Source organism: Narcine bancroftii, chromosome 2 (genome assembly GCF_036971445.1).
Source record: "Narcine bancroftii isolate sNarBan1 chromosome 2, sNarBan1.hap1, whole genome shotgun sequence".
NCBI classification, from domain to species: Eukaryota; Metazoa; Chordata; class Chondrichthyes; order Torpediniformes; family Narcinidae; genus Narcine; species Narcine bancroftii.
The window spans coordinates 278,707,131-278,990,608 of NC_091470.1; the positions used below are offsets into that span (position 1 = coordinate 278,707,131).

At 40.5% G+C, this 283,478-nt stretch overlaps 3 protein-coding genes and 2 long non-coding RNA genes across 10 annotated transcripts; 3 read left to right on the plus strand and 2 right to left on the minus strand.

The window, feature by feature from the left end:
- The first annotated feature begins 936 nt into the window (after positions 1-936).
- On the plus strand, positions 937-9,314 carry LOC138752692 (uncharacterized). The gene is made up of 2 exons (XR_011350843.1): positions 937-1,058; positions 8,651-9,314. It is a non-coding gene; the product is annotated as an uncharacterized lncRNA (long non-coding RNA).
- Positions 9,315-13,297: 3,983 nt separating this feature from the next.
- Positions 13,298-43,803, plus strand: LOC138755312 (uncharacterized). Its single transcript, XM_069921081.1, has 8 exons — positions 13,298-13,459; positions 18,479-18,593; positions 27,794-27,938; positions 29,079-29,183; positions 32,564-32,708; positions 36,097-36,245; positions 37,307-37,446; positions 40,431-43,803. The coding sequence occupies exons 2-8, from the start codon at positions 18,488-18,490 to the stop codon at positions 40,526-40,528; spliced, it is 888 nt and encodes a 295-aa protein (XP_069777182.1). The 5' UTR covers positions 13,298-13,459; positions 18,479-18,487; the 3' UTR covers positions 40,529-43,803.
- LOC138755313 (uncharacterized) lies at positions 39,116-56,602 on the minus strand. Its single transcript, XR_011352180.1, has 2 exons — positions 40,716-56,602; positions 39,116-40,528 (listed from the first exon to the last, which is right to left on the minus strand). It is a non-coding gene; the product is annotated as an uncharacterized lncRNA (long non-coding RNA).
- A 1,334-nt stretch (positions 56,603-57,936) lies between these two features.
- Positions 57,937-103,222, minus strand: cyb5a (cytochrome b5 type A (microsomal)). 3 transcript variants are annotated; one of them, XM_069921083.1, is made up of 7 exons: positions 103,061-103,173; positions 102,608-102,650; positions 65,258-65,386; positions 64,153-64,182; positions 63,381-63,412; positions 62,609-62,702; positions 57,937-60,143 (listed from the first exon to the last, which is right to left on the minus strand). In XM_069921083.1, exons 1-7 carry the CDS (start codon positions 103,084-103,086, stop codon positions 60,021-60,023), a joined length of 477 nt encoding a protein of 158 aa, XP_069777184.1. In that variant the 5' UTR covers positions 103,087-103,173; the 3' UTR covers positions 57,937-60,020. The 3 variants fall into 3 exon arrangements, with proteins under 3 accessions (XP_069777184.1, XP_069777183.1, XP_069777185.1); XM_069921082.1 differs by lacking the exon at positions 102,608-102,650 and having other exon boundaries at positions 103,061-103,222; XM_069921084.1 differs by lacking the exons at positions 62,609-62,702; positions 102,608-102,650 and having other exon boundaries at positions 103,061-103,218.
- Positions 103,223-167,583: 64,361 nt separating this feature from the next.
- Positions 167,584-269,481, plus strand: sybu (syntabulin (syntaxin-interacting)). 4 transcript variants are annotated; one of them, XM_069921089.1, is made up of 8 exons: positions 167,584-167,689; positions 201,323-201,370; positions 201,920-202,115; positions 211,807-211,995; positions 235,857-235,959; positions 237,983-238,180; positions 247,076-247,228; positions 267,311-269,481. In XM_069921089.1, the coding sequence occupies exons 2-8, from the start codon at positions 201,344-201,346 to the stop codon at positions 268,500-268,502; spliced, it is 2,058 nt and encodes a 685-aa protein (XP_069777190.1). In that variant the 5' UTR covers positions 167,584-167,689; positions 201,323-201,343; the 3' UTR covers positions 268,503-269,481. The 4 variants fall into 4 exon arrangements, with proteins under 4 accessions (XP_069777190.1, XP_069777186.1, XP_069777188.1 ...); XM_069921085.1 differs by lacking the exon at positions 167,584-167,689 and adding an exon at positions 189,208-189,590; XM_069921087.1 differs by lacking the exon at positions 167,584-167,689 and adding an exon at positions 189,208-189,590 and having other exon boundaries at positions 247,076-247,225.
- Positions 269,482-283,478: the final 13,997 nt, after the last annotated feature.

Sequence of the window (283,478 nt, forward strand, 5' to 3'; positions counted from 1 at the left end):
CATTTGTAATTTAAAAAGACATGAATTATGACAATACCAAACTAAGTCCTTTATTATGTTGGATTTAATTTTATATTTCTTTTGTTTTATTTGTTGACAATTTGCACCAGTCAAAAACTTTCTTGTTGATTTTTTTTAAAGAGAAGTCATGCAGAATAGCAGAAGTAGAGAAAATACAAAATATCTCTGTTAGATCACATCATGTTAGATATCTAATGGTACAATATAATTTTTTACACAATTATACTACACTCCATATAAATTACATGAACTTGATTCAAATGATTCTGTAACAAAGAAACAAGAACCTATTACATGCAGTTTGGTCTTATAAAAAGGTGGGAAAATTTTAGGAAGATTTGAATTTATTATTCAAACAAATTATGAAGATACAGATACCAAAAGATCCCAGAATATTTTTGCTTGGTGATTTATATGACACTGATACCAAATTGAAGATGGACAAAAATCAACAAAAATTTTTGTGTGGCAATAGCAGTGGCACGGAAATGTATGGACTAACATGGAAGTCACATAATTTTATAAGGTTGGATAGATGGCATACGGAAATTCAAAATTGTATACCATTGGAAAAGATTACTTATAATTTAAGGAATCAACCTGAGAATTTTTATATGATTTGGGAACTATATATGGATTTCATCAGTAAGAGTCTATCCACATCGTCCATGACACCCAATCCTCCCAACTAATACGTACAGGATAGAATATGTTAGGAATAAATGAATAGGGAATGATAAATAAATGCAGGTGTTTTCTCTTTTTTCTCTTTTTCTTTTTGGGGCGAGGGAGGGGGATAAAAAGAAAAATTTATATATAATTTTATTGTATTATATATGATGAAGAATTTATATGTACATATTGATCCAAATGAAAAATAAATTTTAAAAAATCTCCGTCTTTTCCACAGTATTGCACAAATGTTCCTGAATGTAAAAAGATTTATACAGTGAGCCTACCCCCTTCTGGAGATGTCGTGTGTGCCATTGGACCAAATGAGCAGTGTGAATCTCAAGACTCAAGTGAAGAATTGGAAGGTAGAAATAGCATCAGTTTTTCCCCAAAAATTAGGTTAAAATAATGATTGCAATATTTAATTGCATGCTTCAAGGATGATGACCCAATCTTTTGCAGTATATTATTGTTTCTTTGATTAGTCTGCCATCAATTATACAGTACTTCCTTGGAACCTGTCTGACTGTTGGTTGATATTGTGTAAAGAAGTTTCCATTGATGTTAAAATGGTTTTTCAAAAATTTCGAAGCTACTTTCAATCCTAGTATACATCTTGTGTACTACTGTTAAATTATATTGGATATTAATTTTTATTGATAATCCAGCTTGTTGGTGTTACTGATTGTAACCAAATCTGCCTCTGGGAAGTGAAATGGTTCATCTCTAAGATGTGCATCCTGTGAATTAATGTTACACTGGTCTAGGTTTAGTACCATGCTGAAGGTGAATCACTGTATCAATTAGTAAAAATACTGAGGAGGAGGAGGAATTCCTTGAATGTTTACGGGACGGTTATCTAAACCAATATGTCAAGGAACCAACTCGGGAGCAGGCCATTTTAGATTGGGTATTATGCAATGATAAGGGGCTAATCAACAATCTTGTTGTACGAGGCCCTTTGGGTAGGAGCGATCACAATATGATCAAATTCTCACTCGACATGGAGAGTGATGAAATTAAAACCAAGACTAAGGTCCTGAATTTAAATAAAGGGAATTATGATGGTATGAGACGGGAGTTGAGTAAGATTGATTGGGTGGTGTTTATGGGGAGTTGACTGTGGATAGACAATGGAAAGCATTCACAGATCTAATGGAGAAATTGCAAAAATCGTTTATACCGGTTTGGCATAAAAATAAACCAAAAAAGGTGACTCAACCGTGGATAACAAGGGAAATTAGAGATAGCATTAGGTCCAAAGAGAGAGCATATCAATTGGCCAAAAAAAGTACCACAACCGAAGGCTGGGAGCAGTTCAAGATGCACCAAAGGAGGACGAAGGGATTAATCAAGAGAGCAAAAATAAATTACAAAAGTAAGCTTGCGGCAAATATAAAAACCGACTGCAAAAGCTTTTATAAATATGTCAAGAGGATTCCATCCATACTGCTGCTGCTTTGCCACTTTTCAGTTGTTCGATTGCCTTATATGTCTCATCCAGGGTGGGAACCTCATCCAGCTCTAGCCTTAGGGCTGTTGAGGGAGCTGGAGCAGGGCGGAATCTTGGACTGAGCGGTTGGTACTGAAAAGAGATTGGAAGTGTTCTGACCATCGGTTGAGGATGGAGATCTTGTCGCTGAGGAGGACTTTGCCGTCTGAGCTGCGCAGCGGGCTTTGGACTTGGGGTGAGGAGCCGTACACAGCCTTTAGAGCCTCGTAGAAACCCCTGAAGTCGCCAATGTCCGCGCTGAGCTGTGTTCGTTTGGCGAGGCTAGTCCACCACTCATTTGAACAATCGAACAACTGAAAAGTGGGCAAAGCAGCAGGTATGGATGGAATCCCCCCAGAAGTCTGGAAGGCTGGCGGCAAAACTCTGCATGCCAAACTGCATGAGTTTTTCAAGCTTTGTTGGGACCAAGGTAAACTGCCTCAGGATCTTCGTGATGCCACCATCATCACCTTGTACAAAAACAAAGGCGAGAAATCAGACTGCTCAAACTACAGGGGAATCACGTTGCTCTCCATTGCAGGCAAAATCTTCGCTAGGATTCTACTAAATAGAATAATACCTAGTGTCGCTGAGAATATTCTCCCAGAATCACAGTGCGGCTTTCGCGCAAACAGAGGAACCACTGACATGGTCTTTGCCCTCAGACAGCTCCAAGAAAAGTGCAGAGAACAAAACAAAGGACTCTACATCACCTTTGTTGACCTCACCAAAGCCTTCGACACCCGTGAGCAGGAAAGGGCTTTGGCAAATACTAGAGCGCATCGGATGTCCCCCCAAAGTTCCTCAACATGATTATCCAACTGCACGAAAACCAACAAGGTCGGGTCAGATACAGCAATGAGCTCTCTGAACCCTTCTCCATTAACAATGGCGTGAAGCAAGGCTGTGTTCTCGCACCAACCCTCTTTTCAATCTTCTTCAGCATGATGCTGAACCAAGCCATGAAAGACCCCAACAATGAAGACGCTGGTTTACATCCGGTACCGCACGGATGGCAGTCTCTTCAATCTGAGGCGCCTGCAAGCTCACACCAAGACACAAGAGAAACTTGTCCGTGAACTACTCTTTGCAGATGATGCCGCTTTAGTTGCCCATTCAGAGCCAGCTCTTCAGCGCTTGACGTCCTGCTTTGCGGAAACTGCCAAAATGTTTGGCCTGGAAGTCAGCCTGAAGAAAACTGAGGTCCTCCATCAGCCAGCTCCCCACCATGACTACCAGCCCCCCCACATCTCATCGGGCACACAAAACTCAAAACGGTCAACCAGTTTACCTATCTCGGCTGCACCATTTCATCAGATGCAAGGATCGACAATGAGATAGACAACAGACTCGCCAAGGCAAATAGCGCCTTTGGAAGACTACACAAAAGAGTCTGGAAAAACAACCAACTGAAAAACCTCACAAAGATAAGCGTATACAGAGCCGTTGTCATACCCACACTCCTGTTCGGCTCCGAAACATGGGTCCTCTACCGGCACCACCTACGGCTCCTAGAACGCTTCCACCAGCGTTGTCTCCGCTCCATCCTCAACATCCATTGGAGCGCTCACACCCTAACGTCGAGGTACTCGAGAGGGCAGAGGTCGACAGCATCGAGTCCACGCTGCTGAAGATCCAGCTGCGCTGGATGGGTCACGTCTCCAGAATGGAGGACATCGCCTCCAGTAGCTCAAGTATTATATGGCGAGCTTTCCACTGGCCACCGTGACAGAGGTGCACCAAAGAAAAGGTACAAGGACTGCCTAAAGAAATCTCTTGGTGCCTGCCACATTGACCACCGCCAGTGGGCTGATAACGCCTCAAAACGTGTGCATCTTGGCGCCTCACAGTTTGGCGGGCAGCAGCCTCCTTTGAAGAAGACCGCAGAGCCCACCTCACTGACAAAAGGCAAAGGAGGAAAAACCAACCAACACCCAACCCCAACCAACCAATTTTCCCTTGCAACCGCTGCAATCGTGTCTGCCTGTCCCGCATCGGACTGGTCAGCCACAAACGAGCCTGCAGCTGACGTGGACTTTTTACCCCCTCCATAAATCTTCGTCCGCGAAGCCAAGCCAAAGATGCTTGTTATTATGAGCAAGAGGAAAAGATTGGGGAAATCCAGAGTAGGTCCCTTACAGTCGGAATCAGGGGAATATCTAATGGGGAATAAGGAAATGGCAGACCAATTAAATTCTTACTTTAGTTCTGTTTTTTACGATACAAATAACCTCCCAAGGATGTTTGGAAACATAGAGACTAATGCAAGGAGGAACTGAAAGAAATCAGTATATCTAAGGACATGGTCTTGGGGAAATTGATGGGAAATTGAAGGCAGATAAATCCCAAGGGCCTGATAATCTACATCCTAGGGTACTCAAGGAAGTGGCCATTCAGATAGCAGATGCTTTAAGAATTATTTTCCAGAACTCGATAGACTCAGGATCAGTACCCAGGGTAGCTAATGTTACCCCACTATTTAAAAAGGGGGGTAGAGAAAAAGCGGGGAATTATAGGCCGGTGAGCTTTACATTAGTAGTGGGCAAAATGATGGAATCCATTATTAAGGATGTAATAGCAGAGCATATGACTAGCCAGAGAAGGGATCGGACGAGTCAACATGGATTTACAAAAGGTAAATCGTGCTTGACAAATCTATTGGAATTCTTTGAGATGGTGACAGGTAAAATAGATGGGGGAGAGCAGTGGATGTGGTGTACCTGGACTTCCAAAAGGCCTTCGATAAGGTCCCGCATAAACAACTGGCTTTCAAAATCAAGGCTCATGGGATGGGGGCAAAGTATTGATGTGGATTGAGAACTGGCTGGCAGGTAGATGACAGAGAGTTGGGATAAATGGCTCGTTTTCTGAGTGGCCAGGCGGTGACCAGTGGGGTGCCACAGGGATCTGTACTGGGACCCCAGCTGTTCACAATTTACATTAATGATCTGGATGAGGGGATTGGATGTAATATCTCCAAATTTGCAGATGACACTAGCTAGGAGGGGTTGTGTGCACGGAAGAGGGGGGTCAGGAAACTCCAGTGTGATTTGGATAAATTGAGGGACTGGGCAGATACATGGCAAATGCACTACAATGTGGATAAATGTGAGGTTATCCACTTTGGTAATACAAACCGGAGGGCAGATTACTATTTGAATGGCAAAAGATTAAGATGTGGGAAGTGCAGAGAGACCTAGGGGTACTTGTACACCAGTCTCTGAAGGCGAGCATGCAGGTACAGCAGGCGGTTAAAAAGGCAAATGGTATGTTGGCCTTCATATCAAGAGGGTTTGACTACAGGAACAAGGATACCTTACTGCAGCTGTACAAGGCCTTGGTGAGACCCCACCTGGAGTATTGTGTGCAGTTTTGGTCACCTTATCTAAGGAAGGATGCTCTTGCAATGGAGGGAGTGCAAAGGCGATTCGCCAGGCTGATACCTGGAATGGCAGAATGACTTATGAGGAAAGATTGCGCAAATTGGGATTGTACTTGCTGGAGTTTAGAAGATTGAGAGGGGATCTCATAGAGACATATAAAATTCTGGCAGGACTGGACAGAATGGATGCAGATGGGATGTTTCAATGATGGGAAAATCTAGAACCCGGGGCCATGGTTGAGGATAATAGGTAAACCATTTAGGACCGAGATGAGGAGGAATTTCTTTACCCAGAGGGTGGTGAATCTGTGGAATTCATTGCCACAGAGGGCAGTAGAGGCAGGTTCATTAAATATATTAAGAGGGAATTAGATATATTTCTTCAGTGTAAGGGTATTAAAGGTTACGGAGAGAAGGCGGGGATGGGGTACTGAACTTTAAGATCAGCCATGATCTCGGTGAATGGCGGAGCAGGCTCGAAGGGTCGAATGACCTGCTCCTATCTTCTATGTTTCTATGTAATATTGATGTGGATTGTAGTCATTCAGACTACTTCTGCAATGGAAGATTAAAAATCTTTTCATCTGTCCTTATTTACCATTTGTATTTACTTCAAAAATAAAAACACAGACAGGTTTTTGATAGATACATCAATCAGCAATGCATCCTAATTTTGTTTCTTGATAGTTTGACTGCAGGGAAGGCTTGTTTAAATGGAGTCCAAACACAAAACTGCAAATTCTGGAATAATGAAGCAAAAAAAAAAAAAATTTTGAGGAACACAGTATCTGTGGGTGAAAACCCCTACTGATCCTGCTCGACTTGCTGAGTTCCTCCAGCAGATCATTTTTTTGCTCCTGAGTTGAGGTGGATTTTGCTTGGATTGATTCATTTTGTTATTGTGTATGAAGAGAAGTAGGACTTATTTCACTGTAAAGACAAACATTTGCCTAATTCGTTAGGAGTTCATAACCTGGAAACTTTAAAATAAACTTCATTTGGAGTATAATTGTTTACAGAAAAACATTCCACAGATGGATCTGGATTTTCTGGTCATAGATCAAGGGATGGAAGTTGCAGTCCAAATTCAAAGATCCCTGCTGACAAAGATTAGCCAACCTAACAGTGATAGGACTTTTATTTTTATTGCGATGATCTTAAATTAGATGTGAACTCTAGCAGAGTTGGTGTATAACAACAGTGTAAATCGTAGAGCTGCATTAATATTAAGTGGATTGTCAGAATCAGAAAGAACACTGTAAAAGGCCAAAAATTGTCATGCTTGAATTTTTTTGCTTAATTGGAAGATTTACCGAAACAGAGACCAAAATATTGAGGAAAAATGTTGAGAAGATGAAACGTTGTGAACAAACAAAGTAATTTTAAATTATAAAAATAACATGCAAGTGATCTGAATGAATGCAGGAACAACAAAATTTTGGAGTTTCTTTAATATTCATTATATATTGAATGTGATAATATGTTATCTAATTTAATAAAGCTTGATAGGTTTGGGATTTTGCTCACTGGACAAATCCATTAAAATAATTGAGCTTTGTGTCAAGTCGCTGATGCTTTGAATGAACCTACAGGATTAGAGACTTAATGCCACTGGCAGTGTTAAATTTCTGCATTCAACAAATGTCACGCTTACTGATCATTTTATAATAATAGAGCTGGATGACAATTTTGCGGTTTAGAACTGAAAATTCCAGGGTAATATTTTTGTTAATGTTGGGTTAATTTTGAAATGTTTTCAAATTAAATGATCATCACCATATGTGTTACTGAAATAAAAAATCAAACAGTCTTTGTGGGCCCTTGTTGGATTTGTCACTCTCTAGACTAAATAAATCTCTACCACCCCCTTCCCCCTCTTCCCCCTTTCCCCTTCCCCTTGCCCCTTCCCCTTACTCATTTACTGTGTAATAATGCTGTAGTGGAATTATTGAGATCAGTTTTCATTTGAAAACAGAGCTCTTAGAACATGACAGCACAGAAACAGGCTCATCAGCCCTTCTAGCCTGTGCTGAACTATTTTGCCTAGTCCCACTGACCTGCTCCCAGTGTATAGCCCTTTATACCTCTCCCATCCACATATCTGTTCAAATTTTCTTTAAATGTTAAAATGGGGCTTGCATTTACCACTTCAGCTGGGAGCTCATTCCACACTCACACCACTCTGTGTGAAGAAGTTACCCCTAATATTTTCCCATTCACCCTTAGGCCATGTCCTCTGGTTTATAACTCACCTTATCTCAATAGAAAAAGGCTACTTTCATTTACTCAATCTATACCCCTCATAATTTTAAATATCTCTATCAAATTCCCCTCATTCTTCTCTGCTCCAGGGCAGACCTGTGTAACTTTTCCCTGTAACTCAGTTCCTGAAGATTGGGCAACATCCTAGCAACAGTTCTCTGCACTCTTTTAATCTTATTGATGTCTTTCCTGTAGTTAGGTGACTGAAACTGCACATAATATTCCAAATTTGGCCTCACCAATTCTTGTACAACTTTATAACATCCCAAATCCAATACTCAATACTTTGATTTATGAAGGCCAATATGGCACAAGCTCTCTTTACAACCCTATTTACCTGTGTGCCACTTTCAGGAAATTATCTATCTGTATTCCTAGATCCCTCTCTTCTACCACACTCCTAAGTGCCCTACCATTTTGTGTGTATGTCCTTTCTTTGTTTGTCCTTCCAAAATGCAACACCTCACTTTTGTCTGCATTAAATTTCATCTGCCATTTTTCATCCCATTTTTCCAGCTGGCCCAGATCCCTCTGCAAGCTTTGAAAACCTTCCTCACTATCCATAACTCCTCAATCTTTGTGTCATCTGCAAACTTGCTAATTCAATTTACCACATTATCTTAAAAAAAACTCGTCTCCTGTTTTTCCTGTATTTTGGTACAATTTTAAATTCGGTTTATTTCTCAAATGTAATTGGTGTTTGTAGATTGTAGTTCACAAATAGGTAGATTATAGTTTTCACGCTGTGCTATTATCACATTGATAATTTTAAAAATGCATAAATTGCCAAGTATTAAACACAAATATCTGCTCAATTATAGGAAGACATTCTGCAGAAAAATTCCAAAGAAAATGTAAGCGGAAAAGGAACTCAAGAGCTCAGTGCATGAAGACTTCAATGAAAAGACACACAACAGAATTTCAGCAGTCAGGGGTGTTAAAAACTGACACCTTACAAACACTGATATTACATTCTGCAAAACCTGAAGCAGAAATATTAACCAAAAACAGGAGAAGAAAACTTAAAAAGAAACGACATAAAGAAAAGCTGAAGGCAGCTGGCCAGGTATCCAAAGCCACAGCTGTGGAATTAATTTATCAACCAGGGGAGGAGAGCAATGATGAAGCAATTGAGATGTTTGGCTTCAATGCAACCTAGGATTTTCTCCTTGCTGCTGTACATTTTTACCTTTTGCTATCTTGGATAATTCTTTTCCCAGCATTGATTTCCAATCCCTAACCCCTACCATGAAGATGTCATGGTCCTAGAATTAGTAAACTTAATCTGTTACTCGTATTAGTCAGCAATTTTCAGGGCGTAAAACATCTTTTTCCAGTGTACAACTTTAAACGAAGAACATGGTTTGCCTTTCCACCCATTTACTTGAGATGACCATCTTGCCATATTTCCCTGCCGTGTAACTACTCATCTGAAGTCTGTTTCCTTGTTGTTTGGCTTAAATAAAAGTTTTTTTCTACTATTAATTTGTATCAAGTAGTTAGGGTGTCTTCTAAATCAACTAATTCAGTAACAAAGGAATATAAATTAAGTTTACATGACAATAAACGAATCTTGAATCTTTTTGTCTGTTTAGCTGAATAGGAATATAAATTAAGTTTACATGACAATAAACGAATCTTGAATCTTTTTGTCTGTTTAGCTGAATAGTTAATTTAATTAACTATAATTAATTAACTATAATTAATTAATCATATAGTTAATATGATCACAAGAGCTGGTAGACAAGAAAATCTGCAGATGCTGAAAAATTTGGTGGGAGCACAGATTAATGTTTAATAAGAAGATGCAGGTGGGTTGGCAAAGAAAGAACCTGAGAAATGATGGGGAGAGGATCAAGAAAGATTGCTCCAATAGAAGGGGAAAGAGAAAGGTTGGGGACTGGAGGAAGGGAGACAGAGGGATAAGGGAAAGAGTCAGGGTGGTAACTGAAATTGAAGATCAGTATTGATTTTTTAAAAAATATTTAATATTCCATACATGAAGTAACTACAATTATTATAATAGATACAAAAAACAAATTGATTATGTACATAATGGTTTCACTCCATCCCAAAAACCCTCTCTCCTACCCAACGCCCCCCCCCCCCCGAAAAATATATACAAATTGAATTTTTTTAAAAAAATTTATAGGTATAAAAATATGAAAAATAGAAGAGAAAGTAAAAAAAAAGATCTTTGGATTGCAGAGAGAGATGTCATGCAGCACAGGTCATCAGTTCTAACAAAGATACATAGGAGAATTCTGCAGGGCTAGAGGGATAGAAAGAATATCACTACAAATTTAAGCCCATTATTTGAGTGTATGGGCACCAGATTGGTGAAAACATAAGAGTATTTATTTATGAACTTGTATGTAAATTTTTTCCAAAGGAATACAATTTTGAATTGGCATAGTTAAAGATGTATCTGATTTCCAAGTAATTGCAATACCTTTTGCTACTGCTAATGCTAATTTAACAAATTTTAATTGATAAATTGACCATTTCAACTTGGGATTTGTACCTTCAATATTTCCTAGTAAAAATAAATCAGGATGTTAACAGAAAAAAAACTCCTGTAACTTGTTCCAAAAAGTTACCCATTTCATTTTTATTCAATTTATTTTGTATCCTGAAACTTTTCCATATTCTTCCAATGAAGCATACAATCTTCGTAAAGATGACTCAGGATCAGTCAAATATATTAAAACATCATCTGCAAATAAACTCATTTTATGTTCCTTCTTACCCACTGTAAAACACTTAATTTGTAAATCAGAACAAATTACCTGTGCAAGTGCTTCTATGGCTAAACAAATAAAGCTGGTGACAAAGGACAACTTTGTTGACTTGATCTCATTAACTTAACATAGACACGCCCATTTGTTACTACTTTAGCTTTAGAATTATGTAATGCTCTAACCCAACTTTAAAAATTAAATCCAAATCCAAACTTTTCTAATATCTTAAATAAAAAGTCCCACTCTAATCTATCTTTTTGCCTCTAAAGCCACTACAACACTGAAATCACTTTTTTGGGCTAAATTAATTATGCTAAGCAATCTAGCTACATTTTCCAAAGATTGTCTTTTTTTTAAAAAAAGAAATCCTGTCCGATCCATATTAATTAATTCAAGAAACAAATGGATCTAAACAAAAATTAAAGTCCCCTCCTATTAAAATATTTTCCAAAAAAAGTATCCTGAATAAATTTTTCATCATCAATATTTGGAACATACAAACACAAAAAAAGTTCACATTTCTAAAAATATCTTCCTGCAGAGTCTGTAACAATATTCTGAACCTTAATCGGAAGATTCTTTTTAATCAAAATTGCTACCCATCTCGCTTAAGGATTGAATGAAGATGACATTACATTTCCCAACCATCTCTTTTTAATTTCAAATGCTCTTTTCAGTTACATGTGTTTCTTGAAGAAAAGTGACATCCACTCCCAATTCCTTAATATATGTTAAGACTTTTTATTGTCTCATTTAGCCTGTTAATATTAAAATTTACAAACTTAATTACTTTACTCATTTAAAGCAAATATTCATCAATCCCTCTCCCTCACTCAAGCCCTCTCCTTCGCCCCGTCCAGCAGATCTCCAGATCTCACAAAAAGCAATCTAGCTACATTTTCCAAAGATTGTCTTTTTTTAAAAGAAATCCTGTCTGATCCATATTAATTAATTTAGGAAACAAATTATCCACACGCACCCCCCTCGAGCAATCCAAAAAAAGAGAAAAGAAAAAAAGCAAGATGACAAAATAATAGAGGCACAAAAGTTTATAACTTTAACAATATTGGAAAAAACCCCTTCCAATAAGTGTGTCTAATACAACACTAACTCCCTCCATTTTACAGGTTGTGACCAAAGTCACAAACACACACTTCCTACTCCTCCCAACTCACTTGGTCTATTCAATATGCAAGCTTTTAATGAAAATTAATCATCTAATGTATTCTTTCTTTGGCTTGGCTTCGCGGACGAAGATTTATGGAGGGGGTAAAAAGTCCACGTCAGCTGCAGGCTCGTTTGTGGCTGACAAGTCCGATGCGGGACAGGCAGACACGATTGCAGCGGTTGCAGGGGAAAATTGGTTGGTTGGGGTTGGGTGTTGGGTTTTTCCTCCTTTGCCTTTTGTCAGTGAGGTGGGCTCTGCGGTCTTCTTCAAAGGAGGTTGCTGCCCGTCAAACTGTGAGGCGCCAAGATGCACGGTTTGAGGCGTTATCAGCCCACTGGCGGTGGTCAATGTGGCAGGCACCAAGAGATTTCTTTAGGCAGTCCTTGTACCTTTTCTTTGGTGCACCTCTGTCACGGTGGCCAGTGGAGAGCTCGCCATATAACACGATCTTGGGAAGGCGATGGTCCTCCATTCTGGAGACGTGACCCATCCAGCGCAGCTGGATCTTCAGCAGCGTGGACTCGATGCTGTCGACCTCTGCCATCTCGAGTACTTCGACGTTAGGGATGTAAGCGCTCCAATGGATGTTGAGGATGGAGCGGAGACAACGCTGGTGGAAGCGTTCTAGGAGCCTACGGCTCTAATGTATTAATTATGATTAAAATAACATTTCAAAAGTCAAGAAAATGACTAATAAAAAATACATTGTCAAATTTTTCCATCTCAGTTATGAAATTAAAATAAAGAAAGAAAAAAAGATAGCTCATTGCATCAAGTCTGTTGAAACCACTAAAGGTTGAGCTTCAGGAAGACTCCGAGCACCTCCTTCCACTTAAACGAAATTTATCAAGAACCTGTTCTATTGTCCCAGGCGGAAAATCTTCAAAGTTGCAGGGTCTGGAGGACATGGTCTCCAGCAGACAGGCGTGATTCAGAGACGAGCAGCTGGGACTTCGATCACCCACAGTGGGGAATGCCCAGCTCCTTGTGGTTTCTCGGGGAGCGCCCAGGCCAGCCGTCCAACAGCTGGCCAGCGAAAATTCCTCATGGACACTGGTTCTGAGGTTAGCATCCTTCAGGGATGGACCCTGACCTGGCGGCTGGAAATTCCAGCACGGGACACGAACCGTGGCTGTGAAATTCAACAAGTTTCTGTGCCTGCTGCGTGACCTGCTGACTTCCTCCAGCACTTTTGTGAAAGGCACTGATCGCGAGCAGAAACTTGGTTAAATTACCAGTTAACTAGCAATGACCCCTTTTCTACAAAACGAAGACTAGAATTACATTTGATTGTCTCACCTCTGAGCGAGAGAGGAGAAACAGCGAAGGGATTGAAAGTTGAAAATGGGAGGGTCCTGGACAAGTTGCTAGTGAATGAGAGGAGCTGGAGGTCTTGGCTATGCTTTGCGCGCCGAAGAGCCACTGCACGCACCCGTGTCCGAGTCAGATCGCCGCCGAGGACCTTTGCCGCCCGGTGCCCCGCCGACTGCGGGAGTGGCTTGGTTTGGGGCCATGAGCTCGGCATCAGGATCCGCCCCTCCGCTCACGGTTATGTAAGCGCCGGGCCGCTTCTCGTGTTATGAAACCTCGTCCTGATTTCAGAGTTCGGCTGCAACGCCTTCAGTGATTTGTATTCGGTGCTCGTTCTCCGGTGGATTTTTTTTTGGGGGGGGACGCGACGCGGCAGCGCCTCTTTCCAAAGGACGGGAGAGTTCGCTCCAGTAAGTGCTGATGCTCCGAGCCGCGAAACGTGCTAATGTGGCCAAGTGTCGATGGCTCGTTTCGTTTGTCCAGTTCTGGGTGGGTCCTTGTTAAGTTGCCGGACGCAGAGTAAGCCCAGGACATACGGTAAACGCGTCGTCAAAACAAACTCGTCCTTCCACCCTTCCATTGGCAAAGTTTTCTTCCTCCAGTCTTTCCTTTCCCAACACGCCAACTTCATTTCTGCCTTTAAAAATGTCTTTTCAAGAAATTCCCTTGGAGAAGATATAGCACATCAATCAGAACCAAGACCATAAGTAACTCTGATGGAGAGAAGGCCATTGGCCATAAAGCTGCCTTCTTTGTGGAGGAACTGGGAGTCGGGGGTTCGGAGGTGTAGTCCAGGTAACTAACTGATAGACTGTCTCCCAAGATGGAGAAAGGAACGGCTGAGTTCCTGTAACATTTCGTTTTTCTTGACTATGACTGAAATAATCTTTGAAAGGCCAATATCAACCGACGATGCGGATTCTTGTCCATCTCTGCACCACCACCAGCTCTGAGGGCAGTACTCTCTGGTGGTGAAAACGACTGCATTTCCAGATGAAGTTAATAGTTTTATGCATGCCATAGCAGCCACATTGACATCAGCTTGTGTGGAGCTGACATTTTCTGCTTGCCTTTGTTGTCTCTGGATTGTGACCAGGCTTCAACCTACACCTATGTGCTCACCTTCAACACTGCTGCTCACATCTGGACTGGCACTATCTGTGCTCCTCACCCCCATGCCTGCTTTCCTTCTTGCTTTGAGTCTGGTAATAGTGCGTGTTTAAAATTGCCATCCTTGTTTTCCAAACCTTTTTATGGGTGTGTCCTCTTCGGTCTCTGTAACAGTGGGAGTTTCACAGAGCCAGAGTGCACATAAAAAGATCCCACGCCATATAACGAAGAGGAAGGGTTCTTTCTGAAATCTGGCCACTATCATTTGCCGTTTGTGGGTATTGTCTGTGCTTTTCTATTTATTTATTGAGTCAGTTTTCCCACCATAGAAACCGACCCTTCAGTCTCACTCATTCATTTCGACCAAGTCACTTACCTGCAATTTGGCCTACATCGTTCTATACCTTTCTTATCTATGTACCCGTCTAAATGTCACTTAGGCTTCATTGGTACTTACCGCTACCACTTCCAGCATAATTGTTCCACATTCTTGTCTCTGCGTGAAAAAGCTGCCCATCAGGACACTTTAAATTCTTTCCCATCTCATCTTCAGATTGTGCTCTCTCATTTTAGTCTTATCCCTGCTTTTACTAATTCCTCTGACAGCTCCTTCCACCCTCTGTGGAAAGTTCTCCCTCAGGTCCCTTTTAAATCTTTCCCCACTCACCTTCCACCTACAATATGCTTGTAGTTTTGGACTTTCCCAACCTAGGGAAAAAACTGTGACTATTTACCTTTTCTATACTCTATTATAAAGTTCTATAAGGGTCACATCTCAGCCTGCTACGCTCCAGGGAAAATAGTCCCTATCCTACTAGCTTCTCCTTTACAATTCAAGCCTTCCAGTTCCTGTAACATCCAGGTTATATTTCTCTTTATTGCCAGAGAAAAATAATGTTCAGTCTGAGTGATTTGTATGCTTGCATTAAAGATTTTTTTGACACTATGGTAATCTGATAGCAAACTAATAATTAACAGAACAAATTTGGATTTTGTGCTGGTGTTGCATTATTAAGACCCCAAAGCTGTGAGGAAGGGAGGGGTTGAGAACATTCCAGGAAAACACTTGCCACAAAGCAAAAATCAATGCTGAAACTTGGAATTTTGTGAAACACCTTTCTACCTACTTTATTGAGAATTTTACACTATTGGAATATTAACAACAGGACAAACAATAAGTCAGAGCAAATATAAACCACACTTGGCTGACTTTTCTTTTCCCAAAATTGCCATTGTATCATGTTGTCTAGATCATGGTGCTGTGCTTTTAAATAATATTCAAACAAGATGTTGTACTGGAGTCCATCTGTATCTTGAATGGCTACAAAAGAATCCATAATCCAAATTGAAGAGCAAGCTCTCATCAACGTGATCTGCCAATCATTGGACCACATGATTCTCTTGCCCTTCTAGCAGGTCCATGCTTCTTCCACATTTGTGTGCTAAAACATGGAAGTTAGTGAAGCACTGAAGGTGGACACGGACCCTCAGTTTTAATTGCTAACTTGAACTCCTGAAATTCCATTGATGATCAAAGACATTTAATAAAAACACTCAAATGGTCTTTGACAGTGGTGAGTTGACAAAATGCCAGTAGTGTTCTGGAGACAAAGTTTTGAGATTCAGCCATCCCTTGCATCTCATCGGGGGTGGGTGGGGGGGGGGGGGTGGGTGGTGGTGTTAGGTGGTTTAGCAGTTTTTGGGTTTGGTAGGCAAATTTGGCCAGCCCTTGGCTAAGTTTGTTGAGGGTGGGAGCTGCCTCGTGGTCAGGATTCAGTACAATCCAGTTACGTCATTTTCTTGGACATTTTTACACAAATTGAGTGTGGGGTATTGACTTCACCTTGGCTGCAAAGCAGATTGGATTGTCTGAGAACTGCTATATAAATGCATATCTTTCTGCCTTTCATGCTATGCTTGTCAGGTCAACATAAGAACATCTGAATGCACATGATAAATCTCACTGTGGCAATATCACAGATAAACAATTACTTCAATGTGGCATGCAAAAGCATGTTTTGGGTTTGATAGACAGATTCAAAGCTAGAAACTCCTTGACCAGGCAAAAATAATTATCTGAAAATTGGCCTTAACCTGTATTGATAAATATAAATTAACGTACAGGTTTTAAAAGTCAGAGTTATAATATGGAAACTCCAGCCAAATTTATCCATGCTGATCAAGGCATCTTCCTGAACTTAATCCATTTGCTTGTAATTGCCTCATAACCCTCTGGATCTTGAAAATTCCCCATCCATGTACCTGTCCAAATGTAGCTTCAGAAATGTCTGATACATTAATTAGCATGGTACTGGAATTTTTTTGAACAGGCCCCATATGTTCACTTTTTATGAAATAATTAATGTAGTAATGCTGAGTGGTTTCAATGTAAATATTTGGAATAGATTCAAACTAGTGAACATAATAACTACATTGGAATTCCATGTGCTTAGATATTAAAGACACGCTTCTTGTTCCTTGAGTCTTGTTCCCCACCCCATCCAGTCCTTTCCCACTGTGATACCTTATAAGCTCTCCAACACTTTAATCACTTCTAGTTTCCTGCATGTCATTTTTGCCATGGCCCTGTCTCTGTGCATGTCCATTCCCCACCGGGAATACTTGGGGCCATGACAAAGATGAGATATGGGGGCACAGATCCAATTAATTCTCCTCACCTGCACTCCCCTATGTCTTGCGGGACTTGCTCTTACCCATAACAATTTATCTTTTGATTCCTCTCATTTTCTCAAAATTGAAGTTGAGAACAGGGATGCGTGCATGGGCCCCAGTTATGCCTGCCATTTCAATGGTTACATAGAGGGGTCTTTATTTTGAACCTACTCTGGTACCAATTCCCAACTTTTTCTGTGCTACATTGACAACTCCATTGATGCTGCCTCCTGCACCCTTATGGAACTCCTCAATTTCATCAACAGCCACTAACTTATACCTGCCTTCAAATTCACTTGAACTATTTCTGACTCCCTTTCCCCCCCCCCCCCATTTCTGAATTTCCCTATCTATTTCTCAGGAGTCTATCCGTCCACTCGAAACCCATTGACACTCACAGCTACCAAAGCTACAACTCCTCCCACACTGTCTCCTGTAGGGTCACTATCCCTATCGCTCAACATTTTGGTCTTCACCGCATCTTTTCTCAAGATGAAGGTTTCCACATCAGAACTTCTGAAATGTCCTTTTTGGGGAAAATAACTTCTCCCTCCCTCCTGCACCAGAAGCTTTGCTTAAATAGGGTTAAAAGAATTAATGAGGATCCCTAAAATCCTCCATCATACTGGATCCACTACCATCAGGAAGGAGGTACAGGAGCATCAGGTCTGCCAGGCTGAGAAATATCTTCTTCCTGCAGGCTGTGAGACTGATGAACAGAATCCTGTAACCTTGGGTCTCTCCAAATGAAACCAGTAAATTATTCCAAAATATTTATGCATATTTTGTATCTTTCTGAATGTGTGTATTGTGTGCATATATATGTGCACTGTGGTCCAGAAAAACACTGTTTTGTATGGTTGTACATGTAAAGTCAGATGATAATCAACTTTGGGTCAGGACAAAACCAAGCACAGAAGCTGGGTGATACTTTCAATACATACACATGAATAACAACCATGAGATGTGAATAATCAAGGTGAAATTTTACAGACTTGAACTCAATTAGCTTCCCCAGGGAAGAACAATGACCAAGCCGGCAACTTCCTGACAGGAAGTGTTATGGATTACTGTCACTGCTTAACACGGGGGTCTGCCACTGTCATCCCTTACACTACCGCAGTTTCTTTTTGGCTTGGCTTCGCGGACGAAGATTTATGGAGGGGGTAAAAATGTCCACGTCAGCTGCAGTCTCATTTGTGGCTGACAAGTCCGATGTGGGATAGGCAGACACGGCTGCAGCGGTTGCAGGGGAAAATTGGTTGGTTGGGGTTGGGTGTTGGGTTTTTCCTCCTTTGTCTTTTGTCAGTGAGGTGGGCTCTGCGGTCTTCTTCAAAGGAGGTTGCTGCCCGCCGAACTGTGAGGCGCCAAGATGCATGGTTTGAGGCGATATCAGCCCATTGGCGGTGGTACTAATTAACATGGGAATCCTAGCAAAGGAGTTTGTAGAAAATTATGAATAAAAGCGGTTATTAATAATAGATTGGATTCTTGGTACCCTACACCATTGTAATCTAGGTATTCATGTAATTTGATGCTTGGCAATTTTTTTTAGGTAATCTAAAAAGCTCAAAATAATGTCATAGATCACTTGTTTTATTGTTTTTTTTTTCTTTTGCTCACATTAAATGAAATCGATAAATTAGGATTTCCCAATGGCTGAGATAAATCTGTGGAAGATTTGTCTCTTGGTCCTTGCCTCAGTGGTCTACATCATCACTTTGGTTCTGAATGGCCTTGCAGGATCAGGACTGGAATCAGGTGAGTAGGACAATGATCCTGCTGCTAAAACCTAGGGATTATCTGAGAGTATGGTTTGGATGCAGTTAAAGTCACTTAAAACATTTAAGCAATACTTTTTTCTTTTTTGTGTTTTTATTATTTATTGGTTTTTGAAGGGTGTGGGGGAGGGGGTAGGGATGAAGGGGGCGGGGAAAAAAGTAAATGTCACTGTGTATATTTTAATGATGAAGACTTGTATATATTGTTACTGATATGTTTATGGTGCAATAAACAAAAACATTACAAAATAACATTTAAGCAGTGTAAGGTAAAACATCATGAGATGGGAATGTGTAGGGAGTTACCCTGTACAGGGCAGTAACAAGAAGGGGAGGTGTCCTTGTACTCCTGTTAGGTAAAACATCATGAGATGGGAATGTACAGGGCTGTAACAAGATGTAAATGCATCCTTGTACTTACAAGATAAGAGAGACATTGATGGATTGAGAGGCAGGAAGCTAGCAGGGAAAGGATAGCAACAGTTTTAGTCATTGGACAAGTAATGATATGATGATGTTCTAAGCATGTATCCAAGGGTATAAAAAATCACTATTTTGCTGATAACGGCAGAATGCATTCTCCGACTAACCTGGTTGGTCGCAAGTGTTACAATCCGGTAATAAAGAACAAAGAACCCTGATTTCGACTCAGCCTGGTGTTTGTCTCACTCATTCATGAACAAAGCAGACCTAACAGCAGTCAGAATTAAAGTTTAATGCTCAGGAAATTGGATTGTTCAATGCTGCCATGCACTGATTTGGATGGAATTTCAATTGGAAATTTCAAAGACAATTGGCATTCTTTTCAAGTCACAAATCATCCTACTTGGAAAATCTGTGTCCATTCATGTGTTGGTGAACAAGAAAATCTGCAGGCACTGGGGTTGAGAGCAATGCACAAATGTGCTGGATAAATTCTGCAGGTCATGCAGCATCCCTAGGAAGTAAAAGTTGGTCAACATTTCAGGCCTGAGCCTGTCATCAGGAAATGTGGAAAAACAGGAAGATGCCTGAATTAAAAAGGATGGTGGTGGTGGGGGGGGGGTGGGGGGGGGGGAGTGCAATAGAGGAGAAGAGGGAGGAAGAGTAAAAGAAGGAGCACAGGCTAACAGGATATCGGGGGAGGGAAGAAAAGAGAAGCTGACAAGTGATGAGGGCGAAGGCAGAGGGCTAAGAAAGGTAACTCACTGATAGGAGAAGGGGGTGGGGAGCTGGAGGAAGGGAGACAAGGGTAGGGAAAGAGAAAGACCGGGGAAGGGAGAGTTAATAGAATTTGGAGGTCGACATTAATGCCATTTGGTTGGAGAACGCCGAGATGGAATATTAGTTTTGGTCCTCCAATTTGCAGGTGGCTCCTGTTTGAGACCATGGACAGACATGCCAGTCAGTGTGGCAGTGGTGTGTGAAATTAAAGTACCCCCTTTTTTTGCCTTCCTTATGTTCCTCGACTGTACTCCTACATGCCCTATACTTTTCAATGGCCCTCCAGCATATGCCTCCTTGACCTGACCAGAGTCTCAGTATCTCTGTCAGCCAGGATTCCTTTTTTCTGTTAGTATTGCCCCTCACTCCAACAGGAACTTGCTGTCCCTGAACTCTTACGATCTTGCCAGGTGTCCCTTTACATGCAAACTTGCCAATCAATTTAGATTGGCACGGTTAGCATAGCAGTTAGCTAGTTTGAATCCACCACTGTCTGTAAGGAATTTATACGTTCTCCCCGTGACCATGTGGGTTTCCTCCGGGTGCTCCAGTTTCCTCCCGCATCCCAGAGATGTACAGGGTTAGTAGGTTAATTGGTCCCATGGGTGTATTTGGGTGGAGTGGGCTCTTTACTGTACTGAATCTCTAAATTAAAAAATATAAAACTTCTGTAAGTACCTGCCTAATACCATCGAAATTAGGCTTGTCCTAATTTCTTATCCTTTTCCATCACAATTTTAATGCTCATACAATTATCATTCTCTGGTTCCAAAGTGCTGCCCCACACACACATACTCCAATCACTTACCCTGGCTCATTGTACAAAAGGAGATTAAGTGTTGCCACATCTCCGGTCGGGGCATAACAGTTTTCATGAAGGGCTGATGCCTGGCCAGGAATACTCATGATACATGGGCTGATGCAAATGATACATTGGGCGACATGGTTGGCATAGCGATTAGTGCAACGCCTTTATAGCACCAGCGATCAGGACTAGTGTTCGAATCCCGCATTGTCTGTAAGGAGTTTGTTCGTTCTCCTTACATCTGCATGGGGTTTCCCCAGGGGCTCCGGTTTCCCCAGGGGCTCCAGTTTCCTCCCATTCCTCAAAACGTACTAGGGGTGTAAGTTAATTGGGTGTAAATTTGGCAGCTCGGGTTCATGGGCTGAAATGGCCTGTTACCATGATGTATGTCTAAAAAATAAATACAAAGCGTTGAAATGCCAGACAGCAATAATCTCCAACAAGAAACGTTCAATAATATTATAGCAATCATCTCAAATAAGAGACTTTCAATGGCATTAGCACGATCACCACCAATAAGAAAGGATCCTTGATGTTCCTGTCCATTGGCAAACTCCCCACTATCAATATTCTGGGTCTGTCACTGATTAGATACTCACCAGGGTTGGTGACAGATCCTGTTGCTGTATGAACAGGAAAACAAGGTGGGGAAGTCACGTGATGGAGTAGTGACCAGTAAGAAAATACCAGCCCTCTCCAGAAAAGTAAAAAAAAGGTAGAGAAAAAACAAAGTCACTAACACAGAAACCATAACAAATTGAAAGTGAAAGTGTGGAGAAAATGGCAGCAAAGAAAGAAAAACCAAAAACAACGGGAAGAAAAGAAGAAGGAAGGACGTTGGAAGAGGAAGGTGAAGGCCTTACCGGTACAAGAAAGCCCGCCGTGGAGAGAGAAGCCCGGTCCCTGAGGTCAGTGGAAACCCCGAACTCAGGACTACAAAGATGGCTCACAGAACCAAACAAAAGTGCGCAACCGCGCATGTGCGAATCCTCGCGCATGCACGATGCACAAGACAAAAACAACAACGACGGGAGGGGGGACCAGCTGAGGAGTAAATCTCCACAGCAGAAACAGACAAGTATAACAGGACAGCAAGACTCTCAACAGGAAAACATAGAAAATAACGGGAACAAGAAGGAAGAGAATAAAAATAGGAAATCAAAGAAACAACAGATGACCAACTCAGACCAACACCAAGACACTTTTAATAAAAATAAGAAGAACAAAAATACCCAACAAAATAAAATAAACAACCCAACAAGTAAATCAGAAGAGACAGAGGTAAGGACACAGATCCTGGACTCAGAAGAAGAGGAGGAAGAACACAGAGAAATGGAAGATGAAGGGAAGGGCAAGTACATGGATTTTTTTTTAAAGAATATATGGAAACAGTAAAAGAATGGCAGACACAAGAATTCAGTGAAATAAAAAGTACAGAAGAAAGAGTGAATAGATTAGAGATGATCATGACAGATATAGGAAAAAGAGTAGACAAGGTGGAAGAACGAGAAACAGCCATAGAAATGGAAGTAGATGACTTAAAAAAGAAATTAGAAGAATCTGATTTAAAAAAAGTTAAAGAAACACAGGAGCTGTTAGCTCAAAAGATAGACATAATGGAAAATTATAATAGAAGAAACAATATAAAGATAGTGGGCCTTAAGGAAGATGAAGAAGGCAAAAATATGAAAGAATTGATAAAAGAATGGATCCCCAGGGTCCTAGGAAGACCAGAATTACAGGAAGAAATGGAAATAGAAAGGGCACACAGAAGATTAGCCCCTAAACCACAACCACAACAAAAACCAAGATCCATTCTAGTAAAATTCACAAGATATACAACAAGAGAAAATATATTGGAGAAGGCAATGAAAAAAATAAGAGAAGACAAAAAACCACTGGAATACAAGGGTCAAAAATTTTTTTTATATCCAGATATAAGTTTTGAACTGCTGAAGAAGAGGAAGGAGTTTAATGCAGCAAAAACGACCCTATGGAAAAAAGGTTATAAATTTATGTTAAAATACCCAGCAGTACTTAAAATAGTTATCCAGGGGCAGCAAAGCAAACTATTCTCGGATCCAGAAGAAGCATAAAAATTTGCAGAACAACTACAAAACAGACAGAGAGATGAAGAGATGTAACAAGAACAAAAATGACAACAAACTATATATATATATATATATATATATATGTGTGTGTATATATATATATATATATATAAATAGAGTATAAGTAAGAACTAAGAAGGGGAAGAAAGGAAGTAAGGAGGGAATTAAGAGAGTGACCTTTGTTATATATGAAGATTAAAATCTTTTCTGTGGGGTCTGGGTGGGGAAGAATAACAGTCACTGCAAAATCAGTTGACGCTTGCGAGCGGATTCGCAAATCCAAATGGAGAGGGGAGATGTGGTTGCCCGACAAGGGACAAAGGGCAACTCAGAAAGGGGAGGGACTATTGGGGTTAAAGGAATTTTAGATATGAGAATAGTGGAAATATTATGTTTTAGAAATTTTGTCTTATAATGTGTTCAAAAAAAGAAAGCAGAAATGGATAAGAAGGGAAGGTGGTGATGAGGAAACAGAAAGGAAAGATAAAGTATGAAATGACTATGTTGAACTATATAACTTTAAATATTAGTGGAATACATAACCAAATCAAAAGGAAGAAACTGTTAAATTTACTGAAAAAAGAAAAAATTGATATAGCATTCGTACAAGAAACACATCTAACTGAAGTGGAACACAAGAAATTAAAGAGAGATTGGATAGGACATGTAACAGCAGCATCATATTTTAATTCAAAAGCCAGAGGAGTAGCTATATTAATCAATAAAAATGTACCAATCAAAATAGAAGAGGAAATGATAGATCCAGCAGGGAGATATGTAATGATAAAACTTCAGATATATTCAGAATTTTGGAATTTACTCAATGTATACTCACCTAATGAAGAAGATCAAAAATTTATGCAAGATATCTTTTTGAAGATAGCAGATACGCAAGGGAACATACTAATAGGAGGGGATTTTAACCTTAATTTGGACTCAAACATGGATAAAACTGGAAAAAAAACTAACAGAAAGAACAAAGTAACCAAATTTATAATTAAATTGATGCAAGAAATGCAACTTTTGGATATATGGAGGAAACAACACCTAAAGGAAAAGGAATATTCATATTATTCGGGTAGACACAAAACATACTCAGGGATAGACCTATTCCTGTTATCAGCCCACATTCAAGGGAGAGTTAGGAAAACGGAATATAAAGCTAGACTATTACCGGATCACTCACCCCTGTTATTGGCAATAGAGCTAGAGGACATCTCAGCAAGAATGTATAGATGGAGATTAAACTCCATGCTACTTAAAAGACAGGATTTTAGAGAATTCATTGAACGACAAATTAAAATGTACTTTGAAATAAATACGGAATCAGTGAAAGATAAGTTTATACTATGGGATGCAATGAAAGTGTTCATCAGAGGGCAAATAATAAGTTATGTAACTAAGATGAAGAAGGACTACAATCGGGAAACAGAACAGTTGGAAAGGGAAATAACAAATACAGAAAAAGAATTAGCAATAAAGGAAGATACAACTAAAAGAAGAGAATTGGCAGACAAAAAAATAAAATATGAAACACTACAAACATATAAGGTGGAAAAGAACATAATGAAGACAAAACAGAAATATTATGAGCTAGGAGAAAAAATGCACAAAATTCTAGCGTGGCAGCTTAAGACAGAACAAACTAAAAGAATGGTATTGGCATTAAGGAAAAAGGACAAACAAATTACATATAATCCAACGGAGATCAATGAAAACTTCAGGGAATTCTACGAACAACTATATCAAACTGAAAACGAAGGGAAAGAAAACAAAATAGATGAATTTCTAACTAAAATTGAACTACCGAAATTACAAACAGAGGAGCAAAATAAATTAATAAAACCATTTGAAATAGAAGAATTACAGGAGATATTAAAAAAACTACCGAACAATAAAACACCAGGAGAGGATGGACTCCCAATAGAATTCTATAAAACATTTAAAGACCTATTAATTCCTCCCCTCCTGGAAGTAATCAACCAGATTGATAAAACACAAAACATACCAGATTCATGCAAAACAGCAATAATTACAGTAATACCAAAGACAGGGAAAGATCCACTAGCACCAGCATCACATAGACCAATATCTCTACTTAACACAGATTATAAGATAATAGCTAAACTATTAGCAAACAGATTGGCCAACTATGTACCAAAAATAGTAAATCTAGACCAAACTGGATTTATTAAAAAAAAAGACGAACAATGGACAATATCTGTAAATTTATTAACTTAATTCATGCAGTAGAAGGAAATAAAGCTTCAACAGTAGCGGTTGCTTTAGACGCAGAGAAGGCCTTTGACAGAGTAGAATGGAATTGTTTATTCAAAGTACTACAAAAATTCAGCCTACCAGAGAAATATATTAATTGGATTAAAGCATTATATAAGGGGCCATTGGCGAAAGTGACAGTAAATGGATATATATCAAAGCAATTTAAATTAAGCAGGTCAACTAGGCAGGGATGTCCACTATCTCCCTCACTGTTCGCGTTAGCTATAGAACCACTAGCAGAACTGATAAGAACAGAAGATAAAATAAGAGGGATAAAAATAAAAGAGAAGGAATATAATATTAGTCTATTTGCAGATGACATTATAATATACTTAACAGAACCAGAAATATCAATAAAAGTATTACATAGGAAATTGAAGGAATATGGAGAAGTATTGGGGTACAAGATCAACACAAATAAAAGTGAAGCAATGCCAATGAATAATGTGGATTTCACAAAGTTTAAGAAAGAATCACCATTTAGATGGCAAACACAAGCAATGCGATACCTAGGTATACAACTAAATAAAAATCTCGGCCATCTATATAAACTAAATTATCATCCATTAATGAAAAAATTACAAGATGACTTAGAGCATTGGAAAGACTTACCACTAACACTGATAGGAAGGATAAACTGTATTAAAATGAACATTTTCCCAAGGATACAATACCTATTTCAGTCATTACCAATTCACCTAACAGAGAAATTCTTCAAGGAGTTAAAGAAAATAATAAGGAAATTCTTATGGAAAGGGGGGAAACCGAGGATAGCACTAGATAAATTAACAGAATAGTACAAACAAGGAGGCTTACAACTACCAAACTTTAAGAATTATTATAGAGCCGCACAATTAAGATACCTATCAGATTTTTATCAAACAGGGGAAAAACCAGATTAGAACTAGATAAAATAGGGGAGAAGATACCTGAACATATACTATATAAATGGGATGAAAAATTGGTGCAATGTAGGAATTCACCGGTATTGCATCATCTGCTCAACATTTGGAAGAAGATTCACGTAGAAAGGAATAAAACAAATTACCAACTACCAAAACTAATATTGACGCAAAATCAACTAATCCCTTTCACAATAGATAACCTTTCCTTCAGAGAATGGGAGAGAAAAGGGATCAAAAGAATAGCAAATTGTTTTTCGGGAAATAAATTATTATCCTTTGAACAAATGAAGGATAAATATAATATAACTCATGATACAATGTTTGCATACCACCAACTGAAAACCTACTTGAAGGACAAATTGGGAAACAGTCTGAGGTTACCAGAAGGAAGCAATTTTGAATATGTGATTACAGACACAATGATAATTAAAAAATTTATAACAAACATGTACATCAAACTGCAAGAAAAGGAGAACGAGGAAACAAATGGTAAACCTAAACAAAAATGGGAACAAGATCTAAACATAAAGATAAAGAATGAAACATGGGAAAAGCTATGCTCCGGAACTATGAGAAATACAATAAACACGAGGTTACGCATGATACAATATAACTGGATACACAGGCTATACATCACACCTCAAAAGTTAAATAAATGGGACCCAACAGTATCAGACAGATGTTTTCGCTGTAAAAAGGAAACGGGAACAACAATTCATGCAATTTGGACATGTGAGAAAGTGAAAAAATTTTGGGAAGATCTAAACCAGATATTAAATAAAATCACAAAAAGCAATATACCAAAAAACCCAGAGATCTTCCTCCTAAGTAATATAAGAAATAAAGAATTTGGACTCGATTTGGATGGAGCACAAAAAAGATTTGTTATGATAGCCCTAGCTGTAGCCAAAAAATGTATTATGTCAACCTGGAAATTAGAAGACAACTTGAGAATACAACAATGGTATATAGAAATGAATAAATGTATTCCATTAGAAAAAATAACATATAATTTAAGAAATAACATCACAATATTCGAACAAATACAATAGAGAAATCCTACCGTGGACTTCCACCACCTAAAATGACAGAAGGAGAAGACAACGAAAAGAACTGACTCAGTAAAATTTCTTGTTTATTTTTATTAAGTGACAACATTGTTTAACGGGTTTAATGTATCTTATAGATTGAACTTCAAATAAATGGGAAAGGTGGTGAGGGAGGGAGGGAAGGGAGGGGGGAAAAAGGGGGTGAAAATGACACTGTATATATTCAAGAGAAAAAATGTCTGTATGTATCTTGGTCAATATGGTTTATAGTGTGAAAAATAAAAAAAAATTAAAAAACCAGGAAAGCAAGGTATTCTGCAATGACTGGCTCACATTCTGACTGAATCTCCAAAGAATCTCAGCATCATCCAGGGCAAAGCACCCTACATGATCGGAATCCCATGGTTTACCATAATTATTCACTCCCTTCATCATAGCAGCTGATCAGTCAGGAGGAGATATAAATAGGAGATGAGGACAGGGCAAGGGACGGGGGTAGGCAGGGAGTCCTGAAGTTTTGAGATCCAAGTATTGTATCACTGAAAATCTGCAATGAAAGGCACAGAAAGCATCTGTGGAGAGGCAAAAAAACAAGTCAGTTTTATAAGTTGATCTTTAATCAGAACTGACCAGTTCCAGTGGAAACTGAAAAGGCTGATTCCCTGAAGATGCTGTGGGTTTAATATTGAGTTTGGAGGGTTGTCCTGCAAGATGGGCATCCCTGGAGGTGAAGTGGTGATGAATTAAACAGCAATGGAAAGTCTTGAATAAACATTGTTCTTTTCTCTGTTTCAAGCATGTACTAACATTATTTGTCAACACATTAGGTATATTTCTTCAGGCAGTCGGGAATGTATCAAACAAGTTCAGCACTGAATTCACTCCTGCAGGATGGACCTTTTCTATTTGGGGAGTCATTTATACTTGGCAGGCTGTGTGGCTTGTCTATGTCTGCATTGGATTATGTCGAAGGTAAGGCCTTTTCCCTTGTAAAGTTGATGCTGTGGTGGAACTAAAATAATATTTTGAGCACCGTTCAGTTTTTTTTCAATATACACTCAATAAAATGATTGTAGGAAGCCAGCTATAAAATCAGATTAAATAAATTAACTGTTACTTAACTTTAACTAGATATAGATTGTAAACTTTAGTCTGACTTGCTTCCTACTCCCATTATAAGGAAGGAGAAAATAAAATCAAGGAAGGATCAAGCAAGGGTGCATAACTGGAATTGAGCAGAAACATTGTATGGGATTGATTTTCAAATGACAGGCATAAATGAAGACGATGACAGCAGAATTTTTGTAGTGGTCAGCTCTATTGCATCTACAGACAGCAGCCTATAAGCTTCTATAAGGTTGGGTAGCTGGTATTTAAATGCATAGTTGTTAGGCAGTTAGGAACCGTTCAAGTCTAGGAATTACCTTGGTGCATTTGGAGTACATTAGCCAGTTAAGATGCAGTTGATGATACTATATTCCAGGCAATTGTTTTTTAAAATGATCCACAAATTCTCAAAATAAAAAAAATGTTTATGAATAAGGCTTCATCAATTGGTGGAAACTACAGTATTAAAAAACCCAGATTCCCCATTTTGCTGTGTAATATGGATTATACTAGTAAGGCTTGCATGATGCTGCTTTTAAAATAAAACAACAGATGGAAATAATAACCATAATGAGTTTATTGTAATCCAATAACGACTTTGGGAGCTTAGAATAAAAGGATGTACCTTCAGCTGTGATGAACTGGAAGTTAAAACAGAATTATAAAGGAACTTGAAGCCTTGTAGATTGATTTTGAATCTGTAGATTATTTCAGAAAGGAAGCGGCTAGACCTCTGTGCAGACTGTTGTGGCTGTAGATGACTGGTTATTGTTGATGGTCTTCCTATACCACTAAATCACTGATTGGAATCGAGTGATTAGGTTAGGCATACTATACTACAGATTTTGGGATGATGTACTTCCAATAATTGTTTACACTAAAAATAAAACATTTGTCTTCATTGTAAAACGGTTTAACCTCTCTTCTCAATAGTTAGGCAGATTATTTCAGTACACATACCAAACCACCATTGTAATAGCATATATTTCTTTTTTGTTCACACAGTGATACCTTTACATGGATGTCTTCTGTGTTGCCTTGTTCACTTTACGTGACTTGGATTATAAACAACCTTTTGAACATTGGCTGGCTTTTTCTTTGGGATAGAGAGTAAGTAATGGGAAATAATTTTCCTACCATCTAATGAGATTGCATCATGATTCTGGAAAAAACATAGGGGTGTTCATTCTCTACCAAAATGCTTGAGCTTTCATAACAGAATCATTTGATCTATGTGAAACAGCTGTATGTTCTAGAACCATTCTCCATTTGCAGAGGAAAACCTATTTCTCGATCCCCTGTCAAACTACTTAGACCTGTGCTCTCTTATTTTGATATGATTACTGTGGGAAAATGAACTTGATGATCTCCCCTATCTATACATGCTTCGCAGCCTCTTTTGTTCCAGGGAAAACAAGTACAGCCTCTCCAATCTTTCCCCATAATTAAAACCCTCTAATCCAGGTAACACCATGGTGAATCTTCACCTCAATCAAAGTTCACAGTTAGCTCAGTACCTTCATCTAAGTCCTTTATATAAAATTGTAAAGAGATTGAGGCCCTAATACCAATCTTAGCCATCCAGTTTTTTTTCTTGACAAAATTTTCTCCTCCACACCATGATATTTACTGTCCTTAATAATACAGTAAAACCTCTCTTATCCGGAATTCAAGCAACCAGCAAAAAAAATTGAGGAAAATAGATTTTAAAAATTAAAATATCTAAATAATAGGTTGTAGCATGCGTGCTATGCGAAGTGTGGAGTAAGAAACACACACACACACACAGAGTCAAGTCGAGGTCAAAGATTGATTTATTACTCCTGCCAACGACAGGAGTGATGTCATCACAGTGCTAGCCTATGACTGGCTGGCGTTTCCTGCTGTTCCCCACCATGCAGGAGGTCGTGTGGGGTGACAGCCATTGGTCCCTGCAGGGCCCTCGCATCGCCGCATTCACCGGCTGTTTTGTGAGCCGGTACACCATTTGGTTCGTGGGCTGTTGCACAAACCCCCCTCAAAGAGACAATCAGAGTGACCACTGCTGTTTTGGGCGACCTACCTCTGCATCATGGAGGCTGAGTCTTGACTGGCTGGCTAATGTTTATGTGGCTGGTTTCAGGTGGTCAAGGGTGAAGACTGATTTATTGCACTGTCAGCTCTGTTTATATTCACTCCCTGCCTCTGACGACAGGAGTGATGTCATCACAGCGATGGCCTCCAACTGGCCAGCATTCCTGCTGTTGCCCGCTGTTTCCTGCTGTGCAGGAGGCCATGCGGGATAATGGCCCTTACGATTGCCATACTAACTGGCCATTTTGTGTGCCAGATCGCGACTCGGTTCGCGCGATGCTACAAGGTGAAAAAAATGTAAGTTTAAAATTGTAAAAGTAAATGTTCTCTGAAGTAACATAAATCTTTGGTAAAAATGGGAGCAAATATTCAGCCAATAGAGTGCCTTGGTCATGGTTTGCTCGTAGCAGTTGTTTGAATAAAGTTGTGTGAAATAGCAATGGCGTCGCCAAGGGTGAAGAGCTGGTTGATGCCACTCGCTGCTGGTGTGACTCTCTTAAAGTGTCTCCTTATCCCTGCATAGTAAGAGTCACCCCAGTCAGAGGCTTTATCAGGGCGCCTCATGGAGGGGGAGATGCAACAGCGGTTAAATGTTTTCAAAGAATGTGACTGAAAATAAAATAAAATGCTTTAAGATTATATATTCATGCATGTGAAGTTTGTTCAGTGTAAATACAGTATATAATTTTAAAAAATCTTTTGTCTTTTTAAACTGTTTATTCTTAATGCAGGTGTATTATTTAGGCATTGCAAGAGTGAATCTCCAGCAAATGGAAAATACACTTCTCTGGCATTTACCAATCCCCATAGTTACCAGATACTGGGGTTTTACTGTGTTTAATATGTCTGAAACTGTTATTGAGTGACATTTTTTGAATGACATTGGCCAGATTGCAGAGGGTCCAGCCTAACTTTGTGCTAAATTTTTGGTTGCTCAGCTGTTACAGGTTTATCCATGGTTCAACTGTCTTCAGCCTTTCAAAGGCATTTTCACTGTTGTTAATCCCATCGGGAGATGGGAGATATTGGGAAATTGGAGAAAAACTCAATATTGGGGATGGAAGGATGTCTGTCAAGGGAAGGCAGCAGAGTTTGAGTTAGATTTGGACATAATGTTTGGCACTGACATCGTGGGCCAAAGGGCCGGTAAAATTCCCGTTAACTGGATTTCAAGCAACTGGCGGTCTCAAACAACCAGCAAAAAAAATTGCAGAAAATAAATAGGTAAAAAAAATGAACATTTAAAATTGGTGCCCCCTTGCCAATCACACAACATGCAATCTGAAGCAACTGGCAACTTCACTTATCCAGCAAATCCTGGATACTAGGGCTTTCACTGTCCCTCACTTAAACTGTATTTTAAAAAAATAAGGAAACAATTGTAGCTGCTCTAAACTTTCCACACAATGAAAATCCTTCATCTCCGATATGTTTTCGGTAAATCTTCTCTGAATTTGCTCCATGCATTAGGATCCTTCCTACAGTGTGTTGTTCAGTATAATAGTACACTACAGAAATAGGCCATTCAGCCCATCTAGGATGTGCCAAACTATTTTCTGCCATGTTGACATGCACCCAGACCATAGCCCTCCATACCCCTCTCATCATGTTCCTATCCAAATTTCTCTTAGATGTTGAAATCAAATCTGTATTCACCACTTCCATAGGCAGCTCATTCCACACCCTCGCTACTTTATTGACGAAGTTCTGCCTAATCATCCTCCTAAACATTTCCTCTTTCACCTTAACCCTCGTGTTCTTGTCTCATCCAACCTCAGTGGAAAAATACATTTACCTTATCTATACCCCTCATGATTTTGTATACCTCTATTAAATCTTCCCTCATTCTCCAACACTCCAGGGAATAAAGTCCTAACTTACTGCATTCAATCCCTCCCCACACTCAGCTCCTCAAGTCCCAGTACTAAATGAAAAGCTCTACTGCAGACTAACCTTGGCTGAGGATACAAACACAGATGGTAGAACCACACCTCGTACTGAGGCAACATCAGTCGAAAGTAAGAAAAATCATCAAATCACTTTAATTGGGCAGTTCTGGGCAACTCTGCATGGGTGAGATCTGTTTATGAAAGAGCAGATTACTTCACTCTACCATTTCCCATCAGATGTCATTTCCCTTCAACCTAGATATGTTATTAGAATTGGGTAAAATTAAATTCTAAATGTGCACCTTTTACAGGGAAGACTAATACAAGATTGTGATATCAATCATTTTGGCGAGCAAGAGAAACACCATCCTTTAAACAGCATGAGACAGGACATCTTGTTAGATTTTGAAGCAATTTCTATTAGAGGAGTGCTTGTATAAATTTTCTCTATCTTCCATCTTTGAGTTCTGTTGTCAGTCAGATGACATCTATTCTTGGTGTTTGATGTGAGTTTTCTTTTTATTTCAGGTACATTATTCCTGCCCTAATTTTCCTGGCATTAATCGTGTTCACAAATTATGTGGTCCTTTTCTTGTCTTATCGTGGCCTATATACACGGGGCCTGTGGATGCAAAATTACAGAAAGGCTGATCTGTGGCTTGTTAGAATACTGGTATGTGGACACAGATTATCTGAACGCTATCTCTGCTTAAAACCTCATATGATAAGATGGATAAATTTCATAATGATAATTTCTGAGGCGCATTTAATGTTTTTGGCCTGTACTCGCTGGAGTTCAGAAGGATGGGGGGAAATCTCATGGAAATCTCATTGAAACCTGCCAATTATTGGAAGGGCTGGATAAAGTGGACTTGGATATTTCCAGGAGTGGGGAGTCTGAGACCAGAGGGCATAGCCTTAGAATAAAAGGAATGGAGATGATGAGAAATTTCTTCCACCAGAGGGTGGTGAATTTGTGAAATTTATTGACACAGATGGCTGTCGAGGCCAGTAGATTTAAAACACAAATTGATAACCTTTGACATCCTCACTAATCAATAACTTGTGTGGAGAAGGCAGGAGAATGGAGTTGAGAGGAAAGTTACAAGAGACATGATTTGAATGGCAGGGTAGACTCAGTGGGATGAATGGCCTAATTCTGCTCCTACATCTTAAGGTCTAATGATAATAATAATGTTGATTATCATACATGTAAGTACAATGTACATATATACTGAAGTTCTTACTGCAGCCAAAACAAGTAGTTTGGTGATCTAAACTATAATAGTATTCACTAAATTAGCTATTTAACTCAAAAGACTGGAGTTACGGAACTATAGGCTTTTTATTTACAATAAACTTGAAGGTCATCCTGTGCTGTGACCCAGGCATTCTGGGGAGGGGTTATGGTGTTGGAGCCTTTATACAGGGTCAAAAGGGAAGAGCCATGGGTACAGTCACAGAATGGGGTGGAGCCAGATTCACCACATTCACCCTTTTTACTTTGTCCAGCGGGGTGACATGGGGCACAAGTCTTACAAAGGTCTTAGAAATTAATTCTGTCTGCCAGCCTGGTCTTCCGTTGTGACTGGTGGAGAGTCAGTTGCTCCGCTACAGCTGGGGCCATTGTTTCATACTGGACCTCCAGCGTGGTTCGACCTGCTGGGGTCATGGTGATTCGGCTGGAATGATTTGGGCGGGGCTAGGATGCCATGGTATGTAGTGTGTGTCCATGGGAGGAGAGGGTGCAGTTGGATGGTATGCTCCTCAGGTGCCCCTGCAAGCATGAGGTCCCGGATGGAGATAAGTTTCTTTGCGGCTATCCAGGTTGGCCACATACGTGTATTGGGGTTTGCCTGGAGGAGCTGGACCCTTTCGACCAGTGGGTCATCTACTGCCCTACCCTCATCAATTTCTTTTGTTTCCACCTCAAAAAACTCAATTAGGCTTGTAATGCAGAACCTTCCCTTCACACAGCCATGCTGACTATCCTTGAGTGGACTGTTCTTCACCAAATGCTTATAGATCCTGTCTTTTAAGAATCCTCTCCATTTAGTTTGCATACCACTGATGTAAGACTCACTGGTCTATAACTACCAGGATTCTCCCTATTAACTTTTTTTAAACAAGGGGATTCCCCAATCCTCCAGCCCCTCCCCTGCAGCCAAAGAGATCATAGCTACTGCTCCAGCTATCTCTTCTCTTACAGCAGCCTGGAGTAAATTGCGTCCAACCCCGCGGAATTATCAATCTTGTTTTTAAGAAGATCCAACACTTCCCCTTTCTGAATCTCCACATTGTCCACCACACAGGCCTGTTCAATTTAGACCTCTTCATGATCAAGGTCCTTTTCTCTTGTGAATACTGATGCAAAGTATTCATTTAGGACCTTCCCAACCTCTTCCACCTCCAGGCACATGTTGCCTCCTTTATCCTTTAGCAGCCCCACCTTCATTCTGGTCATCCTTCTGTCCTTCACATACACATGGAAGACCTTGGGGTTCTCCTTAATTCTACTTGCCAAGGCCTTCTCATGCCTCCTAAGAGCTCTCCTAAGTCCTTTCTTAAGCTCCTTCCTGGCTAGGCACAGGTTAAGGTGATAAAGGAAAGTTTAAAGACTTGTGAGGAAAGTTTTTTAAAATGGTGAACATACTGCCTGGAGACGTGATAGAAGAGAATTTGATAGCAATGTGTAGGAGCCATTTATACAGACACTTACAGGCAGGAATAATGATATACAGACCATGGTGCAGGCAGATGGGATTAGTTAGATTGGCATCGGTGGTTAGCATATACATTTTGGGTAGAAGGGTCTCTTCCTGTGTTGCACTTTGATGTTAATGTCATAGAGAGATATTAATTGAGGGTTTTACAGAATGAATAATGTTTACATTTTTGATTTTAAAAAAAAGTTAATTAGAAACTGTCAAGGGGCAAACCAAAGGAAGAGGTGATCTGTCTTTGTCAATAGGATTAGGGGTGTCTGCACATAAATGACCCCTGAGTCTGACGTTGGCGGAATGCTCACAGAATTTTCCAGAATGAAGTGAAAGATTTGGAGAGGGTGCAGAGGAGATTTACTGGGATTTTTCCTGGATTGGGGAACGTGTTTAATGAGACAAGGTTAACAGAGTGAGGGCTTTTCTCTTTGGAGCGAAGGATGAGAGGTCTACAAGATTGAAAGGCATATATAGAGACCCAACAACTTTTTTTTTCTGGGGCAACAGTAGCAAATACCACAGGATATCTATTTTAGATGAGAAAATTCAGGGGATAGGTCACATAGAGTAATGGGTATCTGGAATGCATTGCCATGGGTAGTGGTGGAGGTTAGTACAATAGGGACATTTAAAAGACTTTTAGACAGGCACATGGATGCAAGAAAAATAGAGGGTTATGGTGTGAAGTAGGGAAGGTTTAGATTGTTGAGGAGGTCTAAAAAAATAGGTTAGCACAGCATTGTTGGCTGCAGGGCTTGTACTATGCTATAATGTTCTATGCTCTATGTATTCCTGCTAGAGCTACATTGGGTGTGTATTTGTGGAAATTTTCAGTAATGGAGGTCTAGGGAAGGATAAATGTTAGTCAATTAGGGAGGAGACCTCCCTGCCTTTTTCCCCATTACCCTTAATTCCCTTATAATGCAAAAGCTATCCAACTGTGACTTACATGCATTTAAAGATGCAGTCTCTAATGTTTCCTTGTGCAGTGAATTCCAGATCCACCTCTCTGTAAAAGGCAATTCTTCCTCATCTCCATCCTGAATCTACTCCTCGAATACTATGTCCCCCGATTCTAGTCTCACCTCCTTAATCTGTAAATTATAAATAGGTTGGTCAAGAGGCAAAGCAGTAGTTTGTAATATTAAGGGTTAATGTGCCAATATCACTAGCAGTAGTTACCAGGTTTTTAGTTTGGGCTCATAGACATTGTTGAATGGCAGCAACTCCATTTGTCTCACGGCACATCTCGGCCTCACAGGATACATGTTTTGCAGTTGCATCAAATGGATTGTGGTATCATCTGTCAAAAAGATTGCTTTCTTTCTGTATATTTTATAGGTACAGAATGGGGTGGCTACGTATGCAACATGGACAACCGTAGCAACACTAATCAACTTTGCAGTTGTGCTATCTTATAGTGCTGGTGTTACTATGGTGACAGCTGGTACAATTTGCCTTTCCATCTTGGCCTTGGAAGTAGTCTTATGGTACGTACAGATGTGAAATTCTAACTATCTGATGTTAATCGGCAATGTTCCCAGTGCCTGTTTTGATATTTCAAGTTTATTATCATTTGATTGCACATATACAACCAGGCGAAGCATCGTTTCTCTGGACACATATACATAAACAATACACAACACATATTAATCACATGTATACATACAGAAATAATTTATATGATTTACTTGGTTACAGGATATTATTCAGCAATATTTCACCCTACAGAAAGGAGCTATTTCTCAACATGGCCTGATTTTGATGCTTCTGTACCTCCTTCTTGATGGTAGTGGGTCAAAGATACTGCGTGCTCCTATTTAAGCAACACTCCCAGTAAATGTCATTAATAGAGGAAAATGAGACCCCAGTGGCCTCAACCATTTTGATGATCCTCTGTATTGATTTCCAGTCTGTTGCTTTGCAGATACCATAACCACACAGGACACTTTCTCCTCCTGTAAAAGCTTGTCAAGATGGGGGTTGATAATAAGATCATACTTAATCTCACCTCATTATAACCTCTGGCAAGCTTCCACTTTGTTCCTAATTAAATATCTATCTATCACTGCCTTAAAAAGTACTTCATTTCCAGCGCATGTTGAGAAAGAGAGTTCCAAAGACTCTGATTTTTGTTATAAATGCTTTTCAACTCATCTGTGGATGACCCCTTAAACTGCTTAGTTTTAGATTCTCCTATGAGGAATGATCCTGCTCACATGTGTCAAGTCCTGTCTGTCTCATATGTTTTAATCAAATTCACTCTCATTCATTTTAAGCCTTAGTTAGATTCTGTATCCTAGGATTATGGAGAAATATGATTTGGAGTTCCTGATTTAATAATGAAATGTTTAACTATCAAAAGCCAATAGAGAGCTTTAGGCTCATTTTGGAAATGCCAGAGACATTTGTTTCATGAATCAGGCTTCAAATACTTTTTATTTAATAGTATAAATTTATTTCAATCAAGCATCGTATTCGTGCAATACATTTTTGTCAAGCTATGGAATTGACATAAATTATGAACACTCATTTTGACTTTTGTCCGCAGGTTTTGTTTGGAAAATTTTATGCTTGATAAGTATGTGCGCTATACACTTACAATCTACCCAGTTGTTATTGTGGCATTGTCAGGAGCTTTGGACAAAAATTACAATGCCACCTCCCCAACCAGAAACAATATTTATATCGGTAAGTTACTGGCAAGTTAATTTTAGGAAGAAATCAATGGCTTTAATTTCCTTTGTGTATTATTTTGACAGAACCCGTTGAGAATGGCAGTCATTGGTCTGTTTACAAGAAGCTGAAGTAGTGAAGAGTAATTTACCCAAGCTTTTGAAGTTCTAAAGCATAGACATAGCCTGGTCACCCTGACCAAGGTCATCCTGTTTGTCCAGATTCCCTCTAAACCTTTCTGACCCTGTCTAAACATTCCAATTGTCCCTGTTTCCACCACTTGCTTTGGAAGTTTGTTCCATATCCCCATCACCCTCTGCATGAAGAAGGTCCCCTCTCACCTTGCATCAAAAACCAATTTGTATCTAGTCATCATAAAAGTGAAGTACAGAAGGATCTGCTCATTATATCACTGTCATCAAGTCATATGAGTGTGGCAATTGCAGATATGGAACTCCTGGCTAAAATTCTTCCTGAAGATGAATTTAAAAGAATATTGTTACAGGCCCAGAGGACCCCAAAACCCAGTAGCAATAGAAATTCACCAAGACAAATGGTTACTTAAACAAGTCTTTTTAAATGTTCTTTAAACATAAAAACAGGATCAAATTTTAACTTATTACTATTAACAACCCCCTTCTAAGTGCACATGTATGTAATGTGTGCAAGTTCAGAAAAGTTCTTTGATTCACAGTCTAATTTCACTTTTCACTCCTCCAAGTTCACCGGTATCAGGCAATTCTTATACTGTGCACAGAATTTAACATGTATGAATTTCATCAAGCTCTTGTGCTTAAAGGTAATTGGTTACTGCTCAGGAAGGATCTTGTTGGTTTCGGAGAGATTTGTTGCTCATTGACACATACATACTGATTCCCTCCGATCAGCCACTTCAGTGTCTTGCTGAAAAAATTTGCCCCAGCAGGGTATTCCAAATGATAGCTTCCTCTTCTGCAGGTCACACAGAGTTTCTTTTTGTTTCCCTTATTTCATGTGAAACACTCAAGCCAGCCATTTCCTTTTGTATGAACCACAAGGGTTTTCAATGGGGTGAACTCAGAACTCACAACCTGTCTTCAAAATGGGGTTTAAACAAGCTGCCAGCTTGTGTTTCAGCCTCCAAATGCCACTGCAGAAACCAGTTCTCTCTCTCTCTGAGGGAAAGCCTGTTTGGTTCTTGTTCTCGCTCTCGCCCTCGCCCTCGCCCTCGCCCTCGCCCTCGCCCTCGCCCTCGCCCTCGCTCTCTGCGCTTGCAAAAGCACATGACCTTAGAACAGCAAACTGCAACCAGACAGATTGTGGCACCGGACCCAAGCTTCTGAGCCAGAGTATCTGTAGCTTTCAAAACAATAATTCATTTACACCTGCTTTTGAAATTCTTTAGCAAAGCAATCTCCTTGTTTTATTGTCTTTGCAAAGGCTCTCGGTGCCTCCATGACTCACTTTCAGCAAAGCTCTTGCATTTTAAATGAGATGTTTTGTGGTGTTTGTTTGTTTATGACCTACACTCTAAACCACCACAATTTATTGCCTTTAAAACATATTTATATACAATATAAAATATAATATAGCTATCACAATAGCCACAAGGATATTGAGAAAATGAGGTTAGTTGCTGCATTGCGGCGTTGGGAGTTAGTTGAAAAATTTCTAGTAGCAAGAACTAGGCTTGTGGAAATCTGGCTTATTCTTAGCCACTGAACAGACAATTTATTTTGTTCCATTCTACAATCAATGGTATTACAGTGGGGCAATAACAATTCAATTGTGCAATTATTAGTGGCACAGAGAGCCTCAGGGAATTGTGGCTTTAATGCTTCAGAGGGTCAGAGTAAGGTTTGAACGCCTATTGGGTTACAGAACTGGGATCAGAGGGCCAGTTGGAAATTGGAGGGAATGGGTGTGAAGTCAGGACCAGTGTTGTGGGAGCAGGGCACTGTTCAAGGCCATGCCTTGTGGCTGGATGGCAGCAGCATGGTCCCATGGCTTGGAGTGGAAGAGAAAGAGTTGGAGGGGTCTGGTCTCCCAGGAATGTGACCAGAGTGATGGAACAGGACAGGTTGCTTAGGTATGCCAAAGAATCTAAGGTAAGGACACAGTCCAGTGTAAACATCTTTGCTCCTAAGTGCCCAACACTTCTGAAACAACATAGAAGTCTCCTATGTTGCTCCAATAGGAGAAAGCATGAGACTGCAGATGTTGGAATTTTAAAAGAGATATTGAAAGAGTTAGCAGATCAAATAGTAGCTATAGAAAGAGAAACACAGTTAACACTTCAGAATGTAAGAACTGGTGAAAGAGAGAAAAAGTTTTCAGTGGTCAAAACAGTTGGAAAGGGATGGACAGAATAAGGGAATATTTTTGACAAGGCTTACCCTATTCAAGCGCAGGACTGTCATGGAAATCATTTTCTAATTAAAATCTGCCTTGGTAATTTGTTGGCCTCAAGTGTACTTCAGAATCTTCTGTTAGTGGTGTCAAGACATGCTTTGCACACAGCAATATGTCTGGTGGGCACTATGTGTGCGGTACATAGAGAGGACCTAGGTCAAGTTTCCAGAAAGATCCTGGATCAGAACACAGCATGCAGGAGGAATCCGGCAGGATTGGCAGCATCCATGGACGTAAATAAACAGTTGATGTTCAGGTCGGAACCCTTTGTAGGAATTCCTGAAACATCAATTTTGTTTCTTTCCATGGATGCTGTCTGCTTACTGAGTTCCTTTAGCATTTTGTGTGTTGTTCCAGTTCCAACAGCTGCAGACTCCTTGTTCACCACCAGTAAGATCCTACTGCATTTAGAATTCAGATTTTTAACAAAATCCATCTACTTAGCACAAATAATGTTAAGCTGTGCTAAATCATTCATAGCCCCTCAGAAGCCATGATTGGTTTAAAAGCAATACTGTGTTTTGTTGGCTGTTTTCTTCCCTCTTCACATTGTATTCATCATGTAATTGAATTGCAAAGCAGTAACACTGATGTCTTCTCTCCCCCAGCTGTGCTGCTTGCTACTGCCTGCGTTGCCTTCGCAGCACGCATTGTCATAGTTACTTGGAGACATTTCAAACGCCCTCTCCATCAGAGCATGAACTGACTGGAAAAGTGATGAAGGAAAAGACGAGATTAAATTTTATCCATGTATAATAAGAGCTCTCTTCAAACAAATATTAAAGAATAATGGGAATAGATTATAGAATCATTGATAAAATCAAGTTTATTATCATTTGATTGCACAAGTACAAACTGGCGAAGCTTGGGGAATCCTGCGATGTGTTACTCACCCTATGTTTTTCAATGCTGTGCTGGTGTACGTTCAAACTGACAGCCTCCTCACTCCATTCATCGAAACTTCTCCCCATTTCACCCAGTGCAAGTAGATGGTTTCAGATATATTTGAAAGAACCTTATTTTGGCAATTGGATCAATTAAAGTTTGAGATCATTTGTGCAATAGAACAGAATTAGCCTATTCAGCTCATCAAGTCTGCTCTGCCATTCTAATCATGGCTGATAACCCTGGAAACCCTTACTAATCAAGAACCTATCAACCACTGCTTAAATCTGCCCAATTACTTTAGCCTCTAAAGCCATCTGTGGCAATGAATTCCACAGATTCACCACCTTCTGCCTCATCTTAGTTCGAAAGGGTCATCCCTTCATTCTGATTCTTAATCTTTTTCTTTCCACTCAGATATCACTTTAATCTCTATGCCATAGATGCTTTGTGATGAGTAAGGGATTACTTAAGGTGAAATGGGGGTGGAAAGAAAAAGTTTGAAAACCACTGTTTTCATCGTACCTATTTGGCTCATTATGGGCACGGTTTCATAACTCCAAAGAAAATGGGCCAATGAGCAAATGGGCAACATATTTCAGTAACAATTGGGTCTAGAGCAGTGATTCTCAACCTTCCCTTCCCATTCACAAACCACCTTAAGCAATCCCTTACTAATCACAGAGCACCAATGGCTTATGGATTATTTAAAGTGGTATGTAAGTGGGAAGAAAAAGGTTGAGAACCACTGTCCTAGACGCTACCACTGAAAAATTCTTCTCATTCATGCTATCCAGGCATTTCAATGTTTGGTATGTTTCAAGGAGGTCCCCCTCATCCTTCTAAACCCAAGCGGATACAGGTCCAAAGCCATCAAATGCTCCTTACACATTAACCCTCTCATCCCCAAGATCATTTGCATAAACCTCATTTGGACAGTTAGAAACACCAGCACATCCTTCCTTAGATATGGGGCCTAAAACTGATCACAATACTCCAAATGTAGTCTCACCAACACCTTATAAAGCCTCAACCTTGTATCTTTGCTTTTATATTCTAGTCCTCTCAAAATGAATGCTAACATTCCCCATTACTGACTCAAACTGCAGATCAAACTGTACTAGGACTCCTAAGTCCCTTTGGACCTCCAGTTTCTGAATTTTCTCCCCATTTAGAAATTAGTCTATAGTTTTATTCCTTCTACCAAAGTGCATGACCATACACTTACCAATGCTGTATTCTGTATTGCCACTTTTAGTCCCATTCTCTCAACCTGTCCAAGTTTCTCCACCTAGCATTACATCATCTGCAAACTTGTCCACAATGCCATCAATTCCATCATCCAAATCATTTACATAACATGCAAAGAAAAGCAGACCTATCAACGACCCCTGCAGACCACCACTAATCATTGCCAGTGAACCATAAAAGGCTCCCTGGCGGAAAGAAAATGCTAGCTAATCTGCTATCCATACTAGTACCTTTCCCATAATACCACGGCTCCTATCTTGTTTAGCAGCCTCATGTGTGGCACCTTGTCATGTCAGGGTGGTGCACATTATTTAGGCTGCAAATTAGGGCCTAAATTTTGCTGCGGATGATTGATAATAGATTGTTATGATCAAAGCAAAAGATGTGCTTATGAGTACTGGTGAGCGGTCAGGCTGGTGAAAGCAGCCAGGTTCATACTCCTGCATGATTATGTTTGCCTGTAGAAACAGGAGGGCAAAGCTGCTAGTCAGAGTTTTACACAAGGCCCTGGCCTCATTGTTCTCACTTTTAGATCCATTTGGGCAACACGTTGGAATAATAGAAAAAAGCAACGATTTCTGGAAATCTGATGATGTAAGAGCAGGCCATTTATGCAGACTGAATCAACTTTGAATTCCCGCTGGCTGGACTATTTTTCTGTAGGTTTCTCCATAATCTTCTGTTTTACTTTTACAAAGTCAAATTAAGTTAATATTTGCAAATGCATGACTGAACTGGTTTACAGGATAAGGCTTGGGACAGTTTACTGTATTCAGAATGTTGAGCTTAATTTAACAAATATTAATTTCTTTAAAGTAAATCTAAGAGGAATATTTGTCCCTTCAAGTTGGTCCCTCCATTTTGTTGAAGATCATATGCCAAAGCATTGATTTGGGAGGGATGATTGTAATGAACTACTCTATCACACTGTTCTTGAATTCTCACTGAACGTGGGGTTGGGTTTGTCAAACTTAAATTCAAATTTGTGTCATTGAGTCTGCAAGCTTGGTTCGAATCTGCCAATGTCTGTAAGGTGTTTGTACATTTTCCCTGTGTTAGGATTTGTAAGTTAATTGGTTTATCTGGGCAGTATGATCAGTGGTTGTGTGACATCATATCCTGTTTGAATATGGAAAAGATACATTATTCAATTAATAATTCAGATACAAGATTACAGAGGTTATGGGGTCATTTATGACTCGCTGTCTTACTTTATAATTTGACTCCAATGTAATTAAATTGTCTAACATATCTTTTCCATGTTCCTTATATTAATTTTTTTAACTTTAATTTTTCTTTTTAATACCAGTCATATGTAGCATCTGGCAACACAGTTGGGTAAGGGGTCAGAGTTCTTTCCTTTTTTAAAATATTATTAGTTTTCTATTTTCCAAAACAGATATATGCTATTCAGAATATGAATTATGGATTTGGTTTTCAATTTATGTATTTTGGTGATATATAGAATATCTTAATTAGTTTATGTCACTGTCCATTCTATCTTATTGAATTGTACCCTTTTTGTACAAGTTCTTTATTAAAATCAATTAAAAATATTTTAAGTATGAAAGTGCGCACCATCAGACTTAAAGCAAGTTTCTATCGTGCAACTGTCAGGCTCTTGAGCTCCCCTCACGGTGCAAATTGATCTTTATTTTCATTGTAATTGTGCTCTTTACATGGCTGTATGAACGTTAGCAATTACCTTTCAGACTAATCATAGAAGAACCCTTCTCACTATACTGGGTGTTTGTGAGAAATAAACTTAAAACAAGCGGGTTTTCATTGTGTCTGCAGCCTTTTACAACTCTAGAATTGGTGTCTCCAGGAAATATTTTTTTCTAAATTAAATTTAGACACGCAGCATGGTAACATTCCAGCCCAAAAGACATGCTGCCCAATTACACCCAATTGACCTAATAAAGAGCACATGCATCAGCCCTTGGGTCCACCAGGAGGAGGGGGTTTGTGCATTTACATCAATGAGAATTAGTGCACAGATATCTATTGTAAAGATCTGCTCAGCAGAGATAGAGTACCTGATGGTGAAATGTAAACCTTTTGACCTGTCCAGGAATTCTCTCCACACTGATTGCTGCAATCTATGTTCTACCTTTGGCTAATGAGGGTGAAGCCATGAAGGAACTTTATGGTGCCATCTGCAAAACCCAGATGTCCCACCCTGATGGACCTATGATTGTAGCTGGCAACCTCAACCACAGCAACCTGAAAACAGTCTTACCCCAGTTTCCACAGCACATCAACTTCTCCACCAGAGCAAAGAACACCCTAGATTGGGTGTGCCCCAAAATCACAGGTCTGCACCTTGCCCCCCTCCCCCAACCTTAGTTACTCAGATCACATATCCATCCTGCTAACCTTGGCAGACAGTCTGCTGGCAAAACAAATTAAGGTAGATGACAAGGAGATCAGATTGTGGCTGGGTTTGAGGGGGCACAGCAGTTGCTGCAAGATTGCTTTGAGACCATGGACTGGAGCTGCTTCAGGGAGGAGGCCACCTACAACAGACGTGTAAACATTGAGGAGTACACAACCTCAGTGACTAGCTGCATTAGAACATACATTCAGGATGTCACTGAGATCAATGAGGGTGAAGCAGAAATCATGGTTGGATGCAGAGGTCTGGATACTTCTCAGAGCTCATGGTGTCTTCAGACAGGGGACAAGATGGCACAAAGATCAGCTATAGCTGAACTCTCCCATGCAATCAGGAAGGCAAACCGTGGGTATTTAGAGGATCCATAGATAACTGTGTGACACCAGCGACACAAGGTACCTGTGACAAGGGATCAAGACTTTGACAGGTCATAAGTCAACTTTGCTAATTAGAACAATGCCATCTTCCTTCCAGACAGACTGAACATCATTTTTGTTCAGTTCCATGAGAAGAACAGGATAACACTGAAAACAGCTCAGTAATCCCCTGAATAGCTGTGGCTGAGGTGAGGAGGATGCTATCCAAAATGAATCCACATAAGGCAGCATAACTAGACAATGTACCTGGTTAGGTACTGAAGGACTGCACAGACCAATTGATGGAGGTCTTTGCAGACATCTTCAAAACCTTACTATAGCAGTTCATCATCCCCATGTGTTTCAAGACAGCTTCCATCATCCTGACACCAAAGAGGGTGAAGTAACAGGCCTCAATAACTAATGCCCTGTGGCACTGACCACTATTATGAAATGTTACAAGCATCTGGTGATGTTATATATCAAAGTACACCTCCCAGAGACACTAGACCCATTTCAATTCACCTAAAGCAGAAATGTTTCACTGATGACGCTACAGCCTTACATTCTGACCCACTGGCTGCTGTTCATCGACTTCAGCTTGGCATGTAATATGATAATTCCCCCAAAGGCTGATGAAGAAGCTGTCCTTGCTGGGATTCAACACCCCTCTGTGTAAATGGATTCTGGACTTCCTAATGGAAAGACCATAGTCTATCTCAGTTAGCAGGAAATCATTGAGTTCCATTACACTAAGCACAGGGTTGTGTGATCAGTCTATTCCAGTTCACAATACTAATGTACAACTGCATCACCAGATCCACCTCCAACAGAGTCATCGAGTTTGCAAATGACACAACAGTTCTTGGCCACATCAACAAGAATGAGTCACATTAAAGAGAAGAGGTAGAAAATCGTGTGATATGGTGTGAGAATAACAACTGAGTCTCAACATGGACAAGATGAAGAAGGTGATTGTGGACTTCAGGAAGACTAGGAGTGATCACCACCCTCCACTACACACCAGAAACTTGGTAGTGGAGGGAGTAGAGAGCAACAAGTTCCTTGGTGTCCACTTAACAAGTGACCTATCATGGACAAATAACTTCTTCTCACTTGTCTTGAAGGCACCACAGTGATTGCCCTTCCTGAGAAGATGAGGCGGGCCACCATCATGTCAACTTTCTACAGGAGCTCTGTTGAGGGTGTCCTGGCTAGCTGCATCACAGTGTGGTATGATTTCTGTAGAGGATTGGATCAGAGGTCAATTCACAGGATCTACCAGGATCATTGTCTGAACAAGGCACACAAAATCATTGAGGACCCCTTCCACCCTGCGCACAGCATCTTTCAACTACTCCCGTTGGAAAAGAGATACAGGAGTATCAGAGCCAGTGCCACCAGGCTGAGAAACAGTTTATTCCTGCAGGGAGTAGGAATGCTGAACAATAAAAGAAACTGCTCACACTAACAATATTGTGGACTCTAATATTGACTAAACTATTTATTTATTTTTATATGTATATATTTGCCTTGCCTATGTATTGTTTACCTTAACATGTGTTAGATCTGGTTTTGTGCATGCATGTTTTGTATCAAGGATTGGAGAACGTGATTTTGTTGGGTTGTACTTGAGTAATCAGATGATAATAAATTTGAACTTGACTTTCCAGTATTTGACTCCTCAGTTTGATTAAGTGGAGAGTGCTGGCACAGGATTAACCATGTATCTTTAGAAGGTTTATCCTTTCAAATAGGGACTGAACATTGTTTTATTTTAAACCTATTTGGTCCAATCTTAAGTCAATGCCAAGCTTTGTGAACTATCTTGCATCGAGGTTGCAAACACAATGATGGGATGAATGATTTTTAATAGTTCAGAAAGCTGGACTGGTGGAGTGGGGCCTAGAGGTTCATAATAAAGTAATTATTAACATTTGGTGAATGGACAGCAATTACATGAACATGGCAGATATCAATGGCACTAGAGTGATGCTAAAGCACCATTTTATTCTGCAGTATCCATTTACATAGGCTTTGCAGATTAAATGAAAATGAAGACTCTTTCCTGTAATGCTTCACTTCCTTGAGATTCCTTGAAACATACCAAATTCTGACAGGACTAGACAGATTAGATCAGGAAGAATATTCCCAATGGTGGGGAGAATCAAAACAGGGATCACAGTCTAAAGATAAGTGGTAAACCATTTTGAATTGTAATGAGAACAAACTTGTTCACTCTGAGTTACGAACTTGTGGAACTCCCTGCCATAGAAAATTGCTGAAACTATGTTATTAGATATATTCAAAAGGGAGTTAGATGTAACCCTTATGGCAAAAGGGATCAAGGAGTATGGAGAGAAAGCAGGAATTGGGTACTGAAGTTGTCTGATCAGCCATGATCATATTCAATACTAGAGCAGGCTCCATGGGGTGAATGGCCCTCTCCTGCTCCTATATTCTATGATCAGTGGTTATGTACATCATGAATCAATAAATATCCTTTTTATTTTAAATGAATGTCCTTGTGTTCTGAGCAGTTTGTCTTCAATCTTTAAGTTTTGTTGTTTAGAAAGTTTAAACAGTAGATTTTAGAACGTGATCATAATTAATTACAAGATGTGGTAGGTGTAAGTGAATGTCTGGTCAGGTAAACGATGAAGTGAAGTTGAATGTCAGGCTTCAACTCGTGAAGTTTGCTTTTCCGTGCATTTGAGTTGGAGAGTTCATGACAGCAAGTCATACTTAACTAAAATCAGGATGACATATGCACACTCGAGCAGTTTGCAGCTGCTTGCCACAGTCAAAAATTATGCAAGGGCTCCAAGTACAGAAAACAAAATGAGAAGTTAATTAAAATAACATGCAGTCCAAGTTCTGTTCCTTTAAGGGCAGGCACACCACAGCAATAGAGTGCTGGTATAGCTGATTCCTTCAGTTTAGTTGCAGCAATGCTCACAATGAGGCATTCTTTTCTTTAAGTTTTCAAACATTTTTCCCCATTATTACCTCCAAATTTTCTTACCTTTATTCTTCTGTTGTTGTTCCCTTACCATTAACTCTTAGCATGTGAGATCAGCAGTCAGAAAGGGGATCAGCTGGAATGAAAACAAGCTGAACTTCCAGGGAGCAAAATTGCAGATTTGAGCAGAGGTCAGGCTCACTGACAAAGTCTACCAAGTATGAAAGGAATTCCTCATTTGGATAGTTTATTTTTCACTAGGGTTGGCACAGTGCAGTGAACTGAGATTCACTGGTGGTATGTTGTACTGATGACTGGCTCCACTCCCGTCGACCCATATATAACCCTGGTTTCCTGCCTCATCCCTGAGCCCCTCTGAATACCACTGTAAGACCCTACCCTCAGTTATAGGCTAATAAAAGTGTATGTTCTCCTTCCAGTTATGAGAGCTGTTATTCACACTACATTGGACAGTAGACTAGAGAATTTTAGGCCTGGGCTAGCAATTTTTGCAAAGACATTTCAGAGGGTATTTTAGAGCCAAACACTTGCTGGGTCCATTTGGAATCAAACACAAACCCAATGTGCATTTCCACCCTGAAGAATGTGAATGAATCAGATGGATTTTTGCATCACATCATTGGTGTTGTCTTCATCATTGCTAAAAGTAGGTTTATTTTCTTCCCAAATTCCAGACGATTAACTGAATTTAAATTCCACAGCTACTGTGATGAGATTTGAACTCTAGTTTTTAAAATTATCAGTACAGGCCTCTGGATTACAAATCATGAAATTTAATTTTGATCTTCATTTCAAGTTGATTGTAGAAAAAAAAATTCAAATGAGTTAATCAAATAAAGACAGAGACCTCTACTTACGATTACCTTTCACTCTATTTGTGTGTTGTGGGAACTCACTATCCAGATATTTGCCATCATTTGACCCTATGTCAGTACAGTGGCCACAAAAGTAACTTGTGATCTTTCAACACTTTAAAAGATCCTGGATTTATTTATTTTCACAGCATTCTAGAAGCCAGTTCTGAATATTTAAACCTGTGCTACCCAATTCTTTGGCTTGGCTTCGCGGACAAAGATTTATGGAGGGGGTAAAAGTCCACGTCAGCTGCAGGCTCGTTTGTGGCTGACAAGTCCGATGCGGGACAGGCAGACACGGTTGCAGCAGTTGCAAGGGAAAATTGGTTGGTTGGGGTTGGGTTTTTCCTCCTTTGCCTTTTGTCAGTGAGGTGGGCTCTGCGGTCTTCTTCAAAGGAGGTTGCTGCCCGCCAAACTGTGAGGCGCCAAGATGCACGGTTTGAGGCGTTATCAGCCCACTGGCGGTGGTCAATGTGGCAGGCACCAAGAGATTTCTTTAGGCAGTCCTTGTACCTTTTCTTTGGTGCACCTTTGTCACGGTGGCCAGTGGAGAGCTCGCCATATAACACGATCTTGGGAAGGCGATGGTCCTCCATTCTGTAGACGTGACCCACCCAGCGCAGCTGGATCTTCAGCAGCGTGGACTCCAATTACATCCAAATTAACCTACAACCCCTTACATGGGAGGAAACCGGAAACCCTTACAGAGTGCATCGATTCTAAATCTGGGTCACTGGCACTGTAATAGTGTTCCTGTAACCACTACAACAACCGTACTGTGATTTTGTGGCACCTGGACAAATCAGCCTAGAAATGAAATTGCTTTTTTAAAAAAAAACATTACCATCATTATGAAACTGTCGACAGATAATATTCAAACTCATATGGACATTTTATAAAAGCACATTAGAACATAAAAATCAAGGTTCAAAGTTCCTTTCATTGTCACTTAATACATTAAATTTTAATATACATGATATACTTCAACTTTTGCCTGCTGTAAGGTAAACAAAAAGTTGCCATGAGCATTGGCCAGCACCACAAACAATAAGAGAATAAGAAGCAAGAGTCCTTTCAGTCACTAGTGACCAATGATTCACCTGCAGCCTCTGCAGTCACACAGACTCCTGTGCAAAACATCGGCAGCCCGAACTCCAGATCCAAACCAACAATCAGGAAGCTATCAGCTCCCTAAGCCCTTCAGGGGCCTTTTTTTACCCTCAGCACCCTCTCGAATTCTGGTTCCAATACCTGATCTTCAGCAGCCCACAACCTGTGTGAGTCCTACAGCCACTGAGCCCCTCGCAGGTGCCCTGCTGTGGTTACCTTCCTGTCAGGATGTATCTCATACTTCTTTCCTGTTTCTCATGCCCTCCACTGGTCTACTGCTCCCCTGGAGTCTGCAACCCTCATGGTACACTGGCCAGCACAGAGTCTGCCATCTTGGATATGGATCTCCATGGATCTATCTACAGTATAGTATAAGGCCTTCAACCCACAGTGTTGTGCGGACATAATAACCTTCTCCACCGACTGCCTAAAATTTCCTGACTGCATAACCCTTCATTTTTTAATCAGTTCCACATATCTATCTAATAGTTTCTTAGAAGATCCTATTGTAACTACCTCCACCACCAGGGCATTCCATGCACACACCACTGTCTGTGTGAAAAACCTACCTTTTACATGCCCTCTGTGGTTACTTCTCAAGCACCTTAAAACTATGCCCCTTTGTGTTAGCCATTTCAGCCTTGGGAAAATTCCTCTGGCCATCCACACTATTAATCCCTCTCATAATCCTATATACCTCCATCAGATCATCTTTCATCCTCTGTTGCTCCAAGGAGAAAAGACCAAGTGTAACCTATCCTCCAATCCAGACAGCATCCTTGAAAATCTCCTCTGCACCCTCTCAAGAGCATCCACATTAGCAAGGTGATACACTTTAGAGATTCATGGGCTTTAAACATTTTAGTTCAGTCTATCTACTGTAAAATAATTTAACTTATTACATGCCAACTTCAATCTATGGGACAAGAATGTCAGGTTGAGGGTTAAACTCTAGCATTTATAGGCCAATTACTAGTAATCTAATATCAGTTGAACTTGGCTTAATTTAATTTTTTTTGAAGTTTAGAGGCACAGCACAGTAACAAGCTCTTCCAGCCCAGGGCATCCAAATATGCCCCTGTAACTAATTAACCCAATAACCACGTACATCTTTGGAACATGGGAGGAAACCTGAGCATCTGGAGGAAGCACACGTGGTCATTTTCAGTTCAAATGCTCTGTATATCATGACATACATAACTCCGGAAAATTAGAGCCAGGCTGCTAAGAGGGAATGTCATAAAATGCATGTGGAACCATCACACAAACAGGTTGGAGAGGTTACATGTGCAACAGTTCCTTTGTCCTTTCCTAGATTTTAATAAGGGTTTGGACAAAAGGATTTTGATATTTGTGAAGCAATTGTGGGAGGGTATACTAAAAGGTGCCTAGGAATGGGAGAAAATGTTCTTAGAAAATAGAGGAAGACCAGGAGATATGATTCAGCACAAAAACTGCAGGATAGAGCAAAGGAAGAGAGCACCTTCCACAAGAGGGCACATCAATGTGGACTAAGATTTCAAATCAATGTGTTTGAGGATAGGAACTCAGGAGGCAGCAAGAGTGAAACTGATGAGTAAACGTTGCGTAGTTGAGAAATGAAAAGCCGGCGTTTATAGGACATGACTCATGAAGGCAGGTGAGGAAAGCAGTGGAATTATTAGGTCAAAAATATTACTTACAATTCACATCTCATGCCCGAGGAAACCTACAAATTTCAATCATTCACTTCATTACCCTTTTTTGTTGAAACCAGTCCGACTTGGTACTCCATACAAAAGCAGAAACAACAATCTGCAGCAGGTTATGGGGAAAATGCCAGAATACTTAGAGACAGCCATTAAGCATTTAACTCACTGTTCGCCAATCCTAGATTTACTCGGGGTTGGGGGATGGAGAGTTATAATTCAATTCAGCTGGAAAACATCATGTAACACAGAATTTCCATCTTTTATGGTGGTAAATTCACAAGAAAGTTGAAACAAATTGATCTGGGAAAAGGAGTTGGATTTTAAAAAAGTCATACCATTTAAGAAAAACTCCTGAGTTCAAGCATCAGAATAGTTTTCTGACAAAGATCTTACTTTGCTGTTGAATGGACTTGTTCATCCTGTGGTCTCACCCCAACATTCCACCACAAAGCGATCGTCTCATTATGAAGTACCAGGCTGGCATTATGTGCAAATTTCCATTGGAAGCAGCTGTTGTCTTGCCATTGCCTGGAAACTTTGGCCCATTGTTTAATATTTTGTGTTTCTTCTCTTTCATAATATTAGCCAGGATCCTAATGAATGGCAGACCAGTATTAAAAGGGGAATTGAACAAACCAAAATAGGATTTAAGTACACTAGAGCTCACCTTTGAATATTAAATATTGCTGGGGTCAAAAATATTTTAAACTGACAATAGATTTGCAACATATTGTGCTGCATGTCTAAATTTAAAAATGTTAAATTAAAAAAAATTCATATCTATGCACTTGAACATTGCAGTTGGTTTTTTATTTAATTGAAATAATAATCAATCTTTTACACGCCTGCCACCTGCTGTTGGAAATTCAAAACACACGCAGTAGTTTTAACCAGGAAAGTTGTTTTACTAATGTCTGCTGCAGAAGTATACAATATTGAAAGAAATTCAGAGAGATCTACTTGAGCAAGCTCCATATTTATTTCTTGCAATGTATGGTTTTAAGCCTATTCAGAAAGGTGCACTGCTGCCTTATACTTCCCATGGTTGAGTGGAAAACTGAGAAGAAAGGGTGACCTGATGTGGTGTATAAGGTGATGAGAGGCATTGATCGTGTAGATGGCGGGAGGCTTTTTCCCATGACTGAAATGGCTAACACCAGGGGACATTGTTTTGATGTGCTTGGGCGTTAAGAATGTGGTGGGAGGTAGGGTAAGAAGAATGTAAAAGGCAAGTTCTTCACAGAGTGGTGGGTACATGGAATGCAACGTCAACAATGGTGGTGGAGGCAGATACAATAGGACCTTTTTAGAGACTATTAATAGGTACATGGAACAAAAAAAAAATGGAGGGATATGTAGTAGGAAAATTGTAGGCAGTTGTTCAAGTAGACTATTAGATCAGCACAACACCGTGAACACTCCATATAAAAACTGTAATTAAATTCAATAATCACATCTGCTGGGAAGGATATTGTCAAGAAACAAAAGTGCTGGAGAAACTCAGCGGGTCCCGTAGGATCCAGGAGTCAAAGAGACATAACCAACATTTTGGGCCTGAGTCCTTCATCAAGGTATGAGCAAAAAAAATCAGGTAGGTGTCTGCGTAAAACAGTAAGGAGAGGAGGGATGAAGGGCAGGGGGAAGAGTGCAGGCCAATAGCAAAGAGGTCATAGGTGAACATGGACAGGAAGGCAGAGAGAAAAGTTGAGAATTGATCAGGAGACAGGTTGGTTCTGTGAATGCAGAGCTGGAAGAAAGGAGACAGAGACCTAGAGGGGCAGGTATACAGATGGGCAGGACAAAGACATGGGGATAGGGAGTGAGAGAGACAGAAAGCGTCAGCATGGGAATGGGGTGGTGAATTGAAATGGATTGCCACTGGAAGATCCAGCTACTGTGTCACAGAGAGAAGGTACTCAATAAAGTGATTTCCCAAACTGTGTCCAGTCTCTCCGATGTAGAGGAGGACAGGATGTAGTAGATGACCCTTGAAGATTCACAAGAAAAGCATTGCTTCACTTGGAAGGACTGTTTGGGGTGCTGAATGGTAGTGAGGGAGGTGGTATAGGTGCAATGTAGCATTTCCTGTGGTCACAGGGGTAGGTATCAAGGTGGGAAGGGATGAGTGGACAAGGGAACCATCAAGGGAGCGGTCCCTTGATCACATTGTAGATGGTGGAAATTGTGGATGATATGTTTGAAATGGAGGCTGGTGGGGTCGTAGGTAGAAACAAAGGGAATTCTGTCCTTGTTGCATCTGAGGGCCCAGGTCAGATGTGTGGGTAATGGAGGATAGGGCCAAGCTGATGGTGGTGGAGGGGAAGCCATGTTTTCTGAAGGAAGACATTCCGGAAAATCTCGCATGGAAGACCCCGTACTGGAAGCAGATTTGGCAGAAACAAAGGAATTGAGAGAAAGGAATGGAATCTTTACAGGGGACAGGGTGTAAAGAGGTGTAGTCAAGGTAACTGTGGGAGTCAGTGGGTTCGCAGAAAATGTCTGTCGAGAGTTTGTCTCCCAAGATGGTGACAGAGAGAAGAAGAAAGGGGAGAGTGTTGTTAGAGATGGGCCAAGGGAAGCTGGCAGCAAAGTAGATGAATTTAACTAGTTCATCATGGGCGCATGAAGCAGTACTAATATAGTCGACGATGTAGCAGAGGCTCACCTGTGCAGCCTTGCTGCATGAATTGATCCACATAACCAATAAAAAAAGGGAGAATAGTTGGGGCCCTTGCAGGAATCCATGGTTACCCCTTTGGCTTGGAGAAAGTGGGATGAGTCAAAGGACAAGTTACTGAGGGCAATTGAAGAGGATATTGTATATCCATTATATTCCATTGTTTACCCAATTTATAAACTGAACATTTCACTGAAGAAGTTCTATGTTGTCAATCAGGAAATGACTTTCAGATGAGATTTTGGTACAATTGTAGTGGAGTTTCACACAGTATCTCAAGCTGACATTACCCTCACCAAGATTAAGCATGGACAGTCCAGAACATTCAACAGGATGTTGGTTAACCTACATTCTCTGCTGTAGGTTACTAACAGAAATATGTATTCTTCATAGGGTTGCCAAGGAGACCATAAAAATCTTTTTCCAGAGATAGAATGCTTTAATGCTACATTTTACCTTACTTTAAAGCAAATAAGATTTAGAAATTAAAACTTGATTACAGCTAGAAACTGCATCTTCCAATAAGATCAAAAATAATACAGTACTTCTATACTGTTCTAATCTGAACAACAATCTTGTTCTTAACATTAGCAAAGCCAAGGAGCTTATTATGGATTTTAGGAAGGGGAAGCTGAGGGGACATTGATGGGACAGCAGTGGAAAGAGTTAGTATCATCAAATTCCTGCAAATGAACACATCAGAGGACCTCTCCAGGAGCCAGCACAGAGGCAATTGTGAAGGACACCAAACTCTCTTACTTTCAAGGAGTTTCAAGAGATAGTGGCATATTGTTGAAACTTTTTCAGATTGAGAAAGGATTCCAAGTCTAATTCCATGTCATCACGTGGCACGCTCCCAGTCTCTACTTTTCTTTGGTAGCACTGTAATTATAGCAGTTGAAAAGGTTCCAGGAGAGTCTGCGTCCCCAAAGCCCAGTCCAATACATCCATCATAAGATGCATTAGCAAGTCTTTAAATTATCTAAAGAACGCAGGAGGAAACCCATCCTCCCCAAGAGACTTATTAGCTTGTAAAGTTCCAAAGCTTTCTCAATTTCTTCTCTTGCGTTCTCTATTTTCTGATTTTGGAAGTTTAATACTTACTAATTCATCCATCTCATTTTCATCTCCTAATAATTCTGATTTATATAATTTCATATATTTCCTAAAATATTATTTATTTCTTTTTGATTATGTGCTATAACATTAGCCTCTGTTTTTATTGCAGGTATCATTCTAGATAACTCCTCTGCCTTTATCTGCCAAGATAGAACTTTGTGTGCCCATTCTCTTAATTCATATTTTTGTTTGGTTTTTAATATGGTTTTTTTTAATGTTCTATGTATTTGTAATGTGTTATATCTGTTTTTCAAATTCTCTAATAGACTATATTTTTCTGTAACCCTGTTGTTTGATATTCTTTTTCCAGTTTTGTTACATCTTTCTCCAAACCATCCAACTCTGTAGTGAATTCTCTCAAGATTTTTTGTATAAGAAATAATTTGCCCTCTTACTTAAGCTTTCACTGTATCCCATGTTAAAAAGCTATCATCAGTAGACGACTACATTGGGGAGGCCTCATGCACCCACGATGAGCTCGTCAATTTCGCAGCCAATTTCCACCTGGACCTCAAACTCACCTGGTCCATCTCTGATGACATTCTCCCTTTTCTGACAGACTCTCCACTGACATTTATTACAAACCCTCTAACTCCCACAACTCCCTGGACTACTCGTCCTCACACCTTGTCCCCTGCAAGGACTCCATCCTCTTCTCTTAATTTCTCCATCTCTGCCGCATCTCCTCCCAAGATGAGGTCTTCCAGTCCAGAGCCTCTGAATTGTCTGCCTTCTTCCACAAACGTGACTTTCCCTTCACCACTATCAACTTGGCCCTCACCCATATCACCTCCATTCCCTGCTCATCTGCCCTAGTCGTCCCAACCTTGGAAACAATAAACATAGAATCTCTCTCATCCTCACCTATCAGCCCACCAGCCTCTGCATCCACACATTATCCACTGGAATTTCTGGTATTTACTATAGGACCCAATCACTAGACACATTTTTCCTTCTCCTCCCCTCTCAGCCTTCCGCAGGGACCGCTCACTCTGTGAGTCCCTTGTGCACTCTTCTCTCCCAACCCATCGTCCCCTAGGTACCTTCCACTGTGGTCATAGGAGGTGTAATACCTGCACTCACACCTCCTCCCTCACCATAGTCCAAGGTCCCAAATAGACCTTTCAGGTGAAGCAACACTTCACCTCTAGCTCCAAAGAACTCTTTTACTGCACCCCGGTGCACCCTCTGTGACCTTCTCTACATCGGAGAGACCTGTCGCAGAGTAGATCGCTTCACCCAGCACCTCCTCTGTCCACAACAAAAGCGACTACCCCGTAGCCAACCATTTCAATTCTGAGTCACACTCTCTAGCTCACATGTCTGTCCATGGCCTTTCACACTACCACACACTGCACCAGCAGATTGGAGGAACAACACTTCATTTTTCATCTGGGCCCTCTCCAACCCCAGGGCATGAACAATAAGTTCACTGCATTCCACTAATAAGCTTACTTTTTTCCCCCTCCCCCTTCCCATTACGGTGTTTCCCCTTCCACCTACCATCTCCCACCCTCACCAACCCCCTACCCCTTTTGTTCGGGCATCTCTCATGTTCCCCCACACCTTGAAGGGCTCAAGCCTGAAACATTGGTGATGTATCTTCACCTTTGCTACATAAAGGCACTGTTTGACCTGCTGAGTTTCTCCAGCATTTGTGTTTTTTTTTCCTCTTAATCACGGTGTCAACAGAATCCTGTGTTTTACCCCATCGGTAGAAGATTAGTTTCACAAAATAGTTGTCTGTCTCTTAGTAAACTCACAAAAGTCTTTCCTTCTCAACAGAGTGGCACTGAGATGTCATTTGTAACAAAACTTATTACTGAGAAAGGTAAGGACTGCCTTATGAACGGCATAAGCAGTTTTTCATGAGGAAAAAAAACTTTTTAAAGAGCTATAATTGCTTGGCATTTTCTACATTCCACAGCTCTACATTTTGCATGTTTTAGAATCCTTCATGTTCTCACTCAGTCTTGTTCAGCAGTTAATGCCACAAATTCCTTATTTTCCATCAGATATCCCCTTTTCCGAAACACCCCTTACTGCCTCACCATCTTCACCTCTTTAATTAACTGTCTTCTCTCTTCTCCAGTCCAAGAATCTTATCTGAAACACCTCTTTCATGGTTGCACAAAAGCCTTCAAGTGTTGAGTATTTTGTTTTAAATTTAAATTTAGACATCCAGCACAGTAACGGCCCATGAGCCCGTACTGCCCAAATACAATCAACTGACCTATACCCCCAGTAGGTTTTTGAACAGTGGAAGGAAAGTGAAGCACCCGGAGGAAATCCACAGACACAGGGATAACATACAAACTCCTTATAGGCAACGCAAGATTTAAACCCCTGTCCCGGTTCCTGGTGCTGTAACAGTGTTGCCCTAACTGCTATGCTAAGTGTGTAGGTTAAATTTTGGATTTCCAACAACTGCAGTTGATTTGAATCCGAAAAAAATCATATTTTGGAGATAAATGAGCAGAATCCACATTCAGGCACACAATGACTTCACCTCATTCCACCAAAAGTAATAAAATAAGATAGGTGCACGACTTTGAGGTTTCCCCTTGGTTAATGGCCAAGTAGCTCATCATTTTTAACATCAAGTCCTTTACAAGGTGCAGTTACCCAAGGGAAGGCACTGTAGACTGTCCATGAAACTTGTACAGGGTTATACTTGGCAAAGTTAAGACAAACTTGAGAAAGAAAGCTGAAAATGATCTGTTTATGGAACATCATTGAAATCTCATCTTTTCCCTTTATGATAGAGAGAACAAAGATGCTTTGAAAGTATTATATTGTTACAGCTTTTATTTACATTTCATCAGGTACAATATTTTGTGGTAGGTTTAATGGAAAATTACTTCCTTTAGTAAATGTCCTGTAATCTCACTTTAGACATTAGTTAGTTCAGAATGGCATTACTTTGCATATCACCCAAAGGCATTCTCAAACAAAGAGAAACATATCAGCAATTAATCAAGATAGGTACAATCTAGATACAACAAATCAGACAACTACAAGGATTATTCTCCCTCTCCCAGATTTATATTGATGATTCTTCTCTCCTCAGTTAAATGCAATCATATAAAGCTGCCCATTGCCTTGGCTGCATTCTTCCTCCCACCCACATTTAATTAATTTTGAGAACATGTCAAATCAGATGCTATGCCTCACATGCAGAACCAAAATCAGCCACTGCCTATGCACTAATAAAAGAAAAAAAACAGGCTAATCTGTCACAATTAGTACTTTTGTCATTAATCAATAGTATATTTTTTTGATCAACACAAGCAGCACCACATTAAAGCCCATGAAAATATCACCGCGTCAATGCCTATTTTATGGACTGAGCACAGTATACACATTAGTTCTTTTATTTAAGTATTAGTGGCAGAATAAGTGTTGATGAACTGCAAAAGTCCAAGAAATCAGAATCCTTTTCATCAATACAATGGCAAAACCAAGAGATGCATATTTTTACCCATGAGCAATTTAAAAGTATTTGTTCACTTTAAGAATATGAATGTGCAATTGCAGCTGCAAGGATGCTTGCATATATTTAAAGGAGACATTGAGGGAAAATAAAAAAGATTATGGGCAGAACTGGAAGAGAGAATGAAAGGAAATTCAAATAGAGTACAAATCACAGCATAGTTCAGCTATAGCCTCTACATAATTCTGCCAACAATCTAAAGAGACACCCATCTACATGATTTGAACGCAGAAAGTAAATCCATGCTTTCATTATTCTGCATTCCCATGGAGATTCATTACTCAAAATAAACGCAACTGTCAACACTAAATACAGGTTCATGTACAAAGTCTTGCATATGACTCAGACAATTAACATTGTGCTTCTCTACAGTTTACCAACCTTAACTGGTCAATATCCAGAATGACATGGAATACTTCAAAATTAAAATCTTGGCACCCAGTTCCTAACTTGGTTTATTAAAAAAGACTAGTCTTTCCTGAGAGGCTGAGCATGCTATAATAGTTTCTTTAAATATTCAAAATTTTGAAGTAGTCAAATATGCTTGAGAGGCAAGGTACAAATGACAAGCCAAATGTGAAGAAATCTGTTGGTTAACAATACTAAGAGATAAAAGAGTGGGAGTCTGGGCCTTTTTTCTACTACTGTATGGGATTCTTTTCAGCTCTCATCTAACCCTGAAGTGATTGATTATTCCTATAGGGGAGATGAAGTGAGGGATTGTGGATATTGGATAGGCTGAGATAATTGCAAGTAGAAGACAGACACTTGCAGAAAATAATGCCATGATCCAACCAGAAAAGTTCATTGGACCAAAACCAATCTGGTTTGCATCCATAGCAAAGAAAAAATATAATTGCACTATGTTACTATTAATTGGAAGAATTTCATGTACAAGCTTCCCCCGAGTTGCAGTAGCATTTCTGGAGTCAACTGCCAGCAATTCATGCCTTCATAGGGAATTCATCCATAAAGTAAATAAGAACATTTGGGCTCTCAGCAGTGGTCCTGGGATAATTTCCAAGATAAAGATTAGCTTGAGCAATGGAAGCAAGTGGGTGATTTTCAGGACCATTGTTGCATCATTGAGAGGGGCAATTCTTCACCCACCACAACTCCCTCCACACACCCCCTCAGGTGCTACCTGATATAGTGCACACTAATTTCAAAAGAGATTCTTCTAAAGGTCTTGCTTCCCTCTTTAGCCAAACATCTTCCTGGGGCATTAACGAAAATGAATTGGCACAGCATGTCAAGGAGGAAAGGTTACATTTTTAATGCCAAAAATATGGTCATGCAAACATAACAACATTTACCCAAAATATCTTCAGTGAAAGTAGTAATTTTTAAGCTTTAAAAAAAAAACTGATTTATAAATGTTTCAATCAATGCAAAGTAATGCCAATGTTTCTTCTGTTGTGTTCAGTGATCTGCCACGTAAAACCGATACAACAGGGCCATAATCACACCCGCTATTGCTGGAATTAGCCAACCGTACCACCAACTGCATGAAAACAAAACACAGAATTAAAAACTTGAAGGGCTGCTGTAAGAAAATAAGTTTAATTTTACCAAAGGCACATTTGACTCTTCCATGGTAATGTTAACATAAAATTGCGATTGTTAAACAAAATACTGTTAGCTTGGATGTGGCAATTGTGTGATAACATGCAGTAACTGAAGATCAGCTAAGTTTAAAAGTCATGATTTCCTGCAAATAATCTGGTCTGTTTCTGTGTGATGTGTCAAAGTCAAAGGTAAAGAGACAAAGAAGGTACATGTGGCACCAGCATCAGGAATTGCCTTATCTATGAGGGTCACAAGAAACAAGATGTAGCTGGTAACATGTAAAAGTGCGAAGTCAGGGGTTGTAAAGGGTATTAAAAGGGGAGAAACTTCTTGGTGCAAATGGTAATGTCACCTTGAACTGCAGTTGCAACCAAATGGAAGAAAAAGAGAGCGATTTTTAAACCTTTAACGTGTATAGTGTTGCCTTTGGCAGGAGTTTCTGGGAATAATTCTGAAGATAGAGGATCATTTCACCCAAAGAAGATGGACTATTCTAAAGTGACAACCATGGCTGACAAGGAAGTCAAAGACAGCGCAAGAGAAAGAGAGGGCATACAACATTGTAAAAATTAGCTGGAAGCCAGAGGATTGGGTAGCTTTTAAAAACCAAAAATAGGCAACAACAATAAGCAAGGAAAAAAAAATTAAATAGAAGGCAAGCTAGCCAATAGCATAAAAGTGGATACCAAACTTTTTTTCCCCAAATATACTAGAAAAAAGAGACAAGAATCAATATTGGTCCACTGGAAAATAAAGCTGGAGAATTGTTAATCTGGAACAAAAAATGTCAAATGAACTGAATAGGTATTTTGCACCATTCTTCACTGTGGAAGAGCCCAGTGACATGCCAGAAATTGGAGTCAAGGGAAGAAGTGAATGTAGTCGCTGTTACCAAGGAAAAGGGACTGAAGGTGGACAAGGTACCTGGAAGGATGGACAACACCCAAAGGTCCTGAAAGAAGTAGCTGAAGAAATTGTGAGAACATTAGTAGTATCTTCCAAGAATTTCTAGAGTTGGGAATGGTTATAAAGGAATGGAAAATTGCAAATGGCTCTCCACTTTTTTGGGTGGTTAGCCTGACTCCAATGGTGGACAAGATTCTAGAGTGTATTAAGGATGAAGTTTCAAGGTACTTAAAAGCACAAGATAAAATAACCAGTATGATTTCTTCAGGGAGATGTTGCCTAACAAATTTCTTGAAGTTCTTACTTGGAGTTTTGGAAGGCCTTTGACAAGGTACCCCAATTGAGGCTCCTAAATAAGGTAAGAGCACGGGTAGAAGATTGGCTGACTGGTAGAAGGCAAACTGGAAATAAAGGGAATCTTTTATGGCTAGCTGCCAGTGACTAGTGGTGTTCTGCAGGGGTCGGTGTTGGTTCCACTACTTTTCAAGTTGTATTTAAATGATATACTGATAGGTGCCGACTTATGATGGTCCGATTCATGATTTTTTAAAGTTACAATGATTCAAATCTGTACTGTACTTTGAATTTTTAGTGTCTCCTGACAACATTGTATCAGTCCGCACACTTGATTCCACTGCTCCGCTCTCTCCCCACAACGCCTTGTCGGTCCCCACACTGATTCCACTGCCCTTATTTGACATGATTTTTTTGACATCCAAATGAAGTGCAAGAACGTAACCCCATCGTAAATGGGGGACTTTCTGTATTTGATGGAATCAATGGCTTGCTTTGTGGTCAAGTTTGCGAACGATGCAAAGTGAAGAGATGTGTGGTGTTAAGGAAGCAGAGAGAATTAGACACGTTGGGAGAATGGGACAAAAAGTATCAGATGGAATACAGTGTACAGAAATGGGAGATTTTAGAACCAGAGGGCACAGCCTCAGAATAAAAATATGTCCCTTTAGAACAAAGATAAGAAGAAATGTCTCCAGCCAATGGATTCTGTGGAATTCGTTGCCACAGGCAGCTGTGAAGGTATATTTAAAGCAGAACAGTGAACCTAGAAATTTACAGCACAGGCCCTTTGACCCAATGTTGTGCTGACATTATATAACAGTTGATAGGTTGTTGATTAGTAAAGTCATCAAATGTTGTGGGGAAAGGCTGCAGAATGATATTGTGGGGGTAAAAAACCTCAAGCAGAATCAGCGTGTCGAATGGCATAATTCTGCTCCCAAGTCTTATAGTTTGCAAATACCTCTCATTGTTGATTCAAAAAGAACAAGGAATGTATTCTAAAATACTTGGTTATGGCTGCATTTTTAAAAATACTGACCTGGGGTTTACAGTTTTTATCCACTGCAAGCAAACACAGACATCACCTTGCAATTCACAAGTGCAATTAAAATGAGAGTAACTGGCATAATTTCTTACCCCCACCTCCAAGATACACTTGAGAAAATATAGAGCTTATACCACCAATAAACCACTTACCCTCCAATGACTCCATTTATACCTCTCACTGACTTGGGAAAGCTGCCAACATATTAAAGGGTCCATCCCACCCATAGTACTCTTCTCCCTCTTTCTGTCAGGCAGAAGATATGATTTTGAAATTATGAACCATTACATTTAAGGAGATGTTCTTTTCTACTGATATCAGACAGTTAAATGGATATCTCATTGGTAAAATATGCCCCTGCATTGTTTAAGTGTATCTCTATCCTGCACTTTGTCCTAGCAACATCATACCCTATACTTTTGTCTAAGTTTTGTACCATCTGGGTTGACTTGCTTAGATAGCACAAAACAAAGTTTTTCAACTATCTTGTTATGTGACAACAATTCAATGTCATGTCTATAAGTTCGCTGCTCCAAAACATTCAGGGAATAAGAAATGGAATATGTTTTTAATGCAAATGTTGCATGGGTGTGAATGAACAAATCAAACCAAGACAAGTTACTACAAAAAAGTGCAAAACAAATGAAATTGAAAGAACATTTTAAAACTCAAATTCATGCGATGGAGTACAATATTGATGAATTAGACAGAGTCTTTAAGGCATCTGCAATCTACAAAACAAGTTTTGATTTACAGCCCTGTAATAGCAAAAAATCAAAAGTCAGAACACACAGCCTCATTAATGGTTCGAGTTTGAGGTGCGCTGCTTGCTGAGCAAAGTTCAATACAACAATATGCTTTCTGGCAGGAAAAATGCTGATCATTTAAAAAGCATTCCCAATAAGAGAGAAAAAAAAATAGTACCTTGGTTCATATTTCTCTATTATAACTTGCTCCTGTAAGAGTAAGGGACAAAGTTCATTACATTAAACAGCAGTAATCCATTCTACTTGAAAAAAAGACTAGCTCACAGTGTTTGCAATTGTATTTGTTTTCTTTAATCTCCCTTTAGGTTATAACATAGCATTTACATTATTTGCACAGATCGTCGAATAATGCAGAAGTTTAAATTTAATCTCAGATTTCACATCGAAATTCTTTATAAAAGAAACGCATGAAATCTTTCACAAGGTGCAATATATGACTGGCATTGAGTAAAATAGGAGACCAAAGTTGCAGGATGTATGGGCCATGCTTTTTCTTTGCACCACTTTGACCTATTGTTCAATAAACCAAAGGCAACTGCAGGCAATATGCAGTAGTAGGTTCTTTAATTAGAAGGGAATAGTCCTTTAAAACTAAATTGTGTAGGAATAAGAACATCAGAACAGGAAAGGGGAATTAGGGGATATGGGGAGAAGGCAGGTAGGTGGAGTTAGGTCATAAATTAGATCAGCCATGATCGTATTGAATGGCGGAGCAGGCTCGATGGGCCATTTTCGGCCTACTCCTGTTCCTACTTCCTATGTTCCTACTTAGCTCCTCATGCTACCCCACAATTTAATATAATCCGAACCAATCTATCACAAGCTTCATCTCTTCGTCTGTGTCCGTTCTCTCAATTATCTGATGCTTCAATAAAATGAACCTACTTCTGATGTCCCTGTTCTTTGTCAGAAAGAAAAAGTAATTTTACCTTTGGTTTTTCAAAAGCACCTCTGTCATCCTGGAAGAGGAAATATGAAATAAGTAACCATTAAAAAAAAAGTCTATTTATTTAGCTGAATAACCTTCAAATTTTGAAGTAAATTAACTGTGAAAAGAACAGTAATCAACCTTATAAGAATAAAGTTTAATTGTTTGAATGAATTTATCTGGAGATTTGGAATGGAGAAATGTCAGATGAGAACAATATTATTGAATCAAATTAGAGAAAATATATTAAAAAAATCTAATGGAGGTTAGGAGCTGAACTCAGAACTCATAACTCGTCTTCAAAATGGAGTTTAAACAAGCTGCCAGCTTCCAAAAATCACTGCAGAACTCGAACTGAACTCCCTCTCTCAGAGAAAACCTGTTTTCTCTTTCTGCTTGCAAAACCACATGACCTTTTTAGAACTACAAAAAGACAGATTGCGGCACAGGACACAATCATCTGTTGCTTTCAAAACAATAATCCATTACTCCACAGCATGTCCAATTAACACCCACTTGTGAAGTCTCTTGAGCTCAGGTTCTTCTATTTGCACCTCCTTGTGAAAACCTTTAGCAAAGCAGTTTTTATTTCTTTACAAAGGCACTGGGCCCAGAGTGTCTGGTTTGCGCAGAGCTCTTGCATTTTAAATGAGATCTGTTTTGTGAAGTGTTTGTGTCCTATCCTACCCCCACAATCTATTTATATGTATTATAAAAACATATTTATATGTATTATAAAATATGATATAATCTATCACATTATTATTTTGAGAAATTCTTATATTTAAAATCAGACTTTGTTAGTTAATATTCAATGTTGTGGGCCCAGAGGACCCCAAAACCCAGCAGCAATAGAAATTCACCAAGACAAATGGTTACTTAAACAAAAGTTACTTTTAATTTTCTTTAAACATTCTGGGACATTCCCCAATCTCCATATCCTCTCCCCTCAAGGAATTACTTAAAAAAATGTTTAACCTCCAAGCTAGAAAATTCATTTTCCTGCTTCTGAGGTGTCACTGAACATTAGTTTGCTAAAAATGTGACATACATTAAACAACAAAACAATTTAGTGTGTTTTCTTGAAAAATCGTTACAGAACTCACGGGGTGAAGCTCTCCTATAAGGTACTGCTTAGTCATTTCACGCGCATCTGTGGAATGTCCAACATCTTCAAAGGCTTCAGTGGCATCATCTCCCGCTTGTTCTTTCAACACTTCTTCTCCACCTGGATGCTGCAAGATACAAAATAGGTTCAAAAGAATGATCTGCATTCATAATGGCTGTTATACATTCCCTTCAGGGTATCCCAAAGCCTTTTTTTTATATAAAAAAAAAAGCAAAATTAGAAATAAAAGACTATCAATCTGCTCAGAGTAAGACCCCATAATCAATGTAGTTAATCAAGAAAATTATGCAGATGCTGGGGTTAAGTGCAATACAGAAACATGCTGGAGAAATGCTCAGAGAATCTGTTTCTATCTTGCATCCTTCTGACTGAGACCAACTTACGAGAGTGAATAATAGGACACACACTGTATACTGGAACCATAATGCTACAGGCTAGATAAAAACTTGGCACTGAGGCTTACTTACATACAAACAGCAAGCTAAAACTAATTCAAGAAATGCTACACTTGTATTATTTAAGTAAAGCCCCTTGTATCTTTCAACAAGGACCCCAGAATACCTTTCCTAATATGGCTTGTGCACTCAAGTGTTCAGATTTATTGTCAAAATACATACTGTACATCACATACATCCATCCATAAGGTTCTTTTTCCTGCTGGCAAGGCAGAATTACTACTTATTGGTAGTGCAAAAAAGTATACTCAACAGATAAACAAATACTGGTTTAACGCTTCTGGTGTTAAACTAATCCATGCACAAAATTGCCTACTAGGTAGTTATAGAATTTCTAGGTCTCAAATAAAAACAAAACATTGTATTGGGAAGCAACTGAATTGGTAAAAATTGTCTTTACATGCACACACTTTCTAAAAGGCGGCAAGATATTGCAAAATAGGATATCGCTGAAGCAAAAAATAACAGTAGTCCTTCAGCCCTTTGGGCCTACCCCACCATTCAACACAAATCATAGTTAATCATCCACTTCAATACCCTGCTTCCACCTTTACTCAAAGATCTGCAGACACTGGAACTTTGGGCTAACAACAAGTAGCTGGAGAGACTCAGAGCATCAGTCTGCATTTCATACTCAAGATGTTGACTGTCCATTTCTCTCAATGGATATTGCCTGACATGCCCAAATCTCTTCAGGTTCTCATTTCTTCATTTACCTGAATTTTGGCATTAAAGAACACAACTACATCCTTCTCAAACATGTTCTCTTCCCAATTAGGTTAATCCAAACAAACACCCGGAGAGAATATTTTTCTTGGATTTATCTGATCAGCTATGCTTCTCCACTTCCCATCATTACTCAAGGCCCCTTTCCTATAAATATGTCAAATCCCTACCAAAACTCAGATAATCCTGCTTTTAAGTTTAAACAGTGGCAGGATATGAGCATTCAATTAACCCTTCTCTATAGAGATTGGTACCTGAAAATTAAAAACAATAAAGGGTCAAGTTTGGAGAGGCATTCAAATTGATCAAGAAATTTCTCTTGGCTCAGGAACAATGGAAGCAGAAGAGGAACAAATTATGATGGAGCAGCAATTTAGTCCTTTTCAAAACAAGGCTTGGCTGAGAGGTGTGAGAAGGAGGGGTGGGATGGGGGGGTGGAGGTGCAGGGGGAAGATGGAGGATGGATGGAAGAAAAAAAATAGGCTGGGAAGAAACAAGGACTCCTTTTGCCATATTTTCATGAGTAAATATTTTCCTGTGATTTTCTAATTCTCCCATTAAAATGGGAGAACAAGGAACACATTTTGAATCTAGAAGAGATGGGATATATAATCTTTTTTTTTTAAAAAAAGGGTGGCAGAAGGTATCCCCACAGGACAAAAAAGAACAGCCATTGAAAAAGTGATTTAAAAAAAATACAATTTGGGGCTCCAGATGAATGAATTCTTTGGGCAATCCTTTATCTTATTTTTAAAGGTCATAGAGCACAGAAATAAACCCTTTGGCATACTGAATCTATGCAAATTATCAAATGCCCATTGACATCCTGAAGAATCCCATGACACCACAATGAGGAAATGCAGATTGTACATCACACACACAGCACACCAGAAGTTATGACTGAATCCTGAATGCAAAAATAAAACAGTCTGTATAAAATTTGAAAAGGCAATTTAAAAAAAAACTGTACAATCTCAAAACTGACTTACAAATGCGTTTTAGAAAAAAAGCTGCATAGTAATAGAAAAGGAATTTAATATTTGAAACAGATCAAGTATGGCCTATAAAGGTTAAACTCTTGTTTTTGATTCATAGTTAATTTTGTGCCTATCTCTTTAAGTATTGTTTGTAGCATTACCAAAGTGACTATGACATAATATCCGGCAGACTAAGAGCTTGCATCTCATTCTTCAAAAAAAATACGAAGGCGACGTGAGCTTGAGATAATTTTCTTTGAATTTGTCTTATTTCTTCTGGTGTATCTCTTTAAAGTTAAATATAGGTATATTTTAAAATACATTATATGGTTTGTTTATTCATCGTTTAAGAAAATCTTAATGCCAAGTTATGCAAAATGTTTATCCATTTTATCAATGAATTAAAGCTAGATAAAGCTGCATCTACAAAATTTGGTTTATTAGATTAATAAGACAGTAATTCGGAATATCATCCCCATGTTTCCTTGAAGATGACACGTTTTGAAATTAGGAAATATTGGAACTTGGAAAGTATCTTCTATATTTTGATTCAAAGAAAATTATAGTTCTGAACTTTGGAAGAAAGGCTTGTAAAATTTGTCTGAAAGAATTCAACTTGTTAAAAGCAAAGAGACATTCTTGCTGTAAAATTAGAATATTCCAGAAGCCTCTATATGAACATGTAGGTGAATTGCACAGTTTAAAATAGAGTCAAAGTCTAGGAAGACACCTGTAAACTTGGAAAGATAAGATACAACTTTGGTTATCAGAATCTGGCAGGAAGCCCAGAAGAATGTTCTTAAAAGTTATTATAAACATCTAATTAAAAAACAGCTTGTGTGCAGAACCACAGGCAATTTAGAGATATTCTCTTAAAGGGACCAAGCAAGATACAAATTTGTTTACAGTTCCCAGGAACCAGAAGACAGACTGTAGCGTGAAGAACCCAAGATGGTTAAGAAGTCTCGTTGGGCTAAAGACCTTGAGCAAACAGCTCCTCTAAAAGAACTGTTTGGTTGTGAGTTGAGCCAGCAAAGCGGACCAAAATGCTTGGCAGGAGATTGGAGCCAGCCACCATTGAATAAACGGCTTCAACTACCAAGCTAGAAGAGGACACAATCGAGGCACTGCAGGCCTCATTAGCTGACTTAAAGGGTAGTGGAACTGGAACATATGAATGTACATTGCAAAGTCCCATTGGTGCTGTATCGAGCAAAATGCAGAAGATGGAGACTCAATCAGCGGTATCTGAAAGTTCAAATGTGAATCCTGATGATAGTATTTCCAAGGTTATGAGTGCAGGAAGATCTTCAAAGTCTTCAATGGCATCTAAACCAAGTACAGCTTCATGTGCTTCAAGCATATCAGCTATGCGTGCTAAGGCACAAGTAGACTTGGCCATTGTCTGTGCACAACATAAGTGGTTGGCTAGTGAAGAACAAAATAGATTAATGAATAGAGAAAAGACTAGAGCTTGAGGAACAATATGCTATGAATACAGCCAAAGTAAAAGCATTAGCTCAGGCTTCTGCAAAATCTATCACTCAAAGTGAAATACCCAAAGGGCTAGCACCTAACATTCCAGCAGATCAATGGGTACCGCAGCCATGAGAAACAAATATACTCGAGCAAGAAGCCACGGGTGTCACTGCTAGTGCTCAAGTCTCTTCATGTTGCTGAAGAACCAGCGACAAGTCAAGGATCCCCATCAATGCTATCACTTACATACCAAGGATCCCCATCAATGCCATCACTTAAAACTCAAGGTCCTACACCTATGGCACAAGTTCAAGATCCATTTGCTCCAACCACATCAAGACAACTAATTGCAAGCCATGGTGGACAAGAACTATATTATCACTCATAGCAAAACAAAATGAAATTTCTGCTATTTTAGCACAGCAACAAGGTTCATATGGTTTACCCAAGAAGGAAATTCCAGTTTTTAAATGGAGATCCATTGCAATATCTGACATTCATGAAATCCTTTCAACATCACATTGAAAGTAATACAAAAAACACTAAAGATCGTCTGTATTACCTGGAACAGTGCACTGGAGAACAGGTAAAGGAGTTAGTCAAAAGTTGTCAATATATGAATCCAGGACAAGGATTTAAAAGGGCAAAAGAATTATTGGATCATCATTATGGCAATGAACATAAAAATCGCAAGGGCCCACATAGACAAGATTTTCTCTTGGTCATCTATAAAATCAGAGGACACAAAGGCGTTACAAGCATATGCACTCTTTCTGCATGGATGTTGAAATGCAATGGGAAGTAGTGTACATTTGCAAGAGCTGTATTTGCTTGCTAATTTGTCAATTATTGTAAATAAATTGCCTGATAAGCTGAAGGATTTATGGAGAACCAAAGTTGCAGAGCTTAAGAATCTTCCCAGAATGGACGACACTTTTGAGGATGTTGTACAATTCTTGGAATGGCATGTACATGTTTACTTCATACCAGCATTTGTAAATATTAAGGATACTTCAATAGTTCCTACAGATGTAAAGAAGTCTAAATCATCGTCTCAACAGAAACCAAAGGGAAGTACCTTTGTTACTGCTGTGTCAGATACAAACACAAGAAAGAACAAGGAAACAAAGGAAAAAGATCAGACTGTTCAGGAAAGCTGTTTGTATTGCAAAGATAAGCATGCTTTAGAAAAATGTTCACGATTGGAGAAAAAGTTATATGACAAGAAAGTTTCCTTTTTAAAGAAGAATGGAATATGTTTTGGTTGCTTGTGTAAAGGACACATCAGCAAAACTTGTAATAAGTGACACAGGTGTGATATATGCAGTTTAAAACATCCCAAGTTACTGCATACTCAAGGAAGTAAAGTTCAGGATATCAAACAATCTGAATCCAAGACTAAAGACACAGTCAGAGAGGATGCTTCAGCTTTGATTCAGGCAAACAGTCTTACTGGGGCCGGTAACAAAGCTCTCTCAATAGTTCTTGTTCAGGTTAAAGCTAAAAAAGGGAGCTTTATGCTAAAGACTTGAGCATTTCTTGATCCAGGAAGTATCACATAATTTTGTGCTGTTGAATTACTGAATAAAATTAATCTTCATGGTAAAAGATCACATATTTGTTGAAGACAATGAATGATGAGAAGAACATTGAAACTAATATAGTTTCAGGTTTACAGATTACTGGATTGAAATGCAATGAAATTTGCAATCTTCCAAGTGTATATACTCAGAAGATTATGCCTGTGAATAAGGAGAATATTCTCTATCAGGATGATATCAAGCAGTGGGATCATCTAAATTACTTTTGCTTATCCAAGATTGATGCCAAAATCGAGATGTTAATTGGATTAGATTTAGCAAAAGCTCTCGAACCTCTTAGAAGTAATAAGTCAAAATGACAGATCTTATGCTGTAAGAACATTGCTTGGACAATTAACGAACCATTAGGAGGAAAAATGTATAATGATCAGAGTCGTCGAATGTAAATGTCAACAGAATTTCAGTTGTCAAACTTAATGATCTGTGGGAACAACAATTTAAAACTGAATACCCAGAATGTCTCCCATATATTCAAGAACCTTCGAACAATGATAAACAGTTTTTGGATTTAGTTTCAAATTCTGTTAAACATGTTGATGGTCATTACTGTGTAGTGTTAACTTTTGAAGAAAAGAGAGATTTGTATTCCAAAAGTTTGTATTCTAAAAGTCTGATTTTAAATATAAGAATTTCTCAAATAATAATTGCAGAACAGAGACTTCTAAATTTGAAGAGAAAATTCAAGAGAAATCCTTCCTTTCATTTGGAATATACAAATGTCATGTTGAATCAACAGACTTTGGAATTGTCACATTTGCTCAGTTACACCACTTTGCTGACACAAGCGAAGGTGGTTTTAGTACTGTCAGTTATTTAGTACCTCGAAATAACCGAGAGTACATTGCGGATTTGTAATGGGAAAAGCCAGAGTAGCTCCATTAAAGCCAGTCACCATACCTTGAATGAAATTGACTGCTGCTACTATAGCGATCAAAGTAGACCATGTTAAGAAGAAAATTACAAATGGAGCTAGCAGATTCTATGTTTTGAACTGATAGTACATCAGTACTTAAGTACATTAATTACAAAACCATGAAGACTACCTTTGTGACTAACAGAATTAATGAGATCGAGAAGATTTTGCATGCTACTCAATGGAGATATCTTAAAAACAGTGGATAATCCAACTGACATGTCTTCACGAGGATCAAAAATTCAATAGCTTCTGAAAAGAGCCAAAACTTAGGTGTCTGGTTCTCAATTTCTTTCGCAATCTCAAGAAGAATTGCCTCAAATTCAGAAGTGTTAAAAGAATTTTTTAATGGAGGATCCAGAAATCCAAAACACTAATGTGAATTCTATTCAACTATCTAATGAGAATGATCCAATTATTTAATTCATTTGCTATCACTCTTCATTGTTTCCTTTAAGAAAGGCAGTCGCATGGATTCTTAGGTTAAAAACTATGCTTCTAAATCGTATCAAAAAAGAAAATCTGAAGTCTTGAAAGAGCTGTTACCTATGTGACAGATTGTTATATTTCATATAGTATATAGATATGTTTTATAGGAGATAAATTGTGGCAGGTTTTTTAGTGTAGGTCACATATAAACACTTCAAAACAGATCTCATTTAAAATACCAGAGCTCTGCTCAGGCTAGACAATCCAGGCTGCGAGTGTTTTTGCACAAACTTTGAAGAATACCTATAAGGACATCACAAGTAGGTGTTAATTGGACATGTTGTGGAGTAATGGATTATTGTTTTGGAAAACAACAGATGAACGAACTCAGAAGATTAGGTCCGGAGCTGGAGTCTGAGAGTAGTTGGCTATTCTAAGGGGGGGGGGGGGAAGAGAGAGAGAGAGAGAGAGAGAGAGAGAGAGAGAGAGAGAGAGAGAGAGAGAGAGAGAGAGAGAGAGAGAGAGAGAGAGAGAGAGAGAAAGAATTCAGCAGCAGCAGCTGGAACTGGAACAGGTCAAGCTGCCAACCTTGTGGAAAACCCCATTTTGAAGACAGGTTGTGAGTTCTTAGTTCAGCCTGGTCAAAGCCCTCAGTCCATACAAGAGGCTGTATAATGTTTTACTTGAAAAGGAACTCTGTGGTGACCTGAAAGAAAGGGGTTATTATCTGGAGAACACTGAGGGGGCAAGTTTTTTCGGCAAGTCACTGAAGCGGTTGATTTAAAAAAAGGAATCAGTGTAATGAATCTCTCTCTGAAAACTGTCAAGAGCCTTCCTGAGTGGTAACCATTTACTAAAGCCTGGTGAAATTCATAAATATTAAATTCTGTGAACAGTAGAAGAATTGCCTGTAACCAGTGAACTTGGAGAAGTGAGATTGGATTGTGACTTTAGAACTTTTCTGAACTTCTATATACATTGCATACACGTGAGCTTAGAATTAGAAGGGGGTTAACAGTAATTAAAGTTTGATCCTGTTTTCATGTTTAAATTAAAAGTAACTTTTGTTTAAGTAACCATTTGTCTTGGTGAATTTCTATTGCTGCTAGGTTTTGGGGTCCTCTGGACCCATAACACCAAACAATTGATGAGTTGGTGAATGCTGAATTGGAAATAATTTGTTTTCATCAGAAAAAAAAGCATTTGATAATGTGATAGCAAAATAAAAGAAGAATCCGAATGTTACAAACAAGTTGTGTTTACAAGCTAAATCTATTCTTGTAAATGATGTATTGAGAGTAGGAGGAAGATTGGAAAAAGCAATAATGCCAGAAGAAGTTAGACATCCAATGATCTTAACTAAGAAATTTCATATTTCTGAATTGATTGTTCAACATATACATGAAAAAATAGGTCATGATGGTTGTAATCACATCTTAACAGAATTAAGCCAGAAATATTGGATGCTTGGTGCTTCAACATTGATCAAAAGAATTCTATCAAAATGTGTTAATTGTCAACGTGCAAATGCTAAATTTGGACAACAACAAATGGCGGATTTGCCACAAGACAGTTTCATCTGATGAACCCCCATTTATATACGTGGGAGTTGATTATTTTGGACCTTTGCAAGTAAAACGAGGAAGAAGTATTGAAAAACAATACAGAGCTATTTTTACCTGTTTGACTTTGAGAGCAATTCATACTGAAGTAGCATCATCGCTTGATACAGACTCTTTATCAATGTTCTTCAACATTTTATCACAAAGTGTGGTCAAATAAAAGAATTACGTTCTGATAATGGATCAGATGCTCAACTAGAGTTAGGAAAAGCAATTCAAAATTGGGATCAACATCAAATTCATGATGCATTACTTCAAAAAGAAATTAGTTGGATATTTAACCCACCCACAGGATCACATCATGGAGGTTTGCGGGAAAGAATGATTAGATCAATCAAGAAAATTCTTAATTCCATTTTGAATAGTCAAATACTCAATGATAACAATCTTCAGACAGTGTGCGAAATCGAAAATATTTTAAATAGTCATCCAATAACTAAAATTTCTGTCAATTCAAATGATACTAAGACACTTACACTAAATCACCTCTTACTTCTTAAATCTAAACCTTTAATGCCTCCAAGTCAATTTCAGAAAGAAGATATTTATGTGAGATGCAGATGAAAACAAGTGCAATTTACTGTGGATTTATTTTAGAAAAGATGGATTAAAGAATATATTTAATTATTACAAGAGAGACAAAAATGGTCTAAAGCTAAATGCAATTTTTTTTATGTGGAGACACTGTAAATATCATAGATGATTCTGCACCAAGAAATTCTTGGTTGCTGGGAAAAATGATGGATACAGTTCCGGACAAGAAAGGTTTTGTTCGGCAAGTGCAGATTAAAGCCAAGACTGATTACTTAAATTAACCTATTACTAAAATCTTTTACAAGAAGCAGAAATTTTGATTTCTAATCTTATACTTACCATATTTACTTGGGTATCTATAATAGTAATTATTATAAATTAGTCATTAATGTCTGTTATAATAATTAGGGGCCAGAATGTAAAGGTTAAAGCCTTGTGTTTTTAATTCTTTTGTTAATTTTGTGCTCGTCTCTTTAAGAAAAAGTATTGTTTGTAGTGTTACCATAGTGACTGTAACTTAATATGTCATAATATCTGGCAGACTAAGAGCTTACATCTAATTTTTTGATGAACGATGAAGGTGATGAGAGCTTGAGATAATTTTCTTTGAATTTCATCGTATCTCATCTCATTTCTTCTTGTACATCTCTTTAAAGTTGAATACTGTTATATTTTTAAATACAGTACATGCTTTATTTATTCATCATTATGAAAATATTAATGTGAAGTTATGCAAAGTGTTTATCGTTTTATCAATGAATTAAAGCTAGATAAAGCGGCATCTACAAAGTTTGGTTTATTGGATTAATAACATTATAAATCGGAAATCGTCCTCACATTTCCTTGAAGATGACACGTTTTGAAATTAGGAAATACTAGAACCTGGAAAGTGTCATCTATATGGCCCCAAACAGTTCAAATCAATTTTATGAATACAGTATTTCCATTTGAATACTTTAAGATCACAGGTAAATAACTAAAAGGAAAGCAATAACAAGTACAAACCTTCCTACTTTTTATAAAAATAATTTTTTTTATTTAACACTTCACTGCAAACCACGTCAGTAACTATATATATATATATATATATCACACACACACAGATTTTCAATTAATATGTACAGTGACATTTTCATTTTTTCCCTCCTCCCCAACCCCCTCCACACTCCATAACTTAAAAGCAAGAAAAAGGGAAAAACAAACAGAAATGAAGAAAGAAAAAGATTGTGTCATCTGATATATTATATTTAACTATTTTCTTAATTGTAACTTGTCACATCAAAAGATGGAGGTCTTAAAGTTTGTGATTTCTAATAAACTTTATGCATGATTCCCAAATTTGTTCAAATAAAATATATTTGTCTCTTAGTTTGTAGGTAATTTTTTTCTAATGGAATACAATTCTATGTACCAATGTAAGGGTGTTTCCATTTTCCAAGTTACCATTATGCACTTTTTTACTGCCGCAAATGCGATCATAATAAATCGTTTTTGAGCTCTGTCTAATTTTAGACCTAATTCTATCTTTTATGCTGTTTTACAGGAAGACTTTTGGGTCTTTTGGTATTTTTTTTTGTAATTCTACTTAATATTAAATTTAAATGCTCCCAAGAGGTTTTCACTTTTGTATTTGTCCAAGTTGCATGTATTATTGTACTAATTTCTTGTTTACAACAGAAGATTTGTCCTATAGTATTGGATTCCATTCTTTTAATTTTTGAGGTGTAGTATATAATCTATGGAGCCAATTGTATTGCATCATACGATACTTTGAGTTTATTGTATTAGTAATGGTACCTGCATATAGTTTAATCAATGTTTCATTCATTTTCCATATATTTAAGTCTTTTTCCCAACATTGTTTGGATTTATATATTACTTCAGCATTTTCCTTGTTTTGTAATTTACATTTTGTGATAAATTTTTTTAACTACCACAGCGTCTGTGATTAGATATCCAAAGCAACTACTCTCAGGTAACCTTAGACTAGCTCTCAGCTTCTCTTTTAAATATGCTTTCAATTGATAATAAACAAATATACCATGTTATATTCTATATTTATCTTTTAACTGTTCAAATGTCAATAAATTATTTCCCAAAAAGCAATCTTATTTTTTATTCCTTTTCTTGCCCATTCCTTGAAGAATAAATTATCCATTGAAAAAGGAATATATGGGTTTTGAATTAGCAACATTTTTCATATTTGATAATTTATCATCATTCTATGCATTCTTCTCCTTATTTTTAATATATGATATAGTATTAGTAGGTTGTTATGTTGCACCAGTTTCTCATTCCACTTATAGCAACATTTTCCTCTAATTTATATAACTATCTTAAGCCAAGCCAGTTTTTCTCACACCTGCTAAAAGTTTGACAAAATTCTTAACTGTGCTGTCCTGTAATAGTTTTTGAAATTTGGCAACTGCAATCCCCCTTGTTTATATGTCCATGTTAGTTTATCCAAAGCTACTCTTGATTGTTTTGCCTTTCCATAGGAACTTTCTTATTAATTTATTCAATTTTTTTTTTTTTTTTTTTTTTTTTAAAAAGAATTTTCCTGTCAAGGGAATTGGTAATGTTTGGACTAAGTACTGTAATCGTGGGAATACTTTCATTTTGATGCAGTTTACTCTCCCTATTAAAATTAGTGGTAGTTCTTTCCATTTCTCTAAATCCTCTTGTATTTTCCTTATTAATGGTTGATAAATTTAATTTATACAAATAATTTAAATTATTGTCTATTCTCAAACCCAAGTAATATATGGCCTGTGATTGCAATTTGAAAGGTGATACCCTTTTACATTCCGTAAAGTCGACTTTATTCATTGGCATCACCTCACTTTCATCAATATTAACCTTGTATCCTGATATGGCCTCGTGTTCTTTCAATTTTGTATATAACCTTTTTATTGATTTATCTGGGTGTATAGAAGCCAATTTTAAATTCTTCCTCTTTTATTTCTATTCCATTTATCATGAGGTCTTTTCTTATCAGTTCTGCCAATGGTTCTACAGTTAAAGCAAACAGGGAAGGTGATAGTGGGTATGCCTATCTTGTTGACCTACCATTATATAATGCCCTGATCCAATTAATGAATATTTTCAATGATAACTCCATGCAACCCTATCAAAGACTTTCTCTGCATCAAGAGTTACTGCCACAGTTGGTGTTTTGTTTGTTTGTGCCGTATGAATCAGGTTAATAAATATACACATTATCTGCGGTTCTTCTGTTTTTAAACAAATCCCGTCTGATCTAACCATTAATTTTGGCATACAATCCGTTAATCTGTTCACTCATAGTTTTGCAATTAGTTTGTAGTCTATATTTAGTAGATATTTAGTCTATATGAAGCCAGTGACAGGTCTTTTCCTGTTCTTGGAATTACTGAGATCATTGCCATTTTGCAAGAGTCAGGCAGATTCTGGGTCTCTTCCACTTGTTTCATTACCTCTAAGAGGGGCTGACTTATTAGATTATTGAATACATTGTAAAATTCCATGGGAATTTCATTTGGTAATGTCATTAATTTTTTCTCCATCGATTCTCTTTTTTCCCCCCCCCATATCCTCTCTTTTTTTTTAAACTTTATTTATTCATTCAGAGTACAGATAATAAGTAACATATATAACAATAAACTATAAACATGAACATTATATTTTATATATATTAAAAAGAGAACCCCCCCCTTCAGCCAACTCTCCTAAGGAGAGCCATAAAGAGAAGAAAAAAGAAAAAATTAAGCATAGAAATTAAGATCTAATTAATGTAAATCAAAATGTAAATATTCTGAATATAAAAACACTTATTAATAAACTATAGTTATCATGCAAAACATACATAATTTTTTCCATTATTAAACAATATTTCATCTCATGATGCCATCTATTAATATCAATCATGTTCGTATCTTTCCACGTACGAGCAATACATTTTTTTGCTACAGATAAAGCTAAATATACAAAAGCAAGTTGAAACTTATCTAATCCCAAACCTTTCAGAGGTTGCAAACTACCCAATAAAAATACTGTCGGATCTAAAGGTATTTTAATCTTATACAAGTATTCTAGAAACAATTGAACTTTCTTACCACATCTAAAACACAAATCTGATTCATGAAAACCATACTTTTTTAGTTTTTCCAGGTGTTAAGTATAATTGATGTAAAAAATTATAATTAATCATTGGATAGCATGCATTTATCAGTCTAGTTACACTATCATAACAGATATCTAACTAATCATCCTCAGAGAAAGTAAAACTGATATCCACTTCCCACTTACCTTTGGATTTATCCCAACCCTTTTTATCCATACTTCCTCTCTTTTCATTAAATCTTTCTCTATGGTCACTATATCTTTTTCTAACTGTTCCATTTCCCAAGTGTTCTTTTTTAATTTTGGTTGTATAACTAATTATTTCACCTCTAAATAAAGGCTTTCATTGCATCCCATAATATAATATGAAGAGTTTATATTTGTCTCAAAGTATATTTGATTTGTTGCTCTATATACTCTCGAAAGTCTTGCCTTTTTAACAACATGGTATTCAGCCTCCATCTGTATCTTTTTGGTGGATATCCTCCAGAGCAATTGACAACAAGGTTGAATAGTCTGATAAAAGTATTGCCTTATATTCAGTCTTTCAGACTCTCCCTTGAATTTAGGATGACAATAAAATCATAACCATCCTAGAATAAGTTTTATGCCTTTTAGAGTAATAGGGAATAATCTCTCTCTTTGAGGTTTTCTCCATATATCAATTATTTTCATGAATTGAACTTAATGTAAATTTAGCTGCTTTTTTTATGGTGTTCTTCCTGGTTTTATCTATCGATGGGTCAAGGTTAAAATTAAAGTCTCCCCAGTAAGATATGTCCTTGTGTATTTGCTATTTAAAAAAATCTCCTGCATAAATTTCTGGCCATCTTCATTAGGTGCATAAATATTTAACAAATTCCAAGATTCTGAATAAATTTGGCATACTGTCATTACATATCTATCCGCTGGATCTGTTATTACTTTCTCTATTTTAACTGGTGCATTTTTATTAACTAGGATAGCTACTCTCTTGAATTTTGAATTGTACGATGATGCTGCTACATGACCTACCCAGTCTCTCTTCAATTTAAAATGTTCTGCTTCTGTTAAGTGTGTTTCCTGTACAAATGCTATGTCTACTTTTTCCTCTTAATTTGATTGTGAATTCTATTAATATTAATTGTCATATATTTCAATGCATTCATCCTATCAACATATTTTTACCTCTATGCCACCTCTTCAACCCCTCCATCTCTTCCTCAAAAGCCACACTTTTGAATATTCTTATTCTTTACACATCGACACAATTAATAGGAAAATTAAATAAGAAGACTAAAGAGTTGTAGAAAAGAAAACAACAAAAAATCTCCCCTTAATGAGTTGCCTTTGCTACTTCACAAAATAACCATAACTCCCTTTACTTTGTGGGTTGTGGTATATACCCCAATTGTCAACTGATTTTGCAGTAGACCAGTCCTCCCCATCCCATCCCCAGAGAAATCACAATATATTATTCTAAAAAATAAAACAAAGCATTTTAAAAAAATATATAATCTAACTATTAACTTTCAAACCTATTTATATACATTATTTTTAACAATCTTTTTGTTATTTTCCTGACTCCTTGTCCTGTTGCTTATTTGCCAATTGTTCCACTAAGTGACTAGCTTCTCCTGGATCCGAAAACAGTGTACTTTGTCTGTCGGGGATGAATATCTTCAAAACTGCAGGATGATGTAATACAAAATTGTAACAAAAACTTTACTATGGAGAAAAGGTTAAGTTGAACTCCTTATGCTTCTTTAAAAGATTGAAGCTTATATCCGAGTAGAAGAAAATTTTTTTCATTGTATTCAAATAGTCTCACTTTCTTTTACTCTTCAAACCGCCAGCTCCAATATTTTCGTGTATCGCAGTAACTTTACCAGTATGGAACGCAGTTTCTGCTGTGGTTGTGGTTTCGGTGCCCACGCCCTATCGGCTCTTTAATTTTCTATTTTCTCTTGGAATTTTTATACTCTCAAAATCTGCGGGATCCATTGTTTTAAAATTCCTTTTATATCTGCATCTTCTTTGCCTTCTTTCAGGCCCTCTATTTTTATATTAATATGTTGACTAAAATCTATAAAATGTCTATTTTCTGGACCAATAGGTCATGTGACTTCTTAATTTCTTTGTTTCTATCTTCCAATTTTTATCTTAATTCATTCACCTCCATTTCCACACCAATCACTCTGACTTCCACTTCTTCACCTCTTTTTTCATTATATTCTCCATTCTTTGGATTTTTGCATCGGCCTCTTTCAGTCTTTCTAATAGCTTTAAACTCAAACATTATTGTTTCCATTAAAGTTTTTATTTATCAAAATACTCTTTATCCAACATCTGGATTGTTTTTCTTAAACCTTCCGCCGTCTCCGGTTGTGTTTTTCTAAAACCTTCCGCCGTCTCCGGTTGTGTTTTTCTAAAACCTTCCGCCGTCTCCGGTTGTGGTTTTCTAAAACCTTCCGCCGTCTCCGGTTGTGGTTTTCTAAAACCTTCCGCCGTCTCCGGTTGTGGTTTTCTAAAACCTTCCGCCGTCTCCGGTTGTGGTTTTCTAAAACCTTCCGCCGTCTCCGGTTGTGGTTTTCTAAAACCTTCCGCCGTCTCCGGTTGTGGTTTTCTAAAACCTTCCGCCGTCTCCGGTTGTGGTTTTCTAAAACCTTCCGCCGTCTCCGGTTGTGGTTTTCTAAAACCTTCCGCCGTCTCCGGTTGTGGTTTTCTAAAACCTTCCGCCGTCTCCGGTTGTGGTTTTCTAAAACCTTCCGCCGTCTCCGGTTGTGGTTTTCTAAAACCTTCCGCCGTCTCCGGTTGTGGTTTTCTAAAACCTTCCGCCGTCTCCGGTTGTGGTTTTCTAAAACCTTCCGCCGTCTCCGGTTGTGGTTTTCTAAAACCTTCCGCCGTCTCCGGTTGTGGTTTTCTAAAACCTTCCGCCGTCTCCGGTTGTGGTTTTCTAAAACCTTCCGCCGTCTCCGGTTGTGGTTTTCTAAAACCTTCCGCCGTCTCCGGTTGTGGTTTTCTAAAACCTTCCGCCGTCTCCGGTTGTGGTTTTCTAAAACCTTCCGCCGTCTCCGGTTGTGGTTTTCTAAAACCTTCCGCCGTCTCCGGTTGTGGTTTTCTAAAACCTTCCGCCGTCTCCGGTTGTGGTTTTCTAAAACCTTCCGCCGTCTCCGGTTGTGGTTTTCTAAAACCTTCCGCCGTCTCCGGTTGTGGTTTTCTAAAACCTTCCGCCGTCTCCGGTTGTGGTTTTCTAAAACCTTCCGCCGTCTCCGGTTGTGGTTTTCTAAAACCTTCCGCCGTCTCCGGTTGTGGTTTTCTAAAACCTTCCGCCGTCTCCGGTTGTGGTTTTCTAAAACCTTCCGCCGTCTCCGGTTGTGGTTTTCTAAAACCTTCCGCCGTCTCCGGTTGTGGTTTTCTAAAACCTTCCGCCGTCTCCGGTTGTGGTTTTCTAAAACCTTCCGCCGTCTCCGGTTGTGGTTTTCTAAAACCTTCCGCCGTCTCCGGTTGTGGTTTTCTAAAACCTTCCGCCGTCTCCGGTTGTGGTTTTCTAAAACCTTCCGCCGTCTCCGGTTGTGGTTTTCTAAAACCTTCCGCCGTCTCCGGTTGTGGTTTTCTAAAACCTTCCGCCGTCTCCGGTTGTGGTTTTCTAAAACCTTCCGCCGTCTCCGGTTGTGGTTTTCTAAAACCTTCCGCCGTCTCCGGTTGTGGTTTTCTAAAACCTTCCGCCGTCTCCGGTTGTGGTTTTCTAAAACCTTCCGCCGTCTCCGGTTGTGGTTTTCTAAAACCTTCCGCCGTCTCCGGTTGTGGTTTTCTAAAACCTTCCGCCGTCTCCGGTTGTGGTTTTCTAAAACCTTCCGCCGTCTCCGGTTGTGGTTTTCTAAAACCTTCCGCCGTCTCCGGTTGTGGTTTTCTAAAACCTTCCGCCGTCTCCGGTTGTGGTTTTCTAAAACCTTCCGCCGTCTCCGGTTGTGGTTTTCTAAAACCTTCCGCCGTCTCCGGTTGTGGTTTTCTAAAACCTTCCGCCGTCTCCGGTTGTGGTTTTCTAAAACCTTCCGCCGTCTCCGGTTGTGGTTTTCTAAAACCTTCCGCCGTCTCCGGTTGTGGTTTTCTAAAACCTTCCGCCGTCTCCGGTTGTGGTTTTCTAAAACCTTCCGCCGTCTCCGGTTGTGGTTTTCTAAAACCTTCCGCCGTCTCCGGTTGTGGTTTTCTAAAACCTTCCGCCGTCTCCGGTTGTGGTTTTCTAAAACCTTCCGCCGTCTCCGGTTGTGGTTTTCTAAAACCTTCCGCCGTCTCCGGTTGTGGTTTTCTAAAACCTTCCGCCGTCTCCGGTTGTGGTTTTCTAAAACCTTCCGCCGTCTCCGGTTGTGGTTTTCTAAAACCTTCCGCCGTCTCCGGTTGTGGTTTTCTAAAACCTTCCGCCGTCTCCGGTTGTGGTTTTCTAAAACCTTCCGCCGTCTCCGGTTGTGGTTTTCTAAAACCTTCCGCCGTCTCCGGTTGTGGTTTTCTAAAACCTTCCGCCGTCTCCGGTTGTGGTTTTCTAAAACCTTCCGCCGTCTCCGGTTGTGGTTTTCTAAAACCTTCCGCCGTCTCCGGTTGTGGTTTTCTAAAACCTTCCGCCGTCTCCGGTTGTGGTTTTCTAAAACCTTCCGCCGTCTCCGGTTGTGGTTTTCTAAAACCTTCCGCCGTCTCCGGTTGTGGTTTTCTAAAACCTTCCGCCGTCTCCGGTTGTGGTTTTCTAAAACCTTCCGCCGTCTCCGGTTGTGGTTTTCTAAAACCTTCCGCCGTCTCCGGTTGTGGTTTTCTAAAACCTTCCGCCGTCTCCGGTTGTGGTTTTCTAAAACCTTCCGCCGTCTCCGGTTGTGGTTTTCTAAAACCTTCCGCCGTCTCCGGTTGTGGTTTTCTAAAACCTTCCGCCGTCTCCGGTTGTGGTTTTCTAAAACCTTCCGCCGTCTCCGGTTGTGGTTTTCTAAAACCTTCCGCCGTCTCCGGTTGTGGTTTTCTAAAACCTTCCGCCGTCTCCGGTTGTGGTTTTCTAAAACCTTCCGCCGTCTCCGGTTGTGGTTTTCTAAAACCTTCCGCCGTCTCCGGTTGTGGTTTTCTAAAACCTTCCGCCGTCTCCGGTTGTGGTTTTCTAAAACCTTCCGCCGTCTCCGGTTGTGGTTTTCTAAAACCTTCCGCCGTCTCCGGTTGTGGTTTTCTAAAACCTTCCGCCGTCTCCGGTTGTGGTTTTCTAAAACCTTCCGCCGTCTCCGGTTGTGGTTTTCTAAAACCTTCCGCCGTCTCCGGTTGTGGTTTTCTAAAACCTTCCGCCGTCTCCGGTTGTGGTTTTCTAAAACCTTCCGCCGTCTCCGGTTGTGGTTTTCTAAAACCTTCCGCCGTCTCCGGTTGTGGTTTTCTAAAACCTTCCGCCGTCTCCGGTTGTGGTTTTCTAAAACCTTCCGCCGTCTCCGGTTGTGGTTTTCTAAAACCTTCCGCCGTCTCCGGTTGTGGTTTTCTAAAACCTTCCGCCGTCTCCGGTTGTGGTTTTCTAAAACCTTCCGCCGTCTCCGGTTGTGGTTTTCTAAAACCTTCCGCCGTCTCCGGTTGTGGTTTTCTAAAACCTTCCGCCGTCTCCGGTTGTGGTTTTCTAAAACCTTCCGCCGTCTCCGGTTGTGGTTTTCTAAAACCTTCCGCCGTCTCCGGTTGTGGTTTTCTAAAACCTTCCGCCGTCTCCGGTTGTGGTTTTCTAAAACCTTCCGCCGTCTCCGGTTGTGGTTTTCTAAAACCTTCCGCCGTCTCCGGTTGTGGTTTTCTAAAACCTTCCGCCGTCTCCGGTTGTGGTTTTCTAAAACCTTCCGCCGTCTCCGGTTGTGGTTTTCTAAAACCTTCCGCCGTCTCCGGTTGTGGTTTTCTAAAACCTTCCGCCGTCTCCGGTTGTGGTTTTCTAAAACCTTCCGCCGTCTCCGGTTGTGGTTTTCTAAAACCTTCCGCCGTCTCCGGTTGTGGTTTTCTAAAACCTTCCGCCGTCTCCGGTTGTGGTTTTCTAAAACCTTCCGCCGTCTCCGGTTGTGGTTTTCTAAAACCTTCCGCCGTCTCCGGTTGTGGTTTTCTAAAACCTTCCGCCGTCTCCGGTTGTGGTTTTCTAAAACCTTCCGCCGTCTCCGGTTGTGGTTTTCTAAAACCTTCCGCCGTCTCCGGTTGTGGTTTTCTAAAACCTTCCGCCGTCTCCGGTTGTGGTTTTCTAAAACCTTCCGCCGTCTCCGGTTGTGGTTTTCTAAAACCTTCCGCCGTCTCCGGTTGTGGTTTTCTAAAACCTTCCGCCGTCTCCGGTTGTGGTTTTCTAAAACCTTCCGCCGTCTCCGGTTGTGGTTTTCTAAAACCTTCCGCCGTCTCCGGTTGTGGTTTTCTAAAACCTTCCGCCGTCTCCGGTTGTGGTTTTCTAAAACCTTCCGCCGTCTCCGGTTGTGGTTTTCTAAAACCTTCCGCCGTCTCCGGTTGTGGTTTTCTAAAACCTTCCGCCGTCTCCGGTTGTGGTTTTCTAAAACCTTCCGCCGTCTCCGGTTGTGGTTTTCTAAAACCTTCCGCCGTCTCCGGTTGTGGTTTTCTAAAACCTTCCGCCGTCTCCGGTTGTGGTTTTCTAAAACCTTCCGCCGTCTCCGGTTGTGGTTTTCTAAAACCTTCCGCCGTCTCCGGTTGTGGTTTTCTAAAACCTTCCGCCGTCTCCGGTTGTGGTTTTCTAAAACCTTCCGCCGTCTCCGGTTGTGGTTTTCTAAAACCTTCCGCCGTCTCCGGTTGTGGTTTTCTAAAACCTTCCGCCGTCTCCGGTTGTGGTTTTCTAAAACCTTCCGCCGTCTCCGGTTGTGGTTTTCTAAAACCTTCCGCCGTCTCCGGTTGTGGTTTTCTAAAACCTTCCGCCGTCTCCGGTTGTGGTTTTCTAAAACCTTCCGCCGTCTCCGGTTGTGGTTTTCTAAAACCTTCCGCCGTCTCCGGTTGTGGTTTTCTAAAACCTTCCGCCGTCTCCGGTTGTGGTTTTCTAAAACCTTCCGCCGTCTCCGGTTGTGGTTTTCTAAAACCTTCCGCCGTCTCCGGTTGTGGTTTTCTAAAACCTTCCGCCGTCTCCGGTTGTGGTTTTCTAAAACCTTCCGCCGTCTCCGGTTGTGGTTTTCTAAAACCTTCCGCCGTCTCCGGTTGTGGTTTTCTAAAACCTTCCGCCGTCTCCGGTTGTGGTTTTCTAAAACCTTCCGCCGTCTCCGGTTGTGGTTTTCTAAAACCTTCCGCCGTCTCCGGTTGTGGTTTTCTAAAACCTTCCGCCGTCCCCGGTTGTGGTTTTCTAAAACCTTCCGCCGTCCCCGGTTGTGGTTTTCTAAAACCTTCCGCCGTCCCCGGTTGTGGTTTTCTAAAACCTTCCGCCGTCCCCGGTTGTGGTTTTCTAAAACCTTCCGCCGTCCCCGGTTGTGGTTTTCTAAAACCTTCCGCCGTCCCCGGTTGTGGTTTTCTAAAACCTTCCGCCGTCCCCGGTTGTGGTTTTCTAAAACCTTCCGCCGTCTCCGGTTGTGGTTTTCTAAAACCTTCCGCCGTCTCCGGTTGTGGTTTTCTAAAACCTTCCGCCGTCTCCGGTTGTGGTTTTCTAAAACCTTCCGCCGTCTCCGGTTGTGGTTTTCTAAAACCTTCCGCCGTCTCCGGTTGTGGTTTTCTAAACCTTCCGCCGTCTCCGGTTGTGGTTTTCTAAACCTTCCGCCGTCTCCGGTTGTGGTTTTCTAAACCTTCCGCCGTCTCCGGTTGTGGTTTTCTAAACCTTCCGCCGTCTCCGGTTGTGGTTTTCTAAACCTTCCGCCGTCTCCGGTTGTGGTTTTCTAAACCTTCCGCCGTCTCCGGTTGTGGTTTTCTAAACCTTCCGCCGTCTCCGGTTGTGGTTTTCTAAACCTTCCGCCGTCTCCGGTTGTGGTTTTCTAAACCTTCCGCCGTCTCCGGTTGTGGTTTTCTAAACCTTCCGCCGTCTCCGGTTGTGGTTTTCTAAACCTTCCGCCGTCTCCGGTTGTGGTTTTCTAAACCTTCCGCCGTCTCCGGTTGTGGTTTTCTAAACCTTCCGCCGTCTCCGGTTGTGGTTTTCTAAACCTTCCGCCGTCTCCGGTTGTGGTTTTCTAAACCTTCCGCCGTCTCCAGTTGTGTTTTTTTTTTTTATAAACCTTCCGTTTTTTTCCTGTTGTAGTTTTTTTTTAAACCTTCTGTTTTTTTCAGGTTATCAGACTTGTAATCTTGCATTGTATTTTAACCAAATATACTTTGACCAATTTTTTTTGGATTTGTTAATTCTACATGTGGGTTCATCTTTGTGGGGTGGTAATTCCAGAAAATTAGAAATGAGCAAAAATCTCTTTAGATAGGTAGTTTTAGGGAGGAGTCACATGATAGAGTAGAGACTAGTCAGGTAAAACCAGCCCTCCACAGAAAAAGTTTAAAAAGTTACAGAAAAGCAAAGCTTTGAAATAAAACATAAAAGTTGTTAAATAAACAAGGTGGCTCCGAAGAAAGAAAAGTCTACAACAAGCAAGGAAGAAACAAAGAAGGCCTTACCAGAATCCATGAGCCGGGAGCTCGCCCAAAAAGGATGGCCTGAGCTGCGAAGCTGGTAAGCGGGAAGGTCAGGGATGATGACTCACAAGGGAGGCTCATATGATGGCTCACGGAGCCAGAGAAAGAAATGCCAGCCCGCATACGTGAGGAGTCATGCATGTGCAGTTCCCATTCTAAAAAAGACACCAAGAGCAGATGCCAGCAGCAGGTTGGTGCTAAAACAACGGGAGAAGTTGCAGGAGAGGCAGAGACAGAAATTGGCTCTTTATTGAGCAAAGACATGGAGGAAGAGAAGAACTACAGGAAAAAAAACAGAAGCATTGCAAAAAAATGACAAAAATTAATTTTATTAAACTCATCATGAAATTAAAATGCAAGATCAAATCAATAATCATTAAAAAAAGAGCCACTGCCCCATTCCTTACGATGATCTCAGGACATTTCAAAGGGGAGTTGAAAGTATTTAACTGCTGGAATTTTGTAACAGAGAATCTTTACAAAGTGACAGATGAAGAGAGCAGTGTGAGAGTTGTATTTGCATTTTGGAAGAATTAATATAACTGCTTGAAAAGACATTCTTCATTGGAAACCCTTTGTGCAATTCAACAGCCAATTGAGGGTAATGCCCATCTCGGCCCCCTTCAGATTCCTGAGATGCAACAACATATGTGACTCACTGTGGATTGTATCGTTACAAGAGACTATCATTTGGAATTAATGCAGCTTCGGAGATCTACCAGTATGAAATCCATCGAGTGATTCAAGGCATTCCTGGAGTTGCCAACATTTCTGACGACATCATAGTCCATGCACCAACGAAGGAAGAGCATGACAAATGGTTGAGGCGTGTACTATCTAGACTACAGGAGGCAGGCCTTACCGTGAATATAAACAAGTGCCAGTTCGGTGTGTCAGAAATGGACTTCATGGGACACAGACTTACACGGGAAGGACTAAACCCTGCAGAGGCCAAGGTGAAAGCTATTGCAGAGGCACGTGCACCTCAGAACGCAACAGAGGTGAGGAGTTTCCTGGGATTGGTCAATTTTTGTCCAAAGTTCATTCCTAATTTCGCTACAGTGGCAGAACCACTAAGGAAACTAACCAGGAAAGGTGTACCTTTTCATTTTGGATCTGAGCAGAAGAAAGCAATCACAGCGCTGAAGCAAAGCCTGACAGATGCAAAAACTCTTGGATATTACGATCCGGCGGCATCAACCAAAGTCATAGCAGATGGCAGCCCGGTTGGTTTAGGAGCCGTGTTGGTCCAGATGCATGATGGAGGACTGAGAATCATTGCCTATGCCAGCAGATCGTTATCAGATGTGGAAAGAAGATACTCTCAGACAGAGAAAGAAGCACTTGGACTTGTATGGGCCTGTGAGGGTTCCATGCATATTTATACGGCATTGAATTTGAACTCATCACAGATCATAAGCCATTAGAGGTGATCTATGCACCTAGATCCAAACCATGTGCCAGAATAGAGAGATGGGTACACAGACTACAACCCTACAAATATAAAGTAATCCACATTGCAGGGACAACAAACATTGCAGGTCCGCTGTCCAGATTGGTGAAGGTTGGTGGTCCACAATCCAAGTCAGAATTGGGAACAGAAACAGAGAGCTTTGTACGCTTCGTAGCTATTCAGTCGACACCTAAAGCTGTGACTACGAAGGAGGTCGAGAGAGAATCCGAACGTGATCCTGAACTCATGGAAGTAAGAGAATGCATACAGAGTGGACAATGGGACAAGTGTACTCACAAGGCTTACATTCCCATTAGAGACAAACTTTGTTGCATCGGACAGTGTGTATTAAGAGGTTGCAGATTGGTGATACAGCAAAGATCGAGACCAAAGATTGTATCCTTAGCGCATGAAGGACACCTAGGTATTGTTGGTGCCAAGCAAAACCTCAGGACCAAGGTATGGTGGCCAGGTTGTGATAAAGACGCAGAGAAATTTGTTAAAACTTGTCACGGATGTCAAATCACAAGTAGGAGTAATCAGCCAGAACCGATCCGGAGTATGCAACTCCCGACAGGACCATGGATCGACGTAGCTGTTGATTTTCTTGGACCTTTACCGATGGGTGAACCAATTATGGTAGCGATAGATTACTACAGCAGATACTATGAGTACGTGGTGTTGAAGTCCACAACCACTGAAAAAACAATACAAGCATTAGCAGAGATATTCGCAAGATATGGATTACCTGTTACATTATACTCTGACAATGGTCCACAATTCATTTCAGAGACATTTGCGGAATACATGAGGACCACAGGTATCCACCATCATAAAGTAACTCCGAAATGGCCGCAAGCCAACGGAGAAGTAGAGAGACAAAATCAGTCCATTGAAAAACGATTGAGGATTGCACACGCAGAAGGACAAAATTGGCGAGAAGCATTGCTATCTTATGTGGCTGTCTATCGAGCAACGCCTCATGCAACCACTGGAAAAAGTCCTGCAGAAGCATTTTTTGGGAGAAAAATCCGCACAAAAATGCCAGAAATAAAAGAACAACCGAGAAGCGATGACAATATCACAGGCACGCCGAAACGAAACCGGAAAGCGCCCAAACGATACGAAGACTTTCTGCCATAGTTTTATTAAGAACTTTGGGACAGTATTTAATCTTATATCATAAAGTTCATGTACGAGTGCTGTAGGAAGTCAATTTTATGTAGTTGAGTTATAGTATTACCATTAGTTACAATGTTTGTATGTTTCCGAGGGATATTGGTAAGTGAAGGTAAAGTTTATTTCTGATTAAAGGAGGGATGTCATGATAATGAATATGTATGAGATGTACTGGAAGTCACGTGGTATGAGAGAGAGATAAGAGCACAAGCAGGAGAACAAAGGAAACTGGAAAATAAAGCCACTGAGAAGTTTACCTGATAAAACTTGTGTTTGATGTTTTATTAATTTCACATTTCGGGCCACAAATGTGACAGGTCCTGCATGGTCTACGGCATCTGTAAGCAATCATCAGTGTTGGGCTGCTTGGTGAGAAGTCTGGCAGGTCACTTGTTGGGAATGGTATAGTATGCTATGGCCCTGGTGCAGTGTGAGTGGCAAGCGATGGGAGTGGTGTGGGTGATCTGTGGTGTCTGGATCCCTGAGGGTGCCAGGTTCCTAACAGAGACAGTGTCCTCATGCCCCTCAGGGTATACCACCCAAGCATATTGGGGTTGGCTGAAGGAGGGGTGGACCCTTTCAACCAGTGTCAGACGTGACTCCCCACGTTTCCAGAGTAGTTCGTTCATCTGTTGCTTTCCAAAACAAACCATTACTCCATAGCATATCCAATTAGCACCTACTTATGAAGTCCTTATAAGTATCCTTCAAAGTTTTTTTTCCCCCAAAAAGGCACTTGGAGCCTGGACTGTCTGGCTTGAGGTGAGCTCTGGCATTTTAAATGGATCTGTTCTGAAATGTTTGTTTGTGACCTTCTTTGGCTTGGCTTCGCGGACAAAGATTTATGGAGGGGTAAATGTCCACGTCAGCTGCAGGCTCGTTTGTGGCTGACAAGTCCGATGCGGGACAGGCAGACACGGTTGCAGCGGTTGCAGATGAAAATTGGTTGGGTGTTGGATTTTTCCTCCTTTGTCTTTTGTCAGTGAGGTAGGCTCTGCGGTCTTCTTCAAAGGAGGTTGCTGCCCGCCGAACTGTGAGGCGCCAAGATGCACGGTTTGAGGCAATATCAGCCCACTGGCGGTGGCCAATGTGGCAGGCACAAAGAGATTTCTTTAGGCAGTCCTCGTACCTCTTCTTTGGTTCACCTCTGTCACAGTGGCCAGTGCAGAGCTCGCCATACAACATGATCTTGGGAAGGCGATGGTCCTCCATTCTGGAGACGTGACCTACCCAGCGCAGTTGGATCTTTAGCAGCGTGGATTCGATGCTGTCGGCCTCTGCCATCTCGAGTACTTCGATGTTAGGAATGAAGTCGCTCCAATGAATGTTGAGGATGGAGTGGAGACAACGCTGGTGGAAGCATTCTAGGAGCCGTAGGTGATGCCGGTAGAGGACCCATGATTCAGAGCCGAACAGGAGTGTGGGTATGACAACGGCTCTGTATACGCTAATCTTTGTGAGGTTTTTCAGTTGGTTGTTTTTCCAGACTCTTTTGTGTAGTCTTCCAAAGGCGCTATTTGCCTTGGAGAGTCTGTTGTCTATCTCGTTGTCGGTCCTTGCATCCGATGAAATGGTGCAGCCGAGATAGGTAAACTGGTTGACCGTTTTGAGTTTTGTGTGCCCGATGGAGATGTGGGGGGCTGGTAGTCATGGTGGGGAGCTGGCTGATGGAGGACCTCAGTTTTCTTCAGGCTGACTTCCAGGCCAAACATTTTGGCAGTTTCCGCAAAACAGGACGTCAAGCGCTGAAGAGCTGGCTCTGAATGGGCAACTAAAGCGGCATCATCTGCAAAGAGTAGTTCACGGACAAGTTGGTCTTGTGTCTTGGTGTGAGCTTGCAGGCACCTCAGATTGAAGAGACTGCCATCCGTGCGGTACCGGATGTAAACAGCGTCTTCATTGTTGAGGTTTTTCATGGCTTGGTTCAGCATCATGATGAAGAAGATTGAAAAGAGGTTTGGTGCGAGAACGCAGCCTTGCTTCGTTAATATATGCGCAGGCGCAGGCGCAGACACACACACACACACACAGACACACACACAGACACACACACAGACACACACACAGACACACACACAGACACACACACAGACACACACACAGACACACACACAGACACACACACAGACACACACACAGACACACACACAGACACACACACAGACACACGGACACAGACACACACACAGACACACACACAGACACACACACAGACACACACACAGACACACACACAGACACACACACAGACACACACACAGACACACGGACACAGACAGACGGACACAGACAGACAGACACAGACAGACAGACACAGACAGACAGACACAGACAGACAGACACAGACAGACAGACACAGACAGACAGACACAGACAGACAGACACAACTATACACACACACAGACACAACTATACATCACAGTACCTATTAATGGTCTGACTTTACTCAATGACCATCCTGCTTTTCTCATAATTCCTCACTACCACCACATGCTCTTCAAAGACTGGTGTTAACCTGAATAACCCCCTTGTTGAGTAGTCGCTGCACCTCCACCCTAATAAAGGCCCTGTCCCCAGCACTGTACCTCCTACTTTTGGTGGCTATGCATTTACAGTCGAGGGTGAGGTTGGCAAACAACAATGGAAGAGTGACTGAGAATGGAGATTCCACAGGTCATGCACAATGGGTGAATAGGTTGTTGGCTGTGTGTGGTGGGGGAGGAGGTTGAAGTGTAGGTGGAGCACAGTGGGCAATTTAAAAACTGCTGGTTACAGACAATGAGGGGTGGATGGGGCCATCATACTCCATCATCAGACTTGTTAGTTGACATTGAAAGACCAGTCGCAGTAGCACGTCAGCGCACAGCTGTGGCATCAGAAGGAGTTTAAAGATTTTGTAGTCTGTTCCCTGTATGGTCAGAGTCACTACACAGAAGCTGCAGATATTCACCGTATGTGACCTTGAGGAGAAGGTGACATTTTGCCTTACTGGCCTTATCACGAGGGAGTAGTGCTACACTGCATCAGGGTGGATGAAGCTCTCCATGCTCCTACTATTTTGGCATGCGTTGATCTGGTGAGTTGATGGGGACTGCCTTCATTGAAAGTGATGGAAGCCAGAGTCGGATTGCTGCATCGGAGAGTTTGAGTTTTGAGTCAAGAGATCATGGCATCCAAGGTGGCAGCCCCTACAACCCACATGCAGTGCTGCTGGATCTCAAAGATGGCACCAAAATTGGCAACTCCCACAACTCACACATGGCGTCGCTAGTTACTGGGGGTGCTACTAGGGAGGGGAAGAACTGATCTGCACACCTTAGTGCAGTGTCCTTTCTTCCCACAGTTGGAGCAAACCACATCTTTCACTGGATAGCGTTTCCTTGGTTGTTTGCCCAAGCCGCAGAAGTAGCACTTCCTGTGCTCACAGAGTACAGCGGCTGTGGTCGGGTCACTGGCAGGACATGGTGGTAAGGGTGTTAGGTATTCACAGAGTACAGCCACCATGGTCAGATCGCTGGCAGACGTCCCAAATTGACAGCGCCCAGGGCAACCAAGAAGCAGCCACATTGTCGGTTGAGTAAGCCTCCATACTTTGAAGGACCACCTCCAGTGTGCCTGCCAGTTTGACCACCCTCCATAGACTGATCTCACCTTCCTCTAGTAGGCAGATGTAATTGGACCTGATGCCTGCAACATAAGCATCTCTAATCATCCTCCATGTACTCTGCGGCCATCACGGCCTTGCATTCGCAGGCCCATCTGAAGGTTTGAAGGGTCCGGAGGACTCACCGGGTCGATGTTTTCAGGTCATTGGTATCTGGCATAAACCTTATTGATCTTTCTCAGGTACTGGCCTTTCAATATGTCCGTTGCCTCTGGATACAACGAGAGTACACTGGGGTCCGACTTACAACTTGTAGTTTGTCATTCTTCAACTGAATGATGGCTGATAATGCCTTCAGGAACACTTCGAAACAGTGCAGCCAGAGTTCAAAGTTGGTTAATGACTTGGGCGATCAAGGGTCGATTTCCAGTTCCTTTGGCTTCAGGATCTGCTCCATTGTCAAGACTATTGCGAATAAAATTGATGCACCATCAATTATGACACCAAAAGACTGAAGTTGAGAAAAACAGATAAGACTTTTATTCGCAATAGAATGAAAGCATACCCCTGCTGGTCGACTGACCCAAACTAAAGAGGGGGCTATGGAACAGTCACCTTTATTCAGAAGTCTGTGGGAGGAGCCACAGGTACAGCTTACAGTTGGCCAATGGGTATGTGTAGACAGATAAATATATGCGTACAGTAGTTTACCACAGTCTTCAATGCCCAAGGCTCTTTAAGAGCTCTTCTTGCCCTTAGCACCCTCTCAAATCCCAGTTCCGATACCTGGCCTTAAAAGCCAGTCTCCAGCAGCTCGCAGCCTGTTTGCGTCCTCTGACCACAAGTCACCTGCAGTCCTCAGCAACCTGTTCATCCTTCAGCTGCTGAGCCTCTCGCTGGTCCACGGCCATGATCAGTAGGCTTCTCCTTCTCAACTGGAGGCATTTCTCTCCATTTCTGGTACCCTGTGCTGGTATGCTTCTCCCTAGGAGTCTGCAACCCCTTGTGGCTGATGCCAGCACAGATGCCACCATCTTGGGCGCAGACCCTGCAGTTGCAGGATTTTAAATAAAAACAGATTGTTTAAAGCCTGTACAAAGCTGCCGGGATTAGGACCGGGCGGTTGGATCCTGCAGAGCAATGCTGTGTCACAGCTCCCCCGGGTCTGCAGCAGCGCTGTCACAGCAGCTCTGGGAGAAACACCATTTTTTAAAAAATGTTCTTTATTTCAAAATGGAAAGTTAATAATCTAGACAAAAAAAAACCTAATTTCTAAAAATTAAAAAGGCCAATTAGAAGTTGTGAAAATTATTTCACTGTAGCAAATGGTTAAAATTAAATGCATTTTTCGAACTTTCCATGTTTAATCTTTTAGTGGAGGTCAAGAATGGAAATCAGTGGTATTTTCTGATCCAAAAGCCAGCAAAACGGGCAATGGTAGATTAAATACATTATTCAATAAGTAATGTCAATAGGTTTCAAAGTTGAATGACTGCAATCACATAAATGCAATGAGAAATAATTATTTTCTGTTTGTGAACAAAATTATTTTTCTCAGTTTCTATTAAACTGAACATTGATAATACACACAGGAGACTGCAGTTGCTGGAATCTGCTGGAGGAACTAAAACAGGTTGAGCAGCACCAGAGGAAAGATGTTTCAAGGTAGTCTTGCTGAAACATCAACCATTCTTTTTCTCCAATGCTTCTGCTCAACCCACTAACTTTCTTCAGTGGATTGTTTAAGCAAAGATTACATTTGCTGCTCAAAGTTCAAGTGATTGGGCAATTGGGTTCAACAGTTGAAATCAAACTGTTTGAAAAAGGAGAGGCTCAGCAGATAGCTGCTGATTGGGCAACTGAGTTCAACAGGTAAAGTCAAAGGAGGAACAGTCATCGCCGGAGTGGGCTGAGTCAGAGTGGTGAGGCTTTGGCTCAACAGGCTTGAGCGAGAACAGGTAAGAGGGGAGGAATAGTCAAAGTCAGGAAGGGCCACCCTATCTGAGGAACAAAAAAGGATTCAGCAGGAAAGCAAGGGCAGATTTTTTAAATATACATTTTGTTCATCTAGTCATAAACAGTAGGAATGGCAGCAAGGCAGGAGAATGCATCTCTTGAAAAATGTGGGTCGACAGAGAACCCAGCAGTATCCCTGATGACTTCATCTCAAGAAGTACATCCAGCTGTAGCTCCTTGAAAGCAGTGTTAAGGAATTGGAGCTGGAGTTGCATGAACTCCAGATCATTCAAGAGGAAGAGGGGATGATAGGAGTTACAGGGACACTATCACACCTAACAGACAGATGGGTGACAGACAGGAGAGGGAAAGGGAACAGCAGGCAGTGGAGGGGCACCCCTTTGTGACCATCCCCCTCAATAACGTATACCATTTTGGATATGTAGGGGGAGATGACCTAGTAGGGACAAGCCAAAGAGATCAGGACTCTGGCACAGAGTCTGGTCCTGTGGCCAAGTGAAGGAAGAAGAGGTTAGCTGTAGTGATAGGGGATTCCATAGAGGTTCTGTGGAAGAGATCAAGTATCTTGGATGGTACGTTGCCTCCCTGGTGCCAGGGTCAAGAGATATCTCAGATCAAGTTCATGGCATTCTCAGGAGGGAAGGTGACCAGATGCCGTAGGTCCATGTAGAGACCAATGACATGGGTAGGAAGGTTGAGGAGGGTCCTGCAAAGGAGAGTTCAGGGAATTAGGCACTAGGTTGAAGGACAGAATCTCTAGGGTAGTGATCTCAGGATTGATACCCCATGCCACATTGCTAGTGAGGTTAGAAATAGGAGGATAATGCAGCTCAAAACGTGGCTAAAAGAATGGTGTAGGAGAAAGGTTGGACCTGTTCTGATGGATCAGTTTTGCATCATGAACTGGAAGATGACTAATATCCTTGCAAGAAGGTTTGCTAGTGTGGCTCTGATGGGATTAAATTAGATTTGCAGGGGGAGGATTTGGAGGAGGGAAAAGATTATATTAAAATTGCACGCATCATTAGAAGTTAACTGGTTGCATGTAGTGGAAATGTTCTCGGGTGCACCTATTTCAATGCAAGAAGTATGGCAGGAAAGGCAGAGAAGCTTAGAAATTACCACCCCGATCTTTCAGTCCTCAATTATCTCAACATATACTTTGCCCAACTGGAGTGAAAAATTCCACTGCTAATCGAGCACAGTTCACACATTAATGAAGTCAGATGACAGGATGACATTCAGATTAGTAAGGGCTGAACTCTCCCCACACAATCACAAAGGCAAAGTATGGGTACACACAAGAGAATCCACGGACACCTGTGTAATTTCCGGCACCATGAGGTGCATATAGCAAGGGATTCAAATCATAACTGACTACAAGTCAACCTTGCTGGATAGTGTAATGGAGAGATTTAAACCGTGTTTTTTTTTACTTTTGCAGCCTTTGCTTCTGCAAGGCTGAGAACCTGCTTGCTGTTTTTCACACTTTTGCAGCTTTTGCTTCTGCAAGGCTGAGAACCTGCTTGTGGTTTTAGAATCAGCAGACATAAGCTAAATTCCACCGAGGGGCCAGAGATGCTGTTATCTGACGAAAGGACATCTGTGTACCAAGAACATTTAATCTTCCTGCTTGTTTTGGTCACAGACTGTCAGGGGCCTAGCCTTGATGCAAAATAAATCATTGTATTCAAGGTGATAAGCTGAAAATTATGTTATTCGATAGAAGCCTAGGCATGCTAGCTTGGTTGCTTATCTTTCTTGCTGTGCTGGGAATAGGTGCTTGGGTAAGCAGTTTTTGGGTAATATTAGCCATGGTCCCACTGCTGAAGGTTGAGACTCTCCAAGAGGTGGCAACATCTCTCAGCAAGAAGAAGAACTTCTAGAGTCCAGTCAACGTCCCGGTCGGGGGAGGTAGAGAAGCTGCCTACCGGCGCCCTGACAACCTACTCCAAGTGTGCAGTAGTTGCCTCGCTTTGGCAGTTGGGACCAGTCCAGGCGTTGACAAGTATAGTTGGGAAGGGCTGCATATTGTAGTTTGAAATCAGCTTTTGAATTTGTAATAAACATTTGTACAAACTGAACTGCTCTCGGTGTGTGTCTATTTTCTTTCGGTAGCTCAAACACTGTGACCAATCTAAAATGAACAAAATAGAGTGGTTATAGAGTATAAGTTTACCCAAGACAGATAGCAACAATGATGCCTCCCTTCCTGACAGGTTAAGTACCTTCTATGTGCATTTTGATTTTAAAAAATTGATGTGACGCTAATGAAAGCCCTGTCTTCCCCAAAGAACATGCAATCTGCATAGCTATGACTGAGGAGAGGAGGAGCCAATCCAGGGCGAGCCCACACAAAATTAAAGGACCAGATAACCTACCTGGTCAGGTGCTGAAGCCACGTTCAGCCCAGCTGATGGAGTCCCTAAAGAACATCTTTCATATCTCACTGCAGTAGTCCACTATTCCTGCTGAATTTCAGGGACCCATCATCCAGGTCTCTGAGTAATGGCAACTGAACATAATAACTATTTCTTAGTGGCACTGTCCTTGACCATCAAGAAGAATTTTGAGCAACTCGTAATGGATCTTACCAAATCACACTTTCTAGTGGCATTGGACCCATTCCAGTTTGCCTACTGTCAAACTGGACAACAGATGATGTATAGCCTTGACTCGGCACTCCAGTCTGACCCGGAATGCCAGAATGTTGTTCACTGATTTCAGCTCAGCATTCAACAGGATTAAACCTCAGAGGCTGGTGGATAAACAGTCCTCACTAGAACTCTCTGCAAATGGGATTCTAGACTTCTTCTTGGACTAAAGATCTACAATCAGTTTGGGTGGGTAGAAAACTCTCAAGTCCCATCACGCTGAGTACTAGTGCACCTAAAGGGTTTGTGCTAAGCCCACGACTGTTCGCAACTGCTAGCCCATGACTGCAAGTGCCAGATCCTGTTCAAACAGAATCATTAGCTTCCAAATGATACAACAGTAGTTGGCCCTCATTGACAATAATGATGGCAACTTACAGAGATGAGTTTGAGAGGCTTGTCAAATAGTGCGAGATCAACAACCCAAGCCTCAAATTTGACAAAGGAGATGATTGTGGACTTCAAGGAGGATGATATGTGACCACTCTTCAAATCAATGGCTCCTTTGTAGAGAGAGCACAAATTTCCTATCCTGGACCCACAAAACCTAATTACGCACAAAGCCGCAGGAGCGCCTACATATTCTCAGGAGTTTAGGAAAGGAGAGGCTATCAGCCCTCATCTTGACAGCATTTTATAGGAGGACAATTGAGAGTGTCCTGTCTGGCTACATTATTGTGAAATGGTAGCTGCAAAACAATGAACCAGAAGTTAAAAGTTCAACAGTTCCTTTTATTGTCTCATAATACACAAAATGTAATATGCCAGAAATACTTCAACTTTCGTCTGCATACATGAAACAAAGATTCGCCATGAGTATTTGCCCAGTGCACCCAACAATAAGAAAAGAGAAGCAAGAAAGGATCCCTTCAAAGACTCTGGAGTGTCTATGGATTCTCCTCCAGTTGCACAGACTCCTGTTCAAATCATAGACAACCCAAGCTCCAGGTCCAAGCTCCAGCACAGACCTCATTGGTTGCAAGATTTAAATAAAAAACAAATTAACCTCTTTAACAGGCCGATTAAAGTCTGCAAAGAGCCATCAGCAATCAGAACCAGGCATTAGGAGTATTTTCCGCTCCTCCAGGTCCACACCAGTGGCAGCATTGCCATTACATCAGCTCTAGCAGTACTACCACATTTTTCCCCAATACGGATGATCATTAAAACAGCCGTGAGAAGATCACTGGAATCCCTTTCCTCCACTGACAACAATGATTAAGAGCATTGCTTAAAAAGGGTTCAAAGAATTATTGAGAATCCATACCATCCATCACACAGTATCTTTGACCCACCACCATCAAGAAACAAGTGAAGGAACATGAATAATAATTTTTAAAAATCAGGACTGTCAGCCTGGAAAATACAGTAGCTTCTTCTTACAGGCTGCGAGATTGATGAAAAGTATCTGTAACCTTAGGTCTCTATAAATGATATATTTGTATATTTATTTTTATTTATATCTATAAATGATATATTTGTATATTTATTTTTATTTATATTTATAATGATATATTTGTATATTTACCTATCTCGGCTGCACCATTTCATCAGATGCAAGGATCGACAATGAGATAGACAACAGACTCGCCAAGGCAAATAGCGCCTTTGGAAGACTACATAAAAGAGTCTGGAAAAACAACCAACTGAAAAACCTCACAAAGATAAGCGTATACAGAGCCGTTGTCATACCCACACTCCTGTTCGGCTCCGAATCATGGGTCCTCTACCGGCACCACCTACGGCTCCTAGAACGCTTCCACCAGCGTTGTCTCCGCTCCATCCTCAACATCCATTGGAGCGCTTTCATCCCTAACGTCGAAGTACTCGAGATGCCAGAGGTCGACAGCATCGAGTCCACACTGCTGAAGATCCAGCTGCGCTGGATGGGTCACGTCTCCAGAATGGAGGACCATCGCCTTCCAAAGATCGTGTTATATGGCGAGCTCTCCACTGGCCACCGTGACAGAGGTGCACCAAAAGGTACAAGGACTGCCTAAAGAAATCTCTTGGTGCCTGCCACATTGACCACCGCCAGTGGGCTGATAACGCCTCAAACCGTGCATCTTGGCGCCTCACAGTTTGGCGGGCAGCAACCTCCTTTGAAGAAGACCGCAGAGCCCACCTCACTGACAAAAGGCAAAGGAGGAAAAACCCAACACCCAACCCCAACCAACCAATTTTCCCCTGCAACCGCTGCAATCGTGTCTGCCTGTCCCGCATCGGACTTGTCAGCCACAAACGAGCCTGCAGCTGACGTGGACTTTTTACCCCCTCCATAAATCTTCGTCCGCGAAGCCAAGCCAAAGAAGAATATTTATTTTATTATAACTTTATGTATATTTATGATCATTATGTGCTGTGATTATGTGGGTGCACCATGGTCCAGAGAAATGTTGTTTCATCTGTTTGCACATGACCAGTGATTTTATCTACACAAATCTAAGCAATTATTCTTCATTTTATTTTACTGGGTAAACTAATGTGAATTTAACAGAATAGATTGCCATTACTCCTTTCTTCTGTTTATGGAATAAATTGATTGTGTGGCGGCTCACCACTAGGCAGGCGAACCGGTCCCGCTTGCAAGCCACACAGCGGGGCAGCCGGCCAAAATGGTACCATCGGGAGTGTTCCATTCTTCCCAGCGTGGGGCTCAGAAGCCCACGCTGATGGACCACATGACACCCAGGTGACTTTAGCACCCTCCAGTGTAGTTCTCAGCCAGGTCCGGGCTGGGAGTACAAGTACAGCCCAGCAGCCTGCAATAAACTAGTCTGCTCACTGAGCTAAACCCGTCTGGTTGTGTGTGTTCTTTTAGGAGCAGGGTAGCTGCCGATACAATTGCTTACTTTGCAATAGAGTTTTGCTCAATTCATTGGCTGATAGTGTGGCAAAAGTTAACTGCATTAACAGACAATTTGCAAGTTGTATATTGCCTATACAGGCTTACCTATATATATTATTTATATATAAATAATATATATAAATATATATTATTTATATATAAATAATATATATATATATATTATTTATATATAAATAATATAAATATATATATTATTTATATATAAATAATATATATAAATATATATATATTATTTATATATATTATTTATAAATATATAAATATATAAATATATATTTATGTATATATATATTTATGTATATATATATATATTTATGTATATATTTATATATATATATTTATGTATATATATATTTTTATATATATATATTTATATATATATATTTATGTATATATATTTATGTATATATATTTATGTATATATATTTATGTATATATATTTATGTATATATATTTATGTATATATATATTTATGTATATATATATTTATGTATATATATTTATGTATATATATATATTTATGTATATATATATATTTATGTATATATATATATTTATTTATTTATATATTTATATATATATTTATTTATATATATATTTATTTATATATTTATATATATATATTTATATATATATATTTATATATATATATTTATATATATATTTATATATATATATTTATATATATATATTTATATATTTATATATATTTATATATATATTTATATATATATTTATATATATATTTATATATATATTTATATATTTATATATATATTTATATATATATTTATATATATTTATATATATATATTTATATATATATATTTATATATATATTTATATATATATATTTATATATATATATTTATATATATATATTTATATATATATTTATATATATATATTTATATATATATATTTATATATATATTTATATATATATTTATATACACACATACATAAAAAGTTTCACAACTTGTTATTGCAAAGATGAAAGTAGCTCAACAGCAAACAGTATATGCAGTGAATTTATGTTCAGTAATGCAAGTCAATCGTCAATTTCATCTGTTTAAAATCAAATGTACTTTTTTTCTGAAGAGTTGGTTATGCATTTTGGCCTCCTCGGGACAGTGTGTACCCTGCTGAGTTTTTCCAGTACTTTTGTGTATTTACCTATTATGGGCTAATGCACAGGTCTCAATGAATATGTCCCCAAGTTTACTGACCTCTCCTCATGGATCAAATATTAGAAATCAGAAGAGTCAACTGTTTGGACCAGAAAAAGATGAAGAAAATAGTCCAATTACATCACCAAAGCAGCTCATGGCCTCCATCATAGAGATGGCTCACTTGATAAGAGATGAGCACTAACGTAAAAACAAATCACTTTGCAGATTATCCTGTTTGAATACATGACACCTTAGAATAGGGTCTGGTCTATCTACAATGCCAAAAACTGCAGAGTGTAAACACAACTCAGGCCATCATGCAAACCAACCTCCTGCTACTTTGGGAAAGGGACATATTTCACCTTGACCACACTATTATCTCCTCTTCAAACCAACCTCCTGCTACTTTGGCAAAGGACATATTTCACCTTGACCACACTATTATCACCTCCTCCCACCAGGAGGAAGACAAGTCTGAAAACACACATCTCCAAATTCAAGAAGAGTTTTTGGTATGTGACAATAAACAATTCTGACCAGGCCCTTCATTAGTCAAATGCTTGTACAGTTTATCTGTACTTTTTTCTTGTAATACCACTGGATTTTTGTAGAATGAGTGGGATCTTATAGAAACATAAAATTCTGAAAGGAATAGTGCAGCAGTTTTCAACTTTTATCTTTCCACTCACATACTACTTTAAGTCATTACTATGCCATAGGTGCTCTGTGATTAGTAAAGGGTTGCTTAAGGTGGTAGGTGGGTGGAAATAAAAAGTTTGAAAACCACCGTTTTAATCGTACATAATTGACTCGTTATGTGCACGGTTTCATGACTCCAAAGGAAATGGGCCAATGACATTTTTTCTCAAGCAAAATATATAGAGCAGTGATTCTAGAGAGGAAAAAAAAAGCAGGGAGGTGGAGTGTAGGATCAATTATAATCCTACTGAATGGCTGAACAGGATCGACCGGCCAGATTGCCACCTTCTTTCTCTTCCTGATGTGGTTTTGTTTCATTGCAAAACTAACCTCCGAACTTTTGTTTTCCATTCTTGCCCATTGCCCTGTGTAACTAAAACAAAAATCAATACACTAAAAAAAATAAGCAAATTCAAGAGGTATGAAAAAGCAGAGACATTCAAATCTCATCACAGTCGCGGTCTGCCCTTCAAATAGTCACAGCAAGGAGTTTGGGCAATTTTCGACAGCCGGAGAATCTTGCTTCAGAGCAGAATTTACTCTGAGTGCCAAATGATCAGTAAACAAATATCAATGGCAGTCAGGAAGGACAAAGCATTGTCGGAAAATGCCTTCCAAAATGATTAGGCGGCTCCCCGGCCTAAAGTTTAAAGAGACCCTTCAAATCACTAGACAAGAAAGTGCCCAGAGTACAAGTGCAGAATTGCACGACGACTGTTTGGCGTTAAACAAACACGGCGAGAGGGTGGGAAAGGAACTGAAGAACAGAGTAGCTCCAAATACCTCTTCCAGAAATTTGTGCACATCATAGATTTTGTTATTAATGTGAATCCACGGGCTGCTACTCGTGCTGTGCTGCTTCAACTCCTCCAGCCGGTAATATTTCACCTCCTCCTTCTTCTCAGCCATATTACACCCAAGTCCGTCAACTTGAACGGCGAACAACAATTATTGGCTCAATCGCGCGTTTTCATTGGCAGGTACCAGTCTCGGCCCCAATCTCAAGCCCCCATTGGTTTGTCCGCTGCCACTCAGATGACATCACCACAGAGGCGGCGGGGGGGCTGCAAATGCCATCGTCTCTCGCGGGCAAGTCCCTCCGGAGGAAGCCGCCGAGATTTCGTTTCAACGTCGCTGAACTGTTTTTCATTTCAGCCGCTTCCCCCCCCCCCACCCCCAAGCACAGAAAGAGTCTGTTACCGAGCTGCGGGTCTAAATTAAAAGAGGAGTGTGGAAAGTGATGAGGTGGGGTTGAAATCGAGGGATGGACAAAGGGTATGAAACTCATGCATTGAAACAGTGGGGTTGTAACGGAGGGGTAGGAACAGAGTGGTTAAAAACGGAGGCAGCCACAGAGAGGGACAGGAACAGAAAGGTTGAAATGGAGTTTTAAAAGAGGGGTTCAAACAGAAGGGAAGAACCAGAGGCGTAGAAACAGAGGGGGAGAAATCGGTATACAAACAGAGGGTGTAATACAGAGGGGCTGAAACAGACAGATTGCAATGGAGGATAGAAACAGAAAGGGAGTGATCCAAACGGAGGAGTTCGAAACAGACGCTGAAACAAAAGGGTTGAAACAGAGTCGATGAATGGTTGTGCGGTGCACTGCAGTGAGAACAATCCAAGAAAGGCTGCACTACAGACTTTCTTCTTCTTTGGCTTGGCTTCGCGGACGAAGATTTATGGAGGGGGTAAAAAAAAGTCCACGTCAGCTGCAGGCTCGTTTGTGGCTGACCAGTCCGATGCGGGACAGGCAGACACGATTGCAGCGGTTGCAAGGGAAAATTGGTTGGTTGGGGTTGGGTGTTGGGTTTTTCCTCCTTTGCCTTTTGTCAGTGAGGTGGGCTCTGCGGTCTTCTTCAAAGGAGGCTGCTGCCCGCCAAACTGTGAGGCGCCAAGATGCACGGTTTGAGGCGTTATCAGCCCACTGGCGGTGGTCAATGTGGCAGGCACCAAGAGATTTCTTTAGGCAGTCCTTGTACCTTTTCTTTGGTGCACCTCTGTCACGGTGGCCAGTGGAGAGCTCGCCATATAATACGATCTTGGGAAGGCGATGGTCCTCCATTCTGGAGACGTGACCCATCCAGCGCAGCTGGATCTTCAGCAGCGTGGACTCGATGCTGTCGACCTCTGCCATTTCGAGTACCTCGACGTTAGGGGTGTGAGCGCTCCAATGGATGTTGAGGATGGAGCGGAGACAACGCTGGTGGAAGCGTTCTAGGAGCCGTAGGTGGTGCCGGTAGAGGACCCATGATTCGGAGCCGAACAGGAGTGTGGGTATGACAACGGCTCTGTATACGCTTATCTTTGTGAGGTTTTTCAGTTGGTTGTTTTTCCAGACTCTTTTGTGTAGTCTTCCAAAGGCGCTATTTGCCTTGGCGAGTTTAATTAGCTTAAAACGCACACCAGCTTCTGTCTCCTCTCTGGCTCCCTGTGCTCTGCTCCTACCCAGGGGGTGGCGTGAGCCTTGATGTGGGGCCAGTGATTGGGAGGGAGTACCAGTCTCCCAGGGTAACTCCCTGCAGGTAGAATGGTTTGCCCCCTGCAGTTAGCAGTGCAGGAGTGCAGACAGGTGCAGGCAGTCACTGACAGCCCAGGGGTTGTATCACCGCATTCAACCCCTTCTTAAAATGAGTCCCTCGACGGGGGAAAGGAGGAACAACAGTGTCCCCCAATGTCGTCGTGCTGAGTATCCGCTAGATACCGTGTCATTGGGAGAGAACAACACATATTTACAAAGTTTACAAACTCAGGTGATCTGATAGTCGTCGTGGCCTCTGGAACCGTCGCAGGACAGGCTCCTCCTGGTCAATGATCGGTAGAGATGGAGCCACCTGAAGGTTGGTGGAGTCAGGAGTGGCAGGGGCAGCTGGCAGGGTGGGCAATGTAATGCATGGCAGCAAGGGGGTGTAGGTCAGGGCTGGGTTTGCAGGCAGCAGGGTCCTGTGGTTGATGGAGGGCGGGGGGAGGATGTTAGCTCTGGTGGATCCTGGAGGTGCCAGAACTACCCAGGATTGGGGGGAGGGGTTGCTGGGATCCCACAAATGCCAGGTCCTGAGTCGAGAAGGTGCCCTCACGTCCAATGGGACATAATGGAGGTTTGCCTGGAGGAGGTGCACCTGCTCAACCGGGGGTCAAATTTGTGGGTCCTCTCATGCATACAGAGGAGAACAGGTCCCGGAGACATCAGCCATGCCAGCAGTGAGACTTCTGCTGTTGATTTCCTGGGGAAGGAAAAGAAGCATTCGTGAGGGGTCTGGTTGGTAGCCATACATAAGAGTGACCGTATAGCATGGAACACCTCGGGAAGAAGCTCCTACCAGTAGTTGGTGGATGATTCCTTCAACCTTAGGGCTAGAAGGACTGCCTTCCAGATTACCCAGTTTTTCCTGTTCTTGCTGCCCATTGCCCCTGGGGTTGTAATTAGTTGTGCTACTAGACGCGATGTCCAACATCGCCAGGCACTGGTGCAGCTCCTCACTCCTGAATTTGGAACCCCAGTCACTGTGGATGAAAGGCAGATATCTGAACATGGTGAAGATCTGCACCAGCGGCTTTATAACGGAGGTGGTGGAAGTATCAGGGCAAGGGATGGTGAATGGGAAGCGGGAGTATTCATCTATAACCGAGAGGAAATAGACATTTTTGTTCATGGAAGGCAGTAGTCCCTTAAAGTTAATGCTGAGATGCTCGAAGGGCCAAGTGGCCTTTGTTATATGAGCCTGTGCTGGACAGAAGAAGCGCAGTTTGCACTCTGCACAGACCCTGCAGGACTCGGTTATAGTCTGGACTTCCTGGATAGTGAAGGGGAGATTTCAGGATTTCACAAAATGGAACAAGTGTGTGATGCCCAGGTAGCAAAGGGTGTCATGCAACGCCTGAAGTTGGTCAGTCTGTGCACTGGCGCAGGTCTGGGATAGGGCATCAGGGGAGTCTTTGAGCTTACCCGGCCTATACTAGATGTTGCAGCTCGACAATCTTGTTGTTTTTGATCTTGCCTCTGTGGTGGACTGTTTCCATGATTACCTATGCCTCTTTTTAGATGGAGGAGTCCCGAGCTCTGAACCGTAGAGGGTCTGGGAAAAAAAAGCCAGGGGTCTGCCCCATTGGTTGAGGGTGACATCGAGGGCAATGTCAGAGGCATTGCACTCCACCTGGAATGGGGTGTTTTCATCCATGGCATGCATCATGGCATTGGTGATATCCTTTCTGATGCGGGTGAAGGCTGCTTGCGCTTCGGCAGGGAGAGGGACAGTGGTAGCCTGGTGTAGTGCACGTCGAAAGAACCAAAGACTTGTTGATCCAACCAAGGCTTTTATTAACTAAAAGACTGGAGCATATCACAAGTAGGTTGACCAATCCAGAATGACCTGGAAGGAGCAATCCTTTAAGACCTGCTAGTAGGTGTGGCTACACTCTCAGCCAATCACAGTCATCCTACACTATCATCTGTACATACACACATTGGTGATAGAATTTGTACTATCACACCTGGGTCAGTGGGCGGACCTTGTCTGAGAACTGGGGAATCCACTGGGAATAGTAGGAAAATAGCCCTAGGCACCTGCGCAGGGCCTTGAGCGTTTGGGGGAGCGGGAGTTCCATCAAAGGGTGCATGTGTTCAGGATCAAGACCGATGCACCCAAGGATGGTAAGGCAGGTGGTGCTGAACACATAATTCTCTCTATGTAGGTGAGATTTAATGCCTCTGCCATCCAGAGGAACTTGTTCAGTTTAGCATCATGGTCCTACTGGTTGTGGCCACAGATGGTGACAATTGTCCAGGTATGGGAAGGTCACTCTTTGGTTATGTCGGTCTACCTTACGGTCAGGTCCATCTCTCTCTGGAACACAGAGACTCCATTTATGATCCCAAAGGGGTCCCAACAGAACTGGTAAAGGTGGCCGTCAACCTTGAAGGCAGCATAAGGCTTATTCCGGGCTTGGATGGGAAGCTGGTGATAGGACGACTTCAGGTCAATGGATGAGAAGACCCTGTACTGGGCTATCTCATAGACCATGTCGGCAATACAGGGTAGTGGGTAGACGTCCATCTGGGTGTACCGGTTGATGGTCTGACTATAGTTAATGACCATCCTCGGTCTACTGCCCCCTTTGACCACCAGGACCTGGGCTCGCGAGGGGCTAATGCTGGGCTTTTTACCCCTTCTGCCAGAAGCCGTTGCACCTCGGCCTTAATGAAGGCCCTGTCGACTGCACAGTAGCGTTTGTTCTTGGCCACATTGGGCTTGCAGTTTGGCGTCAGGAGATTGAAGAGGGAGGGAGGGAGTACCATAGGCTAGATAGTCCATAGGTGGAGCGGGGGAAGTCACTAGGCTTGGCGTTGTGGACAGTGAAAGGAGGGAGTGGGCCACTGAATGCCAGCGTGACACTGCGGAGATACCACTGGAGGTTGGGATAATCAGAGCACAGAACTTTGGCATGACCAGGTGTCTGAATCCTTTGTAGGTTTCCCCTCCCACAGTCAAAATGATCAAACAGCATCCCAACACTGTGATGGAGTGGTCGTGGGCCATAAAGATGATGGAGAAGTTCGCTGAGTGTACTTTGAGTGCCAGCATGCGGACCACATGCAGGTACATGAAGCTCTCAGTACTACTGCTATCGAACAGGCATTTTATTACCATCCAGTTGACAGCAATGTCCATCATCGAGCACCCAAGTCCATGAGGAATGCTGTCTAATGGTGTGGATGCTAGGACTGACTCGAGGTCTGAGTCGCTGCTCCCAGGCGAGTAGCAGTTTGTAAGTGCAGTCCTGATGAGCCAGGATGGTGGGGGAATCATCATCTCTGCGGTGTGGGTCGGCGTGGGGAGCGATGTGTGTGCAGTCCAGGGCTGGCTGTACGTGCACATGTTTACCATGTTTTCGGGTCGGCGAGATGGAAATGACATGTTCGATGTGGGCGGAAGTCGACCAGTCCAAGTTGGTGGCGCCTGTGGGGAGAACATGGTGATAGCATGTTTCGACAACTGGGCTGGAATTGACATCACTGGTGCGGGCAGAAGTGACGGGTGGTGTAATGGCGCTACCCAATACTCGCATGTGGAGGTGTCTGGAGGGTCGGGGGAGGCTTCCAGCTGGTCTCAGAGGACCACAGTGCTTCCGGCGGGTTTGGAGAGGTGAACCTTTGCAAAGTGGCCTTTCTTACCGCATGGGGAGCAATGCAAGTTCCTTGCAGGGCAGTTCTTCTGGGAGCATCTGTTGGACCCACACCAGGACTCGCAGTACTTACAGCGGCGGGATGTGTCAACGACAGCGATCGCTTCTCCACCGAAGGGGGCTTCAGTGGTGACGGTCGTCTGCATGGGCCAAGCTGAAGGGGATTGTAGGTGGGCATTGAAGGCTTCTACATGGTAGGCTGCAGCTTCGATGACCCTTGTGAGTGAAGCATTGCTTTCTTCCAGCAGTCTCTGTCGGATCGCCCCCGATCGCAGGCCTCGTACACATGCATCCGGATGAGTCGTTCCACTTCCCCAGCGGTTACCCTGGACTCAGCCATGCATGGGCATGCCAGTTCAGGCAGTGTCCCAAGGTAAGGCTCTACTGTCTCACCTGGCTGTTGTTGCCTGGTGATAAGCAGTTACCTGGAGTAGAGTATATTCACTGGGGCTGGTAAATGCTTTCCAGGTTCATACTCGGTGCAGTCACGGATCACCTGGAATGCATATCACCCCGTTTCATGCGCAGTACCATGAGCTTCTTCTGGTCTGAGTGCGGACGATTGCCTCGATTGCATGCTTTCAGATCTCGAAGTGTGCTGGAGCTTCCGGGCATTGGGTAAGGTCGATATCCAGCTTCTCAATACTGAGAAACATCTCCATGATTCTTTAAAATTAAGCTAATTGTGGTGCGCTGCAGTATGAACAAACAAGCACAAACAACAAAGGCTGTACTACAGGCTTTAATTAGCTTAAAACTTGCATGCAAGGTTTTGTATTCTTTCTGGCTGCATGTGCTCTGCTCCTGCCCAGGGGTGGCGTGAGCCTTTATGTGGGGCTGGTTGATTGGCAAGGAGTAGGTGGAGCCAGTCTCCCAGGTTACCTCCCTGCAGGTACATAGGTTGCCCCCTGAAGTAGGCAGTGCAGGAGTGCGGACAGGTGTAGGCAGTCACCAACAGCCCAGTGGTTGTGTTTATCGGACATTGGATGTAAGCTATTAAAAGTGTGTTTGTACTTCTCACTAGTGCAATCAGCCATGTTACTATTTTAATAGCTTAACTTTGAAGCAGGATGGAAGCCCTTTTGAAGGCATGCTTGAGGTCAACCCTCTGTCCCCAGAGGAATTCACCTACTGGCTGGAGTGCTTCCAGTCCTATCTGTCGGCCACTCAAGATGTCTTCAAATCAGATGGTCTCTGGAGATCTACACTTCTCTCTCTCGAGTCGGCGCCAAGGGGTCTGCTGTCATCAGAGACTGTGCTACTTATGAGTCGGCCATAGAAGGCTTGAAGGCTCACTTCATGAGGCCTCAGAACGACATGCTGGCGAGGCACAAACTCTCTCAACGTCGGCAGCATACAGACCACTCATCAGATGCTCCAGACCAGTCCAGAAGCAAGTTAAAACCTGGCCAAGCGGGGCCATTCATGCACTCCAAGACTGCTTTGAGTGCACTGACTGGAACATATTCAAGGAAGCAGCAAATGATGGTGCTTATATGGCATCAGTGACCAGCTACATAAGTAAGTGTTCTGACGACATCACTGTGTCCAAGACCATCATAACTCGCTCTAATCAGAAAGCATGGTTGACAGTGGAGGTGCATGTGCTGCTCAGGAACCAAGATGCAGCCTTCAGAGTGGACGACAAGGTAGCCTAGTTATTGCAAGAACCAAGCTGCCTAAGGCCATCAGGGAAGAAAAGTGTGCACATGCCCAGCACATCCACAGTCACTTCCTGGACCACAAGGACACGCAGCACATGTGGAAGGGCATCCAAGACAACACCAACTGCAAGACCACACCATCTGCCTGTGGTGGTGATGGCTCCCTCCCAGATGCACTGAACAACTTCTACGTGCAATTTGAGGTGAAAAATGACAATACAGCAAAGAAGAGCACCCCTCCTCCAAATGATCAGGTGCTGTGGCTGACATGAAGAGAGAGTTAGGCAGATCAACCCATGGAAAGCTGCTGGACTGGATAAAATTCCCAGCAGAGTGCTCAGGGGATGTGCGGCTCAGCTAGCAGATGTTTGTACCGACATCTTTAACATCCCTCTGAGAACCGCCATGGTCCCAATGTGCTTCAAAATCGCCACCACCGTCCCCATGCCAAAGATGCCATCTGTGTCCTCTATCAATGACTACCGAATGTCTCACTCATGACCAATGACATGAAGTGCTTCCAGAGGATCATCATGAGGCACAAGCTCCTGCTACCCCTGTTATTGGACCCCCTGCAGTTCGCATACAGACCCAACCGCTCCACGGATGATGACATCACCACCGCCCTCCATCTAGCCCTCACCCAGCTGGAAAACAAGGACTTGTACATTCAAATGCTGTTCATTGACTTCAGTTCGACATTCAAAACAATCAGTACCTGATAGGGAAATTGAGCCTGCTCGGTCTAAACACTACCCTCTGTAATTGGATTCTCAACTTCCTGTCGGTGAGAACTCAGGCAGTCTGGATCAGTAACGGCACCTCCAAGACCATCACACTGAGCATGGGGGCCCCCTGGGGCTGTGTGCTGAGTCCACTGCTGTTAACTCTGCTGACCCATGACTGTGCAGCTAAACACAACTTGAACCAGATCATTAAGTTCGCTGAGGTGGGCCTAATCAGTAAGAATGAGGTGTAAGTGTACAGAGATGAGATGCAGTCACTAATGGACTGGTGTATCTGAACATTAAAAAAAACAAAAAAGATGGTTGTCAACTGTAGGAGGACTCGGGTGTGCGGATGAAGGGAACAATACCCTGCTGACCATTGAAGACTCCACCATTGAGGTAGTCAAGAGCAACAAGTTCCTTGGAGTGCACTTGGCAGAGAATCGCATCTGGACCCTGTGATAGTACAGATCTATCACCAATGTATATAGTGTATATAGTTACAGTATCTAGACTGTGCTTACAGCGATTAGCTGAGAGCTAAGCCACGCCTACTGTCTGGGCCTTAAAGGGTTGTGTCCCTAGCCAGGTCGGATCATTCCGGACTGGTCGGCCACCTGTGAAGAGCTCCTGTCTTTTGCTAATAAAAGCCTTGGTTTGGATCAACAAGTCTTTGATTCTTTCGACGAACTCTACAATTTTATTAGCAAAAGACAGGAGCTCTTCACAGGTGGCCGACCAGTCCGGAATGATCCGACCTGGCTAGGGACACAACCCTTTAAGGCCCAGACAGTAGGCGTGGCTTAGCTCTCAGCCAATCGCTGTAAGCACAGTCTAGATACTGTAACTATATACACTATATACATTGGTGATAGATCTGTACTATCACAGACCCTTTACACCAGCTCCATAGCTAAAAAAGCCCAGCAACGCCTCTACTTCCTGCAAAAGCTGAGGAAAGTTCATCTCCCACACTCCATCCTCACTACAATCTACAGAGGATGTATTGAGAGCATCCTGTGCAACTTGGAAGCTGTACCTCAAGACCTGCAGAGGATAGTGAAGTCAACGGAAAAGATCATCGGGGACTCTCTTCCTACCATGAAGGACATCAACAATGCTCGATGCAGGCAAAAAGCAATAAACATTGTGAAGGACTCTGTACACCCCTCATGTAAACTGTTCTCCCTTCTGCCATCTGGTAGGAGGAACTGCAGCACTTGGGCCCTTACATCCAGATTGGACAACAGTTTTTTTTTCCCCCAAGCCATCAGACTCCTGAATTCCAGAACATTTGTGGATAGCGTGCCGTGGACTGTAACTGTATACGTCTTAATATTTTAATGTGTTTAACTTCTATTCTAACTTATATTTGTGTAAATATGCTCCATGGTCCTGGAGAATCGCAAGCATGGTATGAACAATAAATAAAGGTGACCTGACTTGACTTGAAGTTTATGGACAATACAAAAATAGGTGATGGGGAGATGGGGCTGATGATACTGAAAAGCTGCAGGAGACTTGGATAGATTAGAAGAATGGGCAAAGAGGTAGCAGATGAAAGCAGATGAAATATAATGTCGGAAATTGAGCAGTCATGCACTTTGGTAGAAGTAGACAGATGGGGGAGAAAACTCAAAATTCCAAGGTGCAAAGGGATTTGGGAGACCTTGTGCAGGATACCCTAAAGGTGGACCTCCAGATTGAGTTGGTAGTGAAGAAGGTAAATGCAATATTGGCATTCATTTCTTGAGGGATAGCATACAAGAGCAGGGATGTAATGTTGAAACTCTGTAAAATATTGGTGAAACTTCACTTGGAGAACTATGTACAGTTTTGGGTGCTATATTTGAGAAAAGATGTGTTGGCATTGGAGAGGGTTCAGAGAATATTTACTAGAATTATACCAGGAATGAAAGGATTAGTAAATGAGGAACAATTGTCGGCTCTTGGACTGTACTCATTGGAATACAGAAGGATGAGGGGTGACCTCATAGAGGCATTTTGAATGCTGAAAGGCCTCAATGTTTCCCATGGTAGGGGATTTAAGGACATTTTCAGGATAAAAAGATGTAAATTTAAAACTGAGCTGTGGAAAAATTTATTTAGTCAGAGGGTCATGAGTCTACAGAACCTGTTGCCACAGGTGGCTGTGGAAGCAAGGTTGTTGGGTCTATTTAAAGCAGAAATTGACTAGTTAAGGCATCAAGGATTAAAGAGAGAAATCCAGGAAGTGGGGCTGAGTGGGTGGATGGATCAGCTCTTGATTAGAATGGTGGAGCAGACTTGATGGGCTAATGGGCTTAATTCTGCTCCTATATCAAGTGAATTTGTAATTTGAAATAGGGGAAAAACAATTTTGCTTTTCAGAGCCAGAGACAATCTGACAGCAATGTTTAGAATGGTGTAGAATCTTAACCTCTAAGAACTAATATTTACATCTCTACAGTATCCCATGAGTGAAAATACTTTAAACTGCTGCATACAATAAATTATTTTTAGGATGAGATATTTATTAAACAGCAAGTGCAATAACCACTCCATATTTGCAATGTTCTATGAACAGTATTGGATTAATGGGAATTAATGTTATTTAACTTTCCATAAACAGTGCAGTATAAATTATAAGTACAGTATTAATTAATCAGATTTGTTGCCCTTATTCTTCCTTTACTTTCTCGGCATTCAATCATTCCAATGATCCAATCCTTAAGCCTTCAGTTATCCAAATTAATCATATTCATTATTCCTCATGTTATTGGTCTTCCTGTTGATCAACAAATTAAATATTTGGACTTCCCTGCAAATTCCTTGATGTGTATTTATACCCCGAAACTACACCTCTTAGTATTCATAGCATCATGCTCTGTGACCTAGTAGATTCTTCCCTCCCTAATTCTACACTTTACCCACACCCTGGGATATTTATTTCTCAGTTCTAATTATCTCAATAACTTTACCCCAGAAGATCACCAAATATTCCTCTTACTTCTGTGAATTAACTCAAATTGTTACTCAATGCAAAAACAGCAGCATAAACATTATTTTTGTTATATTGTTTGGATGAAGGAGGCAGTGAAGCTTTGAAAATATTTGCTCCCATTGTCCACCTTTGCTCATTAGGAGAACATCTTAGGTATGCATGAACATGGAAAATTTACCCTTCCAATTAATTTTGTAATAGTTGTGAAGAAAGCACGTTAGCGCCTCTACTTCCTCAGGAGTTTGCGAAGGTTTGGTATGACATTGGAAACCCTGGCAAATTTCTACAGAGGTGTAGTTGAAAGACACCAATACCGCTGAACATATAGCCCTGCTCAAGACATCACAGGGAAAACCCTCCCCACCATCAAGAGCATCTACAGGGAACACTGCTGTTAGAGAGCACAGCAATCATCGAGGATTCACACCACCCAGCACACACTCTGTTCTCACTGCTGCCATCAAGAAAGAGGTATAGGTGGCACAAGACTTGTACCACCAGGTTCAGAAACTGCTACCCCTCCACCATCAAAGTCCTCAACAACAAACTCAATCAGGGATTCATTTAAGGACTTTTACTTTTTCATTTTATTGAATTTTTTTCTCTCCATATTGTGCAATCAGCTTATTTACATTTATTTGTTTACATGTGTATGTTGAATTCAGGTTTTTTTTTGCACTACTATTAAGTGATCATTTTGCCTGGTCACAGGAAAAAGTATCTCAGGTTGGTATGTGATTTTATTTATGTACTTTGACAATAAAAATGAATCTGAAGGGTGGTCTATCCAGTGTTCTATAAAGTTGCAACATAACATCCCTTTTTTATATTCTGTGCCAGGACCGAAGAAGGCAAGCATGACCAGCTATGTTGCTACTATGGTCTTAAACCCCAATGTCCCACAGTTCATCAAAATTCTTCTGTATTTAGTGTATGTCCTACAACTATGACTTTCCAAAGAACCTCTCCTCACACTTCCATCTGCCAATGCTCTGCTCAATTTTCCTCATTCTCTGCAGCACCAACTCACTAACCATTCCTTTCTACAGTCACATCTAAGTCTTAAATATATATCACAAAGAACAAAGGTCCCAGCACTGATCCCTCCAGGAGAGCATTAGTCACAGATATCCAATCTGAAAAACAACCTTCTACCACCACCCCACCCCCTCTCTGTCTTTGTGCCTTCCTCTCCAACCACTCCAGTCCAATTTTTCTTTTGCTCACTTTCTTTCTTTTTCAGTTTCTGATCTGAAATTACAGTTCATGCAACCTTAATCATATTTACTTCTAAAAAATAGTGCATTCATTTCACAATCAGATTGGTGACAGGGGGTTAATTGTCCTATGGAGAATACCACACTATTCCCATTTCCTAAGTTTATGAACTTACAAGAAACGCTTGTATTAGCATTAAAGGGGTAATTTGAGCAAACACCAGGTTCCACTCATTAGTCTCCTCCAGCATTTTGAGGCTAATGTGAACTGAATCTTGCCTTCCTGAACTAGACAAGATTTGTCTTAGGTTTGGTTTCTGATCTTATTTATTATCATTATGACGTACAATGTGATGTTGAAAGTGTGATGAGGTAAATTATATTTTATATTTATAAATATGTTTTTTTAAAAGAGATAGATTGTGGGGTTTTAGTGTAGGTCACCACAAACAGATACTTACCACATCTCATTTAAAATGCAAGAGTTTTACTGGAAGTGAGACATTGAGGCACCGAGAGCCTTTCCAAAGCAAAGACAATAACAATTATTTTGGAAATGCTTTGCAAAGGAACTTCAAAAACAGGTGCAAATGAAACAGTTCACACTCAGAGGCTGAGTCTGGAGCCCTGCAAGAAGGTCATATGGTTTTGCAAGCAGAGAGAGAGAGAGATAAGAGAAAACAGGCTTTCTCTAAGAGAGAGAGGGAGAACTCAGTTCCTCAGTGGCTTTTGAGGTTGCAACATGGCAGGCTTGTTAAAACCCCATTTTGAAGACTGGTTGTAAGTTCTGAGTTCAGCCTGTTGAAAAATCCTTATTGTCCTTACAAGAGGAAATGGCTGGCTAGAGTGTTTCTCCTGAAATAAGGGAAGCAAGAGGAAATCCTTGGTGACCTGGAAGAAGAGGTTATCATTTGGAAAACCCATGATGGGGCAAGTTTCTTCGGCAAGACACTGAAGTGGCTGATCAGAGGGGATCAGTTTGTGTGTGTCCAACAAGCAATGAATCTTTCTCTGAAACCAACAAGAACCTTCCTGAGTGGTGACCAATTACCTTTAAGCACCAGAGTCTGGTGAAAATTCATAAGTGTTGAATTCTGTGCACAGTATAAGAATTGTCTGATTCCAATGAACTTGTAGGAGTGAGAAGTGAAATTGGACTGTGAATCAAAGAACTTTCCTGAACATATACACATTACATACATGTGTGCTTAGAATTAAAAGGGGATTAAGTGAATAATAATAAGTTAAAGTTGGATTCTGTTTTTATGTTTAAAGAAAATAAAAAGCAACTTTTGTTTAAGTAACCATTTGTCTTGGTGAATTTCTATTGCTGCTGGGTTTTGGGATCCTCTGGACTTGTAACAATTATCATACTGATAGATCCATGGAGTCGTATGTGACAAGCCCTTTGGCCCATCCTCTTCATTCTGACAATCAAAGTAATCTAATTTATCTCTTGGTCAGTAGTCTTCTATTATTTGGCCATTCAAGGGCTCATGTTAATTATTCTTAAATGCTATGAAAGTCTTTGCTTCCATCACCCTCTTAGGCAGTCTGATTCCATAAGATATAGGAGTGAAATTCAGCCATTTGACCCATTGTCCATTTATCATTCAAGCTCCCATCACCTTCTGCATGAAAAACCCTTCCTTACATCCCTCCTAGACAGCTCCATCATAACCTTAGCCACCTGGTTACAGAAACCTTGCAATGGGGATGGGTAACTACTATCTACCTTATCTACGCCCCTCATAATTTGCACAACTCCATAGTCTTCTTCCTTAAGCCTTCTTGGCTGTAAGAAGAAATGAACTCTGACGATCCAGCCTATTGCGATAACTGAGACATTCTTTTACAAACAATGTGCAAATAAGCTCCTGCACACCCTCTCTAGAACAATTACATCCTTTTTACACTATGGCGACCAGAGTGGCACAGAATATTCCAACTGTATTCTAATCAATGTGATAATGATAATGAGTTTATTGTTATATCATAAAAATATTGTACATTAGCACCAAAATTCTTTGTAAAAAAAAGTCCGTGTTATACATTAAATTACTAAAAGAGATAAGAAGCTAAAATTTGTAAGAGCATTATCTTTGGCTTGGCTTCGCGGACGAAGATTTATGGAGGGGGTAAAAAGTCCACGTCAGCTGCAGGCTCGTTTGTGGCTGACAAGTCCGATGCGGGACAGGCAGACACGATTGCAGCGGTTGCAAGGGAAAATTGGTTGGTTGGGGTTGGGTGTTGGGTTTTTCCTCCTTTGCCTTTTGTCAGTGAGGTGGGCTCTGCGGTCTTCTTCAAAGGAGGTTGCTGCCCGCCAAACTGTGAGGCGCCAAGATGCACGGTTTGAGGCGTTATCAGCCCACTGGCGGTGGTCAATGTGGCAGGCACCAAGAGATTTCTTTAGGCAGTCCTTGTACCTTTTCTTTGGTGCACCTCTGTCACGGTGGCCAGTGGAGAGCTTGCCATATAACACGATCTTGGGAAGGCGATGGTCCTCCATTCTGGAGACGTGACCCATCCAGCGCAGCTGGATCTTCAGCAGCGTGGACTCGATGCTGTCGACCTCTGCCATCTCGAGTACTTCGACGTTAGGGGTGTAAGCGCTCCAATGGATGTTGAGGATGGAGCGGAGACAACGCATTATACATTTCAGATATATACATTGTCTCATTATTCTAAATATTCAGTTAATTATTTTTACAGGAAGAAATTTTGGCTTACAAAATTCAAGGACAAACATGGATTCTTATGAAGTCAAACCAAAGGCATATCTTAATCTATTCCATGATAAAAAAAAGTTCTGCTTTAGTATAAAACTACAATGAAAACAACAGCAAAAAATAGATATTATAATGTTAGATAAATACACCAGGGTGCACTGTTGTATCATAAAGTACACACAGATCTTTTGTGCACCTCTATTGCCCTCTATGTACATAACACTGCCATTGTTAAATTCATCATAAATTGATTGGACCTGTAATAAAGTGATCAGAAGAAAATACAGCAAATATCTGGCATTAGAAAATGACCAAAAATCTAAAACTTTTTAAAAAATGTTGCCCTTTAAGAAAAAAAATCCTGATATTTCAATTTTTTAGTGTTACAAGCCCAGATGATCCCAAAACCAAGCAGCAATAGATATTCACCAAGACAAATGGTTGCTTAAACAAAAGTTGCTTTTAATTATCTTTAAACATGAAAATAGAATCACACTTTAACTTAACTCTATTTATTTACTTAACCTAACTTAACCCCCTTCTAATTCTAAGCGCACGTGTGTATAATGTGTGTGTAAGTTCAGAAAAGTTCTTTGGTTCACAGTCCAATCTCACTTCTCATTCTTCCAAGTTCACTGGTTGCAGACAATTCTTATACTGTGCACAGAATTTAAGATGTATAAAGTTCACCAGGCCTTGGTGCTCGAAAGGTAAATAGTTACCACTCAGGAAGGTTCTTGTCAGTTTTCAAAGAGAGATGTGTTGTTCCAGGACATCCACAACTGATGTACTTTCATCAGTCACCTCAGTGTCTTGCTGACAAAACCTGCCCCATCAGGGTTCTCCAGATGATAACCTCTTCCTTTCAGGTCACCACAGAGTTCCTACTTGTTTCTCTTATTTCAAATGAAACATTAGACAGCCAGTCCTCTCCTCTTGCATGAAACACAAGGGCTGTTAAAAAATAACACTGGGGCTTCTTGCCAGCCTTTTCTGTTTCAGTTCCAGCTGCTCTTACTGGCAGAAACACAGTCAGAGTGATCTCTGCTTTTCTCTCTCTGCTTGCAAAACCACATGATTCTCTTACAACAGCAAATCTCTACTGCAGACAATAGCGGTGCTAGCATTCTCTTTCATCTGTTGCTTTGGTAAACAAGAATCCATTAGTGAAGTCTTTTGTGCACTCTTCAAAGCTCTTGCAAAAAGGTGTGACAAGTCACTAAGTCACATAGCTCCAGTTTTTCAAATAAAATCTGTTTTAAAGTGTTTGCATGTGACCTACTCTAATAAACCTTTCCCAATTTATCTCCCAAAAACATTTCTATATACTCTGTCACAACAGATTTTCAGAGAGGAAGCAATTCACATATGTTTGAGAAATCATGACATCACTCCAGTTCTTGAAGTATAAGCCACATTCCAGTTCATCCTGGTTATTTGTTTAGATTGATGAGATACATAGTTTAGTCAATATATTATTGAGTACTGGAACACACATCAATCCCAAGATTCCTCAGAAATAATTTACTCTGAAAAATCATTGACTGTAGCTTTTCCCAAAGATCTATGTTGTAGGAATATATTGCCTTTTAGCTTGTGCATTGTGGAATACTTAGATTTTGCTGCAGTGAAGTATTTCGCTGACATGGGAAGTGAGACCTGATGAATTCAGTCTTGGGGTTACCTTGAATGTGAAGAATAACTGTCTTGTTGGGATAACGAACTTTGCAAGCTGTTGATCTTGTCTAATCCGGGGGTAACTGAAACTGGGTGAAGCAATCTCTTACGAAATGATGATATTTCAGTAAAACTTGTTAACTGCAGCCTGTGAATCCTTTATTGAGAGAAAGGACAGGTCCCAGATTGATAGTAGTCCCTGCTGCCCTGCTAATAGTCTGTGCTCTCTCCCTCTTAAATGTGAGCAATAAATGTCTTGTTAACTTTAACCTGTGTCCAGCCTAGTTTTCAGTTTTATCAATGTTCAATGGCAATTTGAAACTTATCCATTAAATATTGTAGAGGGTGAAACAGGAAGAAACAAAGTAAAATAAGAGCAGGAATATGCCATTCAGCTTTATAAGCCTGCTCTACCATGCTCTACCATGCAATACAATGCAATACAATCATGGCTGATCCTCAATTTGAATACTAGTGCAAACCTCTGTGTTAGAAAATTCCACAGGTTTACCACCTCTGAATGAAATTTCTCCTCAACTTTGTCCCAGATCTGTTGCATCAAAACCTATTGGTTTGGTACTGTGGTGCACTGTCTGCCAGAATCAGACACGCACAAAGAAACTCTGAGTGAGGCCTCGGGAGGCCGGCGCAGGCTTATATCCTGGAGGGTGATTGACACCTGACTGGGTGGGGCTTGATCCATTCAGGCCAACTGATTGACAGCCGGCCAGGTGTCGTCCTGTCCCCTTACACTCCTGCAGGTACAGAGGTTTCCCCCTGCAGTAGGCCGGCAGGTATCTCCTAGCCAATAGAAGCATTCTCCTTGCTTCTTCCCTTTAAAGCCCAATGAGAATTTTGTTTGTTTCAATCAGACTTCCTCACATTTTCCTATAGTTTAGAGAATACAGGCCAGGTGACACAATCTCTCTTTACTTGATGACCTGTCCCATCCATGAAATCAACCCAGTCAGTTTTTGATGTACTCCCTCAAAGGATTGTACATCTTGTCTTAAATAAGGAGACATAGATTATGTGCATAGTATCCAGCTATATCCCACCATAGCCTTATGCAATTGCCATAAGATTTCCTTTCTCCAGTAATCATACCTACTTGTTGTAAAGGCTAACATGTCATTCACCCTCATGATCTCCTACCCCACCTACATTTTCTCCTTCAGTGATATGTTTATAAGTAGACCTCTTTATACAACAACACCACTCAGTTTCTCACCATTTAATAAATCTTCTGCTTTTCTGTTACATTCTCCAGAGTGGCCGACGTCACATTTTCTCACATTACGAATAAACTCCACATTACTAGGACATGGTTGCATTCCTAGAAAACAGTCAATTTTTGTGCAACATGAAGCCACTTATCCTGCACATTTGTCAAGAAACATGAATTGCAAAAAAAATTCTGCGAGAGCAAATTTTATTATGCATCTCAAGTTGTTGTATAGTGATCTGTGAATTTTGTAGAGGTGAATTTACATTTCCATAACATTCCCTAACAGTTCCTTCTGCCATCTTCTCACACACTCAGAGTTGATCCATAATATGATATATGATCCTCTCAATTAAATCATTAATATAATTTGGGAATGGTTGATGTCTCTTTTTTTTTTAGTACTGCTTTATTTTAATTTTTTTTCTTTTGAGTAGATTCTGATCATTTTGGATGTGATTGGTGTACTAGAGAGAGAAGAATTTTAATGCTGAACTAGGGTGTTCATATGTTGTTTCCAATAAGAATATAACTAGAAAATAGAGAAGTGGAGCACAAGGAATAGGCCCAAACACAATGTCAAGATTAAAATAAATCTCTTTGCACATGATCACATTAAAGCAGCAAGGATGGTGTAGCGGTTAGTGCAATGCCTTTACAATGCCAGCAATCGGGAACGGACCGGGGTTCAAGTCCCGTACTCTCTGTAAGGAGCTTGTACGTTCTCCCCATGTCTGTGTGGGTTTTCTCTGGGGGCTCCGGTTTCCTACCACTGTTCAAAAACATACTGGGGTATGTTAATGGGGTGTAAATTGGGCAGCATGGACTTGTTACCATGCAGAAAGTCTAAATTAAAATTAAAGATCCATATTCATGTGTCTATCTAAAAGCCTCTTAAATATGAGTAGGAAACACGGCTAGATTATGAAAGGTTATATGGTTATATCAAATTATAACAGTGATTACTTTAGAAGTATTTCACTGGGGACAATACTTCTGAAATAAATTCTAAAAAATCAAAATTTATCTTTATTTCATGGAAGTTTTGGAAAGTAAAGTTGCTGGCTCTCTTCCTTCTAAATTTCTTTCCCTACATCTGCTTCTCACTTGGTTGACATGTCTTTAGGAAGGAAAAGTTAGAATGGGTGTGGAGATCACCCTGAGAATGTGGTCTCCCTCAAAAGGGATGGAGACCAAGGGCTGTATTTGTATACCAAGGGGTGACACAAAGAAAGAACAATCACTCACTGACTAAATACTGCTGATCTTACCTTATGTCTTAGCCACTGCTGTGTTGTAAGTTAATAGTTGGTGACCTTTTCTGCATGGGTGGTTGTGTTTTTTTTTGAAAATTTTATTTTTTATTTGCATCAATACATACATATAATTCTTAATCATATAACAATACAATGTAATAAAAACTATACAAAATTATATATTTTTTATTCCCTCCCCATCCCCAAGAGGAAAAAAGAGAAAGAAAAGAGAGAAAAAAATAATTCATTTATCATTCGCTATTTGTATATTCCTAACATATTATTCTATCCTGTACATATTAATTAGGAGGAGTGGGTGTTATGTACGATGTGGATGGACTCTTACTGATGAAATCCATATATGGTTTCCAAATATTATAAAAATTCTCAGGTTGATTCCTTAAATTATAAGTAATCTTTTTCAATGGCATGCAACTTTGAATTTCCATATGCCATCTATCCAACCTTATAAAATTATCTTACTTCTATGTTACTGCCATACATTTCTGTGTCACTGCTATTGCTACACTCAAAAATTTTTGTTGATATTTGTCTAACTTCAATTTGATATCAATGTCATACAAATCACCAAGTAAAAATATTCTGGCATCTTTTAGTATCTGTATCTTCATAATTTGTCCCAGGGTGGTTGTGTTTTGATGATGGATATGTTTCCATTAATATTCCTCCTTTATCTGTACACTAGAGAACGTAGGTCATGCTGGCATTAGTTCATTGAATGTTGTATGATATAATAATGCTACCAAGTTGATACGGATGCAGATATTGTTGACAGAGGGGTCTGTTCCTATGCTGTAATGTTCTTTGTTCCATGTTCTTCCTTTTTAAAATATCTTATATATATTTATTCAATTAAAAAATGAGCAATACAATTATGATGTGTTCTACAGAACTAGTAAAAGAAAGTTGCATGTTCTAAGTTAACAGAGATACCTCCCATATCTTCTGAAAAATATATCTTTAAACAAATTTTTGACCCATCATAATCCCACTTTGTGATTTGATGTTAGCTTTTCGATTGATAATTTTGCAGCATTTTTCTGCAATAAAATTCTTTGTGTAAATGCCTTCCCTGAGGTCAAATGTAACCTGTGTAATTAAAAAAAACAGCAGCTGATGATCATTTGTAACAAATAAGGGAGCCAGAAAACTGGGGATTGGGTATCAATGCACAAACTTTTCATCTGAGCCATGGAAGTGATGGTCTCAGACTTTGAATTCAGTTATTGTGTTCTTTTACATGAAAACAAAAGGTCTGTAAGCTATATGGTCAGTTTTCAATGATGTGTCACCAATGTTAAGGTGATTTGGGAGTGTGATCCTCCTAACTATGAGAGGGCATCAAGAATGGAAGGTCTCACCTTGGGTTAGATGCACAAAATGGATGTGTCCCACAAGGTTGTGAGTTGATAATAAAATAGGTAATCCAACAGAATCCAAGTTTCTTCACAATAGAAGAAAAATCACATGGTATGAGGAGTGGGTATCATTGGTTATCAGCAGGAGACATGGAAAGTGTGAAACTGCCCAATGCTGTGAATTGGACTGGGAATGCCGACCATGAGTGGCAGTTGTTCAAACAATGATTCATGCTGTATCTGCAAGCCATTGAACGAGATAGCAAACCGGATGCATGGACGATTACACCACTATTTACTATGGTTGGACCTCAAGCAGTAGAGGTTTTCAACACATTTGTTTTTGCCGAGGCAGATGGACAGGTCAAGTTTGACAAGGTTATTGAGATGTTTGATGAACACTGCTCACCAAAGAAAAATGAAACATTCGAGAGGTATGTGTTTCGCTCGTGCATGCAGCTGTAGGCAGAGAACTTTGATACTTTTCTTAAAAAACAGATTTGAAATTGAAAGCAAAAACATGCAGTTTTGGATTGCTGCAAGATTCAATGATCCATGATCAAATTGTGTTTGGAATTATTGACAAGAATGTGAGAGAGAGGTTGCTACAAGAGATGCAGATGTGAAGATACGCCACGCTAGTGAATTAGCTCTCTAGCATGTGAAAAAGTTCAGTAAGGGTGCAAGGACCAGTGAAAACAAAGGCACAGCCATGGCCACAGTATCTGGGCACACACATAAGCAGAGAACGAGACACAGGAAACAACTCAATTGTAAATGACGTGGCACTCAACGTGCACCAAAGCAATGCCAAGTCCATGGAAAAGACTGTAAAAAGTGCAAAGGATGACAACTATGACAAGCAATGTTTTTTCTAAAGGGAATCAAAACTGAAGTGAAAGTGTGCACATTATAGAAGAAACTGCCCTAAGTGATTAATTCTTTGTGGGCATGATAGACATTGAACAGACAAGCATAACAGAGTTGAGCAGAAGAAATGAAAGTGCCATCACATGCAAATGGAGCAGATATTCCTTTCAAGCTGGACACAGGGACAAAGGCCAGTTTAATATGTGACCTTGACATCAGGGCAATGAAGATAGAGCCACACATCCATCCAAATTCTGTTCATGGCCTACAATGGACAACACATTGATCCAAAAGCCACATGTAGACTCAAAATGAAAGTTACAGGTAAAGAATACCACCTCATGTTTGCAGTTGTCCCAGATGGACACAACTCACTGCTTGGTGACAAATGTAAGGTAAAACATCATGAGATGGGAATGTGTAGGGAGTTACCCTGTACAGGGCAGTAACAAGAAGGGGAGGTGTCCTTGTACTCCTGTTAGGTAAAACATCATGAGATGGGAATGTACAGGGCTGTAACAAGATGTAAATGCATCCTTGTACTTACAAGATAAGAGAGACATTGATGGATTGAGAGGCAGGAAGCTAGCAGGGAAAGGATAGCAACAGTTTTAGTCATTGGACAAGTAATGATATGATGATGTTCTAAGCATGTATCCAAGGGTATAAAAAATCACCATTTTGCTGATAACGGCAGAATGCATTCTCCGACTAACTTTGTTAGTCGCAAGTGTTACAATCCGGTAATAAAGAACAAAGAACCCTGATTTCGACTCAGTCTGGTGTTTGTCTCACTCATTCATGAACAAAGCAGACCTAACAATTTGGTGACCCCGACGTGATGGGTGAGTGAACACTGGACGACGGTTTCTGTTTTTTCTGACAATCATCTCAGCCGGCTGATAAAAAGGTCCAGAGAAGCCTGTTTTAACAAAATTCTCTTTTTTTTTTAAAATCTTTATGATTGTCAGTAAGAACTGGAGATCGGACAAATTAGACGACCACAATTGAAGGTCGCATGCCAGGATTGTAACACGTAAGTGATTACAGACAAGATAAAAGTCCTTAAGGTGTTTGAATGACATTTATTAAGTGCTTCGCAAGAAACTACTAGAGTTTAAAAGTCTTTATTGTGTCGTTGCAAAGTCCAATAGAGTGAGAAGGTGGTCTATAAACAATTGAGGACCTGAGTTTTCTGCCCTAAACTGGTTATTAAGAGGAGAAATCTCCCACGTGAAGGTTGGGCTTTGAAAGAAAACAAAGGTTCAGGCTTATTGGCCTCAATTGTATCTGAGAGACTGACTTATAAATGTCCGGTAGGTATGATAATGTCTGTACACTTGAGAAGTTAAGAATTTATTTCCCCAATTCGCCGTGGTGGAATACCACAGCAGACACTAGAGACCTTGAGACAACAAAAAAAATTCTCAGGGACGCCTGCCTGGTGAACAAGAACGACGACAGAAGGCTGCGACAGCTGTGTCCGGATCAGGTAGGAGATATTAATGAAAAAGTTGACAAACTCCTAAGAGACACCCAGTTTATTCGAAATACTTTTGATAAGTTAAATGAGGGTATTCCCAACATCACCAAGGAGATAAAGTTACGTAAATTCATAGATTGGTACAGGGAAACAGGACAAAAGTATAGCCCAAATATTTGGTTTTCTAGTTGTAATTTAACTTTCAGACCCCTTTGGGAAAACAGAGAGTGGAAAACGAGCAATCAGAGTATACAGGACAGTCTGAAGTCAATTGGAGGACAAGACTTAGAGACTGTTCTTTTAAAAGATATTAGTCATCCAGCTTGCAAGGAGACATTTTTAAAAGCAATTTTCGTTGACATAGATCCCCTAAACGGACAAAAACCTAAATTAAAACAGGCATTAGAAAGCGGTCCCGCAGCTATGGCTGTACAGTTGCCTGCTAAGACTTTTGACCAAGTTATTAAGGAAATTAATCAGGAATTAGAGGAGCGAAATACCAGTAATGCGGCATTGGAAAAACAAAAAATGCTCCGAAAATGTGTAGACCGCTGGAGGAAGAGGGGTTGGTTACCCGGGGGCACTGAGATGTTCCTGACAGGTGAGGAAAAAAAAAATTTAAAACGTAGTGTCTTAGATAAGCTGGAAGAAACAAAACACAGAAGGGAAAGGAAAAGTGCCTGTTTCCAGTTTCCAGCCACGAAGTGTCCGGGTTTGCTCTCTCCCTCCCTCCTTTCACCCTCCCCCCTCTCTCTTCTCTCCCCCTCTCTCTCTTCTCCCCCCCCTCCTCTCTCACCCACTCCCCCTCCCAATCCCAATCTGTGGCGGTGCTGCCCTGAAATCCCCAGGTTGGGCAGGGCAGAGAAATACAATTTGGTTTTAATTTTGTGCCCACAATTCCAGCTCCGCATCAAATGGGATCCTGTTTTATCCTCTCTCCCTCCCTCTTTCCCGCACCCCCACCATTGCGGGATCAGGGCAGACATTGTGGGCTGACATGTAGCTCACTCGAGGTGGGAGGGAAGGAAGGAGTGATAGTTCCCAGTGGTGGGAGACCCAATCTGATCCAGACCAGTGATCACAGGATGAGAACCTTTTAAAACCTTTGAAACGAAAGTGTTAATCTGAAGACTTTTCTCCCAGTGGGGCCAGTGCAAGGCATTTTCTCTCTCTATCTCTTGTGCTCTGTGTATCTGCCTCTCTATCTCTTTCTCTCGCTATGCTCTCTCACTCTCTCTCTCTCTCTCTCTCTCTCTCTCTCTCTCTCTCTCTCTCTCTCTCTCTCTGGCACCCCAGATGGGATACTGGAGTCAAGTCCCTTATATCCAGATATTGAGACACTGGGGTGTGACAAGAACCACGGGAATAGGGACACATCAGACGAGGTACAGGCCCCTTTAATAAAAATAGAAGGGGGAGTAATAGATGTAGAGACCCCTCTGGAGTCCAAGAAAATAGAAAAGGAGTTAGAGATACAGAAATGGAACATGAAAAAGGTTCAGGATAACATTAAAAAATTAAACAGAGATATTAATGTGCTGGGGCAGATCAGTGAGGATCAAAAAGAATTAATGGTAGGTGTATTGAAGGAAGTGGAAAAGATAACTGCAACACTGTCAGGAGAAATTAAAGCTGAAGGAATGGTAATAGGAGTAAAGGACGAAAAGTGTAGTACAGATGAGGAAACGAGATACGATCCACCATGGGAGGAAAGTAAAAGGAAAAGACTCGGGAGGGAGAAAAATAGACATGCCTACCTGGACATAGTTAGGAAAAAAGAGAAAGATGTGAAACAACTAAACTATGGCCGAAAAGATTATCTTAGAGATGAACGTGACCAATATACCTTTGACCCTGAGACATTGGAAGCTGAAAGGGACAGTGACAGTGACGAAGAAGAGTCAGAACAAGGTGGGATAAATAAATGCATGCCAAGAGTAAAGAAGGAGCAGAAATCCCCAAAATTGAGATATCAATGCCCATTACTGATCACGGGACGGGGAACTCAAAAATATGTACCCTGGTCACGAATGGACTTAGAGAGTTTAATGAAAAAACTACCTCCGTTGAGTAATGGGGCTAGTCCATGGATTTCTTGTTTTGAGCGAGAAACCTGCCAAGAACAATTAGCACTCGCAGATGTCAGAACTATCATGATAAAATTAAAGGCAGAAGGGGCCCTGAAGCAAATAGAGAGAATTGTAAGAAGCAGTAAATTGGGGGATGAAATAGAATTTAACCCACTTCGGAATAAATTTTGGGAAGCACTTAGAGAAACATTTCCTACACCCTATAGTTTGGATGCCTTGGTAACCCTTCAACTCAAGGAAGGAGAGACTGCACACGAGTATTTCACTCGAGCATGGGACTTATGGGAAACAGGGACTGGAGAAAGACCCGACCACAGCCCCTTAGGAAGGGCTCACTTTCGTAATGGGATAATAAACGGACTACCTGCTACGGTTCAAGCAAAATTAAGGGACATTGTGGGATTAGAGACAATGTCAGAGGATTTGTGGAAAAGACACCTGACACATGCAATCAAACGACATCGTCAATCAGAGCATGCTAAGTCAGAAAGTGCGTCCCAGAAGGAGGTGGACAAAACAACCGATAAATTGGTGAGAGCCATAGAACATATAGGGGTTAAATTAGCGGCCCAACAGATAGTCCCACAGGTCATGGGGCCAGTGATAAATCCGGGACCCCAAGTAAGAAATGGTTGGGAAAGACAGCTAGGTACAATGTATAGAGGGGAACATGCAGTATGCTGGTACTGCCAAAATCCTGGACACTACCAGCGGAACTGTCCGGAGGCTGGGAGAGCAAGGGGAAAAAGATTACCCTCTATGAGAGGCTATCGGGGAAGAGGAGGAAACTTAAGAGGACAAGCAAGGGGTAGGGGTGGACACATTGATGGGCCCCAGAGAATCGGGGGGTGGCAGAGTGATCAACAAGTCCAGGCACCTCAGTGTAATGACTATATTGAGGAAGGTGCTGAATTTGATTATTGAAGGTGCCCAGGAGAATCAAAAATCACGCCTCCCTGGGAGCCACCAAAAATTTGGGGGACGGTAAATGGAGAAAAAATTGAATTTATGGTTGACACAGGGGCAGCAGTTACGACAGTGATTAAAAAACCCCCAGGGAGCACATTTTCGGGCAAAACATTATCTACAATAGGATTCTCCGGGATAAGGGAAACACAGCCCTATACAGATAACATCGACATGACATTTGGACGACAAAGGGTTAAAACGCCTGTCCTGGTTGTGCCAAGTTGCCCCATTAATTTATTAGCAAGGGACATTCTTACCAAACTAGGAATAACCATACAATGTTCTGAGAAGGGCCTTCGGTTAACATACCCAGGGGATACAATAAGAAGGGGAGGACAGTTTATAGTAATGACCCCATCTAACGCTTCAGAAGACTCTGTGGAGGTTAGTATTTTCTGGAGTCGGCTACTGTATGATGAACCAGGCCCAGGGCTGATTAAACAGTTTTTTGAGTGGAGGGCCAGTATTCCTCGGTATGGGGATTACCATTATCCACTAGATCCTATGCATGTTACATTAAACTACACCATCCACGCGGACCAGGAATATGAGGAGAGGTGGGACTCTCTAAAAGAAGGGAAGACAGAAACGATACATTGTCAATTTATCTTTGTAGGTAAGGAGGGAATAGCTGCTATGGTTGTCATGACAGAAGAACAAATGGAGTGGTTCTGCTTAGGAGTAGAAAGTGTGCCTCATGTGACCTTGGGTATTGACAAAGATCATCACGCTCGACAGCTGGGTCCGATGGTAAAGGAAGCGATAGGGTGTGAATACAGGCAGACAGAAATCCCGGGATATTCCACCTCGGAGGGAGGAAAATTTGTCAGACTGAATATTGAAGCATGGGACCAGGTAGTGAATGAGAAAGTAGAAAGAGCCATAGAAGGAGAAAATATTGATCACAGAGACTCAGACAAATATCTTTCTAATCTGAGTCCACATATATGGACAACGGGGCCCTATGATGTGGGAGTAATAAAAGGAGAGGTATTTCTAGAATTGGCCAACCCCGGGCAGAAACCAATATGGAGAAAACAATACCGCTTGTCGCCCAGTCAGGAGGAGGGTATTAAAGGAACGATGGAAGGGTTAATGGAGTCAGGGGTTTTAAGGGCGGCACCTGACAGTATGTGGAACACGCCCATCATGCCTGTTCCCAAACAGGGTAGAAAAGACTGGAGGATGGTACACGACCTCCGGGAGATTAACTTGGCTACCAAGACTATCGGGAGACCAGTCCCAGACCCATATGTAGCACTTAGGGCTCTGAGTCCGGAGCACGAATACTATACTGTCATTGATCTGGCAAACGCATTCTTCTGCTTGAAATTAGCTGAGGAATGCCAAGACTGGTTCACTTTCACTTACCAAGCACATCGGTACACATACACTAGATTACCTCAGGGTTATAAGGACAGTCCAGGACTGTTCAATCAGGCCCTTAGCGAAATCCTAATGAAATTAAAGCTCCCGGAAGATGTTACACTGATTCAGTATGTAGACGACCTACTATTAGCAAGGAAAACGCCACAAGGGTGCCTGACAGGGCAGCCAAACAGGTTATTGGTTATCATGAACATATACAGGGGATGATTTTGAGGTCCCATAACAAAAAAAATGAATCTGAAACTAAGGAGACTTGTAGCAGATTGCATGACTACACAGATGAGTTTTGTGGAGGAAGAGTGCTGTACAACTGGCTCCCCGCTAACTGGGATGGTCGGTGTGCTCTAGTAACCCTTAATGCGCCAGTGCTGATTGTCAAAAGGCAGGAGGGAGACGAGGATTCCCTAGAATTGCGCCACACAGAGAGTTGGCTGTGGAGAAAAAGGAGGAGTGTTGGACTCTTAGGGCCGGGAGGAAGGAACCCTGATGGGGTATGGATTGATGCCATTGGCCAAGCCCGGAATATTCCGGACGAATTTAAATTAGCCGATGAGATTGCAGCTGGGTTTGAAAGCTTTCCTGTTTTTAGTGCAATATTTCCCATCACTGTAAATAAGAATGTTAATAGAATCAACCTTATTCACTATAATGTCCAGCGCCTTGCAAATTTGACCAGGGACGTTGTTGAGGCAATACATCAACAACTGTCAGAAACTTCCCTTATGACACTTCAGAATAGGATAGCGATTGATATGGTCCTGGCAGAGAAAGGTGGAGTGTGTGCTATGTTTGGAGATCTATGCTGCACTTCTATCTCTAATAACACAGGGCCAGATGGATCACTCACTAAGGGGTTAACGAAACTTAGGGCATTGGCGAAAGAATTAAAAGCCCAGTCTGGAGTCTCCAATCCTGTTTTATTCTGGTTACAGGGAGTGTTTGGGAGATGGAGCACATTGTTAGGACAACTTTTGCTGGGTTTGTTCATTTCTGTATCAATTTTTATCACTTGTGGCTGTTGTTGTATTCCATGCATTCGAACGCTGGTCACGAGGACCATAGAGAAAGCCTTTGCTGACCGTGATGAACTGCCTCCGAAATATCAAGCTGTGCAGGCTGTGGAGCAAGACTATCTCACATTACAGGAGACGGAGAAAGTTGCTGAGATCGATCTGGAGTCTGATGGGGAATGTGATGGAAAGGAGGGATTGTGAATTAGATTGTTACACATATAATTTTAACCTTGCTTGTAACCCAAATATTATAACATTGATTGTAACACAAACATTATTAATCAGATTGTAGAACAAGTATTATGAATTAGATTGTAGACCATATGTTAACTTGGGAATTTACTAATGTACGGGGGGTTAGCTAGTTTTTTGCTTGGGGGCAAATGGGATGAAACTTGTAAACGGGCAATGGGATCGGGGTGACGGATGGGGGGTGTACGCAAAGGAGGGTTGGGGGAGCCTCGCCCACCAGCCGAACTGCCCTGTGAACAGAACCTGTATAGAGCTTGGCAATAATAGGCGAACTAATGTAACGCGGTGGTAGCATAGTCAGGGCGAGATTGTCCTCTAAAGAGGACAAAGGAGGGATTGTAAGGTAAAACATCATGAGATGGGAATGTGTAGGGAGTTACCCTGTACAGGGCAGTAACAAGAAGGGGAGGTGTCCTTGTACTCCTGTTAGGTAAAACATCATGAGATGGGAATGTACAGGGCTGTAACAAGATGTAAATGCATCCTTGTACTTACAAGATAAGAGAGACATTGATGGATTGAGAGGCAGGAAGCTAGCAGGGAAAGGATAGCAACAGTTTTAGTCATTGGACAAGTAATGATATGATGATGTTCTAAGCATGTATCCAAGGGTATAAAAAATCACCATTTTGCTGATAACGGCAGAATGCATTCTCCGACTAACTTTGTTAGTCGCAAGTGTTACAATCCGGTAATAAAGAACAAAGAACCCTGATTTTGACTCAGTCTGGTGTTTGTCTCACTCATTCATGAACAAAGCAGACCTAACACAAAGCATATGAAAACTTAAGCCTATTCAAGAGGGTGTACCACAGTGACAGTGTAGAGGAAATACTGGATAAATTTCCCGTACATCTTCAAGGGGTTTGGAGTTCTACCATTCACCTATAAGATACAATTAAAGGAGGGCACACAGCCAGTAGTGCATGCCCCAAGGTGAGTTCCAGTGCCACTAAAAGACAAGCTCAAGCAGGAACTTGACAGAATAACATCACTAGGGGTCATAAAGAAAATGGAAGACCCCACATAATGGGTGAATTCAAGTATGTGTCAAAAAGAACAGTGACCTACACATGTGCATGGACCCAAAAGGCTTGAATGTTAATATAAAGAGGGAACATTATCAGATTCCAACCAGGGATGAAATTACAAGTGAGATGGCCGGTGAAAAGTTTTTCACCAAATTGGATGCATCCCAGGGCTTCTGGCAATTAAAACCTCATGAAGATAGCTCAAAATACTGTACATTCAATTCACTGTTTGTCTTATACTCCTGTTTAAGGATGTCTTTTGAAATTTCCTTAGCTCCTGAAGTGTTGCCAGGACAATGGAGCACATCATAGAAGGTATAAATAGTGTATGCATATAAATGGATGACATGATCCTATGGGGATCTACACAGGAATAACACAACAAGAAGCTCATCAAAGTGCTACCACACTTCCAGAAGTTTGGAGTACAGCTAAACAGAGCAAAATGTCAGTTTTGTATGAAGGAAATTACCTTTCTGGGAGATAATCTGTCGGAGGCAGGTGTGGAGCCAGACAAGAGCAAAATGAAAGCAATTCTAGAGATGCCCAGACTGACAGACAAAAAGGGCATCAAACTGGTCCTCCAAAACAATGTACCTGAAGAATTGTGACATGACAAATGTAAATTCAAGTGGGCAGCCACCACGAGGAAGAATGAGGACGACTGAAGACCATTCTAACTACAGATCTGGTGCTTTTGACATTCTTTGACCTATCCAGAAGAACAAAAATATCTACGGATGCTTCTAAAGATGGAATAGGTGCTGTACTACTTCAGGCTGTGGGAGAAGATTGGAGGCCAGTTGCATATGCACCTAGGACGATGATCACATCTGAATGTTGATAGGCACAGATCGAGAAAGAGTGCCTAAGTCTGGTCTGTGCACTCGAGAAATTCCACAGCTATGTGTATGGTCTACCAACATTCATGGCAGAGACAGACCACAAGCCATTAATAGCCATAATCAATAAAAACCTTAGTGAGATGTCGCCACGAATCCAGACTGATAATGAAGCTACAATGTTATGACTTTGAATTGTGTACACACCAGGGAAACTTAGTGTACTGGCTGATGCGCTGTCTAGGGCAATGACATAGAATGAAGCACACAATAAAAATTCCACAGAGACAGATGTGAATCTCCATGTGAATCTGATCCCAGAATCTCTTCCTGTTCCTGACATGAAATCCAAGCAGATCGCAGCTGAAACAGAAAAGGACACATTCTACAGAAGGTCATCAAGAATCTTATTGAAGGTTGGCCAAGAGGTGAATGTCAGCAATGCTATAACATCAGACCAGAGCTGAGTGTTGTCAATGGGCTTCTTCTCAGACAGAGCAGAATTGTCATTCCTCAATCACTGTGATAAGAGATGCTGAAAAGGGTGCACAAGGGGCACCTTGGAATGAAAAAATGCAAGAGGAGGGCAAGAATTGCTGCTTATTGGCCAGGGATAAATGCTGACATCGACAGAATAGTCTCAAGCTGTGAGACCTGCCTGAAACATCATGCAAAGCAGACAAAGAAACCTGTAACTCACCAGAGGAGTCATGGCAGAAAGTTGGGACTGATCTGTTCTACCTGGATGGAAAAAATTACCTGCTGGTTATTAACTATCTATTGAACTATCCTAAGATGGCAATGCTTCCCAACATGTCTGCTGCCTGCATGATCGATACATGAAGTCGATCTTTGCAAGATATGGAATTCCTCAAATCATCTATAGTGACAATGGTCCATGCTACAGTTGTATAAAATTCCAGAACTTTGCAGAAGAGTATGATTTTCGACATGTGTCTTCAAGTCTTCTGCATCCACAGTCAAACAGTAAAGCAGAGCGAGGAATTCACATAGTTAAATATCTGCTGAAGAAACCACTTGACAGTGGATCAGATCCTTATCTAGCTCTGTTGAGTTATCAAGCTTCATCACTTGAACATGGTACATCACCTGTTGACCTTCTGATGGCACATAGACTTAGCTGCACACTTCCCTACACTGTAGACCCAAACAAGAACAGAGATGTTAAATGGAAACAAGAGCGTCTGCAAAGGAGACAAAAACTATCATCAAGAAGCTTAGGGCTACTGACACAACACGGCACAGTGAGACTCAGATTCCAAAACTTGGGACAAGAAGGCCACTGTTCTGGAGGAAGTAAATCCAAGATCCTACATGGTCAGAACAGAGGATGGTCAAATACCAAGGAGGAATTGAAAGAGCCTGCTGAAAATGCAAAAGACACTACAGGAACAGACAAATGCAGAGGATCCAGCCTGCACACCTACAAAGGATATACCACCAGTACTAGATAGTAGTGGACCACCAGAAATTACACATGCACCTGTGTTAAGAAGATCCACACAACTTATCAAAGCACCTGATAGCTGAATTTCTAAAAGAAAAAGAAGTGCTCAGTTAAGATGTTCGTGCTTTTGATGTTTGTGTTGAACTTTAAATTGAAATAAATACTCTATTACCCTGTAAACGGTTATATGGATATGTAATATTGCTAGATTGAACATCTTAAGGAAAGGGGATATGGTGATTAGGAGTTGATGATCCTCCTGACCATGAAAGGGTGTTGGAGATGGAAGGTCCCACCTTAGGTTAGATGCAAAAAATTGATATGTCCCACGAGGTAGTGAGTTGATAAGCACTACAAAAGAATTCAAGTTTCTTTATCACAATAGAAGAAACATCACAAACCATAGAGCCCCAAACAATCTCCTCTTCCCCAGTCAATTCTCATCTTCCCTCTCTCCTATCTTCAACAATTAACACATTTTGTTGGTCTGTGTAAAGGTTAAAACCTTGTGCTTTTGATTTGGAGATAATTTTGTGCCTATCCCTTTAAGAAAAAGTATGATGTCATATGTCATAATATCCGAGTGGACCAAGAGCTTCCATCTCATTCTTCAAGGAATTTTGAAGGGGACGTAACTCGAGATACTTCTCTTTGAATTCATCTTATTTTGTCTTAATTTTGTATATTTCTTATATCTGTTTAAAGTTGATTATCATTATATCTTTTGATACAGTAAATGCTTTGTATATTCAACATTATGAAAACCTCAATGCAAAGTTAGGCAAAATGTTTATCTGTTTTATCAATTAATTAAAGCTACATACACAAAGTTTGGTTTATTGGATTAATAAGACAGTAATTCAGAATATTGTCCCCACATTTCCTTGAAGATGACAGTTTGAAATTAGGAAATACTAGAACCTGGAAAGTGTCATCTATAATTCCAAAATTCGTAATTCCTGTTTTTGTTTATTATTAAAGTAGAATTTGATGCAGCTTTTTTTTTTTAATTTTTTATTTTTCACACCATAAACCACACTGACCAAGATACAAACATTTTCCTTTTCAAATATATACAGTGTCATTTTCTCCCCCCCTCCCTCCTCCCATCCCACCCTCCCTACCTCCCCCCCCATTCATTTAAAGTACAAAATCTAAGACACATTAAACCAGTCAAACAATGTTGTCATTCAATAAAAATAAACAAGAAATTCCACTGAGTCAATTCTTTTCATTTCCTTCTCCTTTCATTAATTTAGGTGGTAGATGTCCCTGGTAGGTTTTCTCTATTGTGTTTCATGTATGGCTCCCATATTTGTTCAAATATTTCAATATTATTTCTTAAATTATATGTTATTTTTTCTAATGGAATACATTTATTCATTTCTACATACCATTGTTGTATTCTCAAGTTATCTTCCAATTTCCAGGTTGACGTACTACATTTTTTTGCGATGGCTAGAGCTATCTTAACAAATCTTTTTTGTGCACCATCCAAATCAAGTCCAAATTCTTTATTTTTTATGTTACTTAGGAGGAAGATCTCTGGGTTTTTTGGTATATTGTTTTCTGTAATTTTATTTAATATCTGGTTTAGATCTTCCCAAAATTTTTCTACTTTCTCACATGTCCAGATTGCATGAATTGTTGTTCCCATTTCTTTTCTACAACGAAAACATCTGTCAGTTACTGTTGGGTCCCATTTATTTAATTTTTGAGGTGTAATGTATAGCCTGTGTATCCAGTTATATTGTATCATACGTAACCTCGTATTTATTGTATTTCTCATCATTCCAGAGCATAACTTCTCCCATGTTTCCTTCTTTATCTTTATATTTAAATCTTGTTCCCATTTTTGTTTAGTTTTACCATTTGTTTCCACATTCTCCTTTTCTTGCAGTTTAATATACATATTTGTTATAAATCATTTGATTGTCATTGTATCTGTAATCACATATTCAAAGTTACTTCCCTCTGGTAACCTCAGACTATTTCCTAATTTGTCCTTCAAGTAGGATCTCAATTCGTAATATGCCAACACTGTATCTTGAGTTATATTATATTTATCCTTAATTTGTTCAAAGGATAATAATCTATTTTCTGAAAAACAATTTTCTATTCTTTTGATCCCTTTTTTCTCCCATTCTCTAAAGGAAAGGTTATCTATTGTAAAAGGGAGTAACTGGTTTTGTGTCATTATTAGTTTTGGTAATTGGTAATTTGTTTTATTTCTTTCTACATGAATCTTCTTCCAAATATTGAGCAGATGATGTAATACTGGAGAACTCCTACGTTGTACCAATTTTTCATCCCATTTATATAATATGTGTTCAGGTATCTTTTCCCCTATTTTATCTAGTTCTAATCTAGTCCAATCTGGCTTTTCCCTTGTTTGATAAAAATCTGATAGGTATCTTAATTGTGCGGCTCTATAATAATTTTTAAAGTTTGGCAATTGTAAGCCTCCTTGTTTATACCATTCTGTTAATTTATCTAGTGCTATCCTCGGTTTCCCCCCTTTCCATAAAAATTTCCTTATTATTTTCTAAAACTCTGAAGAATTTCTCTGTCAAGTGTATTGGCAATGCCTGAAATAGGTATAGTATCCTTGCGAAAATGTTCATTTTAATAGTTTATCCTTCCTATTAGTGTTAGTGGTAAATCTTTCCAATGCTCTAAATTGCCCTGTAATTTTTTCATTAGTGGATAATAATTGAGTTTATATAGATAGCCGAGATTTTTTTTTATTTGTACACCTAGGTATCTTATTGCTTGCATTTGCCATCTGAATGGTGATTCCTTCTTAAATTTTGAGAAATCCACATTATTCATTGGCATTGCTTCACTTTTATATACGTTAATTTTGTAACCCGACACTTCTCCATATTCCTTCAATTTCTTATATAATTCTTTTATTGATAGTTCTGGTTCTGTTAAGTATACTATAACATCATCCGCAAATAAACTGATTTTATATTCCTTGTCTTTTATTTTTATCCCTTTTGTATTCTTTTCTGTTCTTATCAATTCTGCTAGTGGTTCTATAGCTAACGCGAACAATAAGGGTGATAGTGGGCATCCCTGCCGTGTTGACCTGCTTAAGTTAAATTGCTTTGATATATATCCATTTACTGTCACTTTTGCCAATGGCCCCTTATATAATGCTTTAATCCAATTAATATACTTCTCTGGTAAACTGAATTTTTGCAATACTTTGAATAAATAATTCCATTCTACTCTGTCAAAGGCCTTCTCTGCGTCTAAAGCAACTGCTACTGTTGGCGCTTTACTCCCTTCTACTGCATGAATTAAGTTAATAAATTTACAAATATTGTCTGTTGTCCATCTTTTTTTAATAAATCCAGTTTGATCTAGATTTACCATTTTAGGTACATAATCTGCTAATCGGTTTGCTAATCGTTTAGCTATTATCTTATAATCTGTGTTAAGTAATGATATTGGTCTATTTGACGCTGGTGCAAGTGGATCTTTCCCTTGCTTTAGTATTACTGTAATTATTGCTGTTTTACATGAATCTGGTAAGCTTTGTGTTTTATCAATCTGGTTGATTACTTCCAGGAGGGGAGGAATTAATAAATCTTTAAATGTTTTATAGAATTCTATTGGGAATCCATCCTCTCCTGGTGTTTTATTATTTGGCAGTTTTTTTATTATCTCTTGTATTCCTACTATTTCAAATGGTTCTGTTAATTTATTTTGTTCCTCTATTTGTAATTTTGGTAGTTCAATTTTAGTTAAAAATTCATCTATTTTGCCTTCTTTCCCTTCGTTTTCAGTTGGGTATAATTGTTCATAGAATTCTCTAAAGTTTTCATTAATCTCCGTTGGATTATATGTGATTTATTTGTCTTTTTTTCCTTGATGCCAATACCATTTTCTTAGCTTGTTCTGTCTTAAGCTGCCATGCTAGAAATTTATGCATTTTTTCCCCTAGTTCATAATATTTCTGTTTTGTCTTCATTATGTTCTTCTCCACCTTATATGTTTGTAGTGTTTCATATTTTATTTTTTTATCTGCCAATTCTCTTCTTTTAGTTGTATCTTCCTTCATTGCTCATTCTTTTTCTATATTTACTATTTCTCTTTCCAACTGCTCTGTTTCCTGATTGTAGTCCTTCTTCATCTTGGTTACATAACTTGTTATTTGCCCTCTAATGAACGCTTTCATTGCATCCCATAGTATAAACTTATCTTTCACTGATTCTGTATTTATTTCAAAGTACATTTTAATTTGTCTTTCAATGAATTCTCTAAAATCCTGCCTTTTAAGTAGCATGGAGTTTAATCTTCATCTATACATTTTTGGAGGGATGTCCTCTAACTCTATTGTCAATATCAAGGGTGAATGGTCCGATAGTATTCTAGCTTTATATTCTGTTTTTCTTACTCTATCTTGCATATGAGCTGATAACAGAAATAGGTCTATTCTTGAGTATGTTTTATGTCTACCCGAATAATATGAATATTCCTTTTCCATTGGGTGTTGTTTCGTTTCCTCCATATATCCAAAAGTTGCATTTCTTGCATCGATTTAAATATAAATTTGGTTACTTTGCTCTTTCTGTTAATTTTTTTCTCAGTTTTATCCATATTTGAATCCAAATTAAGGTTGAAATCCCCTCCTATTAATATGTTCCCTTGCATATCTGCTATCTTCAAAAAAATATCTTGCATAAACTTTTGATCTTCTTCGTTAGGTGAATATACATTGAGTAGATTCCAAAACTCCGAATATATCTTACATTTTATCATTACATATCTCCCTGCTGGATCTATTATTTCCTCTTCTATTTTAATTGGTATATTTTTACTGATTAATAGAGCTACTCCTCTTGCTTTTGAATTATACGACGCTGCTGTTCCATGTCCTACCCAATCTCTCTTTAATTTCTTGTGCTCCAATTCAGTTAAATGTGTTTCTTGCACAAATGCTATATCAATTTTTTCTTTTTTCAGTAAATTTAGCAATTTCTTCCTTTTGATTTGGTTATGTATTCCATTAATATTTTAAGTCATATAGTTCAACGTAGCCATTTCATACTTTGTTTATCTTCCCTTTCCGTTTCTCCATCATCACCTTTCCTTCTTATCCATTTCTGCTTTCTTGTTTTGAACACTTTATAAGACAACATTTCTAAAACATCAAACATTTTCCTTATTCTCCTATTTAAAACTTCTTTAACCCCATTCTCCCCTCCCCCTCCTGAGTTGCCCTTTATCCCTTGCCAGGCAACCACATCTCCCCTCTCCATTTGGATTTGCAAATTCACTCGCAAGCGTCAACTGATTTTGCAGTGACCGTAACTCCTCCCCACCCAGCCCCCCCCCCGGAAAAGATTTCAATTTTCATATATAACAAAGGTCACTCTTTTAATTCCCTCCTTATTCCCTCTATTCCCTTTCATTCCCTTATTAATTCTTATCTATACTCTATATATTTTCCTCTAAATATGGATATACTCATGTATACACATATATACATACACATCTATATATATATATATATATATATATATATAATATATATATATATGTATATATACCCATATACACACATACATATAGTTCGTGGTCATTTTTACTCTCATTACATGTCTTCATCTCTGCTTGTTTTGTAGCTGTTCTGCAAATTTTCGTGCTTCCTCTGGATCCGAGAATAGTCTGTTTTGTTGCCCTGGAATAACTATTTTAAGTACCGCTGGGTACCTTAACATAAATTTATATCCTTTTTTCCATAAGATCGTTTTTGCTGTATTGAACTCCTTCCTCTTCTTCAGGAGTTCAAAACTTATGTCTGGATAGAAAAAAATTTTTTGACCTTTGTATTCCAGTGGCTTTTTGTCTTCTCTTATTTTCTTCATTGCTTTCTCCAATATATTTTCTCTTGTTTTATATCTTAAAAATTTTACTAAAATGGATCTTGGTTTTTGCTGCGGCTGTGGTTTCGGGGCTAATATTCTATGTGCCCTATCTATTTCCATTTCTTCCTGTAATTCTGGTCTTCCTAGGACCCTGGGGATCCAATCTTTTATTAATTCTCTCATATTCTTGCCTTCTTCATCTTCCTTAAGGCCCACTATCTTTATATTATTTCTTCTTTTATAGTTTTCCATTATATCTATCTTCTGAGCTAACAGCTCATGTGCCTCTTTAACTTTTTTATTAGATTCTTCTAATTTCTCTTTTAAGTCCTCTACTTCCATTTCTACGATTATTTCTCGTTCTTCCACATTATCCACTCTTTTTCCTATCTCTGATATGAGCATTTCTATTTTATTCATTTTTTCTTCTGCACTCTTAATTCTTCTTTTTATCTCATTAAATTCTTGTAATTGCCATTCTTTCACTGATTCCATATATTCTTTAAAAAAAGATACATCCATTGTCTTGCCTTTCTCTTCTTCTTCCACTTCTTTCTGTTCTTCTTCTTCTTCCTCTGGGTTGACCATCTGTTGTTTCCTTGTTTTCTTTTTACCCTCTTCTTTCTTGTTGTCGTTATTTTCTGTGTTCTGCACCTGCTGCTGTGTTGCAGGTGTCTCTCTCAGCTGTGGAGATCGACTCCGCAGCTGTTCCCCCCTCCCATCATTGTGTTTTTTTTTCATGCGCGGTTGCGCACTTTTACTAGGCTCTACGAGCCATTTTTGTAGTTCCGAGCCCGGGACTTCCGCTGACCTGAGGGAGCGGGCTTCTCTCTCCGCGGCGGGCCTCCTCGGACAGGTAAGGCCTTCACCTTCTTCTTCTCACGTTCTTTCATCTTCTCTTCTTCCCGTTGTTTTCAACTTTTCTCTCTTCGCTGCCATTTTCTTCTCACCTTTATTTTCACTTTGTTTTAATTTTTACTCTTGTACCTTTGTGTTTTGTGGGGTTTTTTTCAACTTTTCCGGAGAGGGCTGGAATTCCCTGACCGGCCACTACTCCATCACGTGACTCCTCAATTTGATGCAGCTTTATGCAGCTTTAATTCATTGATAAAACAAATAAACATTTTACATAACTTCGCATTAAGATTTTATAATAATGAATAAACAAAACATAAACTGTATTTAAAGATATAACAATATTCAACTTTAAAGAGATATACAAGAAGAAGACGAATTCAAAGAAAATTATCTCAAGCTCAAGTCTCCTTCATTGTTGAAGAATGAGATGCAAGCTCTCGGATATTATGACATATTATGTCATAGTCAATATGGTAACACTAAAAACAATAGTCTTTCTTAAAGAGACAAGCACAAAGGTAACTAAGAATCAAAAACACAAGGTTTTAACCTTAACAGGAATCTTGATTGAACAAAGAAAACCAGGAGGGAATTAACGTGTGCGGCAGATGAAAGATATCTCCATTAATGTTGCTTGATCTGCTGATTCCCTCTAATTTCTCTTTGTTTTCTCTAATTCAAAAATATTTTCCACTTTTTTGGGGATCAATCTGATGATATTAAAATCAATGTAGTTTTTCTGTAGAGACATTGCAAGTTTTATGTTGTTTGGAGGTTTGTACATCATGAATCTGTTTTTATTAGTAACTTACATTAGTAGAATTGGCTGTAAACAACTGCATGTGTTACTCATCTATCTTAATTTTTAAAATATCAAATAGTTTATATAATGAAAGAGCACATACAGACAGAATTTATTCTGTGGAAAAAGAGACTAATAAATGTTTTGAATGTTTAATATGAAGAAAACTACTGAAAATTAGTCTGTTTTTTAATTGCTGTGCTTTTGTACTTATAAGTCCTATGTAACATTATTAAGCGGGCATACGTATTAACGTGCTATGTTTCACTGCAACATTCTTCATGCTTCTCCCCTTTGGAACTGTATCCAGGCCTGAGTTGCATCTCATGTTTAAACAAATGTAACTGCTAAACAAGAATAGATATTGAAAAGACAGTTGTACCAGGATATTAATATTCATTAACACCCTCATTCCTGCAATTCAATGATGCAGACTTTCTCTGAGGTTTTCTTGCAGAAACAAGATGGTTAAAGAAAAAAAAGATATCCACGGAGGCTGAAGAGCCAACACAAAACTCAATATGATATATAAAAGAGGTGCAAATCAGTTAGCAGATCCTTCAGAAGTGACACAGACAAAGATAACAATGTCCAAACAATAGGAAGGGGCAGCTGGGAGAGGAGCTGTCAGGCGCTCGCCAGCTGACTGTCATCCTGAATGCAGCCACTTTTTTTTTTTAATTTTTTTATTTTTCACACCATAAATCACATTAGCCATGATACACACTTTTTCCTTTTCACACATATACAGTGACATTTTCTCCCCCCCACCTCCCTCCTCCCAACCCACCCCCCCCGACCCCCCTCCCATCCATTTAAGGATACATTAATCTAGGGTACATTAAACCAGTCAGACAATGTTGTCACTCAACAAAAATACACCAGAAATTCTACTGAGTCCATTCTTTTCTTTCCTTCTCCTTCCATCAACTTAGGTAATGATTGTCCCCGGTAGGTTTTCGCTATTGTATTTAATGTAAGGCTCCCATATTTGTTCGAATATTTCAATATTATTTCTTAAACTATATGTTATTTTTTCTAATGGAATACATTTATTCATTTCTATATACCATTGTTGTATTTTCAAATTATCTTCCAATTTCCAAGTTGACATAATACATTTTTTTGCTACGGCTAGAGCTATCGAAACAAATTTTTTTTGTGCATCCTCCAAATCAATTCCAAATTCTTTGTTTTTTATGTTACTTAGGAGGAAGATCTCTGGATTCTTTGGTATATTGTTTTCTGTTATTTTATTTAATATCTGATTTAGATCTTCCCAAAATTTTTCTACTTTCTCACATGTCCAGATTGCATGAATTGTTGTTCCCATTTCTTTTTTACATCGAAAACATCTATCAGATACTGTTGGGTCCCATTTATTTAACTTTTGAGGTGTAATGTATAGCCTGTGTATCCAGTTATATTGTATCATACGTAACCTCGTATTTATTGTATTTCTCATCGTTCCAGAACATAATTTCTCCCATGTTTCCTTTTTTATCTTTATATTTAAATCTTGTTCCCATTTTTGTTTAGTTTTACCATTTGTTTCCTCATTCTCCTTTTCTTGCAGTTTAATATACATATTTGTTATAAATCTTTTGATTATCATTGTATCTGTAATCACATATTCAAGGTTACTTGCCTCTGGCAAACTCAAACTGCTTCCTAATTTATCCTTCAAGTAGGATCTCAATTGGTAATATGCCAGCGCTGTATCTTGAGTTATATTGTACTTATCTTTCATTTGTTCAAAGGATAAGAATCTATTTCCTGAAAAACAATTTTCTATTCTTTTAATCCCTTTTTTTCCCATTCTCTAAAGGAAAGGTTATCTATTGTAAAAGGGAGTAACTTGTTTTGCATCAATATTAGTTTTGGTAATTGATAATTTGTTTTATTTCTTTCTACATGAATCTTCTTCCAAATATTGAGGAGATGATGTAATACTGGAGAACTTCTATGTTGTACCAATTTTTCATCCCATTTATATAATATGTGTTCAGGTATATTTTCCCCTATTTTATCTAATTCTAATCTCGTCCAGTCTGGTTTTTCCCTTGTTTGATAAAAATCTGATAGGTATCTTAATTGTGCGGCTCTATAATAATTTTTAAAGTTTGGCAGTTGTAAGCCTCCTTGTTTATACCATTCTGTTAATTTATCTAGTGCTATCCTTGGTTTCCCCCCTTTCCATAAAAATTTCCTTATTATTTTCTTCAACTCCTTGAAGAATTTTTCTCAGTTGTATTGGCAATGCCTGAAATAAGTATAATATCCTTGGAAAAATGTTCATTTTAATACAGTTTATCCTTCCTATTAGTGTTAGTGGCAAATCTTTCCAATGCTCCAAATCGTCCTGTAATTTTTTCATTAGTGGATAATAATTGAGTTTATATAGTTGGCCGAGATTTTTGTTTATTTGTACACCTAGGTATCTTATTGCCTGCATTTGCCATCTAAATGGAGATTCCTTCTTAAATTTTTTGAAATCCGCATTCTTCATAGGCATTGCTTCACTTTTATTTACGTTGATCTTGTAACCCGACACTTCTCCATATTCCTTCAATTTCTTATATAATTCTTTTATTGATAGTTCTGGTTCTGTTAAGTACACTATAACATCATCCGCAAATAGACTGATTTTATATTCCTTGTCTTTTATTTTTATTCCTTTTATATTATTATCTATTCTTATCAATTCTGCTAGTGGTTCTATAGCTAACGCAAACAATAAAGGTGATAGTGGGCATCCCTGCCGCGTTGACCTGCTTAAGTTAAATTGCTTTGATACATGTCCATTTACTGTCACTTTCGCTAACAGTCCCTTATATAATGCTTTAATCCAATTAATATACTTCTCCGGTAAATTGAATTTTTGCAATACTTTGCCTTCTCTGCGTCTAAAGCAACTGCTACTGTAGGTACTTTATTTCCTTCTACTGCATGAATTAAGTTAATAAATTTACAAATATTGTCTGTTGTGCGTCTTTTTTTGATAAATCCAGTTTGGTCTAAATTTACAATTTTCGGTACATGCTCTGCTAATCTGTTTGCTAATAGTTTAGCTATTATCTTATAATCTGTGTTTAGTAAAGATATTGGTCTATATGACGCTGGTGAGAGTGGATCTTTCCCTTGCTTTAGTATTACTGTAATTATTGCTGTTTTACATGAATCTGGTAAGCTTTGTGTTTCATCAATCTGGTTGATTACATCCAGGAGGGGCGGAATTAATAAGTCTTTAAATGTTTTGTCTTTAAATTGACGGCGGCGGCCCCGATACGGGCAGGAGCAAGGGGGAGACGGCGGCCCCAGTCCGGGCACAGGGAGAGCAGCAGCGGCCCCGGCCCCGGTCCGGGCGAAGGGTAGACGGCGGCGGCCCCGATCCGGGCAGGAGCAAGGGGGAGACGGCGGCCCCAGTCCGGGCACAGGGAGAGCAGCAGCGGCCCCGGCCCCGGTCCGGGCGAAGGGTAGACGGCGGCGGCCCCGATACGGGCAGGAGCAAGGGGGAGACGGCGGCCCCAATCCGGGCACAGGGAGAGCAGCAGCGGCCCCGGCCCCGGTCCGGGCGAAGGGTAGACGGCGGCGGCCCCGATACGGGCAGGAGCAAGGGGGAGACGGCGGCCCCGGCCTCGGTCGAGTGAGGCAGGCGGAGGCCCCGGTCCGGGCAGGGAGTGGGAGGCGGTGGCCCCAGTCCAGGTACAGGGTGAACTGCGGCGGCCTCGGCCCCGGTCCGGGCAGTATGGACCGACCTAGGAGGGGAGGCAGGCCCCTCCAGCCCGGGTAAGAAACCTGCATAGGAGAAGGCCACTCCGATATAAAACCTACGACCCAAGGACCTCGCTGCCACGTCCCAGCTTGCTTGGCCACGGCACACGAACCATGGGTGTAAAGGGTGGGGCCAGTACTGCGCGCACTGCACTCCACCTAAAAGCTCCTTTGCGCAGGCCCGAGGACAGGTCCACGTCCTCCCCCTCCACGTCCTCCCCCTCCACGTCCTCCCCCTCCACGTCCTCCCCCTCCACGTCCTCCCCCTCCACGTCCTCCCCCTCCACGTCCTCCCCCTCCACGACCTCCCCCTCAAAAGATGCTCACAAACTCAAGCTAGCATGCTGGAACATCAGAACCATGCTAGACAAGACTGACAGCCACCGACCTGAACGTCGGTCTGCCCTCATTGCACATGAACTCCTCAGACTTGACATCGACATAGCCGCTCTCAGTGAAGTCCGCCTGGCAGATGTAGGCAGCCTCCAAGAACGCGGCGCGGGCTACACACTCTACTGGTCTGGCAAGCCTTCGGATGAACGACGCCTATCTGGTGTAGGCTTCATGGTCAAGAGCTTCATTGCCTCCAAACTCGAAAACCTTCCGACAGGCCTCTCGGACCGAATCATGTCCATGCGACTCCCACTTCAAAACAAGCGTCACATCACCCTCATCAGTGTCTATGCTCCAACCCTCCAGGCGGAACCAGCAGAAAAGAACAAGTTCTACACCGACCTGCGCAACCTCATCCAACGTACCCCTACAGCCGACAAGGTTGTCATCCTGGGCGACTTCAACGCTCGTGTCGGCAAAGACTCAGAAACCTGGCCAGGAATCCTGGGCAAGCATGGCGTCGGCAAGTGCAACGACAATGGGCGCCTCCTGTTGGAGCTCTGCGCAGAACAGCGGCTTGTCATTACAAACACCCTTTTTCAGCAGAGGGACAGCCTTAAGACCACCTGGATGCATCCCCGATCCAAACACTGGCACCTCCTGGACTACATCCTGGTGCGAGAAAGTGACAAACAAGATGTGCTCCACACCAGGGTCATGCCTAGCGCGGAATGCCACACTGACCACCGGCTGGTTCGCTGCAAGCTCAACCTTATCTTCAAGCCAAAGCCCAGGAACAATAAAGCCCCCAGAAAGAGGTTCAATGTTGGAAAACTGCAGTCAGACGAAGCGAGAGGAAACTTCCAGGCAAACCTCAAAGCAAAGCTCGACGTTGCAACCCGCCTCACGGACCCGTCCCCTGAATCCCTCTGGGATCAGTTGAAGGCTACCATACTGCAATCCACTGAAGAGGTACTGGGCTTCTCCTCCAGGAAAAACAAGGACTGGTTTGACGAAAACAGCCAGGAAATCCAGGAGCTGCTGGCAAAGAAGCGAGCTGCCCACCAGGCTCACCTTACAAAGCCGTCCTGTCCAGAGAAGAAACAAGCCTTCCGTCGCGCATGCAGCCATCTTCAGCGCAAACTCCGGGAGATCCAAAATGAGTGGTGGACTAGCCTCGCCAAACGAACACAGCTCAGCGCGGACATTGGCGACTTCAGGGGTTTCTACGAGGCTCTAAAGGCTGTGTACGGCCCCTCACCCCAAGTCCAAAGCCCGCTGCGCAGCTCAGACGGCAAAGTCCTCCTCAGCGACAAGATCTCCATCCTCAACCGATGGTCAGAACACTTCCAATCTCTTTTCAGTGCCAACCGTTCAGTCCAAGATTCCGCCCTGCTCCAGCTCCCTCAACAGCCCCTAAGGCTAGAGTTGGATGAGGTTCCCACCCTGGATGAGACATATAAGGCAATCGAACAACTGAAAAGTGGCAAAGCAGCAGGTATGGATGGAATCCCCCCAGAAGTCTGGAAGGCTGGCGGCAAAACTCTGCATGCCAAACTGCATGAGTTTTTCAAGCTTTGTTGGGACCAAGGTAAACTGCCTCAGGATCTTCGTGATGCCACCATCATCACCCTGTACAAAAACAAAGGCGAGAAATCAGACTGCTCAAACTACAGGGGAATCACGTTGCTCTCCATTGCAGGCAAAATCTTCGCTAGGATTCTACTAAATAGAATAATACCTAGTGTCGCCGAGAATATTCTCCCAGAATCACAGGGCGGCTTTCGCGCAAACAGAGGAACTACTGACATGGTCTTTGCCCTCAGACAGCTCCAAGAAAAGTGCAGAGAACAAAACGAAGGACTCTACATCACCTTTGTTGACCTCACCAAAGCCTTCGACACCGTGAGCAGGAAAGGGCTTTGGCAAATACTAGAGCGCATCGGATGTCCCCCAAAGTTCCTCAACATGATTATCCAACTGCACGAAAACCAACAAGGTCGGGTCAGATACAGCAATGAGCTCTCTGAACCCTTCTCCATTAACAATGGCGTGAAGCAAGGCTGTGTTCTCGCACCAACCCTCTTTTCAATCTTCTTCAGCATGATGCTGAACCAAGCCATGAAAGACCCCAACAATGAAGACGCTGTTTACATCCGGTACCGCACGGATGGCAGTCTCTTCAATCTGAGGCGCCTGCAAGCTCACACCAAGACACAAGAGAAACTTGTCCGTGAACTACTCTTTGCAGATGATGCCGCTTTAGTTGCCCATTCAGAGCCAGCTCTTCAGCGCTTGACGTCCTGCTTTGCGGAAACTGCCAAAATGTTTGGCCTGGAAGTCAGCCTGAAGAAAACTGAGGTCCTCCATCAGCCAGCTCCCCACCATGACTACCAGCCCCCCCACATCTCCATCGGGCACACAAAACTCAAAACGGTCAACCAGTTTACCTATCTCGGCTGCACCATTTCATCAGATGCAAGGATCGACAATGAGATAGACAACAGACTCGCCAAGGCAAATAGCGCCTTTGGAAGACTACACAAAAGAGTCTGGAAAAACAACCAACTGAAAAACCTCACAAAGATAAGCGTATACAGAGCCGTTGTCATACCCACACTCCTGTTCGGCTCCGAATCATGGGTCCTCTACCGGCACCACCTACGGCTCCTAGAACGCTTCCACCAGCGTTGTCTCCGCTCCATCCTCAACATCCATTGGAGCGCTCACACCCCTAACGTCGAGGTACTCGAGATGGCAGAGGTCGACAGCATCGAGTCCACGCTGCTGAAGATCCAGCTGCGCTGGATGGGTCACGTCTCCAGAATGGAGGACCATCGCCTTCCCAAGATCGTATTATATGGCGAGCTCTCCACTGGCCACCGTGACAGAGGTGCACCAAAGAAAAGGTACAAGGACTGCCTAAAGAAATCTCTTGGTGCCTGCCACATTGACCACCGCCAGTGGGCTGATAACGCCTCAAACCGTGCATCTTGGCGCCTCACAGTTTGGCGGGCAGCAGCCTCCTTTGAAGAAGACCGCAGAGCCCACCTCACTGACAAAAGGCAAAGGAGGAAAAACCCAACACCCAACCCCAACCAACCAATTTTCCCTTGCAACCGCTGCAATCGTGTCTGCCTGTCCCGCATCGGACTGGTCAGCCACAAACGAGCCTGCAGCTGACGTGGACTTTTTACCCCCTCCATAAATCTTCGTCCGCGAAGCCAAGCCAAAGAAAGAAATGTTTTGTAGAATTCTATTGGGAATCCATCCTCTCCTGGTGTCTTATTATTTGGTAATTTTTTTATTATCTCTTGTATTTCTACTATTCCAAATGGTTCTGTTAATTTATTTTGTTCCTCTATTTGTAGCTTTGGTAGTTCAATTTTAGTCAGAAATTCATCTATTTTCCCTTCTTTCCCTTCGTTTTCAGTTCGGTATAATTGTTCATAGAATTCTCTAAAGTTTTCCTTAATTTCTTTTGGATTATATGTAATTTGTTTGTCTTTTTTCCTTGATGCCAATACCATTTTCTTAGCTTGTTCTGTCTTAAGCTGCCATGCTAGGATTTTGTGCGTTTTTTCACCCAGTTCATAATATTTCTGTTTTGTCTTCATTATATTCTTCTCCACCTTATATGTTTGTAGTGTTTCATATTTTATTTTTTTATCCGCCAATTCTCTTCTTTTAGTTGTATCTTCCTTCATTGCTAATTTTTTTTCTATATTTACTATTTCCCTTTCCAACTGCTCTGTTTCCTGATTATAGTCCTTCTTCATCTTGGTTACATAACTTATTATTTGCCCTCTAATGAATGCTTTCATTGCATCCCATAGTATAAACTTATCTTCCACTGATTCCGTATTTATTTCAAAATACATTTTTATTTGTTTTTCAATAAATTCTCTAAACTCCTGCCTTTTAAGTAACATGGGGTTTAATCTCCATCTATACATCCATGGATGGCAGTCTCTTCAATCTGAGGCGCCTGCAAGCTCACACCAAGACACAAGAGCAAGTTGTCCGTGAACTACTCTTTGCAGACGATGCCGCTTTAGTTGCCCATTCAGAGCCAGCTCTTCAGCGCTTGATGTCCTGCTTTGCGGAAACTGCCAAAATGTTTGGCCTGGAAGTCAGCCTGAAGAAAACTGAGGTCCTCCATCAGCCAGCTCCCCACCATGATTACCAGCCCCCCCACATCTCCATCGGTCACACAAAACTCAAAACGGTCAACCAGTTTACCTATCTCGGCTGCACCATTTCATCAGATGCAAGGATCGACAATGAGATAGACAACAGACTCGCCAAGGCAAATAGCGCCTTTGGAAGACTACACAAAAGAGTCTGGAAAAACAACCAACTGAAAAACCTCACAAAGATAAGCGTATACAGAGCCGTTGTCATACCCACACTCCTGTTCGGCTCCGAATCATGGGTCCTCTACCGGCACCACCTACGGCTCCTAGAACGCTTCCACCAGCGTTGTCTCCGCTCCATCCTCAACATCCATTGGAGTGCTTTCATCCCTAACGTCGAAGTACTCGAGATGGCAGAGGTCGACAGCATCGAGTCCACGCTGCTGAAGATCCAGCTGCGCTGGATGGGTCACGTCTCCAGAATGGAGGACCATCGCCTTCCCAAGATCGTGTTATATGGCGAGCTCTCCACTGGCCACAGTGACAGAGGTGCACCAAAGAAAAGGTACAAGGACTGCCTAAAGAAATCTCTTGGTGCCTGCTACATTGACCACCGCCAGTGGGCTGATAACGCCTCAAACTGTGCATCTTGGCGCCTCACAGTTTGGCGGGCAGCAACCTCCTTTGAAGAAGACCGCAGAGCCCACCTCACTGACAAAAGGCAAAGGAGGAAAAACCCAACACCCAACCCCAACCAATCAATTTTCCCCTGCAACCGCTGCAACCGTGTCTGCCTGTCCCGCATCGGACTTGTCAGCCACAAACGAGCCTGCAGCTGACGTGGACTTTTTACCCCCTCCATAAATCTTCGTCCGCGAAGCCAAGCCAAAGATACATTCTTGGAGGGATGTCCTCTAACTTTACTGTCAATATTAAGGGTGAATGGTCCGATAGTATTCTAGCTTTATATTCTGTTTTTCTTACTCTATCTTGCATACTAGCTGATAACAAAAATAGGTCTATTCTTGAGTATGTTTTATGTCTAGCCGAGTAATATGAATATTCCTTTTCTTTTGGGTGTTGTTTCCTCCATATATCCAGAAGTTGCATTTCTTCCATTGATTTAATTATAAATTTGGTTACTTTGTTCTTTCTGTTAATTTTTTTCACAGTTTTATCCATATTTGAATCCAAATTCAGGTTGAAATCCCCTCCTATTAATATGTTCCCTTGCATATTTGCTACCTTCAAAAAGATATCTTGCATAAACTTTTGATCTTCTTCGTTAGGTGAATATACATTGAGTAGATTCCAAAACTCCGAATATATCTGACATTTTATCATTACACATCTCCCTGCTGGATCTATTATTTCCTCCTCTATTTTAAATGGCACATTTTTACTAATTAATATAGCCACTCCTCTTGCTTTTGAATTATACGATGCTGCTGTTACATGTCCTACCCAATCTCTCTTTAATTTCTTGTGCTCCAATTCAGTTAAGTGTGTTTCTTGCACAAATGCTATATCAATTTTTTCTTTTTTCAGTAAATTTAGCAGTTTCTTCCTTTTAATTTGGTTATGTATTCCATTAATATTTAAAGTCATATAGTTCAACGTAGCCATTTTATACTTTGTTTATCTTCCCTTTCCGTTTTTCCATCATTACCTTTTCTCCTTTTCCATTTCTGTTTTCTTATTTTAAACCCTTTATAAGACAACATTCCTAAAACATCAAACATTTTCCTTATTCTCCTATTTAAAACTTCTTTAGCCCCAATCTCCCCTTCCCCTCCTGAGTTGTCCTTTATCCTTTGTCGGACAACCACATCTCCCCTCTCCATTTGGGTTTGCGAATTCACTCGCAAGCGTCAGCTGATTTTGCAGTGACCGCAACTCCTCCCCACCCAGCCCCCCCCCAGAAAAGATTTCACTTTTCATATGTAACAAAGGTCACTCTTTTAGTTCCCTCCTTATTCCCTCTATTCCATTTCCTTCCCTTATTAATTCTTGTCTATACTATCTATATTTTCCTCTAAATACGGATACATTCACGTATGCACATTATACATATACACACTTATACCTCTTTACCCACATACATATAAATCGTGGTCATTTTTACTCTCATTACACGTCTTCATCTCTCAGTCTATTTTGTAATTGTTCTGCAAATTTTCGTGTTTCTTCTGGATCCGAGAATAGTCTGTTTTGTTGTCCTGGAATAAATATTTTCAATACCGCTGGATGCTTTAGTATAAATTTATACCCTTTCTTCCATAAAATCGCCTTTGCTGTATTGAACTCCTTTCTCTTCTTTAGGAGTTCAAAACTTATATCTGGATAAATTAAGATTTTTTGCCCTTTGTACTCCAGTGGCTTGTTGCCCTCTCTTACTTTTTCCATTGTCTTCTCCAGTACCTTTTCTCTTGTAGTATATCTTAGGAATTTTACTAAAATAGATCTTGGTTTTTGTTGTGGTTGTGGTTTAAAGGCCAATGCTCTATGTGCCCTTTCTATTTCCATTTCTTGCTGTAGTTCTGGACATCCTAGGATCCTAGGGATCCAATCTTTTATAAACTCTCTCATATTCTTGCCTTCTTCATCTTCCTTAAGGCCCACTATCTTTATGTTATTTCTTCTGTTATAATTTTCCATTATATCTATTTTCTGAGCTAACAGTTCTTGTGTCTCTATAACTTTTTTATTAGATTCCTCTAATTTCTTTTTTAAGTCCTCTACCTCCATTTCTACTGCTGCTCCCCGCTCTTCCATCTTGTCCATTTTCTTTCCCATTTCTGTTAAGGTCATATCTATTTTATTCATTTTCTCTTCTGTGTTGTTTATTCTTCTTCTTAAATCATTAAATTCCTGTGTTTGCCATTCTTTAAATGACTCCATGTATTCTTTAATAAGAGAAAGTATATCCTTTATCTTGCCTTTCCCTTCTTCTTCTATTTCACTGTACTCTTCCTCTTCCTCTTCTTCTTCCTCTGGGTTGGCCATCTGTTGTTTCTTTGTTGCCCTTTTCTTCTCTTCTTTCTTGTTTTCATTGTCTTCTGTGTTCTCTTCTTGCTGCAGGTGTTCTGCAGCTGTCGTTGCCGGCTGTGGAGATCGACTCCCCAGCTGGTCACCCCTCCCGTCGGTGTGTTTTTTTTTCATGCGCGGTTGCGCACTTTTACTCGGCTCAACGAGCCATTTTTGTAGTCCACTTTCTACCGACCTGAGGGAGCGGGTTTCTCTCTCCACCGCGGGCCTCTTCGAACAGGTAAGGCCTTCTCCTTCTTCCTCTGTTGTCTTCTCTTCCTCTCTTCTTACCGTTGATTTCGATTTTTCTTTTTTTGTCGCCATCTTCTTTCCACCTTTATACTCACTTTTCTTTAACTTTTATTTCTGTGCCTTTGTGTTTTTCTTTGTTTTTTTTGACTTTTCTGGAGAGGGCTGGAGTTTACCGTCCGGCCACTACTCCATCACGTGACTCCCCTAATGCAGCCACTTTTAGGTAGCTGCATTCAGATGTCTGGGGAAGACAATGTGCTGCGGCGATTATCCCTCTCGGAGGAGGGTTACAAAGTTTGCCTTACAAGCGCCTCCTGCACATTCATGTGGCCTCCCAACAGCCGCATATTGCCAAAATATACAGCTTTACAAGCAGGGCAATTGGCCACCTCAAAGTGCCTAAAGAGAGGGCAGTAGAAGATAGATAAGTATTCTGATTGAGCAGGGTTGAAGGATGATGGACAAATGGAGCCAGATGAGGCAACAGAAGCTGTGGAGTTGGAAGACCAGACAGGAGAGTGATAGATGGAAGAATTTTAAATTTAAAATTTTTAAAATTTAGACATACTGCATGGTAACAGGCCATTTAGGCCCATGAGTCCGTGCCGCCCATTTTACACCCCATTAACCTACACTCCAGTACGTTTCGAATGGTGGGAGGAAACCACAGCCCCCAGAGAGAACCCACACAGACATAGGGAGAATGTAAAAACTCCTTACAGATAGCACGGGGTTCAAACCCTGGTCCGGACTGGATCACTGGTGCAGTAAACGTGTTGCACTAACCGGTATGCCAACTGTGCCATCAAGGGGGAAAGAAAAAAATGCTAGGCTGAGTCACTTCCAACTCCGATAAAAAAGCATCATGATATTGGGCAGAAACTGCAAGATTACTACAATCCAAAGCTCTTAGAAATGGGAGAAAACTGTGCTTTAAGTAAAGAGCGAAAAGCAAGATGAGATCATTAATGTGCACATTGTTTTATTCTTGCGATGCATTTATTTTTTAGATTGTGCTTCATTTAATAGGTTTGTTATGAGAACAAATTCAATTAAAAAGATGAGCAAAGAAAACATGACATTCGAATGTGCATGTAAAATCGTTGTGTGGTTTGAAAGGGCATTTTAGAATACAAGCAAATTTGTTTTATCACAAACAATTAATTTACCTGTAGCTCAGAGTCAGAAACTTGCATTAAAGTTCAAGATTATTAAAATTACTCTGAAATATATTCGTGAATCTAGCTCAATCTGTTACTATTAATTCAATGCCATCTATCATCAAGTTTTGTCAGTTCAAATCAACGAAGTGCTTTAGTTGCCAAAAGAAAGGTCACGTTTTAGCAGCCTGGAGATCCAAGGTTAAGACAAGAAACAATATGAATATCAGTGCCAAATTGAAATTGCAAGGGAAAGCAAAACTTTGTAATCTGGAAGTTCATTAAGAGATTAAGAGACTGGGATTGTTTAACCTTTGAGCCATACCTGTAATGGCAGCAAACAGCCAGACTTCTGGGTGAAGAGTGGATTAACAACAGATGCAGTTCGCTTACCTGGCAAGGTCAGACAGATACCATTGATTGATGGGAAACATCATCAAAATCAAAACTTACCCTGATGAGGTTTTACAAATAATAGGGAACATAACAAATGGCAATGAAGCTGCCCATCTTCATACCAAACTATGCAAACAGACATCTGTGCAACTTGTCTCTAGTGCAATGTCAGGAATGAATCACTACATCAATAAAAAGCTGATAAGAAATAGAACCTTCTTTATGTTCAGTCCTGAATCAACATCAAAACCTTAAAAAAGATCAGGAAGACCAGAAAACTGGCTTTTATGGAAAATTTATAACTGTTGTTCATTAAAAATATGATTTTAAAAAGCTGAGCAGTGCATGTTTTAAACATGAATCTGATGTTTTCTTTCTATTAGTTCTTGGCTGTACCATCAAAACTTGACAAGATCCAGGTATAAATGCCATGTTGGGAGTATATTCTACCAAAACATGAAGGATCAGGTTGAGTCAGGTAAGGAATTACACCCCACCCCCCCCACCCCCCCCCCCCCACCACCGGCCCCAAGATGGATTCAGATTTGTTATCGTCAGAGTGAATTAAAGTTTGCTTTAATTTGATGCCTGAGCAGAACTTCAATCTGTAAATGTCTGTGCCCATATGGGACAGGAAAATCATGTGACTTTCTTCTTTCACAGCAATGTACTATAACCACTAACAGTCTGGAATACTCTTTATTTTAGTGGTTCTCAACCTTTCTCTTTCCACTCACATACCACTTTAAGTATTCCCTATGCCATCGGTGCTCTGTGATTAGTAAGGGATTGCTTAAGGTGGTATGTGGGTGGGAAGGGAAGGTTGAGAATCACTGGTTTATTTCAACAACTTAAAAACTCTACATGTAACTGGTCAAACTGTGCTGCCTGCAAGTAGGCCATTACCTTTTTAAATATAATAATTAAAATAACAAAAATATTACAGATTTTATACACACCCCTCCTGGAGTCAATGCTTCAAGGCAACTTCGAAAAAGGCACCCCAATACCATTGCTTTCTAAGAAGTAGCAGGAGATTTGGCATGTTATTGATTATCAAACTTCTGGAATAAATTTCTTTGTGATAAAATTACCTTTATTAAGCGTGGTTGCTTGTTGCTGCTGTGTATCTGTGGTGCTTACACAGGAAACACGGACACACACAAAAGCCCACTAAATTTTAAAAAATTAGATTCTTGAGAGGTGTGGTTTTATGGGATCAGATTTTTGGAATTTTACTGTATAACTATTACAGGAAGCAAAGAAATACATTCTATGGAATCCAATTCCACCCTCCCCACTCCACCCTGCCAGAATGTTTTGGATATGTCAAAACCAGATTTAAGAGAAATCGATGAAATAATCTGAATTACTTTGCCTTTTCCCTAAGATTTTATCTTAGGCCACATACATTTCACTTTGGAAAGTTTGTATAAACATAAAAATAATACCAAATGGAATTATTCCATGAGACTTACGAATGTTCATCTGTGAAAATCATTAAGGAAGTTGCAGCTTTGGTCTTCATTCTGAGGGCGTAGTTTTTGGCCAAAGTGAAAGTTGGAGTGTCGTGTTCCTGGTCTGAGAAACAAGACAGTCAGAAGTCATACTGACTACCGTATGGTGGTGACTGCAAGAAAGATTCAAACCAAAAGCAGAAAATGCTGGGGACACTCAAACCACCAGGCAGCATCTACGGAGTGGTGTTTATCAATTAGAAAGGTGCACAAGTGTCACTTGAGCCAGAACATGATTCAGGTTAGCTGGTCTATACAGTTATGATCTCAGTTTAATTTATTTTAGTTTAATGAACAATAGCACAGTTAGAGTTATTGTACTACAGAAAACTGTGAAACCTTGGCCAATATAAAACACTGTTTTCAGGATAAGTGAAAGGAAAATCAAGATTGTAATAGACGATTTTACACCATGATGTTTGGATTTTGTGTCAAACTCGACAGATTGCAGCTAGGATGATTGGAAGATTAGGTTTGTAATCAAGTTTCAGACACAGTGTTACTCTCTTTCCCATTCATTTACTGAAAAATTATTTCAAAGCGTAATTATCAGAACACATTATAGTTAAAAGGCACCAAACCGTAAATGTAAAATCTAGGTCATTGCCTTGTAAAAAAAATAAATTTAAAATGGCCTTGAGCAAAACAGTGACATTAAAATAATTCCATCATCCATTGACATGACAAGATTCACACTCCTTTTTTATTCACTCACAAGACACTAATGTTAGCAAGGCCAGAATTTAATATTTATTCCTAGTTAGTTTATACTTTAGTATCTTACATCTTTTGCATTCTTAATTTAGATTTATCTTCAAATTTGGTTGTTCATTGTTTAAAATTATTTCATGGATACTGACTTCTCTTATTTTGGAACATTTTCCCCTGCCCTTTCCAGAGCTATCATTCATCTGAGATTCACTTGTGCTCCATCAGTGCCCAACCAGTGTGCAATCACATAATCAACATTTTTGATCAATACTGTTAAGCGCTACAGCTTTTTTTTCCTCCTTTCAAAACCACCAACTTGAACAAAACCTTTTGTTAACTCACCATCTTCAATTACAGTCCAACTGTTCAGAGATTTTCACTGGCCGAGGCATGGAACTTAGAGGCAGCATCACTCGCAGTGAAGGTGGCTGGGTAAAATGTGCTCCAGATGGGCTTGGCAGCCAAGGACCTCCTGCCAACAGCAGGTGCCACTGGCTTCCAACCACTTTGGGAAATCAGCACCCAGGGCCAAGGAGGTGCAATGGATCCAAGGGCTTGACATTGGCAAACAAAACCTGCCCTCAAACTGGACAGCCTTTAACTTATTTGACATCTCATGTTCATGCTGCTGAGACCACCTACAGCAAGTCTTTTTTTCTTTTACTGACTCTTTTAATGTGCAGCTTGTTCATAGTTTTCAGCATGACTGATTCCCTACCTTCCCTAATTACCTCTCCTTTATTGTCCGACTTGTTGGTATATTCATTTATTGATCACATTCCTGTAGCCATAAATTCTGTGCAGACCAACTGATGGAGATCCTTATGGACATCTTCAACATGTCATTAAAGCAGTCCATTGTGCCTGCAGGTTTCAAGACATACCACAGAAACAGGCCTCAATGTGTCACTGACTTGCACCATTATTAAATGCTTTGACCATTTGGTGATGGAATGCATTGAAGCAAACCTCCCAGAGACACTGGACCCATTTGAATACACCTACAGAAGGAACCGTTCCACCGATGATGCTATAGGCTTAGGCCTCCACTCTGCCCTGTCCCACCTGGAGAACAACACTTCATACACTAACTGTTCTTTATTGACCAGCTAGCTGGCAAATTAACCATTTGGCTGAATAGGCTGAAGCCTAGGGTCCCAGAGGTAAGGGGGCCTAAGCCCCTACATTTCAGTGCCAACTCATTTAAGGATAGGCACCTGCTATCTGGTCTCAACTTACTGTGTAACCACCTTTTTCTAGTAATTGTCCATTTGAACATCAACTCAAAGACAAAGAACAGAGGCAACGTTGCTTCACTGGATTCAGATCATCAGAACTATGTCCCCTGAAGGAACACTTACTTCAACTTCCATTCTCGTTGTAGGAAATCAATTTTCCTCAAGGAAATATTATTCATATTTTTTGTGAAGCAGGAATGTGCCATTTGAAATGCTCAGGCTGAGCAATAGGAAGTTCTAGTTTGTACAGCAGCATGTAGGCAAGGAGTTACAATATCATCTTTACCTCTCAGTCAAAGTAAATTTGAGAAACAACACCTCATACTTCCCCTAAGCAGTCTATAGCACAATGGGATGAACACAGATCCTCTCTTTCTCCTATAAACTTTCTGTTTTTCCTTTTCCCCTATTTCTGTATCCCTTCCCAACAACCACCAACTTGCGGCGAAGAAGCTGTTGATCTTCAGGCTCCTGTACCTCTTTCCTAATGGTAGCAGTGTGAAGAGAGCATGGCCTGGGTGGTGGGGATCCTTGAGGATAGAGGCTGCTTTTTTAAAACACTGTCTCTTTTAGATGTCCTCAATTAAGTGAAGATTGGTGCTCATGATATCGCACGCCAAGTTAACAACCCTCTGAAGTTTTTTCTTGCCTTTCATGTTTCTGGACAACTGGGCTCTGTTCCAGGACCTGTTCTGATGGGACAGTTTGCACCTGAACTGGAGGGGTACTAGAATCCTTGCAGGTAGATTTGCTAGTGCTGCTCCAGTGGGGGGGGGGGTTAAACTAAATTGGTAGGGGGATGGGAACTAGAGTATTAGAGTAGATAGTGAAGTGGAGGAGGATAAAGATCATGTGAAGACTGCATGTATAGACAGAAATCAAAGGTTTGTATATGATAGAAATGTTCTCAGGTGTATTTATTTCAATACAAGGAGTATTGTCAGAAAGGCAGACAATAGATTGGCACATGTGATTACAACATTATTGCTATTAGTGAGATTAGGATGCAGGAGGGGCAGGACTGGTTCCATTGTTTCAGACGTGATAGAGGGGGAGGGATGAAAGGGGGAAGGAGTCGTATTGCTAGTCAGGGAAAATATCACAGCTGTGCTTAGACAGGACAACCCAGAGGGCTCAACTACATATGGATGGAGCTAAGGAACAGGAAAGGTGTGATCACACTGATAGGGTTGTATTATAGACTGTCCAATAGTCAGAGACAATTGGAGGAGTAAATCTATGGAGAGATAGCAGATTGATGTAAGAAACAGAAAGCTGTGACAGTAGGAGATTTTAACTTTCCACATATTGACAGGGACTCTTCTTCTTTGGCTTGGCTTCGCGGATGAAGATTTATGGAAGGGTAATGTCCACATCAGCTGCAGGCTCGTTTGTGGCTGACAAGTCCGATGCGGGACAGGCAGACACGGTTGCAGCGGTTGCAAGGGAAAATTGGTTGGTTGGGGTTGGGTGTTGGGTTTTTCCTCCTTTGTCTTTTGTCAGTGAGATGGGCTCTGTGGTCTTCTTCAAAGGAGGTTACTGCCTGCCGAACTGTGAGGCACCAAGATGCACGGTTGGAGGCAATATCAGCCCACTGGCGGTGGTCAATGTGGCAGGCACCAAGAGATTTCTTTAGGCAGTCCTTGTACCTCTTCTTTGGTGCACCTCTGTCTCGGTAGCCAGTGGAGAGCTCGCCATATAACACAATCTTGGGAAGGTGATTGATGGTCCTCCATTCTGGAGTCATGACCTACCCAGCGCAGTTGGATCTTCAGCAGCGTGGATTCGATGCTGTCGGCCTCTGCCATCTCGAGTACTTCGATGTTGGTGATGAAGTCGCTCCAATGAATGTTGAGGATGGAGCGGAGACAACGCTGGTGGAAGCGTTCTAGGAGCCATAGGTGATGCCAGTAGAGGACCCATGATTCGGAGCCGAACAAGAGTGTGGGTATGGCAACGGCTCTGTATACGCTAATCTTTGTGAGGTTTTTAAGTTGGTTGTTTTTCCAGACTCTTTTGCGTAGTCTTCCAAAGGCGCTATTTGCCTTGGCGAGTCTGTTGTCTATCTCGTTGTCGATCCTTGCATCCAATGAAATGGTGCAGCCGAGATAGGTAAACTGGTTGACCGTTTTGAGTTCAGTGTGCCCGATGGAGATGTGGGGGGGGGCTGGTAGTCATGGTGGGGAGCTGGCTGATGGAGGACCTCAGTTTTCTTCAGGCTGACTTCCAGGCCAAACATTTTGGCAGTTTCCGCAAAACAGGACTATTCTTAATCAGCCTTTGGCTGAAGAGCCTTTGGCTGAAGAGCCTTTGGCTGAAGAGCTGGCTCTGAATGGGCAACTAAAGCGGCATCATCTGCAAAGAGTAGTTGATGGACAAGTTGCTCTTGTGTCTTGGTGTGAGCTTGCAGGCGCCTCAGATTGAAGAGACTGCCATCCGTGCGGTACCAGATTGTTGAGGACTACCATACTGTAAAAGGGCTGGATGGCTCAGAGTTTGTCAAATGTGTTCAGGAAAGTTTTCTAAATCAATATTTAGAGGTACCAATGAGAGAGGATGCAATACTTCATCTCCTATTTGGGAACCAAAGAGATCAGGTGACTGAAGTACGTGTAGGAGAACATTTTGGGTCCAGTGACCATAATGTCAATAGCCTCAAGTTAATTATGGGTAAGGATTGGTCTGGTCCTCGAGCTGAGATTCTAAATTGGAGAAAGGCCAATTTTGTGGAAATGAGAAAGGATCTAGGAAGAGTGGATTGGGATAAGTTGTTTTCTGGCATGGATGTGTTCAGTAAATGGAAGGCTTTCAAAGGAGAAATTTTGAGAGTGCAGGGTTTGCATGTTCCTGTTAGGATTAAAGGCAAAGTTAACAGGCATAGGGAACCTTAGTTTTCAAGGGATATTAGTAATCTGGTAAAGTAGAGAGAAGTGTAGAGCAGGTATAGGCAACAAGGAACAAATAAAGTACTAAAAGAGTATAAAAAATGTAAGAAAATACTTAAGAAGGAAATCAAGAAGGAAAAAATAAGTTATGAGGTTGGTTTGGCAGATAATGTAAAGATAAACCTGAAGGTTTTCTACAAGTATGTTAAGAGTAAAAGGATAGTAAAGGACAAAATTGATTCCCTAGAAGATCAGAGAGGTCGTCTATGTGTGGAGCCTAATGAGATGGGGTAGATCTTAAACAGTTTTTTTGCATCAGTATTTACTCAGAAAAATGGCATAGTGTATAAGGAAGGAAGAGAAACAAGCAGTAGTGTCATGGAACATATAGAGATTAAAGAGAAGAAGGTGCTTGCTGCCGTACAGCAAATAAAGGCCTAACATGATATTCCCTCGGGCCTTGAGGGAGACTAGTGTAGAAATTGCAGGGCAGAAATATTTAAAATGTCCTTAGCCATGGGTGAGGTGCTGGAGAATTGGAAGGTAGCTCACGCTTTTCTGTTGTTTAAAAAAGACTCCAAAAGTAACAGGAATTTACAGGTTAGTGAGCCTGATGTCAGTGGTAGGTAAATTATTAGAGGGTGTTCTGAGAGTTTGGGTGTACAAGTATTTGGACAGCCAAAGGCTGATTAAGAATAGTCAGCATGGCTTTTGTGTGTGGCAGGTCATGTTTAATGAATCTCTATGAGGAGGTTACCAAGAAAGTAGATGAAAGAAAGACTGTGGATGTTGTCTACGTGGACTTTAGTAAGGCCTCTGACAAGGTTCCACATGGGAGTTTAGTTCAGAAGGTTTAGACATCAAGTATCCATGGAGAGGCTGTAAATTGGATTCGAAATTGGCAGAATGGGAGAAGACAGAGAGTGGATGATTGCTTCTCAGACTGGAAGCTTGTAATTAGTGGGGTGCCTGAACGATTGGTGCTGGGACCATTGTTGTTTGTTGTCTATATCAATGATCTGGATGATAATGTGGGAAATTGGATCAGTGTTTGCTGATGACACTAAGATTGGAGGTGTTGTGGACAGCGAGGAAGTATTTCAAAGCTTGAAGAAGGATTGGGACCAACTGGAAAAATGGGCCAAAAAATGGCAGATGGAATCTAATGCAGTCAAATATGAGGTGTTGCATTTTGGAAGGACAAACCAAACTAGGACATACATATTAAATGTAGGGCAATGAAGAGTGTGGAGGAACAAAGAGATCTGGGAATACAGATAAATAATTCCCTGAAAGTGGCATCACAGATAGACAGCGTTGTAAAGAAAGCTTTTGGCATCTTGGCCTTCATAAATCAATGTATTGAGTACAAGAGTTGAGATATTTTGGTGTGGTTGTATAAGGCATTGGTGAGGCCAAATTTGGAATACTGTATGCAGTTCTGGTTTTCAAACTACAGAAAGGATAGCAGTAAGATTAAAGAATGCAGAGAGAATTTTCTAGGATGTTGTCGGGTCTTCAGGAGTTGAGTTACAGGGAAAGATTAAACAGGTTGGGACTTTGTTCCTTAGAGCATAGAAGAATGAGGGGAGATTCGATCAAGGTTTACAAAATTATGAGGCCAATAGACAGAGCAAATGTGAGTAGGCTCTTTCCATTTAGACCAGGAGAGAGAAATATGAGAGGACATGGCTTTAGAGTGAAAGGGGAAGGTTTATGGGGAATATTAGGGGGAACTTCTTTACTCAGAGAGTGGTGGGCGTTTAGAATGAGCTGCCATCAGATGTGAAGAATGTGGGCTCACTCTTAAGCTTTAAGAATAAATTGGATAGATACATGGATGGGAAAGGTATGGAGGGTAATGGTATGGGTGCTGGTCAGTGGGATTAGAAGAATGATGTTTTAGCACAGATGAGAAGGACCAATGACCTGTTTTCTGTGCTGTAGTTTTCTATGGGTCTCGGAGAGTTGGCACCTCCATACCAGATAGTGATGCAACCAGCCAGGATGTCCTCCATGGTACATCTGTGGATGTTTTCGAGAGTCTTCAGTGACTTATCGAATCTCCTCAAACGCCTCACAAAGTAAAGCTGCTGGTATATCTCCATCATGATTGCATTCACATGGAGGCTCCAGGACAGATCCTCAGAGATATTGACACCTAAGAATTTGAAGTTCTTGACCCTCTCCACTACTGAGTCCTCGATGAGGACTGCTCTCATTTGACTGCGAGGAGGATCAGCTTCTCTACTAATCATATTCCAGCACTGGCACCTTTGTCTTCTAATCTCCCACTCCATCCTGTCTGATAATCTTCCTCCACCTGACTCATTTATTTTTCTTGCTTTTCACTCCCTTCATCTGGCATCTGCCAATCTACTGCCTCTGTCCTGTTATTTCACCTCTTCCTGCTTTGACAATCCTATATGGGGCCCTGTCTCAGCTCTCCCACCTTGTCCTCTGTATTGTATTTCCTCAGACTTGATGAAGAGTTCAGCTCGAAACACCCTTCATTCTATTTCTTCCACTGATGCTGTTTGACCCATCGAGTTATTCCAGCAGATTGCATTTAGTTTCCAATTCCAGCATCTGCAGTCTTCTGTGTTTCCATATAATTTATTTTGAGTTTTACTTCTGTCTTGTATGACAAAGCTAAGTCCAAAATAGTTATTCAATAACATTGTCCTTCTTCCACTCTTACAACATCAGCGTTTTCAGAGTGTGATTTTCACCTATTGCTTATTTTAAGAGTAGAATTATTCATGTCATAAATTAATCTCTTCCACCGTTCTGCTACTGATTCTACTCCCAGTGGAAATACATAACCTCACAAACAGGTGATTCAGTCATTTGCAGCAATATCTCATGCCACAGTGTTCTGAAATTTTGTGTGGCTTACCAATTTAAATTGACTGTGGTATAATTATGTATTACTTAACACCAGTTACAATTTGTCTTAAATGTGGATCATCTTTGCAGTGTAAATTGTCTTGGATAAAGCTGCCATTCATACTCACCACAGAAGTATGGCTTCTTTATAACATTGGTAAAGCATTTTCACCTCTGCTAACAAATATGATGACAACACCATCTCCAGATTTGCTGACAATGCCACAGTGGTGGATTGTATGAAAAATATAATTGAGTCAGCATTTGGGAAGGAGATTTAAAACTTGGCTGAATGATGTACCAGCAAGAACCTCATGCTCAATGTCACCAAACCAAGGAGCTGATCATGGACTTTAAGAAGAGAAAACCAAAGGTGTACGATCCAGTAATCATTGGGGGATCAGAGATGGAGAGGGTGAGAAAATTTAAAATCCTGGGAGTCACAATCTTGGATCACTTTCCCTGAACCCAGCATCCCAATGTCTTCGTGAATTAAGTACATCAGCACTTCTACTTACTCAGGAGTTTGCAGAAGTTTGGTATGACAACAAAAACATCGGCAACCCTTTACAGATGTGTAATGGAAAGTGTGCAGATCAGTCTGGTATGGGGGTACCAATACCTCTGAGGAGAAATCCTGCAAAAGATAGTGGACACAGCCCAGTACATGACAGGCAAAACTCTCTCCACCATCAAGAAAATCTACATGGAACACTGCTATCAGAGAGCAGCAGCAATTATCAAGGATCCACACCACCCAGGACCATGATCTGTTCTGGCTGCTGTCATCAGGAAAGAGGTATAGGTGTCACAAGACTCACACCATCAGATACACGAACAGTTGCTACGGCTCCACCATCAGAATCCAAATCAACCAACAATCAGGAACTCATTTAAGGACTCTTACTTGGCATGTTATTTATTATTGATTTTTTTTCTGTATTTACATAGTTTCTTTAAATTTCTCTCTTTTATATACATATATTTTCTTGAATACAGGTTTTTTTGTACTATGGATAATAGGAAAAGGGTTGCATGTGAATTCACGTATGTAGCCTCACAATAATTCTGAAGTACACGTGTTCATGTTAAAATTACAAATAATAAATGAGGCAAACATAGTAGATGGGATGTAATGCACTTCGAAAGAACCAAAGACTTGTTGATCCAAACCAAGGCTTTTATTAACTAAAAGACTGGAGCATATCACAAGTAGGTCGACCAGTCCAGAATGACCTGGTCTGGCTAGGAGCAATCCTTTAAGACCTGCCAGTAGGTGTGGCTACACTCTCAGCCAATCACAGTCATCCTACACTACCATCTGTACATATACACATTGGTGATACAATCTGTACTATCACATGGGGTTAACACAAAAATGCTGGAGAAACTTAGCAAGTCACCCAGCGTTTTTTATGTAGCAAAGATAAAGCTATATAACCAACGTTTTGGGCCTGAAGCCCTTCAAGGTATGAGGAAAACCCAGATGCATAAATATTTTAAAGTGATCAAACAAGACAATAATGTTCTTAAAATAATCGTTATGAATTCTTTGGATATAAATAAATATATATATATATATAAGAAAATTTTCCTCGACTGCATATATTAAATACATGATTTCATAATGTGCATTTTGTTATTTACTTTTAATTGTTCATTCCATTGATTTCATTACTAGTAAATTTCAGAATAAGAACTCAATACATATTTAAACTACGCCAACAGACTCATGAGCCCGCGTCGCCCGGTTACACCTGTGTGTCTTTGCAACGTGTGCAAACCAGAGGACCCAGACAAACCCACACGATAATGGGGAGAACGTCAAGGACTCGAACCCGGGCCGTTGCCATTGTAGTACATTAACTGTGCTGCCCTGGTATCTTAGTTGATTCCAGGTGATGTCTAGAATTTGTATCTATGTGGCTTTCGAGTAGTTTATTACAATCGAAAGGCTTCCCATTTTAATATCTCATCAAGTAATTATAGTTTCATTTTAGATCCTGCAGTTTCCGATTTTCATAATATCCCTTGAGGGAAGGGTGGTTGGGCTTTGGATATTTCTACTGTCTTGCCAACCTTACACCAGGAGCAATCAGGGATCAAGAAATCCTGGGTATGACCACTGATAAATAGTACCGTTGGTTAGGACTTCGGGAGGTGAGCTCTGACTGTGGAAGTGCCGTTTCTTTTAATTTAAGAAAGAAAATCCACATGTATTTTCAACCGGTAGCAAACGCCTTCCGAGAGACAGAAGAGCCAGGTTTCATGGGGCAGCAAATATTGCCTGAGGATTCCTTGATATTTTGGGTTAAGCAATCCTGACAGCCCCTGTCGCAGCATCCCCAGACGTTCGCAGAACCCCCGCAGTTAATCCAGCCTGGCTTTGCTCCCCACAGGACGCTGGAAGCTTGCCGTGACGAAAAAGCGTCCGAGATCTCCTCCCTGCTGCCGGTTGCCATCTGAGACTGGCTGATAACCGCTCATTCCCGAGCTTTACGGTCCCTCCACGCCGTCCTCCCCACGGTCTTCCCGCGCCTTCCGCCTCACTGTCTCATTGCTCCGTCCACTACCCGCATCGCCCATTCCGCTGTGGCTCCCACAGCCTCCGCACCGCCCGCTCCACTGCAATCTCCGCTCCACTGCAATCCCCGCACCGTCCGCTCCACTGCAATCCCTGCTACACTCTCCCGCCCCCGACCCCCGCACCTGGCTCGCCTTCTACCCTTCTTGTCGTTTTGCATATTTTACACAGGCTTTATTTTATTTGAAACTTTACTGGATATTATTTGTCGTGTGGATTCAGTTCCGTTTGGACAGGTCGACGGAATTCTCACAAAGGCAAGTAGTTTATTTATCACCCACCTAGCTCCCTCCCATGCGTGGGTTTACTCTGTCAACATCTGATAACAGTGTGAAAACGGCTACCTTTGTGATGAAAGATATCAGCGTTTGTTTTTATGAGTTTCCCGGGTTTATCTTTTTGGTGTCTCGGGGTTGTGATGTTCACTCACTTATCAGTAAAAGCATAAACTCCTTCAACCGTGTTTGTCTCTTGGAGAAGTGGCGTGAAGATCCTGTCCTTCACCGCCGTCCAGAACAAAGTAAGAATTCGCTCGTACTTAAACGCGATAATAATCTAATTTGCTCATTTATAATATACAGGGAGATATTCATTCTCTAGGTTTGTGGTCTGTCACAGGAATAATAATACTGGATATTTTGAATCTTATTGCATTTTACTAAGTGTCATACATTGTTGCTAAATAACCCAGTTACAGAGTAATACCATTTCAGAGGGCAAATGATCTCCCTGCAAATGTTTTAACCAGCCCCATTGCATTACATGTTATTTGCATGGCAAGTTCATTTGTAGGTTTGATGATTAAAATATTTAAGATCCGATATATTCCAAATTGTTTAAGGATTGCTCTATGTGTAGATAGTATGACTACCTTAATTAATTCTAGATATAGACTGATTCTTTATAATTTTCTGCACCATTACATCTCACACCTCAAAAGATACATAAAAATAAACCAGAATTTTCTGATAGGTGTTTTTGGTGTGGTATAGATGTTGGTACTTTTTTACATTCCACCTGGTTATGCACACAATTAAGACCTTGTTAGATAGAATTGGGGGAAGTGTTGACAAAAATTGTGAGGCTGAACTTCCCGCTAGACCCAGAATTGTTTCTTCTGGGGAATTTGCCAGTTATAAACGTGAACTTATCTAAATAATGAGTCCTGGCAAAATTGAAAATACTTGGATTATTGCCATAGATCTAATTACTTATTGGATGTAAAACATCAAAAAGGGTAATCGATACCATTGCTATGTTCGGTAGAAGGGAGCCATATTTCTGCATTTATGGATGATTTAGTGTGTTGAATGATTGTGTTGAAAGGGTGTTACAATTGTTGCTTTTTCCATGTTTTAGATATTATACAATGTAGACAGAACTCTTCCGACAATGTTCACTTGTTAGACCAAAATATTTTTCACTTTATGGTATGTTCATTCAAATCAATTCAAAGCAACAATTGGAAATCAAGAAGATTGATGGATGACTATTCTAATCCAAATAATTACATTCCAAAGCATGTGCTGTGGATACTGGAAATTGGAAATATAAAAACCAAGTGCATTAAATACTGAACAGGTTAGGCAGAATCGGTAAGGTCAGAAACAGAGGTAATTAACTGATGAATGTGACTGTGACAAACCAGTCAGAGGGGAAATATTGAGGTTTAATCCACCCCAGGTAAATCATGGCCTTGCATAAATCCACAGTAAGTCCAGGATGTGATAATAGATGAATCAGAAATCAGTCAAAATAATTAAACCCTTCAATCCTGTTTGTGTTGCTTTGCAGACTGTGCAGTTTGACATATCTACAGTCAAATTCCACTTTATCACTGGAATCTGTATAAAGTCCAGCAACATTACTCATTCATGCTGGGAAATCCACCTCTTTGATTGTGCAGGTCCAGTGTAGGAATAGGGATTCCAGACTTTAGAGAGACATGTCAAAATAGGTCCACTTAATGATATTTCACTTATTTTAGTATTTTTTATAATCAGTTGTTTTAATTGCCTTGAATATTATTTAAAAAAAATACTAAGTCTTGATATTTTTGACAGAATTATTCAACCCTTCAGTGTGTGCCGGACTATTATTCTATCTAGTCTCATCCATCTGCACCCAGACCAGCCCTCCATACCCCTCCCATCCATGTACTTGTCCAAATTTTTATTAAATGTCAAAATCGAGCTCACATTCACCCCTTTAGCTGGCAGTTTGTTCTCCACTCCCACCACTCTCTGCCTGTAGAAGTCCTTCTAATGTTCCCCCTAAGCACTTCATCTTTCATCTTTAACTCGTCTCCTCTAATTCTTGTCTCAACTCAGTGGAAAAAAACTTGCTTGCATTTATCTTTATCCCTCATAATTTTATATAACTCTATCAAATCTCCCCTCATTCTTTTACCCTTCACTGAATAAAGTCCCAACCCATGGAATCCGGCGCAGACTGTAAGGAGTTTGTACGTTCTTCCTGTGTCTGCATGGGTTTCCTCCAGGTGCTCTGGTTTCCTCCCACCCTTCAAAATGTATGGGTGTTGTAGGTTAATTGGGAATAGTTGGGTAGCACAGCCTCGTGGATCAGAAGCGCCTGTTACTGTGATCTATTGTGTAAATTTAAATTTTAAAAATTAGAGTTAAATGAAGTTTTAAGATGTGGGGGGAAAATGGGCAGTGATTGGAAGGAGGAGGAAAGAACAAAATAGAGAATCTGTGGATGACCACAGAGATGAAATGCCAAGGGAATGACGATGTAAGGCAAAGAGGAATTATGAGGTGGGACATGTGAAGTTGAATCTGGGAGAAGCATAAATGGGAACGGCAGAATGATTGTCTGAAATTGTGTTTAGTTTGACAACAGGAAAAATCTGTTCCATGGCAAAAAAAGAAGCTGGAATTTTGGGCTTGGCAGAGCAGCCTAGTTTTGAGTTAAGCAAGAGAGTCTGCAGATTCTGGGGTCGAGTGCAATACAGAAACACACTGGAAAAACTTAGCAGGTCACACAGCATCCATATGAAGTAAAGGGTGACCAAAGTTTTGAGCCTGGGCCCTTCATCTTTCAGGCAACTGCCTGATTTTGCTTATATTTGATGAAGGGCCCATTCACAAAATGATTCTTACCCTTTACTTCATTTGGATACTGCATGACCTGCTAAGTTTCTCGAGCATGCTTGTATATTTCAGTCCTGATTGTGAATCTTGGGAAGGAACTAGAAGTGGGAGTCAATGGAATAGCAATTTGGTACAGTAAGAGCTCTACTAAAGGTTCAGACATTTGATGTATGTGCTTGCCTAGGAGCCAACAGGGTGAACCTGTGGGATTATGACTGAATGCTTCTGAGTCAGAATCCTGCTTATATGTGAGGGAAGATTTCCAAAAGCAAAGCTGTCTGGGAAAGGATAGTTATTAGCTGATGGTGTCATGGTTCAAGCAACTTTAAGTCGGAAAGTTCATGTTCAAACAATATCAGAGCTCTCTTGTCAGCAGGCTCTATTGTTTGGGTTGGACATCAATGAACAGAATGCAAAAATGTTGGCAGCTTAAAAATTGCATCAAGTTCTTGTAAATCATTAAATGTGATCAGTGCAGTGGAGGAAATGTGAATTATTTCTTCCTTGAATTAACCCATTTAATATAAATGTTAATTTATATGAAAATGTTTGCTTTGAATTTTTATCATCAATGTGGTGGAGTGGCCACTAAGTACTGTTCTGGCACCTGCTGCCAGCATCAGGCATGTCTAATTCATGTACAGCATGGATTTTCAAAGTAAAACTGCCTCCAAACAAAGCTAGCAGTAGTGCCATAATCTCAACCCCAAAGAGACTCAGTGCAGTGTCAGATTTTCCATTTCTCATTCCTTCCATTCTGTGGACTCTTGGAGTGAGTTTGCCTGTTTTATATAGAACTATGCTATTTTCATGCCAGGGTCTTTGCAGACTGGCTAATTCAGAATGCCTGGGTGAATATTACAACAGACAGGGGAACTTTTGTATCATAATTCTTGTTTGGATTTGGATTCATATTCCAGAGTATAAATGCCTATTTGCTGGTTGTACAAAAAGAAAATATATGTGGATTATGGACTTGCTTTCATGAAAATATTTAAAGGTTTACTTTATATTCAAACATAGTTGAACGTGAACACTTACCACGCGCAGTGAGATTGCTGAATGATTGATAAAACAACTCTCCGTGACTGTACTAATTATTAATAATATACACGGTTTGATGAGAAGAATAGGATAATGCTGAAGAAAGCTTCGTGTCCCATGATGAACAGACCCCCTACAGAACAGGCCTCAATGACTCTTGCCCTGTGGCACTGACTTCCACTATTATGAAATGCTTCGAGTGTCTGGTGATGGAACAGATCAAAGTGCACATCTCAGAGATAATGGACACATTTGAATTCACAAAAGAAGAAACCATTCCACTGACGATTCTATAGTCTTGTCCTTTCACTCCTTCCTGACCCACATGGAGAATGATGCTTCATGCGTCAGGCTGCTGTTCATTGACTTCAGCTTGGTGTTTAATTCAATCATACCCCAGAGGCTGGTGGAGAAGCTGTACTCAGCACCCCTCTCTGAAACTTGATTCTGGACTTCCTAATGGATAGACCACAGTCTGTCTGGGTTGGGAGCAGAACGTTGAGCACCATCACATTGAGCACTGGAGCACTGGTGCTCAGCCTGCTCCTGTTCATGCTACTGACCTAAATCTGCATCACTTGATCCAGGTCCAACAATGTCATCAAGTTTGCGATGACACAACCGTAATTGGCCCCATCAGCAACAATGATGTCGCTCTTCAGAGCAGAGGTGAAAAATCTCATGAAATGGTACGAGAATAACAACCTGAGTTTCTACATGGACAAGATGAAGGAGATGATCATGGACTGCAGGAGGACCAGGAATGACCACCCTCCACTACACATCCATCGCTCTGTACTGAAGAGAGCAGAGATCACCAAGTTCCTTGGAGTCCACTTAACTAGTGACCTATCATAGACACAAAACACTGCCTCACTTGTCAGTAAGGTGCACTGCGAATGCATTTCCTGAGAAGAATGAAGTGGACAAGGCTACCAGCCACTATCATGTCAACCTTCTACAGGAACTCTATTGAAATCTTCTGGGCCGGCTGCATCACAGTGTGGTACAATTGGCTGCAGAAAATTGGATTGGAGGCCAATCCACAGGACCATAAGAGTGGAAGAGTGGATCACTGGAATCTCCCACCACACCCTCCCTCCCTCCTCCCCCCCCCCCCCCCATTAATGTGATCTACCAGGATTGTTGTCTGAAGAGAGCACAAAAAAAATCATTGATCTTTTAGTTGCTCCCATCAGGAAAGAGATACAAGAGTATTAGAGCTAGGATCACCAGGCTAAGGAACAGCTTTTTCCACATCCAGTGAGAATGCTGAAAGACCAACCACCTGAGACTCTCATATTTGCAAAAAAATTTATTTATTTTTATTCTGTATATGAATACTTGTTCTGCATATGTATTGCTTGTCTGTATATGTGTTATCTCAACCTGTGTGTCTGCATGTTTTTCACCGTGGACAGGAGAACCCTGTTCATTGCTTTGTACTTGTGTAATCAGGTGATAATAAATTTGATTTGACTAGATTTTGATATATGTACTGTGTATATGTTTCATTTGTCTGTTTGCGTGTATTGTCTGTACATGTATTTTGCACTGTTCTGCACCGTGGACCAGAGAACCGTTGTTTTGTCAGGTTGTACTGGTACAAATGGACGACAAACAAACTTGATGAAGGATGAAGTTGGGTTTTCCAATACCAAAGAGTTTACTGGGAAGAAATGATGCTATAGTATATCATTAAAAGCTTACCTGCACTTCATGTGGATAAATGTAATATTTTTGGTCTGTTTTACAGCATATCACTGACTGCTAAATTGGTGATAACATCATTTGGTTTCCATGCTAAATCACAATATTGCCATGTAATACCTTTGGAAACAGATGTCTTTGGTGGTATCAACACAGCAAAATGATATCTGCAATTTTGAATGATTGTGAAGGGTCAGGAGATTCAAGTGTTACAATTGACTAATACAGAAGATGCTCACAACCTCTTATTTCAGATCATATTGCAGTGTTAAGTCATTATAAATCTTCAGTGGAAGAGCTTGACAATACTGGTAGAAGTTTTGAGAAATTTTAGTATTTATTATTGACTGTCAGGTTAAGGTCATTTAAATTTTTTTTAACATTTCCTTTCTTCTGAACAATATACATGGACAATAGGGTATAAACATAAACAGAATATTTTTTTTGGTTTTATTTCTCTGCATTATGCCAAATATCAATGTCCCTGGCATTTCAGGGCTGCTTGAGGAGAGGAGTCGAAAGCTCTCAGACACAAAATGAAAATATTTAAAGGGTCTTTAGAGGCCACAGGGAACCAATCTTCGTAAGTATTAAAAAACTGAGAAGAAATTGAAATTATTTTTCTTTTAGATAAGTGTATTTGTTGGTTTAATTATAATTATCCTGTACAATATTATCCCTTTTTTTAGATCTTATTAAGTTATATTGTGATTTGTTGTATTAGTAATTAATTGATATATATGTATAATTACCTTAATAGATCATCACAATTAATATTAAGGGACGGAATGTACACATTATTATTTTGTCTTGCTTTTTAATATTTTGTATATGGATGGTTATGTTAAACAATTAAAATATTTTAAAAAGAAAAGAAAGACATTATTTTGCTCCTTGATTTTCAGGACTCCCCACTGCTGCAATTATGCTGCAGTTCTGCCTACCTTCCTGCTAAGGGAAGTGTTATGGGCCCAGAGGACCCCAAAATCCAGTAGCAAAAGAAATTAACCAAGACAAATGGTAACTTAAACAAAAGTTGCTTTTAAGTATCTTTAAACATAAAACAGGATCAAACTTTAACTTATTACTATTTAACTTAACTCTCTTCTAATTCTAAGTGCATGTGTATGTAATGTATGTATAAGTTCAGAAAAGTTCTTTAATTCACAGTCCAATCTCACTTCTCACTCATCCAAGTTCACTGGTTGCAGGCAATTCTTATACTGTGCACAGAATTTAACATTTATGAAGTTCACCAGACTTTGGTGCTTGAAAGGTAAACGATTACTGCTCAGGAAGGTTCTTATTGCTTTTTAGAGAAAGATTTGCTGCTCGTTGGACACCCAAAACTGATTCCTTCCAATCAGCCGCTTCAGTGTCTTGCTGAAGAAACTTTCCCCATCAGGGTTTTCCAGATGATAACCTCTTTCTTTCAGGTCACCACAGAGTTCCTTTTCTGTTTCCCTTATTTCAAGTAAAACATTATACCGCCAGTCATCTCCTCTTGTATGGACCACAAGAGTTTTGAAGAGGCTGAACTAAGAACTTGTAACCCATCTTCAAAATGGGGTTTTTCCACAAGCTTGCCAGTTTGTCCTGTTCCAGTCCCAGCTGCTGCTACTGAACTGTAGAACTGAATTCACTCTCTCTCTCTCTCTCTCTTTCTCTTTCTCTCTCTCAGTCTCTCTCTCAGAGAAAACCACATGACCCTCTTAGAACAGCAAACTGCACTCAGATTGTGGCACCAGACCCGATCTTCTAAGTTCATTCATCTGTTGCTTTCCAAAACAATAATCCATTACTCCACAGCATGTCCAAATAACACCTACTTGTGAAGTCCTTATAGGCATCCTTCAAAGTTTGTGCAAAGGCACTTGGTGCCTGGACTGTCTGACTTGAACAGAGCTCTGGCATTTTAAATGAGATCTGTTTTTAAGTGTTTTTATCTGTGTGTGACTGAACTAAAAACCCTGCACAATTTATCTCCTTTAAAACATATCTATATACAATATAAAATATAACATAATCTATCATTGCAGTCTTTCCAATTTGCAATGTAATTTATTTGCAGCTATGCCCCAGTGTCTTCCAGTCTCAACAATCTAAGAAAATTATCAAGACAGTTATCATTTATACTTTTAATGAATTAAAAATAAATTAACAATATTTAAATATTAAGAGGGTTGGTGCATTGTAAATAGGTTGTTTTTTTTTTACTGCTTTTTTTTGTAATAAGGACCCTCAGGTATTTTACAGAATAATTTAAACAAATGAAGAGTTAAGAGATTAAACAGAAGTGGGTGTGGAGATATTTTCAAAGGTGACTTTGAAAAACATGGTGAAGATTTATGAAATGGGCATGATTGAAGGAGGGGCTTTCAGTGACTAAACCCTGTGACAAAAACATAGAAAGTAGATGAAGTTGGCCAATTGTGATAGAATGAAAGCCAGAACTGAATAACCAATCAGAATAGGCTACGAAATATGATGAGAAGATTTATATAGATAAGATGGCATGAGTCAAGAAGGAATTTATAAACAAATACAATTAATTGAAATTTGTGCATTGGTTTTGTATGAGTTAAGTTCTGTTGTTTCAGAAACTGTAAACTAAATGGAAGTCTTTGAGGTTAGGGTATGCAGCCAGAACATGACTGTGCTTTAATTGGTATTGGAGAATGTCACTTGATGTGTTCAATCTGGAAATAATGAAAGAATGCATTGAGTTTTACTAAATGTGGTATTGATATAAAATTGGAAACAAAGAGTATTGTTGGTATTGAACCAGACAGGAAAATATGCAGCTCAGTTAAGAATTAAATCAAGCAGACAAATGAATAACCAGGAAAAAAAAATAGGCCCCCTTAAAGAGCCACACGGTCATCTATGTTTGGAGCCACAAGAGATGGGTGAGGTTGATAACAAAACTATCTCTTTTGTATTTACCATAAAGAAACACATGGAAGCTTGGGAACTCTGGGAAGTAAACAGTGATGGCTTAAAGAGAGTCCATGTTATAGAAAAGGAGATGTAGAGGTTTTAAATACATTAAGGTAGATAAATCCCTAGAGCCTGATCAAGCATAACCCAGGGAGTTATGGGCATCCAGGGAAGAAATTGCAGAGCCCTAACAGAGATATCTTCATCATTGTTAAGCACATGAGGGACTGGAAGACTGGACGATGTGCCTTTATTTTAAAATAACTAAGAATTCTGAGAGAAAGGATTGACATTCATTCGGAAAGGCAAAGATGAATTAGGGATAGTCAGTTAGTATGGCCTTGTGCATGGGAAATAATGCTGTAGATGACACTTTCCAAGTTCTCATATTTCCCAATTTCAAAACATGTCATCTTCACAGAAACTAAAGCGACGATATTCCGAATTACTATCTTATCACACCAATAAACCAAACTTGGTATTTTCAGATGTAAGTAGCTTTAATTCATTGATATAAACGTTTTGCTTAACTTCGCATTGCGATTTTCATAACTTGAGTAAATAAAGCATACTGTATAATGGTAACGATATAAAACAATAATAAGAGATGATAAGAGACAAAATAAGATGGAGATGACGAACTCAAAGAAAAGTATTTCGATGCTTACATCTCCTCCATGGTTCTTCAAAGAATGAAAGCAAGCTCCCTGTATGCCAGGATATTATGACAAATGATGTCATATTATCTATAGTAACATTACAAACAACAATTTTCCTTAAAGGGATAGTCATAAAATTAACTACAAATCAAAAACACAAGGTTTTAACCTTTACAAATGCCTCATAAATTTGAGTGAGTTTTTTTGAAGAGGTAACCCAGAAGATTGATGAGGGAAGGCATACATAGACTTAAGCAAGACCTTGACAAGTTCCCAAATGATATACTGGTCTAGAAGGTCAGATCATATGGGATCCGTGGGACCTGGCCAGTTTAATATTGGATTAGCTTGAAGGTAGAAGTAATAGGGTGGTAGTGGAGGATTGTAACTGCTCCAATGACAGAAGGATCGGCACTGGGTCCATTGTTGTTTGTTATCAATATTAACAATTTGATCACTATTACACCAAGGTAAGGAAGACCTACTGTTCTTTCCTGAGACCTCATTTTGGCAAGTATGATCATCTGGCTGTGCTCCTTCTGCCTTCATTCAGACAGCCTAAAAGCAGGTTCTGGAGATCAAGACTGGTTACAGGACTTCCTCGAGTCAGCTGATTGGATGGTGTTCAAGGACTCAACTGAGGATCTGAATGATTACACCAGGGCTGTCATAGACTTTATCAAAACAGCTGTGGATGAGTGTGTCCCCAACAAATTGTTCAGGGTTTTCCTCAACCAGAGGCCCTGGATGAACAATGAAATCCAGAACCTGCTAGGAGCCAGATCACAGGCACTTACATCCAGATATCCAGATCAGTACAGAACAGGTGTGACCTACAGAAGCCATCTCCCAGGTGAAGTGGCATTTCCAAATGAAAATGAATACCACGAGGGATATCTGACAGCTGTAGGAGGGCCTAAATGACATAATCTGCTACAAAACAAAATCCAGTGCAGTAAGAGAATGCAAAGCTTCACTCCCAGACAAACTCAATGCTTGATTTGACCACAAGAACAAGAAAGAACCATCACTGCACATCCCCTGATGATCCTCTTCTGTCTGTATCCAAGGATGACGTGAGGGCTGCCTTCAGGAGAGTAAGTCCAAGGAAAGCATCCAGTCTGGATGGAGTTCTCGGCTAAGTATTAAGAACCTGTGCCGACCAATTTACCAACATATTCATGGATACCTTCAACATCTCATTCCAGCAGGGTGTGGTACCCACTTGTGTTAAACAGGCATCAATTGTACTGGTGCCCAGGAAGAGTATGTAACCTGCCTAAATGATTATCAGCCAGTGGCACACACATCAAGTGATTAAATGTTTTAAAAGGCTGGTTTTGAAGCTATTCAGCATCTCTCCTGTCTGAGCAGCAACATGGAACCATTCGAATTTGCCTTTCATAGCAACAGTTCTATGGTGGTTGCCTTCTCACTAGCTGCAGACAAAGCTCTGGGACATCTGAACAGGATGCTCTTTATTGATGATAGTTTGGCATTTAACACCATCATCCCCTCAAAAATGATCAGTAAACTCCAAGACCTAGGACTCAACACCGCACGGTGTAATTGACCACAATTAGTGAGGATTGGTAAGAACATCTCCATCACAACCTCCATCAGTACTGGAGCACCACAGGGCTGTGTTCTTAGTACCCTGCTCTACTCACTTTATACCTATGACGGTGTGCCTTAGTAAGACAACATTCGCTGATGATACCACTGTAGTGGATTGTGTAGAAATGGTGATGAGTCAGCATACAGGAGAGATTTAAAACTTAGCCAAATGGTGCACCAACAACAACCTCACATTCAGTCACCAAAACCAAGGAGATGATTGCTGACTTCAGGAAGAGAAAATTAGAGATGTAGTCTTTGGAGGATCAGTGATGGAGAAGATGAGGAAGTTTAAGTTCTTGGTTTTCCCTATCTTAAAGGATTTTTCCTGAACCTAACACACTAATGGTATCGTGAAGAAAGGACATCAGGGCCTCTACTTCCTCAGGAGTTTGCGGAGGTTTGGTATGATGCCAGAAATCCCGACAAATATCTACAAATGTGTGATGGAAAGTGTGTTGACCGGCTGCATCACGCTCTGGTATGGGGGACGCCAATAACCCAGAGCACAAAGCCATCCAAAAGGTAGTGGACATAGGTCAAGACATCATGGGAAATCACAGTTTCTGTCAAATATATTAGAACATCATCTCCAAATTGACTAATTTTATGTTATTCTTAACCAATCCTAAATTCCTTAATTTCCAAATTGCTTTTAGTTGCCTCTATAGCTAATATAAACAAAGCTGGAGATAAGGGACATCCTTGTCTACTTGATCTCATCAGGGGTTGGGGGTTTAGGGAGGGAGGGTATGGGAGGGAAGAGGAGGGGTTATAACCATTATGTAATGATTGAAACTCTCTTAAATTTAAATTCTTATTGTTTTATATAATTGTTTATTAATTACATGTATGGAAACATTTTTCAATAAAATATTTTTCAAATAGTTAGAGGTCCATGTGCAGAAACTAGCAAAGATACCCAATATTTCATTCAGTACTTTTAAAGAATTTGCATAGGATCAGTCAAATTCGCGAAATCTGGAAATATAGTTATACATATTGTGCTTGCTTATACATGGGCACCATCATGCCTTCACACACGAACATGAATGGCACACAAAACTGCCACGCGAATGACAGTTTGTGCCTCCCCCCCACCATGGTTACCCTAATGCTCCCAGATTAGATTTGTTTTGATGCTGACTCTGTGTGAAGCACTTCTATCATTTTCTCTTTTCCTATTCTTCTGATCCTGCTGCTTCATCCTTTTCTTCCATGTATAAATCAACTTTCCAAAGTTGTATGGTAAAATATGTTATAAACTAACAACACTTTTAATTATTTTTGGGACTAAAGGGACTTTGTTAGCACTAACACAGGCACAGCAATGGAAAGTTCACCAGACAATGGTAAATTCAAAATAATAGTTTTTTTAAAATTATCAATAACATAACATTTCTTATTTATCTCTAAACTTACTTAACTTTAAATTTAACCCCCACTATCCACAAATGTAAATGTATGTATGTGTGTGTATAATTAAAGTCCCATTCTGAAAAGTCAATCTTTAAAAGTTCAGCATCATTTTACTCTTGCGTGAAGGTCTTAAATTCTCAGTTCAGAAATAATTACAAACACTTTTAAACATTATATCTTCAGGCCTCTTTACTCACAAAGTGGTTTTTTATTCCCATGATGAATTCACAAACCCAGACAAGGGTTAAACGAAGTGGCCACACAAAAATAGACCCAGTAGAAATCTGTCCTCTTTTACAAAGAGACAGCAAAATGGTCTTACTTATTTCAAAAGCCACTAATTCTGTGTTCCCCCTTTCCCAGAGTAACACAAATGCATCAGCACCAATTCTGGTTACCGTAACTCAACCCTGTCTTTCACAAGGTTTCAACCCCTATGTCAAGGATTTTGATTTCTGTACTCTCCAAACTGAACCGATTCCTTTGTCTCTCATTTCGATAATATATTTCTCCAATTCATGTGACAGTTACTGGAATTTTAAACAGTTTCCAATCTCAGTTTCTCATAAACCATATGATCTTCATACTTCTGTAGATGACATGACTCCAAAAGATTACCTCACTTCTGTTTCAAAGGCTTAAGTAAATCACTCATATGGCTCTGAGTTTCATTTCTCTTGTTCAAGAGACCTTGTGGTTTAGTTTAGAAACAGATGGCTTCCTCAGCAGTTCTTATTGAGTAATCAAGACCCACTTCTAATCCATTAGTTCTGTCCTTCCCAGACATGTCGACTCCGAGAATTAACTCTTTTGTCTGAAAACAATGGTTCTCTATAAATGTGCTGTGTCCTGTGTATGAACCTATATCAACCCACAAATAATTTACTAAGAATACAGATACAATATTATAATTTACTTTACTAAGACCTTTTTATATATGTGAAATATCATTCAACATTAAATTAAAGATTAACATAAATCCATTACAAGTGTCATATCATAAATATATTTGCAATATTCTAGCCCATCGGCCAAAGTAATAACTGTTTTTCAAACAGGAGGTAACTGTTATTCTTCAATAAATTTAATTAGAATCGGTGCTTTGTTAATGTATTAATGATCAAAACTTGGATAAACAAATGGTAAATCTAATGTTTAGGATGACATGAAAATCCGAAATGTCACAAACATCAAGCAGTGTGATGAAATAAGGTAAATATGTTTATGCAATTTAGAGTATTGTGTAGTGATACATAGTGATCAGAAGAAAAGACAAGTGAGCCAATGGTAGAGTGCTTTTTTAGGTGATGCAGGAATAGAGGAGCCTGGAAGATTATATGCAAATCAATCTTTGAAATGGCCTGAACAAGTAGAGATTGTTGTTACAAAAACATGTGTGGCCCTTGACTTCATTCATAGAAGTCAGTAGGCAAAGGCTTAAAAAAATCTTTAAATAAACAGAGGTCAATGTCAAAGAAACTGTTTAATACAAAAAAAATACTTATGATCCTCAATATATTGACTGGAAGCCTGGTGGAAACCAAATTAATAATAACTTCACACAAGCTATTCAATAATTCAAGGAGAAATATCTCAGGATTATTAGCAATGGACAGGACAATCATTTGTTTCAAAGATCTAAACAAATAAGAAGGACTGAAAGAGTTCCTCTGCTTTATTAATCTGTGACTTCATCAAAGTATTAAAATACGCACGCTGATTTCTACTTTCCATGCACTGACTTCTTCAGAGCAATGTAGGCATGTAAGTTTTGAAAGTTGAAGTCCAGGAATTGGGTGCAGCAGAGATTTTGCTGATATATAAAACAGGCTATGTTAATATTTACTTATCACTTGATGAAAGTTGAAACTACATCAACCATTTTGGAGCAAAAAAATTGCAAAATTTCCATAGATTTGTTTTATGCATCTTCTTTCTTTGGCTTGGCTTCGCGGACGAAGATTTATGGAGGGGGTAAAAGTCCACGTCAGCTGCAGGCTCGTTTGTGGCTGACAAGTCCGATGCGGGACAGGGAGACACGGTTGCAGCGGCTGCAGGGGAAAATTGGTTGGTTGGGGTTGAATGTTGGGTTTTTCCTCCTTTGCCTTTTGTCAGTGAGGTGGGCTCTGCGGTCTTCTTCAAAGGAGGTTGCTGCCCGCCAAACTGTGAGGCGCCAAGATGCACGGTTTGAGGCGATATCAGCCCACTGGCGGTGGTCAATGTGGCAGGCTCCAAGAGATTTCTTTAGGCAGTCCTTGTACCTTTTCTTTGGTGCACCTCTGTCACGGTGGCCAGTGGAGAGCTCGCCATATAACACGATCTTGGGAAGGCGATGGTCCTCCATTCTGGAGATGTGACCCATCCAGCGCAGCTGGATCTTCAGCAGCGTGGACTCGATGCTGTCGACCTCTGCCATCTCGAGTACTTCGACGTTAGGGATGAAAGCGCTCCAATGGATGTTGAGGATGGAGCGGAGACAACGCTGGTGGAAGCGTTCTAGGAGCCGTAGGTGATGCCGGTAGAGGACCCATGATTCGGAGCCGAACAGGAGTGTGGGTATGACAACGGCTCTGTATACGCTTATCTTTGTGAGGTTTTTCAGTTGGTTGTTTTTCCAGACTCTTCTGTGTAGTCTTCCAAAGGCACTATTTGCCTTGGCGAGTCTGTTGTCTATCTCATTGTCGATCCTTGCATCTGATGAAATGGTGCAGCCGAGATAGGTAAACTGGTTGACCGTTTTGAGTTTTGTGTGCCCGATGGAGATGTGGGGGGGCTGGTAGTCATGGTGGGGAGCTGGCTGATGGAGGACCTCAGTTTTCTTCAGGCTGACTTCCAGGCCAAACATTTTGGCAGTTTCCTCAAAGCAGGACGTCAAGCGCTGAAGAGCTGGCTCTGAATGGGCAACTAAAGCGGCATCATCTGCAAAGAGTAGTTCACGGACAAGTTTCTCTTGTGTCTTGGTGTGAGCTTGCAGGCGCCTCAGATTGAAGAGACTGCCATCCGTGCGGTACCGGATGTAAACAGCGCCTTCATTGTTGGGGTCTTTCATATATAAGTGGCCAAATAAAACACAATGAACACTTTGATAATCCTAAAAGGTTTGCAAATTAATTTTCTGTCAGCAAGAGTATAATCATTTTGCTATTAACTATGGTAACTATCTGTTTGGACTCGGGGATGAAAAAATTAACATACCAAATTTATGGAACCATCTATTGAATTACTTTTATTTATGCTGATTTAAGTAATAAATAGACATACCAAACAATATAATAAATGAACTGATTAATGCTTACATAACTTGGCTTTTGGTTAATAGTTGTGCAAAGTATTCAATGTGTTAGCATGTATCCCACAAATGAGTTACAAAGTATATTCACTTTGTCATTAAGCTCCAGCTGGGTGCAGCGTTGGATGCTGTGTTGTCTGATAGCAGTCAAAGAGCCAGTACAATGTAGCTGTTATTCCTCCAGACATTATGGAAAATGGAAAAGATATAGATTCCAATGCTGAGTAAAGCAGGATTCCCTTCCTTGCTTCTGAACAAAATTAACAAAAGCAACTATTTGAAATAATTGTTTCAGTGTTTTATTTAGTTCTTCTGTGATATGTCTTGACATTTATAACTCCATTTTAAATGGATAATCTAATTGTATTAACTAGTTAACAATAGTCAATCCTTATAATTTCTGACTGTAGGATATATAATATAAGCTTGTGTTTTCTTTGAGTAACATAATTATTATTCAATTAGATTAATTGGATGAACCATAACAGATGATATAGCTTTGCATGGTAGAACAACAATCACTTATATGAGTGCGGCAGAACCAGTGTAATGTATTTTTTTTTACACACCGAGTGCCCAAGGGATAATGAGGAGTTTTGACAGTTTGCCTATGGAGGCTCAAGCCATTTTCATACTGGGTAACCAGTAAATTGGCCATTCACTGAACTGGTTAAAGAATCCATTTTTGCCATTTACCACTGTTAACTGGTTCTCTGCATCCTTTCACACTCATCACAAGGCATCCCCCAGGGATAGGGGAGTCTATCCTTCACCAGTGATGTCTGAGTGACACATCGAGTGATGGTGGATTTACCCTAAATCCTGATATTTTTAAAAAAAAACTTTATTTAAAAGATAAGTAAAAAGTATAACATACAATCTAAATATTCAAACAAAGTAATTTTACAAAGATTTATTTATAAAGAAAAACAAAACACAACAAACATATTTTTTTTTTAAAAAACAAATAAAAAAAGAGAAAAATAATTTTAAAAAGAGGGAAAAACCTTCCCCCCCCCCCACCCACTCCTTCATTTATCTCCCTTAAGCGGAGCCAAAAATATAAATCATATATATAAATGTTAATAACAGTTCAAAATACATCTAATTGCATATATTTCAAATACGGAGACCACTTTTCAACAAAAAAGAATAATTGTCATGTAAATTATAAGTAATGTTTTCCATAATGATACAAGCTTTCAATTCATTATGCCAGCATATTATATTAATTTCTACATCATCTTTCCAAGTAATAGCAACACATTTATGAGCTACCAACAACACCAAACGTACAAAAGCAATTTGAACTTTATCCAAACCCATTCCCCTTAATGAATACAAATCTCCCAACAAAAAAAAATAGTTGGATCTAAAGTAGTTAAAAATTATACAATTTTTTCAAAACTATTTTAATTTCTTGCCAAAATGGTTGGACTTTCACACAGATCCAAACAGCATGTAAAAAAGTACCAATACATAAACCACATCTAAAGGAAGAATCTGAATTACTAAACCCATATTTTTTTTAACTTTTCCAGGGTCAAATACAATTGTTGTAAAAAATTATAATTGACCACACCATATCTTACATTAGTCAATTTAATTACATTGTCCTGCCACATGTTCGCCCAATCATCTTCAAGGAAAAGTAAACATTAAATCAGTCTCCCATTTAAGTTTAGATTTTTCCCAATCTGATTTATCCATATTGTCCTGTAATAAATTATACATAACTGAAACATAACCCTTCTTTGGTATAGTAGAAGTCAAAGATTCAAATTTCGAAAAAATAGGTAAATACATCTCTCTACCTTTTACCAAAACCCTAAGCTGATAATACACAAATAAAGAATTTAAAGGTATTTCAAATTGTTCTCCCAAATGGATAAAAGAAATAAATTGTCCCTCTACAAAACAGTCCTGTATTGTCTTTATACCTTTAGAATTCCAAATCTTTAAATAACTATTAAACATTGAAAAAGGAATAAGCCAATTATTATATTTTGGAGTTAAAATTGGTAATTTATCTTTCAACCCTAAAATTTTATTTTTTTAAAATCCAAATCTTTAATAAATGTTTCAGTATTGGCATATCATATTCCTGTAATAAAATCAAATTCCAATAGAATATAAATTCATGTATCTCCATTTTAGGTAGACATGATATCTCCACCTTAGCCCAATTAGGAGGTTGATCCAAATCCATCAATTTACTAATAAACTTCAACTGAGCTGCCTCATAATAATTTTGAAAATGTTGTAGTTGTAAGCCATCCAATGCATATTTCCAAGTAAGTTTGTGCAATGCTACTTGAGCTAATTTACCTTTACACAAAGACTCTCAAACTGCTTTATTCAAATCCTGAAAAAAACTCTTTGAAAGCAAACAAGGTATTGATTGAAAAAAATATTGAATTTGAGGAAAGATATTCATCTTAATACAATTAACATGTCCAATTAGAGTTAATGGATGATCTTTCCATTTAATTAAGTCTGCTTTAATCCACCTCAATATAGGTACATAATTTAATTGATATAACAATTGATAGTCATTGTCCACAAAGACACCTAAGTATTTGATTTTATTTGTCCATCTTAATTTTGTAATATTTTTAAATTCAGAATAATCTTCTACTCCAATTGGCAAAAGTTAACTTTTATCCCAGTTATATCCCGACAATTCTCTAAATTTTGATAAACACTCCTGTAACTGTTTTAACAATCTTTCAGGCTCTGTCAAATATATCAACACATCGTCTGCAAATAGATTAATTTTATATTCTTCATCCTTAATCCTCATCCCTCTCATATCGTCATTTTGTCTAATAGCCTGTGCTAACAGTTCTATAGCCAATGCAAATAGGGCTGGTGACAATGGGCAGCCCTGACAAGTTGATCAAGTCAATTTAAAGGGTAAAGATGTCTGTCCATTTGTCACCACCCTAGCAATTGGATTCATATATAAGGCCTTAACCCAACCAATAAAAAAAGGGCCAAATTTAAATTTCTCTAATATCCTAAATAAAAAGTCCCATTCAACCCTATCAAAAGCTTTTTCGGCATCTAGTGCAACTACCATAGGATGATCAATGCCTTTTATGCATTGATCAAAGTAAGTAATCAAAGTATATTATCTGAGGCATTTCTATTTTTAATAATACCTGTTTGATCAATATGTACTAATTTAGGTAAATATTTAGCAAGTCTGTTAGCTAATACTTTTGCCATAATTTTATAGTCTATATTCAATAAAGAAATAGGTCTATATGAAGATAACTGTAAAGGATCTTTGTCTTCCTTTGGGATAACAGTTATTAAAGCACTTGAACACATTTCTGGTAACTTCTGATCTTCAGTAACTTGATTTAACACTTCCCCAAATATATTAGAAAATTCATCATAAAAAGTTTATAGAATTCCACAGGAAACCCATCATCTTCTGGGGACTTACCATTAGGCATTACCTGAATAGATTCCTTGATTTCAAAATCCGTAAATGGAGATTCTAACTCCTGAATATCTTTCTCATCTAGTACTGGTAACATTAATTTAGATAAGTAAGAATCAATAGAACCATTATCCTGTTTCCCCTCAGAAGTATATAATTTTTGATAAAATGAATAAAACTGGTCATTAATTTCCTGAGGCTTATAGGTAATTATTGAGTTTTTCTTAACAGCATTAATAGTCCGAGGTGCCTGTTCAGCTTTCGATTGCCAGGCAAATACCTGTGAGCCCTTTCCCCCAACTCATAATAATGTTGTTTAAATCTATTAATTAAGCACTCAAACTGGTAAGTTTTTAAAGTATTATAGCATAATTTTTACTTTGTTAATATGGCTTTTTTTAATCTTCTGTTATATCTTTCTGAAAATCTTTCTCTAATTCAGCAATCTGATTTTCCAACTGTAAACTTTCTGCCATATATTGTTTCTTAACTTTTGTAGAATAGCTAATGATCTGTCCCCACAAATAAGCTTTTAAAGCATCCCATACTACAAAATGACTCTTTGCAAAATTAACATTTTCAGTCAAAAATAAAGAAATATTCTCTTTTACAAAGGTAACGAACTCTGGTTTTTCAATAACATTGCATTAAACCTCGATCTATATGTCGAATGTACTATCTCCAAACTTTCACAAGAGAAAATTAATAATGAATGATCTGATATAACTCTATTTTTATATTCAGTTTGAAGTACCCTACTCTGAAGATGTGCTGATACCAAAAATAAATCAATTTTGGAAAACTAGTCATGCCTTGAAGAATAAAAAGAAAAATCTTTCTCTGTAGGATGAACTTTTCTTCAAATATCTACCAAATTTAAATCTTTCATTAACGCATTAAGTTGTATTGCCATCTTTGACTTCCTTATACTCTTTGGATTTTTATCTAATAAAGGATCCAAAACACAACTGAAATCACCACCCACTAAAATATTCTCATTAGTCTAATTCAACAAAAAAAAAAGACTGAAATAAACTGCTCATCATCTGTATTTGGTGCATATAAATTAAGCAGTGTCCGCAAAATTCCGCAAAAAATTTTACAATTAACTCTTAAAACTCTACCAGATTTCATTTCAAATGGTAAGTTCTTATGAATTAAAATTGCTACTCCTTTTGCTTTAGAATTAAAAGAAGAATAAAAAAAAACGTGACCAACCCAGTCTCTTTTCAATTTCAAATGTTCTTTCTCAGTCAAATGTGTTTCTTGTAAAAAGGCAATATCAATTTTAATCTTTTTTATATTTGCCAATACTCTCTTTCTCTTTATGGATTATTTAACCCCTGAACATTAAAAGTTGTGAAGTTCAATCTAGACATAATTTTAACTATTAGTAAATAAACACATTAAAAAATTAAACTCTATAAAATAATGGTCCCCTTTGTAATCCTTCAAAAATAAAAAAAAAGGAGGAAAAAAAAACTCAAAAAAAATCAAAACAAAAATTTTAAAAAACCAACACACGCAAAAGAAAAACCACCCAAAGGCAGTATTACCTTAAAAAACTGAGTGTGAGAAACCCAATGGTGGCAGATGACTAGCAAAGTTTTCAGTGTCATCCACCCCCCCAGCCAGATACATATTTATTATATTTATTATATAGATAAACACGTTCATATCTTCAACCCAGTAACTCCACACCCAATGATTGCTCTGGATCATCGATATCAAGAGGATTTTGTATTTCTTCTTTCTTTCCATTCTTCCCATTCTTTCCATTTCCACTGCCATTTCCATTTCCATTTAATTTCCTTTTAGGAGACAAAGGTGGAGAACGACCATTTCTTCTCAATTCCAGCAGAGAGTTTGCAAAAACTAAGGCATCATGATCATTTTCAAAAAATTGAAATTGAAAGTTTCCATAAAAAAACCTTCAAAATTACAGGGTAACAAAAAGCAAATTTATAACCTTTTCGCCACAGAACATCTTTAGCCATATTGAAATCTCGGTGTCTACAAATAACTTCCTGACTCAAATCAGCATAAAAAAGCACTCTGTTATTTTGAACCATTAATGGGGATTGGTTTTGTCGTGCTTTTTGTATTCCCATACGTAAAATCAATTCTCTATCCTGGTATTTTAAATAACGAATCAAAACTGCTCTCGGCTGTTGTACTGGAAACCGTTTTCTTCTCAGAGCTCTATGAGCCCTATCTATCTCCAAACCTTCAGGAAAGAACTCTTTACCCAGCGTTTAAAGAATTTTATAGGATCAGAGCCTCCAGATATTGATCTTCTGGAAGACTAACTATCTTCACATTATTTCTCCGACTCTGATTTTCCAAAGAATCAATCTTCTTCAATGTCTCTTTTTTGAATTCCCCAATCTACGAAAGATCCTTCCACTTTTTCTATTTTTTCTCTATTATGCTCCACTTGATTTTGACACTCAGAAAAAGCTGTCTCAATTTTCTTGTTCAGTATCAACAAATTTTATACATCTATTAATGTCACTTTTGACTACATTCATATCTTGCTTCATATTTGACATTTCTTCACATAAAGTATGCATCTTCATTTTCACCTCCATAAATCCTTGATTAATTTGATCTGATATTTGTTTTGACATATTACCCATCTGATAGGCAATCCCTTCCAGAACTGTAAATACTGGATCCATTCCAGGTTCCGGTTCTGGTTCCACTTTTTGAGGTTTACCTTCATAGGTTGCTGGCTCCCCCTGCTGGACGTATTCTGCAAAGGTAAGTAGTTCCTCTTCTGTCGGTGTGGATGCCTTGACAGTGTGGCTGTGCGTCCGGACACGTGATGCTAGCACCCCGTCCTCTTCCCTGCAGCCCACACCTTATCAAGGAGCCCCCAGACCCATGATGCTCCTCGCAGGCCAGGCAAAGCCACGGTGCATATTGGAGTGTCTTCCGACGCTACTCCGCATGTTCCCAGGCTGCCCGGCAAGATCGCGGGGCCACGGGTCTCTCTGTTGACCATGTCGACCACTTGCACAGCTTCACATGCGCGTGGATCGGCAGCGGCCGAACTCACCAGGGTGCCAGCACCATCTTGCGGGAACAAGGTTGGCGCAGGTGTTAAGATCGGCCGAGCTGGGGTCCTCTGGGTCTTAGGAATTGCTGAAATTGACTCCAAGGATTCCACTGTAAAGGTAGGCCTCAATTCTTCCGTATTTTTAAATGGCAATTTCTTTTGGAGTTGAGCCTTAGATTTTTTTACATTTGTTGCCATAGTAATTTACTATTGTTTAAAAAATTAAAAATATTATTTTTAACTAATTTTAAACAACTTAAAGTCGGGCATTTAATGTTCCAGCTGGGAGAAGGTGGAATACACGCCTTGCCTTTACGCCATCTTGCCACGCCCCCCCCCCCTAAATCCTGATCAATGTATTATGTATGATCTTGTGTTTAAACAAAATTAATCATGTGTAGTGACAGCTACACTGCTACTGAAAGAACACACAACCAGACAGGTTGAGCTCAGTGAGCAGAAAAACTGGTTTATGGCTGGCTGCCGGGCTGGATTTATACTCCCAGCCTGGATCTGGCTGAGAACCATGCTGGGGGGTGCCAACGTCGCTCGGGTGTCACGTGGACCCCAGTGCGGGCTTCTGAACCCGATGCTGAGAAGAAGGGGAAACCCCCAACGGTGCCATTTTGGTTGGCTGCCCCGCCTTGTGGATTACAAGCGGGGCCGGTTTGCCTGCCTAGTGGCATGCCGCCACACATGCCTAATTATAACATAATTAAGCATTATGTAGAGCACATATGAGCCCTTCAGCCCCTGTTGTTGTACCGGCCTATATAAATCTTTATACATTTCTAAAAGACTGGGAAAGTGGTATAAAGCACATAGCCACACAATTTATAAAGACCATGGAAAAAGCAATGGTGGACCTGCTCTCCCAGAATTCTATGCGGCAGAGAAAGGACTGTTTGCACGGAGCACTCATGAAGGTGTTTCTCTGTTGCATGGAATTCTAGGAAGGCAGGTCTGCCATTGTTTACTCTCTCTCTCTCTCTCTCTCTCTCTCTCTCTCTCTCTCTCCCCCCCCCACCCCCCACCCCCACCCCACCCCCCAAACTGTGACTTTCCCACAGACCTTTATAAATTTATAAAGGTTTATATAGGTTGGCAAAGTTTATAGCTTCTTTTTAATCTTTTGTTTCCTTCACATTCCTGGGCTCACGCAAAAACATCATCAACGTGTCACTACTTTGTCCCTGGATAGTCCATGTTCCTTTCACACTGGTTTAATCAGTATGCAGGCATCAGATGACCCCAGGGATGATACAACCTGCCTAGGAGGTCCATCCCCGACGTGATTCAATGCCTTTGTGTCGATTAAGCAGCTTTCATGTGGAACTTTAACTGGTATATTGGCCATTAATTACTAGGATAAGGTACCAGTGTGAAAGGGGCTTCAGACTGGGTGGGATGGAAAATGATGGAGCTATTGAACATTGGGAAATTGCTGACTGAGTGGTATTTATAAGTTTGTGTCTGTTGAGGAATGGAAAAGCCAAACATGAACAAAGAAATTAGAGTGATGACTATGGAAAGGAACAAAATCTCAAAAGACAGAAGAAAGGAATACATTAAAAGAACGTCTGGGATTCCTTTGTTAGAGTTGCAATCTGCTGCAGTGATGATAAAAATCCCAGCGGTTCCAGGAATGCTACCCACTGCATTTTTAGACCTACTTGGTCACGTTGCTCAAGAACTTGTGTCACTTGATGCGCATCTGACGTGAAAATCAATTCAAACTGAGAAATTCAGAAAATTAGAAGCAAGTCCTGTGAACCTATCCTACCATTCAACACATTCAGGGCTGATCCTAGAAGGGGAACCAAGAATCTTGTGGTGAAGAGAGTCCAGGAATTTGACCCAGTGACCATGGTAAGAAATTTGCAAATCAGTATAGCACAAATTGAAGGGAAACTTTTGGGTGCTGGTGTGCCTTCTCCCTTCCTGCCCTGCTCCTCACACATTCCCTCTCTATTTCTATGTGATGGATAACGATGTTTTGGGAAATGGGGCAAAAGAAGAAGTGAATTGCAACAGTGCACCTTGCAGATGTGTATTGTAATTCACAGGCAGTGTGAATGAATAATTAAAATTAAGATTGTTTTAACCCTTCAGTTGGGGAATCATGTTTCCCATTTCCAATCTTTCAGATCCTGTCAGAATATATTATTTTGCAATATGTTCTCCCCTTTATTCTCCTAAACTCTAATGAATGCAATCCTTGTTGACCAAATCTTTGTCCACATGGCAGTCCCATCTGGTGTTTGCTGAACTTTTGCTGGACTATTTCTGAGACAATAATATTTTTTTCAGTTAAGCAACCTAAAACTGCACACAGTACTCCAGAAGTGGTCTCACCAACACCTATATAACTGTAATAAGACATTCTTGACACTGAAATCAAAATCTCTTGTGATGTAAAGCCAATATATCATTTACTTTCTTAACTGCTTACTAAAGCTAGATTTGTTTAAAGTGACTGGTGTACAAGAGCACCAAGATTCCTTTGTACATCCACATTTCCTAATCCATCACTGTTTAAATCATTCTTTGCTTTGCTGTGTTTATATATCCCATCAAAGTTTAATATTTATCCACGAATTTGCCCATTCAGTTAATTTTTAATTTTTAAAATTCTAACTTGTCAAAATTACCTAAGTCCTTTTGTTTCCTCCTCACAACTAATAATCTAAACCAGTTTTGTGCCATCAGCAAACTTAAAATGTATTCTGTTCCATTAACCAAATCACGTATATTCTGAATAGTTGGGGCCAACGTATTGATTGCTTGGACCTTATGGTTGTTACAATTTCCCACCCAAAAATGACTCTGTCAATTAATTTTTAATCCCCACCAGTGTTAACCCACAAGCCCCCAATCCTACCTGCTTTAATTTTGTGAATGAACCTCTTACGTCAGACTTTATCAATGGCCTGGTGAAAATCCATATGAACCAGATCCACTTATTCTCTCTTACTATTCTACAGGTTACATCCTTAAATAAACCTCCAGTAGATTTCACAAATCCATGCTGTCTTTTTCTCTGAGTGCCCTATTAGCACATCTTTTTAAACAGACTATTTAAACAAATAGTCTATAATTCCCTATTTTCTCTCTCCCTCCTTTAGGTGATCCTTACCCAGTCTCTTCCCTGCACTGCTGCCTTGCTTTTTTTCTTTGTAGCATTGTGTATTTTCTTCCACAAGGACCCTCTTATATAGTCCAAAGTCTGAATTTCCAGAGTAGTACACAAAACCTCCAGAAATAATCGTTGTCACATTTCGTTCCTTCCAATGTTCATGTTGCAGAAACGAGGTGCACCATCTGTTGTGTTGAGAAGAGTATCAGGTTTGGTGGGTTATAGAGAGATGAGGGTTACAATCACATGTAACTTTTTTTGAATATTTTATTTATGATTTTCCAAACTTAAACTCAATTATCAACATTGTTAATGTCAATATTAATAGTATCAGCATTGACTACAATTTACAGTTATTTATTCTATACAAGGTTTTCTGCAGAGTTAAAGCTCTTTCTGTCCCCTCCCTTTCCTCCCCCCCCCCCCCCCCACACCCTCAACATTTAACAATTAACCACAGCTACACACAACATTCAAGACATACATCAGGGTTTCCTGGGTTTGTCACAGCACGGTGACCAGTGTTCAAGCTGTTTTCTTCTCTTGACTTTTCCTAATTGGGATGGGATGGAATGGACTCCCCCTTCCCCCACTGATTGAGGGATAGATGGGGAAGGTAAGGCGGTGAGGTGCGACAGTCCACACTATATTCGTGCTGCTATGGAATTTAAGTATGGTTTGCCAAATTTTCATAAAAGTGTTATACTTCTTTCTTAAGTTGTAAGTAATTTTCTCCAGGGAAACACAGCTTTTCATTTCTTTGTTTCAGTAAGTAATGCTCAGGCAGGATTCGGATTTCCAGGCAGCTGCCCCCACTCGTAACAGTTGTCTACGCACCTGATGCCATTACAATGGCAGGTGTCCAGGATCTTGTTACCCACCATCATTGGTATTAATCTATTTGGAGTCAGTGGTGTTTTTGTGGGACAGCCCCACTTTGATTCCTACATATTGGTTCATTTTATTCAAAATGAAGATAATTTGTTTTAGTGTAGGACTGCCTGTTTCCCAGATTTCAATTTAGCATTCCATTTATAAACAAAGTCCCCTGCTACGTTCTCACCTACCCTGTGCAGATCAATTTGTGCCCAGGATGGTAGACCTCCCCCTTCAAAAAGTGAAGCAATGTGTCTCGACTCGGCTGCCCAATAGTATTTCTTGAAATCTGGCATTCGTAATCCGCCCAGTCTGTAATCCCAGGTCAATTTTTCCATAGAGACCCTGGCTACCTTTAAATCCATAAAAATGTTCTTATTCATGAGAGCAAATTTTGGAAGAATCCCTGGGGCAACACCACGGGCAGTGTCTGAAGTCTTGGCAACACAATCATTTTAACACAGTGACCCTGCCCACTAAAGTTATGGGCAGGGACATCCATCTATTTAAGACCTCCTCAATTCTCCAAAGCAAGGGGGTATAATTTAGTTTATATAAATTATTCAAGTTATTGTCTATTTGAACCCATTTTGTGGCCACTTTAAATAACAGTTTTCTTGGTATTGACTGTAATCCCCCTTTATAAGTGGCATAGTTTTGCTATTGTCCTAATTAACCTTATACCTAGAGATCTCCCCATAGTCCTTCAGAGTAGAGGACAGCTTGGATAACAGGCTTGCTGGGTCCATCAGATATATCAGTACGTCATCAGCAAATAAATTGATTTTATGTTCTTTCTGGCCTGCTCTAAAACCCTTGATGTCTGGATCCTGGCGAATGGCTTCGGCTACTGACTCCCATGACCAGTACGAACAGGGCTGGAGATACCTAACCTGCGACCCTTCCAGTAGCGTCCACAGTAGCAACCTGGCAAGGAGTGGCATTCGGGACTTAGACTATGAAGCAGAGAGAGTGAATGTGCTCTGTGCTGGTGCTAAATACAGTGCTAATTTGTGCTGCTAACCAATGACGACCCTAGGTGATTTAAATTAACCAATGGCGATGCGAACTAATGGATGGCCAGAGTCCAATGACCCCTTCTGGTGATGCCTGCAAGGCATTGGCAATCATATGATGGTCAGACAGATCGCCCAGAGAGCTTTATTTCCAATGGAAGAGGAAAGAATTGGAAGCCCACTCACCTCCCAGCTGAAGCAGTGGCATGGCTAAGAGTTCGCCTGGTCACTGGTGGTATCGGTCCCCTAGCCCAATTAGCCCCTTAGCAGAGGGGCTATCTCATAATGACCACCTGTGTCCACCCGAGGTCCTTCTGTTTTGGCCTGCTCCCTGTTTTGGAGAGTCGGCAGGGTGACCTCATTGCAAACTCAGACACGCAGGGAGGAGGAAGTGTGTCATGGGATTCAGTTTCCTCAGGGTTATCACCATCCATCCATGCATACCCATCCTCCCACCATGTGTTGATCCTCTCCCCCTGCTGAACAATGGCTCAGACTTTTCCTGAGTCAAGCTGCGAGCCAGAGCAGAGAGCTGATTGCATCTGCTGTGTTTCAATCAGCTTGGAAGATGCCTCCATGATTTTAAATTTTAAGTTGGTCACTTGCCATTGGGCAACTGCAGTGCCTCTTGCAGTTCCCACAACTCATTTTGCAGGGATTCTATCTCCCTATCTTTCTGGGTGCCTTGACTAAACTTGAATGTGATTTCCCATTGGTGGCTAAGTAGGGATACCAGTAACCATAGTACTGCCCCACGACTCCCCCCAACCTTGGGAAACCCCAGTAACTCCAGGTAGGAGACAACATGGTGCCCTATCTTCTCCCAGCTGGCAATGCCGTCAAACAGCTCAACCCCTGATGGTTGTCAGTCCACCCGGGAATTTTATAATCTGGCCCTGGGGTTCTTAAGGGTCACCTCCTGCTCCCCCCATTTCTGAAATCAGTGAAAGGGTCCCTGTCTGTGAGCAGGTAGACAATCACACATGCACCCAGCAGTTTGCCCACACACAGTTATTAATAAAATTTCCCACATGGTTAAGACTCCACGTGTGTCCAGTTGTAACTCTTTGAACCCTGCTCGCAGTTGCCAATTGTTGTGTTGAGAAGAGTATGAAGTTCGGTGGGTTCACAGAGAGACGAGTCTGGATGCAATTGTTACAATCACTTGTAACCTTTATTAACACATGGGATACAAACAGGGGAGAACATTAAACGGTACTCAATTACTAATTCATTTAAGTGACTGCAAACATTCACTTTGACTGGATTCCGACATTGGCAAACCTATATTCGACCCCATTCACACACTATAAACAGGGACTCTTGCATGCACTCCTGGTTCCCTAATCAATGGGGATGCACCTCTACTTCAAGTACTATGGATTAGCTTCAGGGTATTGTATAAATTATCTGTGACCCTTCCAGCGACATCCACAGTAACGACCTGGCATGGAGAGGTGTCCAGGGCTTGGACCAGGAGCAGAGGGAGCGAATGTGCTCTGCACTGGTGCTAAACTGTGCTGCTAGCCAATGTTGACCTTAGGTGATTTAAATTAGCTAACAGCGAGCTGTGCACTAATGGATGGCCAGAGTCCAACCTTGATTGACAGATGATGTGACTTCCAAATAAGTTTCAGGCAGGAAGGACACATGACCATCTGCAATACACACATTCCAGACAGGCAGGGAGGCCATGTTTCCTCCACACACAACACCATCTGATCAAATTTCTCTGTGTTGTATTTGTCAAAATATAGTTTTAATAATGTGAGTCTGCTTTCAGTCGTGTATAGCATAGGGGAAATGCTTATCATGCCAAAAATGTATTTGTTTTAATTTGTAGTTTTTGTATTTCAACAATTATTTCCACTCTATTGGGTTAATGGAAGTTTCAGATTGAATATCACACACAATAACATATCCCCCCAACCACACCTCATTTCTAAATTACAATCCTGTTCTTTGAGTTTAAGATCAGATCTTTGTATTTTTACTTCACGTTAATGCCAGTGTATTTGTAATTACAATGCTGCTTTTCATTTTTGTGACAACGTGTACTATGATAAATTTCAGTAACCACATGCACCACAGAAACTCCTTTTTTTATAATTGCACTATAATCACACCCTTTCAATATGGAACTACTACAGGGTACCCATTACCAAGAGGGCGTAATTACAGGATTCCTTTTAAACAGGCAGCTTCCAGTATCCATATGGATCTACTTCCATAGTGGATATTTAAAAAAATAAGGACAGAATCCATCTCATTATAATGAGAATGGAATTTAGTCTGCTCATGCTTGCCAAAGATAGCCTCCAATCACTCACCCAACCTCACAATCTCTCTGTAACTGAATGAAAATACCAGGACACCAAAATGAAAGTAGTAAATGCTGGAAGTAATCAGTATTTGTGGAGAGAGAAGCAAAATTAACATTGCAGGTCAATGGCCTTCCATCAGAACTATAAATGGCTGATTTTCTTAGAAATAAGAATAGAAAATTATGAAGTGTGTCAATTTGGAATTTTTATTGACTGCATAAAAAATCCTGAGGTACAAAAAGAAATGAAGTTTTGTCAATGTAATAAATATTTACTTCCATAATTTTAACCATATTATTTCCTGTAAAATTTAAAGATTCCTACAGCATTAAAAAATCTTGTTTGGATAGGATGAAAAACAAAAGCTTTTTACTGCTCAATGTGAAAAGCAGCTCTGGTGATGTATAATATGGGATATTGGCCCAAACATAAAAATAACAAGGTTATTGACCAAGTACATCAGCTCATCGATAGATATTGTTAACAAAGGAAATACAAAAGTGTCCTTGTTCTTGGAATATTTATGTATATATTAGTGAATACATATCAGGTTTACTCAATATGCCCCTCATTTTCTTTATTATGTCATAACATAATCACAAAAATTATAACATGGCATAATTGTTCTTGCTTTTACAACAAATGTGCTGTGCATTCTCATAGACAATACCTCAACACTCCCATACTCACATATCTGTCCTCCCCACCAATCGCTCCCCCCACCCCCTGCCCCTGGCACCTTCCCTGGGGCTGCAGGAGGTGCCGCACTTACACCCGCACATCTTCCCTCACCACGGTCCAGGGCCGCAAATAGGCCTTTCAAGTAAAGCAACATTTCATTTGTGTATCTGCAGGACTGATTTACTGCATTTGTGACCTTCTCTACATTGGAGAGACTGGTGGCAGACTGGGAGATTGCTTCGCTGAGCACCTTTGCTCTGTCCACACCAGTAACAGAGACCTTCCAGTAGCCAACCCTTTCAGTTCTGTGTCACATTCCCAAACTCACGTATCTGTCCATGGCCTTGTGTACTGTCCCACCAAGACCACCCGCAAATTGGAGAAACAACACCTGATTTTGCGTTTGGGCGCTATCCAGTCAGTTGGCATTAACACAGTTTTCCAGTTTCTGCTAGCCTGCTCTCCTCTTCCCTCCCCCTTCCCCTCCCCCTTTATAATTCCCTCCCCCTCTTCCCTCTCCCTTCACCTTACCATCCCTCCTTCCCTTGATCTCTGCTGTCCCCTCTCTCCCTTCTCCACCTCTCACGTCCTGCCATGCAACCACCCCTCCCCCACCCTTTTCTTCAGACGCCTGCCAACATTTTCCCTTATCTTGATAAAGGGCTCAAGCTTGAAATGTTGATTATGTATTTTTACCTTTGCTACCTAAAGGACACTGTTTAACCTGTTGAGTTCTCCAGCACTGTGTTTTTACTACAACCATGGTGTCTGTAGATTTTCGTGTTTTACTTCCAATGCCACATGATGTTCATGTGATGGACTTCTGAGAATTTTGAAGAGTATTTATATTTAAAGCAGAAATTGATAGGCTCTTTTAGTAAAGGTGTCAAAGCTGATGGGGAAATAGGATTGAGATGAATAATATCAGACATGGTTCAAATGATGTAGCAGACTTATTGGCCAAATGGACTAATTCTACACCTATATCCTATGGTCTTCCTGTAGATCCATCCTGATCTGCATCATTTTATTTCCTTTTCTTTTAGGAATATTTAATTCCCTTGTTTGAGCCCTTGTTATTTTCACTTTACTATAATCCCTGACAGAAGAATATCTGCGATTTGTCATGCTCTGATATTTAACACAGATATATTCTGCCTTGAATTATTTCACCCCCCCCCCCCCCCCACCACACCCACCTTTGTCTGACCTCTCACTTTTTTGTGGAATATGCTTTCTTTGGAAACGATTAGCCTCTCACAGGTTATTTTTTCACAGAACTGCTTAAGAAATATCATATATATGTTAGGCAACGGTCCACAGAACCATCATGTTTTTTAAAGAAAACCAAATCTGTGGGATGGAAGAGAGAAGATTGCCCTGTGTAGATGTTTGTATGTAGGAAAGACTGGAGGATGGCCAATGTTGTTCCTTTATTTGAAGAAGGCAGCAGGTACAAGCTGGGAAATGACAGGCTGGTGAGCCTTACATTATTGGTAGGGAAATTACTGGATAAAATTCTAAGGGCCAGAATTTATGTAGCATTGGCAAGGTAGGGACTGATAAGTAATGTTCAGCATGGCTTTTTCAGGAGGAAATTACATCACTAATGTAATTGTTTTTTTTTGAGGAGGTAAAGAAGATGATAGATGAAGGCTGGGGGTAGGACTTTGGTGAAATATTTGACAATGTTCCACATGGTAGACTGGTCCTGAGGCCTAAGCCACATTGATCCAAGGTTGGGAAGCTAATGGCTTGACAATGGGATGCTGAGGGTAATGGGGGAAAGTTGTTTTTCTGAATGGATGTCGGTGACTATTGGTGTAACACAGGGATCAGTGCTGGGACCTTTGCTGTTTGTGATAAATATGAACAACTTGGATGTGAATGTAGGAGGTGTGATTAGTAAGTTTGCAAATGACACTAGAATGAGTGGCACTGTGATAGTGAGGAAGGTGGTCTGAAGCTTCGGCGAAAGTTATGAGGATATTGGCCGAATTTAGTTGCAACAAGTGTGAGGTGATGCATTTTGTCAAGTCAAAAATGACTAGGACACATCCAGTAAGTGGTAGGTTGCCAAAGAATGCTGATGAACAAGTACATAACAGGATGGCATAGTTAGTGTAGCCGTTAGTGCTTCGCTCTTACAGTACCAATGATTGGGACCGGTGTTTAAATCCTGTGCTGTCTGTAAGGAGTTTGCATGTTCTCCCCGTGTCTACGTGGGTTGCCTCTGGGCGCTCTGGTTTTCTTCCACTGTTCAAAACATACCGGAGGTTGTAGCTCAATTTAGACATACAATGCTGTATGTCTAAATGTAAAATTTTAAAAAAATTTTTTAAAGTGGCAATGGAGTTCGCTAGGGTGGCAATGTGGGCATGTTGCCTTCATAGGTCAGAGCGTAGAACTTCCGAATCGGAAAAGCACTGGTGAGGCCACATTTGGAGTATCGTGTGTAGTTCTGGTTGCACCTTGTGGGAGAACATGGAGACACAAGAGTCTGCAGATGCTAGAATCTGCACCAAAAACCCATCTGCTGGAGGAACTCAGCAGTCAAGCAGCATCCAATGGCTGGTAGGCACAATAGTCCTCAGGTGAATCTGAGGTAAGGTGGGAAAACCAGGATTTATATTGGGGTAGGTGAAGGTGGAGCCAAACGAGGAGCCAGCCATCTGAACAATACTCAGACAGTGAATTCCTGTAGGTCTATCAACACTAGAGGGCGTGGTTTAAAGGTTTTTTTTTACACAAAGTGGTTGATATCTGCCAGAGGTGGTGGAGAAATCAGATCCAACAGCTACAATGAAGAGGCATAAGGCACAGAAGGATACAGTTCCGATCAGGGTGCAATGATGCTGGAGCTCACCCGAGCGCTGCTGCAGCACCTCATGGGGCTGCGCTGGGCACCTTGTGGGGCAGCTCCAGCACCTCCTTGTCACCATTTTTGGTGTGCTCCAGCACTGCACCCCTGGTCCTGATGAGGGCAAATGGGATTAGTGTACATGGGCAAAAAGAGCCCATTACTGTGTTGTATAATGGGGCCATTTACATCCAAATGGGGATATAGATGTTCAGCTTGTCATCTGAAGGGTAGGGTTTCAACATGAGCTTTATATAAAGGACTTGGTTTTGACCTGAACATGAGCAATTTTAACAAGAATTCTGCTGAATTGACAGTTTAGATGATGTGTGCCCAAATCCTTGAGGGCATCTTGAATATGTGCTTTCCAAAGCAAAATGGCCACAAACCTGGCCTGACCTAAGCTGATTCAGAATGGGGGAAGGTGCTGAGAACCATTAACATTTTCATGTTACTTATTTCAAGATGTATGTGTTGCCTGAGAGTTTGCTGGGCCATCCCTGTGAGACGTTCAAATACTGATCACACAGATTCTCAACATGTCCCTGCACAAGATGTGGTACCATATCACTTAAATTAGGTGCCTGTAAATAGATAGGTCAGTTTGTGCCTCCAGTCCTGTCATTCTAACTTCCAAGGGCATGTACCCATTTTTGATTTGAAAATAAACCCATTTTAGTTTTAAGTCAAATCGAAAATCTATATGGGTTAAATACAAAGTTGTATTTGCAAGGGATTCCATCTCAATATGTGCGAGGTGCTCGGGTCCAACATGAGCTTTATAAAATGGATTTTGCTTTGACCCAAACCTAAGCGATTTTAATAAGTTCCTGAGCAATTCTGTCCTCCAGGTGAGTTTAACGTGTCGTGCGTCCCTGACCGCACCCCTGCCACGCGTGCTAGCTACTGCAGCAATACGCATGCGCTTCATGTATCGCTTTTCATCCCAAATGACAGGTTCCAGAAGGAAGAGGCGGGATGGGACCGGTCAATGAATACCACAAGGTAACGTTGCTTGAACATTCTGCCTTATTCGGAGGAAGGGAGGGGGCTGGGGCTGGTGTGACTGGGTCCGTTAAATGCAAATAGGGGGAATTGGATCATGTTGGTCATTTGGTAGATGATGGCGTTTTTTAATAGGAGGGTAACGCTGCAAAGAACCTCATATGTTTTTGTGGGCCGGAGGACCTGTATTGGCAGCGACCGAGCGGCTCACGAGGTTGCACAGCGGTCATGAAATCGTCGTTTCTCCGCGCTTGGAGGATGCAGTCGCCGGGGGCGAAATGCATTTGTATTCAGGACGGTAGTGAGTGAAACAAGGGGTGGTGTCGCTGTCTGGGCTGTGCGCAGAATTGCACCTGATCATTCCCGCAATGTCTAACGGTGAACCTGACCTCAGATCCTAGCGGAGACCGACCGAGTTGGCATCCTCCACGCAAACGGAATGGAACAGGTCTCGTTCTCCGTTTAAATGATGTCGCGCGTGTGTGTGTTTTAAGGAGGTGTTAGATTGGGTCGAGATCAATAATCCTTCACGCTTTTTCTTTTGGGTAGGATCAGAAGGTGCGAGAGAAGCGAAGTCCACGCAGTCGCATCCCCAGACTGGTTCTCCGCCCTTATTCCCACATCCAGAAAGGATCGCCTTCATCTGAATCCCCCTTCTCCGAGGAAGAGAGCCGCGAATACGACTTGAGTTCGAGCCAGTCACGAAGATCCACAACCACCGTCAGTAGCATCAGTTTCTGTTCAGGTACCTCTGATTGCCGAAGGGTTGATAATTCCCGGTGCAAGGTTTATGTCACCGGTTGTTCGTTGTCGGCTTTCTTTTGGGCGGAGGGCGTTTTAACCTTTTTGTCTGTGGTTTGGTGTCTCGCGTAATATTTTGTAACTATGCTGCGGTTACCGCTGTCCAGAGGACCACTGTCAAGGTCAAAATAATGTGATAGCAGATAAAATGCTGGAACCACTTTGAAAGAGGGAGGAATTCAGAAGGACATCATTGGTTGCCATTCCTGCTTTAAGCATGTTAAACCAGTGGTGTGCCGCACCGCCAGACGTCCCCAAGCTATGGTCTTTGGAAATGCACCATATACACTGTAATTCTAAAATGATTTGGCTAACTTTTCATGACAGTGTCATTCCAATTTTAATTAAGGCTTTCAAAATGGAAAAAACAAAAAGACCAAGCCCCTTTACAAGACCTCCACTGATACAGTAAAATACAAATAATGTATTCTGCTCTGGAGATTATTCTTTCAGATATGTGTGAAATAATATCTGGAGCACGATTTTATCCAATAGCTTAACATTTTAGTGTTATATTCCATTGTAAGAACTGTTTCTTCCCCCCCCCCCCCCCCATAATCATCTCAAATAAAGGCTGTAAACATAGCTTTTAGTTAGCCTGAGGGAATGAAAGTAATATTGTCAGTTGTCTCAGAATGTATACATATATTTGAAGTTGTTTCATCCTTTTGCAAAACAAATTCAAATTAAAACAAACTGGTTTGATGACTTACTCACATGGGACTAAAAGTTGAAATGTTTGTTCTATGCTAACATTTTGAATGCAACTGAATGACTTTTTTTTCTCTGGAACTATATCAGTTATCTTAGATGCTTTTATGAACTGGAACTTGTGAGCTTTAGTTCCATCAATGACAATTTTTCAGAAGTAATGCTTATTTTTAACAGCTATATGCACAGTTAAGATAATGCAGAGTAAAATGTTTAATGTAAAGTCATTGTTTGGCATGAGAATTGGGTAAAATGTACATATTGGGGACAATTTTCAAATATTAAGAAATCTGTATAAAGCTTTATTTTGGTGATGCACAATTGATTGATGAATACTAAGTGGCCCATCGAAGATTCACAGTAAATTCAGCAAGGTGTAAATCCCAAAGTTCACCATTGTGAACTCTGATTTGCATAACATCAGAAATCAGCAAGCAAGGAAACTCATTAAAGAAGGAAATGGGGGGTGGGGGGGGGGGGTTAGTGTGAGGCTGGAAATGAGGGGGTTAGTTTATGAGAGATTGAGCAGACTGGGACTATACTAATTGGCATTCTGAAAGATGAGGTCGGGTCTTACAGAGACAAATAAAATGATGAGCTTGTCCTATTCCAGTCCCAGCTGTTGCTGCTGAACTGTAAAACTGTGGAACTGATCTCTCTCTTTCTCAGATAAAAGCCTGTTTGACTTCCTCTCTGCTTGCAAAATCACATGACCCTCTTAGAACAGCAAGGCACTCCCAGACAGCCTGCGGCTCCGAACCTACTCCTCCGAGTTCTTTCGTCTGTTGTTTTTCAAAACAACAATCTATTAGTGAAGTCCCTTGAGCACTCTTCAAAGTTTGTACAAAGGTTCTCAGATCCAGTCAGTCTAGCTTGAGCAGAGCTCCAGTATTTTTAATGAAATCTGTTTTGAAATGTTTGTTTGTGACCTACATTAAAAAAAACGACCTCATTTTATCTCCTTTAAAACATATCTATAATCTGTCACAGGTGTATTTTATAGAACTGCAGTTTAAACTGTGGTAGTCTAGTTATGCTTCCTTTCCTAATTCTCGGAAGATCTTTCCTGGAACCAACACACCAATGGCATCATGAAGAAAGCCTCTACTTCCTCAGGAGTTTGCAGAGGAGCTAGTGGAGTTGTTCAAGTGAACCGGTACGGACTTGAAGGGCCGACATGTCCTGTTTCCGTGCTGTAAACGGTTATATGGTTATATATGAAAGAATAGTTAAGGTGGCAGCAGTGAGGTGGTTTGCTCCGGCAGGTGAGACTGGAACTAAAGGATGTGGCCTTGTGATTCAGGGGAGCAGATTTAAGGCAGCTTCCCTGAGAGAAGAGTGAAACTGTAATTCTTTGCCCAATAAAATAATAGAAGCAACCTCATTAAATGTATTTGTGACACAGATTTTTGAGTAATAGGGGATTTGAGGGTTACAGGGAACAGCAGATAAGTGGTGCTGAGTCCATGGCCAGATCAACCATGAATGGCAGGAAAGGCTTGAAGAACCACATTCCTGCTCTTGTGAACTGTTTGGGTGTGGTTTTATTTTAATAGTCTCTTAATTTTGGAATCAAGAAGCGATATTTAAAATCTTTTCAGTTGAAATGTCATATGCATAATGTTCTGAGTGATTTCCTAATATATGTATTAAAATATAGAGCATTGGCTTGTTAAAACTTCTTAGCAGGTGCAGACACTGAACTGGATAAGACTGATGGTGACAAGATATTTTAATGTGTCCACTTGGCCAAGTAAGTCCATTATGGCACAATAAAAATTAAGGATGCACCATAGGTAAATTCCTTAATGCAGAGTTTTCTCCAGGGCTGCCAACAAAATATTTTAAATTAAAATGCTACATTGTTTTTCAATACTTCACAGGCAAATTTGGATAAAAATGCATATTGAAATATATAGAACAGATAAAAATAAAATTCTAATCACCACCTATTTTAGGCGGGAGGGGGGAGAGGGAAAAGAGAGAGAGAAAACTCTCCATGAGGCTATCTGAGTTATCTGAATGTCTCGTCTCCTGAAACTTAAGATAATGGTAATTATTAATTAGAGATTAGAAGTTTCTTAGTCACAGATGACATGTCTCCCCCACATGTACTTCTGACTATGATGTGGGATGCCACTCATCCTGTTATCACTCAGATGAAATTTGGGGTGGGAATATAAGCCTGCATTCCCCAACAAAAGGTGGTAACAGTAAAGCAGATTCACAATTTGTTCCTACTTTGTTTACTGAATGTACAGGATCCAGCTAGCAAAAGTCTGATAAGAGAACATGAAAAACAGTTAACTAAATCGGAACTAATTGAAAATTGGCTGGTTAATAAGATAATGAATGTGTTTCTAGGTTCCGGCTCGAAGACACTTATTTTCAAATAAAAGCCAGGAGACATTCTGTTGTGGTAAAATTACACCCCAGAAGGTTTGCTTTTGATCTTTAACCATTTGTTTTCAGGGACCAGTGTACATAATTGCGCACGGGGTCTCTGGTTCATGTCTAATCTGTTGTGGAAGGGCTCTAATTGCAGTAAGAAAGGAAAAGAAAAAAACTTGCATTGTGCCCCAGTTAAATCCCAGGCTTCATAGGCCAAGAGTGCTTCAATGGCACAAGAGTGTCCAGGCTTTTGGAATAGCTGTCAAAAGTGGGACTGGGGCACCGGGGAGATATTTCAATGAGGGATAATTAAGGAGATTAGGCTCCAGTTGAATGATCTCATTAGAACATGAAAGATTCTCATGGAGCTTGACTGAATGGATGCAGAAATAATATTTCCTTGGTTAGTGTCTAGGACTGCGAATCACAGCCTGAAAAGTGATTGGTAACTGAGATGAGAAAGAAATTCCTTTACCCATGGTTTAGAGATTATTTTTGAAATTCTCTTGGGGTGGGGGGAAAGCCTCTGGAGAATTTGTAGGTGATTAAATTCAAGGCAGATCAAAGACTTTTGTAAATTTGAATAATTCTAAGATATTGGCTGTGGTAGTTGGAAAATAGACTGCAATCATCTTATTGTAGAGTGAATGACGAATTCATGCTTCAGTTTCCTACGTTTTTAACTACTTATTTTCCATTTGCCTGTCTCTGCTGCTTCAATTTCCTCTGGCACCCACTCCTTATTCTGAATTCTGTCCATCTCTCCCTTGTGCATATCTTCACTAACACATGCAGAAACAATTCTGTGATTGGCCAGTCTTATTGATCTGGTGATATCAGCTCACTTGCATGTAGTGAAATACATCTTTGAGACTTGTACTGGGATAATAATAACCTATTTGGAATCAATTTGCAGGTCAAGGATCTTTTGAAATGACCATAGACCATATGGATTATGATTAAGTAAAATTTAATATATAAGATTTTAATGCAGAATGAGAAATCAGACTAATACCTTTTACAGTAGATTATTTCTGAAATTAATAATAATGTATTCTCTCCATTCCACCATGGCCTAGTGCAGTAGTGGTACCAGTCTCCTGCTGTTTTAATTTTTTTAAAAAAATCTCCCTTGATCTTTCTGCCTGTCAACACTCTTTATCTCACATTTTTAATTCGGTTATTTGGTGATAGTCTCCTCACCAAAGAAAAATATATAAAACCTTTTTAAATAGTTCTGTTTGCAGGATGAGCAAAATATGGAAGATAACAATAGTTATTATTGTCATTGTTTAAAATAGTGTCCCATTGTACATGTGCTGAAACAACTAATTTGGCTTTAGAGTTCATATATGAATGGTTCTAGTGTTAATCCACTGTATTGACATTGATAAGCAAAATTAAATAAAAGGGGTTATTTTTTGTTATTATTCCTATTCTGCGCAGAAATGAGAAAGTTACTACATTGCTTAACTACAAGAAGAGGGGATTATCTTAAGAAGCATGAGAAACTTTGTGATTTGAATATAATAGACAGTAACATTGAGATATTCTGGTAGAATGCAATTTTATTTTTTTATCCATTGTTGTCCATAATGATATGAGATAATGGGAGTATATAGAATGATATGCCAAGGAATGAAGTTAAAAACCATGCTGGAGAAACTCAGCAGGTCAAGCAGTATCCTCTGTATAGCAAAGGTAAAAATACATAACCAGTATTTCAGGATTGAGCCCTTCATCAAGGTATGGGAAAATGTTGAACAGGAAAGGAGGTGATAGGTGGAGAAGGGAGGGAGGGGAAACAGAGATGGGGGTGGGGGGGGGTTGGTTAGCAGGATCCAGAAAAGTGTGTTAATGCCATCTGGCTGAAGAGTGCCTTGATGAAAAATCAGGTGTTGTTCCTTCAATTTGTGGGTGGTCTTGGTGGGACAGAACACAAAGCCATGGACAGATATGTGAGTCTGGTACTGTGACACAGACTAAAATGGTTGGGTACTGGGCGATCTGTTACTGGTGCGGAAGGAGGGAAGGTGCTCAGCAAAGCGATCTCCCAATTTGTGGCCAATCTCTCCGATGTAGAGAAGGCCACAGATTTTCAATCCACTGACATGACCTTCTCTTATGATAAAGGGCTCAAGTTCAACATTGGTTATGTATTTTTTTTACCTTTGCTACATAAAGGACATTGCTTGACCTGCTGAATTTCTCCAGCACTATTTTTAACCTCAACCACAGTATTTACAGATTTTCGTGTTTTGCTGTTTGGTCCGTCATGTTTGTTATTTCTTTAACTTTCTAATTAATCCCACTCCTTGGCTCTTTCCCCTTAGCTCGGTGAAAAAATTCACAATATACTTATCCAACTTGATTTTTACAGTAAACCTAATTTCTCCATTATTCTAAACAGTGGATTCTATTTCACTGCAACTTGAACATCCCGCATTTCACATTTGGTTCCCTTGCTGTTTACTTTGTCCATCTTGTCTATATGTTACTGACTATTCTGGTATTGGAGGCAGATTGTATTTATCTATTCTATCAAAGCCACTTAATTATCAACATTCTAATTACTTTCTTCTGATAAGGAGCATCTCACCTTTTCAATTCCTTCAATGAAATTGTCTACTTCATCTCTAATAAATCTCTTCAACGTGCCGTCCAAGGCCTTGTTAGGCTTCCTGAATGGTGGTGTCCAGAACTGGACACAATACGACATCTGAGATTTACATAGCATTCATGAAGGTCTAGCATAACATTATTGCATTTGCATATATTTGAAAAGTTTAGGTTCTTTTGTGTTGTTTTTAAAATTCTTGAAAATATTAATCACCTTGTCTGCTCCTATCCTCTTTAAAAAATTTTATTTCTGTTCATTTTTTTTCTTCTGACTAAAATGGATTACTTCACACATTTCTGAAAGTTCATCTCAAGATTCCTTTTATTGCCATTTAATATTACACAAAATTGCTGCCTTCCTGCCATAAGGCAGGAAAAGAATCTCAATGAGTGTTGCATGGTGTCCCTCACAGTGACATTAAAAGAAGCAAAAGAGTCCCTACAGAATCAGTGAGAACTTTTGGCACATTAGCCTTCATAAATCAAAGTATTGAGCATAGGAGTTGGGATGTTAAGGTAAACTTGTGCAAGGCAGTGGTGAGGCAAAATTTGGAGCATTGTGTGCAGTTTTGGTTACTTAACTACAGGAAAGAGGTCAATAAAATTGAAAAAGTGCAGAGAAGATTTACTAGGATGTTCCCTGGACTTCAAGAACTAGGTTATAGGGAAAGGTTAAATAAATTAAGACTTTATTCCCTGAGGTGTAGAAGAATGAGGGGAGATTTGATATGGGTATAGATAGGCTTTTCCCATTGATGTTTGCTGAGATACAAAACAGAGGTCTTGGATTAAGGGTGAAAGGAGAGTAGTTTAGGGTAATTTTTCACACAGTGGTGGGAATGATGAATGTGGGTTCAGTTTTAACATTTATTTAAAAAAAAATATATAATTTGGACAGGTACATGGGAGGGGTATGGAATGGGTACAGGTCAGTGGGACTAGGCAGAATAGACTAGAAGGACCTGTTTACTGGGCTGCAATGTTCTCATTAGATGTTGTCATCCTCAAGTCTGGCACTAATCCCATTGCTGCATTTCCAAATCTCTTATTGTTTGTAGACTTTTAAATTTTGGTCTGGATATTCAAGTTTAGGATATTAAATATCATGGGAAAAAATGATGATCCTCTTGGGTTTAATTAATATTGCTTGTTCTTCACTGTGAGGCCAAGCCTTGGTTGAAAGGGAAATCTAGCTATTACTTGTGGACATATGGGTGGCTTCATCTTTGGGTTAATTGTTGAGTATAAAATGCATTTTCTTTCACAAGTGCTTTAATCTTTATTGATTTCTTTGACTGAAAACTATTTTGAATTGCTGTTGTTATGAGCCAGGAGGATCCCAAAACCAAGCAGCAATAGAAATTCACCAAGACAAATGGTCACTTAAACAAAAGTTGCTTTTAATTTTCTTTAAATATAAAAACACGATCAAACTTTAACTTATTACTATTAACTTAACCCCCTTCTAATTCTAAGTGCACGTGTATGTAATGTGAATGTGTTCAGGAAAGTTCTTTGCTTTAATAGTCCAATCATTCTCTTCTCACTTCTCCAAGTTCACCGGTGCGGTATCAGGCGATTCTTATATTGTGCACAGAATTTAACATTTATGAATTTTCACCAGGTTCTGGTGCTTAAAGTTGAAAGGTTACTGCTCAGGAAGGTTCATGTTGGTTTCAGAGATATTTGTGCTCGTTGGACATGCACAAACTGATTTCCTATGATCAATCATTTCAGTGTCTTGCCAAAGAAACTTGCCCCATCATGGGTTTTCCAAATGATAACCTCTTCTTCTAGGTCACCAGAGTTCCTCTTGTTTCCCTTATTTCAGGAGAAACACTCTCACCAGCTACTTCCTTTTGTAAGAACCACAAGGGTTTTGAACAGGCTGAACTCAGAACTCGCAACCCATCTGCAAAATAGGGTTTCATCAAGCTGCCAACTTGCCATGTTGCAGCTTTAAAAACTAGTGCAGAACTCAATTCTCTCTTTAAGAGAAGAATCCTGTTTTCTTTCCTCTCTCTCTCTGCTTGTAAAAACCAGAACCCCTCCCTAGGCTCCAAGTCCAATCCTTGAAAGATCTTGAGCCTGGAGTTTTCCATTTGCACCTGCTTGGAAGTTCCTTCTAAAGCCATTCCATTGTCTTTTGCAAAGCCACTGGTGCCTGAATATTTGGCTTCAGCAAAGCTTTTTCATTTTAAATGAGATGTGAAGTGTAAGTATCTGTTTGTGAAGTGACCTACACTAACCCTCCCCCCCCAATCTCTTTTTAAAAATATATTTCTATATAGTGTAAAATATAATATAACCCATAACACCATCTTCAAATCAGTAGTGATGCTAATAGTTCTGCAGTTATGTTAATCTTTTGATATTTAGTTTCTTAATTTGGCCGAAACTGTTAAGATCCATTTGCCAATCCTCGTTGTTCATAAACCCAATTTTTGAGGTCTGGAGTTTTGTCATATGGAATCAGTCAATCTTTGAGATGGAGTGAGCACAAAATTCTCATTCCTGGAATTCTACTTTCAGCACCCCATGATGAGTAACGCAGACAGAACATGCATGACAGCAATAAAACCAGGAAAGTAATTGCTCAGTGATTTTTTTTTTAAGTGGAAATGTATTTGCAAATCTTCTCAACCAATTAAACTTGAGAAAATAGAGCAAGACTCAAATTAATGGAAGTACGAAACCTACTGCATTTCTGAAGGTAGTTTAATCCGAAAGCTACACTGGCAATCTTATCACTCCAACGAGACTATTCACGATATTGCTTTGTATTCAGAATGCCAGTGAATGCAGATATTCTAAATCAACATTAAAATTTCAAATCTGATCTTCCTAGTATATAATGGAAGTAGAAGAACATTTTATTGTCTCTATAGTCATGTGCAGAGCCTTTTAAATATCTGTGATGGGGATATTTCAAACTTCTGCCAATGCACCTCATTCTTTTCGTGGACCTATCTGAATATTCATTTATTTTTAATGTTTATTCACTTCAAATTTTTTTACATGCCAACAAATCAAGTTTCCTTCAGTGGATTTGCTGGTTTTCTTTTTGAATTATTGATGGCACTTTGGGAACTTCTAGTTTTGTTTTCAAATTTCAGATTTATTGTCAGAATACATTCATGACATCACCTACAACCCTGAGATTCTTATTTCTTGTGGGTCATGCAGAATTTCTACTAGTTGGTAGTGCAAAAAAAAACTACTCAAGAAAAGATGTGTATACGTAGCATTGTTCCTGAACCTGGTGGTTCCTGGGAGCAAATTCACATTTACAATAGTTCCCAGAGTTATCTTGATATTTTTGATTTTTTTTTTAAGAAGTTCTCTCACAAAATAAATGAAGGTAATGATGTAATTTAACAAAGAAGGGTGGAAAGATGTGCTGTGGCTATCTAGTCATTCTCCAGAGCCTCACTTACCTTAGCAGCTGCTCCTTCTAAATGAAGAGTTCTGTCAGTTAAACAGCTTAACACCCTGACACAAATTCTTGCCACAAGGCTGTCGTTGATTGGATCTTGCCGATGAGACTGGGTGGCAATGTGGGTGAGGTATCTAAAGCTCACGAAGAAACCTTTACACAGTCTCTGATCCTCCTTCATTCCAAGACCAACTCTCCAACAAGTTTACTCAATGGGGAAGTCTTCACTAGCTATCTCTATCTCTTAGTCCCTCTCCAAGGTTCAAGTTGATAATCAGTTTGAATTTGTTTCTTTTCCCAATATTGTCTTTCTCACCTCTTGAAGGAAATGGGAAGGCGTTAAAGCACAGAGGAGACTGACATCTTTTAATTCTGATGTCGCTAATTCCTGAACATGGGGACAGATAAAATGTTTCTTTTTTTTTCTATATCCTTATCAGCTTCAATATCATGTTCTTTGTTGATTTTTATTGAGCAGACGATACTGGATGTCCCAGCAGCCAGTCAGTATCCCCAGTTAAATCACCTTCAAAGTTGGCTAATAGCCTATTAACAATTCCTCCGGTGAATGAAGAAGAGATTGGAAGGAAAATTAACTCTGGAACTGAGTGTAACTTTCAGCATATTAGACAAAAGAGGGAGCAAAAGTCATGCTTGGTGCAACCAGGTAAGGAACTGTTCTTTCATCTATAAAAATAACAGCATGTCATTTGATAGGTTAGAATGTGCAGGACTACGTATTGTGTTGTCATCTGGGTTTAGAGCTATTATGAGAGTTTTATACACACCAATCCATTAATTCTAAATCTAGACCATGTATTTCATAATGTATCAGATACAAAATGTATTATTTTTAAATGTGTATCATTATAAATTGTAATTAATATATGCATAATTTGAAAAGATGTTCTGTATGAATAATGTTTTTTTTGGAATCTTATAAATTAAGTTTACTCCACTCATGTGTGACAACATGGCACTTGGTAGATTTTTCAGACCAGGGTATTGTTCAGTACGTGAGGGGAAAGTTTGTGGACTACAGCCCATTTGAAATGTATCTGGACACAAGATGACTTGGTGTAGCTTTTGGTGGGAAAGAAGAGAGCAAAATGATGACCAAATGTCAGTCAAAGGAAGAGAATGAACTAATGTGCGGTTAATGTTGTATTGAAAACATTTATAGACATTAATATATTTCTAGGAGCATTTTGATCAATTCCTGACAATAACTGTTTCAGAATTTCACATTTCCTATCAAATGTAACGAATCATATTAGTTTTGAACATGCTTTAAATATCCTGGACTGAATGTTAGCCATGTAATAAAAAGTACAGATGATAGTTGAGATGGAAGTAGGATCACTGTTTGTTAGGGCAAGTGAAAATGAACAAGCTATCATCTTCCATCTGGGCACATTGCAGCCTCTGGATTCTGTAATGAATTCTCCAACTTTCGGGAGAATGTCTATATCACAACTGGCCATTCCCGCTGGAAATCCTTCATCTATGATGCTCGTTCTGTTTATTTTTCTCTCTCTCTCCATTAGTACATCCTGACCTGTTGGGATGTTCCAGAGCATTGATATGAGCAACTTGTAACACAAATAAACATATCCATCTTTTAATTGTTTCCACTAAACAATCTGACTGGATAAACCATCTCCATTGGCAATCTTGGTCTTGCCTCTGACAGATGTTCCCTTATACTTTTCAAACCTTCCACAAAATGCCCTGCACTTTAAAGCTTTTTTAAAATCTCTTATTCCTAGTTCCAAAGGTCTTTGACCGGAAACATTTTCTGTTTTTCTTTCTCCAGATGCTGAATATTTCCAGAGGATTGTTTTAAATTTTCCTTCAGATTTCTGTCTGTTTTGCTTAATTTCCTTTCTTAAATTCTCACCTGATAGAAAGTAACTCTCTTCTCTACAAAGTACTTTGTTTGATAGGACTGGGTAGAATTGCTGTTCCTCAGAGAATGAGTTGATCTGTCCCTCTACGCTACCTCAGTTTTAGCTAAAACTCCCAGTATTAAAGTCCTGGTATGGGAGAGTTAGTGGAAGTCACATTAGCCTAATTGTAAAAACTTCATGATTACCTTGGCAGAAGAACAGGCCAGCAGCTCAGTATTCAGGAATAAGTAACCTGTCTCTTGATTTCTCCCAAATCATTTTGAGCATCAGGAGCATGATGGAATTCTCTCTGCTTGTGTGCTGCAGCAACACCCAAGAAGAGTAACATCATGAAATTGCCCAGAAAAAGGGAGCCCTCTTGATTTGCATTCTGTTCAGCAACTTAGTTACTTCTGGTGCCAGTAGCTGCAGTTCACTCAGCTGCAACATGCACTACATAAATTCACCATGTCTGCTTTGATGATGCTTTCCAACCTGGAAGGAGAATTTTGATGTGGAGAGAAGTGGGGAAGATGCCATCAGAGATTTAAAGTGAGGTGATCAGGATGGCTGAAATCACTTGGTAGAGAAACGTAGGATTTAGGGGTCCAGGCAGATGAGTTGAGAGAGTGGAGTTGTGATTTAGAAATAGACATGGAAAAGCATGGATGACCTGTAAGTGAAGTTAAAAGTTTGAAATGTAGGTGTTCTGAACTGGTGAGAAGGGAGACATTTGGGACTATTAGTGTATCATTGTGTTGAAAGAGTTGTCAGGGTTCTGTAAATCCTTGGATGATTTGTGGTTCCCCATCTAGTTCTGCCCTATAAAGCAAGGATTCCCTATACTGCTCATTGTTGTTTGAACTCTTACTTGCAGGTATAAACCTCTATCTCACTGTACTTGGGGGCAAGGAGCTGTATGCTCCTCACATTCCTGCATTGGCAATACTTGGTTGTTAAACTTTCTATTTTAAAGACTTCGCTGGACTGGGAGAGCAATGCTGCAAAGCAAAGAGAGAGAGAGGGCAGCTCCTGTTTCACATTACAAAAGGTGATGAAAGATACTGAAGGATCCAAGCAGCCTGTTGACATTTGGAACTGCTGCCATTTCAGATTGGTGGCTCATTGGCCAAGAAGCAGCCCTGAGCCCCTCAACTTGATGTTGAGTAACCACCTCACACTGCACTATGCCTGGAAACCACACTGTTTCCCTGTATGTTGCCTCACTGGCTCACTCCACACCAAGCCATGTAGCATGTAGATGGGAACAGGGCAAGCTTGAATGGTTTTCTGTAGTGGAATGTAGTTAAAATTTTGGATTTGGATGCCATTGTAATGAATAAATGGAAAGGTTGATAAGAAGTATTCCAGGTCTATGCTGACTCTTGCGGCTGGGAAGGATAGGACTATGTTGTTTGTGGATTTTAGGTGATTTTGATTGGTTCAACTTTGTAAAGTTGCATAACTACTTATAGTCTGATTTGCTCTTATTTGAATTCCAAATTTGATCCATTCACATTTAACATGTATGCATGTATAAGAACCTTCAAATGAGGAATTCTGAAGAGAAGCATAGACATCTTATTAATTTTTTTAAAAACTTCAGAATAACACACTGCTGCTTCTATTCTATATGTTTGCAATAACAAGAACAAAACTGGTATTATGAACTAGGTGAAAGAGCCCATAAAGAACTTTCTTGGCAGTTGAAAGCAGAACAGGTCTTGAGAACAATCAATGCGATTTATATAAAACAAAAACCCAGATGCGAATACGATGTTACAGGCCTCAAGAAATTAGGTATTTAGGCAATTTTACTCCAAGTTATACCAATCAGAGTCTCAAGGAGATGTTAATAAGAGTTTTTCTCTCTCAAATTAGGCTTTCAAGGTTAGACCTGGAAGAACAGGTAGAACCTAATCCCCCCTTTACCCAAAATGATTCTTGGCGAATCAATAAATTTCTGAAAGAGGATGGTTCCCCCACCCCCCGAAATAAATTTTATAAAGAATTTAAAGATTTACTAATTCCTCCTTTTTTATGGAGCTGTTGGAACATGCATACCCTCCCAGAATAACTCAACGGCAATAATTACAGTAATACCAAAATAAAGAGGTCCATTAAAACATTCATCTCATTAGACCTATTTATAATCATATAATCATATAACTGTTTACGGCGCAGAAACAGGCCATGTCGGCCTTTCAAGTCTGCACCGGTTCACTCACTGTTAAATTCAGGTTATAAGATCATTGCCAAAGTATTGGCAAATAGATTAATGAAATTTTTGCCGAAATTAATAAATATAGACCAAACAGTCTTTGTGAAAAAGAATCAGTCTGTTAATAATGTAAGTAGATTGTTTGTATAATTCATCTGGCACAAAAGAGGTGATCTGAGTGTAGCTGTGGCCTTGGATTCAGAAAAAGTGTTTGATAGACTGGAGTAGGACTTTCTATGTAAAGTACTGGAAAGATTTGGATTAAGGCACTGTACAATGACCCTAAAGCCCAAGTAGTGACAATGGACAAGTCTCTGCACCATTCCAGTTGACAAGATCTGGTAGACAAGGATGTCTGCTATCTCTGGGTTCTTTTTATACTAGCTATAGAACTGCTTGCAGAAGCAATTTGATGAGATCCAGACAATAAGGGATTCAGTGTCAACCAGGAGGAATAAAAGGTAAATATATTTGCTGATGTATTGATATATTTGTCAGAAACTGTACTTGAAACTGGAAGGTATTGAATTATAGCATAAATTGGGATAAGAGCAAAATTATGCCACTTACAGAAAGGGATTATACTTGGTGCCAGAGAGACACCCAATTTAAGTGGCTGTTAAATGGGATAAAATATTTAGGAATATGTTCATATAACAATTTAAAGAATTTATAAAAATTAAATTACTCACTTTTGCTTAAAAATATTGAAGACGTGAACAGCTTTACCAATAACTTTAGTTGGAAGAGTTAATTATGTCAAAAGGAATATATTTCCAAGAGTCAGTATCTATTTCAAACATTGCTCATTCTATTAACTAATAGGTTTTTTTTTCAGGAGTTAAATAAATGTCAGAATATTCCTTTGGAGGTGTAAGATGTCCAGAGTCTCCATAGAAAAATTAACATGAAAATATGATTTAGGAGGTTTACAGCTCCCAAATTTAAACAAATTATTACTGAGTCACCCAGATGTGATTTCTTACTTTCTTTTTTGAGAAAGGAGACAAACCTGCACGGTTGAAAATAGAACGAGGAAAAAGTAAGAGAGAATAGCAGAAAATTTTAATAAAAGGAATCAAAATTAATATCTGGTGAGAAAGAAGCCCCCTTTGTTAAAACATATAATTAATATTTGGTATAAAATAAATCATGACATTGGAACAAAAGGGGTTTACTCCTAAAACACCACTGAGTCAAAACAGGCTTGTTATCCATTTTATGATGATTTTTGTAAAGGGATCAGATGTATCAAGTATTGCTATGAGCAGGGGAACCTTGTGTCATTTAAACAATTTAAAAAATAAATCTGGAATCATTAAATGCACAGTCTTCTGCTATTTTCAATTACAAGCATACATGAGGGAAAAATTGGGGCCAACAATGTTTTTATCAAAGTGCATTGATGTGGAGACTCTGATTCGAAAGGGAAAACACAAAGAAATTCACTTTGATGTATTTTTTTTTAATTTCAAATGGGAGCCCCGAAACAGGGGTTCACGAGTCTAGACAGGGATGGATATCAGACTTAAATGTAAGTATTGAGCAAAACTGGTCTGATTTATGTAAGGACAGTTTGAAAAATACAACAAATTTTTTTTTTTTTACACGCTACAGAAATTAAATGTTAATGTCAGACTTGTCAGATAAATGTTTTAGATGTGGTGAGGCGATAGGAACGTTCTTACACGCGACTTGGTCATGTTCCAAAGTGAGATTTTTTTGGGGAGGGTGGATTTTTTTTTTAAAGAACAGATTATTGGAATTCCATTTCCACAAAAACCCAGAATTGCTTTTACTGGGAACTATAATGGGGATGAGACCAATATTGAAATTTAATAAAAATGAAGTTGAATTTGTTAAAATGGCAGTGGCCAGAAAATGCATTGTAGTTATTTTGAAATCTGGCTCCCATCTAGGTAAGGCATGCAGAAATGTATAACTCTGTTCCCCTTGAGAAAATCACTTGCAACCTAAGAAAGAAATACAGTACAACTCTGATTATCCAAAATCCTCATTTATCCAAAATTCTTTCAGAGCCAAGCTGACTGGGGACCTTGGGCTCCCGATGGCGGCAGCAGCGGACCTCGGGACCCCTGGGCAGGACTGAGGTGTCGGTGATCGGCAGTGACCAGCATTATTTTTGGTGAAAATTAAACATTATTTTAATGCTTAAAACAACCTACCTTTTTGTTTCTTTGTTGCTTAAACAATGTTACAAGTGATTTGCTGTTACTACTGGGCTGTTTTTTAAAAAAAAAAGACCGCTTCTCCAAAAAAAGTTTATCCGAAATGGGCCCGTCCCGACCATTTTGGATAATCCGAGTTGTACGGTACGACGTACTTCTGCAAATATGGAGACCGTATTTACAGATCTTGGGTGTAAATCTTTTGTTGAGTTTCTTCGAGTCCATGTTAACCTTCTCCAAAGAAGAAGACTAGTTAAATAATTAATTGAAATCTGTGGAGTGAATGGGACTTTCCAGTAACCTTCCTTATTTTTCCACTTTTTTCTTTTTCTCTTCTCGCACTTTTTATTTCCAGGGTCTTTTGGTTGGTGTGGGGGGGGGGGGGGGTGGGTTGGAGGGTTTGGTTCATGCAGCATAAATTTGTCCACTTGTGTATTTGTATTTTTTTATTTTGTATTTGACTACATGTATGGTCTAAAAAATTTTAAATAAAATATTTTTTAAAATATGTACAATAGTGTACAGCAATTGACACTTCTCTCCACAAGGAGTAATGAATCTTCTTCGTTTTAATTCCATTACAGCTCATGTTCCTGTGAATGCATCGTGAGGACTACACAAGATGCAGTATCTGAACACTTTGATAAAGCACAATTTACCTGTCTGATAATTGTAAGTGGCCTTATAACCCTGAATAGTCTCACTGGAACTGGTCTAACTAAGACACAGAAAGCATCAAAGTTCAGTCATCATGATGCCCAAAAAATGAAGGAAGTGGCTTGAAAGGCAGCTCTACTTTATTGTATATGTCTTGGGCCATTGGTGATAAAGAATCTGTGGAGGCCCACTTATTGGACTAGAAAATGCATAATTTCTGTATTTCTTACTGCTTGAATGGAGTGTGGCGATGGTGTCCTTTCTGATTTAAGGCCTGAATTTCTACATATTGTAAGTAATGTGTTCAAATCTTAATTGTTGTTTAATCATATAATGTTACAGGTTGGACAGTACTTGTTGGTTTTGTGTTGCATCTGAAAAAAAAGTCCTTACTCTTGAACTAAATGGTGGCTGTGATTAGTACTTCAGTTCCAAAATTCAATTTCAGTGGAATAAGCGTTTAGCATAAACAACCAAGAGGAAGACTTGTTGCTCCATAGCAACATTAGATTCACTTGCAAGAATTACAGAGAATGATGACTGAACTTTGATGCTCTCTGTGTCTTAATTAGTGCAGTTCCAGTGAGACTATTCAGGGTTATAAGACCACTTACAATTATCAGACAGGTAAATTGTGCTTTATCGAAGTGTTCAGATACTGCATCTTGTGTGGTCCTCAGGATGTATTCACAGGAACATGAGCTGTAATGGAATTGACATGAAGAAGATTCATTACTCCTTGTGGAGTGATGTGTCAATTGCTGTACACTATTGTACTGAGAACCCTGCTATAAATTCAGCAATGAATCATCCCATGGCTCTATGAATAGGTTGTCTGTGTTGGATGGTTTTGAGCAACTGTTGCAGTTGCTCAGCACTGAGATGCATGGCTGAACTCTGCACCAATGCAGTGGCTGCAGACTTTTCTGGGGTTTAATAATAAATGCTTCACTTAATAATGGTCTTTTCAGATACAACTGTCTCTCAGATCACCTGTCTACTGCAATGGTAGTTGTCTCTTCCTCTTTAGCTACAATGCTCTCCCCAGCAAGAAATGCATTTGTGAACACAGTTTTAATGGAGGTTGCTAATCATTGAATTTGTGTAGTCAAACAAAGTAAATTTGACATCATTTTGAATTGTAAAAGTTTGTCATAATTTTGACATTAATTTTCAAAGATTTGTTTCATGGTGAGTTTATTGCCAATTTGGATAATATAGCGTGAAAATACTTTGCTTATTGACTTTTTCAGAATTTGCTGATGTTTAAAATTGACATTCTCCCAAGCCAGGCGTTTAATGAGGTAACTGCACAGTATGATGGTGTTGTTTCAGGAGCTTCGGTTTAAAAATTGGTCCATAAAGTTTGTCATTGGGTAGACTTGGTTGTAGACAACTAAAATGTGGTGCATGGCAGGCAGGCAGCGGGAGTTCAGTTTAAAAGGAGTGTGATCTTTGACTTTCCCAGTGGTGCAACCACTGTATTGTTTGAGCTGGCCCGTTCTCTGAACCTGTGACTCCTCCCACCCAGAAATCCCTATAAAGGCCGTTATGTCCAAACTCCTCCCTCAGTACCTGCCTTGGAATCTGGCCAGCAACATGTGAGATGTGTTGATGTCTTAAGGTGATTAAAGCCTATTAATCACAACTCTCAGTCTAATTTGGTTGATCGATAGCACTGGACACCGACCCTAAAGATCCGGAGGCCTCAGTCAAATTTGGTCAATGGTTGAATTGCTCATCACTTTCATGAGACGCAACGACATGCAGAGTGAGGAAGAAAAATGAGATCTACTCTTTGCTCAGGTTGGCCATCACGTCTTTCAGATGATAAGGGACTGCACTACTTACTCAGCTGCAATGGAGTTCCTGCAGAAACTGTATCGGACCCCATTGAATGCCATCCAGACCAGATTCCTCCTAGGCAGCTGTAGACAAATACTTGGTGAGTCAGACAATGAGTACGTGCTGGTCCTATGTGAGCTGGGGCGAGTCTGTGACTGCAGAGAAGACTCTGCAGCTGCCCATTTAAAAGTCCTGATAAGCGATGCATGTGTGGCAGGATTGAAGTCTAATCACATTAGATAGACTCCTGAAAAAGGGTGATTGAAGCCTGCAAGAAGTAGTCGACCTGGATAAAGTGCATAAGACAGCGCAGCTGAATGCAGAGGTCTTCTCAGGGGAATGCGGCCACTACGTGGAGAGCTTGGGCACTACCATCTTGGGATGTGGGTTCCCAAGTCACCACTGCCATTGAGCACCCAAAGTGATACTTCTGGCCATGTGAAGCATTCCCAAAAGAACCACCCAGCCTGAAATGCTGCATGCACTGCCTGCAGGAAGAAGGGACACTACAGGAAGTTATGTATGTCCCAGCCCCCTTCCAGCAGCACCGTACAGCTGGCAGCAGCTGCCATCTTGGACTGTCCCACTTCTGGCTTCACCTACGGCGTCACTTTCGGTCATGGGAAATGGCTTGGCAAGACCATGTGGGCGGCAAAATGGGACAGCGCCTCTTCTGGCAGTGAGGAGCAGTACCATGCGCGACATGGGGGCAGTCATCTTGGTAGGTACCCCTGAACCAACTCTACAGCAGTGACTCAGACAGTGACCGGATGCTGACCTTGATTACCCTGGACCAGAACAGTCCATATCAACTGGCCGGGGCCATGATGGACATCAAGGTAAATGGTTGCGTCACAAACTACTGATTTGATACAAGGAACATGGAGAGCTTCATTCATCTGGGCACAGTGCAGCGCTACTCTTTTGTGGTAACTCCAGCAAAATGTAAAGTCTTCCTGGCCCTACAAATCCCACTCAGCTGAGATCCACAGCAGCTGCACCATGACACTGTGCAGGGCACAGAGTACAAGAACTTTAAACTCTTTATTATGCCACAGCTCTGCGCACCAGTCATACTGGGACTGGACTTCCAGTGCCAGCTAAAGAGGGTCCAAATACAGTTTGACGGCCCACACCATCCCCTCACGGCCCGCAACTGCAAATTCTTAAACCACCTTTTTTTCCTTCCCTGCCCCCCATCCCCGAACATGACCTGTGGTCTCTCTACCCTCTGGGTTCCACTGCCACCCCGTTTGAGAACCTCACCCCCTGAATGCAAGCCGGTCACAACCAAGACCAGGTAATACAGCCCCAGGGACAGAGCCTTCATCAAAGAAGAAATTAAACTGCTTCTGGCAGAAGGGACCATAGAACCCTGCACCAGCCCCTGGAGGGCACAGGTCATGGTCATTAAGAGCAGAGAGAAACACCACATGGTCATCGACTATAGCCAGATCAGCTGGATCCCTACTCACTCCTCCGCATCACTGACATGGTAAATGAGATCATCCAGTTCTGGTTCTTCTCCAGCATTGACCTCCAGTCGGTCTACCACCATCTCTTGATTCATCCGGAGGACAGCCTATACACTAACTTTGAAGCAGAAGGCTGCCTCTGCCACTTCCTTTGAGTCCTTTTGGGGTCACCAATGGGGTCTCTGTCTTCCAGAGGGAGATGGACTAAATAGTGGATGACTGTGGACTCGAGACCACATTTCCTTACCTGGACAATGTGATCATCTGCGGCCAGAACCAGCAGGATCATGACGCTAACCTGCAGAAATTTCTCCAGAGGGCCAAAAGCCTCAATCCAACATATCCAAAAGAAGTGCGTAATCAGTATTTCATGGCTGGCCATCCTGGGTTGTGTGGTGGAGAATGGTGTCATTGGGCCCATTGCCCCATATCCTCAAGGTCCTGAAAATGGGCAATCCCATGGTCCTACTAACCCCCCTCAGCCACCGGAGGTAGAGCCTGTCGCACAAGCCACAGCCTGGGAACCAGCTGTGCCACAGCAAACCTTACGATGGTCTCAGCGACAGATGAGACCACTGGACAGGCTGAACCTGTAATGAACATTGAATCACATTACCCATTGGACTTTGCTTCAAAAGAAGGGGTGAATATGATGCAACCACTGTATGAGCTGGCCTGCCCCCCTGCCCCCTGTGATTCCTCCCTCCTAGAAATCCCTATAAAGGCTGTTACTCCCAAACTCTTCCCTCAGAACCAGGCTAGCAACATGTGAGATGTGTTGATGTCTTAAGGAGATTAAAACCTATTAATCACCACTCTCAGTCTAATGTGGTTAATCAATAGTGCTACACCCATTTTGACTTGTTTGACTACATTTTGCACCAAGGGAAGGAAGGGTTCCACACTCAGGGTGGCCAAAATCATTTTCAAAAATGCAGATCAGATTGTCCTGACATCATTTATCCTAAAACCCAGGAGGTTCTAGTCTAAGTTTGCTGGCAAGTATTACTTGGCTGGACCAGCAGTGAGGGGCAGGGGTATACCTGTAATTAAAACTGAGTCTCTTATCAAGTTTATTTTCATCTTTCTAACTACATTTTCACTGCCTGAAGAATTAATATGTTGGGAGATTCAGTTTGGATCCTGCTGGCAGTTGAATCTATTCAATTCTATGTTCAGCTGCATTTTTGTGTGTGAGTTCCTGGTGATTCACTATATTCTCTTTGGCCTGCGACGAGATGAAAGTTTGCGAATAGGAATCTTGTTACTAAATATTCTGTATTACACAATCAGTTTGTATGTAGATGAATGAAAATCAGCATGTACTGTATGATCACTAATTAGAATAGCAAATATTAAAATATCCATTATTATTCGAAGGGTTTGCATACTGTATAATGGAAACCTAATTATGCCAAGGTTTAAATGAAATGAATTGCTGGAGCCACTGTGTATTTGGGATTAATTAAAAGGCTTTAATGCCAGAGATTCAGAAAATGTGAAGACATGGGACCAAAGGCTATAAAACATAGCCCTGAAACTTCTCCTGTTTCCTTGGTTACATTGACATTACTGTGGGGTGACGTAAATTTATTTTTCAGAGTGTGAACTTTTGACAAAATTCAGAATAAGAAAAACAGAACACACCCTGGCATAATCCCTATTGGTTGATATGCATATATGGAGTTTCTGGCAAACCATCAAATAATTCTGATGTATTTTTGGGAAATAATTCTATAGTTTTTAAACACATTCTCTTGTGCAATTTTAGTGAAATGGGAAAGAACCATTCAAACAAAAGCCTCAATATTATCTGTAACAGGGGTAATGATAACTGGATATTTGTGCAACTGGGATCCACCTCATCAATATTGGCATGGTTAGGCTTAGATTCATCTGTTGCTGTGCATGACCAGAACTATTTATTAGCTGTATTCCCTCAAGAACTGGCCTGTATCTGATAGGCTCATTCTTTTCCCTTCACTTTCTGTTGTCATGGCAAATCATATGGCTAAAATATTTGAGTTTTTTTCTATCAATAATAGCAAAGTATTGTGGATTGACTGGAAATAAAATAACAGGAAAGACTTTGCAGTTTGAACATAATTATAATGGTCATAGAAAACAATGGCTGGTTAAATAAAGTAAAAATGTGTTTGTCATATTAAGTGTTGACTCCAAATTTAATCCGGTAAAGGTTGCCCTGTTGGATTTCCTTTTTTTTAATTATTCAGTGTTTATTCCCCAGTAAAGCTGCCATTTTAAAAATTGGTTGAGGTTTACAACCCAAGGAAAGAAACAAAGAGCAACGTTTAATCCATTGGTAAAGGGCTGATGTTTGTTACAGAGCTTGAAACGTCCAAAATGCTTCAGTTAGCTGTGTGCTGCAGCTTTCCCCTTGCATGACAATTGCTGTTGTTTTGCATTTTCTGCAGGGATTTGTGGCATCTGGCAACAATGATGTCATCAAGTAGACAACATAGCCAATCACATTGAAACCTACTCCTAGATGAGAGGCCAGAAAATTAAAAAAAATATTTAACTCTTTAAATTAAATGAATCTTGGAACTTGCAAGATTAAGGTAAAAACTGAAATATCACAATCTTTTAAGAAAGAAAATTGCAGTAATACTTTAATCAGTTAGGAATTTTTTTTTCCTGCAATTTAGTTAATTTCTCCAGTTTACACTGGAGAAGGTTATATATGTGTATCCTGTGGAGATACGGTACATAATGCAGACATTTTGTGTTCCGATTTCTATCATTGCTGTTTTGTTGTTGCAAATGAGATGTCACTTCAAGTAATTAAAATTCACAATGTCGATATCAAGGCAATTTAAAAATCTAGGAACCAGACCTTCATGTTTTCATAATGATTAGTCACACAAAAACAATGAAATCCTTGCTTTCATGAGGTAATGCCACATGATGTGCTCCATATCAAACAGATGACTAACATTTATCTGTTTGGTTCTTCAGCAATTAAACCAAATCAAAAAGGGGCAATAGCAATCCAGTTTCCAACTTGGTTTTTGCTCCAAACAAAACTTTTTTTTTGCTCCATCAGCATTGCTCCTTAGGCAACAATGTAGTTAGTGTATTGCACTAAAGCAAAGAGTTTTGAGTTGGTATAACCTTGCTTATTTCCTTCTTGTTGGAATCTTTACAGAAATTGTGATTGTCCTTCATAAGTGAGCTACAGTGAATTCATAAATACTCTCTTCCACCTGCCCCCAGATTCTGCCACTTATTTAAACTAGGAGTAAGTTAGAATAGCCAATTGTCAACTTGCTTGTTTGGTCGCAGGGAGAACATGCAAGCTCCATTCAGAGAACACCTAAGGTCAGCATTGAATCTGGGACTCTGGCACTGTGAGGTAGCAGTTCTAGAAGGTGATTTGTCTCTGAAGACCCCTGATGTCTGGAAACTGGATTTCTCCCATTGTTGATGATAAATGGTTGATCAATTTTACCTAAATGAACGATTGAATGACTTGTTACATTTTCCTAAATTAGAAAAATTAACTTTTTTTCTGGGGGGATAAAAATAATGGTCAGAAACTTGTTTGTCAACAGATTGCATGATGCTGCCATTCTAGTCCAATGGGGAAATTGGAAAGGAAACATCATGTTTTTTTTGCATAAGGGTTAAAATACAAGAACCTGTAAGTCCTCAAACAATTAAAATGGGCTCTGGGACAACAGGCTACATAAAATCCTTCCATAAGAAAGGTTTATATGCCTCGTCATGCATATGAAATCCTGAGAAAGCCCATCCTTTGTCGGTAAACTGAGTAGATCCATGATTTCTGGAGCTCAGTTACCATCTAATGGGAAGTATTTCATCCAGGGTTCATGTAATCTTTCTTGGCTCACGCAATTATTTTTATTAATAAAGCTGAAGTCTTTGACAATGCTTCCTTTGATCTAATGGTCAGTTTCTGATTATTAGTGTATACAAAGAAGCTATTTAACTGGCTATTTATAGCATTTAATTCTCAAACTGAGACACAGAACGTAGTACTGTATAGGGAGCAGTGCTCGTGTACAAAAGAAATTTGTTACTGAGAAATTGAGCATGACAATTGCAACTTTTGTATAATAAAGCCCAGGCCAATAAATAGGAAATGCATGACCTGGATTCAAAGTCGGGGGCTGCCATCAGGGGTTGATATGCCTAGTATGACGTGGTTTCCCCTCCACCACCATCAACTCAACCCCTACCTGCATCTCTTACATTTCCTGTTCATCTGCTATGGCCCCCTCTGCCCCTAGAATCCCCCTGATCCTCACCTATCATCCCACTAGCTTCTGCATCCAACGTGTTATCCACTGGAATTTCCGGCACTTATTATAGGATCCCACCACCAGACACATTTTTTTTCTCCTCTCCTCTTGGCCTTCCGCAGGGACTGCTCTCTCAGTGATTCCTTTGTTCCCCTCATTCCTCCCCACCTATGGCTGCCCCCCTCTTTCTCCCCCCCACCCTGGATACATTTGCAGCCACACTTCCTCCCTCACCATGGTCCAGGACTCCAAGGAGTCCTTTGAAGTGAAGCAATACTTCACTTGTATATCCTTCGCACTTATTTACTGCATCCGGTGCTCCCATTGTGGCATTCACTACAGTGAAGAGACCAGTCGCAGATTGGGGCTTCGCTGAACATCTCCTCTCTGTCCACAACCACAGCAACCTCCCAGTAGCTAATCATTTCAGTTCTGAGTCACACTCCCAAACTCCTGTCTGTCCATGATCTTTTGCATTCTCACCCTGAACACCCGTAGATTGGAGGAACAACACCTTATCTTCCGTCTGGGCACCTTCCAGCCAGATGGCATTAACATTGACTTCTCTGCTTTCTGTTAAACTTGCTCACCTTGTCTTTCCCTTTCGTATCTTTCCAGTTTTCCCCTTCTTCCCCCTTCCCCACCCAGCCATCCCACTTCCCCCCTCATTGCTGTTGTTCCCTCCCTCCCCTCATCCACCTATGCCACCCCCCCCCCACCTTTTTATTCAGACTCCTGCCAGTATTCTCTCCTTCCTTGATGAAAGGTCCAAGCCTGAAACGTTGGTTATATATTTCTACCTTTGCTATGTAACAGGGTCCTTTGGGCTTCTCCAGCATTTTGTTTTTTTTTACTTCACCACAGTGTCTACAGAATTTTTGTGATTCACTCGAGACCTTTGAGAGTCCAGTATGCAGCTATGGTCTTCTACAGCAGAGATTGATCCTCTGCCATATTCTTGTCTCCCATTACAATTTCTACAGTCTTGTTTTCTATCAGTACTATGTCTACTTTTGTCTCTTTTACTCTTTGTATATTTTTTAAAACTTTTAAAATACTCTTTGATATTATTTGCTAAACTGTAATTTCCTTTACTCCACTGAAATACTGACACATCAGACTTTAGCCTCTTATTTTCAAATTTCAAAGTGAACGGCATCATATTGTAATCACTGCCTCCTAAGGGTTCCTTTAGCTCTCTAATCACCTCTGGTTCATTGCATCATTTAGTTGCATTGTGCTTAATGGATTAGTTTTGATTCTGTAAGGCTTGCTGTTTAGAAATATTTGAAGGTTTTAAAAATATTTTTTGCAATGATCATTCTTGAATTGTTCATTTTAATAATTTGAAGGTTCTCATTTACACACCAACTTACAGGCATGTCCGAGAACCTATCTTCTCATCTATAACGAGCAAAATACCAAATTTTTTTCAACTTGAGATGCCAGTTTTGGTTTTATGGGTGGTGGGGGGAGGGGTGGGGGAAAGAGAAATTTGGATAACGGAGGATTTCTGATTGTTTCAGATATCCTCATTAACCAAAGTTTTTCGGAGGCGAAATGACATCAATTTTTCAGATAAATAAGGATTTCTGATTCTTCTGAAATCCTCAATTATCAGGAAAAAAAATTTCAGAGCCGAGGAGACATCACTTCTGGGTCCAAATAATATTGGATAACTGAAAATTTTGGATAATTGGAGTTAAACAGCATCTTTATCAGGAGGTGGCAATTCAGGAGTGATCAATGACAAAAATATGAATTTAGCCTCTCCCAATTACAGTTCCATATATTTTGCTGTTTGATTCTGTCTTCTGTGCCTCAAGGAGAAAAAAAGCAATCATAAAGAAACAATTCTGATCTACAATACTTGACAAAGTCACTTTTGGAAATTGGTCATGTTCCTCTGTATTTTCCACGTTTCTGATGCTGCTACACTTCCTAGGCTATTAACTTAGCAACAAGAAGCCTGTGTTTGTGGCCAGTTGAAAGGCCTCCTTTACCCACAGCAAAATTAGGCATGTCTATTTATATTTAAAGTTTCTACTTCTGCTTCAACATGAATATTCTGAGGAATCCCTAAATTTAAACAAAAGCAATAGGCAGCACAAAGGTTGTCATTTGCCCATCATGCGATTCTAACCTCCAGAGGACAATGTTACCTTTTTATTTACTGAGTACTCTTGTAGATTTAAAAATGAGCAAAGTTGGTTGGTTAGGGCTTGATGTATGTGAGACTCTTCCAAATCCTCCACCTTTAACTGACCTGGAATGCTCTACACCATATTACCATTGATTCTGGGCAGAACACTAGTCTTTGCAATCCTCATTTAAAGTTTAAAACTGAGGCAAACCAGTCCATTTGCAATCCTCATCCACTGTCTATATGGCCCCTCAGATTTTCAAAACACTTTAAGCATCTCCTAGATGGTTAAAATGGTTATCAATTTGTCTAGGAACAAATTTGGACTGCAGTTGGAGGATAAAGAGATTAAGTAGAGGGATAAAATAATCAGGAGAATAAGTCCAGTCCGTGGAATTGAGGTTGCTCATGTGGAGGATGTTGCCAAAGAATAAAAGTAATGTAATACACTAATTCTGCAAAGTTGGGTGCAATTCACTGTTTTAACTGTAAACTCAGAATACTCGGAGCTGTTGCTAATTCGTTGGATAATGTGCACGATATAATTATTTGTGTATTGTTGGTGTATGATGTATGCAGTAGTTCTGCATGTTATAAAATGTTTTTGGAGGCAACAGTATAGGTTTTCCCCTCTGTGATTGTGAAATTCTCATTAAGATGGGTTGGTCACTCCGAATTCCAACCATGAAGTACAGGAAATTTTTAAAAAAATGTACAGAGTTGAAACAAAAAAAAATCTAGAAATACACAGAAGATCAGGAAATATCAGTAGAAAGAGAATCAGCAAATGTTTCAAATGAATCTACAGGTACACAATCTTTTATCAGGACATCTAAAATCCGGAAAGCTCCAAAATCTGGCAAGTGGGGAGAGATATGGCAGTGCGAGGTGGCGAGGGCGAGGGACCGGCAGCGCGAGTCGGGCGAGCGAGGGGGAGAGACCGGCAGCGCAACTGGAAGGGGGTGGGGGTGGATACGGCAGCACAATTCGGGTGGGCTTAAATCTGGCTTTCCGAAATCCAGAAAAATTTGAAATTTGGAACACACTGTCCCCCAAGGGTTCCGGATAAAGAATTGTGTACCTGTACTTGTATTTGCCATCATCAATTTTGCTGCTGCTAAATATACAATCAGCAAAAATATTTGGTGTAATATTCTGCTTTAAGAGTCCGTTGAATTTTTTTCTTCATTTCTTTGTGCAGTTTCTTTAATTAAATGATAATGCTGACTGTACCACCTCCAATATGATGGGCAGATTAGCAGTGGATGCGTCAGTTACATTTGCATAGTCATTCCCAATGACATTGTACAATCTTCACCTATGAATCAATTTAAACAAGGATACTTAGTTAATAAATGTACTTTCAATATTCAGCCCTCTTGGTAAATTGACCAAATAATACTACAACCCATGATTCATTAAATTATTATGCTAATCATATTCCAGTTGACAATTAGAATTATGCTTTTACATAGGACGAGGGTACATTTGTTCCATGATGAAATGAGAGGAAAATGTATGGCTGTCGGTGATACTGCTAATGGGGTGTAATCTTCCACCTACCCAGTCTGAGATCAATGAACCAGAATGGAGAGTGGATTGGTTTTATTCTGCCTGAGCTGCTTGAACGTGGAAAAATCCTGTTGGTGCTGGTCGCCAGATTAAATCTGAGTGTCAGTTGAGTATGAATTTGAAGTCACATCAGGCTGTACAGTGTGAATTGCTTTTTGACAAGATTTATTGAGGCAGATATTCCTTATTTAATGGGATGGGGCTTCAAAATCATTTGTCTTTTAGTTGTGTTGACTGCAATCACTCATTTATAAATTATAAATATTGGCTTTCATAATTGATGACAATATTCTTCTGGATAAATACAAGCTGCTTTTACATACACTAGTCCTATTTCCCTTTGGATAATTGGAGGCCAAGGTACGTAAAACAATGTCAAACATTTGCATTCTTACATCAGGCTCCTTTTTCCTGAAGCAAATTTACAGATGCAATATTTTTAGGGATGCAAGGGAGATTTTTGTGCGTGCAGCAATTTGTTCACATTTGGTATCAACCAAAGCTCAGGTGCAAGTGCTCCCACTTTTATTTCTGAGGCATTGGCATCACCAGGATTTAATGCACTTGAGGTGGGAATAAGTTAACTTCTTTCACTGTTGCATTAAATGTGAACAAAAGATGCTCATGGATCTACTGGATCGGGAGCTCCAGTATTTTGAGCAATAATCTTGAAGGAATGACAATGTACTTTCACATCTGGAATTGTATGTCTGATGGTGCTATCAAAAATGATTTAGTGTGTTGCTACAAATTTGTGGAGAGATTGAATGTTTAAATGGCTCAATGGGGTATATTTCATGTTGTCTTTCAAGTTTTTTGCATTCAAAATTTGAGTGTTATTTCAGCTCTGGTCATCCGTGCGATTGAAGAGTCTTGTATCATGTCCTTTTAAAGATGAAGTAGAATGGGTTGGAGCTTCACAATAGGAATCACCTGGCTCAGGACAGCCAGTCCTTGTGGCCGTCTGTTGTTGCTGGCACTAATATTTGCTTCAACATGCCAATGAATATCAAGGAGATGTGTTTTACTCTCTTGGAGATGGTCATTTGGCAGGAATGTTGCCTTAATGTTGACGAGATTTGTTGCATGTGTGCATGGTTTTAATGTTGACTGAGCATTCTATAATTACTGCACACCATTCCTGTTCCTAATACATGCTGGAGGGAAGGTCATCAGTAAGTTGGTTGGGTTTGAGGCTCTGCCCTGAGAAATTTTTGCTGTGATGCTCCTTGTTTGTTTGTTTGTTTATTTATTTATGTCTATCTATTTACTTAGCCATACAGCACTGTAACAGGCCCTTCTGGCCCACGAGCTTGTGCTGCCCAAATACACCCAACCCCCTCCCATGCGTTTTGAAGGGTGGGAGGAAACTGGAACACTTGGAGGAAACCCACACAGACGTGGGGAGAATATGCAAACTCCTTGCAGACAGTGCAGGATTTGAACCGTGCTCACTGGCACAGTAAAAGGTACCCTAAACATGCCGGCAGCAACATAGTTTTCATATGTATTGGGTTGTCTCCAGTCAGTGAAGAGATTTCCTCCTGATTAACCAGTTTTACTGGGATTCTTGATTTCACAAGGCCAACTGATGCTGAAACACAAAGAAAACTTGCCCTCTTATCATCTCTGGAATTTAATTCTTCAGTTCTTGTTAGATCCAAGGAGGTAATTGAGCACTGGTGCTTAGAAGTCCTGATAGAATCCAGAGTGTTATTGTTAAATAAAGTGAATGATCTTGGACAGATTAACTTGGCTGGATTTATTCCCCTTCTGTAAACACAGCATGCCTGAACATTTAAAAAAAAATTCTGAATAAGTAATGCCATTTGCCATTTTGAAACAGCTAATTAAAGGCAATGCCATTTCTGAAGCATGTCTCTCATTACAGCTAGAATTTTAAAGAAGTGCATAACTTCTGCAGCAATTGCCTGGACTTGAGCCCCTTTTAAAGATGTGAGCAAAAAAAAGAGATTGATGTAGCTGTGCAGCACTGAAGATGGCACCTTTCAACTGAGGCATTAGTCCCTGATAGATTTCCATTGCATTTCAACTTGTGTGCTAATCAGTTACTGAACATCACGAATACAATTGGTTATTGTAACATCAGTCTTTACTATATGCTCACCTTGGAATTCTTGCTGTGCAGAAATTTTCAACACTGTTTTAGTTCCTACACTTAATTCACTAGTTGCAAGTAGTTTTAGGAAGTTCTGATGTCATGCGAACTGTTATGGGAATGCGAGATTTTTGTGTAATTTTTATAGTATTGGTTTGCTAATGAGTAAATTAAACCAGCACAAAAGTTCTTCTAGCTTAAGAAGCATTTGTGCAAAGTGTAGTGATAAGAGTGCTAGTGATCTTCCTGACCACTAGAAAGCATCGCAGACCGTTTTGTTGCAGCTTCATTTGGATTCAAGATGGATGCCTCTACACGATCCTGAATGAGTTCTTTACCTAATAAAGTTCAGTTGTTTTAAAAGAACCCAGGTTTCTTTATTACAATAAAAGAAGCATCACATGGTACCTGGAGTGTGCAGAGTGAGAATCAGTTGATAACAGTAGAAATATTGGAAGTGTGAAGACTCCTGGCACTGTAAATTGGGCTGAAAATGTTGTCCATGAGTGGAGGTCATTTAAACAAAGATTCAAGCTAATCCTGAAAGCCATTAGATTCAATAGCAAACCTGATGCATGGAAGATTGCAATGCTACTTACCATGGTGGGACCTCAGGCACTAGTGTCTTTTAATACATTTGTTTCTGCTGAGTCAGAAGACCAGGTTATCGAAATGTTTGATAGGTCTGCATTTTGCTTGCACATGCAGCTGCAGGGAGAGAGCTTTGATACTTTTTAATGGACTTGAAATTAAAAGCAAGGATATCCAATTTTGGATTGCTGCAAGATTCAATGATCTGTGATCAAATTGTATTTGGAATTATTGATAAAACAGTAGGAGAGAGGCTGCTACGAGAGACCGAGCTTACCTTAGCTGGAGTTGTGAACATGTGCCACAACTGTGAATTAGCTCTGCAACACATGAAAAAGTTTGGTAAGAGTGCAAAAGCTAGTGAAGTCAAAGGCATAGCCACAGTGTGTGTCCACTCACATAAAGAAAAATCGAGATCTAGGAAACAGCAAACCGATAGACATTCAATTGTAAATGATGTGGTACTAAACATGCACCAAAACAATGCCTGCCTATGGGAAAAGTCTGTAATAAGTGCTAAGGGCAGAATCATTATGCAAAGCAATGTTTTTTCAAAGGGAAACAAATGAAAAGTGAAAATCTGCACACTCTATACACGATAGAAGAAACTGCCCTCATTGATGAACTTTTCGTTGGCCAATTGCAAACAGAGTGGAGCAAAGTGGACTGTGTCATTCCATACAAATGGAACAAATATTCCTGTCAATTTGTTCTGTGAGTGCAACATCAGGGCAATTAAGATAAAGCCAAATATTGTACAGTTCAAAGCCTACAATAGACAGAGCATTGACATGAAAGGTACATTTAAACTCGAGATGAAAGTTAAAGAGCACCATCTCAGGTTAATAGTTCCAGACGGACATGAATAACTGCTGGTTGACAAAGCATGTGAAAACTTAAGCCTAGTCAAGAGGGTGTACATACCAGAGAAACCCTTTGTGCTAGCTGATGTGTTATCCAGGGCAATGACGCAAAATGAAGTACACAATGAGAGTTCCACCAAGACATGTGAATCTCTGCGTGAACCTGATCACTGAATCTCTTCCCGTATCTGACACGAAATCTAAGCAGATCACAGCTGAAACAGAAAAGGACAGGTTCTATAGAAGGTCATCAAGAACCAGAATGAAGGATGGCCTAGAGGTGAATGTCAGCCATACTACAATATCAAGGCTGAGCTGATTGTTGTCAATAGGCTACTACTCAGATCAGAAATATCATTCCACCATCACTGAGACAAGATATACTGAAAAATATGCATGAGGGACACCTTGAAATGGAAAAATGCAAGAGGAGGGCCAGAACTGCTGTTTATTGACCAGGGATAAATGGTTACATTGACAGGATGGTTTTCAGCTGTGAGACTTGTTTGAAACATTAGGCAAAGGAACCCATGATCATAACTGACTTACCAGCAGAACTATGGCAGAAAGTCGGGACTGATGGATGGAAATAATTACTTGCTGGTTATTGATTATCTATCAAACTATCTAGAGATTGTGCTTCCTAACATGTCTGCTGCTTGTGTGATCAAATATATGAAAGTGATCTTTGCAAGACATGGAATTGCTCAAATTGCCTACAACTGTAGTATGGTCCATTTTCACTGTAGAGAATTCCAGAACTTTGCAGAAGAGTATGATTTTCAACATGTGACTTCAAGTCCTCTGCATTCATAGTCAAACAGTAAAGCAGAGAAAGGAGTTTACATAGTTAAGCAGTTGCTCAAGAAAGCACTGGTCAGTGGATCAGATCCTTATCTAGCTCTGTTGAGTTGCAGAGGTTTGTCATTTGAACATAGCATGTCACCCACTGAGCTTCTCATGGGACATAGACTACACACCCCACTTCCCTACTCTGCAGATCCAAACAAGAACAGAGATGTCAAGGGAATCAGAAGCATCTGCAAAAGGGACAAAAAGCAAACTATGACAAGTCACCAGGAAGCTGATACAGTGAGAGAGAGATTCCAACACTTGGATAAAAAGGTCACTGGTCTGGAGGAAGTAAATCCAAGATACTCCACTGTGTCAAAACAGAGGATGGTCAAATACTGAGGTGGAATTGAAAGAGCCTGCTGAAAATGCAAGGAACAGACAAACGCAGAAGATCCATCCTGCACAGCAACAGAGGAAACACCACCAGTGCTGGACAGTAGTGGGCCAGCAGAGCTGACACAAGTACCTGTGTTAAGAAGATCCACACGTTATCAAAGCACCTGAAAGTCTGAATATCTAAAGGAAAAAGAACTGAAAAGTTTGTGCTGCTGATACATTTACATTTGTTTTGAACTTTAAATTGAAATGAATACTATATTAGTGTGTCATGTTGTTAGGTTAAACATCTCAAGGAAAGGGGATGTAGTGATCCTTCTGACCACTAGAAGGAGTCAGACCTTTATTTTGCAGCTTCAGTTGGATTCCAGATGGATGCCTCCACATGGTCCTGAGTGAGTTCTTTATCTTATATAATTGTTTTAAAAGAATCAAAGTTTCTTTATTACAATTTTAAAAAATCACACCATGGACAGTCATGCAAAAGTGAAATCTAACTTCCTTTCCTCTCCTCCTCTTCAACGCTACCACCCTTCCTAGTACCTTCTTTGTAAAAATTTCTAGTTGGCACTATTCCAGCATAAAGCCTAATCCCTGGAGGATAGTTTGCATGTAGGAACAAGTTCTGCAACCCATATTAGGTAGTTTGGTTCTTGTGGCTGCTGTGCCTGCAGCAGCATCCATTTTGCAATTTGAATTACTAATTAAGTTTTCAGAAGCAGCTCAGGCTTTGGGTCAGGATTGGACCAAGCACTTTCCTTGAGTACGTTAGCTACAGTTTTCTTGATCTGCACTGCACGCAACAGTGAGAAGCTGCTTAAGAATGCCACAGTAAACGAATCTCAAGTCAAATCTTCAAACCTGACCATGGAATGGCTGACATCAATGTTAGTGCTGTAACAGAGCATGTGCTGGACCCAATGCATGCAGTTACTCACAGAAAGGGTGGACTGGAATCCGATCCATTTGTGTAATTAGAGCTGATCGCCATTAAGAAGGATTGATTCGGTCTTTCAGTCATCTTAATGCCAAACTATAATCATCAGATTAAGTCAAAGCAGCTTTTGATGAATGATCTGAAGAGTTGTAGTCGGCTTTGTTTATTCATTGAATATAAATGTAAAATCTATAACTCTTACAGAGGGTGTATATGTAATTTATCTATAACTCGGTTACAGAGGGTGTGTATGTAATTTAATTAGTTTAATTGTCTCAGATAAAATTATTTCATTTTTGGAAACATAATTTATCTTGCTGCAGATTGCAATAGAAATGGCCTTGAGGTGCTGTTTTTATATTTAGCTTTATCTGTGTCGAGTCTGAGAGAGAGGGTTACCTGTTGCACCACAGGCAAAATGACACGTGATTTCCCTGCCTGAATGTGGAAAAGTGTGCTGCATCCCTTTTGAAAGTGGATGATTGATTTGTATGGTGTTACCAGTGAATTTTGTTTTGCATAACTACCATGTTTTGATCCTATTGTGCAGGGAGTGAAGCTGACTTCAGTTCATCCAGCAGCACAGGCAGCATTTCAGCACCAGAAGGTCTGATGTCCAGTTCAGGGAACAAGCGAAGCTCGGCTTCTCGCAGGTAAGCCCCGCCTTCCTTTTAAAAGAAAGCTCGTGCACAAAGCAACACAGATCCATTGGCATAGAGGGAAAAAAATTACCTTTGTAGCAATCAGATGGCAATGCATTCATATGTCATATGTTTAATTTGCTTATAAACTCCTGAAAACTGGGCTGCAATATAGATATATAATGGCTTTAGAGAGCTAATTTTTGATACAACAAGCCAATTTAAGAGAAGAGTTAATTTGTATGCTTCTGTAATGCGCGTCGAAAGAACCAAAGACTTGTTGATCCAAACCAAGGCTTTTATTAACTAAAAGACTGGAACGTATCACATGTAGGTCGACCAGTCCAGAATGACCTGACCTGGCTAGGAGCAATCCTTTAAGACCTCCCAGTAGGTGTGACTATGCTCTCAGCCAATCACAGTCATTCTATACTACAGTCTGTACATATGTACATATACACATTGGTGATAGAATCTGTACTATCACAGCTTCCCCTTTTAGGACCCCATGAAATGCTGCAGAGTTTACATCGGAGACTAAGGAGCACTGACACTGATGCAGCTGGTAGAGGTGTTGCTTCATACTTCTAGTGATCGGGATTCTATCCTGATGTTTAGTGCTGTCTGTGGTGTTTGTGCATTCTCCTTGTGACTGGCGTTGGTACCCATCTAGTGCTCCTGTTTCCTCCCATATTCCAAAGACATGCAAATTGGTAAATTAATTAGCCACTGAAAATTGCCATGAATGTGTAGGTGAGTGGGATAATCTGGGGCCAGTTGGTAAGAATGAGAGAATAGATGGGTGCCGCATGTGAGCATAATGAGCCGAAGGGCTTGCTTTTGCGAAGTACGTCTTCAGATCGTTCATATCTCGCAATTCAGAAGTTTATTTGTTCTCTTTATGCAGCACAGTCTCCAGTCTGTTAAAATAGTGCCTGGCGCAGACATTTTGCTTCTAGATCAAAAGATGCAAAATATTTTTCTGTTCCACTCCTACAGGTTCTTTTTCATAAATAATTTCCTAAAACCAAAATGGCCAGAATTTAAAATAATTTAGATATCATACTATATAAGACTCTTTGAATTTTCAAGCCTTTAAATGCAAAGTTAATTTGTTGACTTGCTATTGGAATTGTCCAAATAATCACCAATCCATTGCTTTATGTGGCTGCCGGAAAATAGATATTACACCAAAAAATTACCCAAATCCCACATGATGTGCATTCATCCTGGTAACTACATCAATGGAAATGTATCCTGTGTGGTACATTTCCATTTATTATGTCACTGAAGCTATACTTTATAGGACCATTATCAATGAAATGGTATGTACTATGGATATATAACTGATCCACAGAATCGTGAAGGAAGAGGAATTAACTTTTGGGTATTGGCTTTGTTCAGAATGTGAGAAAAGGTCTGTACCTGAAATATTGCAATGTTGATTTCTCTTCAGAGATTTTCAGGGATCTGAAATTTATCAGCATTTTCATTCTTATTTGACAAGTGATATTTTGTTAAAGTAGACTTTGTCTTTAAAGAATCTGGAAGTTTTTTTTTCTCTTTTAGTGGATATTCTAATGTCTTTAAGATGTTGAATGTTGCCATTTAAAGCTATTCTAATCTGGATGCCTGTGTATTTACCAACCTAACTCCTTGTCAACCTGGAAAATATTTCATTTGCTCAGAAGCAGATTTCGCAACACGGTGCATTTTTTTTGTCAGTGGGGTAGGGCTATGTATTTTGACTTTGAAATATTGGATTTCTCCTCGCACGATTCAGAAAATAACGGCACCTCGATTCCTCAGAAAGGAGTTTTATGTTTGCTTCCACAATATTTATTCAGAATAAATCTTGAAAGTTTTAAAATAAATGTACACTTTATCTCACTTTAATAGACCCATGGAGATTGGTGTTGTACATATTTTTGACAATGGAGAGATGATTTTTTGAGTGCGCATATTTAATGGCTTTGTTGCATCCCTTTGGAAGCAATTCTAAGTCCTTTATGTATAATGTTTCTTTCAATATCAGCCGTGGTGTACATGGAAGAAGTAGTACTTCTAGTGGACACAAACATTCAGGGAGCCCAACTCTTACTCGGGAAAAGGATCCAGTGTCAGCAGTGTATAAAAGTACAGCCAACATCCGTGATGTCTATGGAGCTTCATCTCGAAGTAGCAGCAGTAACTCTGGTTCATACAAAGGCAGTGACAACAGTCCTACTATCAGGTACATCAAATCCAGCTTTTGAGATTTTACCAAAGGGCAACTTTAACTAGATTTTATTTACTATCTGCATATTTTGCTGCATTTTTATTAAAGTATTTACTTTTGATTATTTTGACTTTTGGGATGGGCAGAGCACTGATTAACCCATTTCATTTTACGATAACATTGATGCTGTACCAGAATAGTTATTCTTTAAAATGGTGTGTGGACTTATTTACTCTTTCATTGTTAATTGTGTTACATCTTTATACATGACATAAATAAAAATGAACCATTTTGCTAGCTTGATCAGAAAAAATAGCTTATTTCCTTCCATAATTCTCCACTGACGATTATAACATGAAAGTTTCCATTTCTGTATTGTAGCAAATTTGCAGTACTCAGTGCTGTTTGGGTCTGTTTGTGACATGCTGTAGTGTTAAAAGGGAACTTAAACTATAATTGGACTATTTGTCACAGGAAACTCTTCTGATTTAGGATGTTGTCTTCCAGACAAAAGATGCCAGCAACAAAAAACTCGATATTAGCCATGTTCACATGAGATGCGCAATTAGATAATTCACTGGATAATTAAGATATCAGGAATAAAATGAAACAAATGGTATATTAGTCAGTTTGGATACAAGGAGTTCATTAGGTAACTGAAATGTAAATTAATAGAAACAAAGTGTTTAAGGATATGTTCATTAATAAATGGAAACCCAAGTCTTCTACAAACACGAAATTAGTTAAAAAGATGACCAGTGGATGGCAGTTGAGATTTATCCAGGATATGCCAAAGGGAGTAATTAAATACATTGCATCTGTCTTTACCAAAATAAAAGAAGCTGCCAAAGCTCCATGCAGGGGAAGGTGGTGGGGAAATTGGATCGGATAAAAGAGATGCAAAGGAAATGAAGTTGGAACATTCAAGTGAGAAATGTCACCTGATTTGGACATGATGCATTGTGTGTTCCTGGGGCAGTTATGGATATCACATTACAGTCCTCTCTAGAGATGTGAATGGTTCCACATAAGAATTGCAAATACTTCACCTTGTTCAGGAAGAGGGATAAATCCAGCAACCACAAATAGTTAACCTTGTGAAATTTGTTTAGAGTTAATTTCACCATGAAGTTATCACTTTTAAAAACAAGGATCAAATAGTTAAAGATGGTAGAGATTTGTTAAGTTATTATATTTTGATGACAAACGTGAGGTGACCAAGGTAGTTGTTATAATGATGAATTTCGGGGTGAGGTGCATCAAAACAATTTTATCATCATTGAAGCCAATAGAGTTAAACATTTTTAGCATTATTCTTCTGAGTTAAATTAGCCAGTCAATTGACCAAGTCCAGGGGAAGAGTGACGAAGGGTTGGTCAGAGGTTGATGTTGAGGGCAGTGGTTCTAGGATGTCTTCTGGCTGTAAATTGGGTAGTGCCAGGCTCAAGCCTTTCAAGTATGAATAAACAGGTGAGGTATTGTCAGCCCCGGAGTTGTATGGTAAAGATGAGGGAGACTACTTCCTATTTGCACTGCTATATAGTAACATTCCCATCCATTGGGCACGTGACTTCCCAGGAACTAATAAAAGCCTGCTTTTCTGCTTTGATTTGTGAAGGTTAAAGTTTGAAGATTGCAGCTTGATAGTCGACATGTTTAGGGTGGCCAGACATTTGGTTTTTAGGCCAGAGAGTCGGGATTTTGAGAACTCCGTCTTCTGTCTGGCACCACTTCAAGCCGTAAGCTAATTTGCCCTCCATTTGGGGGTGTAGGGGCAGAAAGGGCAAGGGAGGGGAACTTGCTTTGTTGAATACAGCATCCTGGGGTCCATAGGCCACGTGCAATGGATGGGAGTACTGGGCCAACGCATGTGTGGTAGGTTAGTTTACTGGGGCCGATTGGCACGTGCACAGTTGGCCCGCAGATGGGGGAACGTTTAGTGCAGGCACGTTATTCAGGCATGATCAGTAGTTCTTCAGTTAGTTCGTCGATGTCAAGTTCAGTAGGGTGGGTTTTGTAGGAGGGTGAGTCAGGCTCCGTATTCATTTCTTTCAGTGCTTTACTTATACTGTATGAATGCATGTATTGTACTTAATATGCAGAATGATAAATCATTGAAGATCTCTAGCAGAAAATCACTGATTTATGTTGAAATAGCTAGGTTCTTGATGGATTTATATTGTCAAAAAAAGTTTATTGTTAGAATTTTTATTTACTAAAATAACTAAGGTGATCATCTGTTTTTTGAAATATGGTTTAAATGTTAATTTAAAAAAAATATGCTATGTATAGTGTCTTTGAATGTCATTATGTTTTCCCCCCACCCCCCCCCACTTTATGGTCACCTTAATGCCCCCCCCCATTGGACTTGTTCTGACGCTGACCCTAGTGAATGTCCTCCTTTTTGGGAATGGCCACTCTACATTGTTTTGATAATTTTTGACTGTCAAACATCAGAGGTTTCACAGCAGAGTAAACAAAAGATACAAATGGAGCAATAATGATATTAATGCCGTTCTGAAATTACAATGATGGTGCTCTACTGTCCAAAATGTTTCCATTGGGTCACTTCCTAAGCAAAGATCTTTGAGAATTAATGTGCATATGTGGAATTATGCACATATCATGTTACTAAAAGTTCTAGTGCAGACACCTTGAAAGATCTAATCTTGTTGTTTGCTCTACCCATCATCCAACCCTTGTCTGGTTCAATTTATCGCTTTGCTGCCTGTGTCCCTTCCTTCTACCTCCCCTCTCCACATCTTCCTGATTATCTGTTTCCACCTATAACCCACCAGCACTTGGCTCTAAACTCCCAATCTTCCCATCATTCCCACCTCACCTGGTTTCACCCATCACCTATCAGCCCTGGTCTCACCCCTCACTATCACCTTATTATACTGGCTATCTTTGCTCTGCACTCTTGCCCTCCTTTAGGGTACTGATCTGCAAAGTGAACTATCGCTTTGTCTGTTTGATGCTGTTTGACCTGCTGAGTACTTCCAGTTATTATTTACTCCAGCTTTCGTCCTCTGCAGACTCTCCATGAAAGATCTCCCCAATTAGTTGTACATCCTTGCTCTTATCCTATGAGATTGAATTATTTTAAATCATAACATGAGGAAATGTTTTTAATTTTTAATACTTCTGACATTTGATGCACATTACTATTGAATGGTCAAGCTGAAATTGTTGATGGTTTAAACAATAGAACATAGAACATCACAGCAGTACAGGGTCTTTGGCCCATGATGTAAATCTACCCAAAAACCTAAATGTTCTCTACCTCATTATCCTCTATTTTTCTTGCATCCATGTGCCTGTCTAAGAGTCTCTTAAACACCTCTAATGTTTCAGCCTCCACCACTATCCCTGGCAAGGCATTCCAGGCACCCACAACTCTTATGTTTTTTAAAAAAAAAAACTTACCCCTGATGTCTCTGAAACTTTCCTCCCCTCACTTTGTACAGGTGCCCTGTGGTGTTTGCTACTCTCATTCCAGGAATAGGTGCTTGCTATCTACCCTATCAATGCCTCTCATAATCTTGTAGACCTCTAAATCACCTTTCATCCTTATTTTTTCAAAGAGAAAAGCCCTTGCTCTGCTAATGTTCTTCAATCCAGACAACATCCTGGTAAATCTCCTCTGAACTCTCCACATCCTTCCTGCCATGAGAAGATCAGAACTGAATGCAATAGTCCCAGTGTGGACTAACCAGAGTTTTATAGAGCTGCAGCATTATGTCTCTAAACTTAAGTCAATCCCCAACTCATGAAGGCCAGGCCAGCATTACCATAAGCTTTCTTTACTCTACCAACCTGTGAGAATATTGGCGAGGATTCTTTTCCAGGATGGTACTGCAATACAGTGAACATCTAACTGTACCATGTTGCAGTGAATGTTGACTGGGCACTCAACATTAGTGCACCAATCCCACCATAAGTTATCCACAGTGTTTTACAATAAATGTCAAAAAAAAAGTCAAGAAATCACTATAAGAGAGAAAGGCAGTAACAGCAAATATCAGGATATTTTATGATCAGAAAACAGAAATATCTTTTTAAAGAGTACATTTCTGGGTTGGAATCAGCAAGAATTAATACAGGTACACAATCCTTTATCTGGACATCTAAAATCTGGAAAGCTCCAAAAACCGGCATTTTTTTTCCTGGTGTTGGTACAGTGGAAGGAGAGAGAGAGAGACAGAAATTAGCGCGACTAGGGGGAGAGACGGCAGCGCGACTTGGGCAGTCTGGGGGGGGGGGGGGGGGAGAGACGGCAGCGTGACTTGGGCAGTCTGGGGGGGGAGAGACGGCAGCGCGACTTGGGCGGTCTGGGGGGGGGAGAGAGAGACGGCAGCGCGACTGACTGGAAGGGAGTGGATACGGCAGCACAATTTGGGTGGGCTTAAATCTGGGGCAGCTGGCTTTTGTTCTGAAATCCGGAAAAATCCGAAATTCGGAACACACTGTCCCCCAAGGGTTTCAGATAAAGGATCGTGTACATGTACATTAACAGCAGATATTAGGAAAAATGTGAGAAGTACAGATTTCAGGTGAGGAATTTTGCATTTGTAAAATTAAAAATTGTTTAAAAAGGCACTAACGGCTTTGAGTTTTTCTGAGGGTAGGACAGTGATGAAAACAGGCGAGTTAATATCTGAAAGGAATTGTTTCAGTGATTCATTGTGGCCTCTTGGACAATCTTCACCTTCTGCATATGCCAGTTACTGTAGTTACTAATTTGATTACAGCTGATTTTAATCAAATCTGCAAGCAGAAGTTGTTCTTTCCACGCACAACTGCTGAAAAGGTCAGTTATTCCCTGATGATTGAACTCATGATGGTGCTGAACAGCCAATTGTTGGCTTTTTCTGTGACGTCTGATATTTCCTGTTCCCTGTGTTCTATATATATATATAAAACAACTGGCTGACATCATGATTTGCTGTGGTTGACTCCATAACAATTCCTTGAAATTGGAACTGCCCAGATTTTTTCGTTTTGACTGCTATGCATCAGGCACTTTGCATGTGTTTTCATTCTAGTTTATTCTTGGTTTAAATTCTCCCATTACTGCTTTGGGCTTCTTCAGCTGAGCAAGCAAAATACTTCTGATGCCTTGCATTTTCTAAAGAAGTTGCTGCTTTGCGTGAAAGTCTAGAAATGATTTCCCCCCCCACCCCATACATCTGGAGAGAAGGGCACACTCCCCATAGTCATTTAGTACAGCATCGCTCCTACAAACACATCTTTCACGTCTTAAAGAACAAGATGGACGTCTGTGTTTTAATAATGTGAGCAGCTTCACGAGGGAGCAGGAAGATAAGTCAATAATGTATGATATACCCATCTTGTAAAGAACAAAATGTGAAAGCACTTTAAAAAAGCAAGCATTGATTTATGGGCTTCACGTTAATCATTTTTATTCAGGAATGTAATTTTTGTTAATTCATTAGCATTCCACTGGTAGGTTAGTAATTCTGATAATTTGAGGGCATGCAAAAATCATTTGGGTCACTAACTTTAGCAAAGATGAACACTCCCTTGAAGCCTTCTAATACATGACATTTAAAATTGTACGGACTAAGTTAGTGGTCAATGTATTGTCTATTTTCAAAAAAAATCATAAAATAGCTGCTTTTGATTGAACCAACGTGGCTGTTCTGATGCACCTAATTTAGAACGTAGAAGAGTATAGCCCTTTGTCTCGTGGTGCTGTGCTGACCATGAGGAGAATCTAAAACCATATTCCCCATGTGTCCACCTAAATGCATCGAAAAGATTGCTATTATATCTGCTGCTTCCACCTCCCTAGCAATGTGTTCTAGGCACCTACCATTCTGTATATGTAATTTTTTTAAGTATCTCCTTTAAATATTCCCCTCTCACCTTTAAACCTACACTCTCCATCCTGGGGTAAAAAAAAGACTCTCACTATATATCCTTTCTATGAGTCTCATCATTTTAAATATTTCTATCAGGTCATCCCTTGGCCTGCAACACTCCGGAGAAAAGAATAACTTGTTCTTACTCTGAACAACTTTTTTGATTCCTCTCACTTTCCACAAATCAAAGGTGGAGTCATGGGCACTCATTTGTGCATCTCCTCCATTTCCTGTACTTAAGATTTTGCCCCACTTTCCCAGGAGGAATAGAACTTGCATCCGACCAGCCTCCACATTCAGCACACCATGCTTGAACATTTCCACCACCTATAACAAGATCCCACCAGTCACGTGTTGCCATCACCACCCCTTTCTTCTTTTTATGGGGAAAATTGTCCTTCTCTACCCACTCCTTTCTCTCCTGAAGCACTTTCCCTTGCAACTAGAGGAAATGAAACCTGGTACATTCCTCTCTCTTCATCCTTCACCATCCAGGGACCCAAACAGCCCTTCCAGATAATGCAGAAATTTGTATGCCTTTCCTCCAACTTTATCTATTGCATTCCATGGTCCTGATATGAGATCCTTTATGTTGGCAAAGATAAACAGACCACTTGACTGTTCTGTCAAGCACCTGCACTCTGTTCACAATTGCCATCTAAGTTTCCAATAGCCAACTATTTTTAATTCCCCATCATGTTTCCACTCTAACCTTGCTGTCCTCAGCCTCTCCACAGCAAGGGAGACGAAATATAAACTAAAGGATCCTTGTTCTGCATATGGTGTCTTTTTTATTTGAGTTAAGATTAAGAAGGCTAAATTACTTTTGTTAAAACAATCAAACAGGTGACTTATATTAAACTGGTCCCATTGGAAACCCCAAATTCTATTTGAATTGTTTCTGGGTGTACACTAATAATTTAAATGTATTTTCAAGCAATTTTGATTTTTGTTGTGGTGTGAAATGCAGTGATGATTTAACATGCAATTTCTCAATCAACATGTTGACAGTCAGAAATGAAAGGTTTGGAAATGCTGCTGTGCAACTATCTATCGATGACTCATTTTCTTCCAGTTCTTTTCTCACTGTAGCACAGTACATCCTATCTGCTGCAGTGCACGAGATGCTGAATGAAGCTGTGCACTTGCCTAAGAACCCCTAATGTAGCAAACTATATAAGCATTCCTAAAATCTTGGTGAAAAACTTAACTTATGAAGGAAGGGTGAAAGGTGGGGAAAAGTGGAGATCAACCAGGAGGCCAGAATTGGAGGTAAGCAGCAATTGAGAAAAGTGTACCTCTTAAAAGAAAACTAGGGCAAACCAAGGCCAAGAAAGGATTTAACCTTCCTAATCTGAACACTTGGTGATCAGGTACCAATTTGGCAAGAGTTACACAGGTAAGTGAGATGTTGGCATGGGTTAGAATAAAGGTCGCAGTGGTTTGAATGAGCAAAAATTGAACAAGATAAATTCCTTTGCTGCTAATGCAGCACGGTTGTTACAGAATGTTATGATTTGAGGTCTATGAACATTTTCTTGCCCATTCTCTTCATTCCAGGCAGAACTTGGTGTTACATAGGAACATAGGAAGTAGGAACAGGAGTAGGCCAAAAATGACCCATCGAGCCTGCTCCGCCATTCAATACGATCATGGCTGATCTAATTTATGACCTAACTCCACCTACCTGCCTTCTCCCCATATCCCCTAATTCCTCTATCATGTAAAAATTTATGTAACCAAATTTTAAATATGTTTAATGAGGCAGCCTCAACCACTTCCCTGGTTAGAGAATTCCAAACATTCACTACTCTCTGGGAAAAACTATTTTTCCTCATCTCTGTCCTAAATCTACTCCCCCGAATCTTGAGACTGTGTCCTCTCATTTTAGTTTCCCCGGCCAGCTCAAAAAACCTTCCTACATCTATCCTATCCATACCCGTCATAATCCTATATGTTTCTATAAGATCTCCTCTCATTCTTCTGAACTCGAGCGAATACAATCCTAGACGATTTAATCTTTCATCATAAGTCAACCCCTTCATCCCACCTAGTAAACCTCCTCTGGACCGTCTCCAAAGCCAGTATATCCTTCATCAAATATGGAGACCAGAACTGGACACAGTACTCCAGGTGCGGTTTCACCAGTACCTTATTCAGTTGCAACTGTTGATTGAAGACCTTTTAATGTGTAATCAATGAACAACTGGCCTTAAATTCTAAATAGTCAATTTTTAAAAATCATCTTTATCAAAATAGAATTCTTAGGCTTCCAAAAGACCCACCTACTTAGAGTGCAGGCAAAATGACATGCTTCTGTTGTTATATTGTTATTTTGTACAAGGTGATGGATTGTCAGAAATGTGAAATTGATGCAAAATTAGGATGCTGATGGAGAACATAGCTGTTTGTGAATGCCACTTCAGATCCATTGTCAAACATTTCTTAACTAGAATTGTTTATTTGCTATATTGTACCATTTATGTAGAAATGACAAACCTTTGGCGTACATATTTTTAATTGCAATGTATAGACTCTTTGCAGTCATTTTATTCTCTTTTTCCTTTTTCTCTTTCCACTTTCAATTCTGAAGGCGATTGTTTAAAATTAAAGTCAATTAAATATTCAACATCTGGGTGAATAAAACACCAAATGGGATGTTCTGTTAGCATTCAAATTAATTGGAACATTTGGCTCCGACAAAATACCAACATCAACTATATGAACACGTTGAGAAAATGTAATCTTATTTGATAATGATCCATAAACTTTAGCCTTCTGTTATTTTAAATTATGTTGCAAATTTTACCAAAACATTTAATGCTACTGGCAACCACACAGATTTTAAAAATGGAGATGAAAAAGGGAATATAAGGACGCTTTTCCAACTATTCTTCTGATTTTCTTTTGGTTCACTAATGATAAGATTTTCTCTGTTTAAATCCCTCAATTGTTCTGTTCACCTGGGCTTCAATAACACATTCTCTTCTTTCCTTTTACTCTCATTGTCTGCATTTTCCAGGCGCTCTGGTAAATATACCTCTTGCAGTGATAATCATGGCATTAAGCCCCCAAACCCGGAGCAGTACTTGACCCCACTGCAACAAAAGGAGGTTACCATTAGACATCTGAGGACAAAACTAAAGGATTCTGAAAGCAACCTTCAAGAGAGGTGGTAATTATTTTAATTCTGACAACTAAAGAGTTGTTTACCTCCAACTTAAATTTTGTTGTCAGATTTGCTATCCTTTCCAGAATAAAGTTTTGTGGTGAGCATAAGGTGTGAGAAGCATTTGGAAAATTTAACTAGATTCTAAATTTCACTAGAGTGTGCCTCTTTTACTTTAACATTTCGGAGAGAAACATTTTAAGCATCCGGATTTCTCAAACTGTCTGACTCTTGCAAGGCAGGAGATTGTGTGTAGATAATAAAATAGTACAAAAAATTCCAAATTTATGACTTAAAACTTGTTATGGTTGGTTGTCCCAAGAACCTGTATCATTTTATTGGAAACTTAATGATGAGGATTAATCAAATTACTTTAAATGAATATTTAAACTGTGACAGATAGTCAATTTGCCTCAAGCCACATGCTTATACAGTAACTCATCAGTATGTCATGTGTAGGAGTCAGCCATTCAGCCTTCAAGTCTGCTTCACCATTCACTGAGATCTTGCTTGATCTTTGACCTCATTATTCTCAAGCATTCTCTGGTGTCTCATATCTATATGTGACTTGAATGCACTTGGGTTGATGACATCAGTGCTCTGAAAGAGAATTCTAAAAATTCGCAAGCCCTTGAGCGAAGAAATCATTTTAGACCTCAATGGCGCGTTTTTTTTATTTTGAGTCACTGACTCAACGTAGTTAGACTCATGTGTAGTTAAAGAAAAACTTTATCCATGTATTCAGATTATTTTGTAATCAAATGTTTTAATAGTCTTTTCTCATTGTGGAGCCACTTCATTGGCACTTTATCCAATATTTTTTGGAAATACAACTGACGTTGCATGCCTTTCATTTAAGTTTTGAGATTAATGTACATCCAAGTCCCTCTAGATCAGGGGTGGCCAACCTTTTAATTTTACATTTTTAATTTAGACATACATCACAGTAACAGGCCATTTTGGCCTATGTGTCCATGGCACCCAATTAACCTACACTCCTGGAATGTACTCGTGGTCTGAAATGGCCTGTTACCGTGCTATATGTTTAAATTAAAGATTAAAAATTAAAAGGTTGGCCACCCCTGCTCTAGGTGCTATATTTTGCTACAAAACTAATTTTTAACCCTTTTAATAGGACAAATATAAATCTGTACATCACATTACTTTCCATCTCCCACATATGCTATTCGCTTAACTATCTACATTCATTTATAGCCTCTCTGTGGTATCAACAGAATATTTGCATACATCAGCTGTTAGTACAGTATGGGCTCTTTGGTCCACAATGTTGTGTTGGCCCATATAAAAACAAATGCAATGCTGGATTAATTTCAAGAGGAATAGAATGCAAGAGCAGGGATGTGAGGTTGAGGTTTTATAAGGCACTGGTGAGACCTCACTTGGAGTATTGTGAGGAGTTTTGCACTCCTCATTTAAGAAAGCATGTGCTGATGTTGGAGAGGGTTCAGAGGAGGTTCATTGGGATGATTCTGGGAATGAAAGGCCTATCACATGAGGAGCGTTTGACAGATCTTGGCTTGTGCTCATTAGAATTGAGGAGAATAGGGGGGGGGGAGGTGTGGAATCTCATTGAAACATTTTGAATGTTGAAAGCCATGGACAGAATAGATGTAGAAAGTTGTTTCCCATAGTTGGAGTCTTGGACAAGAGGGCATAACTTCAGGATTGAAGGGTGTCCAATAAGACCAGAGATGTGGAGGAATTTCTTTAGTTAGATGATGGTGAATCTGTGGAACTTGTTGCCAGGTCATTGGATGTATTTAAGGTAGAGATTGATAGGTTCTTGATCAGCCAGGGCATCAAAGATTATAGGAAGAAGGCCAGGCAGTGGGGCTGAGTGGGAAAATAGATCAGCTCATGATTGAATGACAGGGTAAATATGATGGGCTGAATAGCCTAATTCTTTTCCTATGGTACAACCCAGATCAATCTCACCCTTCCCTCCCCTCACAATCCTCTTTTCTCATATCCATATGATTAGGAGTCTTTTAATGTCCCTATTTTATTAGCCTCAACCACAACTCCCAGCAGTGCATTCCAGGTATCCATCACTCTCTGACAAAGAAATGAGAAAACAACTACCTCTGATGTCTCCCCTAAACTTTCCTGCATTCACCTTAATCAAATGATACACTTATATTGTCCACTGCTACCCTGGGAGGAAGGTAGTTGCTGCCCACTCCATCAATGCCCCTTTATAATCTTGTACCCTTCGATTAAATTACCTCATCCTCTATCGCTTCAAAAAGAAAACCCTAACTCGTTCAACCTTTCCTCGTATTATTAATAATAGATAGTAAATATTTTAGGCCTCAACATGGATTCGTGAGCTGCTTCACTAGTGAGATCTGCAGAAAATTTGATTCCTTCTATTTCCTGACCATTGAGCAAGTTGATCTGGCTAAACTCAAGCTCAAGTTCTAATAAACCTCCAACGTGACATCTTACGAAGTGACTTTTGTTGCTTGTGGAATTGGGGAAGTAGAAGGCACTATGTTTGGCCAATTCAGAATGGAGGAGTATGTGAGCTGTAGTGCATCCACAGATGGTTTGCTTTTAACTTCTGTTTAAAGGTTTGGTTCATAATAAAAATTACCTTTTTAGGTTAGTTAACCAATTCTAGGATTTGAGTTTTCTAAATTTTAAAACAGTTTAAATATAGTTCCTGGTTAACAACTTCATTTTACTCCAGTAGAAACAGTTAAAGTAAAAACACAAAGCTGGAGAAACTCAGCAGGTCAAGCAGTGTCCTTTACAAAGCAAAGGAAAAAATACAAAACTGACATTTCCAGTTTGAGCCCTATGCTTTTGTTCTGAGGGTGACTAGTTGCTTTTATCCCCCCTAACCCACCCCCCCCCCCCCAGCCCTAGTCCAATCCCTCACTACTTGCATGCCCTCCATCTCTTCAATGATTTCAGATTCCGCTAACTGGAGCACCTCATCTTCACGATGGATCTCTATACCTCCATTTCCCACAAAGAAGTTCTTAAAGTGCTTTGCTTCTTTCTGGACCAGAGACCCGACCAGTCACCCTCTACCACCATCCTCCTCTGCCTGGCTGAATTTGTCCTCACTCTAAGCAACTTCTCCTTTAACTCGTTCCACTTCTTCCACATGGGACCCAGCTATAACACTTGCTCTGGTATATCGATGACTACATCGGGGCTGCCTCATGCACCCACGATGAGCTTGTCAACTTCATCCACTTTACAGTCAACTTCCACCCTAATCTCAAATTCACCTGGTCCATCTCTGACATCATTCTCCCTTCCTGGATCTCTGTCTCCATCTTGGGAGACCAGCTTTCCAGTGACATGTATTACAAACCCTCTAACTCACACAACTACCTTGACTACACTTTTTCACACCCTGTCCCCTGCAAGGATTCTATTCCCTTCTCTCAATTTCTCCGTCTCTGCTGTATCTGTTCCCAAGCTGAGGTCTTCCGGTCTGGATCTTCCAAAATATCTGCCGCTTTCTGCAAATGTGGCTTCCCCTCCACCACCATCAACTCAGCCCTCACCCGCATCTCCTCCATTTCCCACTCATCTGCCCTGGCCCCCTCTGCCCCCAGGCACAACAACATAGAATCCCCTTTTTCCTCACCTACCACCCCACCAGCCTCTACATCCAACACATTATCCTCCGGAATTTCTGATGCAACAGGATCTCACTACCAGACACCTCTTCTCCCCTCTCTGCCTCCCATAGGGAGGCATGAGTTCCTCCATTACTCCCTCCTGCACTCATCCCTCCTCACTAATGGCCCCGCCCCCTACCCCAGCACATTTCCCTGTAGCTGCAGGAGGTGCCACACGCACCCACACCTCCTCCCTCACCATGGTCCAGGGCCCCAAACAGTCCACTAAGATCACCCGCAAATTGGAGAAAGATCTGATTTAAAAAAAAATCTGGGCACTCTCCAGCCAGATGGCATTAATACAGTCTTTTCCAGTTTCTGCTAACCTGCTCTGCTCCTCCCCCTCACCCTCCCTTCACCGAGCCACCTCTCCTTCCCTTGATCACTTCTATCCCCTCCATCCCTTCTCCACCTACCACCTCTTGCCTTTGCGACCACACCTTCCCCCCACTCTTTTGTTCGGACACCTGCCGACATTTTTCCATACTTTGTTGAAGGGTTCAAACACAAAATGTTGGTTATATATTTTTAACATTGCTATATAAAGGACCCTGCTTGACCTGCTGAGTTTCTCCAGCGTTGTGTTTTTACTAGCATTACGAAGCGTATTCTTCACTAAGGAGTTTTGCTTAAAATACTAGTGGAGCAGTCTATACTTATTTCCTAGGTGATTGTTGTAGATCGGGATCCCCAAACCTTTTAGACCATTGACCCCTTCTTAGACTCCTTGATCCTTCTCAGACCCCAAGGCATGGAATCCTCGGAGTGGTGGTAGTGCTGGACTGGGGATGGGGTGTGATGGCAGCACTGGATGGGGGAAGGGGGGCATTGGACACGTACTGCTCCGTCAGTCCTTTTTTCTCTACTTAAGAGGCCAAAGCCAAATACAACATAGCAGCCACCAAAGCCTGCTCTTGTGAGAGGTTGGTCACCCCCGCCATAGACACTATCTTCCATAGACATGTCCCTTCTTTTGACCACAAAAATTCAATGGAAACCCACCCCTCCCCCCACCCCAGCATTTATCTATCCCTTGGATTGTCCCATTGACCCCCAGGGGTCGATATCAACCACTTTGGAGACCACTGCTGTAGATAATGCTCTGATGATGACTGTTACTTTACTGTGAAATAAATTAACATATTCTACTTGGGTTGAGAGGGGTGGCTGTATGGAACAAGCTGCCAGAGGAAGTGGTAGATGTGAGGGCAATAGTAATGTGTGTACATTCATACAGGTACATGAGTAGGAAAGGTTTGGAGAGGAATGAACCAAACACAATCAAATTGAATTAGCTTGGTCAGCATAGACAAGTTGGGCCAAAGGATCTATTTCTATGTTCCAGAACACTGACTCTTGTCTATTTCTACAAGCTGGTTCACACCAACTAACCATCCTGTCATTCCATTACTACTATTCCTGCCAGAAACCACCATAAATATCCACCCCTCCTTGCATCCTATTTCCAGGAGTCGTTGCCTCAGCAGCTCTATTCCACCGATTTCATGTGACAGGTTGCCTCATCACATTCTTCCTATAACATCAGGATCTAATTTTTACTCACTATGAAGACCCTGTATGATCTTGGTGTTTCAGCATTGCAATGCCTAGAGACTCTGATCCCAAAGCTTCCCCAATCTATCACTCTTTACTTCTGAAACATTCATCATTGGGAAAACTCTCTGATGAACCAATATTCTTTCACCTCAGTGTGTTTTTTTTTCTACAGTTTTGCTGTAGTTTCCAGATACCAGAATCACTATTAAAAAAAAAATCCAACATAGCACAGAACTGCAAGAGGAGCTCAGCTGGTCTTGCAGCAACCATTGGAGATAAAGATCTATTACTGATGTTTCGGGCCTGTGTCAAAAGGTTGGGGAAAAGAGAAGAATGGAAGGGTGAGGAGTTCAGAGGAAGTGTTAAGTTTTAGCAAGGACCTCCCAGTGGCCACTCATTTCATTTCCCTGCCCCATTCCCTTACTGACATTTCAGTCTGTGGTCTTGTGCACTGCCAGACTGAGACCACACGTAAATTGGAGGAACAACACCTCATATTCTGTCTGGGAATTTTCCAACCGGAAGACATTAACATTGACTTCTCTGGTTTCTGCTGGACCACCCCCCCCCCGCCCAAATCTTTCCATGTCTCCTCCTCTAGCTCTGTCTCACTCTTCACTTTCACAGAGACAAAAAAAAAATCCTGCCCCAATCAATTCTCACCTTTCCTCTTATCATATTTCCTATTATCATATCCAATTAAAACTTTTTGTCTCTTGGTTTGTACTCCCACTCCCATTCTTTTTCCCAGCCTTTTGACACTGATGCCTGTGATATCTTCATATTTTGAAGTGCTCAGGACTGAACATCAGTAATATCTTTACCTCCTAAGAGCATTGCAAGACCTGCTGAGTTCCTCCAATCACAGCGTCCGTACACTTTCGTGTTCCACTCGCTCTTTTTTAGCCTATCCTACAGTATGCTTCTTGCCTATCACAAAGTTTTTCCCATTCACTTTCTTCTAAATCTAGGACTTCTAAAGGTTAAATAACATGCATTCATAGCACTGTTATCCTTTTTAAACCTCAAAGTACTTCACAGGAGCCCTGTGCAGTTTCTTTGCAGAGTGCTGGATACGTAAAAGTGCACACAATTTCATCATGTTCTGTTTGTGAAAATGTTTGTCAGTCAATCAATTATGCCCTGAGCATTCACAGTAGGCCTTCCACGTCTTTCTGTGCCATATTGGACTTGTTGCTGCTCCTCTTGTGCCTTCCCTCTCCTCTTCCCCCGTGTCTTTCTACTGAACCACCTCGATTTGGAAATTTGTTCTTCTCCTCACTAACTTGTGTGAAATGCAACTATCTAACACAGTATGGCGAGCACTGGAGTTTCTGTTCTCATGGGTATGGAAAGTGGAGTCTTACCTCCACAGTATGATCAGTAGGGGTTTACATGAGCTTAACTTGCCAATTTGGCAGGCTTTCTACCCGTGTACAGGCCAATTGGTGGGTAGATTTTTTTTTAAAAATACTGCATGGTTTGGCAAACCACTTCAAACCATGGAACTACTGCTGGTCAATTTGTAAGCTGGCTCCCGGGGTAGAAAATGGCATCAGTGCTTGCATGCAATGGGCATCTTGCCCATAATCCCCCATGCTGCTGGAACGCCAGAGTGGTTCCAGCAGCATGGGGAATTATTGGTAAGAAGGACAGCATTCTCCACTGGCCCCGACAGCATTCCAATTCCACTTTCAATTGACGTGCTAGGCTAGCACCCACAGTAAACATTCATATGATTGTGTAGGTGCCCCTGTAGTTAATAGGAAAAGGTTTCCAGCCTCCAGCTGTTGTGCAGCAGACTACGGAAGTTGGTTGAAAGTAAGTGTGACTGTTGAAGTAATAATGTAATTTGGGTTGAAACAAGATTATAATAAGTGGTCTACAGATGAAGTCATGATTTTTAAAAAGGTGTCAATCAAGCAACGAAATCTAAAGATGAAACCTACCACCTGCCCAGGTAAACCTTCGAATCAGAAGTGGAACATTGAGGCTTCTGGGTGACACATAATGACCCAAAAACAATTAACATCAATTTCAGCATTGAAAGTAACAATTCTATACAGCAGTGAAAGTAACAATTCTATACAGCAGTGACCTTCGCCCAGACCGGGGCCGTGGCCGCTGCTGCTCTCCCTGTGCCTGGACTGGGGCCGCCGCCTCCAACTCTCTGCCCGGATCGGGGCCTCTGCCTACCTCACACGACCGAGGCCGGGGCCACCGTCTCCCCCTTGCTCCTGCCCGTATCGGGGCCGCCGCCGTCTACCCTTCGCCCGGACCGGGGCCGGGGCCGCTGCTGCTCTCCCTGTGCCCGGACTGGGCCGCCGCCTCCCACTCCCTGCCCAGACCGGGGCCTCCGCCTGCCTCACTCGACCGAGGCTGGGGCCGCCGTCTCCCCCTTGCTCCTGCCCGTATCGGGGCCGCCGCTGTCTACCCTTCGCCCGGACCGGGGCCGGGGCCGCTGCTGCTCTCCCTGTGCCCGGACTGGGCCGCCGCCTCCCACTCCCTGCCCAGACCGGGGCCTCCGCCTGCCTCACTCGACCGAGGCTGGGGCCGCCGTCTCCCCCTTGCTCCTGCCCGTATCGGGGCCGCCGCCGTCTACCCTTCGCCCGGACCGGGGCCGGGGCCGCTGCTGCTCTCCCTGTGCCCGGACTGGGGCCGCCGCCTCCCACTCCCTGTCCGGACCAGGGCCTCCGCCTGCCTCACTCGACCGAGGCCGGGGCCGCCGTCTCCCCCTTGCTCCTGCCCGTCGGTCGTGTGAGGCAGGCGGAGGCCCCGGTCCGGGCAGGGAGTGGGAGGCGGCGGCCCCAGTCCAGGCACAGGGAGAGCAGCAGCGGCCCCGGCCCCGGTCCGGGCAAAGGGTAGACGGCGGCGGCCCCGATACGGGCAGGAGCAAGGGGGAGACGGCGGCCCCGGCCTCGGTCGAGTGAGGCAGGCGAAGGCCCCGATCCGGGCAGAGAGTGGGAGGCGGCGGCCCCAATCCAGGCACAGGGTGAACTGCAGCGGCCTCGGCCCCGGTCCGGGCAGTATGGACCGACCAAGGATGGGAGGCAGGCCCCTCCAGCCCGGGTAAGAAACCTGCATAGGAGAAGGCCACTCCGATATAAAACCTACGACCCAAGGACCTCGCTGCCACGTCCCAGCTTGCTTGGCCACGGCACACGAACCATGGGTGTAAAGGGTGGGGCCAGTACTGCGCACACTGCACTCCACCTAAAAGCTCCTTTGCGCAGGCCCGAGGACAGGTCCACGTCCTCCCCCTCAAAAGATGCTCACAAACTCAAGCTAGCATGCTGGAACATCAGAACCATGCTAGACATGGCTGACAGCCACTGACCTGAACGTCGGTCTGCCCTCATTGCACATGAACTCCTCAGACTTGACATCGACATAGCCGCTCTCAGTGAAGTCCGCCTGGCAGATGTAGGCAGCCTCCAAGAACGCGGCGCTGGCTACACACTCTACTGGTCTGGCAAGCCTTCGGATGAACGACGCCTATCTGGTGTAGGCTTCATGGTCAAGAGCTTCATTGCCTCCAAACTCGAAAACCTTCCGACAGGCCTCTCGGACCGAATCATGTCCATGCGACTCCCACTTCAAAACAAGCGTCACATCACCCTCATCAGTGTCTATGCTCCAACCCTCCAGGCGGAACCAGCAGAAAAGAACAAGTTCTACACCGACCTGCGCAACCTCATCCAACGTACCCCTACAGCCGACAAGGTTGTCATCCTGGGCGACTTCAACGCTCGTGTCGGCAAAGACTCAGAAACCTGGCCAGGAATCCTGGGCAAGCATGGCGTCGGCAAGTGCAACGACAATGGGCGCCTCCTGTTGGAGCTCTGTGCAGAACAGCGACTTGTCATTACAAACACCCTTTTTCAGCAGAGGGACAGCCTTAAGACCACCTGGATGCATCCCCGATCCAAACACTGGCACCTCCTGGACTACATCCTGGTGCGAGAAAGTGACAAACAAGATGTGCTCCACACCAGGGTCATGCCTAGCGCGGAATGCCACACTGACCACCGGCTGGTTCGCTGCAAGCTCAACCTTCACTTCAAGCCAAAACCCAGGAACAATAAAGCCCCCAGAAAGAGGTTCAATGTTGGAAACCTGCAGTCAGACGAAGTGAGAGGAAACTTCCAGGCAAACCTCAAAGCAAAGCTTGACGTTGCAACCCGCCTCACGGACCCGTCCCCTGAAACCCTCTGGGATCAGTTGAAGACTACCATACTGCAATCCACTGAAGAGGTACTGGGCTTCTCCTCCAGGAAAAACAAGGACTGGTTTGACGAAAACAGCCAGGAAATCCAGGAGCTGCTGGCAAAGAAGCGAGCTGCCCACCAGGCTCACCTTACAAAGCCGTCCTGTCCAGAGAAGAAACAAGCCTTCCGTCGCGCATGCAGCCATCTTCAGCGCAAACTCCGGGAGATCCAAAATGAGTTGTGGACTAGCCTCGCCAAACGAACCCAGCTCAGCGCGGACATTGGCGACTTCAGGGGTTTCTACGAGGCTCTAAAGGCTGTGTACGGCCCCTCACCCCAAGTCCAAAGCCCGCTGCGCAGCTCAGACGGCAAAGTCCTCCTCAGCGACAAGATCTCCATCCTCAACCGATGGTCAGAACACTTCCAATCTCTTTTCAGTGCCAACCGCTCAGTCCAAGATTCTGCCCTGCTCCAGCTCCCTCAACAGCCCCTAAGGCTAGAGCTGGATGAGGTTCCCACCCTGGATGAGACATATAAGGCAATCGAACAACTGAAAAGTGGCAAAGCAGCAGGTATGGATGGAATCCCCCCAGAAGTCTGGAAGGCTGGCGGCAAAACTCTGCATGCCAAACTGCATGAGTTTTTCAAGCTTTGTTGGGACCAAGGTAAACTGCCTCAGGATCTTCGTGATGCCACCATCATCACCCTGTACAAAAACAAAGGCGAGAAATCAGACTGCTCAAACTACAGGGGAATCACGCTGCTCTCCATTGCAGGCAAAATCTTCGCTAGGATTCTCCTAAATAGAATAATACCTAGTGTCGCCGAGAATATTCTCCCAGAATCACAGTGCGGCTTTCGCGCAAACAGAGGAACCACTGACATGGTCTTTGCCCTCAGACAGCTCCAAGAAAAGTGCAGAGACAAAACAAAGGACTCTACATCACCTTTGTTGACCTCACCAAAGCCTTCGACACCGTGAGCAGGAAAGGGCTTTGGCAAATACTAGAGCGCATCGGATGTCCCCCAAAGTTCCTCAACATGATTATCCAACTGCACGAAAACCAACAAGGTCGGGTCAGATACAGCAATGAGCTCTCTGAACCCTTCTCCATTAACAATGGCGTGAAGCAAGGCTGTGTTCTCGCACCAACCCTCTTTTCAATCTTCTTCAGCATGATGCTGAACCAAGCCATGAAAGACCCCAACAATGAAGACGCTGTTTACATCCGGTACCGCACGGATGGCAGTCTCTTCAATCTGAGGCGCCTGCAAGCTCACACCAAGACACAAGAGAAACTTGTCCGTGAACTACTCTTTGCAGATGATGCCGCTTTAGTTGCCCATTCAGAGCCAGCTCTTCAGCGCTTGACGTCCTGCTTTGCGGAAACTGCCAAAATGTTTGGCCTGGAAGTCAGCCTGAAGAAAACTGAGGTCCTCCATCAGCCAGCTCCCCACCATGACTACCAGCCCCCCCCCACATCTCCATCGGGCACACAAAACTCAAAACGGTCAACCAGTTTACCTATCTCGGCTGCACCATTTCATCAGATGCAAGGATCGACAATGAGATAGACAACAGACTCGCCAAGGCAAATAGCGCCTTTGGAAGACTACACAAAAGAGTCTGGAAAAACAACCAACTGAAAAACCTCACAAAGATAGGCTTATACAGAGCCGTTGTCATACCCACACTCCTGTTCGGCTCCGAATCATGGGTCCTCTACCGGCACCACCTACGGCTCCTAGAACGCTTCCACCAGCGTTGTCTCCGCTCCATCCTCAACATCCATTGGAGCGCTTACACCCCTAACGTCGAAGTACTCGAGATGGCAGAGGTCGACAGCATCGAGTCCACGCTGCTGAAGATCCAGCTGCGCTGGATGGGTCACGTCTCCAGAATGGAGGACCATCGCCTTCCCAAGATCGTGTTATATGGCGAGCTCTCCACTGGCCACCGTGACAGAGGTGCACCAAAGAAAAGGTACAAGGACTGCCTAAAGAAATCTCTTGGTGCCTGCCACATTGACCACCGCCAGTGGGCTGATAACGCCTCAAACCGTGCATCTTGGCGCCTCACAGTTTGGCGGGCAGCAACCTCCTTTGAAGAAGACCGCAGAGCCCACCTCACTGACAAAAGGCAAAGGAGGAAAAACCCAACACCCAACCCCAACCAACCAATTTTCCCTTGCAACCGCTGCAATCGTGTCTGCCTGTCCCGCATTGGACTTGTCAGCCACAAACGAGCCTGCAGCTGACGTGGACTTTTTACCCCCTCCATAAATCTTTGTCTGCGAAGCCAAGCCAAAGAAAGATACAGCAGTGAAAGTAACAATTCTATACAGCAGTGAAAGTAACAATTCTATACAGCAGTGAAAGTAACAATTCTATACAGCAGTGAAAGTAACAATTCTATACAGCAGTGAAAGTAACAATTCTATACAGCAGTGAAAGTAGCAATTCTATACAGCAGTGAAAGTAACATTTCTATACAGCAGTGAAAGTAACAATTCTATACAGCAGTGAAAGTAGCAATTCTATACAGCAGTGAAAGTAGCAATTCTATACAGCAGTGAAAGTAACAATTCTATACAGCAGTGAAAGTAGCAATTCTATACAGCAGTGAAAGTAGCAATTCTATACAGCAGTGAAAGTAACAATTCTATACAGCAGTGAAAGTAACAATTCTATACAGCAGTGAAAGTAACAATTCTATACAGCAGTGAAAGTAACAATTCTATACAGCAGTGAAAGTAACAATTCTATACAGCAGTGAAAGTAACAATTCTATACAGCAGTGAAAGTAACAATTCTATACAGTTGTATTTCTCCATATATTTTCAGTTTGATTCCTGCTTCCTCCCAGATATTTTTAAGATTCAGTGTTTGTATTGACTTCCCTGATTTTGTTTGGTTTCCTCGACCTCTGAGCAGAAAGAACATTTTTGCAAAATTCTGTAACCGCAACCCCTCCCCCAAACTTCCAGATGAAGCCACATCTGCACCATTTTCTAGGTCATTGTCCATGATAACCAAGTGAAATTCCGATACACTCCCATTTACTCACATTTGATCCCTGTCATTTTAATCCCTTTCTGTTCAGAATCACAATTTCTTGACATGAACATGTCATAAAATCTGTTATTTGCAGAAGCATTACAGATACAAATATTGCTATAAATTATATTTTTTAAAATTTTTGCAAAAGAAGAGGAAAAGTCTGTGGTTCATTGTCCATTCAGAAATCTGCTGGCAGAGGGAAAGGGGTGTTTGTACTATTGGGTGTTAGTCTTCCAGTTCGTGTACCTTCCTTCCTAATGATAACTTTGTGAAGAGGGCATGGCCTGGATGGTGAGGGTCCTTGAGGATAGAGGGGCGGTGGCCTCTTGTAGATGTCCTCTGTGGAGTGAAGACTGTGCCATAATGGTGCTGGCTGAGTTCACAATTCTGACCTGTGTATTTTTCTTTGGCTTGGCTTCGCGGATGAAGATTTATGGAAGGGTAATGTCCATGTCAGCTGCAGGCTCGTTTGTGGCTGACAAGTCGGATGCGGGACAGGCAGACACGGTTGCAGCGGTTGCAAGGGAAAAATGGTGGGTTGAGGTTGGGTGTTGGGTTTTTCCTCCTTTGTCTTTTGTCAGTGAGGTGGGTTCTGCGGTCTTCTTCAAAGGAGGTTGCTGCCCGCTGAACTGTGAGGCGCCAAGATTCACGGTTTGAGGCGATATCAGCCCACTGGCGGTGGTCAATGTGGCAGGCATCAAGAGATTTCTTTAGGCAGTCCTTGTACCTTTTCTTTGGTGCACCTCTGTCTCGGTGGCCAGTGGAGAGCTCGCCATATAACACGATCTTGGGAAGGCGATCGATGGTCCTCCATTCTGGAGATGTGACCTACCCAGCGCAGTTTGATCTGCAGCATTGTGGATTCGATGCTGTCGGCCTCTGCCATCTCGAGTACTTCGATGTTGGTGATGAGGTCACTCCAATGAATGTTGAGGATGGAGCGGAGACAACGCTGGTGGAAGTGATCTAGGAGCCGTAGGTGATGCCAGTAGAGGACCCATGATTCGGAGCCGAACAGGAGTGTGGGTTTGACAACGGCTCTGTATACGCTAATCTTTGTGAGGTTTTTCAGTTGGTTGTTTTTCCAGACTCTTTTGTGTAGTCTTCCAAAGGTGCTATTTGGCTTGGTGAGTCTGTTGTCTATCTCGTTGTCGATCCTTGCATCCGATGAAATGGTGCAGCCGAGATAAGTTCAGTGTGCCCGATGGAGATGTGGGGGGGCTGGTAGTCATGGTGTGGAGTTGACTGATGGAGGACTTCAGTTGTCTTCAGGCTGACTTCCAGGCCAAACATTTTGGCAGTTTCCACAAAACAGGACGTTAAGCGCTGAAGAGCTGGCTCTGAATGGGCAACTAAAGCGGCATCATCTGCAAAGAGTAGTTCACGGACAAGTTGCTCTTGTATCTTGGTGTGAGCTTGCAGGCGCCTCAGATTGAAGAGACTGCCATCCGTGCGGTACCGGATGTAAACAGCGTCTTCATTGTTGAGGTCTTTCATGGCTTGTTTCAGCATCATGCTGAAGAAGATTGAAAAGAGGGTTGGTGCGAGAACGCAGCCTTGCTTCACGCCATTGTTAATGGAGAAGGGTTCAGAGAGCTCATTGCTGTATCTGACCCGACCTTGTTGGTTTTCGTGCAGTTGGATAATCATGTTGAGGAACTTTGGGTGGCATCCGATGCGCTCTAGTATTTGCCAAAGCCCTTTCCTGCTCACGGAGTCGAAGGCTTTGGTGAGGTCAACAAAGGTGATGTAGACAGTGATGCACAAAGTCAGAATGCTCCCCTCAAACCTCTCATGAAATACAGCTGCTGGTGAGCCGCCTTTGTGATTACATTGACATGGAAGCCCCAGGATGTTGGCACTCAGGAATTTGGAGTTATTAATGCTTTCCACTGCTGACTCCTCAATGAGGACAGATTTGTGTTCTCCTGATTTTCCCCCTCTTGAAGTCCACAATCAGTTCCTTAGTTTTGCTGTGTGGAACATAGAACATTACAGCACAGTACAGACCCTTTGGCCCACAATGTTATGGCCGCCTATATAAACCTACTCAACAATCTAAACCAGTGGTTTAGTGCAATGTTGTTATGACACCACTCAACTTAGCTGATCTCACTCCTGTACACTTACTGCCATCTGTGATTCTGCCAATGACCTTGTTGTCATCAGGAAATTTGAAGATGACATTTGGATTGTGCCTATTCCATATATCTGTTCAAATGTCTGAATGTTGCAATTTTACCCACATCTAACTTCCTCTGGCAGTTTGGTCAAGATGTAAACCACCATCTGTGAAATATTTGCCCCTCAGTTCCTCTTAAATCTCTCATCCCGGTAGCACTAGAGTCTCTACCCTGCAGGGAAAATGTCTGGGAGCATTCACTTCCCCATGCTCCTCATTATTTAGATTAACTATATAACATCACCCCTTAGGGAATATAGATCTAGCCTCTGTCTATAATTCAACCCCCTCTTCCCCCCCCCCCCCACCCCCTTACAGTCCTGGCAATCTCTTCTGCACCCTTTTGGTTTACCTGGGCAGGTGGTAGGTTTCATCTTTAGATGTCGTTGCTTGATTGACACCTTTTTAAAAATCATAACTTCATCTGTGGACCACTTATTTCCACCCAAATTACATTATTACTTAAACAGCCACACTCACTTTCAACCATCTTCCGTAGTCTGCTGCACAACAGCTGGAGGCTGGAAATCTTTTCCTATTAACCACAGTGGCACCTACACAATCATTTGAATGTTTACTGTGGATGCTAGCCTAGCACACCAATTGATTTTGCTAGTTTGTAGCTATAGAAACTATAGAAAAATGTTGCAGTGGCTTGTGCATGGTTCATTGGATTCAAGGATCATGTCTGCAAAAGCATCATCTGGGACCCACCCTGCAGTCTCCGTCTCTCCCTGGTGAGTGGCAAAGGATCATGTCTGCAAAAGCATCATCTGGGACCCACCCTGCAGTCTCAGTCTCTCCCTGGTGAGTGGCAAAGGATCATGTCTGCAAAAGCATCATCTGGGACCCACCCTGCAGTCTCAGTCTCTCCCTGGTGAGTGGCAAAGGATCATGTCTGCAAAAGCATCATCTGGGACCCACCCTGCAGTCTCAGTCTCTCCCTGGTGAGTGGCAAAGGATCATGTCTGCAAAAGCATCATCTGGGACCCACCCTGCAGTCTCAGTCTCTCCCTGGTGAGTGGCAAAGGATCATGTCTGCAAAAGCATCATCTGGGACCCACCCTGCAGTCTCAGTCTCTCCCTGGTGAGTGGCAAAGGATCACATCTGCAAAACCATCATCTGGGACCCACCCTGCAGTCTCAGTTTCTCCTGGCGAGTGGCAATATCTCGAGGCTAAGGTTTACCACATTCTGGTGAATGTCTGAACTGCCTCCAATGCAATAAAAGCTCTTAAAATAAGACCACATACTCCATATCTCAGCAATGTCCTGTACAAATGTAACCTGAGATCCCTACTATCCTTGCAAAAAAAGTCAACTTTGCCACTTCCTTGCTGTGCCTGCATGCTAACTTTCTGTGGTCAAGTATAACAAACCCAGGGGTCTCAGTACATTAGCATGCAGTGGTCTCTCCTCTGCAAACCATAATCTACGTTACTAATGTTCTTCTCAAAATGGATAACGTGACATTTCCCTCTATTAAAAACACAAAAATGCTGGAGGAACTCCTGCTGAGTTCTGCCAGCCTTTTTGTGTTTTTACTGCAATCACAGGATCTGCAGACTTTCATGTTTCCTCTATTATCCTTCATCTGGTAAAGTTGCATCTACTTACTAGACCCATTTATATTCCTTTGCAGACACTCTGTGCCTTACACAACACTTCCCTTTACACCTATCAAAATCATTGCTAGAAAGTCTGCCTGCAGCCTACTTGTATCCCAGCTAAACCATGACATTTGACTGCACAGATCCCGAGGCAACAACTTGTCAACTTGAAAATGACTCACCTGTTAACGAAACAATACTATATCCATCTATTAAACTATCACCTCGAGCTCTTGTGTAGTATCCTTTTATGTGGAGCATTATCAAATTCATTTTGGAAATTCAAATAAACTAAATCTACAGTAACCCTTTATCCATCTGATCTGCTATGCAGTATCCTCAAAGAACTCCAATATGTTAAGCCTGATTTCCATTTCATAAACTGTTGATTACACTGAGCTGGATTATGATTTTGTAAATATCCAGATACTGTTTCTAAGTAATGGATTTCTTAGTGGCTGGCCTTGAATCTCTTGCTTTCTGACTTCTAATCTTTTTTTTTAAATTGGGGCTTTTTTTTGTGGTTCTGGCTGGGGCTTCCCCAGAAACTGGCAAATCTTGAAAGATCACAACCAATGCATTAAGGATATGCATATACAGTATAAATAATACACAGGTTTAAAGTTTGCCAAACAGGTTTGAATGTAAATATCTGCCCAAGCTCCTGACATTTTTCCATGCCTTGCATCTGCAGAAACAGCAGTACACAATGGTTGAAAACAGTAAAGTAGAAAATACTTAGAGAGGGAGACAGGATTAATCATGGGTTACATTAGATGCTGCTGGTAGATATACAGGTACAAGGTGTCTTTCTTTAATATGGATTTACATATCTTGATAGAAGTATATGTTAGAATATAATGAGTTGTCCTCAAAAACTCCATCTTACACTGACCATGCATCTCTTGCACAGACCGACTATATACTGCACTTGCTTTGTTGCTGAGTTTTATTCTGTTTGTATGTCGATGACAGTAGATGTTGAAATCAGCAAAATAGAAGTGGTGTGAAACCTAGGGACATGGATACATGCCCAACTTCTAGTAGCCTCCAAGATGTGTTTCCACAAGGTCTGAATTGTGACCATGACCAGCATAAATATGGTTTAAGTGTACATTTGATTCCAGTTTTGCCTTGCCAGTTAAGACAAAATGAAGATTGCTTGTTCATTCTTTAATTGTGAACACTGCAGCTGTGAAACGTATCAAGCTGGAAGCAGTTGATTGATATAATTGAACTCCATGTAATTTCCATTATTATTATTATTTATAACTAGATCACCATGCTGCCTGAGATCTCTGCATTGGTTGTACTTGCCTTAAATTTGGCAATGTTGTTGGATATGTAGCTTCACAAAAACCCATTTTCCATTGTAGCATTTGCAGTGGTTTCATTTTGGCATTTATCACTGCAGTATGTGTAAAGTTTTCCTGTGATACAGAAGTGTGGGCATTGGACTGATTTGTTTTTCAGTGTGTGGAGGCATTATAAATCCCCATTATCCTGCACATCTTTCTGCTCTCATTAATAATTGAATATTCTAAAGAGTTAACATGTTAATCAATTATATAATATTCTACTAATGATTCTGGCAAACAAAACAGTGAAAGCATAAGAATTGGTATCACTTATGACACTATGTGTTATGCATTAGTTCAAATCCATTCACTGTTTCAGCAGAAGTATTAAATCATTTTCAATAACTTAATTAATACATTAAGGTAGCACACAAAGGAATGCCAAACAAATGAGGTGAATGTTGGACATTTATATTGGAAATTGTATCAATTAGGCTGGAATATTTGAAATGCTGGTCCACATGTCCAATACTGTGTGCAGCAATTTAAATTTATATCCAAAAATGTATGGGTGCCATAAAACAAAACAATAATATTGGAACCAAGTCCAATACGGACGAACACTGGCTATAGTAGAAAGTTGAAATGAAAACAATTGGAGGACATTTAATACTGCAAGTTTGTTTTGCTATTCAACACAACCTAGAAGGTAGAACATTATAGCACAACCCCCCCCATGTATTCCTACTAAAAATAAGTTCTAAACCCTTCCTACCTCAACCCTCTACTTTTCTTCCATCCATGTGCCTGTTTGGGTCTCAAATATTTCAGCCTTCATCACTATTTCAGGCACCATAACTTTAAAAAAAATCCCTGATATCTCCCCTAAACTTCTCTCCCTTCGCTTTGTATATGTGTCCTCCGATGTTTGCTGATCCTGCCCTGGGGGGGAAAAAGGTGCTGGCTTGTCCACCCTGTCTGTGCCTCTCAGAATCTTGTAGACCTCTAAGTCTCCTCTCACCCTTCTTCACCTGCCTCATAAGACATTTTCCAATTCAGGGAACATCCTCTGCACCCTCTCAATAGAAGTGAACACAATACTCTTAAGTGTGGTCTCACCAGAGATTTGTAGAGTTGCAACATGACCTCTTGAACTCAATCCTCCTATTAATGAAACCCAGCATCCCATAGGCCTTCTTAACTATCCTATCAATCTGCACAGCGACTTTGAGGGATGTATGGATTTAAATGCCAAGGTCCCTCTTTTCATCAACACTCTTAAGTAACTGACCATTAACCAGTTTGACCTTCCAAACTGCATCACCTTATACTTAACCAGATTGAACTCTATCTGCCACTTTTATGCCCAACTCTGTATCCTGTCTATATCCTCTTGTAACTTTCCACAACCTTCAGCTCCATCCACAACTCGTACAAACTTCGTGTCATCTACAAACTTACTGACCCATCCTTCTGCCTCTTCCTCTAAGTCATTTATAAAAATTACGAAGAGCAGGGAACACAGAGCAGATCCCTGTGGAACTCCACTAGTCACTGACCTCCAGGTAAAATACTTTCTATCCACTATCACTCTCTGCTTTCCATATGCAAGTCAATTTTTAAACCACACATCCAAGGTTCTGTGGATCCCATGCCTAACGACTTTCTGAGCAAGTTTCTCATGGGGGACCTTGTCAAATGCCTTACTAAAATCTATATAGATCACTTCTACCTCCTCAAAAAACTCAATTAGGCTTGTGAGGCACGACCTTCCCTTTACAAAGCCATGCTGACTATCCTTGAGTAGATTGTTTAGATTATTTCCTTAAAAATCTTCTCCAATAGTTTGTATTAAATTTTACACTAAATGTTACCTTGTAATAGCATTGTAATGTTATGTGGGTTGTGGCCAGCAGGTTAACCTTGTACATGTAGAAGGTTCTGGAAGGTGTATGATCTAGTGTCTTGGGAAGATGCCTATCTCCGAATACTTTGCTTTTGAGCATGGGCATATTTTAATCCACTGAAATCTTAAGATGTGTTAAGTAAAAGATAAATGAATACAGGTGGTGACATTAACATACATGAGTTTTATACTGTGCAGGTAATCAGTGAGGTGAAAATTTTGCTTTATAGTTTTAGGTAATTTGAGTAATTTTCATTTAAATCTTTGTTTAGGGTTTAGCAGTATTTCCACTAAACAATATTGGTTTAAGCTACAGAATGTTGAGAGCAGCTTACCTTGAAATTCTACTAAAATCAAAGCCCAGAATTTCATTTTGGTGCCGTGAGAAGACTTGCTATTGCAGATTTAATTCTTTAAGTTGTTTTCTTGCAAATAAACAAAAAAATTTAATTGCTCTATTTGTCAGCTGATTTCACGCAATTTCTAAGCACCAAAGAAATAAACAGGCGAGGATTCAAATTTCCATTTTGTTTTAAGCATACCTTTATTATTTTGAAAATGTAACAAACTCCTAATATATAAACATTTTTGCCTTTTTTTTCCAGGGAATCTGAAGTTGCAGATCTCAAGTCCCAGCTTGCTCGCATGCGAGAAGACTGGATTGAAGAAGAATGCCACCGTGTTGAAGCTCAGCTCGCATTAAAGGAAGCTCGGAAAGAGATTAAGCAACTCCGTGAGGTGATTGACACAATGAAGAACAGCTTGGTAGAGAAGGATAAAGGAGTTCAAAAATATTTTGTGGACATTAATATCCAAAACAAGAAACTTGAATCTTTGCTGCAGAGCATGGAGTTAGCTCAGAATGGTGCTTTGAGAGATGATTCGTCATTGGATTGCATGTATCCTTCACCTGTGAAGTCATTGGCTCGTAGCACAACCTACACAAAAATGACTGAAGCTATGGGCCTGGAAGACCAAGCTGTCGAAGAAATGGCTGATAGTGGTCTGCTTGCCACTGACGATATGGCAAGCAGAACTGATCTCTTCGACCAAATACTGAGGTCAAAACCCACTGATAATAGTTCTGGAGATGGAAATTGGTCACCAGCCAATGAAATGCAGGCAATCCTTGCCAACAGTGCAGCTTTTGATATATCTGCTCCAAGTATGATCTTTATGACAAATGATAATAGGCTAGTCAGGGAACAGGCCATCCAGACTGATGTCGTACCAGATAGTCCAGATGTACAGAGCCTCATTCTGCATATTCTAAAATCACAACATAACAGCCCAATTAGCCCAATATCTTCAACCTGGGTGTCAGAAATTGGCCAAGGTGTTTGTACATCAGAGTTTGAAACAAAAGCCACTGATACTTTGATGGATTTAACTCCAAATAATCCCAATACTGCAATTCTAATGCCTAGATTAGAATTGGTTAATAATTTCAAGAGCCCTCAGGCATGCACCTTCAACGAACAAGCACAATACCATTTTAGTGTAAACAGTACTTTTACATCAGCCTTTGATCAAACTGACAGTAAAGAACTTAGTGTCTCAGAGGATCAGCTATCTCCAGAGTGTCAGAAAAGTTATTGGAGCAAGCATTTTATTGTTGATTTGTTAGCAGTGGCTGCGCCTATAGTTCCTACCTTGGTATGGATATTTTCCACACACAGAGGAAGATCAGGGGCACTGTACAATATAGGGGCTCTATTGCGTGGGTGCTGTTTAGTTGCCTTGCACTCTTTGCGCATGCAGCCCACATCTTGTTTTCCCCCTCATTTAAAGAAATGATTCCACTAATTGCACTTAAATTTTAGTTTAGGACACTTGAACAAAACTGGAATTAGCTTGAGTTGTGTTTGTGTGTGGCTTGATGTGTTTAAATCACATCAGTGAGATTTAATTTGCACTGCTGATAAGTATAGATATATTGATTAAGGTGAAATGAGTTTACAGTGATACAAGTGAAGAATGGTTAATTTATAAATGTGAATGTTTCTGTTGAATGAAGGAGAAAGAAAGTGAAGTGGCCAAAGTTGACCCACTGCTGAGCAGCATAGCAAAATACTTTGTGGAGGTTGTTTCACTAAAAGCATGGGAAAGTCGAGTCTTTTTAAAGCATAAACGTTAGAATTCAATTTTAAACATTATTACAATAACTAAAGTGGTACGTTATGGAAAATTAATTCTCAATAGTGAAAGCTACCTTCAAGGTTTAAACTGAAGTGTGCAATACTCAAATGGCCAGAGTCGCCGATGTTTCCAACTGTATGTTGCTCTCAACCCCAGCGTTTGCAGTCTCTCTCGTTTAACTTAAATGGGAGTATGCATCTTTCTAAGGCAGCTGGCTCCAGGATATGCTCAAGCATACTTAGTCTTTGCTATTGTTCAGCTGTATATATTGTTGCTGTTATAAGCTGCAGTTTAATGGGTGTGTTGTATTTTTAGATTTATGATTAAGTGGAGTGCAACCAAAGCTTTTTAGCCTTTTGCTGTCGGTGTGTTCTGTTGTGTTGCGTCGACAAGTGTCAACCAGTTGGTGCAGTTTGTATGACAGTGACCTGTTCTGAGTGTCGCAACGTACAGTCCATGGACATGCTTTAAGTAGTGAACAAAATGCTTCTCTGTATTTGCTACTTACAAAATAGCATTTTTGTTAAGTTTGTTGTTTTCGAGCCATGTGCAATATTGCAGAATAACTTTATTGTACTTAAGATGTTTCTCTAGTAGAGGTTATAAATTTATTAAATTAACGCATGCCAAAAAGTCACCCAAACTTATGTTTCTTACCTTGTCTCAACATAGTTTTAAAACCATTTTTTTGTCTGAATGTTATCCTAATTCAAATTAGGATCTGTTGCTTGTGGTCAAATTAAAAATAAAAACCTGTACTCTGCCATTCAATGGTATTTAATTGAGTTTAGCAATTCATGGCTGTAAACATTAATAAATTAATTATGGTATTTCTGAAATCTGGATAGCTTGCAAATGTTTTGAACGTATTACTTAAGTAATGTTAATTTGCAAACATAGATTGCAGGATGTTATTTATATTGGCAGTATCTGCAGAATTTGTAATTATAAAATTCTCCTCCTAACTTCGGTTATAGGTTTGTGCATCATTCTACTAAAGCATAATCTAGGTTAACATTTCATTACAGAATTGAATGGGTTCTATACCCAGAACATGGTTCCAGTAGAGGAAATGTCAAGTTGAAGCATTTTCTTCCCTATCTTTAGCCATAAAAGAGCCAATGGCTTGATTTTGAAGGACAGCAAGATTGTTGCCTGTAGTTCCATACCCAATAATAGTTAATCAAAATAAATTAATTGGCAGTAAAAATTTGGCTGTGGCCACAAATATTAATTTGAAATCATTAAGGAGAAGCAAAGTGCATTTATAAAATGTACGAAATGATCACAAAGTGTAAACTAACAATGTAATTACCAGATTTTACTGAAAGAAAAGTAGCAGACAAATCAGGCTTTTTCCAGATGCACAATAATGTATTATCTGAAAGGAAGATTATGATTTAAACAACTTTATGTTACACCAATGCAGTCACTTAGAAGAGTTGTCGCTGTGGGGTGACCTGTAAAGTACACAGAGAAAAAAAAACCCAAAACAGCCCTTGATAAGTATTGTCCAAGAAAACAATGATAATTATTGGCCCTCTGCCTTGTATGATGGTATGGAGAGTCGGCTCAATTCCCGAAGATGGTGGGCTCAATGAGCTGTCAATTACATCAGTACAAATTTTAAATAAACCTAATTAAAATTTATAAATGCTAAGCCCTTAAATCCTTAATTTCTGAAAATGTTCTCACATTTATAATGCCAATGGTCCACAGAAAGCAGCACAAGTGCATTGGCACATTGGAATCATCCCTCAATTCAAGGTCCTTTGCTCCCTCAAGCACATTGATATTCTTCAGACTCCAACTCTATCTGCACTCTTTCTGCTTTCAACACAGAGGAGGGCCATTTGGCCACTGAGTTTACGCCAGCTCACAGAACAATTATTCGGCTGGTAGTTTTCCCTAATAACATCATTCTCCCCATTTTCCCTGCAATTTTTATTGCCTACGTTAGCTCAGCTTTTAATACAATAATACCCCAGAGGCTGGTGGAGAAGCTGTCCTTGCTGAGACTCAGCACCCCTCTCTGTAATTGGATCCTGGACTTCCTAACGGAAAGACCACAGTCTGTCTGGATCAGAAGCAAAATGCTGAGCACCTTAAGGCTGTGTGCTCAGCCCACTCTTGTTTATGCTACTGACCCATGACTGCATAGTCAGATCCAGCTCCAACAGTGTCATCAAGTTTGCAGATGACACAACAGTAATTGGCCTCATCAGCAACTATGAAGAGTCGCTTCACAAAGAGGTGGAAAATCTCATGAAATGTTGCAAGAAACTACCTGAGTCTCAATGTAGATAAGACTAAAGAGATGATTGTGAACTTCCAGAGGACCAGGAATGACCACCCTTCTCTACACATCAACAACTCTCTAGTAGAGTAAGTGGAGAGCATCATGTTCCTTGGAGCTCACTTAACTGGTGACCTATCATCTACACTCAACATCTCCTCACTTGTTAGGAAGGGGCAACAGCGACTGCATTTCCTGAGAAAACTGAAGCAGGTAAGGCTACCAGCCACCATTATGTCAACCTTCTACAGGAGCTCTATAGAGAGTGATCTGGCCGGCTGCATTATGGTGTGGTACGGTTGCTGCAGAGAAATGGATTGGAGGTCAATCCACCGGACCATAAGAATGGTAGAGAGGATCACTGGAGTCTCCCTCCCCACTCCCATCAATGTGATCTACTGGAATCCTTGCACAAAATCTTAAATTTTGCCTTAATAAGTTTAATAACTACAAGATTAAAATACACCACAAGCAACTGTGACCCATTGCACTTTAATCATTGTTTTACAACATCCTAACATGTCTCTTCTGCTGAAATCCTGCACCTCACTACTGTAGGTGATCCACTGTTGGGCTGGGTTCATACCCCCTCCAGGCTTCTCCATTCCCATTTGACCTCCTCTTGGGAACTTTGCAGGGGACTGGGTGTGAAGGGTTCTCCCAATTTCTCTGTCTCTGTCACATTTGTTCCCAAGATGAAGTCTTTCAGTCCAGATCATCATAAATGCCCACTTTCTTCCAAAAATGTGGCTTCCCCTCCACCACCATGAACTCAGTCTTACCCACATCTCCATTTCTTGCTCATCTACACTGTCTCCCTCTACCCTAGATGTAACAAACATAGGATTTCCCTGTCCCTGCATCCAACAAATTATCCTCTGTAATTTCCATCATCTACTAGTTCCCTCTCCACCTTGCATCAGGACCACTCCCTCTGCAACTCCTTCATCCACTCATCTCCCCCACCTGCTGGTACCTTCCCCTGTGGCCACAGGATGTGCCATATCTGTGTACACACCTCTATTTGGGTCCCCAAACAGTTCCTTTAAGTGATACAACACTTCACTTGTGTATCTGCAGGAGAGATCTACTGCATCTGGTGCTCCCTTTGTAGCCTTCTCTACCTCAAGAGACTGGGATATCGTTTTGCTGAGCACCTTCACTCTGTCCACATCAGTGGGCAACCACCTCAATTCCCACTCCCATTCTCACATCTGTCCATGGCCTCGTACTATCCCACCAAGAACATACATAAATTGGTGGAGCAACATCTTTCATCTGGGTGCTCTCCTACCGGATGGCATTAACATTGGTTTCTTCCATCCTACTCTGCATTCTATCTCCCTTCCCTCCGCCCCGCCTTCTTTCCCTTAGCTCTCTATTCACAGAGCCATCCCTCCTTTATCCACCAATTACCTCCTGCCTTTGGGATCGTGCTCCTACCCCCCACCATTTTGCTTGGGTGCCTGCTGACATTTTTTCCTACATTGATGAAGGGTTCAAGAATGAAACATTGATTAGGTATTGCTATCTTTGCTGTATAAAGTACCCTGATCTACTGAGTTTCTCTTGCATTGTGTTTTTACTTACCCTCCACCATCAGATTTCTTAATGGTCAATGAACCTATGGACATTACCTTACATTTTCTCTTTTTAATGTGCCAATTATATATTTTTTAAATGCTGTTTTTACAAAATTATAATTTATAGTAATTTTGCACAATACTGTAAAATAAGAACTGTCATGACATGTTCATAATAAACTGTATTCTGAGGGATTGCCTTTCATCCCAGACAAGAACAATGTCCCCCTGGTGGCCAGTTTCTCCACTGACACTAACTCTTAATTCACTGGATCAGAAACTTTATTAACAAAAATACTTTTTTGCTTTGACCTTTGTGAGCTTTCCAGCTTTGCATTTTTTCTGAACAAGTTCAGTATGAGGTGCTCCTCTGTGATTAAGAGAAAGCAGTCCATGATGACAACAGTCAGTCGCAGAATTAACCATCATCACCCTGTACAAAAACAAAGGCGAGAAATCAGACTGCTCAAACTACAGGGGAATCACGCTGCTCTCCATTGCAGGCAAAATCTTCGCTAGGATTCTACTAAATAGAATAATACCTAGTGTCGCCGAGAATATTCTCCCAGAATCACAGTGCGGCTTTCGCGCAAACAGAGGAACTACTGACATGGTCTTTGCCCTCAGACAGCTCCAAGAAAAGTGCAGAGAACAAAACAAAGGACTCTACATCACCTTTGTTGACCTCACCAAAGCCTTCGACACCGTGAGCAGGAAAGGGCTTTGGCAAATACTAGAGCGCATCGGATGTCCCCCAAAGTTCCTCAACATGATTATCCAACTGCACGAAAACCAACAAGGTCGGGTCAGATACAGCAATGAGCTCTCTGAACCCTTCTCCAATAACAATGGCGTGAAGCAAGGCTGTGTTCTCGCACCAACCCTCTTTTCAATCTTCTTCAGCATGATGCTGAACCAAGCCATGAAAGACCCCAACAATGAAGACGCTGTTTACATCCGGTACCGCACGGATGGCAGTCTCTTCAATCTGAGGCGCCTGCAAGCTCACACCAAGACACAAGAGAAACTTGTCCGTGAACTACTCTTTGCAGACGATGCCGCTTTAGTTGCCCATTCAGAGCCAGCTCTTCAGCGCTTGACGTCCTGCTTTGCGGAAACTGCCAAAATGTTTGGCCTGGAAGTCAGCCTGAAGAAAACTGAGGTCCTCCATCAGCCAGCTCCCCACCATGACTACCAGCCCCCCCCACATCTCCATCGGGCACACAAAACTCAAAACGGTCAACCAGTTTACCTATCTCGGCTGCACCATTTCATCAGATGCAAGGATCGACAATGAGATAGACAACAGACTCGCCAAGGCAAATAGCGCCTTTGGAAGACTACACAAAAGAGTCTGGAAAAACAACCAACTGAAAAACCTCACAAAGATTAGCGTATACAGAGCCGTCGTCATAACCACACTCCTGTTCGGCTCCGAATCATGGGTCCTCTACCGGCATCACCTACGGCTCCTAGAACGCTTCCACTAGCGTTGTCTCCGCTCCATCCTCAACATTCATTGGAGCGCTTTCATCCCGAACGTCGAAGTACTCGAGATGGCAGAGATCGACAGCATCGAGTCCACGCTGCTGAAGATCCAGCTGCGCTGGGTGGGTCACGTCTCCAGAATGGAGGACCATCGCCTTCCCAAGATCGCGTTATATGGCGAGCTCTCCACTGGCCACCGTGACAGATGTGCACCAAAGAAAAGGTACAAGGACTGCCTAAAGAAATCTCTTGGTGCCTGCCACATTGACCACCGCCAGTGGGCTGATATCGCCTCAAACCGTGAATCTTGGCGCCTCACAGTTTGGCGGGCAGCAACCTACTTTGAAGAAGACCGCAGAGCCCACCTCACTGACAAAAGGCAAAGGAGGAAAAACCCAACACCCAACCCCAACCAACCAATTTTCCCTTGCAACCGCTGCAATCGTGTCTGCCTGTCCCGCATCGGACTTGTCAGCCACAAACGAGCCTGCAGCTGACGTGGACTTTTACCCCCTCCATAAATCTTCGTCCGCGAAGCCAAGCCAAAGAAGGATTCATCTTCAGAGCATATACAGTACAATTTAAATCTCACAGCTACTGTCTGGATAAAAGCTATTCATGTGCACGTATTCAAACATTACTCAAATATTAAATGAATGCAAACTGTTTTAGTTTAAATAGCTCTGAGTTAATATCGGGTTTCCAAATTGAGATTAGGTTTGGAATTTTTTTTGCCAGAGACGAACGAAGAGGAGGCAATTTTCTTCATTTAATCTACTGATTCTGTACATCAGTTGGTTCAACATGATAGAAAGCTTGATTACTCAAATAACATGCATTCTATCTGCGGGATGAAGCAGCTAGTGGCGCCACTGCTTCATAACGGCAGAGACCGAGATTTCAATGCTTTCTACATTTGCTTCGAAAGGGAATACAATCAAGTACTCCCACTGCCCCCGGAAACACTGTGCTGCCAGTTCTAAGGCTGATGTGAACAGAATCTTCAGCAAGATACCGTCTCTGAAAGCATCACGACCTTGACAGCAAACACGGTCATGCACTTAAAACATGCATGAATGAACTGACTGGAGTTTTTGTGGACATTTTCAAAACCTTGCTAAAAAGGTCAGATGGTCCAGCCTGCTTCAAAGGTGAGATGCTGAGTGGGGGTGGGTGGAAATCATTGGGATGTTGGCAGGTTAGTGTGGGAACTGGCAGCCTTGGTGGGTTAAAGAGAATGCTACCAGTGCCAAGATGCCAAATCATCAGGAATCCCAAACAATGGGATAGTGGATAATTGGAGTTTTGCTATTTCTACCCTCCCCTTCTCTACTCTAATATTTCATCATCCAATCTCATTCTCATATCTACCATATCGCACACTTTTTTCTTTAATCAAAATAGTGAATAAAGCACATTAACAAAATAGTTAGCCATTTCCCTCTAGAAAGATGTCTCACATGCTGAGAATTCCTCTATTCTTTGTTTTCATGCTTTCTTGCACTTCAGTATTAGCAAGTGAGCCAGTTCAGAAGCATTAGGACCAAATATCAGTGCCTATTAAACAAAAAAGTCACCATAATATTTATTCAGATGTAGTCATCAATGAAATAATGTTGTCAATTGTCAAATCCCATTCGAGACAGCTTACATGAACCCTTGATATTGACAATAGAGTTAGAGGACATCCCTCCAAGAATGTATAGATGGAGATTAAACTCCATGCTACTTAAAAGGCAAGATTTTAGAGAATTCATTGAAAGACAAATTAAAATGTACTTTGAAATAAACACGGAATCAGTGAAAGATAAGTTCATACTATGGGATGCAATGCAAGTGTTCATTAGAGGGCAAATAATAAGTTATGTAACCAAGATGAAGGACTATAATTAGGAAACAGAGCAGTTGGAAAGGGAAATAGTAAATATAGAAAAATAATTAGCAATGAAGGAAGATACAACTAAAAGAAGAGAATTGGCAGATAAAAAAATAAAATATGAAACACTACAAACTTATAAGGTGGAGAAGAACATAATGAAGAGAAAACAGAAATATTATGAATTAGGGGAAAAACGCACAAAATTCTAGCATGGCAGCTTAAGACAGAACAAGCTAAGAAAATGGTATTGGCATCAAGGAAAAAAGACAAACAAATCACATATAATCCAACGGAGATCAAGGAAAACTTTAGAGAATTCTATGAACAATTATACCAAACTGAAAACGAAGGGAAAGAAGGGAAAATAGATGAATTTTTAACCAAAATTGAACTACCAAAATTACAAATAGAGGAACAAAATAAATTAACAGAACCATTTGAAATAGTAGAAATACAAGAGATAATAAAAAAATTACCAAATAATAAAACACCAGGAGAGGATGGATTCCCAATAGAATTCTATAAAACATTTAAAGATTTATTAATTCCTCCCCTCCTGGAAGTAATCAACCAGATTGATAAAACACAAAGCTTACCAGATTCATGTAAAACAGCAATAATTACAGTAATACTAAAGCAAAAGATTCACTCGCACCAGCGTCATATAGACCAATATAATTACTTAACACAGATTATAAGATAATAGCTAAACTATTAGCAAACAGATTAGCAGAGTATGTACCTAAAATGGTAAATCTAGACCAAACTGGATTTATTAAAAAAAGACGCACAACAGACAATATTTGTAAATTTATTAACTTAATTCATGCAGTAGAAGGGAGTAAAGCGCCAACAGTAGCAGTTGCTTTAGACGCAGAGAAGGACTTTGACAGAGTAGAATGGAATTATTTATTCAAAGTATTGCAAAAATTCAGTTTACCAGAGAAGTATATTAATTGGATTAAAGCATTATATAAGGGGCCATTGGCGAAAGTGACAGTAAATGGATATATATCAAAGCAATTTAACTTAAGCAGGTCAACACGGCAGGGATGCCCACTATCACCCTTATTGTTTGCGTTAGCTATAGAACCACTAGCAGAATTGATAAGAACAGAAAATAATATAAAAGGGATAAAAATAAAAGACAAGGAATATAAAATCAGTTTATTTGCGGATGATGTTATAGTGTACTTAACAGAACCAGAACTATCAATAAAAGAATTATATAAGAAATTGAAGGAATATGGAGAAGTGTCGGGTTACAAGATTAACGTAAATAAAAGTGAAGCAATGCCAATGAATAATGCGGATTTCTCAAAATTTAAGAAGGAATCACCATTCAGATGGCAAATGCAAGCAATAAGATACCTAGGTATACAAATAAATAAAAATCTCGGCCATCTATATAAATTCAATTATTATCCACTAATGAAAAAATTACAGGACGATTTAGAGCATTGGAAAGATTTACCATTAACACTAATAGGAAGGATAAACTGTATTTAAATGAACATTTTTCCAAGGATATTATACCTATTTCAGGCATTGCCAATACACTTGACAGAGAAATTCTTCAAGGAGTTAAAGAAAATAATAAGGAAATTTTTATGGAAAGGGGGGAAACCGAGAATAGCACTAGATAAATTAACAGAATGGTATAAACAAGGAGGCTTACAACTGCCAAACTTTAAAAATTATTATAGAGCCGCACAATTAAGATATCTATCAGATTTTTATCAAACAAGGGAAAAGCCAGATTGGACTAGATTAGAATTAGATAAAATAGGGGAAAAGATACCTGAACACATATTATATAAATAGGATGAAAAATTGGTACAACGTAGGAGTTCTCCAGTATTACATAATCTACTCAATATTTGGAAAAAGATTCATGTAGAAAGGAATAAAACAAATTACCAATTACCAAAACTAATATTGACGCAAAATAAGTTACTCCCTTTTACAATAGATAACCTTTCCTTTAGAGAATGGGAGAAAAAAGAGATCAAAAGAATAGAAAATTGTTTTTCAGGAAATAATTATCCTTTGAACAAATGAAAGATAAATACAATACAACTCAAGATACAGTGCTGGCATATTACCAATTGAGATCCTACTTGAAGGACTAATTAGGAAGCAGTCTGAGGTTACCAGTGGGAAGTAACTTTGAATATGTGATTACAGATACAATGATAATCAAAAGATTTATAACAAATATGTATATTAAACTGCAAGAAAAGGAGAATGAGGAAACAAATGGTAAAACTAAACAAAAATGGGAACAAGATTTAAATATAAAGATAAAAAAGGAAACATGGGAGAAATTATGTTCTGGAACGATGAGATATACAATAAATACGAGGTTACGTATGATACAATATAACTGGATACACAGGCTATACATTACACCTCAAAAGTTAAATAAATGGGACCCAACAGTATCTGATAGATGTTTTCGATGTAAAAAAGAAATGGGAACAACAATTCATGCAATCTGGACATGTGAGAAAGTAAAAAAATGTTGGGAAGATCTAAACCAAATATTAAATAAAATTAAAGAAAACAATATACCAAAAAACCCAGAGATCTTCCTCCTCAGTAACATAAAAAGACAAAGAATTTGGAATTGATTTGGATGGTGCACAAAAAAGATTTGTTAAGATAGCTCTAGCCGTAGCAAAAAAAATGTATTATGTTAACCTGGAAATTGGAAGATAATTTGAAAATACAACAATGGTATATAGAAATGAATAAATGTATTCCATTAGAAAAAATAACATATAGTTTAAGAAATAATATTGAAATATTTGAACAAATATGGGAGCCTTACATGAAACACAATAGAGAAAACCTACTGGGGACATTCACTACCTAAATTAATGAAAGGAGAAGGAAATGAAAAGAATTGACTCAGTGGAATTTCTTGTTTATTTTTATTGAATGACAACATTGTTTGACTGGTTTAATGTATCTTAGATTTTGTACTTTAAATGGATGGGGGGGAGGTAGGGAGGGTGGGATGGGAGGAGGGAGGGGGGGAGAAAATGACACTGTATATATTTGAAAAGGAAAATGTGTGTATCATGGTCAGTGTGGTTTATGGTGTGAAAAATAAAAAAATTTAAAAAAAGAGACAGCTTACATGTCTGATTATTAACAAAAGAACAATTTGCTGCTGTGAAGCTATTCCTCAATGCCTCACAGAAGCTTCTCCAGGATAAATTACATCTTAAAAATGAATAAGCAATTTAAATGCATCCATTGCTTTTAAACATTAGTTTAATCTACGGTGTAGCTTCTACAGAAAGCAACATTTTTTGTTTACGATTTTAAAAACTGGGCTTAAATCTTCAAATGATTTAATTTCTAATGAAAACAATAGACTTTACAATATCAATTAAGAGACAAAGGAATGATCATAAAATGCAGAATATTGCCAAGATTAGGGGAAAATAAAGAGTATTTTCACATGAAAATCAGATGATATTCATTGAAGGTTAACATCTTGAATCAAGTTTCCTTTAGCACTCAACTTGTAAAGTAAATGACCATGTTTTCAGTTGCCCTTTTTAATATTGTACAACAGCTTTAAACATAGAAGTCTGAAAAATGTCTAAACATTTATTGTAAAAACAAAAAATGCTATAGAAAACAATTTCCAGGGATTGATGATTACCAGCTTGACAAGTGATTCATAATTATAGCCACAAAGTTATATGATGTGGCCATGTAGGTGTTAAGTTTACACTGAAACTATTCTCCTATCGATGAAAGAGGTAATTTAGTTTGCTTCACCAAAGTTGATTTAAACAGTAGCATATTTGAATTGTCAGAGAAGGGGAAAATAAAAATCACTGCAAGATATTTAACTGCAAACTAATTACTCACCAAACCAAGATGATTTTGAACATATCAATAAGATTACCATGAGGCAGGAAGCATTAATTCGTGAGCACAATTCTGAATGCTATAAGCCAGTGAGCTAAACCTCCTAGTCATGTGCTCCACCTTCAGGTGTTGAACATCTTGAACACTGTGAAGCTTACGGACATCTGGGCATCTCAGTCATTCACATCAGGTTTTGCTAGTTAATCTGACGAGAGCAGTTGCTCGGCAGTGAGAAAGGTTCTTTGCATGACTTTAAGAATTGCTAATGAAGAGTCTTTTTCAATTAAACTATTGAATGCAATGGATGTCAGAGAAGCAATAACCCTGCTGCGGTCCACACACTATTCTCTCCCAAACAGCACTGACTATGGAAAAATGTACTCAAGGCCAACTCAAGTTGCTGCCATCTCAGGTATACAAATTTCTAAGCATGACTATTTTAGAGAAAAAAAAGTTCCCATACGATTACAATTCCTCTGAGTTTATCCATGACGCCTATATCACAAGCTGATATAAGAGATGAGGAGACTGAAAGGTTCAAGGACCTGCCAAAATGCAGTACATTTTAAATATAGATTTTGACATTTTAACCATGTAATGGATGATTTTAGATTTACTACTTTGAGGTATTTTAATGTACGTTGTGCAACCTTAGATAGGTTTTGGTGTGAATACTGATAGAGGTAACGGTAAGGATATTGGGAAATGTAATAGCGAGAATGCTATGCTTTATATGTAAGCAGGGTTGTGCAAGGGCAGTGCAGCCCAAATGTCTTGGATGTTGATAGCAAGGTTGATGAGATTGTGCATCCTTTTAAACAGTAGATATATGAAAGGCGGGCTTTCTATTTTGTAAATGTTTATGAACCGTATAGAGTATTTAGTGATCAATTAACATTTTATGCTCCAAATGCAGTAAATTTTATGTTTCTGACAATAATGTCACTTTATATCAGTGGTTTTCAAAATCCACCCCCCCCCCCCACTCGCATTCCACCTTGAGCAATCCCTATGCCATAAGTGGATTGCTTAAGGTGGTATGTGGGTGTAAAGAAAAAGTTTGAAAACTATGGTTTTAATCGTAGCTAATTGACTCGTTATGTGCATGGTTTCATAACTCCAAAGGAAATGGGCCAATGACAATTTTTCTCAAGCAAAATATTTTAGTTACAATTGGGTCTACAGCAGTAGTTCTCAACCTTTCCTTCCCACTCACATACCACCTTAAATAATCCCTTACCAATCACAGAGTGCTTATGGCACTGGGAAGCTGAAATATGAGTTTGGAGGGCAAATTGAAAACCACTGCTTTACATAGAACATTACAGCACAGTACAGGCCCTGCAGCCCAAGATGCTATACTGACCTATATTAATCTACTCTTTAAAAAAAAATGAAACCTTCCCTACCTCATAACCCTCTATCTTTCTTTCATCCATGTGCCTTTCTTAGAATCTTTTGAATGTTCCTATTGTAGCAGCCACCATCACTACTCCTGGCAATGTATTCCAGGCATCCACTACCCTTTTTAAAAAAAAAACTTACCCTTGATATGTCCCCTAAAGATTCCTCCTCTCACTTTGTACAGATGTCCTCTACTGCTTGCTACTCTCATCCTGGGGAAAAAAGGTGCTGGCTGTTTACCCTATCTATGCCTCTCCTAATCTTGTAGACTTCTATTAAATCACCTCTTATTCTTCTTTGCTCCAAAGGAAAAAACCCTAGCTCTACTCACCTTGCCTCATAACACACGTTATTCAATCCAGACAGCATCCTGGTAAATCTCTTCTGCACCCTCTCCCTACCTTCCACATCCTTCCTGTAATGAGATGACCAGAACTGAACATAACATTCCAAATGTGGCCTAACCAGAGTTTTGTAGAGCTGCAGCATCACCTCTTGACTCTTGTACTCAATCCCCCAACTAATGAAGGCCAGCATACCATAAGACTTCTTAACAACCCTGCAGTCACGTGAATAATACTGATCTCATTTAGAGAGTTGAGCTCAGTTAGTATTTTCAGAGCAACCTACTGCAATGAAATTTTTGCCTTGATTAGGACGAGACATAATCAGAACCAGGATTTATTGTCATGAACAAGTCAAGAAATTCAGTGTTTTGTCACAGTATCATAGTGCAAACATACATATTATAACCATCATAGGACATTACTATAAAAAAAATAATTGTGCACAAAAAAGGCAACGTCTTTGGTTCATTGATTATTCAGGAATCTGATGGCAGTGGGGAAGAAGCTGTCCTTGTACCGCTGAGGGCTCATCTTTAGGCTCCTGTACATTTTTAACCAATGGTAGCAGAGTGTAGAGGGCTTGACCTAGGTGGTGGGGATCTTTGAGGATAGAGGCTGCTTTTTTAAGACACTGCCTCCTATGATGTCCTCGACGGAGTGAAATCTGGTGCCTGTGATGCCGCAGGCTGAGTTACCAACCCTCTAGAGGTTATCCTGGTCCTGAGTTGGTGCCTCCATACCAGACAATGATACAATCAGCCAGAATGTTCTCCATGATACACCTGTAGAAGTTTGAGGGTCTTGGGTCACATACAGAACCGCTTCAGTCACCTCACAAGTATAGCCATTGTCAAGCCTTCTTTGTGATTGCATTAATGCGGAGGCTCCAGGATAGATCCTTAGAGACATTGACGCCACTACTGAGCTCTTGATGAGCACTGGGTCGTGTTCACCCGACTTCCTCCTGAAGTCCACAATCATCTCCTTGGCTTTGCTGCTGTTGAGCGCAAGTTTGTTGTCATTACACCACTCAACGAGCTGATCTATCTCCCTCCTGTACGTTTTCTCATTGTGATTCTGCCGACAACTGTGGTGTCTTTGGTAAACTTGTAGATGGCATTGGAATTGTGCCTGGCCACACAGTCATCGGTGTATAATGAGTAGAGCAGCGGACTCAAGTCCACATCCTTGGGGTGCGCCTGTGTTGATGATCAGTGTTGTTTCCAATTCGTACTGACTGTGGTCTTCTGATGAGAAAGTCAAGGATCCAGTTGCAGAGAGAGGTACAGAGGCCTAGAGTTTGTAGCTTCTTGACCAGCACTGAGCGAATAATGGTATGAAAGGCCGAGATGTAGTCAATGAAGAGCAGCCTTATGTATGAATTGCTGTGTTCAAGGTGATCCAAAGTTGAGTGGAGAGCCAGTGATATTGAATCTGCCGTGGAGCAAAAGTGACGATAGGCAAATTGCAGTGGTGATTCTGCAATTTGGCCTGTCATGCGATAGGTGATCCTGCAGTCCATAATGATGAGCACAGGGGTTACAGACCTGCCTTAGTTGGCTAGAGAAGTTGATATAGAGATTTTGACAACAACCAAGATGAGCACAAAGACTAATAAACAAAAGATCGGGCTAGTTGCACACTGCCAAGAAAAAATGTCTATTATAATGAATTTAGATTGGAAATAGTAGACAATGGGGCCAGCGAAGTTGTCAATGCATTTGAAGAAGTGCAAAATGAAAATTT

Bases quoted from the DNA above. Each gene is read 5' to 3' on its own strand.
- LOC138755312 (XM_069921081.1), top strand. From the start codon at position 18,488: ATGGCTGAGATAAATCTGTGGAAGATTTGTCTCTTGGTCCTTGCCTCA. The intron at 18,594-27,793 runs GTGAGTAGGACA...TCAACACATTAG, and splicing joins AGGATCAGGACTGGAATCAG to GTATATTTCTTCAGGCAGTC. The intron at 36,246-37,306 runs GTACGTACAGAT...TTTTGTCCGCAG, and splicing joins GCCTTGGAAGTAGTCTTATG to GTTTTGTTTGGAAAATTTTA.
- cyb5a (XM_069921082.1), bottom strand. From the start codon at position 103,186: ATGGCTGAGAAGAAGGAGGAGGTGAAATATTACCGGCTGGAGGAGTTG. The intron at 64,183-65,257 runs GTGAGTTCTGTA...TTCCTCTTCCAG, and splicing joins TTATAGGAGAGCTTCACCCC to GATGACAGAGGTGCTTTTGA. The intron at 60,144-62,608 runs GTAAGTGGTTTA...GTTTTCATGCAG, and splicing joins ATAAATGGAGTCATTGGAGG to TTGGTGGTACGGTTGGCTAA.
- sybu (XM_069921085.1), top strand. From the start codon at position 189,417: ATGTCGACCACTTGCACAGCTTCACATGCGCGTGGATCGGCAGCGGCC. The intron at 201,371-201,919 runs GTAACGTTGCTT...TCTTTTGGGTAG, and splicing joins CGGTCAATGAATACCACAAG to GATCAGAAGGTGCGAGAGAA. The intron at 247,229-267,310 runs GTAATTATTTTA...TTTTTTTTCCAG, and splicing joins AGCAACCTTCAAGAGAGGTG to GGAATCTGAAGTTGCAGATC.